This window comes from Microcebus murinus, chromosome 12 (assembly GCF_040939455.1).
Source record: "Microcebus murinus isolate Inina chromosome 12, M.murinus_Inina_mat1.0, whole genome shotgun sequence".
Lineage (NCBI taxonomy): Eukaryota > Metazoa > Chordata > Mammalia > Primates > Cheirogaleidae > Microcebus > Microcebus murinus.
Genome location: NC_134115.1, coordinates 31,284,525 through 31,572,882, shown reverse-complemented (window position 1 = coordinate 31,572,882; position 288,358 = coordinate 31,284,525). Strand labels below are relative to the sequence as shown.

Here is a 288,358-nt window from a genome sequence, read left to right as displayed (position 1 = left end):
TGTTACACCCTTACTTATGTTGCCTATCTCTTTAGTGAGTTTTTAATATTTTTCATTTATGTCCTGAATTTTTTTTTTTTTTTTTTGGTTTTCAACTTTCTCTTAAATTCCATTAATCTTGTTTGCCACCCATATGCCAAAATCCACTGCTGACATTTCAACAGTTTACTTTTGGTTGGCGTCTGTTGCTGTGCATCTATTGTGATCCCTTGGAAGTGTTGAACTAGCTGGTTTTTTCTTTTTCTTTTTTTTTTTTTATTTTTATTTTTTTATATATATATCAGTTGGCCAATTAATTTATTTCTATTTATAGTAGAGACGGGGTCTCGCTCTTGCTCAGGCTGGTTTTGAACTCCTGACCTTGAGCAATCCGCCCGCCTCGGCCTCCCAAGAGCTAGGATTACAGGCGTGAGCCACCGCGCCCGGCCTACTAGCTGGTTTTTTCATGTTGCCAGATATTTTGCTGGTTTCTTCTCATCTAAAACCTCTTCTCTCAACTTAGGCTTGATAGATTTAGGACACACCTATTCTGTTTTGCTGGGAACTCTCCTGCTTAATGAGAGGGAGGAGAAATCCCTAGATAGCACTTTTGTATCCTACTCTGGAGGATTGACCCAGCTGGAGAGGGGTAGTTGCACTGAAAACCTATAATGTATCTTTTCTCTTGTGTTGTCCTGTTCCCCTGTGATTATCACAATCCAAGCCAACACAGGGGGATATTTGTTCAGATTGGTGGGTTGGTCCCCAGGCTACTGTTGAAAGCTGGGACAGGGGTCTAGGCTAGTCCCTCTCCCTAGAGGTGGGAGGCAAGACCTTGGCTGATGCCTGGGCAAGTAGTGGGATCTTATTGGTCTCCTGGACATATCACAGGCATGCAGCCAGTGGTATGGCATATTGCACAACCTTCGTGGGTGCCCAGTAATGTCATGGGATCTTAGCCAGTGCTTCAGTGGGTTGTGGGACCTTGGCAGATACCTGCATGAGTTGCAGGACCATGGCAGGTGCCTTTGCAGGGCGTGGGAACTTGGTGGGTCCCTGGTGGTTGAAGGTCTTGGCCAGTGCCTGGGTGAGTTGTGGGACCACAGCCAGCAGCAGGGTGCCTCCTCAGGCTATAGTGGCTGGGCCACCCATGGCTGGCAGGGCCAGGGTGACAGGCAACATCCCACTGGGCAGTGGCTGGAGTTCTCCCTCTATCCAGGTCCACCTGTGGCAGCTGCTGTGGTGCTACGTATGTAGCAGCAGCAGTACTACTGAGATGGTAAAATGGCAGCAGCAGATGCTGAGGCCAGTGGGAGCCTGCTCTGCTCATATCCAAGCCAACCGCCTTGCAGACCGGGCATTCTAGGACTGAGAGCACAGATTGGCATCTGTTGCCATGACTTGGGACCAGAAGTTGGAGGGACCTCACTGTGCCCACTCTCTGGTGCAATACTGCTGCACAGTCTCCAAGCAGCTCCCTCATCAATTCAGAGGCCTGCTGTGGTGGAAAACGCCTTTGCACCTCAGATTTCACTGTCTGCTGAGAAAATGCGGAGCCCCAGGGAATCTCTCCCCTAACCCTTCCCTGCATGTGGACACTTCCCCCAGGTACCTTCTGATCTTGCCAAGTGGATCACCCTGCCTCTCTCTCCCCCACTTCTCTGATGATTCACACTGCTCTCTCTGAGACAGTTGGTCCATCCATGAATGAACTTCTACTCCCAACCTTTGATCCTCTCCTTGAGAGTGGCAAGTGCAGGCTGCTCTAGTCTGCCATCTTGGCCCCTCCCCTCACTCAATAAATATTTACTACATTGAATTGAAACAAAAGAATAAATATATTCACAGAGGAAAGAGGGTGGGACTATGTGGGAATAAAGCTCTGCCTTTCTCATCACCCCCAACAATGCTCCACACAGTGGGAATTTGGGGTCAGTTGAAGTTGACTATTAATCAGTGCAGATTGTTGTAAGAATGATTCAAAGTCCTTTACCCACAGCACCAATACCCCTATTAGTGAGGATTTCGTATAGATAAAATGGTAAAGTGGCACGTTTTGCTACTTAGTAGTGATATAGTCCTGAGCAAGTTACCTAATCTCTCTAAGCCTTAGCTATCACATTAATAACAACAGATCTATCCCATGGTGTGCTGGGACCAGCTCTCACTGGCTTGCAAGAGCTGACTTTCTGCTTCTCTTCCAGACTCTGAGTTCAGTGGCTTCACATAGGTCTAAATGGCCAAGTGGGCGTATTTACACCATGGAAATTGGTAAATGCTACAAATCAGAGCACTTCTTTTGGAGAGCCATCTGCTAAACATTTTATGAGGATTAAATAAGATAATCATGTTCAAGGGCTTTACAGTGTCTTGCACACAGTAGGTGCTTGAGAACTATAAATTATTACTATATTTCATAGACTCTAGGACTTTTTTAAGTATATTTTTACATCTATGAAATCTGGGTGTGACTTGATTATAATTATTACAATCAATGGTACTTTCCAATGATAATTGGCAGCACTTTTTCTCATTTTTCTCACAAAATTGTAGCTCATGTTATACTCAATGGAGTATTAAGAGTCAATGAAAGGCTGGTATTATTGTTATCATCATCCTCATTATTATACTAGACCCTTTATAACAGTCCATGTAAATTATCCTCAAAATGTGAGGGAGAAAACACCCAAGTCCCACCAACCTACAGTAGCATCCAGCTGATTCTAGGGGAAGATTTAAAGTAGACAAAACCTCCCTGTCTTCACCCTTGCCTACAACTAGCTGGCAGCTTCCCCTCCCTCCCACCCCAGATCCTCCATCTAAGCCCCCAGGAATGGTCGCTTGGGGCCTTAAGTATGTTTGAATTGCTCCAGTGAAAGTGACACCCTGAGCGGTTTTGTACTGACAGCCTGATGGCACAGGGAACTGAGACCCCTGTTAAAGGCACCCACAGCGGGCAGAACAAGGGAGCTGAGCTGGGCTGGAGGAGGGTTTCCTGTGCCTGAAATCAGCCACAGAACTGCTAGCTTTACAAACTCCTGCCGTGTGGGCAACCTGCTGTCTGGTGGGTGACGCATAGCCAAGACTCCATACGTGTTTGCTGAATAAGCCAATGAATGACTAAATGAACAACAATAATAAAGATATGCCAAATATGAAGATTCTAATACATGAAATGATCAATGCTTTAGCTCTTTTAGAAGACAATTTGCTGCTGTGCATTAAAATTTAATATGTGTCTACCATGCTGTCTGCTTCAGAGAAACATTCAGGCACAAACTAGAGTGCACAAGTGTCTTCATAACTGTGTCTTCTCTAGTGGCAAGGAAAAAACTGTAAAGAGCCTAAAAATCCACTAATAAGGGATGGGTTAATAAACACTGCTATATTCATAGCCATTTTATATGCAGGAGTTAGAAAGAAGAGATCAATCTGTGTATATTAACAAGAAAAGAAATATTAGTGAGAGAAGAAAACAATTTACTGAACACTCTATGTAATAGGATATTTAAATTTTAGATATATGAAACAAAACCACTTTTTTTCTATATTTTCATATGTAAGCCTAAAATGTATATTTTTAAAAAGGATAACAATAGCTACCTCCAGGAAGGGGGAGAGGATGTGGCGAGTGTATGGTCAAGTTAGAGTTTTGCTGTATTTTTATGCTTAGATTTTAAATTTTACAACTGGAATGTATTTGTATATTATTTGTGTAATGATAATTAAAATAAAATAAGAGGGAAGCCCAGCTAACATATGCTCGGGATGAGGCATGAATTCGTGCAGCAGGTCTGTGAGCAGTCAAGCACAGTGGCACAGAGCAGCTCAGAGAGGCGGCTCCTCCTGGGATGGGAGATTATAAACCAGGATGGAGGGAGGGAGGAGCCCCCGAGTGTCATTCCAGGGCTGACTGGCAGGAAGGCACAGTCTGATGTGACAACAGAGGCCACAGTGGCCCGGCCTTCCCCCTGCTCCCCTTGGCTAATGCCCAGGGAGGGGACAGCTGGGGAGAGAGGGACAAAGGAAAGATGGAGGGAGAAGGGATGGGAGTCACTCTAGATGGTCATGCCTACCTGAAAGGCCAGGCCTTTCCGTAGCTGAGAGGTCAGGGCATGTTTCTCCCTTCCTCCTTCATTCACCTCCTCTGGACACGGTACTGTCTGCCAGCACCAAGTGCCAACCCTCCTCACACCGCAGAGTCAGAGAGCCAGATGGTACCTCAAAAAGTTATCTTGGTCCCTCCTTGCTCAGAAGTTAGCAGTTAAGCAGGCCCTGCAATAGAGTCATCACAATACACAACGAACATTCTTTTTTATTCCTTGGAAACCAAAACATTTCTGTTGTCCCTTTGGGAGTCCAAGTTCTTATTTCCTAAAAAATTCACAGAATGGGATTCTACCACCTTGGTTGGTCTCCATCCGTCTGTCCATCCATCTAATCGCATTTATGTAGCACCAACTACATATGTATCAGTACTACAGGGCACCTGATTTTTAAGGGTGGAGAGTTTCAAAGAAGGCTTTGAGGAAGTCACATGGAAAAATGAACAGAGGAAGACACAAGTATCCGGCAAACTTTTGGGAGTGTGAATGGAGGGTGGGAGGAGAATGAAGGGGGAACTGAGCAAGTATACACTGGGCTAAAGGAAAAACATGAGCTGCAACGCATTTCAGCCACTCCAATTCCTGTATTCAAGAGGAAAAAACAAAGTATGGAAGCGACTCTACACTTAGTGATGAGGAAGTGAATTAGAGTCCCCGTAGGGTGCTGGATGCTCTTTTACAAAGCACAGGAGCATCATTCTGAAGGACTTTTAGGCTTGTTAATGAAATACCAATAAAGGCTATGGAGACAGGCATGCAGTTAAATGATTCAGGACTGGAAACCAAATTTCTGGCAAAGGGAAGCTTGATTAAAAGGGTGCTGGCGTTTTTCACTTCCAAACCGTGGACAGCTGAACAGACTGGTGTGCTCAGGAGAGACTCCACCAAGCTGAAAGTCAGAAACTAATTTTCCCTACACAGGCTGTTTGAACCCTCTACCTCCCTGACCAGCCTTTTTTAATTAAAAACTCAGTTCCAGTGGTTCTCCTATGCTCAATAAAAGCAATTGCAGACTCTCTTTCTTTCAAATGCTTTGCCTCTTTTACTCCAGACAGAGCCAACATAAAAGCTCAGGGATAAATCAAATTGCCTGTCGGAATATCAGGTAGGCTGGGCACTGCTGGGAAAAAGAGAACCGGCTGTGAACTTCAATAGCTCTAGAATTGGCAAAAACACGTGAAATGATTCCTGAAGAGCTCAGGTGAGTACTCTGGAGGTAGGCAGGCAGGCACGCTACGCTCCTTCTGGCTTTAAATCCAGCCCTGATTCATGATTACATTTGTGAGCAGTGTATTCAGGAAACATTTGCTGGGGATACATGAAAAGGGAGATGGGCAGTGGTTTTATTAAGCTATTAACTGACCACACAACAAAGGCTCATCGAGCAGTTACTATGGGTCCTTAGGGTTAGAATCCAAGGATGGAATATGGGAGGAGGATGGCTATGACAAGGGCCAAGAAGAATTCAAGACTAGGCAACTCTTGATGGGATGCAGTGCAGGGTGGAGACTGGGGAGAGGCCCCAGGAGTGACTTTGGTCTCTGCACCTTCTGTAAAATGGGATACAGATTATCTTCTTCTTCATCAGGTAGTTAAGATTGAATGAGGAAAAGAGATACACATAAAGCATTAAGCTCAAAGAAATTTAGGCATTGTTACAAGGGCAAAAAGTAGACTGCTGGGTATCTTTCTATAAGCGAGACAGCAAAACCCTAGGAGCCTAGAGGTCCAGACATTTGTAAAATCAGGGCAGTGCAAATGCTACCTGTGCGTACACCTTCTGAGGGCAACGCCTTGAGAGTAAATACATTTTTAGTTCCTTTCATTCTCTATTGGTTTGATTCTACACGGTTAGAACTTGAAGTTTTCAAGTATTTAGGTTATGGAAATCACCCCTTGCAGAAACAAAAAAAAGTCAGAATCTGCAAAACAGATGCATTCTATTTGAAATGTAAATTAAGCCTTTCAAAAGGCTTTTAAGAGGTGGCTCCTCCAGGATAATTGCATTGCAAGGACTCTAGACCAATTACTCTCTAACCCAAATGTCACCTGGCTGTGGATACAAACAGGGTCACATCTAAATTGAGACCAAAATTATAGTGCCTTTGAGAATCCCATAGACACTCGAGCAAATCGTTAGTGCCCCTTGCCCCAGATATTGCTAGAAATCTCTGAGGGGTGTCTCCATGTGCCCATGGGGATGGGGAACTGCGGTGGCCACATGTCTCTCTCCATTTTTTTTCTCCCATAAAAGGAAACTCTCTGGTGGCCCTGCCGCTGCCTGCGATGGATGCCAACACCCATGCCAATGTGCTATCTCCCGTGATCCCAAAGCTGTCAGTTCTTGGGGAGCCAAAGGAGTGTGCACTGCTCTGTAGAAGGGGATGAGTGGGCCCCCAGCTCTGGGCCCAGCAGCCACTCTGTGTATGGCCAAGGGTCCCACAAAGTCTCTCGTGAACTCAGTTCTGTCACCTTCTGGCTGTAGCTGGCAATGCCACAGAGACCGGGCCATCCCTTCTGAGATCTTCATATCTCCCTTCTCTCTGCTGCCTCAGTCCCAAGCACACTCCTTCCACCTTCCCAGGTCCAGAAAAGTGCCCCCAGGGTGCCATGGAACAGACTCTAGGTGGAGTCAAGCTAGGAACTTCCAGCAGGGAATGAACATCAGCTCCAGCAGCCAAACACACTGCTGAAGTCCTTTGCTCAGCCTTTGTGGGCTCTAAACCTAAAATAAGGTTTTCGTTACCCTGTACAGAGGGGGAAAAAGAAAAACTAAAGTAGCACTCTGATTTTGTTCCAAGTTTGGATTAGCGGGGAGGGGTGAGCTGTGATTTATACCGAACACCTGCCGGTACATCACAGGTGCTCCTCCCTAGAGGGCCTGGTTAAGGTGACGGAGGCATAAAAGTGATGAAAGATGTGACTATACCAAATGGGAAATGCAGAAGATGGCTTGCTACAGGTAAATTAATTTCTCAAGTTGATGCAAGATAGTAAGTTATCGCAGTAACAATTCCTTCAAAGGACTGATTGGCGAGGGTTGTGAGGTACTGGTTAGAATTATCTGGTTATCTCAAGATCATTATTAACCTTCTTCATTTCTGCCTAAAATCAACCTCTTCCATTTCATGAAATGTATCAGAATTTATTTGCATGAATTCATTTATTCGTTCACCATCTATTACTGAATTTCTATTGTGTGCCAGACAGTATTTTAGGGCTACTACACATCACTGACCAAACATATCAGGCCTTGATTTTATGAGTTTTTCTTTTATAGGGGGCCAGACAAAAAGCAAAGCTAAATATAGCATATGATGTCAGGTAGCAGTAAGTGTTGTGAATACAGCAAAGTAAGGAAGTATCAGGGAATGGAGCTACTTTAGACAGGGTGGTCAAGACAGCCTGTCCGTGGAGGTGACATCGGAGCAGACGTGATGGAAATGAGCAGCAGCCATCTGGCTGTCTAGAGAGAAGCAGGCCCAGGAGAGGAAACAGTTAAGCGCAAAGACCCTGAGTTACCCAACATGCTCAAGGAGCAGCAAGCAGGGGTGGAAAGGAGTGAGACATTAAGAGGTGAGCCCAAGAAGTGGTCAGGAACCAGATCAGGTAAGGGTTTGTAGGTCATGGTAAGGACTAGGATTTTACACAATATGTTTTTGACGCTAGAATCCACACATATCCTAATTATTTCTGTAGTGGACGCTGTGCTGAACGAACCATCCAGATGCCCTGATCCCCGCCTTCAGGACTTCCAGACTCATGCCCCCAGCTATGGGGCGTGTTGCAGGAATTGCTGGTTTAAAGGAACCGCCTCGCCCATCCTTACGCACCTCCCACGGCCAGCGGCAGCCAATGACTGGTCAGTGTGAGGTACAAAGTCTCTACCCCCTGGCCTCGATTGGGTTAATGCTGAGGGTCAGAGCAGAGGCAGAGCTCCCTGTAGGGTGGGCCGCAGCTGCACTTGTATCACCATCCAGCTTCTCCTTTATCCAATTCCACGTGCCTCAAGCCATACAGGCGTTGGCCCTGGGAGCTCTACCTAATAAAACTCCTGCACACGAGTCTTAGAATATCAGTCTCTCCCCTGGTGAACTCAGCTGAAAGCAATTCTGAACAACCACTACAGGATACAGACCTGTAGCTGTAGATAGTGAACTACAAGGTAACGACAAATCTGTTCCGACAGGCTGATCTAACTGGTAAGTTAATATTTTATTGGGTTCTTGATGTAGGCTGGTCACATTTTGTCATCGGGGTCTTTAAAAGTGTAATACCAAGGTAGAGGGAGTGGGAACTATTCTGATGAGTTGGAATCTGGTTATTTTTAATTCTCTTAAGTCAATCAGTTCATTTAAGCATATGGAGAGCATATTAACAATGATTGTGTATAAATAGATGCCCAAAAGTAACTCTTGGAAGTTCCTAAGAGTTTGATTAACCACTTTTCCTACTTTTGAAAAACCTAAAGTGCCTGTAATAGAGAAAATGTTACTAAACTTCTAAACAAATTTCCTGTTACTAATAAATGGTCCCCTGAGTACACACACTCAGGTGGAATGAATTTTGTCATATATAATCAGCACAGGCATTTGATATTAGTTCAAAATGGCAAGTCAAAAGTGTATAACTTAACAAGAAAACAGTTAGCTCAACCACCAAAATACATGGGTCAAAACAATAATAAAAATGTGCCTAGCCCCGGTGCTTTGTTGATATTATTCTCCTGCTAGTTGCCTACCACGCATCTATTGCTCCTTCTCATTATTGGCAGACTCTTCACGTTGTTGAGAGTGACAGTGTACCTAGCCAGAGCCTACGTTTCCGGGTTGGGGTAGGCTGGGGTAGGGTGCAGAGTGAAGTAGCTGGAAGTGGTTTAGTGGAGCTTCTGGGAAACAACTTTAACCGGAGGTGGCTCATTGTGTCTCCTGGATCTGTGGGTTTCAACCTTGAGAGTGCATCAGAGTCACCTGGACAGCTTTTTAAAATGCCAATCACTGGGTCTCACCCACGAGTTTGATGCAGTTGGTTTGGGTGCAGCCAGCAGACTTTCATTTCTAACAAGTGCCCAAGTGTTGCTGCTGACCTGCACACTGCATTTTGAGGACCACTGCCCTGTAGCTGGAGCTACAGTGACCGTTGTATGAGCTTCAGGATAGAAGCCAAGCCCCAAGGATTGCAGAACCTAATGATAGGAGAAACTGGGTTTCCTACCTTTGCTTAGAGTCATCCTACGTGCCCCCATTTCCTTTTCCTGAGGGGGAAAAAAAATAAAAACCTTATTTTGTTAAACCACTTCTCTTTGGGTTTACTACTGTATGTGTGGCTGAACCTAATAGCATTTGATAAAAAGGCCTTAGGCCATATCTAATATGTTTTTCCTCCAACTTTTTAGGAAATCCCAGGTCTCATTTTTTTGTTCTCCAAGTTAACGGGAAATTGGAGTGTGACTTTAGCATGTAAATTCTGGCAATAAAAACCGTGAATTTTATGTTACATTTGGCTGTATGGCTTCAGACAATCCATGAATCAGTACTCATCCTAATTATTTTATGAGAGACTGTGCACCCAGAGCCCAAGGTGTGGAGCTGGCAATGCTAGTGATTTTTCTAGCATTAAATTAATTGTCTTCAGGGTGGAAGTTATAGGGAGCCCTAAGGCCTGTTCCTCTAACACCTTTGTGTATGAATTTTCCTCTCCCAGTGGAAGCAGTTGGGATCAACTGCAAAAAAGAGACTTTCTCCTCTCCTTCCTAAGCAAGGAATGATAAGATTATGGGCTCCATTCAGTTATCACCCTATCTGATTCTGGAAGAAAATGATGCTGTGTTTAGAGTTTCTGTGAACAAAAGTTTCTTTTGGATACTTATGCTACTTTTGAAGGCTGTTTAAAAAAAAAAAAACTTTGAGAATTTTGTATGCTTGCTATTTTAAAATTAAGAGTAATTCAAGTAGTCATAATATGCTCTAAATGTGAGTGAGCAGAGAAATTATAGCAGTATAGTTCTATGTCATAATGCTGGACCCCTTTAATTAATAATATACTGGCATTTTACACTGGAGAATGAAAGATAGAAAAATAAAAGGATAAAAGGAAGAACAAAAATAGGAAAGGAATAAAAGGAAATGAAGAATAAGAGGAAGAAATTTCCCCCTAAAATTTTACTGTATCTAAAATTTTTTACTATTACAATATAAATTGTAGATAAATATTTTATTTTTATTTTTTTTATGAAAGATTAAGAAAAATCATGACCATCAGTCTCAAGAGATGTAATTGAATGTTTTTATGGGTCCTTAATTTCTGCTCTAGTTGAAACAACAACAGGGGTCAAAACATTTATCACTCACCCACACATTCTGCAAACAATTGTCTGGTGGCACTGGCAGGGGCTCGTCTGCAGGGAGAGGGCAGACCCTCTCTCCCCCCATCTCTATCAGCATGGCAGGTACATCAGCTCCAGGAACAGTGACTATTTGTATACTTAACAAACTCCATCTACAGCAGGCGTCCTCAAACGACAGGCCCCAGGGCCACATGCGGGCCGCCTAGCACATTTATCCGGCCCTCCGGGTGTTTTTGCTGCCTCTGCCTGTCCTGCTTAGCAGCCGACTAGTCCGGGGCCCACAGTGTGCCCTCTCCAACAGTCTGAGGGACAGTGAACTGGCCCCTGTTTAAAAAGTTTGAGGACCCCCTCATCTACAGGCTGAGGGCCAAAAGTAGTTGAGTAATATCAGGTGTCGCGAATTAATCTTTGTCTCAGACTGCATACAAGGGATGGATGGATCTGCAGAGAAGGCCATACCACAGGTACCACTTAAAGACAGAGTGTCTGGGAGGAAATAAACTCTCATGAACCCTACCTACTCTTAGAAACCTAAACCTAAAAATGGTCGGCAAATATCGCTATAAAAAAAGCACTTTGCTGATTTCCTACTTTATAGCCTTTCCCCCCCGCTTTCACACTAACCTACAGAAAATAAATCACTGGTCCTATAACTTTCTAAGATGCTATAAGCTGGCTCTGGATCTCCATTGAGTCTCCACAAAAGCACACATTTGGAGGTAAAGCCAGCTATGGGCTGACGATCTAGGGTTTGGGTGGTTATTCTTACATTAAAAAAAATTTTTTTTTGTCTATCCTTAAGATGAATTTTCCTGCCAGACCACAGAATTATTTAAACGAGTCAATCACAGTCTGCAGCAGGAGCCAGGAGTCACCTCAACCTCTTCATACTACAAAACCTGCTTCCCACAGTCCCTGGTTGTTCACTGTGCTTCCGAGTGTCACCCCAGGGTGGTTCTGTGTGGTGCTCAGTGTCTTCCTCCCTGGCGTGTGAGAAAGTGTATTTCATCAGCTGCTGTCGGTATCATCTGTCCAGGGCAGGTGTCCTGTTTTTGGCCATGCCATTAATCCTAGAAAGCAATCTCTCCCTCATCAAGGTGGTGAACAGGAGGTAGATAAAACCAAACAACTAGCTAATTATTGTGGGGCAGGAACTTAAGGGAGAGATCCACCCAGAGTCTCCCCAAATTCAGGGCCCTTGAGAAGGTGGGGATGATAGGCTGCACCTATATTGTAGGATGAAGAATGGATGGCAGAGACCTGTTCATTGTTTCCCTGGACAATGTGTTCAGTTTAGGTTGGGAGAAGCCAGGCCTCAAAGTTGCAGGATGAATATGGAAGACAAGAGTTCTTCTGCCCATAGGTTTTGCAACCCTAACTTGGTTGGAAGATAAGGGCTAAGTCTTATAGTGTGTGGTGTTTGCCAGAATATGCACAAGTATGGTGAAATTATTACTGTCTGCATAGGCTGTCCGTATCCCATATTCCTTTGGCTAGAGAGAGAAGGCTTTGATTCAATTTGGGGATTTTTTTTGCTCTTATTCAGTTGGTTTTTCCAGGTTGCAGTGTCCTCCATTACTGGACCAGAATGTATAGGAGGAAAAACAAAAATAAAACAAAAAACATGTCCAGAGAACCCAACCTAGAGCACCGCTGCTGTTCCAAGTTAGTCTGCCTTCTTTTTTGTACCTTTTAGAGTCTTCTGACTGATGCTTTATGAAATTTTTATAAGGCTTGTTGCTGTAATTTTTCTCCTATCTTATTTTAATACATTTGGGGGTACAAATTGAATCGTGTTCCATGTATATATAATTATATTATAGTGGTGAAGTCTGGGCTTTCAGCGAACCCATCACCTGTATAGTGCATATTATACCCCATTATAATTTTTCTTCCCTCACCCCCTCCTAACTTACCCCCTTTTGAATCTCCAGTGTCCATTGTACCGCTTTGTATGTCCTTGTGTGGCCATAGTTTAGCTCCCAACTATATAACTATAGCTCCCAACTATGTAACTCTCACTATAAGTGAGAACATATGGTATTTATTTTTCTGTACCTGATTTAATTCACTTAGGATAAATTCCCTCCAAGTTGCTGCAAAAGACATTATTTCATTCTTTCTCATGCCTGAGTGCTACTTCATGATGTGTGTTTTTCTTCCTTTCTACATTTTCTTTATCCACTCTTTGCTTGATGGGCACTTGAGTTGATTCCATATCTTTGTGAATTATGTAGCAATAAACATACAAGTACAGGTATCTTTTTGATATATTGATTTTTTTCCTTTGCAAAGAGACCCAGTAGAAGGATTGGAGGATCAAAGGGTGGATCTAGCTTTAGTTTTTTGAGCAATCTCCATGCTGATTTCCATAGAAGTTGTACTAATTTACATTCCCACCACCAGTGTGTTAAGCATTCCCTTTTCACCACATCTATACCAACATCTATTGACAGATTGACACAGAAAATTAGCAAAGAAATATTGGACTAAAATTGGACCTTAGACCAAATGGACTTAATATTTCTGTAGTATCAGTTGTAATGTCTTCTTTTTCATTTTTGATTATTTGGATCTTCTCTTGGTTAGTCTAGTCTAGTGGTTTATCAATTTTGTTTATCTTTTCAAAGAATCAACTTTTCATTGATCCTTTGTATTGTTTTTTGGTCTCTATTTCACTTAGTTCTGCTCTGATCTTTGTTATTTCTTTTCTTCTGCTAACTTTGGGTTTGGTTTGTTCTATTTTTCTAGTTTTTTGAGATGTGATGTTAGGTTGTTAATTTATGATCTTTCTAATTTTTTGATGTAGGCATCTAATTCTATGAAATTCCCTCTTAGCACTGCCTTTTCTGTATCACCCAGGCTTTTGTATGTTTTATTTACATTTTCATTCATTTCAAAAAATTTTTTAAATTTTTCTCTATTCATTGACTCAGTGATCATTCAGGAGCATATTGTTTGATTTCCATTTATTTATATAGTTCCTAAAGTTCCTCTTCATATTGATTTCTAGCTTTATTTCACTATGGTCAGAGAAAATGCTTGATTTCAATTTTTAAAAATATATTAAGACTCACTTTATAGCCTAAAATTGTGGTCTGTCTTGCAGAGTGTTTCATTTGCTGATGAAAAGCATGTATTTTACTGTAGTTTTGGGTGGAATGTTCTGTAAATGTTAAGTTATCATTATGGAATGAACTTCTTTGTCTTAATTTACTTTAAAGTCTATTTTAAATTTTCTTTTTTTAATTTAAAGTCTGTTATATATGATAGAAGTATTGATATCCTTGCTCACTTTTGGTTTCTCCTTGTGCAGAATATCTTTTTCTACCCCTTTACTGTGAGTCTATATGTGTCTTTATGGGTAAGATTACTTTCTTATAAGCAGCATATACTTGGATGATGTTTTATTTTTTAATCTATTCTGCCATTCTATATCTTTTAAGTGGAGCATTTAATCCATTTACATTCAATGTTAATATTGCTATGTGAGGCTTTGATTTTGCCTGAAGTGTTACTTGATTTCTAGTTGTTTTATAAACTTTCTATTTTTTTCTTTGTGGTTTGCTGAACTTCTGCTGTGTTGCCTTTTAATTCCTCTCTTCTTCCTTTGTGTGATTGTTTTGAGACCTGTGAGTTTCATATTTTTGTATGTTTTCCCAATGGTGAATAATGTCCTTTCATTTTCATGTTTCAGACTTCTTTGAGTATTTCCCACAGGGCCAGTCTAATGGTGACAAATTCTCTCAGCATTTGCTTGTCTAGGAAAGATTTTATTTCTCCTTCATTTATGATTCTTATTCTGGTAGGATATAAAATTCTTGTCTGGAAGTTTGTTTTTCTTTCAGCACTTTGAAAATGCCATCTCATTTTCTTCTGGCCTGTAAGGTTTTGCTGAGAGGTCTGCTGTTAAACTGATGGGGTTTTCTTTATAGGTGATTAGATACTTTTCTCTAGTTAATCTTAAAATTCTTTCTTTCACTTCAACTTTAGTCGTTCTGATTATAATATGATGTGGTGAAGTCCTTTTAATAGTGTGTTTGGCTGGGGATTGTTGGAACTCCTATGACTAAATGTCTCTCTTGCTAATCCTGGGAAGTTTTCATCAGTTGTTTCCTTAAAAAGGCTTTCTAAACCTTTTGATGTCTCTTTCCCCTCAGGAATACTGATAATTTGTAAGTTTGTTTGCTTAATGTAGTCTCAAACATCTCAAAGGTTTTGTTCATTTTTTAAATTTTTTCTTTCTTCTCGTCTGACTCAGACTATTTCAAAAGACCTTTATTAAGATTCTGAAATTCTTTCCTATGCTTGACTTGATCTAGTTTATTCTTGAAGCTTCAAATGTGTTTTGTATTTCTTTAAGTGAAATTTTCAGCTCTAGAATTTATTTGGCTTTCTAAAATATCTATTTCCTTGATAAATTTCTTATTCATATCCTGAATTGATTTTCTGGTTGTTTTTTTTTTTTTTCTTTGTTCATTTTTTTGTATTGGTTTTCAAAATTCTCTTGCATCACATTGAGCTTCTTTAGAATAAATATTTGGAATTCTTTATCTGGCATTATAAGGAATTTATGGAAAATTGTTATCTTTGGTGTCATAGTTCCTTGCTTTTCATGTTTCCTCTGTCCTTCCATTGGTATCTGCACATCTGGTGGTGGCTGTCACTTGTTCTGATTTTTTGAAATTGCTTTTGAAGAGGAGAATTTTATGTATATGCTGTTGGTTTAGTGGGACACTTCAGATTTTATTTTGGGGTTCCTGTGGTAGTGTGATCTTTATATGATTTCTTAAGCAGTACATAGAGTCGGTGGTATCTGTGATTTCCTTGATGGATTCGGGTACAGTTGTTCATTTTGGCTGTGGTAAAGTTTTACTAGTGACTTGAATGCTAGCTAGGTCAGTCTTTGGGCCTTGGTAGTGACAGCAGTGGGCTGAGTGTGCCTGATTTTAGGCCCCAGAGCAGCTTACACTTGTAGCAGTATTAGTGTGACCTAGAGGGAGGGCCATTTCTTGGACCTTTAGGTGGCTTTCTTCAAAGATAGGACTCTGAGGGTGTGGGTAAGTTTTCAGGAACAGCTATTGTGATGTGGGAGGTGGCAGTAGCAGCGGTAGAGCCACCAGCCAGAACCAAAGTGGTCCATATTGGTGATGCTAATAGCTGTAATGGATTGGGCAGGCTAGTCCACAGCCCCACAGCTGCCTGTATTAGGGCAATGGGTATTGTCTTCAGTGTGCTTAGGAGAGCTTACTCTCCCCTGTCTCTTTGCAGCCAGGTGGCAGCTGCAACCATGTCACCTTGAACTGGGCCTGAGGGTGGAAAACAGCCCAGCATTCAACTCTCAAAATGGCACCAGTTATGGGCTTGCAATCAAAAAGGGCAGGCCCCATTTTAGGTGAGTGGCCTGGGCAAGAAACTATGGGGAGTTTAATCTTCTCAGGTCTGGTCTTGGTCTCACAGGAGGCCATAGCAGGGCAGTGGGCATTGTCCTAGATGTATGTAGGAGAGCTTGGGTTTCCCTTTTCCTCCTCAGCTGGCCAGGGTTACAGCTGCTTCATACCAAACCCAGCCTAAGGGTGGGCTGCTGGCCAGATTTAAACTCTCATAATGGCATCTTAGTCCTGTGACCAGAAACGGTAGATCCTTTTTCAGACAGGCTGTATTGGCAGGAACCTGTGGGGAGTGTAGTTCACTCAAGATTTGGTTTCACAGCAGCCCATTGCAGGTTGTGGGTCTTCACCTAGATGTGTGTTGGAAAGCTTGGTTTCTCTGTTCCTCCATAGCTGGTAGGGGCTGCAGCTGAGTCAGCCCAAACTCGACACAAAGGCCAGGTACAACCCAGTGTTAAACTTTCAAAATTATGTCTTGGGACTATAACACTGAAGGGTGGGACACCACCCAGACAAGCAGCGTGGGCAAGAAACTGTAGAAAATGCTGTCTGCTCACATCTTGGTCTCAACAACAGTCTTTAGCAGGGCAGTGGGGATCTTCCCAGGGGTGCCTGGGAGCACTGGGGTTCCTCTATCACTCCCTAAAGTGGCAGTGTGGTTGAAGGTGCGCCCACAGTTCCCTGCTCTCAGAATGGCACCCACCTCAAGCTGCTCTGTGCTCAGATACCTGTGGGATTCACCTGGGTTCCCCTTCTGGAGCAACAGCTCTGTGCAGTCTCCAAGCAGCTCCCTGTGTTAGGCCTGAGAGCTGTGTGGGTCAAGGGGGTTCTCTTATAACCACGATCATAAAAGCTCATCTTGGAGGGTAGAGCCCTGGGGGCTTCTCTCTCATTGTTCTCCTGCATCCAGTTGCTTTTCCCAGCTCTTCACCAGGCCCTGGCCAGGTGAGTTGCCCTGACCCCTCTCCTTACCCCCTTTTGGTGCCTCTTGTCACTTCCCTAGTGAATCTTAGCATTCTCTTCTAGATGACCTATTCAAAATGTGAGAATCTGCTTGCTGTTCAGGTTCCTCTCCATGAAGGAGACATGTACTATCTTAGTCTACTCAGCCATCTTGGTCCTCTCTCTTGGTTTTTATTTTTAGCATGGTTGTCACTAGCTACTGACCCTTCTTTGTGGGTGTGACAAGCATTCAGCAGCCCCCAAGTGGAGATGAGGCAGAGCTTCCCTCCATCCCCAACTCACTCCATACACATATAGACTTCTGGTACTTAGGACCCCTCTATTTCTTGGCTTTATATGTATGCTGCAAAGTTGGATGTGGGGAAGGTGGGTCATACCCATGGGGGATAAATTTGAAGGCACCAGTAGAAACCCTAGGTCACAGCCAGGGTCAGTCTCACATATAATGAAACAAAGTCCTTCATTACATGTGTATGGGCAAAAACCCTTGGCCTCCTGAAGGTTCACTGAAAAATCAAATGACAGTAAGGAAGATCAATGAGAGAAATGGCACATAAATGTATTTAATTGTGTGCCCATGGAGAATCACGGAGCAATTGCACAGTATCCCAGTGGGATACAGATGCTTATATACCCTACTTCTGAGGGAAAGAGAGATGGAGAAGTGTGGATGATTTTAGGGGAATAGTAAATGATTTTTAGAGGAATTCAATGGGCTTGAAGAACATACAATGCTCTGGGGCAGTCTCTTGGGCCTACGGGGTGGACAACAGATTATGAAAAAGTCTTCCCAGGTTTGTTGACAGACTTTAGTCTTCCTTTCTGTGGTATGGGTTCAATTAATGAAAACTCAGAGAAGGGAACCAGAAGTAATCATTTTCTTTTTAGGTGGGTCCAGATTTTCAGCAGATAAGGGAAGTTCAGCCTGTGCTTTGCGAGAGGTAGAGAGACAGGAAGTGGAGCAGCAATTGTTCTCCTCAGTGGGTCTGTCTGGTCTTCATGTATTAATAGGGAAAAACTTTCTTCTACAACCTGCTGTTCTCTAATGGCCTTCAATCCAAAATACTCATTATACCAGGGAACCACATTTTATGGTGAAATTCTCTGAACTCCTTCACATCAATCCTGAGCACAGACAATGAGGCAAATGTGCCATTATTCATTCTTAAAAAAAAAAATGAAGTGAGAAGAACAATTATTCAGCACCCAGGCAGCTTCTGAGTGCTCAATTTCCCTCCAGAGGACCTTTGGAAAACCCACCATCCACTTTTTAACATAATAATTCTGTCCTATTTTGAGAGAACTACCCAGAATCACTTCTAAGTTCTGAGTTATCCATCAGGTAAGTCCACTTATCTCTGTTTCCCACCTCTCCTCTAACTACCTCTTTGCACTTAGGGAAATCTCGGTGCTCCTGAGGCATTTCCCCGTATGCCATTTACCCCTTTTCCTTTTACCTTTTCCTCAAAGCTCCTTCCTTTGTTACAGTAGGTACTGATGGTCCAGTACACATGGAACCCACAGGATGCAAACTAGTGTCCTTACCTTAAAGACCAGGAGGACTAAGATAATTTCAGGGCAGCAAAAGTGCGGTGTGTGTGTGGAGGGACAACTCACTTTCCATATTAGCATTTCTAGATTTCCTAACCTTTCACATATGTACCCATCATTTTGGAGGCACTGAGGAATTCAGGCAGGGGCTTTTTAAATGAACCCAGTAGTGCCAATAAACTCTTAGCACTGTAAATATTAAATAACAAGAAAACAATTAAGTTTCTGGGATTCATTCAGTGGGTGTTTATTCCTGGCAATCATTATTGGCATCTGAAGTCCTGGGTTGAGGAATTAGAATCAACAGTTCTTTGTCCATTTCAATTTTTTCAACACAGTGGAAATAATTTTTTTTCTATTTGTTTTGAATTATAGACAAAAGCTCACAAGTATGTTTGAGATGCTATGCAAGGTGTCCACATTCAAATTTCCTACTAGGAGGTGCTCAGTGAGGTTGTGTAATTGATAAAGCTTTTCAGTATGGCACTATTTGACCTCTGGCAGCAGATCCATCTGGTACCATAAAAGCTGAGGTCTGAGGGGCAAGGCCAAGAGCTCAGGTCAGGACCAGCTGTTGCAAAAAGTTGCACAGTGCTGCCTGGGCAATGACAGCAGCCTCTTTTTGGTCAATTAATGTTCTCCCAACGGTCCATGAGTGCAAGTGATTTCAGATATGGATGGTTCTGCAGAATAAATCAGAAAAGCTTCTGACTATTCCTGTTATTATAAGGGTCTGACTTTTGAACTAACAAAGCACATCATTTTCATTTTATCTCCTCATGAAAGAGCTTGGACCAAACATCTCTAATGCACAGCTCCTAAATGCAAATTATGTTTGGCTTACTCACCTGCAGAGTTGATTTTCTTTTTCCTGATGGCCTTCTTTCCTTGACTTAATCCTCGAGCTTCATTTGAGACATTAAATGAATCCCTGAAAACAAACCAGATTTAAAATGCAATTCATTATCTAGGAGGCTGTTTCTAGCACTGTTTTGTTTGCTGAAAAGGAAAGTGAAATATAAGAAAAGGACTCCCCCCTCAAAAAAGAGAAAAATAACAATAGAAGAAAGAAATGAAAGGAGAAAGGGAAATGACAGACATGGTAAATAGATTTGAAAACAGATGTACCTCAAATGAAAGCCTTTCTACTTCTTAATTAAAAAGTGTTTCATCCTGAATGTTTTAGTTTCTTATCTATATTCATTTCTTTTCTCTATCTTGCATAGAGAGGAATGTATGAACGTCTTAGCAGTGGATTTATTTGATCAGAAATTATACTGCTTGAGATGATGCAATCAAAGATTTCTAAATGTGTGGACAATATTTGGTAGTTTTTGAAACAAGAGTTTTAAAAAAGCTGTCATACAAGCAAGCTTTAAGCATCATGATCATTGCGATGGTCATCATTCCTTATTGTCACTAGTGTCATGGATGCTGCTGTTGATATCGGTAAACCTGAAACATACCGATTTTGATCCCTAAAGCAAATAAGCATTTGAATTTGGTTGAAATTGTGATCTCAGGGTTGGATTTAATGCTTTTTCTGGATGCATATTAAAACTCAGGTGGCATTTAGCAAATGAGTTAATTCCTTGCTTTAAAGATGATTAATTAGCAAACACCAGGCAATTGAAGTGAATAGGCAGCTTCCACGGGGAAAGACCAGGGACTTTAAAAAGCATGTGATTTCCAGCACTGTAGAAATCACTAAATGAACTATGACAATTTCTTTTTTCCAATTTTGCCTTGTTGAAAGCAGTATGAAATAAACATTTTCTCACTTTCAAGAGGCCACCTCTATCCTTCAGACCCTGATGGGGGTGAGGGGAAGACAACAAGCAGTTGGGGGCTTGGCTCTTATTAAAGCTTTGATAGATGAGATTAGAACAAGGAGACTAGACAGCTTCAGGGCACATGACTCACATCACAGTTCCTGCCCCATCACTACACTCTCCAAAGACTTCTCTCCTATAATCCCACTATTAGGAAGGCATTCCTTTGATTTAACAAGCTTTTATTTAAAAAAAAAAAAAAAAAAAAGAGGAAAACAAGTCATCGGGTAAGTTAACAGGCAGTCAGGAGATACTCATCCAGTAGTATTAGTTATCAGATGTTTGTTTCTTGCTAAGGTGGAGTGAAATTCTTGCAATGAGGAAGTAGGAGTTCTTCCAGCATTCTATCTGGGGGATGTCTGATTTTCAGGACTTTAGTAGAAGAGAAGATTTGGGCACAGCATGGAGGTGGAGGCTGTGGAAACTAGAGCACATAGAAAGTCTGGAGAGTAGGGGAAGGGGAGGGAGGGAATCTGCCTCAAGACATTTCCTGGTTGGTTTCCCTACAGGCAGAGTAGCAGCGCCCATCTTCCCATTTAGTCCCACCCCCAGCCATTCGGGGCCCAATCATGTGGGAGGAAAGGCGGGGCTTAAATACCTCCCCTATCCCCCCGTCCCCCACACCTCTTCCCAGGCTTAGTTTCCTTTGCGCTGGACTGATTTTCATGCAATGAACCGGTTCTGGTGTACGGGCTTATACCTCATTTCAGAAGCCTGCACTTCTTCCTGTCTCCTACCTCCTGGTCTCTCTGCTAACACTGCGTTTTGTTTTTTACTGCAGTTGTGTTTTTGTACAGCACATTTTTAAACCTCAACTCTTGGCCCTGTGCCAAAGTTACCCTTCCAATAAACTACTATTAGAAAGCATTCTCCTAGGATTCCTGATCTCTTTTCTTCCCACCCATGGCTTTAGCACGCCCCTCACCATCAGTGATCCTTCTGAGTCACGTTTTCAACCTGGCCTTCCAAAGATTTTTCTGACATCTACTTTTCTTAAATGCTTTAACTTTCTGAGATCTTTGGGATCTCTTGTGTCTCTGAGGATGCCAGCATTGTGGCTACAGGTGAACTTGTTCTGTGAGTGATGAGCAATCACCCAGGTCTCCTTTGTCAGCATTTGTGGCCTTGATGGTTCAGCAGTGCGGGCCTCACATAGGGGATGGAGAGGAGTGGGAAGGAGGAGGATGTACGTTGTCTATTGCCTAGTTCTGCCTCCTTCTCTGAGTCTGGGTAAGAAGAAGGGAAAATCAGAAGAGTGGCTAAAACCCCAACTAGGGAGTCAGGGAGCCCTAGATTTGAATTCTAGTTCTGACCCTGTGCTGGCGGTGTGACCTTGGGCAAATTCCTTAACATCTCTGAACTTCACCTAACATCTTTAAGATAGGCAGAATAATCCCACTTCCCAGGATTACTTGGCAAATCAAATGAGATGACAAAGTATGTATCAATCCTGTCTACACAGATAAAGTAGAATATGTAGAATAGTAATTATCTCACATGCTTTGCTGATTCCCCACACGTGACAATAAGCTCTGGTTTATAGCTTTGCCCAACGTCCGCCCCAAGCATAAGGGCCAATCTGAAGCCTTTCAGAAAGATGCAAACCCAAAGTCCAACTGGTTGTGTAGTAAACAGAAGAGTTCACCTCCCATGTCTTTCCTCTTTCTTGTGAGCAGAGCTGCCCTGCTATGGGCAAGGTGGATGCTCTTAAATCTAGCTGCTTAGGGTAAAAGTAAAATAAAATAAGCTTTCTCTTTTGGCTAAATGCTAATAAAATAACTCTCTCTGCCCACAGTGCACACTTCCCTTTTGAATGCCACTGTCTGAACTAATCACATATTCTAGTCACTGTTGGCTCCTACCCACAGCCATGTCACTGGCATGGCTCCGCATACACTCCTGTAGCATTAATATTTCATGAGGAACAATAGGGTAGGGCCATACACCAGCTTCTGGAAAAAATTAAAGCATAGCAAAGAATGAAATAAAATGGCCTGAATACCTGGAGGGAAATGTGATAAGCCCAGAGCCAGTTTCCTCAGTGGTAGTTTACAGAAAAGGATTTATTGCACAACAACGAGCTTTTATACCTCTTTCAGCAAGCATTTTTGCATTATTATTCATTCGTCAGTTCAGCTGGGTTTTAGGAAGTGACAGCTTGCCAATTTTTTCACACACATTTTGGATTTTAGTATCTTAATCTGAAATTGCAGTAATTACAAGGGGGTAAAGGGTAGAAGGTAGCAGCATTTCGAAGAGGCTCATACTAAGGGGAACTGTGCTAGGTATGTAGCCCCGATAACTGCACATGGAACGTTTGAATCTTTGCCTGCTGGTGAATAGTAGGAACAGGGTTATATAGGGCATCGATGTGGCCCACGCTGATGTTTTTTTTCAGCTTTTAGAAAATGATCACACCTGTGCAAGTCAAGATAGCGTTTTCCTCTTGTTACATTCTCTTTGAAGGCTGCAGAGAATTATTGAAGCAATCCAAAGGCTGTACCCAATCAATATATATTAGGCATCCACTCTGTGCCTAGTACAGTCTCTAATCCTTTATCTTGCTTTATTTTCTTCATAGCACTTGCTACTACTATTGTTCTATTTCAGTTTATTTGATGTCTGTTTACCCAATTAGAATGTAAGTTCCATGAGGATTAGGAACCTTGTTGGATTTTTGTTCATTGCTACATCTCCATCACCAAGAACAGTGCCTGGCACATATTTGGGGCACAATAAATATTTTTTGGATGAACGAATGAGGGAATACTAAATGCTAAGGGTAAGCTAAAGAATGGTAGTGCATTTTCCCCATCTTGATTTAGAATCTAGCTGGAAAGCAACTTGCACGAACACTCAGAGTCTGCAGATCAGAGCCATGCATCAGAAGCTCTTGGGTCATCTTTGAAGGGTACTCCCTGCAGGTGCTGGCCATGTGATTCCTGTGAAGAAGAGAAAAGAACCTGTTGCTGTCCTCTTTGCACATTAACCAGGAGAATAAGCTCATATCATCCTTAGACCCCCTTTCCCAGCACCTGCTCTGCCCACTCTGCCCTGTCCCTGGCCCTCTTTCATTTTGATCTCATGGGTGAAGTCCAGAGGTTCCCCCGCCTGCCAATGATGCCAGTTGGTTTGCCTCCTCCCTGTCCCTATTAAATATATCCCAGAGCATGGCTTGATACAAATGCATCCCCCTGAAAGAAGTACCTTCAATCATTTTTCTCAAATTGTGCTATAAAAAAACAAATCCTGTGGCTATGAATAGAAATTTAATGAAAAATGTTTGCATTGTCAAATTGATTTGAAGAATACAGAGTTCAGCATTCCCACAATTTGTTTCCAAGCTTTCAGTGTACTGGGGTGCATTTAAATATCTGAGAAATGGCTATGATGCATAGTAGGTATTTCCTCCAAATTTATTTGGCCATAGAAACTTTCTCTCCTAAAATATATATTATCTCTTGTCACTGGAACATAATTTAAAAAATACTTGTCTATAAGTTTTATAGGCAAAGGGCATGTAGAGGTTGTTAGCCTGAGCTAGGCCTTTTGGGGTTTAAAGATTGACTATTTGATCACCACTAATTGATTAGAAATCACCATGATGTTTAAGTTCATGGAGCCAGGATCCTAAGAATTCAGAAGAGGGAGAATCAAAAAGGTTTCATGGAAGAAATGGAATGGAGCTGGGATTCAAATTAATAAACAAGATTTAGATATAGGAGACAAAAGGAAATTTTAGGTGTGGGCAAAAGTTAAAGATAGGAATATATATGACAATAAGTGTCTTTATTTTCAAAATTTAATTTACTCAGATCCCTGAAAATTCAGTGGGACTTTAGCTTATTCCAACATCCAGTCCCATTTTTCCCCTATTGATCTGGTGTGTTAGTTTGTGTTCTCCAAAGTAGACACTAAAACAGGATTCAATGTGCAAGGCTTTTATTAAGGGAAATGACAGAAAATGGGGAGAAACCAGGAAAAGCCACCAGATCATTATGCAAGTCTGACCCCAAGCAAAGGAGAAAGGGCTGGAAAGTTGGGTAGAAGCATCCTAAACTTCCAAGAAGTTTAAGAAAATTTCAGCAATACTGTTAGGGAGCCCTTGCATCAAAGCCAGACATTAGAAGAATCCTGTGTCTCCCAGGACTAGCTTTGTCTGTTGCATGAACAGCCCATGGGAAGCCTTGGTGCAAATATGGCAATGGATTCTCAGAGCTCAGCTCCTGGCTTCTTGATCAATTAAGCTCCCTGTACTTGAGGCTCATCAAGGCACAGTCTCATGACCACTACGCTCAAACAGATCTTTAAAAACAAAACAAAACAAAACAAAAAACTGGCCTATATATGAGAAACCACTGCCTATGCACCCAAAGTGGCACATTTGAAATCAGCAATAACGGCAAAGCAATATCTAATGCAGGTGATGCTAGACCTAGCCTGGTAACAAGAAGCAGAATCTTCCTACTTCTCATGTTGGAATTCGCTATGTGAGAATGTCTTAGTTTCCCCAGGGGTAGATTCAGTTTCTGTGGGATCTCAAGCTTATAAAATTGGTATTGAGGAAGAAGGAAAACTATCATTAAGGGAAAAATAGAAATGACAAATACAGAATCACCAGGGCTCCTCCTGGGGTCTGAGAAGGGGCCCTGGCAAGTAAGAGGCCAGCTTCAGCCTCCTTGGCTTCATGAGAAATCCACTCCTGTTCATCTGCGAAATATGGCTAAGAGACTCGGAATATATTGCATGAGCACGTTCAAAAATAATTCACTGCTGATTGATTCGTGAAAATGTAAAATGCCCCACAAGTGTTTAATTATCTGAACTGTGTGTGCCTTCCGCGGGAAAGAGGCAGCTGCTGAGAGATGGAGCAGGACAGCCGCTGGGGTTAATGCTCGGAGAGTGACCCTGGAGTGCTCTTTCCAGCAGAGTGGACTGAGCTGCTGACACAGACCCAGGAGGACACGTGCTCGAAACCTAGCTTCTGTCACGGTCCTTGGAGATCACGACGTGGCCTTGGTTATCGACTTGATCTTTTTAGGGACACAGAGCAGGGGAGCCAAGGGAAACCTGCACCAGTAAAATAATTGTTCCTTTCGCCACGCAGCAAAACGGAGTGCAAAAGGCAGTAAAATTCTGGGGGCTGCAGCTGTTCTAACAAGATCCGGGGCCTACAGAATTTGTTTTCTTAGCGTTTTCAAACTACTCAAATGATGATGCTTCTAATGAAAGCAATAAAGCAAGAAAAGTGAAAATGAAGCAGGAATGAGGAAGAAAGAAGGAAGAAGTAGTGGGGAATGACAAAAGGGAAAGGAATAGGGAAGAGAAACGGGAGGAGCAAAGGACAAGGAAGGTCACAGTTGTTAAATCTATTGGGGCCAGAGGCCTAATTGCTTCTGGCCCTTTTAGGATCATTTGGAAATTGAATATGACCCAAAGTAGTCATACCAATCTACATAAAGGAAGGTCTGATACAGGATGTACCTTTGCTGTTCTCTGATAATCCAAAAGGCTTCATCCCAAGGGTTCTCTAGTTTGGTTTTCAATCTATTTGAAAATTCCACTATAGGAACAGTCTTTCTTATACACAATGATACTATGACACCCCAATTCAATGGAGTGAAACTCTCCTGCTGGCCATGCAAATCCAAACCTCTCCTCCAGGCATAGCCCTCTACTATTTATTTCTTCCACGCCACCTCATGTTTTGCTTGCTCACTCTCTTCAATACCTTAGCAGCCTGATGTCTCAGTTTTTTGTATTTCTCTCTACCTAGACCCATTGCTTCAACCACATCCTTGTCTCACATACTTAATTATGATATATTGTCATTTCCTGCTTGTCCCTGTGTTCCCCATGTCATATGAGTGCTGGAAGTTTCCTTGTTTTATCAATACCACTTATCCCCATGAAGGCATACAGCAAGATATTGGTAAATATTTCTTTGAAAAAACGAATGATAAGAATCTGTGTGCGTATACAATTCCCTTCATTTCCGATTCCTATGACTTTTGCTTAATGCTCGCCTTTTCTTTAAAATCCAGCTTGAAGTTTGTTACTTCCAGAAAAAATTTACCAAAATGCCTACTTCTCACAATCACACACATATTCTCCTGATACTTTATTCATTTTGCAAACTTGTAGGTGCTGCTTTGCTGTTTTTTTTTTTTTTTCCTGCTATGAAGTAGAGTGTAGTAGACCAATGATCAAGAAAAAGGGATATTTAAAAGGATTCATCTGCTTGAAGGCATCAGGGAGTAACCAAGAAAATCAGGATTAGAGGGGCCAAGATTCTGGATGAAGGGGAGTTTACTATTGTGACCCAGCATTCTACATTGTGCATTTCTCCTCAGGGTATGTGCATTTTTTTGTTACGGTTCTGCCATGGCTAAGAAGCCAGGTAAAGGATGTCATCTAAGAGGTAGTGGAGCTAGCTGAGTCTTTGGCAATCTTCTGGAACTAGGGAGGAAAACAATTCAAGTTTGTGGCTGCTGATGCATTCCAGGACTTGTGTAGTCCAGAGCTCTGAAAAAGGGACATGCAGAGAAGTGAGTCCAACACATGGAGGTGGTTTCCCTCTCAAGGTATTTGATGATTGGGTGAAAGGCAGTCTGGAATAAAAGCCAATTTAATACCATCTGAAAATCAGAGTGGTGTTTTTAGCAGTCTCTTAGTCCCAGAGAGAGAGAAATCAGAGTTCAAGATAGGACATATTAAACAGCCCAGGATCTTATCTGAGAGGCCTGAAGGTTTACATCCTAGGAGTAGAGAAAAATCAGAAGTAAGCTGAGATTTACGTAGTCCCTAATTGGATTGAGGTGAACTGTCCCTACTCTAGCTTGCCTGCCAGAGGATGGGGTTAAATTCTCTGGAAGAAGATGACATCAATTTTCCATATATGGTGTGTCTAGCAAGCAGTCCAAATTTACTAAGCATTACTAAAAAGGAAAAGGATAAAAACAAAAAATAGAAACAGACCTATGGGTTAATTAGACACTAGAATTACCAAACATTGGCTTGACCACATTTAGGAAGATAGATAAGATGGAGAATTTTACCAAGAACTAGAATCTATTTTTAAAAATTATCTAATGAGAATTATATAAATAATATTAAGGCCTCAATAAGTATATTTTATGAATAATTGACATTGCTGAAGGTTATTTCACTGCAAGTTAAGTCAGTAGCAAAAATTCACATTAGAGATGGAAAAAAGAATGAGGAATACAGAAAAGGGCATAAGACAAAACACAGGGAAAACTGGAATACCAGAAGGAGGTAAGACATTGGGAAATATGCAAATATTAGAAGTGAAAATGTTTGATTATTTTCCAAAACTTGGAGGAAATTCAAGAAGTTCTATAAACTAACAAGCAGGCTCGATCCAAAGGAAACAACACCCAGACACATCATATTATAATAAAACTAACAAATACAAGAGCAAAGGGAAATTTTTAAAGCTGCCTGGTGAAAATGTGTTACCATCAAAGGAGCAAAAATTAGGTGGGCACCAGACTTCCTCAAAGAAACAGAAACTAAAAGACAAAAGAATGACATCTTTAAAGTGTATAATATGCTGAAATAAAAATAAAGCATCAAGAAAACAAAACAAAAAAAATTGTAGAGAGAAAAACACATGCCACTCTAGAATCTATGACCCAAGAAAGTAGTCGTCCAAAGCGAAAGTAAAATGAAGACTTTCCAATCAAATAAAAATGGAAGGAATTTTACCCTTTCAGAACTACCCTTACAAAAAAGAGAAAAGGAAAGGGGAAGGAAGGCTTGCTTCTTCAGGAAGAGGAAAGTTGAGCTCCAAAGGAATGCAGTCTGGAATAAAAATGAAAAGAGAAAAAAATATGTGGATAATTTTACATTAAGATAGACTGCATAAAGCAATAATAATGAGAGTGGGATTTAAAACACATGTGGTACATTTGCATGGTTTACTCCAAAAAAAACAAAAAAACAAACAAACAAAAAAAAAACACATGTGGAATCAAAATGCGTAACAATAACAAAAGGCAGACATTAATTCACTAACGAATGCATTTATGATTTCTTATCTCTGTAACATCAGTGTCTGTCATGGTGAAGGTCACACAGCTAGTGCCATATACTTGTTGGTTGAATGCTAGTTAAAAACCCTCCTTTTACAGATAAGAGGGAGAAAAGGGAAGACCACAGAAATAAATGTAATGGCAGAGCTGTGCTCAGCTGCCAGATCATTTTTGCAGACCAGTACCCTTGGTGCTGACTTCAGAGTCTAGCTCTGCACTTAGTCCACGTTGAAACTGATGAAATTTTAGACTACTTCCCGTTCAAGTGTGCCTGAGAACAAAACCATATACCCCATTTCAAGAGCCTAAGCCCAAGGCAATTCTCTGCATGCTCACCTACCTGGGGCCCAAGTCTTATCCAAGCCCGGGTGTGACCACTTTTTTCCCCCTCTTCCCTAAATACCCTTGTCTAAGTGGCAAAGCATTGAGAAACCCAGAATAACCCCTGAGGCCTGTGCTTAGGTAGTGGCTATTTATATTGGCTCAAGCCCCTCTTCCTCCAACTGTTGAGGCTTTGTTCTGGAAGAGAGCAAGGCTGATGGAGGAGAACAGAGCAGCAGCCTGTTGCAGGAGTGTGCCTGCCGAGCTGTCAAAGTTCATTCTCCAAGTAATTCTTCCGAAGGTCTAAAGATGACAAACTGCTTCTGCCTTGTGGATGATTTTGTTTTCATAGGGAAAGCCCAGGAGGCTGCAGGAAGTTGCTAAAGGGAAGGAAATAAGATGATAGCTTTAGCTTTTTCCCCACCTCCCTCCCTTCCTCTCTGAGCAAAACCAGAAAGAGCTGGCATGGAATACGAAATGTGGGGTTGACAAGACTGTACAGTGAATTTATGCTGAGGAATATTTTAGCAGCCCTTTTAATTTCCTAGATCTTACATAACCAAGTTTTAGTTCATGGATAAAATGATCAAATAGACTGCAAAGCTCTCCCATAAAGTCAATGGGCAGACATGATGGATAGAGACAACCTCTGTCAGCAGAGAGATTTTATGGTTAGATCACTTGATTCCAGCCCTTATTCTGCTTCATAGCAGCAGATCAGAGGCCAATCACTTAACTTCTGAGCCTCACTTTCTCCATCTGTAAGTGGGAAAGACAGTAGTACCTTTCCAACCTACTTTATATGACTTTGGGGTGAAGACAAAATGAAATAACATGTATAAATAAACTTGTTCAATGGAAGACTCCTATGGACAATTTCAGTTTCCATTATTTGCCTTAGGAGCACTGCAAATATTGTAGACTGTGACAACTGAATAATGCATGGAAGAAAATGCTAAGAATGTTTAGAATTGGAAGTATACTTAGGAGCCTTCCAGACTAACCCATTCATTTTTCAGATGAGAAAACTGAGTGAAAGCCAAAGAAATTGTTACTTTCACGAAGTAATGAAATTAGAAAAGAGAGAAAGAACATTCCTCATATCTGTTCCAAATTCTTCTGAGTCCTCCTGGTGCATAGGGGTTAGGATTACCAAATCCCATTGTTCACTATTTCTTGTTCTCTGATGTCAACAGTCCTGAGCTGGGGGAGGAGATTAGCAGGTGATCAGAGGGAGATGTTAATCATCATAAACGTCTATCTGATGTTTTCTTCCTGGCTTAGTATCAAGAATTGCAAAAGCACTTGAGAGCCTTTTATAGAGAATAAGGGCAATTTATCTGAAGAATATTACATCAATAAAATTATCTTCCAGTGAAGGCCTGGGCATACTTGCTTAGCATGAGAAGATATCCTGGATTCCACTTTAAGACCATTTTCTGAGACTTCTGTGGTTCACTTGAAGCTGTTCAGCAGTCAGAGAGCAAAGCATGGATCTCCAATGGATCTAACATCAATCTCAAAAGCACCTAGAAGGAAGAAGACATTTGGCATGTGTGCTCACATCTTTGGTGTGGATGACAGGTATCTGAGTTTGTGTTACCCAAGGTCTCTACAAGAATGGCCCTATCTGATAGGGAAATTTTCCATTGAGTCCTAGGACAATTCATGAAAAACTGGATTGGAATTTCTGTAACAGGACACTTCATGGTCTATACAAAGAAGTTAGGTCCACCATCCACTTGGCACAAGGCACTTAGAATGAGTTTCCTGAGTCCTTGATCAAATGACTATTAAAATGACATACTCCCTACCCTAGCTAGTCTCCTTCAGTGCTGCCAGGCCTCAGGAGTCTTTGAAGATGAAGTGGTCATTTGATCCTGAACTTATTACCACCCCCACAGCATGACTCAAGGCTTTCCAGCCAGTCTTTTCCCCCTTCAAAGGTTAGAAATCAAAGAGCCCCAGCTCTCAGTGGCTTCCAGAATGCCACTGGGTTAACCCAGCCACATGTTGGCACCATGTCAGTGCCATTATTTGGACTTGGGTGTTCCCAGATCACATCAATCCTTAATCAGTGTTTTCCTCTGATGTGGCAAGCCCTAGAGCCTGCCCCAAATCTTGAGATTCATTGATTTCATGTCACCAGAGGCTGAATAGAACACCTCTAGTTTAACAAAAATAACTGTCACTGACTCAGAAACAAGAAACAGCCTGTCCCCAAGGGGCCAAGTCACCAGGCAAAAGAGACCTCCCTAAAGTATGGCATGGTCCCTTTGTTCTGTGCCAGTCAGCTCTTGCCCTAAACTGTGTTGTCATCTCTGATTCATCCCTTTCTTTCATGCAGGGTGACTCAGAGGGGGGAAAGTGCCTTGTGAAGCCCAGCTACACTTAATTGATAAAATACAGCCAGTTACTGCCAAGCCAAAGGGGCCAAATGGATAGTCCAACGATGCACTGAAGTAGAACACTGAGCAACATGACAAGTGGCTGTGTCTGTATAGCTGAGTAAGGACAGTAGTGGCTTGGCTTAGCTGGCCAATAGCCATTTTGAGCAAAAGCACTTCAGAGACTCTAGGGGACAAAAAGGCAGAGCTACAAGTACTGACATGGCCAATAAATGCCACCCAGGGGCACTAAACAGGCAGGCCACACACATTTCCAGTGCAAGAACCACAGTGAGTTATTTTAATCATCTCTAAATATGTACTAATGCTGTCCTATGTAGGGCTCTCACTGCGGTAGGACAGTAGGTCCCATAGAGAAGAAGAAAGATACTTTCTGTACTCAGCACGCTGAATGCTTGATTAGGTGACATAAGATGGCATAAAGCTTGATGTTCATTTAGAGTGATAATTAACACACATACACATATATACAGATATATAAACACATACATATGTATATACATAAATTCCCATACATACATGCACATCATACAAACACATTATAGACCTGTGTTTTTTTTTTTTGGAAAAACAACCTATTTGTTGCCCTCTCCATCTGCATACTGACTAAACCTACTCAAATGCAGACAAACACTTGATGGCTGGGTTAAAAACCAAAGTTGCTATTTAAAAACACTTTCTGGAAAGAGTCTAAATATCAAATATAAAAAAATATAAGTTGTTTCAGAGAGAAATATTCATATAAAGAAAAGACAAGTAATTGAAAATGTTTAAAAAAAATTTAGGTGTCTATATATTAGTCTTTTTAAAGATTTTGATAGTTAGAGGGTACAAGTTGAATTCAATTATATGTCTATATTGTATAGTGGGAAAGTCTGGGCTTTTAGCATGCCTGTCACTTGAATAGTGTACGTTGCACCTCATAATTTTTCATTCCTCACCTCCTCTCTCCCTCCCCTTTCTGAGTCTCCGATGTCCACCAACATCTGTTATTTTGGGGGGGAGCTTTTTAATAATGGCCGTGATAATTGGAGTAAGATGGTATCTTATTGTGATTTTAATTTGCATTTCTCTGATTACTGATGTTGAACATTATTTCATATGTTTGGCCATTTGTATATCTTTTTTTGAAAAATGCCTATTCATGTCATTTACTCACTTTTTAAGTGGGTTTTTTTTCTTATTGAGTTGAGTTCATTGTAATTTCTGGATATTAGTCCTTTGTTGGGCACATAGTTTGTGAATATTTGCTCCCATTCTGTAGGTTGTCTGTTGACACTTTTGATTATTTTGCTGTGCAGCTTTTTAGTTTAAGTCCCATTTATCTATTTTTGGTTTTTGTGGTATTTGCTTTTGAGATCTAGTCATAAATTCTTCCCCTACAGCAATGTCCAGAAGAGTTTTTCCTAGATTCTCTTTCAAAATTTTTACAGTTTTATGTCTTACATTTAAGTCTTTAGTACACTTTGAGTTAATTTTTGTGTGTGGTGAGACATAGGAATCCAGTTTCATTCTTCTGCATTGGGTTACCCAATTTTCCCAGCACCCTTGATCGAATAGTGTGTTCTTTCCCCAGAGTATATTTTTGTCTGCTTTGTGAAAGATCAGCTGGTTGTAGGTATGTGGTTTTGTTTCTGGATTCTCTATTCTGTTCAATCTGTGTCTATTATTATGCCAGTACCATGCTGTTTTGATATTATCATAGCCTTGTAGTATAATTTGTATATCAGGTAATATGATGCTTCCAGTTTTGTCCTTTTTGCTTAGGATTGCTTTGGCCATTTGGGCTCTTTTTTGGTTTCATATGGAATTTAGGGTTGGTTTTTCTAATTCTGTGAAAAATGACATTGGTATTTTGATAGGAATTGCATTGAATCTGAAGATTGCTTTGGACATTATGATCATTTGAACAATACTGATTCTTATCCATGAGCAAAGTTAGAGTATAAGGTTGTCTTGATTGACTTAATTGGAATTTGGATTCCTTATCTCTGAACTCAAAGTTATTTACAGTGGTCAAGGAAGAGAAGTCACTTCCACATCCAGAGGGCAGGACTGCCAGCTGGCACACACAGAGATAATGGTGACGCAGAGGCTGGGAGGCTATTAATGTACTTGCTGGCCTGGTTCCTGGCTCCTCCTAGGTGACTTTATGTACCTGACAAGTTTGTGTTTCACAATAGAAGTAATGTTTTACAAACATAATGCCAATAGTGGGATAAATAATGACTTAGAAGCAGGGTGAGACTGGAGACAGGGAGAGCAGCTAGGAGAATATTGTATGAGCACCTAACACCACATAGTGGAGTGAGAATGGAGGCTCTGGAGAGGTAGAATTGGTGGAACTCAAGTATTGATGACATACTAAGGCTGGGATTATATCCCAAAGAGATATGCCTGACACCTGGCTGTAATAATTTAATTTCTAGCATGCGCTATAATAATAAACACCCCCTAAATCTCAGTGGCTTAACACTATAAAGGCTTCCTTCAGGTTTGTGTTACATACCATGAGATTCAAGCAGAGCAGCTTCCTCTATCTACTGTCCTTGAATCTGCAACATGTGGCCTCTAAGATTTCCCAGAAAAGGGGAAGGCAGAGATGGAGGAAGGATGCCAGCGCTTAACATTTGACCCAGAAATGGCACATCTCACTTCTGCCTACAGCTCATTGGCCTGAACTAGTCCCATGGTGCAACTTAACAGCAAGAAAACATGAGAAATGTAGGGGAGTTCATAATATTTGGTGAGTCCTCACCAGCTCACGGGTATAGATGTATTTGTTTTATTGGCAATTTTTAGTAGCTCTGAGCCTAGTTCTACTTAACAGTATTTCGGTCTTGCTGCAAAGTCTGAACATAGTGATATCTCCATGGCCTCTGGGAAAAATGTGCTCACGTCCTCTGCTGGGCACATTAAGGTGTCTTGTAGCTGCCCTTGTGCCTACTGGAACCTCTGCTCTGTTAATTGAAGCCATCTTCTGTCATAGGCTGACTGTGAGCTCCAAGTCCCAAAAGGGCAGAATCCTGGAAGGAGCAGGCAAAACAGCCCTTTCCTCAACTCTGCATTGTATTTGATTCCAAGTCCTGAGATAGCAGTGCTTGTGTCTAGAGTCTCATAGAGTCTTTATAAGCCTCCTCAACTCTTTATTCTCTCCCACAGGGGTGAGGCCAGCTGTGGGTAGGTACATAAAGGCCTGCCCCGTGTCGTTTTCTTGATTGTCCTTGTCCTGACCCTCTTTCTTCCCCATTTGACCTCTACCTCAAAATCTCTCCTGCCTCCTTACCCAAAGACCAGAAGTCTCCATGAATATGCAAATAGTTATGGGGAGGGTAAGATACCCAGCTGTACTCTCCAAAAGAACCTCAGTCCTGCCAAGGTAACTGATAGGGAAACACAGGTATTCTGCAGAAAAGGCCAACTCATTTTAATTGCTAAAAACTGCATGGTGAGCAAGATGATGTATAAAGCAAAGCAGCCCCAAAATGTGGTGCTTTACATTTATTTTTTGAAGTGTGTTTTGTAGACCCTGAAGTCTACAAAGCTGAGGTTTTATTGTCTTCAGGTCACCTCTGGTTTTCTTCTATCATCTGGTAAGCTTCTGTTGTCTAAGTCACTAGTCTGAAGATGGCCTTAAAAATAACAAAAATAATATACGTGGATAATACGTGTATAAAAATAAAAAAATAATATAGGTGTGTAATGTTTAGGATAGAGAAGGCTTGCAGAATAGCTGCAGTATACTCTATTAAAATGGAAACTAGAGTCAAGGGTTTTTCCTCCTCTATGTCATCTGTGCAACCTCTGGGACAGTCTGACTTATAGCTGCTACTGCTCTTTTCCAAGAGAATATGGAATGCTGGAATTCAGAAAGGGTTTAAAGTTCACCTACTCCAACCTATCCCATTTTACAGGCAGGAAAACTGAGACATAAATGGCTTGAATAAATTCTCCAAATTACAGAGCTGATAGAACCAGCTCCGTGAAATACCTAGTTCTCTCCACTCCCCATTTCTTCCTCTATGCAAATCCTCTACCCACTCACCCCCATCTTCCTATCCTCTCTTTTCTCTCATATTAAAATCTCCTTGAGAAAAAGAGTATGAATAAAATAAACAATATGTAAAGTAGCTAGTCCTGCCCCCTCGTAACTCAAATAAGGTTAAGGCATTATCTGTGTATCTTAGTGTCCATCAACAGACAGATGCTCCTGGGGTTGTCAGCAGATGTAGGAAACCGGGGGTCTTACTGGTAGTTGAACATGTTTTCAGCCCAGTGTACTGTCAGAAGAAACAGCCATGGCATCACAATTCTTCGTCATTGCTTAGTACTGAGCCTCAAAGCATGCAAGCCCATGTGTGGAGACTGGGTGCTGCTTTATCAGCAGACATACTGAAGAACCAACATAGAGTTAACAGGAAATTAACGTGGTCAGGATGTTACTTCTGCATATCTTCCCATTGTCTGTATGAGGTCCTTAAATCTCACCCCAGAGTAGCATGCTATCCTTCTTACTGAACAATGGAACATTGTCCTTAGACAATGTGCTGTGACTTTTTCCCCCCCAAAATGACGGGGGTGTGATGATCTGCGGTTAAAAGCAATCCGTAAGCATAATTATGACAAGCAGCTAGTCACTTAACCTCTCTGACTTTCTTTTCTTTTTTTCTTTTCTAATATGTAAAATGAAAGAATTGAATTAGATGACTGCAAAGACCTCACCTAGCTCAGAAATTTCAAATCTATAAACACAAAGCCACCTGCCTCACACTGGGATTAAATTCATAATTTTGCCTCATTAGATATCTGTCCTAATCAACCCAGAGAAAAGAAGTAAACATAGTTTTTATTTGAGGTGTAGGCACTAGGAAAACCCAGATTCTTAGTTAGAATCCCCTGTGTCTGCAAATATTTTCAGTTTGCTTTATGGCCACAAATCCCCTTGCTCCTAACTTGCTGGCTTATTGATATTTAATTTTAAACCAAATGAAAAATAACTTAGCTCTGAACAGATAACCTACATTAGAATTGGATCCACAGCTTTGTTAAAAAATTTTTTTGATTGTACATGAGAATCATATTAAACTCTACATATCCAGGTACTAAGACTTCTAGAAGTGATATGACATGAAATCTTGTCTTGAAACATTGACCGTCTCCTAAGGTGAGGGGTATAAATTGGAGTTTTTACTGGAGCCTTTCTTTTATAAATAGCCAGTTGTGGTAGATGATATTCATAGGTAGTCAAGTCTGGATGAATTTACCTAGGAAAGAATTTAGGTGGCTGGTTCTTTAAAAGAATTATTTTTAATTTAGTGTATAAAAGCCTGTATAAAGAGACATCATCATCCCTGGGTGAAAGAAGATGCTCTAGTCTCAGAACTAATGGAAAGTGTGATCTGTGTAGAACAAGAGTTATCTTGGGCAGTTCATTCATTTCTTCAACCACAAATTTTTTGAGTGCAAAAAATACTCTAGCATCATGTTCACATATTGTGAATATAAATAGAGATGGTGTATGTGCTCAAGGGACTCATTTCTACTAGGAAGACTAGTAGGCTGAGTCTGCACCATCTATGATATAGACACAAGGGATGGGAAGGATCATGGGGAGACCACCAGTGACTGTCTCAGCTTGGGAGAGCTGGAGGTATCACTCAGAGGGAAACATGGGCCTTGTCTTCCAAGAATGGTTATGATAGCCATGGGCAGCGGAGATGTCAGGGAAAGACATTTATGGTGAATGTCCTCTGCTTGCCCCTTCAGATCCCACCCTTTTCACCTCTGCTTTCTGCTGGGGCGAGGGGACCAGCTGACCTGGATGAATCCTGTCAACAGGGTCTTGAGCCCTTTGGCTTTCAGTTATGACCAGTCAGTTGGTAGCCCCAGCACGCACTTGCAGAAAGTGGAAAGTGAGGTCAAGGTATTTTATTCCCCTAAGTTTCATTCCTGAGAAGCTGCTTTCAGGATGGTTGTTTCTCAGCCCAAAATTAAGCCAAAGGTCATTGCTCCTCTCAAGGTGATGTCTACTGGGACCTTTTGGGTCCCAGTAAATATCCTCCCCTAGTCTCTGCCAGCATACGAGTGGCGGCATTACTACTGTGGCTGACACTGTGCTACTGCATCAGCCCCTGAGGTTCTCCTACCCAGTACTCCCCCTTCCTGCGTAAGCTACCTTTGTACATAAGTCCCTTTGGATGTCAATTTAAGTGTGCCCCTTCTTCCACGTTGGGACCCTGACTAATATAGCATTCAAAACTGAGTAGACAGATGGAGCAAAGACAAAGAGATTGAAGAACTGGTGTGTGTTCAGAAGTCACCATATAGTTCAGAGATGCTGGAATATAAGGGAATTGTCGGGGGGGGGGCAGGAGAGGCATTAAATGTTTATACACTAGGACATCAGAGATGACAGGATCAGATCTGAGTTTAGAAAGACCAACTTGGCGTCGGCATGGAGAATGGACTGGAAAGAAGAGAGGCTTAAGAGACTCCCCTGCGGCTCCAGCTGCCTCCAGACGTTATTGCTGTGGTGCCAGACTTTTTTGGGTGACTTCCGTCTCTGGCCTCCCAGAGAGCACGGCTCCTTTCCCCTGCTCTCCAGCCTGCTATTGCTGGTTTAGGTTATCTTGCCATCCCATATTTGGCTCTCAACTCCTCCATCACCTGGGTAACCAATGCCCTGTAGTAAATTCCCTCTTTTATAAATACTTGAAGTGTTTTCTGTTTTTCTTATTAGACCCAGATGAATACAAGGGCCTTAATAAGCCAGGACAATGAGGTAGCAAAGAGTGACATATTTCAAGGGGATGAGCTCACTGGGGGCAAAGACTTGCAATCTCCCCTTAATCCAGAAAGCGGTTACTATCTTTAATGAGAGGCTATAGTGCTTTTGACACCGATTCCAGAGCAAGCTGCCTGGGTTAGGAAGCCTGCCTCATTGATCCCATGCAAGGTTTTAAATCTGTGTGCTTTGTTTTCTCAAGTATAAAATGAAGGTAATAGCACCTCTTTTATGAGGTTGTAAGCATTAAATGAGCTAATATGGCGTGTATAAAATGCTTTAAAAAGTTCCTGGTAGACATTAAGTTTCCAAATAAACACTGGCAATTATTATTTACTTAGAAACTCTGGCTTGGTACATGAATGGCTGATGCCTCCCTGAGTCTCAAACACCAATAGTTATCCACATATTAGAACCATAGATTTTTAGCTGCCATATCCCTTTTAAGGATCGCAGCTTGGAAGTTGGAGGAAGCATGCCCTGATTGACAGCGATGCTGTAAGGAGAAATGATTTTCCAGGGGCAAGCAGTGGTTGCCATGGTTTCCAACTGGCAGAAACTTCAAGGTCAATTCCCTGAAAATATTTCACTGCTGATATGAGCAGGGTGGTTCCCCTACATTCCTCCTCACTTCCTCTGCAACAGGGTGATTTGCTCCAATGCTGAGCCCTGCTTTCAGGCAGGGCAGCAGGAAAGAAAAATATGAATAAGTAGAAATCAGAAAACATAGCCATCCAGCTGACCATTGACTAGGAAGGCAAATAGAGCCGATTCCCCAGGGGAGCCTGAGAAGGGAAGTGTCATGTGGAGAAATGAAATTTTAATAACTACAGGGGGGGGGAGTAAAGCGTTTTATTATAAGACTCAGGTCTGCATTGATCAAGATCACTGAGGACAACTTATGCTACTTGAAATTTTAGCTCTACTCTTCTGATTTATTTCTACTTCCCCATACATGCAAGTCCCAAGGCACCAGGGAAAATCATAGTGCACAAAGCTCTGGTAAAAGCCACAGCACAACCAACCACCCAACTTAACTTGGTACCCTGCATGCATTTCATCCTCAAATCAATGCTCCATCCTTTGGAATTAAACTCCTCTGACAGCCCAGCTGCAACATCTATTAAACATTTTCCTCTATGGAGTAGCTCCAGTTGTTTCTAGGAAGCTTTCCCACAGGGAAGGGGATTGCTTTCAGAAGCCTGTTCTCAAAGGAAGTGGCTTCCCTACAGGTGGTCAGCATTCTGGGGCAGCCCCATGAGCCAGGCTCTGAAAGTGGGCGTGCTCACCGCGGCCAGGCTGAGGAGTCATTTTATAGAAGACCTAAAAGATGTAAGTTTCTCCACCATAGAAAGACTCTGAGTAAAATACCTAAAAAAAAAAAAGGAAAAGAAAAAAAATCCTTTACCAATCAGTAATGACTCAGAAAGTACCACTACAAATTGACCAGTCATTCAAATGCTTTTGAAAATGTTTTTAAATGCCAACTTAGAGAAGTAAAAGTAATGTTGTTTTCTACTTAGGCAACATTAAACTCTTCTTTCTCAAGGGAAGCTAGGGCCTAGCTGTCTACTTACAAAGCTATATTAGAGACTGGGAAAAAAAAAGTTGTGATTAGGAATCATGACGTTTTTTGAATGGCCACAAATTCTTTGCTGCTGCTCCTATCGAGAGATGAAGTCTATTTCCCCTGCTTTTTTATCTGAGCTGGTCTTGAGGATTGCTTTGGTCAATAGAATATGTTGGAAGCGAAGTCGAGGGACTTCTTTGTCTTGGTTTTAAGAGGCCTATAGCTTCTTCTCTCTTGGATGCTGCCCTGAATGAACAAGTCTGAGCTGGTCTACTGGGCAGGCCACTTGGGGGAGAACTGAGGCACCCTAAGTAATATCTACCAGCCACTGGTAATGTGAGCCAGGCCATCTTAGACCACCCAACCCCTGTTGGGCCACCAGACGGCTATAGCTTCATGAGTAATCCCAGGCTAAAGCAGCCAAGGAACTATCTACCTGAGCCCAGCCCAAAGCACTGACCTGCAGAATCACGAACAAATACGATAATTCATTGTTTTAAAACATTAAATTTTGGAGTGGGCTGTTACACAGCAATAGATAACTGCCACAGGATTCATTTCTGCTTTAATGCCGGATTTACCATTTATAAATCTTATAGACAATGTTAAGAGAATTGGAAAAATTATTTAGAAAATGTACACAATATGCCAAGCAATGTGACTGCCCCATGCATGCTTATTCTGAATACACGCCTTCCTTTCTCAACAGCAGACATTTTTATAAAAATTATCTGTAAAACTGACAAATTCTTTTCCTGGAACAATATAGTCACAGGCTGTTGATCGTCTATTATTGGGTGATTCACTATTATTCTGATCATAGGTTTATCTGATCTCTCTTCCTATGTAGTAAGAATTTAACCTACCCCAAAGAGAGATTATAGGAGGTCATCTCTAAGCCCTTGAGATGTTATGCATGATCAGGGTGTCTTTGTTTGCCTGGGTGTCTTGGGCCAGCCATATAGTAACAACGTGATTTAGGGTTGGAGCTTTGAGCTACAACAGTGTTATTTTGGGTGGGGACTTTGGGTTATGCTGTATCAGCTTGACTTCTGGAGGGGCTGAAAATTGAGGAAAACCATATGGGCAGTCACCTGTGCCTGTGTGATGGGGCCCCAGGAAAGACTCTGGGCATCAAGGCTTGGTGAGCTTCCCTAGGTGGCAGTACCCCGTGCATATTGTCATACATGGATGCTGGGAAAGTAACACTTTCCTTGCTTCATGGGGAGAAGATAACTAGAAACTTGGCTTTTGGTACATTTCTTTGACTCTACCCTATGTGCTTCTTCCCTTGATGGATTTTAACCAGTATCCTTTGTCGATAATAAACCATAACCATGAATATATAATGGCATTCAGTGAGTTGTGTGAGTCTTTCTAGTGAGTTATCAAAACTGAGGGCGGTTTGGGGAATCCTTGAACTCCTTGAACTTGCATTTGGTGTCAGAAGTGAGCATAGTCCTATGTGGACTGTTTCCCTAACCTTACAGTTAGGTAACTTTTGTACCTTCCTTCAAGATATAATTCAACTCTCCCTCCAGAAAACTTTTCCTGACTACCCTAATTCTTAAAAAAAAAAAAAAAAAATCTTCCTCTGAATTCTTAGGTTGTGTGGGCTCACCTGTACTCTCTCATGATACTAGGAAAATGGTTTCTGGCTTTGCTATTGATTATGTCAATCTATCATGTGAAGTACTAGATTTTTAGTGCCTTGAGGTGTCAGCTTGTTTCTCATACCCTTTCTACTATCCGGTATGTTGTTTTTAACTAAACATTGAGGTGTTCAAACAAATTGCTGCCTCTAATGTCAACTAGAGATTTCTTAAATTTAGGTGACCTTCATATTATTAATAAGGCTAAAATAATCACTCATTCAACAAATATTTTTGAGCATCTACATGCTAGGCTTCAGGGCTTGGCAACACACAGTGAACTAAGTCCCTACTTTCAGAGGCTTCTCGTTCTGGGAGATAAAGATAACAAATGAATTAACACATGTATGCTATCAAATTAGATAGTGGTAAGTATTAGAAAAAACAAGCAGGATAAGAAAGTGTGAGAGGGGTAACTAGCTTAGAGAAGGTAGTCAAGGAAGGCTTCACAGAGGAGGTGACATTTCAACAGAGATCTGAATGAAACAAGGGATTGAGCCATGTGGATAGGTTTGCAAAGCTGGTCCTAAAATGCCAATTGCCTAGTGATTTCAGTAACCAAATTGGTTTGGGAAGATGGCTATCTAATTCCTTGAATGGTGGATGACTTTTTATTTTTAAAAAAAGGTTTTTTTTTTTTTTTTTTTTTTTTTTTTTTTTTTTTTTTTTTTTGAGACAGAGTCTCACTTTTGTTGCCCAGGCTAGAGTGAGTGCCGTGGCGTCAGCCTAGCTCACAGCAACCTCAAACTCCTGGGCTCAAGGGATCCTTCTGTCTCAGCCTCCCAAGTAGCTGGGACTACAGGCATGCGCCACCATGCCCGGCTAATTTTTTCTATATATATTAGTTGGCCAATTAGTTTCTTTCTATTTATAGTAGAGACGGGGTCTCGCTCTTGCTCAGGCTGGTTTCGAACTCCTGACCTCGAGCAATCCGCCCGCCTCGGCCTCCCAGAGAGCTAGGATTACAGGCGTGAGCCACCACGCCCGGCCAAAAAGGTTTTTTTTAATGAGTAAGGAATTCTAATCTAATCATAACATATAGGTACATCTCATAGTGCCTTTAAAAATAAAAAAAAAATTACTGACATGTAAACAGTTTGCATATACAAAAGGATAAAAGCAAATTCACAGCTGACTGAAGACAAAGTTTAACCTCTTAAGAGTCTTTATGTTCCAAATTCCCTGAGGAGACCCTTGGGGACAACTTATGTCTAAATAATCATCCCACTGAAGAAGAACCCTTAAATCTTTCCAGATAACAGCCTTTGGTAGACTGAGGCATGTGTGGATGAAGCCTGGCAAGATGTCATTGGGGATCTTAGCACAGGTTAATATGAAGAATAACTCTGGGCTGGGCACGGTGGCTCACGCCTATAATCCTAGCACTCTGGGAGGCCAAGGCGGGCGGATTGCTCGAGGTCAGGAGTTCGAAACCAGCCTGAGGGAGACCCCATCTCTACTAAAAATAGAAAGAAATTAATTGACCAACTAAAATATATATAGAGAAAAAATTAGCCAGGCATGGTGGCGCATGCCTGTAGTCCCAGCTACTCGGGAGGCTGAGGCAGGAGGATCCCTTGAGCCCAGGAGTTTGAGGTTGCTGTAAGCTAGGCTGACGCCACGGCACTCACTCTAGTCTGGGCAACAAAGTGAGACTCTGTCTCAAAAAAAAAAAAAAAAAAAAAAAAAAAGAATAACTCTGAATGTACATTGTAAAATCCAGAGAAAACTCTCCTATACCTTTTCACTATATTTAATTTCAATGAGCAAACCAAGGTCCACTTTTTTTTTTTTTTGACAGGAGGAAATCTCATTACAAGGAGAACTGGGGAAGAACAAGGAGCTCTGAGAGAAGGAAGGTATGACTTTTTAAAGATGGCTATTGTAAGAGAAGTCCATTTCTGCTTTCTGATTTTGCTTGGTCTCTGTCATTGCTCTGCTTCTTCATGATGAGCAAGAAATATATAATGTGCATTCTGTTTGACTATGAGAATCCTTCTGTAATCTGGAATTCCTCTCTCCACAAGACTCTATTATCTGGCAGTCTTGCACATATGTAGTAGAATAATTAAATGTCACAAAAATCCTAAAATACCTTCTGAATCATCACAAGAGGTTTAAATTATGTCAGAGCAGCTGGGTGTTGAATATCTTAGAGGATTTTTGTTCTTCAAAAAATGATGATCCAGGTATTGTGTGTGTAGTAAGTCTTGACTAATCAGAATAATCATTTGCTAGGATTACCATTCTCCTACTGTGTTGCAGGACAAAGAACTTCTCAGGTAAGCTTTTTCTAGATTTTTACATTTCTAGATGTAAAGACAAGATTTGAGCCCATCTGGACGTGGTATTTTAGAGCTGAAGTTCATGTTTTTAAGTCTCTAGAAAATACCACCTCTCCTTAATATGTTCTCTCTTCTTCCTCAATTGTCCAGAAAAATGGTGAAAATATTGTTGAGAAATGGTATCATGAGAAAAAGTTGAGAAAATAAGAGGCAAATGAGGCTCAGAGAAGTTGCCTGGAGCTGGAGAAAAGAGGGAAATGCCTTGCCCATTTCTCCCTCTTTTCCTTACCAAACATACACATGACTGGTATTGAATGTGTCTGTAGCATCTTTATAGAGAAATGGACATTTTTTCTGGGTGGGGAATGAACATGCCATAACTCTATTTGTCAAATGGGAGTCATGCTAAGAAACCCCAAACTATAAATAATTTTAGGGTAAAATCTTAGGAATTTATTTGTTTATTTAGCATTAAATAAACACCTCTATATGCCCCACACTGGGCTAAGTGCTATGAAAGACATACATTTAAAAAGTATAACAGATAGTCCCTGCTTAGCATTTAACATTGAATTAACTCACTGTACTTGCCTAAGTATGGTGAGACATGAAAGGTAATGCACAGATCTTGCTTTTCTGGAGCTCATGGTTTTGTAGGAAATGAAAAATATGCACTTGAAATATTTAAACTGTGATCCTAGTCAGAAAATGTAAGTGCCAGAAAGGTTTGCATAGAGTCTAAATAGTCACTCATTGGAAGGGAAAACAAGAGGGAGAACTACAATGAGATCCATTGGGAAGGAGGGACTTTGTAATCTTTGGGATCTTTGTGTGTAAACCACTTTAATTCATGAGGAAGTATGCCTACCATAAATCCACAAAGAAATTCAGGCAAACAAACATACACAGGACAGCAATGCTTATAAGATGGGCTAAGGTACCTCATGAAAAAAATATAGCCTAAAAGCGTATTAAAATCTGAAAAGAATTCAAAATGTTGAACAGAGTTACTGTACGACCCAGCAATTCTACACACAGGTGTCTACACAAAAGGAATGAGACATATGTTCATTCAGAGACTTGTACATGAACCTTCACAGTTGCGTTATTATTCATAATGGCCAAAAGAGTAGAAACAAACGTCTACCAACTGATGAATAAACAAATTGTTATATCCACGCAATGAAATATTATGCAACAAGGAAAAGGAATTAACTACTGATGCATGCTATACCATAGATGAACTCTGTAAGCACATTATGCTAAGTGAAAAAAAACATACTCAAAAGGTGATCTATTATGTGATTCTATTTATAGAAAATATACAAAATAGACAAATACATAGAGTCAAAAAGCAGATTTAGTGGTTTCCAGAGGCTGGAGACACCAGGGAATAGAGAATGCTTGATAGGTACAAAGCGAGGTTTTTTTCAGGGGGGGAGATGAAAATGTTCCAAAATTAGATAGTGCAGATAGTTGTACAACTTGGTAAATATACTACAAAAAAATCACTAAATTGTATACTTTATTTAAAAGGAAGAATTTTATGGTATATTAATTTTATCTTAATAAAGCTGTTATTAAAGAAAAGCCTGGTAAGAATAATTCTCTCAAAGTTGCTATGAATGCTAGCTCCTAACAGTGAAATTATGAAATAGATACCTTAGAAATAAAGAAAAGACATGAGTTAAATATAGGAGATTCATGGAAACAAGATTCTGTCTAGAGTATTTTGCTTTTCTTATGGTGTTACAAAGAATTAAAAACAAATCCTGTAAGATATGCCTGAAATAAGGGGGAAGAAATGTGGGCTATTACATGTCATTTCACATTGGTCTCTTAAAAGCATGGAATCATTATTTGTAAATGCCTTGTTAAAGGATACATCAGAGTTATCTGATACTTTTAAAAACTTATTTAAAAATAATTTCAAACATACAAAAAAGGCATATGAATATTACAGAAAACACTCATATATATATATATATATATATATATATATATATATATATATATATCCTTTACCCAGACATACTGATCATTCACGTTTTTCTCTATTTGCTTTATCACCTGTACTTGTGTGCTTGCGGGCTCTCCCCTTTCCTTCCATTTCTCTCTTTTCTCTTCTTATTTATATATATTTTACATATTACATTCATTTACATTTACATATATGTCTCAAATATATACAATTAGGGATGTATATGAGAATAAATTGCAAACATCATGTACCTTTACCTAATAGATCAGTGTGCAGTGTATATTTCCCAAGAATAAGGATATTATCTTACAATGTCATATACCCAGAGTAAAGTTATCAACTTCAGTAAATTTAAGATTGACACAATGCTATTATATAATCTACTGTCCACATTCCAATTATGTGAACTAACACAGTGTGTTAGTTATCTATCGCTGTATAACAAATTACTCCAAAACTTAGCAGTTGAAAATAACAGACATGCATGGTATCAGTTTCTGTGGTTAGCAGTCTGAGCGTGGCCTAGTGGGGTCCTCTGGCTCAAGGTGGAGTAGATCTATGGTCTCATCTGAAGGCTCGTCATGGGGCAGATCCACGCTGATGCTCACTCACACGACTGTGGTCAGGATTCAGTGCCTCGCTGGCTGTTGCCCGGGGGCCCCTCGGTTCTTCACCACACGGTTCTCTCCACAGGGCAACTCACAGCATGGCAGCTGCCATGGCTTCTTTGCAACCTAATCTTTGAAATCACATTCCATTACTTCTGTCATATTGTATTCATTAGAAGCGAGTCAGGAAGCCTAGCCCAACATTCAGGGGAAATGATTATACGTGGGGCTGATACCAGGAGGTGGGATTATTAGGAACCCACTTAGTGGCTGTATACCAACCCCAGGGATGTTTTCTGGTATAAAACCTAGTCCTGAAATCATGTATCTTGGTTAGTTGACATATCTCTATCTTTAATCTTTTTTTTTTTTCTTTATGACACATTTTTGAAAAACACTTCCCCTGTTTAAAATAGAATTCTTCTCATTTGGGATTTTTGTGATGTTTCCTTATTAGATTCAGACTATGCATTCCCAGATAAATAATACATGAGTAGTGTTGTCTTCTCTTTGGGGTATCATGTCCAGAGACACGTGATGTCTACCTAGCCTTCATTGGTGGTGGTAATTTTGATCACGGGCAAAGATGGTATCTGGTTTCTCCACTGTAAAATTACAATTTTTTTCTCTTGCAACTAAAAGGCAATCTGTGGGGAGATACTTTAAGACCATGCAAATTGTCTGCTCCTTGCCAAAAATTTTCTCTAAATTTAGCCTCTGGATGATTCTTGCATGAAACAGTCTTAACTACACAATGGTGGTAAAATGATTTTTTTTTCCAACTCCAGCTCTCCTTCCACATCTACCAGTTGACACTAGTTGTATGTACTAGTCAGCTCAGGCTGCCATAAGAAAATACCACAGACTGGGTGGCCTCAACAACAGACATTTATTTCTCACAGTTCTCGAAGGCTAGAAGTCCAAAGATCAATGTGCCAGCAGGGTAGGTTTCTCCTGAGGCCACTCTCCTCGGCTTACAGAGGACAGTCTTCTCACCATGTCCTCACGTGGCCTTTTCTCTGTGTACACCCGCCACGCACACCAGTTTTATTAGATTTGGGCCCTATCCTTTGACCTCATCTAACCCTAATTGCTCTTTACAGCCTCTATCTCCAAATACAGTGACATATTAGGGGTTAGGGCTTTAATATGTGAATTTTAAGGGGCCACAATTCAGTCTGTAACAGTATTCTACTGTTTAAAAAAATTCCACTCCTCCTCACATGTTTGCTTCTTTTTCTGCTTACTAGTACAGGGAATGAATTCCCATTTTATTTTTCAATGGTTTATAATTTGTTACTATCCTTAATTATTTTGGCATTCAAATGGTCTCAGCCTTGGGCAGGGGGACATCCCCTCCAGGTTGGCGGCTCTTGACACATGACACGCCTCTTACGTCCTGGAATAACAAGAAGTTCCAGGCTGTCACTCAACAGAGGTGGTGGCCGCACAGCACTGGGAATGTACTAAGTGCCACTGAATGATACAGTTTAAATGGTTAAATTTGTTATGTGAATTTCACCTCAATTAAAAAAAATTTTTCCAGGCTCATCTTGAATCTTTCCTGCCTTAGCCCTGGAAATAGTTCCTTTTAGGTAGAGCACTGCATTGGAAAGCAAGGCCTGGCTGCTCACTGCTACTGGGTGTCTTTGCTTCAGTAGACAGAGCTAGGAGATAGAGAGAAATCACACAAATACATACACGTGCACATATGCCTATTTCAGAAATCGTGAGTCCATGCTGCACTTGGTATTCCATTCCTCTCAATCCATGCGTCCCCCTTTGCATGTTTATCTCTCTCTTCTCCCACATCGAGAACTCTGGCTCCCAACAACATCAATATATTATTTGCTCAATACTATAAAATATCCAAAATAGCTTCAGAGTCACTCTCTCCGTGCTACTACAAAAACAAACCTATTAAAGAGAGTTTAGTTTTTGTTTACAGTTCTCCCCAACCCCCACCCTAAGTCTAACAGAGTATCCTCTAATGCTTGCTCATAAATTACTTGGATTGCTTGTTTTTCCTCTTTTCAGAGTGATGCATTTAAAATACAATTGGGTTCATGTTTTTTTTTTCAGTTTTGTTTTAATTTTAGTTATTTTTTTTCTCCCTTTCCATACTTGATGGTTTAATTTTTTAAATATGTGGAACATGGTTATGCTTCTAAAAATCAAAATCGTACAAAAAGCTGTACCATAGAAGTAATACTCCCTCTCATATTCCTTCCACCCTGTTCTCCACCTACTTTTCATCCCACTTCATTATTTTCTGGTTTATTCCTCCTATATTTCTTTTTCTCTCATATGCAGATATATGTATTTTCTCATTTTCCCGTTTTCTCAAAAAAGTTAGCATACTATATACACTCCTTTGCAGTTTGTTGAGAAGAAATAATTTCCTTGAGCTGTGGAGACCAGCAGGCTTCCCTGCAGCCTCACATTCACGCAGCAATCTTGTGCCTTCCCACTCAGAGCCAAGGGGGACCAGTCAGCCCCAAGCCCACAGTAAGCTGGGTTCATGGTGTAGACCTTTCTTAGGTGGGCTCCACGCCTAGCCCCGCCAAAGGGTTGGTTCCCAGCATAGCACTCTTTTCTGTGCCTTGTCTACACCCCATGGTTTGAGTGTGCAGACCAATGCCTTAGCTGACCCTCGCAGTCCCTCATCTCCTCCCAGCACAGACACATGACCTCACTTTTCTTTGTTGCCTGGTTCTACCCTCCCTCACACAATCAATCCTCCAGGAACAAAGCTTCCTCCCATACTAGGGCATGGTGCTCACTGCCTTGCCTTCCCCTCCACCTCCCAGCTCACCTCAACTCTCTTCCCCTCCCTCTTCCTCTCCCTTCCTCCCTCCTCTCTCTCACTTTCCCTCCCTCCTCCTCCCTCTCTCTCTCTCTCTCTCTCTCTCACACACACACACATAGACATATATACACAACTTTTTTTTTTGAAAGGCTTAAATGTTTCCATAACAGTGGGGGGCTCCATAGGAAAAGGGGGAAAAAAATTTAAAGTCAGCTGCCTGCTGGGTAATTCATCATTATTAAACATCAGGCATCCTTCTAGTAGGGGGAGGCTCTTAAACCCTCACTTCTAATCTCCAGCGTCCTGCCCAGCCCCTGGGGAAAGCTGCCTCTCCCCATCTGCAGCTGGGGGTGGGGGGTGTCAGCCAAGCTAAGCGAGGTCCCTGGAGGCTGGAGATAAGGACCACAAGGACTGCAGCCACGTGGGTTCCTGGGCCCCGGGTGCTTGGGCGGCAGCGTTTTTGCCTTCGCCCCAGACCCCCACACTTCAAAGCTCGATAACTTCTAACGGTCCACCTGTGGCTGTCCTACAACAAAACTACTTCCAGGAAAAGGCAAGGAAGGATATGTGACAGCCCGAAGAAGTCAAGCTACAAACCGGAGGAAAGCCAGAAGAGAGAGAGAGAAAAAGAGCAAGCCACGGGGGTTCTCATAGGGTTAACACAGCTAAGCATACACAAAGGATGGGTGAGGGCGAGGCAAAATGAGAAATCGAGTGCAAAAAAAAAAAAAAAAAAAACACCCTTCCACCCTTTCTGTTTGCATCTGGAGGTACATTTCCATTTCAGAGTAAACCCAGCTACAAATGAGGGTAGCTGGGAGCATGTCCCTACTTAGGCAGCAGAAAGAAGGGATGAAAGACCCTCCCAACGCCTTTGATGCAAGATGCATATCCCAGCACGTTTGAGACGTGCCTGTGTGGCACGTTCTGCCCGGGAACCCCAGCGGCTTCGGGAGGGTGAGGGGGAAAACGTGTCCTGGAATACCCCGGACCTGGAATGGGCTGCCGGAGCGGCACCAGGCAAAACCCGGAGTGGATGTTGGGAAGCAAAGCAGGCGCTGCCCCTCAGGCTTGCAGAGGTCTACGGTTTGTGCCCGCCACTACCCCCCGCCGCCCCCGGGGCTCGCCCGCGGTGGGAACCTGGGAGGGGCCGAACATGCTGTTCAGAATAATTTAGGAGGTAGAATATTCTTCCTGCTTGCTAGTGTGAAATCACTTATTTATGGCTTCCATTCAGACTCCGGTTTGCAGATAATCCCCTTTTCTGAGCGGTGGAACTCATGAATGTTGATCTTGCAAATCAAGCTGACACTGGCAGCTTTTGTCCGCCGGGGCATACATCAAGGCCTGCCTTCTCCCCAGCACGTTTCCCCCTGGTCGCCCCTTGCGGCTCAGCCCCGCGGATCCGTGAAAGGCGCGCTCCGCCCCGAGGCGACCCTGGGTCTCCAGCGACAATCTGGGCGCTTGTCTGCGGAGCACGCGGGCCCCACTCGGAATGTCCTGTCGTGGGCCGCCAAGAGACCTCCTGGAGACAGACGGCCCTGACAGCAGGAGGTCACCCGATGAAGGGCTGCAGGAGCGCTAGACACTCCACCCAGGGGCCTAGGAGCTCGTCCTTAAACATGCAAGCGGGGACAAAACCCAGGCTCCAGAAAGGAAGCGATGAAACAATCACATTCGTGTAACTGGAGGATCGAGGACGGAGCGAGGGCAACGAGAGCCAGGGTGCGTGGATCTGAAATAATGAGATCAGAGGGGGGATGGCCGTGTCAACTATATATCCACAGAAGCCATCAATAAAAGAGGCTTTGCTAAAAGCCAAGCACATCGGCTGATTCTTAGAGTGGCTCAGTGGTAGCTCTGGATCATGGTGTGATAAGATGCTTTTTTATTAATGCTAATGAGCTAATGTTTATGAACTGCTCAGGGCTCCAGAGGAATAAGTGCAAACTGGAAACCGAATTCGCATTCGAGTGTTGTCTGATGAATGTGACTGTAGAATGAAATAAGAATACAGTCACGGGCACCCTCACTCTTAGGAATCCAGACTCATGAATAAAGATAATTCGCACTTAATTTTATTAAGTTGCAGTCTCCAAACTGATCTCTATAACTGAGACAACTTATTAGGTTTCATAACGGTTCTGTTTACCTGTGTGTTTGCCACCATTCAGTTAAGAGCCATTTGGGTGTTGAGGTCGAGCTGGGGGAAGGTTAGGCTTATACACACACCTTTGCAATTTTTAAAATTATCTTGGTTGCTTGGTACAGGATGAAGTAACCAAAGTGGTCAGGATTTCTACTGGCCTGGTAACATTTCCTGCCGCTCATCCCTCACAGTCCCCCAATTTACAAGCCTCCTTCCCTCCCCTCCCCAAGGAAGGAGTCAAAGATCTGTGGATGTCAGGTTAGTCCTTTGCCTCCAGGTCCCAGCAAACAGGAGCACTGACTCTTGGCATTTCTTATTTGACTTTCCGCACTTCCCTGTGACTCTGACCACCATAGAGCTCACCAGAGAAGAGATCATAAAGGACGGTCGAAATCTAGTTTTTTGAAAAGGAAAGATGATCAGAGTGGTGTTTTTTGGTCGGCACACATTTCTCAGACACAGGGAATGTGGTGACTTAAGGCACTACTGGAAGAATCTTATCTCTATGCCATTGTTCACTCCTTCACATCAGTCACTCACTCCAACTCTGGCATCCAGTGGTCAGTAGAATGCAACAAGTTAACTGCTTACCTTCTGTGGGATGGATTCTTCAGGAACAATCATCGTCAAAGAAACAAATCAATCTTATCTTTGCTTGTGATTCGTACCTGCACAACTTCTTGGATCTTAATGTTTTCTATTTGTTGGCTTTGACAGTGTGCAGATTGTGGGTTATTTTCATCTGTATAATCTCGCCTCTCTTCCCCCCCACTGGCCTTTGAAGACTTGGCCTAGGCCTGACGCCACATGGCTCTGGGGAATCAGGACAATTGACCAATAGAGCACACGACCAGGCCAATTCTATTCTCTCTTCCAGGGACTGGGATCTTCACTGGAAAGATCCAGGATACAGGAGGTACAGCAAATTATCTGATAACCACACCCTGAAGAGAAGGAGTCTTTAGGGCCGCGAGACCTATTGTTCAACTCGTTCTCTCCATTTTGTAGGCTACTCCATTTTTCCTTCTAAAAACATTTTTTTGTTACTTAATTCGTTTATATACAAGTCATATAGAAAAGAGCAAGTTTAAAACCAGTTTTTTTTTATTATGAAATACAATATGTATCCAGAAAAGTTCAAAAAACATATTACAGATAATTATAGAGTGAACACCATGTATGCGGTTACTGCCTGGGTCAGGAAATTAAAGATTATCAGTGTGCCTGGACACCCTCTCTCCACCTTTCCTTAATGATAACAACCACCTTGCTCTCCCCTGACCACTCTGCTGCCATTCTTGATAATCATTTCCTCGTTTTGCTTTATAGTTTCATCACCTGTATAAGCATCCCTACACATATTGTTTAGTTTTGTCTATTTTTAAAATTTGTGTGAATGAAATCTTTTGTGTCTTTGTTCAATGTTATGTTTATGAGAATAAACTGTGTTGTGTGTAGAAGTAGGTTATTAAATCATTCTATCCCTGAACATTTTTATTGTGACAAAGAGTGCTGCTATAAGCATTTCTGTGTCTCTCGATACCTGGGAGAACATCCTCAAGAGGAGGTCCCTAGGAGCGGAATTGCTGGGGTACAGGTTTTTGTATATCTTCACCTTCACTAGATACTGCCAAACTGTTTATCCAAAGTGATCGAACCAATCTATAGTCCCAGCTGCACTATATGAGATATCCTATTCTTGCATATCCTCTCCAAACTTATTTGCAGATTTTTAAGTTTTTGCCCATCTGGCGACTTTTTTTTTTTTTTTACTGTAATCACTAGATAACTGAAATACATACCTTTTCATATCTTTATTGGCAATTTTGTTATCAAAAACTAAGTACTTTTTCTCTCTCTCTCTGTCTCTTTCACACACACACACACAGAGTAATATATGATTAGTTCAATTTAAGTGATCAAAATAAACATCACATTTTATGTTTTATTCAGTCATCAAATTCAAGGAAAATTGTGTTCAAATTTTCTCACAGAATACACTTGTTTAATCTGTATTTATCTCAGCAGGCATTTTATTTTTAATTTGGGGGGCTAATTAGAAACTCTTACTTCTGAAATGATTTCATTCAATTTTCCACTGGAAGATCTGCCTAACTTCACTAAAACTTGATCTTAATCCCTGCTCTTAGAGATACCTATTCACTTTATCCCCACTGAACAATGTACATTTAACCATAGATGCTAGTGTAAAACTGAACAAGTATCTTTCAAAAGAGGCATGCCATGAAAGAAACGTTTTGGGATTATTCTTTGACCTGGCAGATTTGCCTGTTCACATCCAATGAATGTAGTATGAAAATAGAACATCAACCATCCCCACCCAGATATAACCAAATGTGACTTTTGCACAACTATATTTAGACATGCAGCAGACTTCCTCTTCTCCCCTTGCTCAGCACCAATTTTTATTCTGTACTTTCCTCCCCGATCAATAAAAGGATAATGAGGAAACATAAGGTATAATGACACTTAATGAGACACTTCTGGGTGCTAAAATATTAGGATATGGGTTTAGAGTCTGCTCTAGCCCAGGGGACCATCTAGAACAGAGATGGCAAATAGGTTTCATTTCATGTGTCAACTCCAATTTGCACTAATGTATGGAAAAAAATTCCAAAGTGCCACCTGGGCTTAGGAAAGAGTGTCATGGCAGTTTAGTCACGTCTGCCATGATGTGGGTAGATAGTGCAGTCACCTGCAATCTAGAGCAGTGGTTCTTAAACTTTGGCTGCCCTAAAGGAGACTCAGTCTGAGGAGTCCACAGAGTTTTATATAGACTAAGCCCAGGCCCCAACCAGACCAATTACGTCAGAAACTCTGGGAGTGGCCCAGGCATCAGTAGTTTTCAAAACTCCCGAAGAGATTCCAGTGTGCGCTGAGTGTGTGAAGCACAGGTGTAGGGCGATGTTACTTGCACCTATTTTCATTATTGATACTCACCCCAGCCTTTCCAGGAAGGCTTCTCATATCCCTTTGAAGATATGTGTTTTTTTCCCTAATTGCCTCCCCATAAAATTTCAATACAACATACTACATATGTGTTTATGTACTGTATCTATGTGCTTTATACATAAAAAGGGTAAGACTTTGTCACATGTCTCCTCCCCTTCTAACCCTTAACCAATTTTCACTCCCTTGGGAGCAATACTGGCCCTACTGAGAATATATGTCTTAGAGAATAAAAATCAGTTTTTAGAGAATTGTTTGTAATGACAAAAATAATACTTGGTACCGTTTGAGATTCAGGTGTTGTTAATTTACTCTCTGAAAGCAAACATGGCACCATAAGAGTAACAGTGGTGGTACAGAATTAAGCTTTGTGGCCACTGATCCACTTGGTTATGTTGTCAATAGTTGTTAGAAATAATTAAGGGATAATGTTAATTGAACAGGGCTCTATCTGATGTGCTGGTCCCCTGCTGTTAGATAAGTACTTGAGGAAAAGTGGAAATGTTTACTTTCCCGGCAAAAATAACTGCTTCTATGGTAAATATTCCCAATGACTCAGTCATTGTTTCTATTTTCCATTATTTAAATTAAAAAATTGATTTTTTTTTTCTGTTGGAGTTCTGTGCTTTCTGGTGATGTCTGATTTACTTTTACTTTTATTTTTTACTATTTACTATTTACTTTTACTTTACTATTACTCACCAGCTGTATAAAACTGTTAGCATGAGTTTTAACGGAGAAGTGGGCATTTGTTCGTCAATTACCAATAGTGATCTTTCTGTATTTTCACTTTTGCATTATAACTTAAACCCTCAATATTTTCTAAGGTACTTCAAATAAATACAAATTTAAAGCCTTGAGTAAGTTAAGCCTTGACACATATGCAGTTACCTGGGAGATCTCATTCCCTTTCCTAAAGTGTCCCGCCCATCTTGGCAGCTGGCTTAGTGCCAAGCCTAACACTCACTTGCCCTGTCATCCTGGGCAAGTCACTTGACCCACCTGTGCCTTGGTTTCATCTCCCATTTAAAGAATTGAAGGCTGGGTGCGGTCGCTCACGCCTGTAATCCTAGCACTCTGGGAAGCCGAGGCGAGAGGATCGCTCAAAGACAGGAGTTCGAAACCAGCCTGAGCAACTAAAAATAGAAAGAAATTAATTGGCCAACTAAAAATACATAGAAAGTTAGCCAGGTATGGTGGCGCATGCCTGTGATCCCAGCTACCTGGGAGGCTGAGGCAGGAGGATTGCTTGAGCCCAGGAGTTTGAGGTTGTTGTGAGCTAGGCTGATGCCATGGCACTCTAACCCGGGCAACAGAGTGAGACTCTGTCTCAAAAAAACAACAATAAAAATAAGAAAATAAAGAACTGAAAAATATCTGCTCTACCACAAAGGCTTCCAGTAAGAATAAACAACATATAAAACTATTTCATAAAGTAGAAAGGTGCTTTAGAAAGATAAGGGTGATTTAATGCCATTTAACAATGATTTATCAGTCCCCTGGGTTTCAATTGCTACCCTTAATTACAGAGCCCGAAGACAAGATGCTCATTCTGTTCTCTGTGAGATCCCACTGGCAGCCCTCCTGCCAAGTCTCATTGGTGGTTTTCACTACGTGTGATTCTTGTTCCCAAAACGCAGAGGTGGACAAGCCGTCAGATGGGAAGCAAGTAGGAACCATTCAGACACTGAATCCTGTGTACGATAGAGGGGTTGCAGTTTAGAACTGTCTTCCTGGTTTTAGAATCACCGCTCATCCTTGGCATTACGATATAGGAGCACGAAGCTGCCTTAGCAGCTCAGTGAGGTCACAATTAGGCTTTACGTACTTCTCCGCTGACACCAATGGGTCAGTGCTGGGTCCTTCATTAGATCAGAAACACTGTGAGGGCAGGACTTGCAGGCTCCTCAAGGGGCCCCTGAGTCCCCAGATTCCTGATCCCAGTTACTTGCTGGCTGGTGGGATGAGGGGCTGAGCGTGGGTATTGGACAGTTCTTGAGGCAGAAGAATTGGCACACACAGAGCCTTACTAATGCCAATGTCGTTATTAACCGACTCTCTTCTCTTAAGCTCTCCTCTGAAATGAGCAGCTCCCACTTTCCTTCTGATTTGTCCTCAGCAAATCCTACTGGCATCCAGGGGACCAGGGCTGACATTTTTCTCTCTAACATCCCAGTATCTCTTTGCTCTCCTGCCCTCAGCCCTTTCTGCTCTTGGAAGCCCCATGGCGGTGGCTTTTAGGAGTCTCACGTAGTGACACGCACAAATGCCCTGAGAGTGCCCCAGCTGGACCTGCCCTCAGAGCACACTGGGCACTGGAGAGAGATGAAGATTTCCCCGGCTGCTCCAGCCGGTGACCAACGACCCCTACTGCAGGGCGGAGGACTGCCAGTCGATGTGCTGCCTGGCTTCAGCATTGACAGGCTTTAGAATACATTTGGGAGCCTGAGAAAGGACAGCCAGGCACAGAAGGGGGCAGCTGAAAGAGTGACTTAATAAAGAGCCACATGAGTTACCTCAGCCTTGGGGAAAATGAAGTTTGCTGTCGGAGGCTCCCTTGGCGGGGCTCCCAGGAGGCACGCCAGCTGCCTTAAAAACCCTTTCTGCTCCTTGCAATTAAAAAGCAACATTCTTGTGCGCCACGCTGTTTAAAAATGCAAGCAGTGTATTCCAGCAAATATAAGCGGCAGGTCCCCCCGATCTCGAGTCCATCTGTGGTGGCGCTTTTCAAACCCTGCACTAATGGAGAGATGACACAGGCCAGCTGGTTAGGGCCGGAGCCTGAGAAGCGGGGAGAGACGGGGGGGTCACAGCTTTGCTGCTGCTGGCAGCAAGACCAGCGTGTTTATTTTTTCATGACGAGCACTTCAACACCAGCGGCCTGTTTTCTGCACTCAAGGCCTCCGTGAAGTTCAGCTCCTCTTAATTGGGTGAGACAGCCAGACTCATGTAGCAGGGAGCAAGAAACTTGCAGTAGTAGTATCACAGTTGTTTTAGTTTAATTTATTTTATGTTCTTGAGAGAGTTCAGCAAATCGCACACAATCCCAGGGAAGGGAGCTGACAGAGCAGTTTCACCGAGCTCAGAGACTCTTCAAATTAGAGTAACTCGCCCAAGTATCCTCTGCATTTCATTTTTCAGAGATCCCAGTTGCATTAGGTGCTATTCTAAAAAGGGCAGCCACTTCCTCCTCTGATTTAATCATCAGTATCACATTTTTAGAACGTAGATAAATCTGGTATAATCTTCATGGCACTTAAGGTTGGCTGTTGACCTAGAACGCTCTAGTAAATTTTTTAGGAGATAAAAGCCTTCTGGTGATGTTGCAAGTCCTTACAACAGGTATCAGCAACGAGAGCTGCTCCCTGAGCCCAGGCCCATCAGAGGCAGTGCCGCCCTCCCCGCTCTGACGTGTGTCACCTGCTCCCTCGCTCTCTTCCACCTTCCTTCCCATGGAGAGCAGGACATCCACATACCCCTTCCCAGATCCTGCCCCTCACCTTGAATCACAGCAGAACAGAGACATAAGCACCTCGGTTTCCAGATGTTTATGTCCTCTAGCTGAAAAATAATTTTCTAAATTATTGCCGAAACATAACCCTTATCCTCAATCCTCATCCGTTGGCGTACATGGCAACTACCCAGCTGAACATGACGACTTATCCCGACAGTCACAGTGTGGGTTCACATGAACTGTGTTAGGACATCTCTGGACATGCCTGTGCACCAGCATACTGGAGACAGTGGGTAGAGTTTAGCTCTAGAGTAGAGCTTCCCAGCCTGCATTTGCATTCTGAAGAGTGTCAGAAAGTGTTCATATGTGTTAACAGGAGTTCCTTAAAAAAAAAAAAAGGGTTCCATAGTTTAATAGGTTTGGGAACCACTGAATATCAAATCCCCCTTTTGGAAATTCTCAATGCAAACTATCATAGTAAAAACCTTCAAAGCTCCCACGGTAAAGAAAGACTCCTTTTACCCAGCATTTTCCAAACACATTTGACCCCAGAGCACCTTTTACCCAGATATCCTGAGAAAACACAACTGTTGGAGGGCAGGAATAGGACGTCCCTAACTAAGGAGATGTTAATAACTGGGGATGGATGTGAGTGTGCCTTGTTAAATGCAGTTTGGCTCTGGAGCATGCGGGAACCTCCTGGACCTGCCCTTAACAGTGTTCATCATAGCTTGCGTTTACTGAGTTCACATGTGCCAAGCACTGTGTCAAATCCTTTACCTGTGCATGACTTCCTCTATTTTAATCCTTACAACAGCCCCACAAGGTCAGTAGGTCCAATACACACCCAATTTTATAACTAAGGAACAAAGAGATGAAATAACCTGCCTAAGGTCACACAGTCTTTAAATTAGAGTGGAAGAATGAATACTGGAGTCCAGGTCTGCCTGTTGCCAAAGTCTGTGTCCTTAACCAGAAAGTTCTCTGCTTCCCTGTGGAGCTCAGGGCTACCTCCACAGAGATGTGAATGAGGACTAGTGTGGATCAGGAAAACAGAAGTTGTCCTATTGGAGCCCTGGAATGGAGAAGGCAGAGGCTTTCCTGCTCCAACCCCACCCAACCCAGCCATCATGATCTACTTAGGATGAATAACTGCTGACATGAGGATCCCACTTGGTTGGGCTCTCCAGCGATGAGGCCTGAGTTGAGAATTCGGAGCTGTCATTCTTATGTTTCTGTCATGGGTCTATGTTGTTCTTCCCACAGTAGGGACAGAAGCAGAATCTCTGCATTCTGCCTTAATCATTCAACATTATCATGTGCCCAGGACCTGAGCCACCAGCTAGCCCACTGTTACTCTAAGTATGGTCCCCACAGCTGCAACGTCTGGGTACTTGACAGAAAGCCACATGCGTGGGCCCCACTCCAGACCTCCTGAGTCAGAATCCATGGGTGTGAGGTGCAAGGAATTGTCTTAACAAGACACTCTAAAATGTGAGAAGCCCTGATCTGATTAGCCCAAATCTCTTATTCTATAGATGAGAAAACTGCATTCCAGACAAGTCAAGTGACTTTCTCGTGGTCCTAGCGTGAGTAAGGTTAGAGCCAGGTGGGGTAGATAGCTGTTGGTTTTACCTGCCTAACATCCATAGCCCTTTCTTTTGGTAACAGTACCCAGATTTTACTGGGAGCATCCTCCCTCTTCCTCTTGCTGTTCATGTGGTGTGAATGGGGCTAACCTAATGCTTTCGGATTCAAAGGCGGGGACATGATCCAATCTGGCCAACAGAGTAATTTATCCAAACTCTGACCCTAATCTGGCCACATACACATGCTTCAGAGGTGGGTACGTGACTAAGCCAGGCCAGTGAGACTGAGTTTGGGAATTTTATCGGAACCCCAGGAAAGAGAATCTTTCTTTCCACTGAGATTGAGGACTATAAACATGATGTTTAAATGGCCTTGGTATCATGAAGCCTGCCCTAAGAGATGTCTCATAAGGAAAGCATTTCTGGCCTTGTTTGCCCTACCCTGAGCTCCAAAACCTTGACTGGAGCTGTCAGCTAAGCCCCAGTTGGTCCAAGGGTACCTACTTAACACCTAGGGGGCATCGTTAATTCGATATTTTATGGTGGCAGACTTGGGGATAACGTGGCCTCTTGCTCTGGATTGAGAATTGTATTGAGTTTACTAAACATAATGGTATTCGTTGAACACTAAAAGCCAAAGTGTGGGCTCTAATGGGACTCTTTCAATCTTCCTTATATAGTGATAATTCTTAACAAATGTGGACAAGGTGACAGTTCTGGTTTGGACTTCCCCACTAAGCAGAAGTATGGATGCTAGATATTGTGGAACTCCCTTCAACATACTACAGAAAGGAAGCAGTAGTTCAAGGTTTTTCTGTCAATTACTCTATGTTCAATATTAAGTAAATTATGAAAGTACTTCCAAATAATCAAAATATTCTCACTTTGAAATAAAAATCTTAAGTATTATTTTGTCCGTGATTTGTAGATGGTCTGGATTCAAGAAAGCCATCTCCCACCTTTGCTGTAAAACTGTAAGAACACATTTATTGAGCATGATGTGCCAGGTACTATGCTAAAACTTCAGTGGGTGTGTCATCTCACAATCCTAGGAAACCGCCCTTGGAGGGGCCAGTTATATTAGCTAGCAACCTGTGAGCACTCACACTATGCCAGACACTGTTTTAAACACTCAACAATGTGCTTATACACATTAGCTCATTTTATTCTCCCATCCTATTACAAAGATTACATATTAGCAGCAGAGAGGAGTTTCAAATCCTGGCAATCTAACACAGAAATTGTTCACTTAACACTGTATAGTACTACTTACCAGGTGCCAGTTCAGGTGAACAAAACAGGCAGAAGGTAAGACAGACGATCAACCTCCTTTTGGTGCCCTCTCCAGGTTAGTGAACCAAATACATTCTGGGTTAGAATCCTTACCAGTAAAAATGGGGGTGGCCTAAAATCTCTAAAGTTTGTTTCAGATCTATTCCAAAACACTATGAATTTTTTTGTACATGTTTTTGAACAACCTCCAAGGCTGTGGGCCCCCTGGAAAGTCTATATAAGCGGGTTTCAGAAGTGTCAGGCATCCTGTTTTGGATATAAAATTAGGAAATTTGAGATTCTAATTATATGACAGCCAGTATGCTATATTTATTCAAATTATGTGCTTATTCAAAGCAGATTATAGAGGCTGGGGGTTAATAGAAATTATTATAATGACCTCTCCCAGAAGCTATGAGCCGTTGTTTCAAGGGTGTGGAAAAGGAAGAAACTCCTGCTCTTGGAAAACCTACTTCCGGTTTGGTATGATATTAAGAGATTTTGTCCTTCCTAAATTGTGGAGGTCATCTCACCTTCCAGATAAGCCCAGCAGAGGCTGACAGTGAATCCATACATGACAAAGAAAGGTACCTGTGCTTTAGCCCTGGATCTAAATAATTTAGCTAAATGCCTTTCCCACTTGTAATAAGATTTTGGACTTTATTTTAATCAGCAGGTCTTCCTTTGAGAGAAATCTCAAATCTCCCTCTAATGAAGGCCATGCCATGTTTGCCTTACAAGGCCTTGGGAGAGAAATAGAATTCCCTGGAAGAAGCTATCACTTAAGAAATAATTGATTGACTATCGCTCTGGATTTGATTCACTAAGCTAAGAACCTGCTACCCGACCTGCAGAGAGTACAAGAGTAAGAACTGTGTGTGGTTTCTCGAATTTGGTAGTCTAAGCAAAGTGGAGATTGTGTACCAGTGCAGCAGTGTTCTTAAACCGTGTTTGGTTTGATTTAATGTTCACAAGCCACAGAATATAGAAATAGAAAAGTCACGAAATGCTTTTCTCCTTTGGAAAAACTGTTTCAATACCTACAGATACCACCACCTTCATTGTACCCTAGTGGCCCAAAATAGCACTTTGGTTGCAAGGACAGTCCCTAGTAGACCTTCCAGTTCTTCCAGCTGTCATTTTTCTAATAATTGTGATATTGAATTCTTGAACTCATCTTTTTGTTTTATTTGGTTTTTAATGGGATGCAGCAAAAGCAGTTTTTCTTAAATTTATTTTTTTAGTTGGCAAAATTATTTAATTGTATATATTTATGGTGTACAACATGATGCTTTGTATACACTGTGGAATGGCTAAATCAAGCTAATTAACATATTTTTATCTCACTTTTAATTTATTTGTGATAAGAACACTTCAGATCTACTCCCTTAGCAATTTTTAAGTATATATTATTATTAACTATAGTCATGTTGTATAATAGGTCTCCCGAACTTATTCCTCCTCCTATCTAACTGAAATTTTGTAGTCTTTGACCAACATCTTACCAGGCATTCTCACTTCCCCCAGCCCCTGGAACCACCATTCCACTCTCTGCATCTATGAATTTGGCTTTTTTAAATTCCACATATTCCACATATAAGTGAGATCATGTGGCATTTTTCTTTCTGTGCCTGACTTATTTCATTTAGCATAATATCCTCCAGGTTCATCTAATTTGCCACAAATGACAAGATTTCATTCTTTTTTTAAGGCTGAACAATATCCCATTATGTAGGTATACCACATTTTCTTCATCCATTGATGGACACTTAGGTTGATTCCATATCTTGGCAATTGTGAATAGTGCTGCAATGAACATGGGAGTGCAGATATTGACATATTGATTCAATTTCCTCTGGATATATATACCCCAAAGTGGAATTTGCTGGGTCCTGTGGTAGTTCTATTTTTAATTTTTTGAGGAACCTCATACTATTTTCCATAGTGGCTGTACTAATTTACATTTCTACCGATAGTGTACAAGGGTTCCCTTTTCTCCACATCCTCATCAACTCTTGTTATCTCTTGTCTTTTTTATGTTAATAGTGGCCATACTAACAGCAGATGTAAGGTACTATTTCATTGTGGTTTTGATTTGTATTTGGACCTTGATTAGTGATTCTGAGCATTTTTTTCATATACCTGTTAGTCACGTATATGTCTTCCTTTGAGAAATGTCTTTTTCAGATCCTTTGCTCAGTTTTTAATCAAGTTATTTGTTTCTTGCTATTGAGTTAAGTTCCTTATATATTTTGGATATTAACATTTTATCAGATATGGAGTTCACAAATACTTTCTCCCATTCTATAGATTGGCCCTTTGCTTATTGATTGTTTCATTTGCTGTGCATAAGCTTTTTAGTTTGATGCAATCTCCTTGAGCTCCTCTTTGAAATTGTGAATTTTCCCAGACACATGAAAAACTGTCAGGGGAAACGACAGCTGTTATTGAGATACATATACTTTGCAGAGTTTAGTTATAAGAGCATTGTGCGGAGAGATCATGATATCTGCTCTCAGTCTTTGGACTTTCCCACATTTCTGTGAAATGGGAAATTTTACTTGCCCTATGTCCTATGGAGACATGTTGGAAGGAACAATTACAATATTTTGAGTATTCTGGGCTATTAATATTTTTTTCAGAGGACTGTGGAAAGACTGAATCATCATCTACTTCTGCATAACCCACGTGGGTCCAGTTTGTATACTTGCAAGTAAGAGTCTCCCCAGAAAGTTCAAGTTGAAAGGATTGCTCCAAAGGGAACTGGAATTTTACTGGCAATCTATAAAAGAGACCATTCTGTGGCCAAATCCTCTAAAAGCTGTGACTGTCAACTATGTATTCTAGATCCAAGTTTACTTCCACTAAAGTCTTGGTGGTTAGGAGTTCATTGATCTTCATGCTAGCATTCTAGTAAGAATATAACTCATTCTCTACTTCTCTTACCATGACTTCTCAATTCTTCTCCTGCTTTCATTATGTTTCCTTATTTTCCTCTATTTCCATTAGCACTTCCACTTACTAATGTTTCTCCTTTCTGAAGACATGGGGTTTTTCAGAACTTTAATTTATTCATTATCCCCATCTTTCTCATTTCTTTTCAACTTCAACTTCTGCTTCCACCTGGTTCTTTTCAGATTTTTCTATTCAAATTCATAAAAGAGAGTGATTGTTTACCTGGTTCCTGTACGGGTAGAACTTTTTAGCGCAAGCCACCTCATAGGCCATTGTCTAGCTTGCATATACCTTGACCTTGAATCAATTGCGCACTTTCAGTTCAAGCAAATTAGTTCAGATGGGAAGATGGGGCAGGGAGAAAGCTGACTTCCTATGGAACAGAAGATGATTTCTGGGCCTTTCCAGAGGCTTCCATATAGAGGAGATGGCAAAGCAAGGTGTCTAGTTCCTGTGAGGGGTAGGAGGAGCAATTTAGAGATGTAGGAACTGTCCTCAAAGCAGAGTCTCTCACTGGATGCTGGAAATAAAAGAATAATAACACTAAGTCCTGCTCTAAGAGAATGAGTCATACTTAATGAGGTTAAAGAGAAAGAGGGTGATGGTGAGAAACTAGAAGCAGTGATTACAAACCACTCTTTTCCAAAAGTTTGGTGATACAGGGAAAGAGTAGCTTAAGGTGATTGCAGTGTTTGAGGATAAGGGATGCCTGAGCATATTAGTAGATGACAAAGCCATAGAGGATGAAGGAAAACTGATGGTGTCTTTCAAGGTACTTCTTCCCATGAAAATTTATACATGTGTTCACACATTGATTTATTGGTTTATCCCATGCTCCCTATGTATTAGGGTCAGTACCAGGTGCTGTAACAAAATAATGACCCTACCCCTACCCCCCAAAATCTACCTTTCACTCTCTCTCCTTTCCTCAGTTCCTTCCCCCTAAACCATTTACACGTATACTTCTGCCTCATGCTCATTATCACTCAAATCCAGGTCTTCCCAACTTCATCACTGTCTTTGTTTTGAAGAAGGGTCAGAGGAAGTGATTTTGCAATGTGTTCCCTGCCCTAGGCAGAGCCCACAAAGCTTGATGATTTGGTGCATCCCAAAGGTACCAGATTGACCCCTTCCCTGCTCAGTGATAGATAAGGGGAACTGAGGAGCAGAGTGAGGCTGGCAGCTACTCTGCCCAACCTGAATGATAGACTTTACAACATGCCCTGAAATTTTCTCATAATTAAGGGGTTAGGGGAAGAGAGAGGCTGCAGTCACTGGAAGCTCTTTTTAGTATAACTGACAACAGGAGGTTAGAGGCCTAAGGCATGAATTAAAACCTAATTCTGCTCTGCCCTAGTCCTGTGACATCAGACAAGTGGCTTAAGTTTCCTCATTTGTAAAATGGGACTAATAATATTTTATTGGAGTGCTTCTGTTAGAACAAAATTAGATAGTGATTTAGAAGTGAGCTTCAAAATGGCCCAGAGAAGCTCATAACAATCCATGTTCTCAGTCCCCAAAGTCTGGAGGTTCCTTGCTGTCTTGGGGAGTGAGAAGAGACGAGACCAAGCCATTACTAGCAGTTAGGGAGTCATTTCTCATCACTAGAACTGAAGCAGCCCCAGACACACTGGAATGGCTCAGAACAGGGGGTCCTCATGTTGCTAGGTGCCCAGGGGCCTGGGTATAAAATCTGGGGTCCCCATAGTCTGCTGATCCCAAATGCTTGTTGACTGGCTGGCCTATTCTCCAGATAGCTGTCCAGTTTCCATATCTCCACCCAGCATGATCCCGATAGGTAAGGACATATGAGGTTCTAGTTGTTTTGCTTTTTGCTTTAGTCTTTAATGATGGAGTGGGAGTCAAAAACTCGCTGCTTTGGCAAGAAATCCCAGGCTTTGTAAGCAGTCCTTCCCTGAAAATCGGGTCATAGTGTTTCAAAAGACAATTTTCTAAAGAAAGAGGTTTCTAAAAGAAAACACCCAAACTTGCTGGCATTTTCACAAGGATAGTATTGATCATCCATGTCAACCTTCCTAAAGAACTGTTTGTCTACCTTCCACTATTGCTATTTGCAGTATGTCTTATTGAAGTGGAGGTATGGGGTGAGACCGACCAGTGTAATAAAGAAACCAAACAGAGCTTCCGAAGTGTTAAGCTTCCCTCGGGGGAAATAAATCATCACTGGGACTTAGGCCATCAGTAGAAAGATGAGCTGTCTGCACTTACGCATTGGTACCTTTCATCATAAAAATCACAGAATATTAGAGCTAAAAGGAGCCCTGGAGCTTTTGTCAGTCCAGCCCCTTCATTCAGGGAGGATGGTAGAGACTCAGAGACAGACAGGTGGAACGATCTGCCCAGGGGTGTCCAGAAAGTGAAAGTATCGGGACTGGAACCCATGTCTTCAGACTCTCAAGCGCAAAGCCCTCTCCACCACATTTGTCTTAATAGCTAATTCTAGGAGACATGTTGAGCTTTGTAGCATGAAGGCAGAAGGACGATCCTCCCCTATGTTTTTATACCTGGGGACATCACCCAGCGGGGCTGAGCCCAGTGGAAATGGGAAGGAAGCATCAGGAAGTTGAGTAAAGTCCCCGTTTTTAGCCTAGGGCAGATGTGTCGGTCAGGAGAGCAGAGTTCTCTGAGGTGTAGGAGGACATCTCTGGGAGGGAAGAACAAGCCAGGACTGTGGCTTTCAGACATTACTCCTGAGAGACTTGATGACAAACTTCTGATCAGTCACACTCTACAAACCGAAGGGTGTAGGGGCAGTGAACACGCGCGCCTTGCTCACTCTGCGGCCCGGCTTGCTCATTCATTTATTAACCACATGTTTATGGAGTGTGCGCAGCAGAGGTGCCAGGCCTGCACCGGGTGCTGGGGAGAAAACGAGAGGCAGATACCACCGTTGGCTTGGTCCTTGTGGAGATTATAATTTAGTGGCAGAAGCAGAAAAGGAAATTGTCACACACGTAAATGTAAAATGACAACGTGACGAGAAAGCAAAACCGCCCATTTCCACTCATACATCCTTTATGCTTATGTGCATGCATGGAAAATGAATAAGGAGAAACACGCCAAACTCATTGTGAGAAGGAGCCTTGAGGGATTCGTGCTTTAAGTGAATTGTAGGAGTTTTTAAAAACAAAAATGGACTTGCATGTTGGAAATCAAAATCGTGGCCGCTACCCTTGGGAGGAGGTGCAGTCACAGGGAAGGGGCTTCCTGGACGCTGGGAATGATCTGCTTCCTCATCTGAGTGCTGGTTACTCAGAGGGCGTGTTGAGCATGTGAAAATCTATGGGGCTGAATTTTTCAAATACGACTTTTCCGTATGTGCTACATTTCCATAAATTTATCCAAATCGTGTTCATGTGATGTTTTGATACGAATAAAAATTTGAAAGTTACCATCGTGTGAAATGCTGCAGAGAAGCTATGCAGTACTTACTACGAGCGTGAGGCAAGAGTGGGCCACGGAGCGAGCCTCGCCGTGTCAGGGGAGTTGGGGAAAGCGTTCCGAGGACGTGAGTTCTGAGCTGAGATCACAAGGAAGGTCTGTGTGAAGAGGGAGCAGCATGTGCAGATGCCGTGTGGCAGGAGGGGACGTGGAACAAACAAATTGAAACGGTGTAGGTCAGACAGAATGTGGAAACTAAGACAGTAGATGAGAAGTGGGTGAGGTCAGATCGTTCAGGGCCCCCTTGTCTGCTTTAGGGATTTCGGTGTTGGTCCTAAGAACTGTGCTTGCTGCTGAAGTACTTTCAGTAGGAGGTGCCATGATCAGGCTTGTTTTTCGAAATGACCTTTCTTGCTTCTGTCTAGAGAATGGATTGGAGGGCGTAAGTGGGAATGGGGGAGAACTGTTAAAACTGCTAATGCATAGTAGACCAAGGTGTCTGGTGGTAAATGAGATGGCGAAGAGAATTCAAGGGAAGGGACTCAAGAGATATTAAATAAAAACAGCACTGGGACTTAGCGATGGAGTGAAATAAGAGAGGTAAGGATGACAGCTATCAAGGATTCCTGGTGATTCAGAACAGGGGTGGCCTAGAGCTGACATGCAATAAATATTCACTGCATGTTGCTGAAACCAGTAGGTGCTCCTGGGCTACCTTTCTGCAGACCCCATACGATGCTTTGGATTTGAGATGATGATGGCTCCTGAATGCATTTATCAGCTCATCACTTCATCCAAAACAACTCCTTTGAGAAACGTGATGTTGCTTTTATTCTGGGCTATTCTACCACATAGAGACTAAACCCATATTAAATTGGAATACAACATTCCAGAATGAGACTGTGCTTCTGAATTTTATTTATTTTCAGTTTGGCCATCTTAGCTCCTACTTTTACATCAAATTACAACGAAAGAGCCTGTGGCTGATAGGATTTTTGGGAAGAGAAAGAAAAGCTGGGTGAGAATTTTTCCAAGACCTCACTAGGAGAGCATGGTGTCCCGGAGAGCTGGTCTGAGGGCAGGAAGCTGAGGTGGGGAGGTCACCATCCTGTAGGTGTGCGGGAAAGAGCTGTGATAAGAAGAAATAGAGGCCAGGGGAGTGGTTGAATAGAATAGACAAGTGTGACCTAGTTGCCCCAACTTCTCCAGCCTTTGGTGGTCACACTTCTTCCCCTTTAATGCCCAAATGACATGAGTCTAAAGCCCCATCCCACTTGACTTTTGGAAATTCAGTTTATTTTTTCCAAAATTTCTTACTCAAGGTATTTTCTAGAACTTTTTCATGATGCATCCTAATGCCACACATCTGTCCCGGTTGCCTATCGCCTGTGGCTTCTTTTAGGACAGATGTTGCAAGTGCACATTTGCAAATTTAAAGGCTGCCATTCACATTATGGTGTGTGGGAATTGTACCCTCTGCTTGAACCTGAGCAGCGCTCAGCTACTTGGACACATGTAAGCGTGCTTTTTCCAAGCCTGGATACTGGCCTATTCCTTAATCCCCCCAAAGCAAAGAAAATAGTGGGCTATAATGTTTAGAAAAACTTACTGAAGGCTTGGGAATAAGCTGAGGAGTCATAAGTAGAAAAGACTTCTATTTAGATGCAGGATGTTGTAGTTCCAGGGTCCTCATCATAAAATTCCTTACAAAGTATCTCTGTGCTTCGAGCCAGGCAGACTGCCACGTTGCAGAGACCAGATCCTCTTCTTTCAACAGCAGTGCCTTAAGTGTACCTCTTCTACCCAGAATCCAAATCTCTGGGCTTTGCAGATAAGGAATAAAAAGTAAGGGAAGAAGACTTCTAGTTTCCAGTCCAGCCTGTAAGAAGCTTGGAAATTGCCACTCCATCCTAACAACAGGTAAAAAAAAAAAAAAAAAAAAAACTGAACAAACTAAAAAAATCAACAACCCTTCTTAGATCTGCTGGAGATGTGAGGTCACAGGGCAAACTGCTGCCCCCGGAAAGGGAGAGACCAACAGGTGGATACAGAGAATCACAACTTACAGGAGCAGAAACTCGCAAGCGAAAACCTCAGTGGACACCAGTGTTGGGGTAGAAAAACCTGAACCACAATTGACAAATTGCCAGTGGCTAATTGTAAGTAAGTCTGAGAATTAAAAACTCAAAAAAGGAAGGGGCACTCAGTCACCGGGGAACCCCACATTTTTGTGTGTTTTACCTCCAGAAACTTAACTGGGTCCTCACAGTGAAGATCAGAGAAAAATCCCTGTTGCTTCTGGTAAGCAGAGAGGAAGCATAAATATTTTAAAGTATGCCAGGGCATGCTATTCTTCTTAGTAATGCCTGCTCCAAAGAGAAACTATTTTACTAGAGCCTAAACTGTTGGGGGTTTTAAGAATCTAATGAACCTATGAACAAAGAAATGCCCAATCCTAGTCCATGATAGCCATCCCATCCCACCTAAGGGGGCGGAGGTGGACTGAGAAGCCCTGGTGATATTCACAGTCCAGAGGCACAGGCTCCCTAAAAGACTGAGAGACTTAATCACAGGACTGGACTATACAATGCTATGGGATACTTCCCCATCCTCTATATCTTACCACCACATCACTAAAGTCCTATTTACCACAATTTATTTTGCACAGTACATTATGTCCTGCTACCAGGAAAAAATTACAAAGGCAAAAAAAGTACAGTTTGAGGAGACAGCATCATAATTAGAGTCATATATGGCAGAGATGTTGGAATTATCAGATTGGGGATTTAAAACAACCGTAGTTAATATGTGAAGGGCTCTAATGGATAAAGTATACAGCATGCAAGAACAGATGGGGAATGTTAGCAGAGAGATGGAAACTCTGAATCAAAAAGAAATGCCGGAGATTAAAAACACTAATGGAAAAGTTAATCCAGCCCAAGAGTTGATGGGCTGGACATGGCTGAAGAATCTCTGAGTTTGGGGATGTCTTAATGGAATTTTCAAAACTGAAAAATGTAGAAAAAAAATCTGAAAAAAACAGAACATAATATCCAAGAATATGAGACAACTATAAGAGGTATAACTTATGCATAACTGAAATACCAGAAGGAGATGAAAGACAGAAAGGAGCAGAAGCAATACAGTCATCTGTCAGTATCGTATCCATAGGGGGCTAGTTCCAGGACCCTCTGCAGATACCAAAATCCACATATGTCCAAGTCCCTGGTACACAATTTGCATATAACCTACATACAACTTCCTGTATACTTTAAATCATCTCTACATATAATACCTAATACAATGTAAATGCTATATAAATAGCTGTTATACTGTATTTTTTTATTGTATTATTATTTTTTACTCTTTTTTCCAAAATAGTTTTGATGTGCAATTGGTTGAATTTGCAGATTTAGAACCCCTGGATATAAAGGACCAAATGTATCTGAAACAACAATGACTAAGTATTCCCCCAAATTAATGCGAGATGCCATACCATAGATCCAGAAACTCAGAGAACACCACACCAGATAAGTTTGAAAACAAAAAATTACTTCTAGAAATATTATATTCAAATTGCAGAAAATCAAATGAAAAAAATATCATGGAAGAAGCAAGAAGAGAAAGAGCTCCTATAAGGGAGCAAAGGTAAGAATTATATCCAACTTTTTCCAGAAACCATGCAAGCAAGAAAAGAGTGGGGTGAAGTATCAGAAGTATTGAAATTTAAAAAACCCACTGACCTAGAATTCTGTACCCTATGAAATTATTCTTCAAAAGCAATGGAGACAATGTATACTATTTGGGTGCTGGATACACTTAAAAGCTCTGGCATTTCACAATATATCCATGTAATAAAATTACACTTATACCCCATAAATTTATACCAGAAAAAGGTGAAATAAAGTCTTTCTCAGATAATAATTGAGGGAGTTTGTTGCCAGTAGACCTGCCTTGCAAGAAACATTAAAGAGAAGTTCTTACAAGAGAAGGAAAATAGTTAAGGGTGGAAACTCAGACCTACATAAAGAAAAGAAAATCACTGGAGAAGGAATAACTGAAGTAAAATAAAAACATTTATTTTTTTAATTCTAATTGATATGACAGATAATGTTTTATACAAAATAATAGCAACAATGTATTGCATTATGTATATTTATATATGTATGTTTATATATATGCATCCATCTGCATATATACTTGTATGTGTATATATAAGTGAAATGAATGACAACAACAATACAAAAGGCAGAAGGTAGAAATTAGGATTTTAAAAATATTATAAGGTAATTTACACTACCCATGAAGTGGTATAGAGTTATTTCATTATGAACTTGGATTAGTTATAAATGTATATTACAAACTCCAGGGCAACTACAAAAAAGAGTATAAAAAGAAATATAACCGATACCTTCTTAAAAAGGAAAGAAAATAGAATTATTTAAAATGCTCAATTAAAACCACAAAAGGTGGAAGAAGAATAGGACAAAAACAGAAACAAAGAAGAAAGGCAATGAATAGGAAATAATAACAAATATGGTAGATAATAATGCAACCATATCAGCAAAAACTTTAAATGGCATTGGTCTAAATACACCAATTAAAAGATTATTGTAATGGATCAGAAAGCAAGACCAAACTATATGTTGTCTATAAGGAATTGATTTTAAATATAAAAACACATACAAATTAAAGGTAAATGCATAGAGAAAGATATATCATGCTAACACTAATCAAAAAAATGGAAGCACCTATATTTCAGACAGAGCAGAATTCAGAGCAAGGAAAGTTATCAGGGATAAAGATGGACATTACATAAGGATAAAGGGGTTCATTTTCCAAGAAGACATAATCCTCAATGTGTATATTCCAAAAAACAGAGCATCAAAACACATGAGGCAAAAACTGATAGAACTACAAGGAGAAATAGATGAATTTATTATTACAGCTGGAACTTTCAACACTCCTCTACCAGAAATGATCCAACAGACAGAAAATCAGTTAGGACATAGGTGAACTCAACAGCACCATTAATCAACTGGATATAATTGAAATCTATTAACCATTTCACCCAGCATCAGCAGAATATACATTCTTTTCAAGCTCATATAGAAATATCTTTTCTATATAAAATATGGACCATATTCTGGACCATAAAATACAACTTAGCAAATTATAAAGAATAGAAATTATGCAATGTCTTCTTTTAGACCACAATGGAATTAAACCAGAAAATCAATAACAGAAAAAAAATAGATTAAAAATCCCCAAATATTTGGAGATTAAATAACATATGAATCAAAAAGAAATCTTGAGAAAATTTTAAAGTATTTTGAACTTTAAAGGAAAGTAAAGGAAAAGGAAGATATAATTTATTAAAATTTGTGAGGTGCAATGAAGGAAGTCTTTAGATGGAAATTTATAGCATTGAATGCACTTATTAGAAAAGAAGAAAGATATAAAATGAATAATCATGTAAGTTTCCACATTATGCAACTAGGAAAAGAAGAGCAAATTAAATCAAAAGTAAGCAAAAGAAAATAATAAAAATTAGAGCAAAGATCGATGAAATTGAAAATAGAAAGTCAATAGAGAAAATCAACGAAACCAAAAGGTGGTTGTTTGAAAATATCAATAAAACCAATAAGCCTTTAGTCAAGCTAACTAAAGGGGGGGGAGGGAACAATAAGAATTACTAATATTAAAAATGAAAGAGGGGGACAGAACTACAAATCTCATGGTCATTAAAAGGATAATAAAAGAATATTATAAACAGTTTTATGCCCACAGATGTGATAAACTAGATGAAATGGACCAATTCTTTGAATGATACAATATGCCAAAACTCACATAGGAAGATATAAACAATTTTAAAAGTCCTATACCCATTAAATAAATTGAATCAATAATTAATAACTTTCAAAAAAAGAAAGCATGAGGACCATCAGGGTGCACTGGTGAATTCTAAACATTTGAGAAAGAAATTGTAACAATTATCTACAATCTCTTTAGGAAGCTAGAAGCAAAAGGAATATTTCCCAACTTATTTTATAAGACCAGTATTACCCTAATGTCAAAACCAGGTGAACCTATTACAAGGGTAAAAATCTACAGACCTAATATCTCTCATGAACACAGATACAAAAGTTGTCAACAAAATATTAGCAAATTGACTCCAATAATGTATAGAAAGAACTGTACATCATGACCAAGTGAGATTTATTCCAGGTATGTAAGGCTGGTTCTATCACAAGAGCTAAAGAAGAAAAATCACATGAGTATATCAGTAGATGCAGGAAAACAATTTAACAAAATTCAACACCCATTCATGACTTTATAAAAAAGAAACAAGCAACCTCTCAGTACACTAGGAATAGAGGGAAATGTCCTTAACTTGATAAGATATACCTCCAAAAATTTAAAGTTAACGTACTGATGGTGAGAAACTCAGAGCTTTCTCACTAAGATCAGAAATAAGGCAAGAATGGACCCTGTCATCACTGCTTTTTGAATTGTACTGGAAGTCCTAGATAATAACACCAGAAAGGAAAATAAGATACAGATTGAGAAGAAAGAAACAAAACTGCCTTTGTTTACAGATGACATGACTATTGTAGAAAATTCAAAAGGATAAACAACAAAAATTCTCAAGCACTAACAAGTGATTATAGCAAAGTTGCAGGATTCAAGGTTAATATACAAAAGCCAATCACTTTTCTATATAAGAAAAATAAACAAGTGGAATTTATAATTTAGAATATCATTTTCACTAGCACTCCTAAAAGTGAAATACTTAGCAGTAAATCTAACACAATATGTGCAAGATCTATATAAGAAAGACTACAAAACTCTGATGAAATAATGAATTAAATAAATGGAGTAATCTTTCACATTCATGGATAGGAAGACTCAGTATTGTCAAGATGTCAGTTCTTCCCAACTTGATCTATACACTTAATATGATCTCAATCAAAATCCCAGCAAGTTATTTAGTGGATATCCACAAAGGAATTCTACAATTTATGTGGAGAGGCAAAAGACCCAGAATAGCCAATATAATGTTAATGCAGAAGAACGAAGTTGAAAGATTGACACTACCCAACTTCAAGACTTACTATACAGTTACAGTAACCAAGACAGTGTGGTATTGGTGAAAGAATAGACAAATCAATGGAAGAGAATAGAAAGCCCAGAAATGGACCCACATGATATAGTCAACTGATCTTTGATAAAGGAGCAAAAGCAACACAATGGAGAAAAGACAGTTTTTTCAACAATTGGCACTAGAACAATTGGACAGCCACATGCACAAAAATGAATCTAGATACAGATCCCTTATGCCCTTCACAAAAATTAACTCAAAGTGGATCATAGGCCTACACAAAACTACGAAACTCCAAGAAGGTACAGGAAAATCTAGATGACCTTCGGTTTGGAGATGACTTTTTAAATATAACACCAAAGGTACAACCTATGAAAAAGAAATTAATAAACTGGACGTCATTAAAATTAAAAGCTTCTGTTCTGTGAAAGGCAGTGTCAAGAGAATGAGAAGACAAGCTACTGACCGGGAGAAAATATTTACAAAAGACATATCTGATAAAGAACTGTTAACTAAAACACAGAACTCTTAAAGCTCACAATGAGAAAACAATCGGATTGAAAAATGGGCCAAAGACTTGAACAGACCCCTCACTAAAGAAGATACACAGATGGCAAATAAGCGTATGAAAAAAGATGCTCCACATCCTGTGGCATCAGGGAAGTGCAAATTAAATAACATGAAGATACCACTACACACCTATTAAAACGACAAAAATCCAAATCCAGAACACTGGCACCACCAAAGGCTGGCAAGGATGTGGAGTAACAGGAACTCCCATTCATCGCTGGTGGAAATGTAAAGTGGTGCAGGCACTTTGGAAGATAGTTTTGCAGTATCTTACAAAATTAAACTTACTCTTATGATATAATCCCACAAGTGCACTCCTTGTCATCTTACCCAAAGGAGTTGAAAATTTATGACCACACAAAACCTACATATGGATGTTTATAGAAGCTTCATTTAAAATTGCCAAAACCTGGAAGCAACCGAGATGCCCTTCAGTAGGTGAATGGATAAATAAGCGATGGTACATCCAGATAATGGAATGTTATTCAGTGCTAAAAAGAAATGAGGTGTCAAGCCATAAAAAGACATGAAGAAAACTTAATGCATATTACTGAGTGAAAGAAGCCAGTCTGAAAAGGCTACATTCTGTGTGACTCCACCTATATGATGTTCTGGAAGAAAATAAAAAAAAGACCAGTGGTTGCCTGGGGTTATTGGGGAGGAAGGGATCAACAGGCAATGCATGGAGGACTTTTGGGCAGTGAAATTATTCTGTATGATACTATAATGGTGGATACATGTCATGTACATGTATAACATACATTATACACAGCACCAAGAATGAACTAAACTATGGACTTTGAGTGATGATGATGTGTCAATGTAGGTTCATTAATTGTAACAAACGTATCGCTCTGGTGGGTGGTACAGATAACAAGGGAGGCAATGTATATGTGGAGGAAGGGGGTAGATAGGAAATCTCTGTACCTTTAATTTTGCTGTGAACCTAAAGCTGCTCTAAAAGATAAAGCCCATTTTTTAAAAAAAAGTAAAGGAAGCATAGTTGAGGTATAGCTCCGCCCATAGACAAAATGTTCCACTGTGATGCATACAGAACAGTTACTTTTTCCCAGTCTCAAACTGTGCCATAACAATGGTTTTTGCTTTTTAAGACAGAAAGACCCGATACATGATCCTGTACCCCCCGGCCCCCTCACCAAAGTCCCCACAGGCTCCCAAAGGTGAACCCAAAACTGAGCTTCCAAAAAAAGAGAGAACCTGCTCAAAGTTTGAAAATTGTTGTTTCTCACTCACTTCAAGCCTCCAAGCTATTAAATTTAGCTAGAGCATCCCTTTCCCCAGCTTGGGAGCAGTGACCAGAAGCCCTGAGGCCGAATGGAGCAAGGTGAGGCCTAAGCCACCAGAAGCCTCTCCCTCCAAGAATCCTCTTTGAAGATAGAAATGGCCATCAAGATGAGTCTTCAGTCCCCATCTGTCTGGAGACCTCACTACCGGTCATTTCACAGAATAAAGCAAGAATCAGAGGGAACCTCCTTCAGCTCAGTAGTTTAGTAGTAGGTCGGTGCTAAACTTTTGAGCACTGGGACTTTCACTATCTTGATCATTGCTGCAATTCATGATGTCTGACTCTTCTAACCTAGCATTGTAAGGAGAGGTGGATTGGCATAATAAAACTGGAAGGATCAAGGCTAATAGAGCTCAATTAGCAATAGAGAAGTGAGGCATCTAAAATTACCAATATAATTAGAGGCAGAGTTTATTCTAGGACCCCAAACCCCTGAATTTCTGCCTAGAACTTTACACATAATAGTCTACTGCATCCTGAGGTCCTTTTCAGTCCTTACATTTTAGATAAGTGAATTAAAAGAGTGTAACATAATTGGTTTTCAAAAGATGCTATGGAAAACAAATTTTTGTTTTAGCATTATTTATCTTTGCTCCAACTAAAATTCCTCTAGATTGGAAGGCTAGCACTCGTCATTCGTTCAGTCAGTCAACAAACATATCATTGTGCCCTCAGTTCCAAACACTGGGGCAGCTCCTAGGACAGAGTGATGAGCAACACAAACAAGGTCTACTCTGTTTACCGTCTAGAGAATGTAGCACTCTACAGTCTGACACTGAAGGAGAGACTGGACAATTACTTTTTGAAAAGACTCTTGACAAAAGAATGTGAAAGGTATTTCTTCCAGGGTCACTTGAAGGTGGATTTATTCAAACCCTGTTACTAACTATAGATGAGAGAATAACCCAGGGTCAGAAGAAATGGACAGTCCATACTTTGTCTTCCTCACTGACAATTCCTAGCCTCCCCTCTGCATGGTCTTGAGTTAAATCATTATTCTATAACTTATAAAGTCCATCCCTTGATTCAGGAGTCAGGTTAACATGCTTCTTTAATAATACAGAGCAGAGTTTAGTGAGGACTCGCATTCTAGTACCAGGAGTAATGCAGAGGCAGGAGTATAAATTATCAACGCTTGAGCCTTGGCCTTTTTAGTCAGTTCCATTTTTCAAAACAGGAAAATAAACTATTTTTTTCTCATTGACTTCGATCCCTCTTGGTATTTTTTTTTTTTTTTAATAGCAGACATTAAGAGACTTTGCATGTTGCATGTCTAGTCACCTCTGTCTGGTCTTGCTTTGTCATTAATTCTTAGTTTGCGAGATGGATGGCCTGTATAGCTATCCTAATTCATGATACAGCACTGTCACTGGCCTATACGTAATTAATGAAAGGGGACTTTTCTAGTGAAGGAAACTGTCAGGCGCATTAGATTTAAGTCCAATTTCAGTTCCCTTCCTGTAACTTTTTATTGAAATTTTTACAATGTAGAATCAACTTTCAGTAATGCAATAAAATGACACTAATTCAGACAATGGGGGCTAGGGAGGGGGAAGGCCAGTTAGAATGAATGAAAAATATATTTTTTGAAGTGAAGATTTATTCCTTTAAAGAAATATCATGAATTAAACTCTGCTACCAAAGGCTTTTCTAGTGGAACTGTTCTAGTAAGAGACTGGTTGGTTGCAAAGACGGACTCACTCTAGTCTAAGCAAAGGCACATGGATGGATAGCAGATGCCCTCGGTGCCCCGCCCCCATTTCCTCAGCATTCACTGATCCTTGTGTGCTGATGGCTTCTTTTTTCTATTTTTATTTTCTATTTTTTTTATTTTGGCATATTATAGGGGCACAAATGTTTAGGTTACATATATTGCCTTTGCTCCACCCAAATCAGAGCTACAAGTGGTTCAGAGAGGTCTGGAGAGCTCCACCTAGCAGGGTGAACAGCAAGATTTTATAGGACAAAGATGGAGGCAAAGTAGAGAACTCATCTGATTGGCTATAGTGAGGCATCTGCCTTATCTGGGCATGGTGGTGTGATTTGGTGGCCTGTGATTGGGTGAAGTTTGGCTGTTTGTGATTGGCTGAAATGTGGCTATTCATAAAAAAAGTACTTCGAGTTAAAATTTATCAAAACTTACATACACAAACACAGACTATACATGGTACTATTTACAGTCTAGAGAAATGTTTAAAAAAAAGCAAAAATGCAATATTCAATTATAATAGCATAAAATTAACTGTAGTGCATATAGTACTACTGAAATAATTTCATAGCCCTCCCCTTGTTGCTATGGCAGTGAGCTTAAGTGTTGCAAATATCTGCTTAACACACCATGTGTGCTAATCATCTCCACGTAAGCAGTTTATTTCTCTAGTAAATTGCATTATCACAGTACAAAGTGATCTCTTGCAATTCTTGGGTATTTTTAATTGTGTTTATCATGATATCATAAACCTTGAATAACACTGTGGAACCCATACGAAGTGCCACTGGAGATGCTAGAAGTCCTCTATAGAAACAGAGAAAAATCATGACATCACAAGACAAAGTTGAATTGCTCAGTATGTACCATATATTGAGGTCTGCAGCTGCAGTTGCCCACCATTTCAGACAGATGATTCACTTTGTAAACAGATGACATAAACTCAAGGTATTGATAAATATAATACAGTACTATAAATGTCTTTTCTCTTATGATTTGCTAAATATTTTCTTTAGCTCACTATGTTTTAAAAATATAATATATGTAACCTGCATGCATATGTATAATAACTGTTTATATTATCAGGAAGGCTAGGGTCAATAGTAGCTATTAGCAGTTTGGGGAGAGTCAAAAGTTATGCACAGATTTTCAACAAAAGGGGGAAGCTGGCATCCCTCACCCCTGCACTGCTCAAGGATCAACTATACTCTGTTCATACTAGGAGCTAAATAAACTTTTGTGGAATGATTTAATGATAATATGTAAGGTAATATTTGATTTGTGAAGCTGTGGCTTCTCTTGAGGTTCAGTTGTGGAAACTTAAGCATAGGCAGGAAACAGGGAGATGCTGACAAGCTGCAGGTCAATCAATTTATTGTATTACTAAGGATTTGCAATCACTCTGAAATACTCTTTCCCAAAGATAAATCTTGTCTCTAAAGTTGATAGTGAACGAGCTGAGGTGTTTTTGTGTTTCTGTTGATTCTAGCCTGATTAATGTCTTAGATCTAGGCGCCATGCACGTAATCAAGAATGACACGTGCACATTGGGCGGTTGCCTTGCAGAGGGATTAAAAACAAGGAGGGGCTCTGGCACCACACTGTCTGCTTGAATCCTGGCACAGCCACTTCCTGAGTGACCTTGGACAAGTTGTTTAACCTTCCATGCCTGCTGTCCTCGGGTATACAGTAGGAATCATAATACACTCTGCCTTGTAGCCTCATTTTGAGGATTATTTCCAGATTGTTTCTCTTTTGGGCCTGTGCTTAGGACGTAGTAAGTCACAATAAAATTAGCAAGTATTATCATCATTTAGTAAAAAGTAGGTGAAAAAGCCTTAAAAAAATACATCACTATTTAGTAAACATAGATTGTCTTTTCCTCGTGCTTTACATATTTTCAAGAAAGGTAATCCTTAAACCTCATAGTGAAAATGGAAAATGCCAGCAAGGTTTGCCATTACACAGATAGACTGGGGTTGAGGGTGTGAAAGAAGAAAACTAACCCTCTTTGTTGAGGATCATCTACCTGCCAGGCGTTTTATGTACATTTGCTCATTTACTCACATAATCCGTGGCATTCAGTCCAGATCTCTGCAGCTCCAAATCTCACCATGCTACTCTCCCTTCCAAATAAAATAAAACCCCTGCCTGTCTTTATCCAGTGAACTCTGTAAGAAAGCAGGACCATGGGTTTGAGTCCATCTCAGCCATTGTGACCTTGACTGATCTCTCTTTGGTCCTCTATCTCTTCCTATTTTCCACCCTAGCTTGCTTCTCTTTCCTTCTGGACAAACTCATCTAAGAGCTGCTCCAGACCAATCAAGCCCCTAACTGTACTGGTCCTATTTTGCCATATCCCTGGGCCCTGCTGGCTGTGGCTGCTTCAACTGCCAAACCCATTGTGAAGCAGCTAAACCAGCGCGTGAGCTGGAAGAGCAGGCAGCCCAGCCCCTGGGTGTTCTCTGAGCTGTACACGTCCTCTTGCCTCTGATTTGTTTTCATTCCATGGATCAGAGAGAAGACTGTATTTTTACTGTGGCTCCAAAGGAAAGATACTGTGTCATTACTGCTTTAGGCATCCTACTGTTTGGGAATCTTTCCTGTGTTCTCAAATTGCAGTGAAGCAACTGACTTTCAAAAATAACAAATTAATTTGGGGTTCGTTACGTCCATAGGCTTGCTTCTCGAAGAGTCGTTTGATGGAAGTGTGGGGAGTGACTCCATCTTTGTCCATAAGTGCCACTGAATATAGCTGGTATGTAGCCAGGGTAAGCAAAATATTGCTGATAAATAAAGTTGTGTAGGAGTTTTCCAGTAGGTTTTTATCACCTACCTAATTCTGGGCTATTTCATTTGTTGGCATATGGCTTACAAGCAAATATCCTCACTAGTGAAGAATAAGTGTTAAGTAAACAAGGAAGCATGCAAATCCTGGTCATACTCACTAGCAAAGGCTTTTCTTTCAATAGATTGAATGCCATTTCTCAGGATTCAAGAAAGCTGGACAAAATATATCAGCATGTTCTTTCCTCTTTTTCTCCCCTTACCTAGTCAGGACTAATGAATTACCATTTATTTAATGACATATGCATTGCCTGTTTCCATTGCATCTGGGGATTTAGTCATGCAATCATCTTTCTTTAATTATCTGACTCCAAAGAACATTTCAATAGTCTTTTCAAGACATTCCGAAGTTATTATTTCATTTGTGAATAAGAGTTACTGTTCCCCTCCAGACACATAATCTCTAATCATTTTCTTGAGAATAAAGTTGACAATTCATTTGTCTCCTAAGCAATAAGACATGACTACCTCTGTGCATAATGAAGGATTCCAAAGGCTGAATTTATTGTGAGGCACATAGCAAAACTAATTGCGTTTAACCACAAAAGTCTAATCAGCATAAAGAGTTAGAATTTAGACATTCATTGAGCGATGGCACAAGAAAGGACTTTAGACATAATTTATTATCAGCTCAGCTTGCAGATGAGAAAACTCAGGCCCAGAAAGAGTAAGAAACTTCTGAAGGTCACAAACTAGCTCCTGGCAAAGCTGAGTCTATAATCTTGCTTTCTAGGGTCTTTATACGGTGTTCTTTTTTCTTAGGCTAATCTACTTTCTCATATATTTTGCATTTTGAAAATATATTTCTGAATGTACTTCACAATAAATATAATTTCTTGGAGGACATACATATTTTAAATTTTGTTGCAAGACCAGGGCAAATGCTACCTACACCAGGTGAGATTCCCAGCTCTCTCCCCAAGCCGGAAGAGCTTTTACTCTCTGAATTCCCATATGACATTCTTTACCTATCACATGCCACTTGCATCTTCCTAGCTTTTATTATGCTTACTTGGGTCCATGTCTTATCATCTCCACTAGACAATGAGCTCCTTAAGAGCAGAATTTGTCTTTTACATCTTTGCAATTCCCTAAGTGCCTAGTACACTGGCTGTGTCAGTGTGGATATTGAATCTCAATCTCTTTCTTCTTCTTTTTCCTCCTTCCCTACCCCTTTAAACTTTTAGTGCCAAATTCCAAGAGTCTTTAAAGTAATATTGACTCTTTGCGGTGTAGATGGTACGTAGGAGTCTGTAACTTGATAACGTAATAATATTGCACTTTATTTCTGGTTTTCAGTAAATTCAAGTGGGGTGAAATGAAGCTCAAATTCAAAGTGGTGGGATGTTTTAAATAATTGAGGAGTTCAATTTTTTTTTTTTGCACCACAGTTTTAATAATTTGCAATTTGCCTTTTTGTTGTTACTGCTTTTAGAATTAGGAATAACGCTAAGATTCTGTTGCAGCTACCTAGGAGAAATTCAAAGGTTTTGTCGATATTATTTAAAGAGCTCTTCTGGCTTTTCTAGCTGTTTTATGTCTTCATTCATTGGGTCAACAAATATTTGTTATACATCTACCATGTGGCAGTCTGACACATGGATATACAGCTGTGAGGAAAAAGTGCTTTCCTTCCTTCAGGGAATTCCTAATGATGGGCAAGACTCAGAATGATGGGTAAGACAGGTGAGCTACTTGACAGATTATAGCCAGGTGTGAGAGCTGTGAGTAGAGAAACACTGGGCTCCTGCAAAAGCATGTAGAAGCAGCACTTATCCTCGGTCACGAGGACAGCAGAGAAGGCTTTCTGGAGAGAGTGGCATCTCAGCTGAAGCCAGAGGAGTAAACGAGAATTAGGTTGGAGTAGTGGTGTTGGTAAGACTGGAACAGAGAGAGAACCGCACCTGTAAAGGTTCAGAGGCAAGAGAGAGCTTGATGCATTTAGGTACTGAAAGGAACCCAGAAGGTCTAGGGTTTGGACTGGCAGCTCAATTGCGACAGGAGCCTCAGTCTTGCTATTACGGGAAGTGGGCCTTCTTGACCTTTCAAGAAAGGACACCTGCAACTTAGCTCCTACTGCTCAATACCAGGCAGAAAGGTAGCCCTATCTTATCACATTTACAAATTTTCCAACAGAATCTTAGAGCCTGGATTTTTATGAGAAATCTGCCTGTTTTTAAATGTGGGTAATTCGTTTTAAAATTTTTAAAACACTGTGTGGTCCAATAAAATGGTCTGCCAGCTGGATCCAACCTATGGTGATGAGTTTAGAGTCTGTGATCCAGAGCCATGATTCTGAGAGCGTGGCCCAGAGACCAGCATCAGCATCCCCTGTGAGATTCTCAGGAATACAAATTCTCTGGGCCCACCCCAGGCCCAGCGAATCAAATACTCTGTAGGTGGAACCCAGCAATCTGAGCGTTAACAAAGCCCTCCAGGTGATCATAATGCAGCTAAAGCTTGAGCCCCACAGGCTCACAGCTGCATCATCCAATACGATGGCCACATGTGGCCACTGAACACTTGGAATGTGGCCAGTCCACTCTGAGATGCATGGCACATGTAAAACACATGCTATTTTTTAGACTGTATAAAAATATGCACTGTCTCCATAATTTTTGTATGCCCAATTGTCCTGTTTCTTTTTTATTATTATTATTTTATTGATAATAGATTTAGGGAGTACAAATGGTTTGGTTTTTGTTACATGGATGAATTGTATAGTGGAGGAGTCTGGGCTTTTAGTGTACCCATCAACTGAATAGTGTACATTGTACTCAATAGGTAATGTTTCATATTGTATTTCCCCAACCACATCCCCCTTCTAAGTCTCCCATGTCCTTTATGTCACTCTCTATGACCAGCATACCCATTGCTTAGCTCCCACTTGTATAACGTGAACATGCAGTGCTTGCTTTTTTTGTTCTGGGTTACTTCAAGTTGCTGCAAAAGACATTATTTCATTCTGAGTAGTATTCCATGGTGTGTGTGTGTGTGTGTGTGTGTGTGTGTGTAACATTTTCTTTATCCACTCAACAGTTGATGGGCACTTTAGGTTAGTTCCACATCTTTGTAACTGTGAACTGTGCTGTGATAAATATATGAGTGTGGATGTCTTTTTTATAAAATGATTTCTTTTTCTTTGGGTAGATCCCCAGTAGTGGGATTGACAGATTGAATAGTAGATCTAGTTCTTTGAGAAATCTCCACACTGATTTCTATACAGGTTGTACCAATTTACATTTCTACCAACAGTGTATAAGCATTCCCTTTTTACCACATCCATGCCAACATCTATTGTTTTTTGATTTTTAAATAATGGCCATTCTAACAGGGGTAAGGTGGCAGTTCATTGTGGTTTTAATTTGCGTTTCTCTGATGACTAGTGATGTTGAGTATTTTTTCCTGTTTTTTTGCCATTTGTTTATACCTTTTGAAAAATATCTGCTCATGTCTTATGCCCACTTTTTAGTAAGGTTATTTTTCTCTTGCTGATTTATCTGAAATCCTTATAAATTCTGGATATTAGTCCTTACATTAGTCAGATGTACAGTTTGTAAATATTTTCTCTCATTCTGTAGGTAATGTTTACTCTGTTATATCTCTTACTCTGTTATATAAAAAGTTGTGCAGAAGCTTTTTATTAATAGTTTAAGTCCCATTCATTTATTTTTGTTTCTATTGTATTTGCCTTTGGGGTCTTAGTCATAAATACTTTACCTAGGCCAATGTCAAGGACAGGTTTTTCCTAGGTTCTCTTTTAATATTTTTATGGTTTTAGATCTTAAATTTAACTCTTTAATCCATCTTGAGTTAATTTCTGTGTATGGTGAGAGATAAGGATCCAATTTCATTCTCTGCATGAATTTTCCCAGCACCATTTTTTAAATAGGGTGTCCATTCCCCAGTGTATGTGTTTGCTTTGTAGAAGATCAGTTGGTTATAGGCATTTTGCTTTAATTCTGGGTTCTCTATCTGTTCGGTTGGTCTGTGTGTCTACTTTTATACCATTGCTATGCTGTTGTGGTTGCTGTTGCCTTGTAGTGTAATTTGAAGTTGGGGACTGTGATGACTCCAAATTTGTTCTTTTTGCTTAGGATTACTCTTGCTATTCATGCTCTTTTTTGGTTCCATATGAATTTTAGGATTGTTTTTCCTACTTGTGTGAAAAGTGATGTTGGTATTCTGATATGAATTGCCTTGAATCTGTAGGTTACTTTGGGCAGCATGGACATTTCAACGATATTGATTCTTCTGATCCATGAGCATGGATTGCTTTTCCATTTGTTTATATTATCTATGATTTCTTTCATCGGTGATTTGTAGTTCTACTTGTAGAGATCTTTCACTGCCTTGGTTAAATTTATTCCTAGGTATTTTAATTTTTTTGCAGTTATTATAAATGATATTGAGCTCTTGATTCTCAAACTTTGCTGCTATCAGTGTATAGAAATGCTATTGATTTGTGTACATTGATTTTGTAACCTGAGACTACTGAATTCATTTATCAATTCTAGGAGTCTTTTGGAGGTGTCTTTAGGGTTTTCTAGGTATAAGATTATACCACCAGGAAACAGAGATAGTTGACTTCCTCTTTTCCAATTTGGATGCCCTTTATTTCTTTCTTTTGCCTGATTGATCTGGCTAGGACTTCTAGTATTATGTTGAATAGAAGTGGTGAAAGTAGGCAGCCTTGTCTTGTTCCAGTTCTTAGGGGGAAGACTTTCAGCTTTTCCCCTTTCAATGTGAATGTTGGCTGTGGGTTTATAATACATGAACTTCATTATTTTGAGATATGTTCCTTCTGTGCCTAGTTTCTTGAGAGTTTTTATGATGAAGCGATGTTGGATTTTGTCACATGCTTTTTCTACATCTATTGAGATGATCATGATTTTTGTTTTTAAATTTATGTGGTGAATCACATTTATTGATTTGTCAATGTTGAACCATCTTTGCATCCCTGGGATGAAACCCACTTGATCATGATGACTTATCTTTTTGATGTGCTTTGGATTTGGTTTGCTCATGTTTTGTTGAGGATTTTTGCATCTTTGTTCAATGAGGTTATTGGTCTATGTTTTCTTTTTTTTGTTATGTCCTTTCCTAGCTTTGATATCTGGGTGATACCGGCTTCACAGAATTAAGTCAGGGATAAGTCCGTCCTTCTTGATCTTTTGGAACAGTTTCCAAAACTGTTGATTGGTACAAGTTTTTCTTTGTGGGTCTGGTAGAATTCAGCTGTAAATCCATCTGGTTCTGGGCTGTTTTTTAGTTGTGAGAGTTTGTATTACTGATTCAATCTCACTACTTGTTATTAGTCTGTTCAGGATTTCTATTTTTTCCAGATTCAAGTTTGGGAGGTTGTATATTTCTAGGAATTTATCCATTTCCTTTAGATCTTCTAGTTTCTGTGTGTAGAGGTGTTCATACTGGTCTTGGATGATCTTTTGTATTTCTGTGGTATCAGTTGTAATGTCTCCTTTTTTATTTCTGATCAAATTTATTTGAACCCTTTCTTCTTTTCTTGGTTAATATAGCTAATTGTCTATCAATTTTATCTTCTCAAAGAAGCAACTCTTTGTTTCATTGATCCTTTGTATTTTTCACTTGTTTCAATTTCATTTAATTCTGTGCTGATCTTTGATATTTCTTGTCTTCTGCTAGCTTTGGGTTTGGTTTTTTTTTTTTTTTTCTAGTTCTTTGAGCTATGGTATTGTGTTGTCAATTTCTGTCCTTTCTATCTTTTGATGTAGATATTTAGTACTGTAAAATTCCCCCTTAGCACTGCTTTTTGATGTATCTGAGAGATTTGGGTAGCTTATGTCATTACTATCATTCATTTCAAAATTTTTTAAATTTTCATCTTAATTTCATCATTGACCCAAAGATTAATAATTCAGCAGAAAATTATTTAATTTCCACTTATATCTCAAAACTTATAGTTTTGAGATTCACTCTTGGAATTGACAACTAGTTTTATTCTACTGTGGTCTAAAAGGATACTTGGTATGATTTCAATTTTAAAAAATTTTTGAGAATTGTTTTGTGGACTATTAATATATGGTCTTTCTGGAAGATGTTCCATGTGCTGATGAGCATAATGTATATTTTGCAGGTTTTGGGTAGAATGTTCTGTAAATGTCTGTTAGGTTCATTCATGCTAGAGTCCTATTTCAGTTGAGTGTTTATTTTTTGCCTTGATGATCTGTCTGGTTTTGTCAGTGGAGTGTTTAAATCTCACACAATTATTGTATTTCTGTTTATTCTATTTTCTGTTTTTCTTTCCTTTCTTAGTTCTAGTAGTATTTCTTTTATGATTCTGGGATCCCCAATGTTAGGTGCATATATATTTAGAATTGTTATATCTTTTTGTTGAATCAATCTCTTTGTCATTATATAATATTCTTTGTCTTTTCTTACTGATTTAAAGTCTGTTTTATCTGATATAAGAATAGCTACTCCTGCTTGCTTTTAGTTTCCATTTACATGTAATATTTTTTCTACTTCTTTGAGTCTGAGAATCTTTGTGAGTTAAGTGTATTTCTTGTAGACAGCAGGTTTTTTAATTCACTTTATCCATTTTTATTCATATTTGTGTTTTTTATCCATTCTGCCAATCTATATCTTTTAAAAGGGGTATTTAGACCATTTACATTTAATGTTAATATTGGTACGTGAGAGATACTCTTCCAGACATTATGTTGATTATAACTTAGTTGCTTTGTATTCTCCCTTGTGTTATTGCTTTATAAAACCTGTGAGGTTTTTTCTTTTGTGTTGGTTTTCGACTTATTCTGGATCCCATTGTGCCATATCTGAGTCTTATGATGTTTGCTCTGCTTCAAAATGTTTTTTGCCTTTTAGTGTGCTTTGTAATTTTGTTGTTGTTGCAAGCTGCATATGAGGTGCAGGGTAAAAAAAAGTTGACATAAATAGGCCTTAATGTGAGGTTTTATGTTTATCTGGGTAGGGGTTAGGACTTGTTTATTATTTGCTGCAACTATAGGTGTCAGAAACTAAACTCTCCTCTGGTTTCCTTGTTTTTGTCTTTCCTGTAAATGAGTTCAAACTCTGTTTACTTGGAGGAAAAATATCCAATGTATTGTTAAGTGAGCAAGCCAAGTTGCAGAGAATACTGGCATGCTTTAAAAAACAAAAAACAAAGCACCTAAACTATCCTTAAAGTAGAGCAGAGAAACTAAAGCCATCTACTCTCACACAGCTTATTGGCTACATTAAAATGACTTTACTATCCCATTGTCTTCATTACCACTTTAGTATTCCAGAAGACTCTTACATAGGCAAATTGTTCAATATAGGGGCTTCCTGCAAGACACATCAACCCTTCAGTAGAAAGCATCAACTGAGAGTTAAGCTCTAAGATTCTTTGATTGCTGTTCAAAATCCTCACCCTGCTATTAATAGTTCCACCAATCCTACACTACTGTCATGACCTTTACTCAATCCTAATCAAATCCCTGCACTGAAAGACACACTTTAAATTTCAATCAAATCTGATCTGACCTTCTCCCTCAAAGATACTACCAAACTCTATCAAGGTATGGTGGTCTCTCTTACCACAGTAAGCAATAAATTCAACTTAATCTTCATAACAGGCTGTATTTGTAATAGTTGCAGAGCTGGCATTTTGATAGCCTATATGCCTGTATGTGTTTATGCGGGCATGAAGAAAGGTGCAAAAGTAACCACATCAGGCTATTAAAGCTGATTGCCTGGTGGGGGACAAATTCTAAATTAATTTTCTTTGTATTAGTTCTCTGGTTGTGGTGGACACATGTCCATTTTATAATCCTGCAGGAGGAATTTAATTAAAATTTTTATAAGAGAATTAAAAAAACCTACATATTTGCTTGAGGGGTTGAGTCCATTCTCTATGAGATTTATAATCCCACAGTGAGCCTTGCTTCGTAACTGCTCTTGGGTTCACAGATGAGGAGGACTCTTGTGCATAACAAAAAACAGTGTTTAGAGCAGGAAACTGGCTTCCCTGTAGTCTCCAGACTTAGTTGCCTTGCTTTATTCAACCTGGAATAATCCCACTGGAAAACCCTAACTGAAAGTGATGCAGAACACAAACACCTTCTTGCATAAAGGGGCTCAGTCATTTGGAATATGTCACTTGCCTTCCATTAAGTTCAGTGTCCTAAAACAACACCAGGGATGAATACAGCTCACCTGGGCCAAGGTCTAGCAATTCTAGCTCTATCAGTCATTGTTTCTCAGCCTATGCCCATTATTTTTCATTACCCTCCCCAAGCAAAACAGGAATTCACACATTTTATGACAGTGTATATAGACAGAAATTGTACTTTATCTAGTTTGATGCAGCTCTTATTTAGAAAATTTCAAAAAAAAAAAAATTAGACTTGCCCATTCCTCCAAGATATCAATGTAGTAAGATTGATTGCTAATATAAAGTTCTTGTGGGAAAAACATTTATTCATAAGGGGAGACTATGTTTCTACCTTGATCTGTTAAGCAAACCAAAGATATTTCCCACAAGTATTATACCATATCAATCTGAATGAGGTCTAAGTCAAGCACAAATGAAGATTGCTTTGTAACGTATATGACAGAAAAACTGTTTCAGAGAGAGAAAAAAAATATGCAGCTTTTTTCGTTATTCCCTTTTATGTTGACTTTCTTCTTACTACAATGACAACTGGGGTACTGGGGGTAAATGCCTGTACCAGTGATCTAAATCAAAACCACAATATGGCTTCATATTGTTACCCAGGAGTGAAATAATAGAGATCAATGCTTGAAGGGCACTTAGAAGCCATCTCCGGTCTATTTCTTGATTTTGTGAATCTTTCTAGATTTTTTCATACAGTTTAATTTACAAGTCATTTTTTCTAACATAAAATCCTTGACAACACAGAGGTATATCTCAACTGCGAGGCTTAGAATTATAGGGCAACTTGCTTACTCTTCACATTTTGTAGAAGAAAATGAAACTCAAGTAAGTCCGTGTCAAAGCCCAGAATAACCCACATACTTGATTCCCAATTCAGAGTCATGATCATAGTCTCTCATCTGAATAATTATACTTAAAGATAAATAAACAGCTTTAGGGGGAAAAATTAGGTCTTTCAAAAGCCTTATATTCCTGGTACAATGCATCTGGTTCCAGTATATTCTGACTATATGATCTTTTTAATGAATATCATGAGGCTCATATTTAGAACATCCCATTCTAAGGGTCAGACCTATGAAAATAATCTCATTTAAGGTAATATTGCTAGATATCTGAGCACAGCTGTAACTCTGGCAGACCCAGCCATGATATATGCCAAATCAATTGCATAGAAGAGACGGAAACTAGAGCTGAGGGACTGACTCAACTAAAAGGCCAGGCTGGGGTAGGGAGTAGTCAAGATAGATTGTTGGGATGTGGAACTGGAGGACTTAGCTTGAAGCTATAGCTGTACACTAAGCATACCCTTTCCTAGCATCTGTGGAGATCATGGGGTCTAAAGAACTCATCTCAGTAAGCCCTTGGTCCTGTCAATGGGTGGGACACACTGAACTTGATCACTGCCTATACTCATGGCAGACCCCCATCTGATGGGTAGATCATGGCAGTAGTGATATCTAAGTCAGCTATGTCTCAGTAGCCTTTAGGATCCAAATGTACCTGGGGCCTACAAGCCAAGGTCCTGGCCTTTATGGAAGGTGGTGAAAGAGCCAGGATACCAGGGCCCAGCCAAGAAAAATGGGTCTCAGAAGAAAGCTCCATCCTTAGCCATGGGAACCAGATGACTGAGCCAGGACTTGTCTGTGAGCCAATTGTGTCAGCAAGTGCTGGGCACAGGGCTACTGAGGCTAATCAACAAGGTCAATGCCAAGCCTCACTCACTGTGGGGAGGTGGGGCAGGTAGGGAAGATAAGATGCAAGGCATGTGGGTGCTGGAGTCAAACAAATCTAACTTCCCAATCCAGCTTTTGGTGCTCAGGCCATTGCTGTTTAATCTCTCCTATGCATTATCCTTATTTGTAAAAAGGGAACAAGAATTGTGCCTTCTTCAGGACGGCCTGCCTCTTTCTTGCTGGTGTATGCTCACTCTGCAGCCACCACATACCATGAAGATACCTGCCAATCTTCCCCGGCTCTTGTTTCCACTATAGTCAGGGAGAATGATATACCAAAGACAGCAGCAGGAGGGTCACACAACAGAACTCCTGAGCCCTAAAGACAATGGTTTTGATGGCTTTAGAATAGCAATGCCTCTGAGGCCAACACAAGATTGCAAAGAGCACAAAAAATACAGAAAATATAGAAGTAGAAACAAGGAAGGAAGATTGCTTTCTTTGAACTGGCACCAAATTATCTTGGTAAGAAAACTTAATATGGTTTTTACTCTTTCGTGGAGGTCTCCTATCCTATTGCAGTTAGCAAATCCCAGAAACAAACCAAGAAAGGAAACTCATCCTTGATGTTCAGATTAACTGGAAATTCAGACATTAGAACTGACATTTAGAAAGACAAAGAAGTTTCTCAGGAGTATTGTACTCTGTATGGATCAAATTTCCTTCAAGATTCAAATTAGGATACAGCAATGACAAATCCTCATATTACATAAACAAGGATCCTGGAGTTCTCCTTAAACTATTCTAAGAAAGGAAGTTTTCACCACTCCATTAGTGATAAAGGAAAATTACTTGATCCTATCACCATTGGTTCTTTAAGAATGTGCCAATCTTTGTGCTGACTTTTTGAGAACTTTTTAAGATACTGAGACAAATATGACAATCAAATGTAAACTTGATAAGATCCTGGTTAAAAAACAAAGAAATGTAAGATAATTTTAGGACAACTGGGAAAATGTGACTATGGCTTTGGTATGATGGTGGGCTAGGACATGCTCTTATTCTTAGGAAAGATATGCTCAAGTATTAGGAGTGAAGTGTAAAAGAGGGGAGAGATAAAATATTAATTATTGTTGAATCTCAGTAGTGAGGATATAAGGGTGTTCACTGAACCAGTCTTTCAACTGAATTTTTTTGAAATCTTTAAAAATCAAAAGAGATAAATAGCTACATAGATTTTCTGGCTAATGAGTAACTTTAAGCCACTAGAAAAGGCTGAGTAGGGACTTCATGTGGCTTGGTCCATGGCAATATCTCTCCTGCTGTTAGTCATGAATCCAATAGACTCTTCTCCCTTGTTGAGTCACATGGATCATTACAGGAGAATGGCTGTTTCCATTTTTCCAAAGTGCAGGAGCATGCCCAGCCCTCTGCAGGAAACAGCTATTTCAGGCACAAGGGTTTCAATCCCCTAAAACTCAAAAATACGAGGCAGCGTTCATTGAGCTAAATTATCTCTTTATTAGGAAAGCACCAACACCACATTGTTCGAAATTACTGGAATTTTATTTGCCTCAGGCTTATGACTTGCAACCAAAGACATTGTGCAAAGAAAGCAAAGATTTAAGTACACTTTAGGGAGGAGACGATACACATTGGTAACATAGGAGAATCAGGTTGACAAAAGAAGCCATCCAATACACTATATAGATCGCAATATTCAATAGCGTTTTCAACAAAACTTTTTAAATCAAGAGCAAAAAAATTAAGCAATGTTTACAGTAGACATAAATCTTATACAATTCAAAAAGCATTTTTTTCCAGATCATAGAGCATAAAATGGAAAAATGTATATGTAGGTGAAATCTAACTACTGTACATTTATCACCTATTAAATTTGCTTATATGTACCACAGTGTAAAAAAAAAAATACCGAACAAATAAAAACCTTGAAAATTGCCTGATGAAAAATAAAATAACCAGTGGCTTTTAATGGCTTCTCCTGGTTATCAGTGCTACAAAAGACAAAAATCTTCTCATCTGAACAGGTGATAAAACCAGGCACAAGCAAACCGTTACCAAATTAGACCCACCCATAGAAATATACTATCCACTCACATATTTTCCATCAAAAGCTGTTTGTTTGTTTTAATCTTTGAGGCCCATTTGGTCACAATATGTTACAAATATTTGTGTGTGTGTTTTTTACACCATGATATCATATGTTTGTCTGGCACTATCCTAAAGCTAGTTTATAGATGATGATGATATAGAAACGACCCAGTGCCCATATGTCAAATGAACTCACTGGGCAGAAATGAGACGGGGGAGGAAGGAATTCAGTTCCACCAAGGATAAAAGGTCCATACTGATCACTCATCATCAGTCCCACTTGCTTCTGATTGTTCCTAGAAGTAAAAAGACAAAATGAAATAAAATCACATGTGAGCAAAAGAAGGTATGGTAACAAACCATCAAGAGGCAAAGTAGTCTGGAAACAGTTAACCCTGCAAATCTTGTTCTGTGGGAAGAGAGGCTGTCAATGCCTCATTAATGTGTTTCTAAGCTGAAAAAGGGAGTTCCTAATTGAAAATCCCACAGCAATAGCTACCATCTACGCTGGTGCTTGCACTCTTTTTCACTCTGGCTTGGAAAGTTTAAGGCTAATAACTTTTACTTCTAACCCTGTGTTTTAAGAAATTCATGAAATGAAAAAAAAAAACACATGCATTTTGATGTCTACTCTAAAGGATTCTACAGGAATCACAGTATTTCAAATGTATTTGAAAATGCTAGTCTCAAGAGTAATAATTCTGAAACTTTGCCAAAAGGGCACTGTGTTGAAGAAAAAAATCAAGCTAACATGTATACTAAAATGAAAAATTATCTTTCCAGGAAGAATAAGTACGGGCAGCAGGAAACCCAACCTGCTCTGCAAAATTAAACAGGTACAATGCAGGGTGCTTCAAAAGGCAAGGTATTAGAAATTTCTGCCCACCGTTCTACCTCGTTGCCCAGTCAGGGATGGAGTTACAATTCAGCCCCTGCTGTTGACTTGCTACATGACATGAAGCAAAACACACATAAGCTAAGTACTGGTTTCTATCATAGGTAGTATCTGGAGAGTGACATCTAATGATGCTGATATAAGCATTAAATATGCTACCATCCAGGAAGGTGCCTGTTTCAGGGTCTAGCTCAATAAATGTTCCTTGAATTTTCCAAATATTCAAAATAACACCTCTAGGTACTTAAGGGGTCATTTAAAAAAAAAAAACAAATTACTTTTTAAGAATCAACTCAAAACTGTGACATCAAAACACTTTTATTCATTCTTCCATTTAATCGACTACTATATACTAGGCATCATGCTGGGCGTGATGGATATAAAATATTAACTGGCATGGAGAGAACCATATTTATAAGTTAGCATGTGGGAAGATTAAAAAAAAGGGGGGGGGTAAGGGAATTTGATTTAGTAGTTTTTCATTTTTGAGGACTATTAAAAAAGCAATAAACAAAGCCCCAAATTCTTTGTTCTAAATCATGCAGCTCTGTTCATATCCCTCCATAATGAAATCTCACCAAATCTTGACATTTCCCTCCCTGGATAATAAAGTGGAAAGGCGGAGGGGGCATGGTATTTGTGAGGGGCAGACAAGCAGCGGGAGGACTTCTTTGCCTTTGGTCTGCGCCAGCGTCACTTACATGTTCATCCTGCTCCTCGTCGCTGTCAAAATCGCTCACTACAGGTTTGGCTTTTCCTCGATTTGGCCTTTTCTTGCCTTTTCCTTTGTCCCGGCCTTTCTCGTCTTTTTTATTGAGCTTGATTTTCACCTTAACAGATTTTGCTGCAACCAAAATACACGGAACAGACACCAATGAGGCACTGCATGGAAATCTTTTTACAAGTAGTGAAACATCGCCGCCCGACAGGCAACGAACCAACCATTCCAGAGTGCCTGGAATGGCACTGATTTAGGCCTGTTCTCATGTCTGGGTAGTGCCCCTTTCACTTTTGCAAGTGCAGCTCCATGCAGAAGATAAATTATATCGTCACACTGAACAGGCAGCAAGAGGTCTCATGGGAGTGCGGCTGGGTCCTTGTCCTGCCTCTTAATGGCTGATCGGGGATAATGAGGGGTGTCTTTCCTACTTTGTACAAAGGTGTGGGCATCTGTGTAATAGAACTTTCACATTAGAAAATACAAATAAGGGTGAAAAGAAGGCCAATAATTTCACTGTGTAGATAATTCCAGTTGACTTAAAAAGGAAATTCAAATAGTTGAATAATATTTTTAACAACACAGAAAGGTACAAAATGGAAAGCTAAGACATTCAAACACATGAATTTATAAGCCTCCTTTGCCCCATTTCTAAGTCTCTCTCCCTACAGTTCTCTTTCTGGTGATTATTTCCAGAGGGGAAAAAAATGTCCATACCTGCAAATACATCCATTTCTCTGTGTGTGCATAATTCTACATATAGTCTATAAAAGTTTCCATATAATAAAGAATTCAGAAATATATACACACATACACTTGAATTCTTTCTAAGTTATTCCAAAGGGATCTTTACACATGCCCATATTCCATACTTTGCTGTTTACTCACATATGTGGCACATTTTTATGTATCAGCTCATACATATCTACCTAATTCTTTTTGACACCTGAAAATTTTCTATCTTATAGTACACACTATAATTTGTTTAACCAGTCCCCTGGTGTTAAAGTTTCCTGCGTTTTTGCCAGTATAAACAAAACTGCTATAAACCTATTTGTCAACATACCTTGGCAGAATTTGAGGGAGGTAGGGTGGACATACCCATATGGTAAATTTTAGTGCTCTGCCAAATTAGCCTTGAGACATACTGCACCAACTTCTACTTTCATAAGGCTAACACTTGGAAGACTTCAAAGTGCAATGACACAGATAAAGGTGCGTATCCCAAGAAACAGAGAAAATCTGCTCCAGGGTATCTATTCGAGAGAGGCATACACAGAGGAGTATTTGATGATTAAGTCACTGAAAAGGTGGGTGTCTCGCTCAAACCAGCTTTGCTAGAATATCGTGTTTGGGGGATCTCAAGGCTACTAGAAATAGATACTATCATGGAAGGAATCATTGCTCTAGAAGGAATTGGACTTTTTCAGACTTCTTTTGTGAAGTGGAGGGACCCACAAGACATTTGCAAAAATGAAATCATTCCTGGAAATGTAAGCTAACAAAAGAGATGAGAGTGGTAGCATGTGCCCTTCCCTCATCCTAGTGGGTTAAAAACTGGCAAATCCTACTGCACAAAATAGTATTCCTAGTCAAGGCTTCTATCCATTATACCCAGCTGTCTGCTGCTTAATGAGCTATAAGGTAGGTGGGGGGGGGCCCTTTGCTTTGGGTGGAGTAGCTCGGGACACGAAGAAGACTGGAGATGAAAAGGCTGACCTATTTATGGAAATGCATAAAGATATGGGGGACCTCTAAAAAAAAAGATGCCAGCAGGCAGTCATACTGGGCATTTCTAGATCATCTGGAAAGACAAAGTAAAATATCTTCATCTATATGGGTGTGGTTCTTCCTGACAAGGAAGTACAGAAAGGTGTACGATGGCAGTAAAGAATGGCAAGAAAATGCATCTTTGAGACCATAATCCACAAGTGCGTTGGAGTGTGGCACTCAGGTGTCAGGCCTGCGTGGCAGGGGCTATGTCCCTCAAAAAGCCTATCAGGTTGCTGTGGACACACAGGCTGATCAACTGGACCGTCAGGTGAGCTCTACAAACAGCTCCCTAAGGTTTTATGATATGACCATATGCACCCAGGAAAAGTCCTAATTACCAAGTGTGGTGGGCTCCTCCCAAGATGTCCTAATCCTGCGAGTATATCACCTTGCATGCCAAAAGGGATTAAGCTTTCTAATCAGCTGCCATAGAGATGGGGAAATGATGGATAATGTCTGGATTATGCAGGTGGGCCCAATCTAATCACACGAGTCCTTAAAAGTGGAAGGAGGCAGCAGAAGAAAGGGTCAAAGATGCAACATGAGAAGGGCTCCACCTGTCACTGCTTGCTTTTACATGGAGCAAGGGGGGACACAAGCCAAAGAGTGCTGCCGGGAACAGCCCTCAGCTGACTGCCAGCAAGAAAACGGGCACTTTGGTCCTACAAACACAGGGAATTGAACTCTGCTAACCACCAGGCTTAGCAAGGAAACAGACTCTTCCCACAAGCCCCCAGAAAGGAACACAGGCTGCCAACACCTTGATTTTAACCCAGAGGGACCCATGCTGAGCTTGGGACCCACAGAACTGTGAGAGAGTACATTAGTGGGATATCGAGCCACTAAGTTTGGGGTAATTTGTTAGAGCAGCTACAGAAAATGAATACAAGTCTCAAGGAATTACAGAAAAGCTCAATGGGATAAGAGGGCAGCTATGTGAAAATAGGTTAGAAATCTGGCTCTAAGATAATGAAATAGATAGATGACATAGATGTAGTCATCAAATGCCAGAACTAAGGAATAAGCAGATGAAATTGAGAAAGTTTAACAACAAAAGGCAGAATCACCAAAAAGAATAATACTGAGTAGATCAAAGTGTCAGGAAACATTTGTATGTGTTGCTGACAAGGCTGTAAACTCCATTCTGTGTAGCAATATGTACATACCAGATATTATTTTAAATGTTTTCAGTAATTTATGGATAAGAATGTTCAGGACAGGAATAAATAGAACAGCCTGGGCTGGGCAAGAGAGGCTCGTGCCTGTAATCCTAGCATTCTGGGGGGGCTGAGGTAGGAGGATCCCTTGAAGTCAGGAGTTCAGCCTGAGCAAGAGGGAGACACCCCGTCTCTACTAAAAATAGAAAAAAATTGGCATGCGCCTGTAGTACCAACTACTGGGGAGGCTGAGGCAGGAGGACTGTTTGAGCCCAGGAGTTTGAGGTTGCAGTGAGCTATGATGACGCCATTGCACTCTAGCCATGGCGACAGAGTAAGACTCTGTCTCAAAAAAAAAAAAAAGGCGCTTGATTAACCCCTAAGTGTGACAAATACATTTTGGTACATCCATTGATGAATGTTAATATAGCTATGGATGGGAAGATGTTCATAATAAGTAGGAAAATCATGGCACAAAAGAATGTGCTATATGCTTTTATAAACAATACTTATATAAAGAAAATTAGAAGGCAAACTTCTGAAAGTTAAATATATATCAGGATAAGGAATTACAGAAAACTTTACTTTTTAAAAAATACTTTCCAAGTCGGTCTGTACTAAGTGTATAATTAGAAACAAACCTGATACTTTTTTAAAAGCATGTTACATAGCAGACCTTATAACTATGGGTATTTATTACTTTGAGAGGAGGTATGGGGTAAAAACATAATTAGGTAAGAAGAAATTTCAGACTTCTGGAAGCAGCCTTAATCTTTGGAATATTAGTGCTGTATCAAGCAGGGCTGGGACTAGGGAGAAACAATGGAGACACCTGCCTTGGGTGTGAAATTTAAGGGGGCACCAAAACTCAGTCATCAAATATTCTAATGGAATATTTTTAAAAACTCAAAATGAATGCCAAAAAAAAAAAATCCATGATGAACAAACTATCAACATTTTAAATAAAAGACAGGAATCAGTATCCTTGCATACCCAAACAGCCAAATTCTCTGACAGATAAACTGACTTGGAACTGTGGTCTACTTTGAATCACTGCTTTAGAAGACAATTGCCAGAGTGTGGTTGTTGGCCCAGCAGGATCCCCTGGGAACTTGTTAGAAATGCCTATTCCTGGGCCCCACCACAGGCTATTGAGTGAGAAACACTGTGGGTGAAACCCAGAAACCCAGGTTTGCGAACCACCGTGCTAAAGAACAGACAGGTGGTATTATCAGTAGTGTTGATAGAAAATGTATATTACATTAACATTCAAAGGTAACATTAAGTCTGATTTGCCATGAGCCTGGCCCTGTGCTGAATGTTTTACATGGCTGCAGGTCATTTTTATTACCCTAGTTTTACCAATGAGGAAACTGAGCATGAGCAGGACTAAGCAGGTGACCCAGCGAGGACAAAGGGGACTAAAGGACTTGAACGCAGAGCTGCCAACTCTAAAGTCTCTTCCTTTTTAGCATCTGTAGAAACATTGGGAAGGGGCAAAGACATGGAGGAACCAGATGCCTGGGCTCACCCTCAGACTCTGACTCCTCTTCATCTTCCTCTTCCTCCTCTTCATTGCTTTCATCCTCACTCTCTTCCTCTTTGGCAATTTTCTGCCGAGCGCTCTTAAACACCGACTGCAAGACAATGGAGTCTTCGTAGATCTAAAGGGTCAAAATGGCATCTGTTAAAAACTGTGAGCTGAGGGCCCAGGATTCACCACGGCAGCATGCTCTCCTCCTCTTATGCAACACAACAGCTTTATATTACGTGGATTTTAGTAGAAATGTCACCACTGGCTTTTATGCCTACATGAAAACTCAATAGAAAAATACCAGACCCAAATATAGACATACGTATTGTTACAGGAGAAAGTCCAAATGTAGTTGAAATTATTTCAAAGTGTGTGTGTGCTCATGCATTTGTACTTGGGGGAGAACAGTAGGTAACATATCCTTCATCCTAACAAAAATAGTATTTATAAAACCACATTACTGGCCGGGCGCAGTGGCTCATGCCTGTAATCCTCGCACTCTGGGAGGCCGAGGTGGGCAGATTGCTCGAGGTCAGGAGTTCAAAACCAGCCTGAGCAAGAGCGAGACCCTGTCTCTACTATAAATAGAAAGAAATTAATTGGTCAACTAATATATATAGCAAAAAAATTAGCCAGACGTGGTGGCGCATGCCTGTAGTCCCAGCTACTCGGGAGGCTGAGGCAGGAGGATTACTTGAGCCCAGGAGTTTGAGGTACACCACGGCACTCACTCTAGCCTGTAGTAATATTGTGGTAAAGCAACCTTTTTTAAAATGCAATTCTCTTAGCAAAGTGAGGGCTATTCTCTATGACTGAGTTTTTCAGTACCAGCCAATACTTAACGAATCAACACTTTTTTTTTTTCAGTATATGTATACACCTAAGCATAGCCTGGGTAGGTGCTAAGATAGATAGATATAAAGTTCAGAAGTGGCCCTTTTCCCCAAAACATTGAAAATAGAACTACTATATGATCCAGCAATCCCCCAATACCCAGAATATATTCTGGGTATATATTCAAAAGAATCAAAAGTAGGGTCTTCAAAAGACAATTGCAAACCCATTTTTATAGCATAATTCACAATATTCAATAGGTGGAAAAAACCCAGTGTCCATGGATAGATGAATGGATAATCAAAAGTGGTATACATATATTTAATGGAATATTCAGCCTTAAAAAAGATGGAAATCCTGTCACATGCTACAACAGGGATGAAATTTGAGGACATTATGCTAAGTCTGTAAGTACATAAGCCAGTTACAAAAAGACAAATACTGTACGATTACACTTACATGAGCTAAGTAAAGTAGGCAAAGTCATAGTATATGAAAGTAGCATGGTGGTTACCAAGGGCTAGTAGGATGGGAATATGTGAGCTATTATCTAATAGGCACAAGAGTTTCAGTTTTGTAAGATAAAGTTCTACAGATCTGTTGTACAGCAGTGTGAATATACTTAACACTTTAGAAGTGTATGCTTAAAAATGATGATAAATTTTATGTCTTTCTACCACAATTAAGAAAATACTTAAAGGAAAAAAAAATGGTCCTTGCTCTCTAAGAACATATTCCTTTATTATAAAAGATGACCCACACTCAAAAAGGTGACTGAGCGACTTGGGGTAAACAACAAATGAATAAAGGCAGTGAGCACCATAGGAGAACAAAAGACCCCAGAGAGAGAAAACACTGGGATGTGGCCATGGGGGCAACACTTGCCAGAGACAGCAGAGTTGGACTGGATCTTAAAGGTGAGAAGGAGATTCCATCAGGGGTGAGAAAGGTGAGGGGATTCATAGGAAACGAGAATATCAAAGATGCATCTGGGATTGTGTCAATGTCAATTTACTGGTTATGATGCAATACCATGGTATGCAAGATGTCACTATCTTGTGAAGATGTATAGGGTGCACAGGGTCTCTCTGTACTTATCATATCTTACAACTGCATGTGAAATCTTTGAAAGGTTAATGCACCCGAGGAGGCAGGTGTTTATGGGATCAGTCTGGCTGGACTATGGACTGTTTGGTTTGAGGAGTAGCAGGAAATGAAGCTCAAGACTTAGGTTAGACTTCATGTCTACAGAGATGAAATTCATCCTAGACAGTGCAGGGGGAGCCTCACAGCTGGGGGCAGTAAATGGACAGTGTACGAAGATGGTTAGAGAAAGACAAACAAGCACCCCAAATGGATGGGGAGGGAAAACAATCAAGAGGCCATGTATCACCCCATTTCATCTGTGAGACGGAGTGGGGACAGGTTGTGGGGCTGGAAAGGGACTGGGTGCATATCATAGGAATGCCATACTGATAGCAAGAGTCCAAAAATCTATCCAGAGACTAAATTTGTCGTTGTCATTCACAAAAGACTCTTCTTCTACCTATTGTCTATGTGCTGGCTTTCATCTTAACTTTCCTTGGGGAGTGTCTGGAATACAGAGGCTTGCTTTCAAGACCTACCATTTTGGTCAAGATAATACTAATAACCTGGAAATGTAGAATCTGTTCAAGGAACATTCTGAAGATTCCTATGTTCTCTAATCTGAGGACTAGATTGACATGAAGGCAGAAGAGTGAGATCAGGAAGGCTCAAGGAATTGAACAGTGTTTTGACGCTGCCCTGACTGAGGGACACGCTGACATGTGGTCTTGTTCTCTTTTCTTCACCGGTAGGAGAGTGTTAGACCAGATATACAGATTAAAAGAAAGTGAGTTCCTACAAAAGGTGACAGTAATTGAGGTGTAATTAAAGTGAAAGTGTCCTCCCCCTTGTTATTTTAATAAATTAAGTTCACTTATATATGCTTAGACTTGCTAATTATGGAGAAGGGGAGTAAAAGGAGAATTGCAGTTGGGCTAATAAAAAGGATTTTTTAAAAACCAATTAGAGGTGGTGGGTTTTTAAAAAAATATATATATATATTGTCTTAAATCACAGTAGTTGCAACTCCTGATGCAAGGTCACAGTCAGACAAACGAAGGTAAATATAATCAAACACGCCATCTCTATAAAATCAAAAGTAGTACTACTGCCAGACTGACTCTCAGCGTCACCTTAAATGATTTACTTGAATTTCTCCTCTAGTTAGAAGACAAGCCTTGAAGAGAGGAAGAGCGGGAGCTAGCACAGCTATGGCACAAAAGTAATCTGAAAATGCTAAAGCTTCAATTTACTTGCACAGGCAGCATAGAAATACAGGCTTTGTCATTTTCCTTCTGCGATTCAAAGGGTAAAAAATGAAACATTTTACTTAAAAGAACAAAGCACGTTCAAGGTTAAAAACTACTTAAGACCACTGGAGACAGACCTGGGACCCCTCCAGGTTGAACGTCTGAGCGTTGTGACAGAGAAGCATGACGTCTTTCTCCAGGTCGCCTAGGCTCCGGTACTTATGATTACGGATCCTCTCCTAATGGAAATTTGGGATAAGATAGAGCGAAAGAAAAAGAAAAGAGGAAAATGCAGCAGTCATTAGTTAATAAAGACGGATTTTCCATTTGTCTTCACAGAAAATACAGCCCCGCCGGGGATGAGGGGACTGCACAACCCTGGGGACCGCCATTCCCGGAGCCCACCCTCCCACTGGCATTCCTTCTTGGGGGTGAGGGTGGAAGGAGCACATGATGGGAAACAAGAAGAGCAATTGGGGGGAATCTGAAAGGTCTTCAATAAAATGCAGTATAGTATATGAGCTCTCAACATAATGACTAAGTAATACAAGAACAGGCATATGGACATCCCAACCCATTCTGGGGGCAAGCCCTGGGTGGTGGCAGTGGCGGTCAGACAGGATGCCACGCCGCGTCCCAACTGTAACCATTTCAATGAATTTACACTTTTCCTTTATTTACTTGAAGAATACAAAATATCTACCTTTATTTTTTTGAAATCCACTGGTTTCCTAATTAATTCATAGTATTCTGGTAATTCTTTCCTCGAAGGTAACTGAATGAAGACTTCACTGAGCTGTCGCCCTGAACTGTAGGGTGGGGGGAAACAAAGAGAAACAAACCAGATCAAATGCTATTGAGGAAAGGTTTTATTTCAGAAAAATGTCAACAAAGCAAATTACATCCCATGCATATTGACATGGGGCTCGTCAAGTCAAGGAAAATCCCACACCTGTACTGGAAATTAATGCCTGTCGTGCTAACTTCAAAGACACATTAAAATACAATTTGGTCTCCACTTCTGTCACATAGATGATACGAGAAGTCCACTGTGGATTTCTCTTTCAGACCCAATGTATCTCTTCATTTTGACACAAATATTTTAAAAAATCCTATTCAGCCAAAAATTTCATTTGTAAATGAACTGGTTAAAAAAGAAAAACCTAGACTTTATTTCCATACTCCTTTGTCTTCAAATTCACTTTTGTTTACAAAGTAACTCAAAATAATGTTAGAATAGCCTCTCAAATGGAAAGCTTTTGTATATACCTAGTGTCTATCTTCTTGGCCTTGCTCCTTTCAGAATATTTTACACACCGTGAGCCACACACATTTATTATTTGCTGGAGGAGCCCCTTCATCTTGCCTAACTGCCCTTCTGTGTGTGTGGAGCAATTTGGGCAAAAAAAGAACACAAGTATTTAGCAGGTGTAGATGCCGCGTGGTTCTGGGATTAGTGCTTGTACCCTCCCCCAAATTCATGGCAGGTTTATTTGAAAGCAGGTTTAATAGCAACAAATGCTTAGCATTTTGTAATTTTGAAACACAGGCTACAAAGCAATACAAGCTTTTAACATCACTTAATGTTGGAAGCAGACATGGTTAAAGGAACAAAGACATTCATAATTTAGGTTCAAGATCATAATATCTGATTTGGCCCACCCGGATCAATAACAGTTTGTGATATACGGCACGGTCATTTTTCACAGAAACCTCCCTCTCCCCTTACAATGTCGTTTCTACTTCCTTTGTGAAGCCAGAGATATCAAAAAAATCATAAGTCACTGCCATGCAAATTTCAGAAGGTGAATCTAGGAGTTTGTGAGAATGCTAGAAGGCAGTGGCAAAGCATAAGTGACAATATGCTGTTTTAATCCACGGTCCCAGTTGTATAATTAAAAAGTAATCATAATGACAGTTATCATAAAAAAGGCATGCGCAGTAACTCAAACGGTTGCTTAGCAACCAGTGGGGAAAATGCTGAAGTGCAAAGGGGCCTGCATAAATTAACTGAAAATCCTCTGTCAAAGGAATGGGCTAGTTTTTCTTCTACACTGGGTCACTGTTTTTGTTTCATTTTTTAATGCACGTATAGGCCTCATGAATCCTAAAATCAGGGGGAAACAAGAGGTTCAAAAAGACTGCAGTTTACTAGGGAATTGGATTTTTGGATTATTGTAGTAAAAACCAAGGTGTTCTCTCACCTTCTCAACCACTGCTACTCCCCACCCACCCCCTTCCGGGTCAAGAAATGCTTTTGTATTGCCATAACTTATGCCACTCTTGTCACCTTCAATACCACAATTTCTCATCTATTCTTTTTCTACCATTCTGAGATTTATAGACTCAAACATTTTACCTGTTTAAAAAGGAGCATATGAAATGCAAGGGGAGTAATTTATAGATATTAATTTTTCTGTTGCTATGAGTGACTTTATAATTAGTGCTCCTTATAACCTAGCAACAACCCAAAAAGTCAGATCTCTTTGCAATTGCGGAGTTAACACCTGATCCTCCTTTAATAACATCATGGTGTCATTTTTTACATTGCCAACAGATGGTGTCATTTTTCTATTGACGGATTACAGCACATCTTTGCTTCATACCCCCGTGATGGACATACTCTTAATTCCAACTGTGCTACTGGCAAAAATAAGAAAATAAGCAGTTTGGACCAATACTGCAATAAAGCTCTAGGGGGAAAAATGGCTAAAAAAATCTTGGTCTGATATCTCTGAACTCACCTAGAAATTCTACACCCAATAAAGAGACAAGTCCTTGGCTCACACCTGTAATCCTAGCACTCTGGGAGGCCCCGAGGCAGGCGGATTGCTCAAGGTCAGGAGTTCGAAACCAGCCTGAGCAAGAGCGTCTGAGACCCCCCTCTCTACTAAAAATAGAAAGAAATTAATTGGCCAACTAAAAATACATAGAAAAAATTAGCTGGGCATGATGGCACACGCCTGTAGTCCCACCTATTCGGGAGGCTGAGGCAGAGGAATTGCCTAAGCCCAGGAGTTTGAGGTTGCTGTGAGCTAGGCTGACGCCACTGCACTCTAGCCGGGGGAACAGAGTGATACTCTGCCACACACACAAAAAAAAGAGACAAATCCAGAGTTGTCTATGCTCATAAACAAAAGAGCTGAATGCTGAGACTTGGGGCCAAAACTGTAAAATGTGAGAAACAAAATTTATTCTGTTTCAAAAATAAAAGCTCACTGGCCTTAATACCTCTATTCCACTTTCTTTCTTCCCTTCCTAAGAGTAAAGCACAAGGGCAAGAGGAGGACCCGGAAGCTATCTAAGGAAGACTTCCTGGGACTGTGTTGCTTGCATCATCATTCAAATATCTCAGTCTGGCTTCCAAAGCCCTCCAGGATCTGTCCTTCCTCTCTGCGAACCCAATCTGTACCACTGACCACCACCTCTCCTAGTGGGGACAGCCTCTCTTCCGTGTACCCCCACGTACCAAGGACGGTCCACCCCTAGGGTCTCCAGCCCTGACCCATCTCTCACTCCATGGCTGGAAGGTTCTCTCTGCTCCCCCCCCCCAAAATACTTCCTTATCTGTCCAGGTTTAATAATCTATTCTCCATAAAAATGGAGGAAATTCTCCTAAATATTGTACTAACTCTCCGCCTCTCGCTTAATTCTTCTTTGCATGTTGTTTTCTCTCCTCCCCACAGGGTGGGAATATCTTGCACATGTCAAACGCTTCCTCCTTCCCAACTAGAGCAATGGCAGTGATGGGCAGCTTCCGCAGGAAAAGTCGGGAGTCAGCCCATCCAGCTCTTATGACACCTACGGAAAGCACCGAGGTGGCAGGAGCGTGCACTGCTCTAGCATTTTGTTTTTTCTTAAATTACATGTTTAAAACAAAAAAGGAAGTGAAACAACTTGACAGGGTTTTGAATTCTTGACATTTCTTTTCCAAACTTGAGCCCAGCAAAGGCCTTTTTAATATACCTTTTCAAATGTGTTTTTTTTTTTTTGCAGCATTATAAAGTTTTTTTTTTCTTTTTAAAGTAGAGAACAATGGACTAATTGTACAATGGTTTACAGAAGGTGTTCTGTTTCTGTTGAAATGCTTATCCTACCAAGGTATTTTCCATTATGTCATTTTACACAACTGAGGGCCTAAGTATAAATTGTCACACCTCTAAGTACACTGCTTCCCAGGACAAAAGTGAGACCCCTTTTCCCTGAGTCCACAGATGGTCTGTGATTTCAGATCGATTTTGCACAATGATAATCTATCTCAGACCAAGCGGGACTCTGATAAGATATAGGGTAGGTGGGGGAGGAGTGTAACCTGAAATACAAATTTGAAGGAACAGACTGGACTTAGAGTTTACAGGTGATGGTAGGCACCTTTCCTCTCCACAGAAGCGAATGGGCATAGGGACATGCCCATGATGTCACAGTATGCGAGATGGAAACGCCCCGCATACCACTGTGTAAATGGTGGTCTGCAAATCCTGCATGCACAAGTTAGACACACACACAACTGGGATTTAATTTGCTATGCTTCATCTGGGAACCAATTTTTTTCCTCATTGCCTCCACAAACCAAAAAGAAATAATTCCACATCTATACTACTATGACTGTAAAATGGTGACTGCATACATTATAAACTTTACCTAAATGTCAGCTTTACCTTTGATTATATGTTAGGCTTAAAGGTGTGCTGAAGACTGACATGCTAGTTAAGAAGCCTATTCCTTTCAAATACTGCCTATTATATCTTTGGGTGACTTTTTTTTTTCCAAGTCCAAACCAAGATTGATATTGGGTGAGGATCTTTTTGGTTTTTTCCTGTTTTATGATTTTTCTTTTCACCTGCACAAGCTGATCTTTTGACCAGAATTCCTATTGGATACTGCTGAAAAAGAGGTCTTAACCAAAGCTGAAATATTTTTATTTACACTAGTTAATACAGGTAAAAATTTGACTACTTTGCCTTGATAAGAAGAAAATGATGTCATGATTTAGAATACCCACTTGGGGTTGGAAAGATTTTACAGGAAAGTTAGCACAGTCCTAAAGGAATTAAACATAGGAAATCATTTGGGAAGAAAACTTTAAAAATTGGGTCAACATTGCAGGGCAGAAGGTTTCAGGGTCAGGCTCCTGTGAAGTTTAATACATATCACTGAAAAATTTCCTTAGCCCATAGTAAGTAGTATCTCACTTATCGAGGGAGCCCACAAAAATCCAAGCCAGTCATGAACCAGGTGTCACAAGGCCCTAGATTCCGTATTCACTACCCAGCTCTCTCATTTTAGTCTTATTGAGTATTTTACTGGTGATAGTTTCTAAAAAGCTTGGGAACCTGATCTCCCAGACTCTTGAAGCATGTAAGCAGCAACAGCAAAACAGAGTGGGAGGGGTGGACTTGTTTTTGGTAATGAACTGGTAGCTGTTAAAATCACCCTAAGAGTCATGAAAAACTGTAGATACATAATGTCCCTGAGTTATCAGGAAAAACAAGGTTGCATCAGATTAATGCAAAGTAAACACCCCCAGGTCAGGAGACTGGAAAGGGCTCTCTCTGCTCAGTAAGAAAAACACCAAGACTTTATCCAGAGTCTTAAATACAGTCACACTCTGATGCATGATTTTACTTTTGGTAATCTACTGTAGGCTGAAACACAGATTAAAGATTTATACATAAAGATGTTTATTACAGAATTATTTAAAATAAATAATTCAAAGTAGCCAAAATGTTTAGTAGTTGGAGAAAGGACAAGTAATGGAATGCTGGAGAATCTAAAATTATATATTTTTAAATTATATGCTTTAAAAAAATGGAAAAATTGCTTATGTCATTAAATGGGGGAAAAAACAGGATTATCAATTTGTAAGTGCAATATGACTTCAACAAAGTTTTTTAAAAGGACCAGAAGGAGCTATACTGAAGCATAAATAAAAATGTACTCTTACTCAACAAAATGAAGATTTACAATTGAATGTTTTAATAATTTAGAATCATGTTAGCCATAAATAGGCCTCAAACACATTGGGTTACCTTCTATGACAACCCATAGTATAAGTCATAAATCTAATTTTCCTTTTCCCAGAAAAATGATGTCTCAGGGTCATATGCCCAATTTTTATTTATATCACCATAAAAAGCATGTTTTACCAATTGGCACTTTTTAAAACTCTACCATATAAGGCCATATACATACAATAATTACATAAAATTTTAATATATTACAACCGTTGGAATCTACTGCACAAAGTTTCTATTTATTTCTCCAGGATATTCTCACTGCATTTGTTACTACAAATCAGAGGTACTGGCAACAGTATATGAGATTCAGACAGTATTTTTTTTTTTTTTTTTGGACAAGCATTTTGAACAGAGATCTTTGAAGACGTCCCAGCATTCCAAAAGTCTGACTTTTGGAAATATTGACTCAGGACTAGTTTCCTACCCTCTTTTTCTCACTTGACGTTTCGTAACAGCAGATAAAGGTATGGAATTCTCACTGCCCATCTCAGTCTGAAAGGTGAATAGCCTGCTGCTTCCTTGGTTGGCCATCTTACCAACTTTTGCCACCTCAACCTGCTCGTGACTCAACGCCTGCCTTTGGAAACATTAAGGACCTACTTTCCCTTCCACTGCATGGTCCTTTAGATCCTTCCTGCGTCCCCACTTCTTAATGGTAAAAATGCTTCAAAGCTTTTGGCTGAAGTGTGGACCAAACCCAAAAGCACAAAGCTTTTGCAGACAAACAAAATCAAATGCCGCTCCATCTGTGCCCGAGTCCTGCACGTTGCTTTGTTAAACAGTGGGTCTTGGCAGGCATCGGAGCGCTGCTTTTTCCCTACAATGGCCCTTTCGGTAAATTCTTAAGGAAGACATATTAGGTATGATGCTAAAGGAATGAGACAGATTGTTTTCTCCATGAATACACAAGGACGTACATATCCAAAGAACTGCTACCTTTCGGGGCAATTCATTTTTGATTAAAATGTTTATAAAGTGGTTTGGAAAACAATTCGTCAGCCTAAAAGAAAACCCTGTTTTGTTATTTCCAGCTGGGACTCCCTCTCCTCCAAGAGAGGGGTTATTTATGCTGAGGCTGGTCTGGAGCTTGGGAGGCAGAGACCCTGGGGACAGGGGCCTGGGGGCCAGGCTAACGCTGGGAGCCAGGGGAGGCCTTCTGTGCCGCAGAGAGCAGACGGACTAACTTTGTTTGCGGGTTGCCCACCTGCTGTATGTGGGTATAACTGGCTGAGCACCATAAATGAGTGTCAAGTCATCAGAAGTCACAGCAGCCTGTTCCAGTAAACATTTAAAGTATCAATATTTGTAATGAGGGCAAAATAAAGTCCTGGAATCCACAACTCCTGGAGCAGATTCTCTCTGGACTAAATGTAATAAATGAGCGCTAATTCAGCATTTCCCAAAGTGTGCTCCACGGAACACTGGCTTAATGGATGATTAACTGTTTTCTGAAAAGGGGGGGTTCATTGTTCCAATGAGTTTGAGAAATGGTGGGTTAGACGATGTTAAACAGCTTGCTTTACAGCAAGACTGCCCAGAGCCTCTAACCCTTCTGGGAATCTTCAAGAAGGAGCGGCAGGACTCAAGTTGGAAGACCACACTCTGGAGGCACCACCCCACACAATGCTGAAGGCACCAGCCTCACAGGCTGCTACTCCGCAAGATACACTGTCAGCCCAGATGCGGGGTCCCAAGGGTGGGGAACAGAATGAGTGAAGACAAGCTCTTCACCTAGAACTAAAATTCCTTAAAAGTGGATCTACTACTTGATCACACTGCTATTTCATGGCAATCTCTCTGTAATCGAATTAGAGCCACTAAATGTGAAGGTGCTTGGGCTGGAGGGCCATTGTTACAGTCTCTCCGCCTGGCTTAAAGAAATACGGAATGTCGGGTGCCAAAGATGCTAAAAATAAATTTTGTCTAAAAGAGCTTGTTGGCTGGTCCTGAAGGGGCGGTCAATACTAACAACATAATCACAATGTTCAGAGCTGTTAATAGCCATGGAGAGAACTTAGCTGTGCTGGCTATGAAGGCCTGGGCAACTGCACAGACTCGCACGTGTGAACACACATGTACGTACAGTACCTTCACGCGTGCCGACTTTTTCCTTTCACCTGCGCTCCTGTAAACGGCACTGCCGCTCCCTGATCACTCAGGGCAGAGATCCAAGCGTTGTCTGAGTTCCCCTCCTCCTGGCACATCCAGCCTGCCCCTAAGTCTTGTCAATCATACCTCTGAGTACGTATTCCCTTGTCATCCTACCCACTGCCACTTCCTTGTTTTAAGGGCATCTTCCTCCTACACCTAACAACAAACATCCTCCTAACGTATATGCCTCCTTCAATCCGACCTATGCCTCCTTCAATCCGACCTGTCACGCTATCAGAGGGACATTTCCAAACAGGAAGCTGCCTGTGTCCCTGCCATCCCTCTTGGCTCTCCATTTTGCCCTGCCGGCGTCGCCTCCCCTCCCCCACGTGACACGCATCACGTGCCGGGCACTGCGGCACGCTCACGCCCGGAGCTCAGGTGTGCCCTCCGTCAGTCCCCTCGAAAACCAGTGCTCTTAACAGTCACTGCAGTGATTAATGACTGACCTTGAGACCCCAGTCCTAGAAGAGAACGTTAAAATTCCTCAACCTGGCGTTCGAGGCCTCTGGGATCAGCTCTGCTGCTTCCTCCAGCCTGGCCTGGGCTGTCCCCATCCTTGTCCCCAGGGACCCGGTCATACTGAGAGGGGGGTGTTCTCCAGAGAGAGCCTGCTTTCCACGGCTGCCCACACGCTCAGGCCACCGGCTGCCCCTGCCCTGCCCACTGTCCTCCCATCAGTCTGCCTGGGAAAAACTCCCGCTCTGCCCACAGCCACTTACAAGCTCCCCCCACCCCGCTGTCGTGCACACACCTCACACACACTAGGCACTTGCATTATTCGTTTAGACAGCTCTTTCCAAATGTGCTTCAAAGTACTCCATTTTATTCATTTTTTTTCCAATTTTCAATACTTACACAGAGACTGACACGCAGAAAATGTTCAGTGCCTTTGAACACATGAAGAAAGAACTTAAAAAAAAAAAGAACCAAACTGCTCTGAAGGGTTAATTTGTCATAATACAACCTCTGAACACCACGTCGTTGGCTTAGGGGAGGAGGAAGTGCGTGTGACAGCCAGGCAGGGACGAGACAGACTCCAGAGAGCCCTGGGGAAGCAAACGCCAGGCCCCTTGCTACGCCTCTGGAAATGACGGCTTAAATGTGTCTTTAGTGGAAATGGATTTCTCTAGGTCCTAACTACATATGGTCATATCATCTCCCCTTGAAAAGCCCAGGCGTGACACTGGGAAGTTACAATATCCTTTAAAGTTATTAATCCACTTTTCATGGTCACATGACCATTTTGATGGAAGAGGGGACGGGGGAAGAGGAGCACATGCCTTGAGCTGGGTGTTTAGCCCATACCATGCTACTTAGGAAGGGAAGCCTTCTGGTCTAGGTGCCAGGGTAGAAGTTTCTGCCCAACTGGGTTCACCGTTTAAACTGCCCAAACTTACAAAGTCAAGTGTTTGTCGTTTCAATCTCCAAATTCAAATCCACACTGAGCTCTTTCTCATAATGGTGAAAACAGAACATGATTCTTGATGTTTCTCAGTACACACTATGGTTTGTGGGCCTGGTTTCCAGGATTAATTATCATTTACTGAACAGTAATAAGAAAGATCCCACATCGACAACCTTGCCTAACACTTTCATCTCCGCACAGAAATGGGTAGGTATAAATCACTCCCATTTTGCATCTCCTTATATAAAGAAGAATGTCACAACTGGTGATCAGTATTCATTCTGAAATACAAGATGCAGCCTCAATTCTTTTTCCCCCACTTTGGGTCCTAGACTGGTGGGGGGAAAAAAATGCTCTAAAGAACATTGCTTGGGTCAGTTGACAAAGTTGGAATATGGACGGCAAAGCATTGTACCAATAGTTCTTAAAAGTACACATTGGAAGGAGGAAAGAAATGTTATTTTTAACATGTTATTACAACAACAACACCTAGGCCTGGCATATTATGTACACCCAATTCTCTAGCCTCCACCATCATCATCTAATTCTCCCAGCATCTCTAGGAGAAAAGCATTTCTGCTTTCCACCCAGCAGAAACGAAGGCACACAGAGGTTTAAACAGACCGGCTTAGGGTGCTCAGGACCCCAACACAACAGGTAGGCCGAGGAGAAGTCACACCCTGAAACCTGACCCGCTGCGCACACAGGAAGCGACTCAGCAGCTGCCCTGCGCACGCTGTGATGGACTCCAGGACGCAGACACGGCGTGAACATGCACGCCTCGTGTCTTGCAGGCCAAGTCACCACAGGTGCCGGGCGGTAAGCTTCCAAACCAACACAGCACAGAGGTAGAGGGACGGCGGGACGTACGAGGGAAGCTGCTCTGGAAGGGCGGAAGCAGCAGAGCCCCATCCTCACGCGTGGTGTTGCAGCAGCGCAGGCTTTTTAGGGAGAGCTCCCGACACCGCTGTAAGAAGAGCGTGCACAGAGCAGGACACACCCAGGTTAAAACACAGCGAGCCTCAGAAGCCATGACAGGTGTTTAAGAATATCTGTGCCTCCATCCCCCGCGCCAAGTGGGGTGATGGGGAGGTAAGCGGAGAAATCCGCTTCCAAAGGCTGATTCTATGAATCGGTCTATTGCATATACCAAGGGGATACCTGTAGTTAGAGACACCGGAATACAAGACAGATCCTGACCTGTTTCCTTCTATTTCCAACTGAGAATTACTGGGCACCTTCTCCACGTTACACCTGCGGTAGAGTAGAAAGAACACTGGAGTCAGAAGACCTGGGTTCTCTCGCCCCAGCCCGGCACCTTCTTCCTAGGCTGGGTATGACCTGGCGTAATTCATCTCACTCTCCAAGCCTCGTTTCTCTTCACCTACCTACCTTGTTGGGAAGATCACATTGGGTTATGTTTAGAACCTCATTCTGAAAAAAACAGAGTTCTCCGAAAATGGGGGAAAAACGACCACCTCTCTGGGACTTTTCCTGCTTCTGCCAAACACAGAAATGCCTGTTGCCCTGGTCCCATTTCCCCCCACACACATCCCATTCACTAGTCCTGCGACAGCGGAAGGCAGGCCGCCGCTTGCTAGGGGTGTGTGTGATCTTGAGAAGGCAGCGTTAGCCTATGGGAGTCTAGCCCCTCGTTTGCAAAATGGGCATAATACTTACCCTCCGAAAGCTGCTGTGAAAATGAAATAGGATAAAGCGCCTTGTTAACGGTAGCCCGCACAAAGAGGGCGGTCCTAGCAACGGCCGGTTCGGGTTCTGCATGCTGTCTGAGTAGTCAGCTCTGCCTCCTAGAACTCTATTCTTTATGAATAGATCACCGAGTCCATGATCTTCAAGTGGAAATAAAAACAAACCACCACCTGAGGCCTTTGGCCCTCCACAGGCCTCCAGGGAAGCCTCTTGAGCTGAGGACTTTTGAAGCTGCGACGACACTGGTGTCCCTTTGTGTGGTGGCAAGGAAGCAGCTGCCAGGTTTGACGGATCCTGGGAAACCCTCCAAGCCCTGTAGACCTCACTCCAGGCGTAGGCAGCACCCTGTGGCGCACACATCCTACTCTCAGCCGCTTACAAACGCCCCTCAGAGCCACTGCCCCACTCTGCTTTAGAGTAGGGGGGGCGGAGAGGCGGCGGAGAGAGCAGCAAGCAATTAACGGAGCAGAGGGATGACAGCACACATGCTGCATGTCTGAGATGTAAGGAGAGCCGGGAGGGTCGTGTTGGAAAAGGAAGTTGGGAAGGTCCTTAGGTGCAGACTGTGTGAGACAATTCTCCTGTGCTAAGGAGTCTGATCATCATCAGGTGGGCGACAGGAAGCTGCAGAAAGTTCTCCGGTGATGGTGTGTGACGTGACCAGACAGGTGCCTGGGAGAGAAGGCAGGCCGGGGAAGAGACTGGAGGCCGGGCACACGGACAGCACAGCAGCTGGCCCGGGCCGGGAAGGGCCTCATGAAGACAGTGTGTGCAGAGGCAGGAGGAAGGGTGCCCCGGGCAACGCTGCCGGGTGTGTTGAGGAGGGGACTCTGCGTTTGAGCGCACGTCATTGACAAGGCGGAGGGAGGGTTGGGGAAACATTTACTCTTTCACCTTTAGGACCTTGGAAGGATGCTGGTGTTGATTCAAGGGAATACAGAAGTTGGAACAGACCACCATGTCTGTCTCAGAGCGTTTAACAGTGAAGGAAGAGAAACCTGGGGACTACAGATGACGCCCCAGACATTTTATAAGTTACGCCGTAAATAGTTCAGAGAGGAAAGGCACGGTTCTAGGATCTGAGGCTAACAGACTACAATTCAACGGAGATGTGAGGTTCTGAAGAGAAAAGATTCTGGAAGAATAATTTCAAATCATTCTGATAAGGAGTATGCATAGGTCAGCAATCTGATTGGCTCAGGAAAAAAGTACAAACAAAAAAAAAATCTAAAGATAAAACAACAAAGAAGAATACTAAAAAATGATATGGATTTTATTATTTATTTATTTGTTTGTCTCAAAAATAAATAAATAAATAAATAAACAGAGTCTCGCTTTGTTGCCCAGGCTAGAGTGAGTGCCATGGCATCAGCCTAGCTCACAGCAACCTCAAATTCTTGGGCTCAAGCAATCCTTCTGCCTCAGCCTCCCGAGTAGCTGGGACTACAGGCATGCACCACCATTCCTGGCTAATTTTTTTGTATATATATTTTTAGTTGGTCAATTAATTTCTTTCTATTTTTAGTAGAGACGGGGTCTCGCTCAGGCTGGTTTCGAACTCTCTACCTCAAGCAATCCGCCCGCCTCGGCCTCCCAGAGTGCGAGGATTACAGGTGTGAGCCACCATGCCCAGCCTGGATTTTATTTTTAAAACGTTATGTCACCACAGATCTACCTTAGGAAGGCAGTGTGGACACCAGAACGAATAGTCCATTGGATGACCATCAATGCGGGAAAGCCTTCAACACAGTAACTACCTAAGTGCACTTTAGGTAAAGCACTTTGGAGAGAGCGCCTTGGAAACATTTTTAAATAAGAACCCAGCCCTCTGGAGAATGGGTTGATTATACCTGAGCCTTAAAAACTGGTTCAGCCTTACTTAAAATGAGGAAAATGCTACAAATTACCTTTGATATGTACAGAAATTAAACAAGTGCAATGAGTTCTTAGGTTTGAAGTTTCCCAAATCCTTAGAAAGGTGCTATAATGTAATGAAATATTGGCTCTATTCTCCCAGGTAAATGTCATTGCAATTTCCAAAAGTGACTCTAAACACCAGATAATATCATTACATCCTCATATAATGGGGCTCATGTGACCCCTCCCCCTTCCCTGAGTTCCCCAGGCTGGCTGCCCATTCAGTAATATCCAGCAGAAAGCTCTCTCCTTCCACTGCACAGTGAACAGGGCAAGTACCTGGAGTCTTCACCCCATGGCCAGCCTCAGCAGTGCACTGCTGAGAATAAGAGAACAATGCAGGGATGTCTCCTGGATGAATGAATGATTTTCTCTAAGGTAAGGAGAACTAAATTCAGAACAAGCTGAGGCATACCACAACTCCTAGGATACCACCAGAGCTTACTCAATTTAGGGGCAAGAACATACTCCCTGTTGGAGGAAGAGATCAGAAACTGAAGAGTGCCAGGAAGGCAGGAGCGCCCCACTGTGCCCCAGGGCTGCGCCCACGGATGGGGCTGGCCAGAAGGGCATCTCCTGCCTCTGTCACCTGCCTCCCTGCAGCCATCTTCAAGGCTGGACCTGATGTCCAAACCCTTTACAGACAGCAGGGCTAGTCTTCCTGTGCAGTGCTCCTTCAAGGAAGGCATCTTCAAACAACTGGTAGGGAGGGAGGAGGTGATGACACCCTACTCGTGTTCTGTATCCAGATTCTTCAGGAAGGAGAACAATGCTCGGGTTTGAAAAGCAAGGCCTCATGAATGCTGAACAAAAGCTCCTGATAGGAGAGTTGATAAAAAGAGCATATCAAGTCACTTCAAATAAGTTCAAGTGTCCAGTTGCAATCTAATTACATCCTGAAAGCGTGTGTAGATCGCATGTGCTAATAACGCTTAGGAAATCACAGACAGCAGAAATGGAGTAAGAGGAGAGATAAGCAAGTGTCCCAATTTCAAAGTGAGAAACAAAACCTGAGACTGTTATGTTTGATGTTGACCCTTGGTAAAAATTTAGAAGAAATTACTCAGATGCCATGGGGCTATTTAGAAAAGATAAATAACATCATCAAGTACCAGCAGGAGGTCTCTTGGAAAAAGCCATGGCAAACTAACCTCATTTCAGGTTTTTGGCGGGGTTCCTAGGTTGATACGTAGGACAGGCTACAGCTATAGTGTATCTTGGTTTTAGCCTTTCTTGAAAACCTCTAGAAGGAATAAATGTGGGTGACATGACAACATGGCCGTGTGAGTTCACTGATGGTTAATCAACTTTTGGAATTCCTGGTTAATATAGTTGTGTCAAGCTCAAGTGATTTTCAGGGGCATGTCATAGAGACCTGTCCTTTGTCCCTTATAAGTTTCTCTGTAATAGCCTGTATCAACTCTTCAGATGACAAAAACATAAGAAAGCGGACATCATTTTTAAAAAAGAAATAAAAATTCAGAGTTACAGCAATAGGCAAGAATGATGGGACAAAAACTTATAAAAGGAACTGCACAGGGAGAGAATACAATCAGAAGGTAGAGGTTCCAAACCAGCAATGCTTAGTTGAAGGCTAACCTTGACAGCATTCATTTGAGAACAGAGCTGTGTGTGTGTGTGTGTTTTGCAGTGGGGAGTGAGGGTTTTTCAACAAGTCACATGTTCAATATGCATTAACTCTGTGTCAAGGTTGCTGGAAAAGTAAACACACTCTTCAGTTATGTTAACAGAATCCTGGCATTCAGAATAAGGAAGCTAACCACCCTGCAATTAGCTTTGGACCTCTGGGTACTGTTTTTCTTTTTTCTTTTGTCTGAGACGGGGTCTCGCAATGTTGCCCAGGCTGGAGTGCAGTGGCTATTCACAGAGGTGATCATAGACCACTGCAAGTCTTGAACTCCTGGGCTCAAGCAATCCTCCTGCCCCGGCCTCCCGAGTAGCTGGGATGGCAGGTGCACAACACCGTGCCTGGCTTGGGTGCCATGTTTTCAATGTGCCACAAAGACACTAGCATGTTCCTGAGTAGGCAGACCTGTATGGCCAAAGTCTAGACATCATTCAGAGAGCAAAAGTCAGTTATTCCAAACTGAAGGAGGATGTCCTGAGGTGGATATGCTTGTTTACGAATACTTTAAAGGACATTTCTCAGAATGAGAACGGATTTATTCTCTGAAGGTCCAAGTAGAACAAACAGCTGATTCAGAGGGCTGAATCCATTTTAATGGAGGGAATAACTATGTGTTGAGGGCTGTCCTTCAGTGTCATGAACTGCCTCCCAAAGCAGTGAGCTAACACTGGAGGCTGGGTGCCCATCTGTCACAAGTGAAGGGCAACACATCTGGGTTGTGGCAAGTTGGACCATGCAGAACTAAAAGTCCCTTCCAATGTTAAGAATGCCTCTCAGAATCTCTCTTTATCCAAGTAAGAATAAGCCATGTCTCCAGATTTCATATAACTCCACTAACCCCTAGTCTTTACCATCTTCTTCTACACCTCATCCCAGGGGCAATTTTCAAGGGTACAAATGCAAATTAGGATGAATCCCTTTTCAAAGAAATAGAGAGTCTGTAGGTTAAACGTTCCAGAAACTGAGAATATGATTTTTAAAAGCCTTTCTAAATAAGCAGAAAACAAAACATGCTTATTAACAAGTCAAAACAAAGCCTTCTAGTACTACTTAATATAAAATATTCTGTCTGGGGAAATAAAATGATGGGAACCAGTAGGAGCAGACCAGTACTACCTCTGACAGCAGTCACTGCAGGAGGGTTTCACATTTATGAAGCACACAAAATTACTGGCTCTTCTGGGTCACATTTTTAAAAGTACCCTCCCTTTAAAAAAAACAAGGCCTGGCATGGAATACAAAAGCAATAAATAGATACATAAATTATCTTAGTTCTTTACAAAAATATCAAGATACATCTGTCCCAGAATCATGCAAGAACTTTTAAACAACTGTCTCATGAGAGCTAATTAATTCTTCTTATATATCAGTTAAATATAGATGGCAGTTCTTATTTAATACACTGCTAATCTACATGACTGTCAGAGCCCTAACAATGGACCAAGGTGATGGGAGGGAGATTAGTACAGGTGGTATTTCTTTCACAGGTAGGTTGAGTTACCATATTAGCAACTGACTTTAATGGTGCAAAAATCTCAACATAGTGAGATGTACATCTTCCAGTAGCATTTTCTAAAACCAACCAAAATTATGACACTGTATCTAATTAAGGCCCTCTAATTTGAGTGCCTCCTACTTGAGTACCAAGTTAAAGAGAAATATAAAATATAAATAGAGTAAGTGCTTTTTCCAGAGGATAAGCAACATATGAAATGTACATGAAACATGCACTGGTAGGAGATTTAGCACATACTCCCCAGAAAGTACCTAAGCATGAGAGCTAACAGAGTGGGCCTTATAAGGGTACTTTTTAAGGAAAAGCAATGAAAGTAATTAAAAAAATAAATAAAACCAGGAAGATGGAGAAAAAAGCTGCTTAATATCTGTATTCTGAAATATTTAAATATCCTTTATCTATAGTACAATAAAGACACGCTCAATGCTCAATGATCAGTCACCATGAAGCTGCATTATCTGTTTCTGGAAATAAAACCATGGAAACCAGCACCAGCAAGGACACTTTCTTTATAGAGTGCAGAGGTCCATTCACCTACCCAACTAAGCTACAAACAGTCGGAAAGGCTAATTATTAATAATTCAACTGTTCAAAGAACTTCAGTTCTATTAACTCATTGATGACTCATAATGACTCTAGAGGCAGGTCCAGTAATGATCCTATTTTTTGGATGGGGAAACTGAGGCTCAGGGAGGTTAAGTAAATTACCCCATTGTCCCACACCTAGTGAATGCTGGAGTCAGGACTCAAACGCAGGCAGTTAAATCATGACAAGAGTCTGTACTCTAAACCACTGTGCTATGCTTTGCTGAGGTTTAAGGGCTATAACCTCATACCGCTCTGTATTTGGGGATGGTTTCTAGGAAAGCGGTCAGCCCGCAGCCACGTACACCAGGAAGTCACAAACTCAAAAGGCTGCGGAGCCAGCAGGTCATACAAATGAATGGAGTGAGCCTAGTGTGAAGAGCTGGATAAAAGGCAACTCACACTCCATACTGGAGAGATGACAGAGAGTGACGGGGATTGTGGCAACCCAGCGCCTGCTGTCCCAAGTACAGGGGTGTTTCCACTTCTTCACCCCTACTGAAGAAGCTGGGCAGAGTGCTGCCCCATTTTTAGGTTTTTCAAAAATACCCAGAGGTGGGAAGGGATCCCTGAAGTTTTTAGGAGAAATCTCTCTAGGTTTATGTATTGGCTGCCACCCTCCCCACCTCCCCCCCCCAAAAAAACAAACCTCCCAACAACATAATACCAAATAAAGAACAATCAGCTGGCAACATGTAGTCCACCTGCTGGTGACCTCGTCCACATCACTAAAGGAAAATATAGCCATTATCTTGGAATAAAAGGCATAGCCTTTTAAACCTCCAAGGATTTTTCTTGGCCCTTTTCAGTGTTACGACAGTCCTAGACATAGCAAGCAAGTAATGAACAAAATGCCTGTTGCACGTCAAGGCACATCTGGTCAGAGAAACAGATGTTACATTCTCCCGAGACAAAGCCAAGAAAGTTCGAGGTATGTGCAGAGCGACACTCTCTACTTAGTAATATTTTTCTTTACACTGGGGGCTGACAAAATAACACTCCATCCAAGCTGGCTTCCTGGAAACTGTCCCTAAATCTATAGCAAATCTACAAGTGGTGCTGGGGGTGAACAGAAACTTGACAGAGTGTGTTACTCAGTCTTGGTCTACAAGGAAGTTTTCATGTTCACTCTGGGCAAGGAATGGACTTGCGGTAAAATTTTCTTTCCTGGATTGCGGCCATTCCCCCATGTCAACGAACGGTTGATCCAAACCCAATATAATGGGGCTGCCCTTTGTGGCCACTCTAGAATCCTTAAAGGGGATGCACTTTTTTTTTGTTTTGTTTTTTGAAGGAAGGAAAACAGTAAGCAATGGAATCTAAGAGACTTAGTGGGTACAAAGGGGCAAGAAATCCTGACCCTTTCACAAACATCTCCTCCTACTCCTCTTTCACCATTTCTGAAAACGTCTGACAGATAAGAAAGGCTTAACAACAAAACCCCATGGTGGAAAGTTCCTTGCTTTTTATTCTACTTTATCTTAATAACAGATTTCTCCTTCCTGTTATAATACGTGCACCAAAAAGCCACAGTGAAAAACTAAAAACACAACTTACTCATGTTAAATGCTTCCAGGTGTGCAGAGCAACACTAGTTAATGCCAAACATTTTTGGTAAACAACTGCTTCTCAGCCTGTTGGCCAAGATCGAGTATAGTAGCTGTTGTTATCAGTTTAATATCTGATACATCCTCTACTGGAGGACAATGTATTAAATATATTTTTGGAGCAGGGAGATAGAATAGGAGCTTGCTTTGTCCACTCCATGCATTGACCTGGGATAGCAGTATCTCCAGGAATGATGCACCCCACCCTTGGAGGAATGAAAAAAAAATTTTAATGACTAAGAACTGATTAATACCACTATGCAATTTAGAGAACTAAAATGTCTGTTTTGTTTCCTATCAACTGTTCAACTGAAATGAGACAACATCTTCAAATGAAAACATCATTACATGATTATCAAGTAGAAACCGAATCAACTAAACAAAATCAACTAACCAAAATGTGGCCAAACTAGTTCATCTGCAGTATAGGACTGACTGACACCACCACAAAATGGCTTTGCTTTGGTTTTCAAATAATTATTGTTTAAAATGTCCTGGGGAAGAGTGTCCAGCACAGTCTTCTCAAAGTTTACATCCAGAAAGTTCCCAAGAAAAGATAAATTTCCTGAAAAATCACGCTATGTGGTATTGTTAGGAAGAAAGAGATGGCTCTGACATGTGCTCAGAAATTCAAGCGTTAGAATGAAAGAAAGAAAGAACATTTTCGATGAAGCATCTGTTTTGATTTTAAACAGAGCCTTAACATGAAATATTTACCTTAAACATATTAGGACTCTTCTTTCTCTAATAATTCAATCCCCCCCCCAAAAAATAATAATAATTTCGTTCTGTCATCCCAATCCCTTCTCATATAAATGATGGTATTTCAGAGGTCCTTAAGAATTTTTTAAAAATTCTGTAATGTAAAGTCACTTCCAACTATCTTAAACAATACCTGTTGAAGCATCATACAAAAGTGGCCATTTTGAACAGGGCACAAGGTTACTCATCCCTTTGAGGGGAAAACCATAAAACACACAGTAGAAGAAAGAACCTCCAAACCCACGCGCACAACTTAATAAATCTTGCTCTTTAGGTAGAATCACTCACAGTCTTGGTGAAGGATGACCAAGGGGAAGACAAAACACTCACCTGTCTTTGTAGTTTATCACAGTGTCGATGATAGCGTTCATCTGCTTTGTCAGTTTGGGGGGATTTGGTGACAGCTTCTCGGCTGGAGGGCGGCCTCGTCTCTTCTTAGCCTTTTCCACATCTTCTTTTGCAGGGTCCTTTTCCACATTTCTTCGTCTTTTTCGCTTTTTAAGCCGTACTTCCTCTTCCATTTCTTCCAAATTGCCGTCTTCAATGGCCTGTTGATCGGAAAGGAAGGAGAAAAATTCAAGAGAAGAAAATGACCAAGACAAAAAAGATGTGTGTGTGTGTGTGTATTTATATATAGCTTGAACAATAAGAATAAAATGAAACAAACTAACAAAAAAAGTTAACAATAATCAGTGGAGGAAGAAGAAAAAAGGAATGCAACCATAATGAATAAATGCATCTTTAACCCAAGTCTGTTTCGGGAGCAAAATAAGGTTCAAGGCCGGAATTACTCATAGTGAAGGAGAATGTGACAAATATTAAAAGAGCTATATGTTCAAGTGTTCGATAACTGAATCCAAATGAAATTTTAGCTCCAGATCAGAACAGGACCGTAACTGTTTCATTACTGTAAAAGGGGGAAGGTAAACAAAGATGAGGAGTGGGGGAAGAAAAATATTTCCCTAAGAACACGTCTGTACAATCATACAAGCTTTGACCTTTTCTTGAGGTTTTACATCAATTTATTCATGATTCACAACATAAAACAAAATTCCATCCAGATTTTTGTTCTAACGTAGCAATTAGTAAACAAGGAAACGGGAAAGTACAAAGCCACATTCCTTGGTAAACGCACTTAAATCATCCGATAAAAGAACACACACACTCACAAACAATAAACACTTTTTTCCAATTACCTGCAAACGCTTGCTTTAAACCAGAGCCAGCAGCACTAATGCAGAGAGATAATAAAATAGCTATAAAAACAACCAGGTATAAAAGAAACCTGTTCATAAAGGGCTAAAAGATCCATGTGACATACCCAGAAGTTTCAACTTTTTTTTCTCCCTTGTAAATCTCAAACTCAAAAGAAGAAAAATAAAGGAGGAAAAAAAAAAAAAAAACTGGAAAGAAACCCCCATAAAGCCACAAAACCCAGATAACATGTGAACATAGCAAAGAAATTCTTTAAAAAATATATCTTTACATTTTGAGATTGCTTTCTCTCACAAAATAACTGATGTTGTTATTTGTTCTTCCTGCCTCTCAATATTGCCTCCAGTATGCAAATGCTAATCAATCCTTTCTCTAGCTGAAAGAGCTCTAATCATAAGGCAATTACCTTCATTTCTCCACAGCACCAAACATGGCTAATATTTATGATCATGTGAGTATAACAATCAATATAAAGAGTGATTACAGCTCAGACATAATTTCTTTCACTTATGTACAATGCCTCCTGAAAAAGAAAGGTTTTTGTGAAGAAAACCTGGTACAGAACACAAAACAACCTGGCGTGTTAAAAATGCCAGTGGGATTAAAAGAAATGTTTTCTATGCATCCTCCAATGTGCAAATCCATAAAAGCAACATGCACACAGACAGAATCCTAAGGGACAGTCTGAGCCTAGGCCTTAATAATCAAGAGACAATTTCCATCACGATCCTACAGTGTTCAGATAACCACTATGAAGGAGGCAAGATCTGATGAGTTATAAGGAAAAAGGAAAAAAAAAAAAAAAAAAGCTCCACATTATTTCATTAATATTCATTTGCCTAAAAAGCAGGACACCCACTATACAGCTAAACACATTGCAGCTAAGCAAAGATTAAGAAAAGGAAATTGTCCCGCATATCTTGGAGGCTGAACATGCTAATAATAAATACAGCATGCAAGGCTGTCAACAGTTAATGGTATTGCTCTTCTCAAGCACCCAGTTGCACACAGAAATACGGAGAACACCGGTTTTTGATGTGTTACACACCTACACATGCCTGGGATGTAGTTCTACTGAATCTTCAAGACGGCAACGAAAAAGGATATTTACCTTACCACTATCAGCAGGCCGGCTATCGGAAATCACAGTTAGTGGGGATAAAATTAACAAGCCAGCAAAGCAGCGAGCTGCTAGTCTCTTCATCAGCTGATCAGGAAAAAAAAGAGAGCTGGGGAAAGGCTATGTTTTCATATACAAGTAATTTTATTTTACTGAAAATTTAATACTGAAAGGATTGTGGATACTCAAATCTGCTGTTTCATTCTACCTACTACAAGGCCCGAAGCCTTCCTCCTTCAGCCTGTTTTAATATTGACAACTACTTATCATATTTTTTTCTCCCCTTATTATTCCAGGCAGCAGAATTAGAGATTTTTTAGCTCAGGTGGTTTCTGATTCTTGCTCGCATTTTAACAATTAAGCCAATAAGAAAACAAATTAATATTCAAATTTATTTTTAAAAATTAAAACAAGGTATGCTTCTTTTGGTATTTTACACCTCATTTTAGTGCTTTATTATTATTATTATTTTTAAAAAGCTGCATGGTTTTGGACCAGTCTAAGATGATTTTTTAAATAGAAGACAATTTTTTTTTCCATTAACTGCATGTAAGTAAAAGCAATGTGCATGTTCTCAGTTTCGAATATTTTAATACAATATGTTAGTCTTCTCTTTAAAGAAAAATCTCTAACAACTGTGACACTTCACTTTCAGTTTCATGCTGTAAAATTTTTCATTGTTTTTCTTTTCAGTGGGATAAATGAAGAGGGGGGAAGTTGTGAAAAGAGTATTTCTACACTCACCCCCCACTCTTAATTTTGAAAAAAGGGAACAAAGCATAAGCTTGTGATATCTGGACTTTTTAAATCTCTTAAGTAGCTAGGAAGCGAAAACAAATTAGATTGCAAACAGAACTAGTGAAACAATATTTATTACAATTGCTAATACGTGCAGATTCTTATTAAATTTAGGTTCTGGAATTACAAGGAAACACACAAAGTACTGAACCATTATTCCCCTTAAATTAAGGTTTTTTTTATGCAGGAATGCAGAGAGCTACAAAACATCTTCCCTCCTCCCCAAAGACCCCCACCCACATCCATATGCAGTGCTTTACGTTCTGTGATTTCTAAGGGTCTTTTTCTAATGGAAATCAATTCACTAAATACTTCCCAATGCTTTTCGCACATAAAGAGTAGAGTAAGATTACTCCTGCCTGTAAGTAAAATCGTTCATGGAGATTTTTAAACTGTTCTTTTGTTCTAAAAAAATTATTTATTAAAACTGGCTCAACTGACTCAACTCAGCACTGAGGGGAGGGGGGGGCGCACAAAAAAAAAAAAAAAGAAAACACAAAAACTTGCTATACAATCCTAAAGTACTACCCCCAAAAAAAGAATTCCCTTCCAAACCTTTTACCAGCACAATAATGAAATAAATCACAGAAGCAAACCCCCAGTTTCCGACTGGTGACGTGTTGCGCAAGAGTGCGAGCCCTAATTCAACATACAGACGGCTCCCATGCTGAACTGCCTCTAGATTTAATGAAGTGAATAGGAAGGAAGTCGGGGGAAAAAAAGTGTACAAATAAGAAATTAACACTTTCCTTTCCCTGCCGAAATGCTGAGATACAACTACAGCGAAGTTTGGTGAGGCACCTCTTTTCTTAAAGGCGCACTGCACCCATTTGGCTCCGGATGTCAGGGGGGGCGGGAAAAAAGCCCATAAGGTGGTAAAAAAATTCCCAGTCAAGTTAAAATAGTTAAGCATATTTCAGCCTGCGGTTTTTTTTTTTTTTTTTTTTTTTCCTGAATGAAGCTGGGAATTACTCCTTCCTCCGCTGGATGGCAACCTTTTTCTTTTTCTCTTTCTCTCTTTTCTTTTCTTTCTTTCAGTTTTTGCTCAAAAAAAAGAACCTGTTTTCACGACTCAGGGTGTGCAGGAATTGGGATGCAGACTGGCTCCCGTTTTCAATTAGCTCCTGGGAAATAGCAGCGTGTAGGTTCTGACAACAGAATGCAGGAGACTGTCACGGCAGGATGAGCTGTTTTAAAGGCAACACTTTGCAGCTTGCAGACCATGCAGCACATGGCAGACCCCGGAAGCGGCCGCACGTGGGTCCAGCCTCGGCCCTCTGTCATCCTGACACACACCAACGTGTATACACCTCTTACTGCCGGATGGAAGGTCCAGAAGGTCGGCGTCATGCTCTCCCCTCTCAACCCGGGGCGGAGTAAAGAGCTGCTGCCACGCGTGCTTCACAGGATCACGCAGCAGAAGGGATCCATGATTATGAATAGGTAAACAGGGACACGCAAACAAAAAGCCCCAAGCCAACCCCTGTGCATTGTTTCCACCTCCGCATCTCCAAGCCCACCAGGCGGTGTTGGGCACAGCCCTCAGAGTGGAGCAAACCACCTCAAGAAACACTGGAAGAAGCAATTCTAAGGATGATTCTAGACAACAATGCACGGGGAATTTCTTGGAAGTGAAATGGGAAATTCAGTATTCCAATACTAACTCTGATGTTTAAATAGCATGTGTCTGTCCCCTGACACATGCTTCTTTTCTCCCTTCGGAGCTCTAGGGGATTCCAGAAGAGGACCCTGGGGTGGGGGTGGGGGTGGGGGTGGGGCTAAGCATTAAAGAATGCAGGAGAAGACAATTACATTATACTAGTGCTTTCTGGGGAGGACTCACACATACCAAACTTGATTCCACTGATCAGGGAGGCTAAATCTCCCTCAATCCCTGCTGAGAGGCGACAGGTAATGATCCCCAAACAAAAAAGTGCAACAGCAATAACAACAGCAACAAAAAAAGTGGAATTTTTAAGAAAATTTGAAATTTCACGTGTGAAAAATGTTCTTACAATAGAAACAACAACAAAACTGAATGTGGAGCTCTTCCTCAAAGATATTATACTACATCATTTTAGTCACTTAGTTTAATAAATACTATAGCACTTTTAGGCAGAATTTCAGACTTAGGGCTTTGGACAATGGTAAGTTTTTGATTACTACTGTCTCCAAAAGCAGCAACCTGTTAGAAAAGTATGCATAAAATAGAATTTCCTAAAGTGAAGTAAGCCAGGCCCAAAAGGACAAATGTTGTATGATTCTGCTTACGTGAGAAAGGAGGGCAGTGGTTACCAAGGACCCAGGGGTGGGGGCAGGGGAGAGGAGTTAATATTGAATGAGTACCGAGTTCCAGAGTGGGCATGATGGAAAAGTTCAGGAGATGGATGGTGATGACTGCACAACAAATGTGAGCATATTTAATGTTACTGAAATGTACATTTAAAATGATTGAAATAGTATTCTGTGTATCTGATTGAATTTGCATTCTGTGTATTTTACCACAAGAAGAAAAGTCCCTGGGGGAAAAAAAAATCAAATTCTCTAAATATTAAGGAGAAAAATCTCAACAACTGCAGGTTCAAACGTGTTCCCACCACTCAACACAGAGCACATGATACTAGCGAAATCTAACTACCTTTCCTTCAAAACTAAAACCTCTTAGCATTTCAACAGGTAGCACGTTCAGTCTTGCCCTGGACAATGGCTAGAAGCCTTTTCAAAAATCCCTACTTATGCATTCAAATGTTGTTAAGGAAATATCCATGATGTAAGAAAATACCTGTATATAGGACAAAACTGTTCAGAAACTTTATAATTTTGTTCACGAATGCCTCAACTATTTAAGAGATAAGTTGATCTGCAGGCTAAGGATCTTTTAGAACACAGTTTTGTTTTTTTTTCCCCCACTGTGGTGCAATAAACTGATGACATTAATTCAGTTGACCCTCATGTATTTCACTCACCTGTCAAGCAACCTGGATGCCAACTGTGCACCCAGCTCTCCCTGAGTTGGGCCTGAAATATACAATGCTGGCCATCAGGGGGAAGCAATTGATCCTCAGCTTAACTGAATTTTCTGTTATAGTGGGTTTTTCAGTTTCTTATTCAATAACCTCAGATTATTTTTGCCAAAAAAATGAGCCGAGGTGCTCTCTTTCCCACCTATGGCATAAGGAAACTATGTAAGACAATTTGGAGGAGGACACAGGGAACCATAGCTTATACCTCTGAGACAAGGTAAATTAGTACACTACCTTGAGTAAAAGCAATTTGAGGTTGGGAAGAGGAAAATGGGTATTTTCTTATATGTGCTTTCTGGTCCTGAGCCCATTTATCCAGTTACCATCAACTTATAACACAACCAGGATTCCACCTGCTTTTCTCTTGAGCAGGCCGGCTCAGAGGGGCCTGGGCCCTTCTGTACTTTGAGGTTCTCAGTATATTTTAAAAATGAAGAAATACCAAAAGAGGGTGGTATTATTTCCACACTTACAAAGAATAATTCAATGCTTTTAAGACGGACAGGTAAAATACAGTGATCAAGAGCACAACTTCATTTAGAGCTAACGGCAAATGGCAAACTGGAGGCACCTTCGTGAGTGTGAGGCTTGAGCCAAAGAAATGGCTCTCTTCCGGCCTCCCTGTGACAGTTCCACGAGGAACTGGGCCTGATCCAGGGTTACAAGCTACTACAACAAGATAGACTCTCTGCTCTACGTGTCCATTGTGGTTAAGAGTGTCGAATTAACAAGAGGGTGATGAGAATGCGGCACTTGCTCTGCTGGAGGCAGATGCAGGGAATGCCCATTAATAGCCCAGTAACGAGGGAGGAGAACACACAAATAAAGCAACACAAGAAATCGAAAGCACAGTAGCTTGAGGCTATCTGATATAGGAAAGAAATAGCCCCAATCTCAGTCAATCTTCAGATACTAATACTCAGCATCATTAATACTCCCACTGTTGCTTCTGCTGCTACTACCAGCACTGTGGTCACCGCTACGGTCATCAGCAACGATGGCTAACATATTGTTTATGATGTTGTCAGGCACTCAGTGCTTTGGCCACATTTTACTCATTTAATCTTCACAACCACCCTTTTCGGTAGAGGTACAATTATTCTCTTCATTTTACAGATGAGGGAAGTGAGGCACAGAGACACACAGCATCTTGTTTCAGATCATACAAAATTAAGGAGTAGGCTCAGTGCTTGAGCTCTGAAAATTTGGCTGCATAAACCACACCCTTAACTTTCAGGCTATTTTACTTTATAGCACAAAACAATAACTGCTGTTTTTGATGACAATTCTGAACCATCAGGAAAAGGCTGAGTTATCCCTCCCAGGCTTAGGTGAATTATGCAAGTGAAAACAAAACACGATGCATCTTAGGAAGACTTCCAGCAAAGATCATGCAAACACATATAAGCATGTGCACACACACTGTAGTCCTTACTTGGCGTGGGAGTGTGGGACCATAAAAATAACTATGCAAGTTGAAACTGTACAAAGCCATTTTGAGGATCAACAGGAAAATTATGATTGTTCCATGACCTTTAAAAATTTATGTTAAAACATTGAAAACTCTTATTGTCAGTTACACATGACAGAAAAATGAAAAAATGAACATTTACTTAGTACAGTAATTTAAAGTACTAGAAATATTGAGCATTAAAGTGCTTTATTTCTTTGTAAAAAAAAAATGATCAGAAGTATATTGGACAGTGCTTTCCTTCTTGTCAAATAACTTATGATATGGAGGGAACATCTCTTCTATGCCGTGTGGCTAATTGCCATACTCCAAAATTTGGATCAGCATCCAACATTTTGCCCTTTCAATGCCATGAAATATCTGAGGTTCCCTTTAGTGTGAAGATTTTTTTTTTTTTTTTTTGCCAGTGCCACTTCCTCTGGGACATCTTCATCCTTTTTTTCACATCCACATTTCTCATTTATGTCAGTAAGTTCACCTTCACTAACTTCCCTGGCAGAATATCTAGAATCTCTCTCTTACCACCCCTCTGTGATCCTACATCTTTCTTGACACAAGTTCTTGGCAGGGTTGTCTTCCAAAAGGTCTATCTCATCAGCATTAACGATTCCATGATCATCAGAAACCTGCCTTAATCCTCGAATTCTGGGCACACATTTCACAGAGGCTTGGTGAAGTGCTGTCACCAGACAGTGTAACATTCATGCTGACTTCAGGAACAATGAAACCAGCCTTTATTGGCAGTAAAAAAGTTCTTCTACAGTCTCCATGTAATTACCATTTTCTTTTAATTCAGCAACTAACCCTCAACACTTTGCCCTGAATATAAGTCAAACTGATCAGGAATTTTAAAATTATTATTACAGTCTTCCATCTAAAGTAGATGCAAATACTCAATTTCAACCATAAGTGGCTTTCTCTTTTAGTGCAATTTAAACTTTGTTGTGATGACTTTACCTTGCTTTTTACATATATTCATCAGACTTTTTTTTTTAAATATGGTTTGTTTTGTAGCTTCACGCAGGCCTAAGTCTCATGCTATCTTTACCTTGCTGTTGCCATTGTGAAATCTAATCACAGCTCATTTCACTTCCTGTGTTCACCTCTTGTTGCTTTGCAGCACTTTCATTTTTGGTAACTAATTCTCTCTCCTGATGAGCTATTTTTGTGAAATGTTATCTGAGTTTCTCACTCAGAGACAAGGAGGCAACATAACTACATGCTTTGCTGTCTGTGCACCAACTGACTTTGAAAGAAGTGACGATTAGTCACTGATCATAATGTGCATCTGTTACGTACACACTGATTAGTGGGCTGAAGAGTTAGCAGCAAAGTCTGTACTTCATGTGCAACAACTCGTAATTTCTATGCTATGATGGCTGAAATGCATCCCTCCAAAATTCATGTGTTGGGGTCCTAACCCCCAATACCTCAGAATGTAAGTATACTTGGAAATAGGGTCCTTAAAGAAGGTAAAATGAGGTCATATGGGTGAGCCCTAAGCCTATGACTGCTGTCCCTCTAAGAAAAGGAGATTAAGACGCACACGGAGGAAACACCAGGTATACACCCAGCAGAGAGGCGGCCATCTTCAAGCCAAAGAGAGAAGGCTCAGAAGAAACCAAACATGCTGACGACACCCAGATCTCAGACTTCTAGCCTCCAGACTGTAAGATGATAAATTTCTGTTGCTTAAGCCGCTAGTCTGTGGTATTTTGTTACGACAGCCCCAGCTAACTAATAAACAGTATAACTGAAATTTATTGTTGGGGACCTTGTGTGTCACTAATTGGTGATAGAAATTTGTACATAATGGAATGGTGCAAAACAAGGCTGCATGTATGCCCATATGTCCTTTTGAATAAGTGATGGCAGCCTCTCTCTTTCATGCCACCCTCGAAGGCAAATTGCCCCACCCACGGCACCTGCTGCTTGGGTGGCCATGTCCTATGTCAGGCAGCTTCTCCCTGTCCTGGTCCCACCTGATGGAAATGGGAATGGTCCCATGTTCTTAGGCTGGCCTGTCTCTACGCTTGTGCAGGGCCTGGCATGAGGGTCTTTGTATAAACACAAGTGAGAGTGATAGGCTGAGCCGGTCAGTTCACTTCTCTTAGGAATTAAACTGCAGGTGTGAAAGAATATGCCCAGATGGTGTGGGAGTTGAAGCTGAATAAAGGTCACGAGCTGAATAAAGGCCAGAGATGGTATGAGTAGAAACCATGAATAAGCAGAGGACAACAAGAGGTACAAAAAGAGAATACAGTGTGAAGGAGAAAGAGACTAGCTGCTCCCGGGGAAACTGTAATTCCCTGTACACCCACACACATTTGGTTAGGCTATACGCAGACACATGCATATGCACGCACATGCATGCACACAGATGTACATATACACACACACACATATTATGAGAGCAGAGTATCAGTGGAGGAGTGTCTGCCTCCAGGTAAGGTTGACAAGCCAACTTGGAAATATGTAATCATTTCAGATCTAGTCTGTACAGTGCTGCTAAGTATGTATAAGGTTATTTGTCAGGTATGACTCTATCCTATTTGATTTAATAAAGCTAAAATTCAAAACGAAATTCTTTGAGTCCTGGCTAGTTAAGAGTTATACATATGTTGCAAACACGATCTGCTATGCAATAAACCGTGAAGCTCTAACTTTAAAGCACCGGGGAGGGGATGGGTATATACAAACACGATGAGTTGAGATGTGCAACGTTTGGGGGATGGTCACGCTTGAGGCTCTGTCTCGAGAGGGGACATAGGCAATATATGTAACCTTAACACTTGTACCCCCATAATAGGCTAAAATTTAAATAATAAATAAATGAATAAATAAATAAAAATAAAGCACCAAGAAATAAGAGCAGAGGTAAATATGACCAGGTTTTACTAGCAAACACTCTTAGCTGTAGTCTGGCCTTGCATGGCTTCTGTAGCTTTTTGGTATTTTAAGCCAGGACTGACAGTTTTGCTGGAAATCCATGGCTGAAATCCACACAGGCAGAGTGGGGTGGCAGAGAACGAGAGACACAAGGAGACAGGGCTAGCTGAAGCGTGGTCAATGGTTTGTACAGAGCAAACACAAGGACTGGCTCTAATGAGCAGTAGCAACATATACAGAAAACATCCCCTAACATGCATACCAGAAATGGAGTATGTAGAGAAAATTTTAGAGAGTGCTCACCTGACAGTCACTAAATCTGAAGGAAGTTAACAGGCTCGCTCAACTGACCCCAACTTACAAGACTCTGCCCACAGAGTAGACCCTCCTTGCCTGGGCCATTCTGCCCTTTCCACTTGGCTCAAATACCAACAGTTAGTTGGGTTCCCAAACATGTTGATGCTGGTGATTACACTTGTTATACTGGAGCTACATAATTCAATTAGATATGAATTACATAAATGGATGAAATGTAACTATGAAAAAAAATTGGGTTATTTCTACAAAAAGTACAACAAAAGACTCTGAAAAGGTGGACTTCTTTAAAAACAACAATGACAACAAAAATGCTATTGAATTCGGTGAGGGCTAGACCCTTACAAACTGGGGAAGAGTCTGTACTCAGCATGCTTTGTTATTTATTTGTTTTTTTTTTTTTTTTTTTTTTTGAGACAGAGTTTTGCTCTGTTGTCCAGGCTAGAGTGCTGTGGCGTCAGCCCAGCTCACAGCAACCTCAAACTCTTGGGCTCAAGCAATCCTTCTGCCTCAGCCTCCTGAGTAGCTGGGACTACAGGCATGCGCCACCATGTCTGGCTAATTTTTTCTATATATTTTTAGTTGTCCAGCGAATTTCTTTCTATTTTTAGTAGAGATGGGGTCTCACTCTTGCTCAGGCTGGTCTCAAACTCCTGACCTCGAGCGATCTTCCCACCTCAGCCTCCCAGAGTGCTAGGATTACAGGCGTGGGCCACCGTGCTCGGCCTGCATGCTTTGTTAGTATCAAGATTCTCACTCATACTAAAAACACCAAAGCTGGAAATCCTAAGTGATATGTTATGGGTGTTGTTTATGTGAGAAAAGCTACACAATATTCTAGTCAGCAGACTTCAAGAGGCGACCTCAGCTTTACACTGAAAAATGTGGCACACAGACATATATTACATTTCTGATTAAAAATTTCATCTACATATAAGTGACTACGTGTCATTTTCTTATTTTAGCAGATATTTTCATTGACCAACATACCACTTATTTCAGTTAAGAAAGCATCTGCTATTGCTTCTGTTTGGAATCGGGGTCACAAGGAAGATTCTATTACCTTGCTTGCTCTTTTTCTCCACCCAGTCCTTTTCTTCCCTGGTAAGACTTAATAGCTTGATTCTGTGTTTTTTTCTAAATAGTTACAAGCCATAGTTTCATTGGTCAGATCATAAACACTTCTTCACCAGGTTATTGTGCCATACACGTTCCTAAGTTATCCTCAGTATATTAATTCCAAGCCTGCCGGTTTGGAAGCTAGAGATCATCTCCATGATCGGATACCACCCAATCTGATTTGCTGTATTTCCCACTGCTACGGTCTGAATGGTTGTGTTCCCCAGAATTCCTATGCTGAAATCCTAATCCCCAAGGTGACTGTATAGGAGGTGGGGCCTTCGGGAGGTGAGTTGGTCATGAATGGGATTAGTGCCCTTATAACAGAGGCCCCAGAGAGCCCCCGTGCCTCTCCTACCATCTGAGGACACAGCAAGAAGGCATCATCTAGGAGCCAGGAAGTGGAATTACCAGACATGGAATCTGCTGGAGCCTTGATCTTGGACTTCCCAGCCTCCAGAACCATGAGAAATAAATTTCTGTTTCTAAGCCACCCAGCCTATGGTATTGTGGTATACCAGCCCAGACTAAGACACCACTTACGTGAACATTCTATAAGTGACAGGAACACAAATCCAATGCCTCCCTATAGCAGGCTGTATTTATCCCTATCTTTGTGATTACTCTCACTTCTCACCTGGAATGTCTTTCCCAATCCCTTCTACCTGTGCACATCATATGCATGCTTCAGTGGCCCCCTTAGATGTGCCAGATCATTTTTCCCCCTAAGAGACCATGTCTTATTTTTTTCTCAATTCCCTTATAGTACATAGCACACTAATGGGGGAGAGAAAGTGAGGTACCATAAATACAGTTGAATACAAATTCAATTTTTAGATAGGGTTCCCTGGGAAAACTGCTCATGGGTGTAAACCTATTTATTGAACACTAATAATGAGTCCAATATTTTGTCCAGTCCAATATATTTAATATATTTGTTCTAGATAGTTTTATGTTAATCTTTGAGTACTAAATGATAAACTCTAGCATCCAACTCTCTGTATCTTCCCTATATCACCAATTTCTCACCTTCCCTTTACTGTCAAGCTTTTAGAGTCACATTTACTGATGATTCTATATCCTGACCACACCATCAAATTCCTTAGCACCCAGAAGGTCACTAATATTTTCAAAAATTTGCCAAAGGCTTCCTAATCCCCACATCTTAGCCTCATCTAAACTCTGTTTATTTACTATCTCCTCCCTTGCTCCTTACGTAAAATCTCTCCATATAATGCTGCTACAGTCTTGTGTTTCTCTGCCTTTCCTAACCACATTTTTCTCTCCTTAAATGCAGATTCCCCAACTTTCCCTTTGGTCTTTTTTCATTCTCATGGATTGTAAAAAGGCAGGCAAATGTGGCCACCTGCCCCTACCTTTTTTTTTTTTTTAATTTCAGAATATTACTGGAGTACAAATGTTCTAGTTACATGGATTGTGGATTGCTTTTGTACTGCTTGAGACAAAGTTATACGGGTGCCCATCACCCAGATAGAGTACACTGTACCTGTTAAGTATGATTTCACTCATCTCCACCACCCACCTGCTTGATTTCCCTTGAGTTTTACTTCCAAGTGTACAACAGACATCACTAAGTCCCATGTCCTCAGCAGCAACAGCTGAGTCCCTTAATAATCCTGGGAGGACTTAACTGCTAGAGAACTCGCAGCGGCCCCCTAGTGAGGATGTAAGGCACAATTCAGGAAGGCCTCCATCTCCCCACTCCTAGACAGGGGCCTCCCCTGTAGACTCCTGCTGAGCAGCCTGTACACAGACTCACAACCCCCAACAAGCCAGTGCTCTTTTTGAGGGGCCCTGGCTACCGATAAGAGGTACCTGAGAGGAATCCAGTCTCTCATTCTGTGTGGAAAATCTTCCATGGACATCCAGTTTTCCCCTGTAGCTTCAAATATGACCTCGTTGAGGCTCAGAGAACAACGCCCCAAAGACGGTCCCTTTGACAAGCTGAGAGGTCTTGGAAGCTGTCTCAGAATTAGAACCCCTTTTAGCCTTGTATTGTACCTGCACCTCCCGCCAAGCGTGCAGGGGGGAGACCAGCTCTGGAATTTCTTTATCTGGCCAAGAAAGCTTCTTTTCAAAAGAAACACAATTGCCTTCCTCCCCTCCCTGAAATCTCATTATTTATCTCAGTAAAGACTCAGGAATGCAAACACACCTGAAAGGACTTCTTCACAAGATAGTACCTGCTTCTCGGGCCCAAATTCCTCAAAATATCACTTGCAAGTTAATTTCCGTCCATTCATTCCCTTATGATTTACTGTCCCTCAGAAGGACTGTCCACAATGCCCATCTTCCCCTGCCCCTATGACAAAGGTACATTAGCATCTATACCGCATTGGGCTATTGGGTCATCATTCTCCTGTGATCCCCCTTGTGCCATGCCTGTTAAAATAAAATTCTGTACACCTTTCTCCTATTAATCTGCCTTTGTCAGTTGAACTTTCAGAGGGCTAAGAGAGTTTTCCCTTGGCCCCTACCACCTTAGTGCATGTGGCTTCAAATATTCTCTCTAGCCTGTACTTCTTGGAGTTACCAAGTGGGATTTCCACTATCCTAACAAACCAAGTTTATCACTTTCCCACCAACTGAGCAAATATTTCTCTTTCTGGATCCTTCCTGTCTAAAGGTGGCATCATCCCCTCCCCACCCCCCAGTTATCCAGGCTAGAAATCTTTAAAATCATCATTTTCCCTTCTCACTTCCCTGCGGTTTTATTAGTCACCACATAGTTTACTTTTAAAATAGTTCATAAACAATCTTTTCCCTCTAGTCTCCTCTCTCATAGGGTCAAATGGCATCTCTTGTGGGTCTTCCTGCCCTTTCCAGCCTTTTCAATTCAAATACTTATCTTCCCCCTGCTTAAGCAGGGACACATCATTCCTCCTCCCATCTCAGATATGGTCAGGCTTTGAATTCTTTCTATGAAATACTGTGTTTCCCCAAAAATAAGACCTACCCAAAAAATGAGCCCTAGCAGGATTTCTAGGCATTTGCACAATATAAGCCCTGCCCCAAAAATAAGACCTAGTGATGGGCATGGCTACACAGCGTATCTGCACAACCCATGCATTTTGTCGCAGAGCGGTAAAGACGACAGAGCAGCCCTTCTCATGTGCCCCGTCGTGATAGCTACTATCCCAGAGGTGACTGGAAAGGTGCGGGCAGCCCCACCAACAAGGTCGGCTCCCCCTGTCAGGTCCCAGCCATCCTGTGCGTGCTGCAAGCTGAGGCTCTGAGGGGAAAATAACACATCCCCTGAAAACAAGCCCTAGGGTGTCTTCTTGAGGAACAAGAAATATAAGACCCTGTCTTATTTTCGGGGAAACACGGTAGGATGAAGGCCGGATTCTTTGATCATGCATAACCTTCAGGGTCTGGCCCTACCCTCGTTTTCCTCCCCACTTCTATTCCTATAAAAACTATGCTCTCAACACACAGTATGCTTCAGTCACCCATTTCCAAGCCTCCATGTGCTTCCCTTAACCCTGAATTCTGCTCCTGCTACCTCTTTCCTATCCAAAGTAGGCTCATCTTTTAAAAAAGGGGTAAAATATCATCTTTTATAATATCCTACCTGGTCTCTCCGTCCCCCTGTACTATCACAATACATTACAGGTATTTTAATTCAGTTTGTTTAATTCCGCTTTGTGTAAGTTCACTTGTTTTAATGTCCGAATCTCCGGCATCAGCCTCTAATCTGTTTTGGAATTTTTTTTAAGTCATTTTAATCAAAATAGCTTCCGAAGGCACTGCAATTGATGACTTACTCACCAAAGGGACCCCAAAATCTTGCTGAAATAAAATTAAGTCTTTATTGTTTAGCCCACTGCTTTCTCAAAATGACAGGGCTTACTGAGGAAGCACATTCTAACACCTGGCTCAAATGATTGCTATTCAAGGGAGGGCCATCCAATTAGACAGTGAATTAAAATAAGCCAGGGCAGATATGAGTAATGGGCAAAATGAAGATCTTTGTTTTTAGTTTGCCTTGCTCCGGCCCATCTCTCTAAATTGTCTTTATTTTAACTAGTAACTATACAATCTTCTCTCTTGCTTTAGCTTCAAGAGTTAAATGGCTTCACAAAGATGTTCCACTCTACAACCTATTAAATAAAATTTATGGGGCAGGAGGCACTGGTTGAACTTCTGCACTAGCAGAAGACCAAACCAAATGTAGTTACTCATGCTGAAGTTCCAAACCAACAAACTAAGTTGTTTATCTGACCTTCTGAGAAATTGGGAGGGCGTGCGGGGGGGGGGGGGGGGGGGGGGGCAGGGAATAATAACCAAATCCCTAAACAGGCCAGTTTTAGCCAACATGATAAGAAAATGCCCTCTGCTTTACCTATTACAAGAAAAGTAACTTTGAAACAACCAATTTGCTTTTCATTATGTTTCTGCCATCCTCTGTCCTTTTTTGTTCATGAAACCAACCTCCTCTGCTTGGCTCATCAGAACACTCATTCTATTTTATCCCAGAAGAGTAAAAGCCAATTAAGATTTTTTTTTTCCAAAAACAATAAAAATAAAACAAAAAATTTTTAAAAATAGATTTTTTCCTTTTTATTATTTTTATTTGGGGTCTTCCCGTTGAGGACCGGAAAACAAGCTAGACAAATTCTAAAAGAGCTAATCACTTGCCAGTTAAGGTGTTTAAGCTTGTTCTAACTTTGTCTTTTCGCAAGGCAAAGAGGACCCTCCCAATGTTACGCCTGGTCATCCCTGGCCTGAGGAGCCATGAAGATCAACACCCGTTAGCTCGAGGGCAGAACGGCCTCTGCAACTCGACTGAAGGGGGTAAAGCCGGGGAATGGTAGAGGCCCTGGCTTCCTGAGAAGCAGCCACGCGCAGGGTGGGGAGACTGACCTGTAGTCCCGACCGACAAGCCCCTGAGTCCTGCTCGCTGCCCAGCGGAAGGAAGTCCACGTGGGAGCTCCCCTCCAGGAGTGACCAGGTTTACAGCTCCTGGGGAGCCCTCCCGTCCCCTCCAGGAGGCTGTCTTCCGTGCTCCTGCACAAGCCCTCCTATAGCCATCGAGACCACCTGTTGCTGATCTGACTTGCTCTCCAGCCCCTTTTCAAGAAGTGGCCAGAGCTCACGAGCCAGGAAGGGGTTGGCTCGTTGGGCAAAGGAGCTGTAAACTGAGATGTGAACTACTTATCTTTTACCAAACTCCCACAGTCCCTCAGACTTGCGTAGATGTGCATTTTCAAAATATAAAAGGCAAAATTCAACATTCAACATTCACTGAACAAATACGCCTATCATGAACTAAATGCTAAATACAAACCACACTGCCTACCTGTGAGGCTTAGTTCCTCATCTGCAAAATGGGAGCGATTATACCCACTGCAAGTTGTTAAGGGGATTGAAAGGAGCTGTGTGTTGATGGCATCCAGTCTAGCACTGTCTGAGACAGAGAAGGGAGGGGGTAGCTAGCATATCTTCCCAAAGAAAGGGCCTGTTTTGGCTCAAGTAAAAGTCTTGAAAATTCTCTGGGCATGAACGTGGATTAGGAATTGAGTCCTGGGGAGGGAAATGGCATGATGCCTGCCAACCTGACGGCAGTAAGAAAGCACTGACTATGTAACACAAGAGGCAAGAAGTTATCTCTAAAAGAGAAGGGAAAAAACTTTTTTTTCCCTTCTGTGAAACACCAAAGTCCTGTTTAGAGAAAGGAAGCAAAATTTGATGCCGCAGTGTGGGAAGGCATGCGGTTGTGTATACCTTAATGGCCATAAAAAAAAAAAAAAAGTCCTCTGGCACCAAGTGCCCAGTAAAACAGGGTGTTCTCAAGACTGAATGGAAGGACGTGCAAATACCAACAACAACAGGCCAGGGCTTGATAGGGGCCATGGGTTGGGATTTATTGAAGCTACTACAAAGGAGCTGAGCCTCACAACAGGTTAAAAATCATTCTGAATGTAATGGCACCAAAATAAGCTCTGTCTGTGATTTTACTTAACTCCTTCTCCAACCTGGATACACGAAGGTCAATAAAATTAGAGGTGATTCTATTTTCTTTCTTCATCCTTCTGTACTTTTCACTATGCTTTTATGACAAGGAAATGCCTGCAGATAAACTTTACGTTCAAAAAAAAAAAAAAAAACAACAAAACCTCAAAGGTCCACGTGTTTTGGGTAACGCTTCTAAAAAATGCAGAAAGATAGAACTAATAAAACAGTCAATCATCAGATTCATGTAACCAGAAAAATGGAGGCAAATAAAAACATGTATCGGTGAGCTTCTACACTGGGTTTATTAATTCTCTTGCAGAACAAATGTTCATGTCAGTGATTTCCCCCTGGAATGTTGACACTGTAGTTTGTTGGACTTTGCAACATCCTTCCCTAAGCTTTCCAATAATATGCTGTGACATTAGTGGATTTTTTAAAACAAAGTGAATGCAAATGAATTTGGTCTTGATAATTTTGGGAAAACTTGATGTTTTGATGAACAAAATGGATCCATATGGCAGCTATTATATATTCTGCTAGGTAGTGTGCAAGGGATTTAAAAAGTGACCAGGGTGGGTAGCTTCTTGATGAGAGAGTGCTAGAAATTCTTGGTCTTAGCCTGTGCAGACTTGCCGAAGCCCCCAACTATAACACCTTGCATAAGGAAGGCAGCCCTGTGGCAGAGGAGCTGCTTTTAGAGCTCTACCACGCTGGCGCCCTGCCCATCGTGTCCAATAGGCACACATGACTCGCTGCAACGCTGTAAACGACCAGGTGAGTCCCGAAAGCTCTACAGGCTGGGTAGGGTACTGAGTTACAGATATGCGTGAGAACCCTTTGTCAAGCCTGCATTTTCAAGAGAAAGTCTAAAATCGGGGAGAAAAAAAAATCTCTCGCCCACACCCCTCCAAGAGTTTTAGTTGCTGAGGATTGAGACTCAGAGTTGGAGCCAGACCAGCGCAAACCCACATCATTCTTTCTAGGGTGACCAAAGGCAAAGTTGAAGAATGACAGGGCAGGAGAGATGGGCTGCGCTCTCTTCCCCACCCCCATTGTTCCCCACTTCATGACTCCAGTGTATGGATAAGGAGGCCCCAGGGGTGAAATGGCTTATCCAAGATGTCACGTAGCAAAACTTGGGCAGATCTGGATCCAGAGCCCTGACATCCTGATGCCTGCGCCCATCTTCCTTCCACTAAGTTATCCGAAGCAAATGGTAGAAGAGCAGATCAGAACCACTGGTAGTCTTGTTAAAGCTCAACTTTTGAAAATGATATTATCTAAAAAAGAATTTTTGGAAAAGTATTCTACAAGGTTAAAGAGCTTCTAAAAAATAGCATCATGCCTCAGGAATTTGCTTTCTACAATGGATGACAAGCAGTAACTTAAATATTGTTTCAGTAGAAGTGGCAGAACGAGAATCAGACTTTGCCTACAGCAGAGAGTCCTGCTGCTCCCATCCAACGTTTTTCATGATTCTGATAATTTGGTATTTAGTAGAAAATAAGAAAGGAAGTCATCTAAAAGGTATATGGCATTACACTTTAAATCAGCATACTCATTTGGGGAATTTTCCTATAACAAAATTGAAAAACAAAAACCCAATTAATTTAGAACTTTCTTTTTGTCTTTTAAGTTAGATTAGATGTGTTGTTCATCTAGTTTTTGCTGAAAAAGAAATAAGGGTTCAAGCTAGAAGATAATAGTTATAAAATCGATGGGAATTTCAGAGGAATAGCTGGGTTGAAGCAATTATAATTTTTAATGCATATTTAAATAATCTTCATTAATATGTTCTGAAATTAGAATGAAGCCCTCAGATTCTTCAAAAGCTCAAGGACTTTTATGTCAAAACTGTGTGCCTTTAGAATTCTTTTAAGCAAGGAATCTTTATATGAAGACACACAGACCCCACTGGAATCTAATAGGAAAGAATCACAACAATTTCTACCTTGACCTATATTAGCAAAAAAAACCACCAAAAAACAAAAAAAAAAACCCACATGATTCTACTGACTTTGCCAAAAGGATATGGACTGGAACCAAGTCTCCTCTCCTAGCCCTCATTTCTGCCCAGAGCATTCACTTATTCGCACATCTGTACTGCGTGCTTACAATGAGTGCAGTGAGCAGCTCCAGGTACTGGGATACGGCAGTGCAGAAGACAGGCAAGGCCCTGGCCTTCCTGGAGCTTAATACTAGTGGAAAGAGACAATGAGATGACTTTCAGATAGTGGCAATGACAGTGAGGACTGTTAATGTAGGTTATGTGACAGTTACTGGCAGGGGCTGGCCATTTCAGCGAGGGTGGCCAGGAAGGGTCTCTCTGGAAAGAGATCATTAGGATGAGCAGGAGACATGTGAAGGTTCGGGAAGGAGGCTTCCAGAAGTGCAAAGGACCAGAGAGATGGTGCAGTGGGGCAGCTGCCCAGAGACCAAGGGGAGGAGAGGAGAGTCCAGTGCCAGGCAGGGGCCTGGTGACCACAGCCTTATATATACCACGTTAAAGTGTTTGGATGTAATTACACTTATGACGGGAGGCCACTGCAGGGCTTTATGCAGGAGTGGTGATCAGAGCTGTTTCTTGTTTTGGCAAATTCCCACCGACTTTGCTAGGTAGCCACCTGAACTGCTGCTGTGAACAGAGGAAACCTATCCTCCAAAATGCCAGAAATCTGCAAATGGGACACATTCCAGACCCTTATTATTTTGGCACCTAAATCCTTGAATCTCTTTTTTCTTTTGTCAAAGGTAAACGGCTATTATGTGCTCGATTTCTCCTTCACTTGGGGCCACGCTGGGTTGAGAGATGCCACACAAGCACAGGTGCTGCTGTTAGAATCTAGGCTTGCGTCTCCCAGCTGCAGCCAGGGCCACGAACCCAGCTGCCTTTTGTGTCTGGAGGCCATGCTGTTTGGCCAAGGAGGCAGCAGCCCTTCCCTCCTCTGGGAGTCTGAGGATGGGGTAGGAAAAATTGTAAATAACATCCCTAGAGGCGACACTAAAACTCCAGCGTTAAGTAGAATATGTGCTGTTTACACTGATTTCCTGAACAATCAAAAAACCATACAAGAGCCTATTTTAATGGCCTATTTTAACCTATTTATTCACACCTGTGTTTACTTGGAGACCTGCTCCCAACAAGCGCTTCAAGGTGGCTGACTGTGCGACATTCCTTCTAGCACCATCTCCCGTATCTGCCTCTTAATTGCACTAACAAGGCAGGCCAGCCACGACAGTAAGGAAGAGAAAGCTAACATCGCTTTCCCCGGGGCCAAGCACAGTATGGGGCTCAACCTAATCAATGTTCAATAAATGAATTGAATTTACTTTGAAGCAGCCTCTGTGAATGTACTCAGTGCTAAGAAAGCAGGGGATGACCACCATTAAAACAAGAGTAAAAAAGTTAAAGCAAAAGCAGCTGCATGTGCTTTTAGAGGTTACCTTTACATACGTGGAAGGGACCTTGCAAATTAAAGATAATGCAACTCAGCCCATGTTCTAGTCAGCCGGGGCCACTCTAACGAAGGCAGACGGGATGGCCAAAGTGTGACAGTTAATTCTGTGTGTCAAACTTACGGGGCTCAGGGATACCCAGATAGCTGGTAAAACATTATTTTCGGGTGTTTTCATGAGGAAGTTTCTGGAAGAGATTAGCATTTGCATTGGGAGACTGAAGAAGGAAGATCTGCCTCACCAATGTGGGTGGGAATCACCCAGTCCTTTGAGGGCTGGGATAAAACAAAAAGGTAGAGGAAAGGTGAATTCCTGCTCATCTTGAGAGGTGACATGCCCGTTCTCTTGCCCTCAGACACTTGCAGCTTCTGTTCTTAGGCATTTGGAATTTGGGAGTAATAGCGGTGGTGGCCTCCACCCTGGTTCTCAGGCCTTCAGACTTGTACTAAATGACAGCACTGGCTTTCCTGGGTCCCCTGCGTGCAGATGGCATCTCACAGGACTCCGCCTCCATAATTGCATGAGTTTGTTCCCATAATAAATCTCTTCTTATGTCTCTCTCCTGTATAGCCTATTGGTTCTGTTTCTCTAGAGCAGGGGTCCTCAAACTTTTTAAACAGGGAAGGCCAGTTCACTGTCCCTCAGACCGTTGGAGGGCTTGCACTATAGTTTTAAAAAAGCTATGAACAAATTCCTATGCACACTGCACATATCTTATTTTAAAGTAAAAAAACAAACAGGCAAAAACACCCGCATGTGGCCCGCAGGCCACAGTTTGAGGATGCCTGCTCTAGAGAACCCTGACTAATACAGCTTCCAAACAACATAAATTTATTTTGCATAGTTCCAGAGGCTAGAAGTCCAAGAAGAGGGTACAGCACGGTTGGGTTCTGGTGAGGGCCCTCTTCCAGCTTACAGATTGCTAACTTCGCATTATATCCTCACAGAGCAGAAAGAGGGCTAGAGAGTAAAAGGTCACTAATCCCATTCATGAGGGCTCTACTCTCATGGCCTAATAACCCTCCAAAGGCCCTACCTCCTATTACTATCACATCAGGGGTTAGGATCTCCACATATGAATGGGGGGGGGCACAAACATTCACAGACAACCCAGGACAGTCAGAAGACCTCGCCAAGATCACACACTTAGGAGGGACCCACATTCCAGACTCCTACCTGCCAGCCCCAGTCTTCCTCCTGCAGGCAAGCAGGGTTAAGGAGGAAACCAGAGTGAAGCTCGTTCACGGCTGGGTGAGTAGAGGGTGGTGCGCTTGTCGTGAGCAAACCTGTGACCAGGTCCTCTAACACACACAGCAAGTAAACACAGCGTCCTCTTCTAATTCCACCAGTGAGTAGGGAAGGGAGCCTCTGTGGGCCCCATTTGACCTTTCGCCCGTCACTCCAAACCTTTTCTTGAAGACACCCAAGAGATTTTTTTTTTCCCTTCTTTTCCTGTTACCCATTAGGTTTTCTATGAACTAATTTACTATGTTTTCTTAATAGGTAATATATATATTTTTTGAATCCTTCTTATATACCAGGTTCTGCATTACACACATTTAAACCTCAGAACACCCCATCCAGCAGGTTCCGTGATTTCCCCTAAGAGGACAACAAAGCTATGAGAGGTTACACAAGGTCCCCAAGGTCGCAGAGCTAATTAGGTGGAGCTGGAATTTGAACCCTTGGTTCATCAGATTCTAAGGCTTATGCTCTTAACCATTATCCTAAACTCCCCAGACGGAGAGCCATCAAAAGCCACAGTTCCTTTCCTGTGATGAAGTCACCCTGCCCTGTCCCTCCCTTCCTAAAATGCACCCTCCCACCCATACCCCATGGATGAAGATTTTCTTCTTGTAGCTTTACTGATTTTTTAAAATATAAAAACAAACAAACAAACAAAAAAAGGCACAGCACAAAAACCAAATCTTGAGTCCAAAAAAAGCCAGATATATTCCCAAAACCATTTATTCCTCTGCAGTAGTTTGCTCCATCTCATGATAATGTGACTTATCGGGGCTTCTTAGTGTTTGTAAGCCAGATCCAGTTTCCCACGGTTACTTTCGATGACTCATTTGATTTCAGACCTGAATCCCGACTTCCAAAGATAAAATTCAAGACCAGAAATTCCAGGCATCAATGTTTTAAAAATCAATCGGAACAAGTCCCTCTCACTTCTCAATCTTTAGTATTTATTTTAGTTGGCCCTCTGAGGACTATTTCTTTTACTGAATTTATTCTACTAAAGTCTGACAAAAGAGAACATCGGAAGGTTCAATTGCTGCAAAAGCAATCCAGTCAATGGATTTAAGAAAAAAAATAAAAAGCATAGAAAATTACTGCAATTCGTATACTATTGTCAAATATTTCCCCAGACAATTCACAACTCTTTTTGCCATTAATTAGTTCAGTACTTCCAACCTAAAGTATTGAAGAACCTGGAATTTGGCAAAACCCAAATCTATTTTCTAGGGCCTTAGCTCTCCCTTGTGTATAAAAACGGAAATGCAGCTTGCTAGAAAATTTTGCCCCCATAAATCTGATGACCCAATTTTAAAAGCTCAAATGCCATTTGCTAAAGGAAAACAAGGGCAATTTTTTCAACTCATCTTATAGCAAAAAGCAAGGAAAGATTATTTAAAGCAACAAAACAAAAGCAGCAAGATATTAAAAGTATTATGCACATTATGCTTTAGATAAAGGATCCAAAAAAAAGAAAAAACTCTTGCCAGTATAAAATATTTTAGGAGAAAAGTATATCTCCCAGAAATCACGAACACTTTCAGCTGAAACATAGCAGAGAGATTCCAGCCCCTGTCTCTGATTTCAGGCCAGATCAGGCTTAATCCAGCCCAAACAGAGCAGACATTATCTTATTCCAAAGATTTATAGAGAGGAAAATCTACAGTCTACATCTTCATACGTGGAAGAAATATTTTATTTCTCATTGTGTATTTCAAATATTTTGTTTGAAACACCGATTTTTTTTTAACCTTTCTTCATACTTTTCCCACTTCTTTGTCACTTATTCTCCATGGATTTGTTTGCCTTTTCCTGTGTGGCGTGTTCAGCAGTTTGGCTGCCTGTGATGATGACAAGCCAACTAAGGGGGCTTGTCCTATATTTGCATCCTGGTGTGATGCAGCTTTTTAAGACACCAGAGTAAATTCCATACAGAGGTGTCACATTTTACTTTATTGATTATCCCCATTAGATATTTTAAGAGTCTCTTATTTGGTTTTCTCCACTACCAACTTTGGGAAGAGGAAGACTCCTAAAATCCTTTTAGTGGTCAGCAGACATGATTATGCGGACCGCATTCAGGCACACAAAATCATGGGAAACTCAAGCTCTCATCTGGTGACAGACCGGTCAAGGCAAAAGAGGGTGTTTTGTCTTTCCAAAAGGCTCCTTTTCATTTTGTGGCTTCTAAAACGTGCAGTTATCTATGGCCAGATTTAAAGATGCCAGGAAGTGAGTCTCATATCCATCATTTACACAGCATTTATTGGGGCCCAAGTGCAAAGAATATTACAAAACAAAGACGGTGTCTTCTTTCATCGCCAGGAGTTTATGCAGTCAGTGTACCAAGAAGTGTCCACATGCTTATACATAAGGACCCCACTGCAGACAGATGATATCATGGAAAGGTAACAAGAGACAGCAGCAAATAAGAGATTTTTCAAAATTACAGTCTCAAGACATCAGATCCATTGCAAGACAAAGGCATACTCTCCCAAGTCCATTCTCTCCACTGCCTGGCAATTGCATATTATCCAGAGCACATAATCTAGATTGCATTCCAATTATCTCCAAGTGCTGTGGGGCAAAAATCACTCACATAGCAATTTAACAAATTTAGGGATATCACTAAATGTTTTAAGGAAGGGAAGGATTCTGAAGTTGGCAGGGAGACTGAAGGAACAGGAAGAAGAGTGAGACAAGGCATTCTAGAAATCACCCTCCAGCCCACTTCTCAGCTCTGCAGTCGCCCCAACCTTGCAGAGCCTCTGCCTCCATAATGATGGCTGCATTGCGATGCTAGAAGCATCACCACTGGTGTGTGCATGGCTGAAGTTCATCCAAAAACGCTGGCCCACTGGGCTCATTGGAAGTCTCTGCCAACTTAGGTAGATGGCATGCCTGCTCTCACACATAAAGCAGCAAAGATATTTTTCCAAGAAATTATCAAGATGGGCCAATTCTTGTGCACGTGCAAACACACACATATGTAATACAGCTCTGTTATATCACCTTAGGTTCACCATGGGAAAGCTACAAAACAGTAACAGAATGTTTTAAACCATATTAATATTCTCTTCTACATGTTTTAGAGGGAGCCATCCCTTCTAGAGCCACCCATTGCCTTGAGGAGAATTAGGATAAAGTTGATATGGAAAGACAAGAAAGACAAATAAAACCTTTGACTCCTCAAATAGGATTGTGAGGCCACCACGAGATAGCAATCTAAATTGAGCATCACCAATAGAAGAGTTCCTCAGTTCTATAGGCTTTGTGATCCGGAGCCACGCCTGGTGGATGGGGACCCTCAGAATGGCACTGGAAGCCATGGTGCAGAGCCCGAGACTTGGGACACACATTGCCTGGGAAGTTGTTGCCTGACAGGAAGGCAAGGAGAGGAGTCTTCCTCCATGGAGTGAGACGGAGCAAAGAGGAAGGGAGGGAAGAGGTGGAGTCTGAAGATATCGCTAGCTGTTATATAATAAAGAATCCATCTGGTCTTCATCCTGGGTTCCTGGCATGGAGTTTCTATAAGGCTTGGCATTTCCTGAGGTGACTTGTGATGGGTGCCCAGACAGCTTCAGATGGGGCTTGAGAAAAACCAACCACTGTACTAGAGGGTTGGGACTGTGAGCCAGCCTGACCTCCAAGGAGAACAAAGAGGCTGGAGACTGATTTCAGTCCGTGACCAACGACTTATTTAATCATGCACACACTACGAAGCCCCAGTAAAGACTCTGGACATGGAAGCTCGGTGGTGCTGGGAGAGCGATGCACCCCCATTCCATAAGGAGAGGGCAGGGGGGCTCTGGGTTCCCGCCCAGACCTTGTCCTCTGCCTCTCTCCACTTGGCTACTCTTGATGTTTTTATTCTTTGTAATGAAACAAAGAATAAAAAAGTGTGAAGGTGCCAACAGTACCTTCCCAAGTTCTGTGAGTCATTCTAGCAAAATTATCGAACACAAAGGGTTCATGGGAATCCCTGAATTTATAGCCAGCAAGTCAGAAGTGTAGGGGACCTAGGGACCCCAAAGTGTGGCTGGCGTCTTAAGTAAGGGCAGTCTCATTAAGGACTGTGCCTTTAACCTGCAGGGTACGTGTCAACTCCAGGTAGCTAGTGCTAGAATTGAATTGCAGTTAGGGTTGAAAGAGAATGCTGTCCCTTCGGTGTCCAAACCTGGGGCGTTTGAGGGGAGTGAAGCGGGGAACAAGCGAGAGAGGAGCTAACAATGCTCAGAGGTGAACTTACTGGGAAGCTGATGACGTTTGGGCTATAGGTCTCTCACTCAAAAGTTCCTTCCCACGCTCTGGGAGGGCTCCTCCATCGTGTTCATGTGGTCACATATTTTTATAATATTTTTAAATTTAAGGCATTATGAATGGCTTGTTTTAAAAAGCTCCAGGACGCACCCAACCATCAGATTCTAGAAGCTTCAAGTCTGACAACCCCCTGGTAGTGACTTAGCAACTGTTGAGGGAGAACATCTTTCATGTTCTAGCACAGTGTGGGGAAAGCAGCCAAGAGTTTGCAGGCTCCCAAATGGAACACAAAAGACCGGAGAGCACTGTGAGACCAAAGAGGCCAGGGGTCTCATGAGGCAGCTGAATGCAGAAAAACTGCCAGCTAGAGCCTGTGGCTAGGACTCCAGACTGCAACGGTACTTGTCATCAGAAATTTCCAAGAGAATGAGATGGGATCGGTTGTACATCAAGACCTCGCAGGACAGGAGCAGGCCAGCAGCCCTGTGCTGAGACCAGCGGAGACCCCCATGGAAGCAGGAGAACCCGGACGCCCCTCACAATGCCATGCTGAAAGACCAGCTTCCACATTCATTCATTCATTTATTTATTTATTTTGATACAGTGTCTCACTCTGTTGCCTGGACTAGAGTACCATGGCATCAGCCTAGCTCATAGCAACCTCAAACTCCTGGGCTCAAGCAATTCTCCTGCCTCAGCCTCCCCAGTAGCTGGGACTACAGTCATGTGCTACCATGCCCGGCTAATTTTTTATATATTTTTAGTTGGCCAGCTAATTTCTTTCTATTTTTAGTAGAGATGGGGGTCTCACTCTTGCTCAGGCTGGTCTCGAACTCCTGAGCTCAAACGATCCGACCACCTTGGCCTCCCAGAGTGCTAGTATTACAGGCATGAGCCACTGCACCCAGCCCAGCTTCCACCTTTAGAAAGATGCCAGTTTGGGAAGGAAGATGGGGTGGGAGCCCCCAAAAGAAGAAAGCAGCAGCCCAGAGGGTACGTGAATGTTGAACTGACTATCTCCAAAAGATGAAGTTAACTAGAGATCAGTTAACACCCAAGACATTTAAGTTTCCTCAATGGACACAAGGATTTCAAGGCAACTTAAAAGAACTTTTTTTTTTTTTCTTTTTAACTGAGCTGTGATTGAAATTGTGATCCTCCCTCATTAAAAAACAACATTATGAATACAGAAAATAAAATGTTGAATTCCTCCAACTAAACAGATTCTCTAAAGGACATTGTGGGAATTTTTAGCATACTATGATTACAAAATAAAACCTGTTTGTGATGAAACTCTAACACCATTTGCAAAGAAAGTGGCCATATCACTTAAAATGTAACCTCAGTGTGCTGAGGCAAAGACTGCTAGGTATTCATCAAAACCTTGTTTTCCTGGGCTCACAACCAGACCACATTTCCCAGTCTCCCTTACAGCTGGACTGGCCACATAACCAAATTCCAGACAATGCAATGCGAGCAGAAGTGATGTGTCACCATTTAGGCAGCCCCTGTTAGAATTCCACAGCCACTACTCCATGCTGTTTGCCCCACTTCCAGCTCATGAGGATGGAGATGACCAAGTTGGCAGAGGCTCTGTCAGCCTGGATCCCTGAATGACCCCATGGAGAACAGCTGCTCTCACCAACCAGAAACACCTACTGTTGACTTTTCTGTGAGTGAGAAAGTAACTTTTATTTATTTTTTTGGATATGTCTATGGAAAGGGCATGGGAGGTCCATCTGTTGCAGCAGTGGACATTCTCCTCATCTATACTCTTATACACCAATCCAGTGCTGTTTCAGTTTGGCAATCAATGGACGCTTACTACCATGTTTTCCCGAAAATAAGACAGGGTCTTTTATTTATTTTTCCTCAAGAAGACACCCTAGGGCTTACTTTCAGGGGATGTGTTTTTTTTTTTTTTTTAAAGTACAGTATAACAATCTACATTTATTCAAATATAGTTAAGTCATCTTCTTCTGGAACATCATCATAACTCTCCAAACCCCGAATTCCATCCTGAATTTCTTGCAACTCTATTTCCTTTAGAACCACTGGCCCCAATCTCCCATGTGGAGCAATGGAGCTCTCATGGGGCAGATGAGAAGGGCTGCTCATCTTCTTTACCGCTCCACGAGGAAATGCATGGGCTGTGCAGATACGTCGCATAGCCACTCCCATCACTAGGTCTTACTTTGGGGGCTTATATTGCGCAAATGCTTAGAAATCCTGCTAGGGCTTATTTTATGGGCAGGTCTTATTTTCAGGGAAACACGGTACTTGCACACTGAAATCCTACATTCTAAGAAAACAGAGATCCAGCTTACCGCCTAGTCAGGAAAGCAGGCAGGGTGGCAACTACCAAGAATACTGGGAAATGGTGACAGAAGGAAATGCAAAGAACTTTGAGAACACAGCGCAAGTAGCATTTGCCCGTGAAGGCACCACAGAGGAGGTGGCAATTGAGCTTGGCCTTGAAGGATGAGGAAATTTCAAGAAGAGGGTAGGAAAGTTCATTCCAGAATGAATGTAAGTACACAAACATTTCATCCATGACACTGTGATGCTAAAGACAGAAGAAAGAAAAAAAAAAATATATATATATATATTGTTCTGTTCATCGAATTAAGGACAGTAAGGGGCAGCTATAGAGAAAGAGGATTCCATTCAAAGGGAGGAAGAACTAAAAATCAGAGCTGTGAACTAGAGGGACCATGCAGACAAAAATGTAGTGTGTTTCCTTTTAGAGTTGGCCAGCCTCTTGGCACAGGGACTGCAGAGAATGTGATTTAAGTAAGGGACAGGCAGTAGTTGCTCCATTCAGCTGCCTTCCAGCTCTGGGATTCTATGTATCTCCGATGCCTCTGCCAAACAGGCTTTGTACAACATTGCCAAGAAAAAGAAGAATTATTTTAGCCCTGTTACAGCATTTCTTACACAACAGACCTTGCCAAACTCCCTTTCAAGGCTATGTTGGCTGGGTTCACGCAACATGTTAAATCATAAGCCAGTAGAGAACATCTCTTCACATCCAGGCCCGTGAGAATCCCTTAATATCCGTTTATTATCAAAAAGCTTAATAGGCTGATATTAAATAGGATTGCTGGTGGCGAACAAAAAAACATATGACAGTAAGCATCTATTTTGAATGGTTAGGCCATGGCGCATTCTGTCTTCAGTACTCGTCTTAGTTAACAGCAAGTTGCCAGTTCATACCAAATATAGACATATGGTTTCCAAAAGATTAGATTACAAAGTGATATATTAGCAATGAAGCTGTATGGAGAATAGTTTTATCCTTCTTGGATGACTTGGTATGTTGCAAAGTACTTTAGGGTTAAAATTATAAAAATCCACAATGTAGTTTTGTAAGACAAACTAGTTTTCCATTTTTAGATGTTTATGTTATAGGTAAAAGTCGTCTACTAGCTGCACTAAAAAGAGAAATGCTATCCTAACATTACTGGTAAGTTAGTAGCTTTCCACTTTCTTCTTATAAGGTCCTACTTTCATTTTCACAAACATTTATTGGGTCTCTGCTTTGTGCTAGGGGTACTGTGTTAACTCTCAGTGATATAAACCGAATGAAAAAGAGGAAAAAATATTAGGTATCAAACCTAAAAACATCCTAAGATTAATAATGTTATTTTTCTTAACAGCAATTCCCAATGACTATAAAAAAAAGATAAGTTCAGCTACATTCTTGCCTGATAAAGAGTTATTTTGCTTGTAATGTGAAACCTTGGCCTAGATTATTGTTGTCTCATCTGCCGTAATAATATTCCTATTTGATTTATTGTTTAAATAAAAGAGATGGAATAGAAGTTTCCTAAGCTCAGAAATGACTATTAAATGAAAAAAAAAACATTATAGAATGAATCTTAATTATACAAGTACAACATCAATTGTGAAATAAAGAAAATTCATAAAATTATATTCTGAGGCCACTCAAATGGAATATTTGACTGGAAATGACAGTAAAACAATCACACACAAGTTACATTTTATACGCCACTGCTCAACCATAAATATGAGTGATGCTTTGTTCGTCTCTCTCTTTTCAGAGTCACACAGACTTCAATCTTTTCGAAATTCAAGTCACATCCCTCTCATCACACAACATCCTGAGTAAATCACATCTCAAGTGGTGCCAAGACCTGTCTGCCTTTGATATTCAATCTCAAAATACTTCCCACTGCCTTTCTACCCATCTACCTAGGTATGGCCTGGGTCCTACAATCCATGTTTCACAAAGCTTGGGAACTGTATTCCCTTTTGATAAAACGAACAATTCCCATACAACAGCTTCTATTTTGTTTGGTTTTTAGCCAACTGCGCTTACTATTTCCAGCGTGCGTTTATTGGCTTTGTCTGGAACGCACGTCCTAGGTTGCTCTGCCTATCTAGGTACTAAGTCCGCTCCCAATAATGGAAAGTAGAGCTGAACCCTCAAATGAAAGGTTCACACGGGCCTCCACAATCACACACGTGACTCCTGTGAACATTCTGATATTTCTGATCTCTCCGAGGAACATTCTGAGATTTCAGTCCCCAGTCAAAATGAGAAATCACCATTTTCCACAGGGAAAAAGAACACAAACAAACTCTGGAATAACATTTCCAAACATCAGTGACCCGAGGCCCAGGCTCCAGCCTGTCTTTGCGATGGACAGATCAGATAGATCAAGCCGAAATCAAGCACGCAAATGCACCGGCACCCACCGATTCTGTTCTTTCTAGCCAGCTGTGTGTCCTGCATAGTCACATAACCTCTCTGGGCCTTAATTTCCTTGTCAAACCAAGAGAGTACAAAGGCACCTTCCAGCTCCAAATGGGTCTACGAAATAACAATGCAGTTAGAAAACTCTGCTGTCCCTGGGCTATCTCTGCAGGCCTTGCGAAAGTAAAGCCCCGATTAAGATGGTAAAATGAGGGGGGGGAACAATTAGGAAGATTTCTAAGGTGCCCTTCCCCATTTTGACTGTCAGTTGGAGAGAGCGAGGCATGACCAGGCAATTGGTCATAAAACATTAGTGGGTCTCACAGCTCTCATAATCCTGTGCTTCCAATGGCCAAGCTGCTCTAGCAAAAAAAAAAAAAATTCTGCATGGTATTTTTTTCTAAGCACTGCCTTGCAATGCAGATTGCCTTCCCTGCGACAGCACTGTGACTTTCCCCGGCTGTGTTCAACAGCCCCTTCCCTCTGATGGGCCACACGACCCACTCAGACAATTCCAGCTCTGGGCTTCTCCAAGCCAACAAAAACACACTCCGAGCAACAAGGGCGCGTTAGCAGAGCCGCACTCACCCTCAGCCACTGCTTCTCTGTGAGGGCGTCGCTGTAGTCCACGTCACGGCGCTGGCGAGACCCCCTCCCAAATATCTTCTCCTCCTCTTCCTCGCACGTCAGCCTTTCCACCTCCGCGTCATCCTTAATAATCCAGGACGGCAGCTCGTCTTCCTCCATCAGGCGGGGCTTGCGCTTCGGGTTCCGGGCGTCCTCCCTCCGCCGGTCCATGTCCATGCGCTGGGGACAGTGACAACAACAGTGTCACCAAAGGGAAAGGGGCCGCTGTGTGGTATAGTTTTTACGCTACCTACAACTTCCCCGAGTTGTCTCCTACGGCCACAGGGTCCCTTTTCGGCCTCTCCCATCCTGGTTGAGTTGCCCCAGCTCGTCTCTTAAACTACAGCGTCTCGGGAGAGAGTCCATAAAGCCTTCCCTTCCTCTGCATCCACCTTTTGAAACTTATTTGTACATTAAAAAAAAAAAAATTACTCTTTAAGAATTCCTTTCCTTAGTTTGTGTGTGCGCAAAGCTTCCCCCTTAAGTAACAGTGGGAAAATTGGAAATGCATTTTAAAAATATGAGCTCTGGCTATAAAATTTGTTGCTTCCCTGGAAGAAATACATTCTTTGAGCATATGCAAGAAAATGCTCATTAAGAAAATGAACTTGTATTCAGTAGGGCTGATGCTTTTTAATGAAACAATCAGGAAAGAGAAAAAACAAACAAACAAAAAACCAACAAAGCCACAGTGACCCAAGTGACAGAATAGCCACCTGTGGTTGGACACGTGGAAACAAGATAAATGGCTTGATTAGTAAGCCAGCCACAGGTATACTGAATTTTCAATCCACCATGGGCGCTGTGAGAGGAATGATCCTCAATTTCCTACCTTTTAGAAGTTGAGCTCTTATGAAAATATTACACCTCAGAGACACAGAGCTCAGAGGTAATCTCACCTCAACTGATCAGGTTATAAGTGCAATGGCTCCCTTCCGTAGCCTTCAAAATGCCTATTTCCCCACGTCCTGCTCTCTCTTTAAAAATTCAGTTCACTTGCACATAAACAAAGCACCACATATTTGGCTTTAATCAATGACTAAACACTCTGATAGATTAAAAAAAGAGTAAATAAAACTGCCACTGAATTTCTATACACATTAATTATATAATATCACTAGCTAGATGTATTATTTCCATAATCAAATAGACCATTAATCATTACATTATTTACCTTCTCCCTCTTCCTTCGGTTCTACCGTACTGAAACAGAGTTTGATATAATTTCTTTTCTTAAGAGCTAAGACTGATACAATGTAAATGAAATATTTACTACTCAGACCCAAATATGACCTCTAGAACTGATTTAAAAATGAGAGGTCAAGAGTCCCTTACACTATGCTTCTTCAACACTTTTGGAAATCATTATGTTCCCAGAATCGGGTAGGCTTGGGGCATGGCGAAGTCCCATTGGTAGATAAATGTGGCCATCCTGTTCTGTCATATGCTATAGTTAGCTCACGGCACTCTGCTTCCATCCTGCCTTCTAATGCTTTGGTATCAGAAATGGGATCCACCAAACTCTCATAATTAGCACACAGAGGATGCCTTATTTGTAAGAGGATCTAAAGAGAGACTTCATGAGGTAAGCTCCTAATAGTTACCATGTTTCCCCGAAAATAAGACAGGGTCTTATATTTATTTTTCCTCAAGAAGACACCCTAGGGCTTATTTTCAGGGGATATGTTTTTTTTTGTTTTTTTTTTAAGTACGGTACAACAATCTACATTTATTCAAATATAGTTAAGTCGTCTTCTTCTGGATCACCATCAAAACTCTCTAAACCCCGAATTCCATCCTGAATTTCTTGCAACTCTATTTCCTTTAGAACCATTGGCCCCAATCTCTCATGTGGAGCAATGGAGCTCTCATGGGGCAGATGAGAAGGGCTGCTCGTCTTCTTTACTGCTCTGCGACAAAATGCATGGGTTGTGCAGATACGCTGCATAGCCACACCCATCACTAGGTCTTATTTTCGGGGTAGAGCTTATATTGCACACATGCTTAGAAATCCTGCTAGGGCTTATTTTATGGGTAGGGCTTATTTTAGGGGAAACACGGTATTAGATAACTAATAAGAAAAAACTTTTTTTTTTGTTAATGTCCTACATTGAGATGACAAAATATTGCCACTTCAGTTTTTGGTTATGCTACTACTATTTCCTATCCGAAGCCTGTAAAATGGCTATGCATTTGTCCATAATTGTGAAAATAAATATAAAAGCATATTATACATTTATAAGCATATTATACATTTCTGCATATTATACATTTCTGAAATAAAAGGATATTATATACTTGCTTTTTCTTTTAGGAAAGGTAGATGCAATTAAATAAGTTAAGCTTAAAGTCTTAATGAGTTCATCTCTCCCTAGAGATTTCTATCTGCAGAATACCAATATAGAATCTTAAATCACCATTTCAAGAAAAAGTCTAACTCACTATTTAGACACTATTATACATAAATTTAGACACTATTATACATACATTTGTCTTGAGACCTGATTATAAACTTTATACTTACAAGTAAAATTATTTTTAAAATAATTTTTTTTTAATTTTAGAATAATTTTTTAAATTCTTGCCTTTCTAGGGAACAGCATCTAAAAGCTTAATGTTTGAATGTTAGCAAAATGTTTCAGAGATATATCTTCAGCTGTCAAAGATCTTTTCAGGTAAAATTCATAAGTAATCAGTATGAAAGATAACTTTTTCTGAAGTCACATTTTTAGAAGGAGAAAGGCAGACAAATGTGTAAAATAAAGGTTTTATTTGAAAGAACCTCTCTACTTAACGTGTGTTGTTTATCACAGTGTCTATATATAAAATCGTAAGTTTATATTCATTCCACAGAGAGAACTAATTCTCTTATATTATTAATAATAAAGAGTTTAAGTATTTGAAATCCAAAGATTTATCCTAGCTCACATTCCATTCCTGTTTCTCACTAAACTTTTTAATAGGAACAGCTGGCAAGGATTCACATTTTATTTCCTGCCCCCTGGTGGAGGTGCTAATGGACAGTGTATTGGCCGAAGGCAGACAGTGGATTAAAAGATTTTTTTTTAGAAAACAAACCACACTGAAAATCTGTAGAATCCCCAAAATAGATAGATGTCAACCTTTAAGAAACAAGCAGAAAATTCACAAAATCAAAGTGCGTATGAAAAAAGTGTTTCCTTGATTAGGGAATAAAATATAATATAATGTATATAATATAATAAAATATCACCTGTTAGGAGCCTGTTCTTTAGGTAGTACAATATTCCCAAGTTAAAAGAAGGCTGTACTTTGGCCACGCATTCAAATTTTTTTCTGAGGCTTTCAATTTCTGCAAATACCCAGCCCAGAAGTAAGGGAGGATAAGTACTCTTCTCCCCTTCTTTGGGATACTCCATCTCTGGCCTAATCTAATTTGGATCATGGCAGGCGGCTTATCCTCTCCAGGGTCTTGAGAGTAGCTGAGGCTACAGCAGTGCTGGGTTATTGCCAATCAGCGATCAGCAGCCAGGGAAGCAGAGGGCCTCTTGCCTGTGTATTCCCCAGTAATCTACATTTTATTAAGTTCCTCAAGGAGCGAGAGGATGTCTATTTCCGACGTGTATACCTAACCTCCCTAAATAGAGAGTTCTGTAATCTACAAAAGTGGTGACCAACAGTGTGAGTTAAGAAATGCAGATTTTTACGAATGCCCCGCGTTGACCATGCTGCTACATCTTTCTTACTGCCATTTCTCTCCAAAATGACTTTGTCTGGGTGGGGTGGTTCCTCTGGGGGAGTGAGCTAGAAGGCGTGGAACATAACCCAGGTTAGGAGTTTGGGAGTTATTCCTATGGCGACCTGAATTTTCCTGAGAAGGAATTAAATGTCTTTTATGGAGGATCATTATACACAATCAGTACTCCCTAGACAAAAAAAAAAAAAAAAATCACACATGAAAAACCAAAAATAACATAAGCCTCCACACAGCTGGAGCTCCACTGGCAAAGACTGTCTAGGCTGAAAAGGCAGAGATTGCAAACTCTGTGGGTCATATTTGGCCCACAGTAGTGTTTTGTTTGGCCTGCAGTGTTATGTAATAATTTTTTAAAGATGAATTTAGTTGCAAACATTTTGAAATCTAGAGACTACATATAAAAACCTAGATTTCCAGCTTCTCTTGAAAATTCACAACTCCTGGCTACATGGGTCTCGCATTTCTACCTTGCAGCTCTGTCTGCCCCCTTAGACAAAGCATCTCCAGTACACCTAACCCTGTCCACTTGTCTCACTCAGTTACTTATCTGAGATCTGAAGGCATTCAAATTTGGGACTTCTGATTTTAGGGTTCTGCAGCATTTGACCACCGACGTTACGGTTTGTGTTTACTCACTCCCTCCACCATCAGGCTAAATGTCTTTGATAAAGACCAAAGTGACTGAGGGTACTGGAAGGAACCTCTTAACTTTACACATCCTGATCCATCCTGACATCTTCACAGAGCCTGCAATTTTGCAAATATCACTGTTCATTCAATAAATATTTACTGAGCAACTACTAAGTGCCGGGGACTGTTCTGGTCATTGGAGATACAGAGGTAAACAAGGTAGCCGTAGCAAATGCCTCAAGAACGCAGCGAATATCACTTCTGGGAGCCTCCTTCACTAGCCAAGGGGCTTGCAGCAGGTATCGCACATAAATCAAATTCAGGTCTCAGTAAAATTACAGAGGAAGCGTGTTACAGAACGTCAAGGCTGAAACCGAGGACATCAAATCCTCAAATGCCAAGGCTCTTTTACAGCTAGTTTGTACCAGTGAAATCCAACCCGTTTTGATCTTTAAATGAAGGTGATACCCTTTATACACACCTTGAAGGATCCTATTTGCTCAGGCAGGCTCTCTTCAACAATGAAAAGAAGCACACCTGTGTTATTTTAGCTGTTGTCACCCACCCGTCCCCACAGGGAGCACACTTGCTTTGATCCGGTAAGGAGATGGCTAGGGCATAGTTAGGAACTCAAATGCCTACAGGGACCAGGCAGGTTTCCTCAATGACGCTGGCCTGGGACTGGAAACAATCTGGGAGGAGAGGGGGTCTGCGGTAAGCCGTGGACCACATGGCTGGTCCACTGGGTGCAGCTGCTACTCGGCTCCGGCCAACTGTTTCCACACACTGATGTGGGCCTGGTATGGCCCGATCTCGTTTTTCAAGAGAAGCCAGAAATCAGGATTCTTTTTATGTTGGCAACAAATGGGATATTTAAAAAAAAAAAAAAAAAAAAAAAAAAAACCTCTACATGGGCCAAACAAAATATGTCTGCAGGCTAAATCCAGCCAGATTGCAGCCTCCACACTGAAGGAAAGGCCTGGGCTTCACAGAGCAAGTTCTGCCTGGGCACACAGGCTCCAGACATCTTGGTTAACAGAAAGAGGGGCAGAGGAAGAAGGGATTTGTTTTTACGATTTTTTGCATTACCATAAAAAGATCAAATTCTTCTTCTCGTCGAGCAATCATTTGGTTCAGAGTCTCATCGTCCGGTACTTCATCTTCTTCCTGGGGTTAAAAACAGAGTGATTTGATAGGCTTTAGGGGAGAGAGGCCAGACAGCTGGGGCACAGTATAGATGAGTTAGGCGACTCTATCCTCCAGACCAGAGGGGTCCCATTTCTCAAGCCAGGAAAAAAAAAAAAAAAAAAAAAAAAGAGGGAAGGGTTGCTAGGTTTAGTACTTGCTGTAATTATTTTGCAAGCTTTTCAAATGCTCTTCCCAGAGCAAAATCTGTTCAGGGAGGAAACATGGTTCATTAAAAGAAATACTGAGGCAGGGCATGGTGGCTCACTCCTATAATCCTAGCACTCTGGGAGCCCGAGGCAGGCAGATCACTCAAGTCAGGAGTTCAAAACCAGCCTGAGCAAGAGCGAGACCCCATCTCTACTAAAAATAGAAATTAATTGGCCAACTAAAAATATATAGGAAAAATTAGCCGGGCATGGTGGTGTATGCCTGTAGTCCAAGCTACTCTGGAGGCTGAGGCAGAGGGATTGCTTGAGCCCAGGAGTTTGAGGTTGCTGTGAGCTAGACTGATGCCATGGCACTCTAGTCCAGGCAATAGAGTGAGACTGTCTCTCAAAAAAAAAAAAAAAAAAAAAAATTACTGATTCTCCTGAGTGTGTATCTTGATTCTATTACTTTTAAAATAAGTTACTTAATATCCCTCTGCCTCAAGGACTTCATCTGTCAAAAGGGTGTGACATCTACTTCACAGGAGAGTATAAGATTTAAATAAGGAAAACCACATGAAAAAATGAAATTAATTCTTTTAATTTCATTTACCTTAACCCAAATAAGGTAAAAAGCCTTAAACAAGACATTAGTATGTGAAACCTTGTGACTAGGCACAGAGTATGACAATAAAAATCATATATATGTCCCAAATATATAGCCTTTGAGATATGTTTATCAATGTATTTCTGTGGGCATTATTACTGCTAATGGTTAAAGCTGTAGCTGGGACAAAAGGTATCAATAACAAAAATTTAAATAGAGAAAGCAAAAAAAATAAATAAATAGAGAAAGCAATTACGTAAGGGCTAAAATTTTAATTTTATGTTAAATGAAGGCACATTATCTCTCTGCTAATTTCTCAGAAATAAACAGTTCGAGTTGTTCAGAAATGTTATATACTATGACTTTTACACTTTTAAAAAATGATTCTAAAAGTGGGGCATCTACTATAGGACTTATCTTTCAAAATTATTTTTATCATATGCTGAGTGGGCTTGTTCAAAATCAAATGGGGAATTTCAGTGTATCAGCCAAGGGAAGAAAGAGGCAAACATAGAACTTCAAACATGCAATTTCGCAAATCGTATGTTCAAAATGAGGCAACTTGTTTCAGAAAAGGACTATGAGTTGTACTAGCAGCTTAAATGAGATGACTGTGTCGGTTCCCAAGATAATGTCTTCCATGCTGCAGGAACTTAATAAGTGTTAGAAATGAATGTAATCCAATAAAGTAGAAAAGCTATGATTCAAGATAATAATTACTTCTGAAAAACCTGCTATTCTAGTTTACTTCCAGATTGATTAAAGTTAATTTGTCTAAATATTACATCTCATCTGACAAAGACACAGACTAGTTGGGAGTGCAGCTTAGACTTCACGGTACAAAGTATGCGATGAATGCATCCTTTGGTGAACAGATGTCCTGCTCTGCCTATCCTCTCTCTAGAGCCACATGTCACCCTCTCATCACCTACACAATGGAGGTCTTCGACATCTCCATGCCAAAGATGAAGAGATTATCCCAAGAAGTTTGCCCATGGTGACCAGACTGGACCTTCTTGGAGAACCAAATGCCTGGGAAGTGCATGCTAAATCTTCCTGGGTTCTTTGGGTCCTAGCACTTGATGGCATGTCAACCACAGTGATGGCGGCTTATGCTGGAGCCCTTGACGGCAATCTCTCAGTGTCCCCCAAAACAGGCCACCCAGAAAATAACGTTTGTGGGACACGCTGGTGGCCCAAGGAGGGCTGTGGAGCCTCAGCGAGGCTGCTCATAGCTAGCAGCGTGTGGTAGGTGACTCCATGCCAGGCCCAACCTGGAGGCCCCCTGGCTTTGAAGAGATGTCCCTGCAGCTTAGGAGGACAGGCCACCTTGCACCCCTTCAAAACCAGGCCAGGTACTAATGTCACATGGCCTACATAAAACAAGCAAAAATGCTGAGGAGACTACGGGATATCAGCTCTGTCTACATCTGCTTTGTGACAGTAAATGTCATTCACCCTATTGGGTTTTTTTGTTTTTTTAAATGTCCAAATGTATAAACAACAACAAAAAAATCACCTGACAATTTAAGTCTACATCTGCATCAGATATTCAATTTCAAGAATCAGAAATGGTGAATTGAGATAAAAATTTTTCAAATGTGTGTACATGTGTGAGTGTGCAGATGCAGTTTTCACCAATTTCATGAAACTCAATGGATAACTAATCAAATAATGTGAGACTGTAAAATTAGGAAGCATAATACGAAAGTGCTCTTCAGTTTGCAAAAGGGTTCATTTCAGGATTCCTTTAAATATCAAGCTCTACTTCACATTTAGATTCATTTCAGCAAAAAAAAAAAAAAAATACAGACGATCCTCGACTTAACGATGGGTGGACTTAGGATTTTTCGACTTTCTGATGGTGTGACAGGGATATGCATTCAGGACACTTCTCGACTTAAGATGGGGCTATGTCCTGATATTTCTGATTTAACAATGGGTTTATCGGGATGGAACCCCATCGTAAGTTGAGGAGCATCTGTATGTAAGACCTTAAAAAGAATCTGGTTCATAATTTATAGAAGACTTCAAAAACACATATCCTATTTAAGGCAAAAATAAAAATCTATCTAATATACACAATAAAAATAGTATTCCATATGAATATGTAAGGTAAACTTACTCTTCAATTTATAAGTATGGGTATACAAAAAAATATACGTTCATCCCCAGCCAGTTTTATGATAGGAACTGGTTACTGGTATTTTGTAGTTTGCTAGATTATCTAAATGTGTTTTAAAAATCTATTTCAAATCCCTTTCGGATTGAATATTTAATATAACATTACTAAAATTGGTGATCTAAAAAAAAAAAAAAAAAACAAACGACAACCCAAAGTTCCCTCTAAAATAAATATAGTCAATGCATTCCTTCTACAATCTGGGTTAATAAAGACCGTGGAACCAGTATTTTTCTCAGCCTCTGGGCTGCTCTTAAAGAACAATTTGTAAATAGAGGTTAAGATCAAGCTTTCCAAGTGCACGTACAGCTGAAGGAGCTAAAGACAGCTGTGAGGGCTTGTCCTATGGAGGTGTTGAAGAGCTGTGATCCCTGATCAAAAGGCAACAGAGACAGAGGGGCTCTGGACCAGGCAAGGAAGAAAAGGCAAGGAGGGCCCCTTGCAGCTCTGTCTCCTCTCATCCGGCTGAACTGGTCCCTGCAAGCGTCTTCCCTGCAGTTCCGCGTCTGCCCCACAGAAGGCAGCATCGACAGCACAACAACGCAGCTGCTAGTACCTTCCCGGGACAAAAGAGCACCCGCAGGCCAAGCCTTGAGGTCTCCCTTAGCAATAGCTTTTTAAGACACTCCTTTGGATAAATTTCAGAGGCTTTCTGGGCTTGGGATCTAAAACAGCTGCTAATTTATTCATTTTAATTAACGCCAGCCCAGGAAGCTCCTTAAAGAACAAAGGTTTTTTTTTGTTTTTTTTTACTCCTTCAGAGACCAAAAGGTCACTGTTGGATTTCATAAACTTGGGGCTTTCCGTTAATACCTCATTCTCCTCTTCGTGCTCCAGTATGGCCTGCAGGAATGCCCTCCGCTCGTGGCTTGAAGACTTCTGGTCAAACATGCCCGCCTGGATCACTTTCTGGTCCACGTTCAGCTTGTATTTTGCGGCCGCGAGGATCTTTTCCTCTACGCTGTTCACCGTGCACAGCCTCAGCACCCGGACCTCGTTCTGCTGCCCGATGCGGTGCGCTCGGTCTTGGGCCTGCAGGTCCTGTTTGGGGGAACAACACGCCTTGAGGACTGAGGTGCCTGGCTTGGCCTCCCAAACCAGTCCCTACCCAAGAGAGAAATACGGGAGGGTTTATGCAGTCCGCCTTCACCAAGGTAAGACTCTGCTTACATTTTAAAAACACCCAAGCCTACTCTTCTTTGGAAAAATTCAAGGACATTTTTAGTTGAGGAAACCCGAGTTTCAATTAACCAAGCCAACCTATATACATCTCAGGTTTTGAAGTCGAGATCTCAAAATGCTTTCTCTTCTTAGGTTTGCTATCAGAATTAGTCCCTAACTAAAGCAAAAAACACAACACTGAGATCAGAATTATGACTTGGATGTTACCTGCAACTAACCTTAGGTTGCAAGAAACACCCTTCCTTTTGGTCTGATGTGTTAAAGATGATTTTTAAAACATCACTGAATTGTACATACATAATATATATAGTGATTGAATAGCTAGCCAATTTCCTGGGTACTAACTCTATCAAAGACTCAGTTTTTAGTCTGGAAAATGAATAAGATCGACAGTGGGGTAGTAAACTGGTAATCTTTTCAGCATAGAAATTTGTCACTAAAAAGTGTTAAAATTGGGTATGTCTCTGACCCAGAAATTTTGCTACTGAAAATTTATCCTAAAGAAATAATCATGGATATGCACAGAGATTTAGAAATAAAGATGTACTTTCTCAGTGTCACTTATTAATATTTATAATGGTTTTTTTCAATAAAAGAAATCAACATTCAACAAAATACTCATTTGGATAACTTTCAGATGCTTTTTTAGATTGGTTAAAGAAATACATATGTATTAACATAGTAATCATAACAATTATAATGTAGATTTAATGACATGAAGCCATAGTAAGTGAAAACAACATGTTAAAAATGAGCAGCAAACTATCTCTGTAATGGGCCCAATAGTCAATAGTCTAGGTTGTCCGGCCTGGGAGCAAAAATTGAGCAACTGTTCTTGCCAAGGCTAATAATTTTCCCCTTATTTTAAATGTATACCTAAAAAATGTGAAAACCATTCTTCACTGACAGGTTGTTAAAAATGAGATTGTCTGAAAGACAAGAAGGACAAAATGCCAACATCCCAACAATGTTTATATCTCCAGGTAATAAGATTACAGGTGTTAATTTTCTTCCTTTTGCTTTTTTCTACTTTAAATGTTTTATAATTAAAAAAAGGCTTTAATGAAATCTTTAAATAAAAACCTTCATAAACCTATGACACAGAGTTACTTGATTTTACAGCTATCCAATAAAAACTTCTTGGTAAGCCACTTTTATTCACCGTGGTCCAGGCCATGGTATCTGAGCCAGTGCTAATTAGTGGTTTCCATGTGCCCCCCAATACACAGTATAGATTTTGAGGGCAAAGGTCTGTTGCCTGGATGCCACATCCCTAGCACCATAGTTTGCGCAGAGCTGGTGCTCAGCAGCTGTAAGACCCGTCCTCTCGCCCCGACAAGTTTCCTGGTCATCCGTGTAGCAAAAGGAGGCGGCAGGCAAAAGGCTGCCCAGAAGATTCGGTTTTTGCTGCAGGGACCTTTAAAATTAAATAACTAATTAGGCAAAAGTTTGTCCTCAGAAGATATTTGAATAAGTGAATGTAAAATGTCACGGTGCTGAGCCATGAGCACAGCTGGGGCCCATCCAAATTAGATCATTTTCTAAAGAGGAGAATGCAAGATGGATAATTAAAATCCAAAGGGGGGAGGGAACCCTAAACTTCCTTTTTAAGCCCTTAGTTTGATCATGTCTCTCAATCCCTCTTCACCGGGACTGCTAAGCCACAGTCAAGGTGACTATCTCTGGGTCATTAACCTTTCCATCGTCCCCTGGAACAGGGGCAGCAAACTGTCTCTGCAATGGGCTCAACAGTCAATATTCTAGGCTGTCTGGCCCAGGAACGGAAACTGGTTCTTGCCAAAGGCTAATAATTTCCTCCTCTATTTTACGTTTATACCTAAAAGTGTGAAAACCATTCTTCACTGACAGGTCACACAAAAACAGGTGGCAGGCCAGACTTGGCCTGTGAGTCACAGTTTGCTGACCCCTGTCCTAGAAGATACTGATAATGCCACCAAAAATGCTAAAATGCAAGTGGCAGCACAGTATGATAGGTGAGGAAGCAGAGCACATGGACGATATACAAACAGGATAATAAGTTTTCGAAATCCTTGGGAACCTGCTGCAGTTAGTTTTGTTAGGTGGTGGTGACGGTGGTGTGGGCTTACGTGTTTAAGACCATCCATCTATTTGGAAAGCAGCAAAAGGCATAAGTATTTCTAGGCTGGAGAAGTTTATGGAAGGCGAGCCTGTGAGTCTCTAAGCCAAAATGAGGCGGAAAAGATTCATGTGACCAAAAAATAGGTGTAATTACCGAATGGTTTATTTATTATTTCTGAAGTCTTAATTAGTGGTCTGAAACTTCATCAGCCTAACTCAGGTGTGATAATAACCTGAAGCCAAGTCACTGGCCTGAGAAGAGGGCCCGCAAGGGGACGGGCTGCAATAGCAGCTGTGGCTCCCTGGGTTAAAAAAAAAAACAAGTACTGACCCATGTTTCTAACCAACAGTTTGGAAATGAGAGTCTTGGTAACCCTGAGGAATTTGACTGCTAACTCCATAATCACGAGTTCTATCTTTGCTTTTAGGTACAGTTAGCCAAGTCAAGGCCTCTATCTTCAATCTGCAAACCTATGTCAAATACCGCCCTCCCATTTCATCCATCTGCCTTCATTCTGATTCAACATGATAAAGAATAACCACAGAAGTTTTTCTTCAGTGCATGCTGAAATTAACACAGTAAAAAGAGCTCCACAGCTTTCGTTTTGTGGCTATGCAACAGATGTGCAGAGCTGCAGGGTGGAAAGAGCTCATAGCCAGGATTCAGACCCAATCCCAGACAGACACGGGTTTGAATGGTCCTGGCTGTGCACTCATACGCAGGCTAATACTGACTGGTTTCCTTATGTGCAAAGTATCTTGAGGATTACCTACACTAACGTATGCAAAAGTGCCTCAGAATACCTGGTAGAGTTGTTTAATAAAAGTTAGTTCCTGTACCTTTTAAATGAAAACTCAGCACTCATCTTTATCACTCTAAGATCACTGATTTCTAAAAATGAAAAAAAGATGGCCCAAAATAATGGTCATGTTTAAGTGACAGACGAAAAATCTGGTCAGCCCAGTGTATCGGATCCGGCTGAAGTGAATCCACCTGTGGCAGAGAGAAATACTTGCAGAGATACACAGTCCAGTTTGAGGAAGTCATTTGAAATCTGGGGTCCTGGGTTTTGTTGCCAAAGTTCTAGTTCACACATAGTTAAGAGGGAACTGCTCTGTGTTCTTGCAAATTTACTTTGATTCTGGAGTTCCCCTTTTAATTAGTTACTGGTTACAAAAGTTGTACCCCCAACGTTTTTAACAGAGCTAGAGAGAGAGAGCTAGGGAGGGAAAGAGAAAGAGACAGGGTTGGGGAGGGGAAGATGTCCCAGCATCCTTTTCCATGGTAGATGAGCATTTCCTGGAACAGTGATTTCCGCTGGCTCTTAGACTTTACATGTGCCGGTGAAGGTAAACATCTGAGACTCAGTAGAAATGTTTACCTCAGAAAATAAAATATGGCAAACTCTCCAGTCACCCACAGGACAGTCTTCAATAAAGACGTAGGCACCAACAAGTAATCTAAATGTCCAACTGCACTGAAACCCCTGGGAGAAGAAGAATCACATATTCCTCCCCACTAGATACTCAGCCTAGCTCAGTGCCTGCTCTGTAACAAACACTCAATACGTGTGGGAAAAAATCCTGAATTCAAAATGGTAAAAAGAAAAACTGCAGATCTCCCACGTGAATATGAATTCTACCTGAGCCTTTGGATGCAACATTCTTATATATTTATAAAAAAGTATAAGTATTTTCTGGGTTGGGCGCAATGGCTCACGCCTATAATCCCAGTACTGTGGAAGGCCAAGGCTGGAGGATCATCGTTTGAAACCAGAAGTTTGAGACCAGCCTGGGCAACATAGTGTGACCCCATCTCTACAAAAAATTTAAAAATTAACCAGGCATGTTGGCGTGCACCTGTAGTTCCAGCTACTTGGGACACTAAGGTGGGAGGACTGCTTGAGGCCAGGAGTTCAGGGTTACAGTGAGCTATGATCGATTGTGCCACTGCACTCCAGGCTGAGTGACAGAGCGAGACCTCATCTTTAATTAATTTTCTGAAGACTTGGGAACTTATATACTCTGTGTTTGTGGCTCCCAACTCTTTTCAAGGCCAGAAAATTTCAACAGTAACTCTTCTTTAATTTACTCACCTACAGAGAATGACTGGTGAGCATACGCAGTGGTCCAATGCTAGTGGCCACCTAAAGGTTTGGAACCACTGGTTTATTCATTAAATCAGTGCTCCTCAACAGCATGAGAGAACCTATGTCAGAATCTCTTGGGAGCTCTTGAAGGAAACACCTAACCTGCTGAATAAGAACTGGAGGTGGGGCGGTAGGGAATGGGAAGCAGGCATGTATATATTTTTTAAAAGCTCTCTTAGCATTGTATCTTTTTTTTTTTTTCTGAGACAGAGTCTCGCTCTGTTGCCCATGCTAGAGTGTCATGGCATCAGCTTAGCTCATAGCAAGCAACCTCAAACCCCTGGGCTCAAGTGATCTTCCTGCCCCAGCTTCCCAAGTAGCTGGGACTACAGGCATGCACCACTATGCCTGGCTAATTTTTTCTATTTTTAGTAGAGACACATCTCACTTTTGCTTGGGCTGCTCAAGCAATCCTCCTGCCTCAGCCTCCCAGAGTGCTAGGATTACAATCATGAGCTACAATACACAGCCGCTCTCCTAGAATTCTAATGTAGCCCTGAACTGTACTTCCTGCCCAGAATGACTGCTATAAGCCTTTTCCACTCAATCTTCACAATAACCCAGTGAGACAGTTAATGGTACTATTGAGGAAACCACGGCTCAGTGAGGAGCCTAGGTTAACTTGATACAGAAGGCATATTCATATGTGAGAGCTGCAGTTTTCCTTTTTACTATGTAGGGTTCAACATCTGTTCTGATACGAATCAAATGCTGGCCAATATCGTTCTACCCAATATCCTACAGGCAGGTGCGTTTTACCTCCCACATTATTTTAGGAAACCAGTGCCTTAAGAGACCTATTCGGATTGGTTTTTAAAATCAACCATCAAAGTATTCCTTTAAAAGGATAACTCTAAACTTACGATAAAAGAACTTACAATAATAAATGCTGCACAGAATCATTTTCGATGATGATTTTAAACAGAACACGCAAAATAAAAGGTTGACTATCACATACGAATTGTTTGGCCTTGGGGACATGCCTAGGACTCGGTTTCCTAGATGGTAAAGATGTAAACAGGAATATTAACTACCTCGCAGGGTGGCTGTGGAAACTAAACGAAACAGCGTGCCTGGGGAGACTGATACACGGTAAGGGTCCCATAAATGTTAGTTGCTGTTGTTCTTATTATTCCGGAACATTTTCCATCTATCCTTCCCCAAATGTACTTTTGCTCAGTGGCAATCCCAGGAGATGCGATTAAAACTAATCTGAAACTGAGTTTTTCTCCCCCAAAACTTGACCTCTTTAAAAGGCATACATGTAAGATATTATATTTGTGTTTTAGGGGAGATAAGAGCCCTAAGAAACGACTCCAAAGGAGAATTGGACACTCATTTAAGAAATCTGCTCTGTGCACTAAATGTGAGTGATGAGACTGATGACCTCTCAGCTCCTGTCCAGAGGGAGGCCTGGGCACCCCGGTCGGGCAGGGCATGCAGACCTGGTGCGGATTCCAGTCGCTGTCGAAGATGACCACCGTGTCAGCTGCCTGAAGATTTAAGCCCAGGCCTCCAGCCCTCGTGCTCAGCAAGAAGATGAAATACTGGGACCCAGGTTCATTGAATTTCTTCAGCAAAGCGGCACGATCTTCAGACTTGGTGGTACCTGAGGGGATCAGAAAAATAAATTTGCCAATTAACTCCTGTCTGAAAATGGCACAGAACTAGACAAAAAAGGCCTGCTGCCTTGAAACTCACACCCAGACTCCTCTTAGCACTGGCGAGAGAATCCCCAGGGTTTTGTACTTTTGGAGAGAACTTTGAACATTTGCAATTAAAAAGAGAGAGAGAGAGAAAGAGCTTACACATTTCTGACCAGGCACCTTTGCAACTTTACAAATTTTACAACATTCTTACTCTAACCTAAAATTTAATGAAAACATTTTATGGATTTATTTCTGTACTTTAAAATACCAAATAACTTTTAAAGCACACACATCTACCTAACATGATTCTTATAATGGCTTAAAGCAAGTTTGCCAACAGGCATTAGAGGACTAATTTATGCCAAGAGAGTGAAAACAAAAGAAAAACTGATTTCTACTACTTTACCGTTTGGATTGCTACTGGGTATGGCCTGGCCGGGAAAACCATAAAATGTGAATGGAATATTTTTATCCTTGTTAGCAAGACTTAAAGCCACAATAATCCAAAAAAAAAAAAAAAAAAAAAACCAACAAAACAAAACAAAAAATATTATAAGGAGTCTCCTAGTCTGTTTCTCACGTTAAAGTTCTGCTCTGTTGAGTTCTAAGGATGCTAAATTAAAACCAATCAAACAGAGCAGCATGTTATACACCTGGGGGTGGTTCACCTGGAGTCTGAGGAGGCTCCAAAATAGTGATTAGCAGAGGACACCAAACCCCAAACTGCAGAGTTCACAGCTCACTTCTGGGGCACACTCGCCTTCCAAATGAGCCCTTCAGTCATTTACTATGTAGCTGTAATGTATTTTTCTGGCCATTTTATGAAATGCATTATGGAAGAAGGGGGAAAAAAAACCACCACTATTCCACCTGAACACATTTCAGCTGAAAAGCATAGGTGCTGAGTTTTGAAAAAGACTTTAGGCTGTTGGGAAATGTATATGCGTGTTATGTGACAGTCGCTGACTGGCTGCTATATAAATATTATTTCTACATGTTCTGTTTTTTAATGATGAAAATATATGAACAATTTACTCCAGAGGATTAAAGCATTTAAGTAACTATAGCTAATGGAATCAAGTTACTCTGAGGGTCAGGGTCTCAAACATGGGAGGAATCTGTTTTTCACATTTAATAAAAATAACAATCCCCTCCTGATGAGGGGGAAAAATAGATTCCCTGCATATAACAAATGGGGACCAGGAACAGGGGGTTTGTGGGGCTCTCCTCATTGTTGAAGCAATGTTCTTTAGATTCAATTTACTTTCTAAGTTAGATTTTGAGTTTAGCAAACCCATCAAATCCTGCCACAATGTATTGTCTGAATTTAGATTTTTGGGGCAGGGGCACTAAATGTGCTTTGTGGAGTTTCAAACATGTGGAATTTCCTTCTTTTCTTTTTATTTTCAGAATTGGCTTTCTGAGATCAAGGTGGACTACTTGTTCACGATGCTAATGGACTAATGGAGACATGTTCTGTTTTGCCATAAAACCTTCTCTCTGTATCGTCTTTCTAGCTGCAATAATTTTTTAAAAAATTAGTCAACATGGATGAATGGTTCACATATTTATCCTCTGCCTTAAACTGAATGAAAAGCTACAGAAACCCAAAAACAAATATTTCTAAAATGGGGAAAGCAGGGGCTCCCAAAGATAATGGCATCTGTTTTCTGATAGCAGGGTACAAAGACTGCCCACCTGTGTACTCCGAGGGTAGAAGTTCAACAGTGTTGATTAACTAAAAAATAATCAGTTAATGATCCCACGTATCAAGAAATAAACTAATTAAGGGGTATGCCTACCTGGATGAAATAACCCTAAGTATAAAATAAAGCACTGAAAAACAAAAGGAATATCAAAATTACTTGGTCAAAAGAGTTTTCAGGTCCTATGCCAGATACTTCAAGCAAACAGACCAACCATATATCTGGTGTGTATATAAACTGTACAAATAGCTGGGAATTGACAAATTATAAAAACAAACAAGATGAAATCACTTTTCATGCAAGGCTGTGGCATTTCTTATTAGAAGGTTCAGATTTGCTGAATTACCAATTCCAATAGTCAAAGATTCCCAAGTCAAGCTCTTTGCTGATCATCAGCTATCTTTCTAATATGCTCAGGGAGATTCAAACTACCATGTAAGAGTTTATCCAAAGGCAAACGTTTCTTGAAGGTGGCAGAGGATTTACTTTTAGACTTAGATGTAGAACATAACCAAGTACAGGGAAACAATTAATAGCAAGCACAATTGTGTTGAAAATTACAGAATTTGCCAGAAGGAATACACTGCCAGTCTTTCACAATTACTAATTTTAACCTAGTTTCTGCTGCTTTTAGAAAATTTTCTTTTCTGGGATAAAACTTCATCACTTGCTCTCGCTCAAAAATCATTTCCAGTGAAGATAAAAGCTATAATGGAATATTAGCTAAACTCTATTCAGGCAGCCATAATCTTTGCAGAAAAAAATATGCTTAGCTTTCATCAAGTGATTTTTTTTTTCCTGTAGTCAAAGTCTGAGGCATCAAAATCAGCAATGAAAATGTGAAGTCATTTTAACACTTGAGTGATAGGGGTGGAGGGAGGGTGGAACAGTTGAAAGTGTGTGTGTTAATTTATCAGTGTGTATATTGTTTGTCCATCAATTCTGTCCACCTCCAAAATGAATGGCTGCTGTTTCTTATGCAGAGAAATCTGTATAGCCTTCTTCTCAATTCCATCTGTAGCATTTTATGGAACTTGTCTCCTTCAACCTAATGGTAAGAGCTCTGAGAGTAGGAGCAGTGAGTAGGATCAGTTTCATTCCTCCTGTATCTCTAGTACATGGCCATTTTCAATTAATCCATTTAAAAAATTTTAACTATGTTCAAAATCATTCATAAAATGTGGTAGCTAGAAAAGCAGCCTGTATTTCCAGAGATGGGGTATATCTCCCTGGATCTGCTAAAACTGAGCTAATTTGGAATCAGAGAGATCCAAGTTAGAACCTGGTTTCACCATTTACCTTTGTTTTCTCATCTGTTAAATGGGGATCATAAAAGCACGTTGGTAAACAGGGATAACGCAGTCTTATTTGTTGAGAAAATTAATAATGCACAGGAAGTGCCTTGCCTAGCATTCCACATGGAGTAGGTGCTCCATAAATGTTAGTTATTATTACTATTATTATAGCTATTATGACTATTATTATTCACAACAATAAGGAGAGCAACCAATAGACTATTAAAGAGAATCTCTCAGGCTGGCAAGAAAACATTAGAGTGACTTGTTTCAAGGAAATCACCTCTTACCAGTTTTATAGATTCAAACATTTCAATGCAGTAGTCCTCGGAGAGCTGAGCTTCAAAACGAAGTGCCACAAAGTAGCAAACAATGGTTATATGTAGGGCACCTGCGGGGGCTATAAATCCATGGGAAAATAAAGCCCAGATGCCCCTCACCTGAGCAGCAGGTAAAGCAGGGTTGATCTTTTGAAAGAAGCCTGATGAACTTTCCCCTCCCAGGGAGAGAGGGATCCAATCAAAGGAGAAGAGACAAAAGAGGAGATCTGCCCAAAGAGATAGACTGTGGATAATATGGCTGTATCTCTGAATTTAAAATGAACATTTACTTCGCCATTCATTGGCTTTCAGTGACTTTGGAAAGGACAGGTAGAATGATTTTAAATAATCATATTTGTCAGAGGGTATAATTAGTTTAAAACTTAATAATACCCTAAGAGGCAGACCATAAAGTGAATTCACCTAAAAACTCAAGTAACAGAATGTATGGCAAGCTGGAGTTTGGTACATACCCATTTATATCAAGGTCATAAGAGAGACAACATGTTGGACTGAAAATAAAACAAAGTCTTTTAATGGAACATAAACTTTAAATCTCCCACTTAGCAACAATATTAATACTGCATTACGTAAAAACTGGTATTAGTAGCACTCTACTCTGTTGTACCCAGGGATTAAAATAGCATCCTGGCTGTGAATTAGCTCCTATTCCTACTTTCCACTGTTTGAATGCATCATCCCCTGCCATAGCATAAAAACTTTGATATCCTCAATCTCTAATACATTATGGATGGTATCCAAATCATAAATCTAGGGGGTATCCCTAAAATCACATTTTTTTTCTTCCATTCATATTTTCTTACTAATTTTTAGGGGATGGTGTTTAAACTTTACTCTTAAAAATAAGGCAAATATTTTATATAGCTTGCAAAATCCAGGAAACAATGAAGTCAAATCTCTTGACAAAATAATGTTTTAGGCAGGTCCTAAATAATTTTTTACTTAGAAAAAGGGAAAGGTAATGATCATTAGTGATAATTAAATACAGTCTTAAATGAACGATTAAATTGTTAGTGAAGAAAAGTGACACATTCTTTATCTCCTTAAAATATTCCTTAACAGAAAAAGTTAAAGGCTGGTCAACATATTCTATCTGCTGCATAGGAAACAATCAGTCCTGAGATCGTGGAAAATCTTAAAATTTTGGTCTAGTTCAGTTTAACTGTGGTGCTCACAGGTGACTCTAAATTCCTTTGAGTTGGTTGATACGTGGGACATACAGCCCTGCGAATGATGTCAGGTTATCTGAAGCTGGAGGATGTAAAAAAACCTTCTATCTAGGAAAACTGTGCCCCACCCTGCTAGTCGGTTCTTCAATTTTAACCCTCCTTTTCGGCTGAGATTGGATCCACGTGTCCTCCACCCCTTCACTTGCAGGCCTCTGAGCCTGGTACCTTGTGCACTCACCGTCAAGGCGCAGGTAAAGGAAGTTCCGAAAAGCAAAGTAATCCTCCATGATGGTCATGAGAGACGTCATCTGGCAGAAAAGCAGCACGCGGTGATTAGTGGCTCTCAATTTTGGCAGAATACGATCAAGTAGCTCAAACTTTCCTGAGGCCCGATACAGCTCGGCCCTGAACCCAAAAATGCAAAACAAGAAGACGGTATTACTGCTGTCTTCTTGAAGGATCCAGCACCGCTCTGCTTTTCATATAGGGTCTTATACAAAGTAAAAGTTCAGTAAGTAACTGTGGAATGAATATCAACTCCAAAGCAATGAGAGTATTTAGCAGAAAAAGAAAATATAATGTATTCAGACAAAACCCATAAAGAGTGCACTGTATATGCTAGGTATGAGGACACATTCTAGAAAGGAAAGGAAACAGCTTCATGTTCCTAATATTTTTGCTGTCTCTCTCAACTCTCCCTCTATCACTTTCTCTCTCTCTCTCTCTCTCACACACACACACACACACACACACACACGTGTCATACTTCTTTAAGTCCCTCCTTAAGTATATAAAATTATTAATTTAGGGCACTTAAGACACATTTAAATATTTATTGAATGTACTGTGTACCAAGCACAGTGCTAGGCATGTGTATAATGATAAGCAAAATAGAGTCTCTGCCTCCAAAATGGATAATTGCAGTAATTACAAATTGTGATAAGTACTATAAAGAAAAGTAGCAAGGGGCAACAAGAGAACTCACAGCCACAGGTGATACTCTCTTTAGATCAGAGCAGAGCAAACTTCGGCCCTTGCCTGTGGCCTGTTTTTATAAATAAAGTTTTTCTGAAACACAGTCACGCTCACTCATCTCTGTTTTGTCTGGCTGCTTTTAAGCTACAGGGGCAGAGTTGAACAGGTGTGGCAGAGACTTTATGGCCCACAAAGCTGAAAAATATTTACAATCTGGCCCTTTACAGAAAGAGTTTGCCAACCACTGGTTTAGAGTGTCAGAGGAGACCTCCCTGAAAGATAACATTTAAGCTAAAACCTGAAATAATAAGTGAAAAGATGTCCAAGTGAAGAATGGGAGGTGTGGGTGGGTGGAGAGGAGGAGATTCCAGGGAGAGGAAAGAGCATGTGCAAAGGCCCTGAGGAGCATGGGGAATCTGAGAAATTGAGAAGAGAAAATGGAAAATGTGGCTTAAACACAAGTGAAGCAAGAATACTGGGACACAAGCATAGAGAAGTGGAGGGTGGGCGTGGGCACAGGTACTGCAGGGCTCACCCACTGATGGCTTTAAAGCAGGGCAGTGACAAGATCTGGCAAACCTTTATGCATGATCACCATGGACCCTGTGTCAGAATGGACTAGGAGGGGACAAGAGTGCTGGCTTGCTGCAGCAGTGAAAATATGCCAGGAGCATGAGATGGAGAAGACGCCGTGATACAAAGAAAGGCTGAGGCAGGGCTTTTTTCCTCTGCATTAATTCACTTTGTTCTTTTATCAGCAGAGCTATGTTACATCGTTGAAACTTAACTTTAGGGTGGATGTTGTTTGGAAAACTTGCCAGTACACATGCCATCTTTAACACTGAAATGCATCATTAGGTAGTTGATTTTATGATGCAGAATATGTTATTTCTAATAGATCTCTTTTCAAAAGTAAGTCTTCCTGATGTCCATCCCCTGCTCTGAGAACTATCCTCCAAATACCCTCCGTAGCCACGTCTTCACCACGCAGCCCTGGCCACGCTGATGGGAGCAGGAATGACCACAGGACCCAGAGGAAACAGAGGTTAGGAGAGGCAGGGCGAGCATAGTGGCATTGCTTCTGGATGGATTTCAGTTCCTGGTTCTTAGCCCAGCGACGCTGTCTGTCCTTGGGATCCAAGAATGACACCTATATCCTAATAATAAATTTTCCCCAGTGCAAAATAAGCAAAACAGAGACTTTCGGCTAACGCACAGCATGATTCTCGTCAATATCCATGGCTAATGAGAAACATTTCTTATGTGACTACACTCTAACAATTTACTGTAAAATCGGACACATTCATAGCAGATGAGACATTTCCTATCATGCACATTCATGGGAGATATCAATGTAAAAGTTAATAAGACAGATTCTTTTCAAGCCCAAGCTACACTTTTGGTTATAAGTAACAGCCTTTGGAGCTTCAACAACATTTTTAGAGCACGAGGATACCATTAAGTCTATTAAATGAGATCTATGTCCTTTGAATAGCCACTTGCTCAAGGCAAGTAGTGATTTATGCCAGTAAAGTAAAAGAGAATGCTGGCATCATTTTGCTTAACAACTTCTGTACCTCTGCTGAGAAGCAAGGGGGGCTGGGAAGGCTGGAAGCATGTATTTGCAAGATCGGAAACACTGTAGAGAAAAGGTGTTTAGGTAGGATCAACAACGTTATTTTTTGGAAGAAAAAAACATTTTAAAATTTACCCATTGATGACTCCATTTGAATAGCCCAGGTGTTCAGCAAAGGATTCCTTTAATAAAGAGAGAAGAAAGTGATTTTTTAAAAATGTAACTATTAACTTAACGATTACTCTTTCAGTGAGGTCATCCTATCTATTTCTAGAGTATAGTTAAAACAAACAAAATCGTTGATGAATAAGAAAATACTCATTATAGGATACATCAGAAACTCAGTGTCTTTGAATTCAGGCTTTTGTTCCAACAGAAATGTATCCTGTGAGCTTCGTCAAATCTTTAGACTCTCATGCTCAAATGATACGGTTAGTTTGCTCATCAAACAATGTCTGAGCATCCACTGGCCCAGGGCTGAGCCTCTAGTGGTTTCTGGGCCTTCACCCTCAAGGAGTAGCTCCTTGCAAGGAGTTCAGAGTCTAGACCCGAGGAAGAGCTCAATACAAGCAAATCAGGATTAATATGTAAACAGAAACATACATACGGCAGAAACACTTAGCAATAAAAATAATGCGATTATATAATACGTTATAATTCTTAGTTTGGTGAAATCCAAACATCCCTTCCATACTGTGTTTTTGTCTATTACGAATGAGGCCCTAAATGTATACCACCCCTCAGGTGTCCTGATTCTACTTTTAGAATATGGAATTTATTCACATAATCCCCTCCTTGCTGACTCAGAGGAAGAAACAGATGACTGCTCTGCACGTGATTTCTCCATTCTGACTTTATGGGAACCGAGACCATCCTGGGAATGGAAAACAAGTCACGTCCTTCACATCAGCCCCCACTGTCTCCCTTTTCTGCTCTCCCTCCTCCCCTGATGCCCCCAGCTCCTTCTCCAGGGTAACTGGCTCTTTCCCTTAGGGCTTGACAGTGACTCTCAAATATGCTCATCATTTATGGCAGGCTCCAGTCCTCCAAGGGTGCTGCCCAGCAGCAAAATTAATGCTGATAAACAAAGGCCAAACGAAAACAGTACTCCAACCCCTAGAACCACACCTGTGCTCATGGGGTTCCATCCCTGTCTCCACGCAGGGTTGTAAAATCCAGAGATGATCAGTGTCAATGGATGGTGATGAGATTAGTTGTCAGCATCATTTTAAAAATACGGTTTTCATTTCAGTTTAAAGACCCCCAGGGAGGCAGTGAGGCCAATCTGAGACTGAGCTTCTGGTATGACTTAGGATGAACAAAGACGTGTGGCAAACAAAACACGACAAAGGCAAATGTGCACCCCATCTCTGACCCATAATTGTCAACAGAGTCACCAATTCCTGTGGATTTCTTTTTTCCAAGAATAGACTCCTGAAAGATTTTTTACATTAAAAAAATATTGTAAATCGAAGTCTGCCTTTCTACTGACTGCTACTTAAAATGTAAATATGCAGACATTGGAGGGCATGGTCCTTAAACTTAGCTTCTTCTGCAATGTCCCCTCCACCCTTCCCTGCCCCCCAGACAGCAGCTGAAAGACAAAAGGCATCATCTCCCTTCCTCCTGACATGGCCCAGCAGGTGTCCATGGGTAATTTTTTTATGATAACCAAAATGAAATAAGATTGACACTTAACGTCCATAATTTCTAAGTCCCCAAAGGCTTCTACAGACCGGAGTCTGTAAAAGGAAAAATGGGATGGTGAGTGACAGGCAAGTCTGACACCATCCTATTTTTGTCATTAAATCTTTTTTCCTGTCCTGTCCCAACCCAACAAATACTCACCACTAAATCACTGATACCTTACATCTATTTAACACACTATCAGTTTATAAGATGCTTCATGTTATCGTTTAAAAGTCGATCCTCCTGCCAGTCTTATAGTCTGTTACTACCCTAGATTACAAATCAAACAAACCACAGCTTGGATATTCTGAGTGACTGACCCTGTTCCCAGTTAAAGTGGCCTGTGATATAAACTCATTATTGCCCACTGGTTTCTCCTTCGACTATATATCAAATAACTGTGACTTGTTGATGAGTTTTTTTTTTAAGTGTTGTTTTAAGATGACTGTTGTCATTGTACCTAGGACTACAGACACTCTCCCCTACGTCTATAAAAACCCTCCCCTGTGTCTATGGATACTATCCTCTGTGGACTTGAAGGCAACAGCAGGGTCTTTCTACTTCCCCAGCACAATTAGGACAGGACTGTAGTATAGGGAAAGCGTGTATAATAAATACTCTGACCCAACAAGTGCAATTGCCAAATAAAAGCGAGCAAAAAAAAAAAAAAGACTATTTGAGGTCAAGAATATTTCAACTTAATTTTTATACTGTGATTAGGTCTTAATTTTCCAGAAGTTTCTACTTAAATAAATTGGCGCAGACGCTGGAGCCCTGCAGTGATTTTCTCTCTGTTTCCTGTTCATTCTGCAGTAGAAAGCAGGCACTACACTGGCAGATAATCGCCACCAGGACCATTTGTCTTAGCAGCAACACTGAAAAATGGAGACCGCAACTGTGGCTTCTTTTCAATCCTGCTCAAGTCAATTGCTCCTACTGGGGCGAAACACTGTCAATTTAGGAAACTTACTCACACGTAGTGAGCAGGGCACAAAATGTCCTCTTTCCTAAAAATAGCTTTCTAGAGACCCCAAGCATCAGGACAAAAGCATGGATTTACATTGTCACAATAGAAACAAGAAAGGAAAAATATCAATCAAAGACTAATCTGAGACTAGAGCCAGCGTCTCTTACAAAGAAAATATTTAAAAGACATCTCTGTCACTAACAGTTGTAAATATATCTTTTAAATATTGTTCACAGCATCCTTCTGAGGAAGCTTGATGTATTTATCATTATCTTCAGTTTCAGAGCTCTTTCCTACTAGAACAAGGTAATTCACAGTCCTTATCCAAACCTACGAAACAAGCCATTGCTTACAACATATTCTCACTGCTTGAAACTCTGTTATAAAATTCCAGATTTCACGTGCTTGGTGCCAATGAGAATCCACAACCAGAAATGTTTATGTTTGTTAATTCTGCTTGTTGAGCTATCAGATCACTCATTTTCAGCCTTCACAGACACGTTTTAAACTGATTTTGGTTTTTGTTTTCTGGTTTTTTTTTTAAAGGGCATTCGTAGGATTAGCACAATCAGGAACAAAACAGACCGTGAAGACTTACCTCGATGTGCTGAAACATATATGGGTGATTGCAGATTTTTCTCAACTGCATGATAGTGTTCATAAGTGTCTTAGCACCTCCTTTTCCCTAAGAATAAGAGGAAAGGGAAAAATAGAACAAATTACTAATTTATCAGATATTTCCAATGTCTAAAAACTGGGCTTCTTATAAGAAAGGACAAAATGCCACAGGTCTTCTCAAAAACACCTTGTGGTTCAAAGCTCCTGTTATTATATAGAAGTTTCTGGGTCAGATAGAACATCTTTCTTGTGATTAACTCATTCTACGAAGAAGGTGAACCTTAAGGTATTATGTTCAGCTGATGGCTTTGTGACATGACTGTCTACTCCCCAGGATTCTGGAAGACAGAAGTGCAGAACAGAGATGTACCAGGGAGTGAAACTGGATTTTAAAACCTTCTAAAATGCCACCCTAAGCTTAGGCAGAATATATTTTCTCAAGAATTGACATGAGCGGAGCTAACTATTTTGGTAATACGAACATACTCCTTCCTCCTTTCTTCCTGTCCCAGTGCAGTTAAGAGCTCCAGAGATTTCCTTTGGCAGCTACAGTAGCTGCAAAAGAAGCCTAGTGGCTTACTTTAACAAATCAGCATCAGCAGGGATGCTGCCTGGGAATAGTCAATGTCACAGCCATGAGAAGACATATCCAACACCGAGAGTGGCACCAACGTACCTTCTTATCTTTCTCGGAACCATCTGTGAGGAGGATCCCCTTGGCTTGCATATGGCGATAGAGAATCTTCTGCAGGGCTGACATGTCACACTTGATCACATATTCCACCTGGGGAAAAGAGAACAGCACACCTAGGCAAGAGCAGTGGGGAGCTGGTGAATGTTCGAGGAAGACTGTTGAGACACAGCTACTGGTGTCACTCCTGGAAGCACGAAGGCATCCCTGTTTCCCCTTCTTGGATTCACAGCGTTGGGGGGTGGGATGGGATGCAGGTGGTAGAGGAGATCGGGGTCATTATTATTAGAGGTACGGTTAGGAGGGTGAGTCCTTCAAAAGGTTGTACATAACTGAAGCTAGAGTCATGTTTTCTGAAATTTCTTAGTTTCGTATTTGAGAGAGACAATGGCTGTTCAAATTTTAAAAATGTGCAATATAGGCTGTTTTTAGTACTTTCCCTGCTTCCCAACTATACCCTTTCATAGGAACAGAATGATTTTAGGAAAAGCAGTGCCTGGCCAAAATCCTATGATTTTCTTTGTAAAACATTTTTTTAAAATGGTCACATGTGGCCATCCCCAATACTAGTCTTACAATGAGATTTATAACAGCCCTAAGGTGACTGTCATTCACCTCTGCTCTTGAGAAATGACAGGATATAACCTAGTGAGGGCAACAGGTGGAGGAGAGAAATTAATCCCAATTGGACACAACTTTATGAACATCCAAAGGAGGACAAAGCGTCCTGTGCAAGCTGAAATACCATAAAAATCCAATTTAAAGCAGTTAAAGGGAATTCAGGTGCTCATGGTTTATCACATACCTGCAATGCCTTACCATACTCCTAACGCATAAAACCTGTCGTGATTATTTCCTATTATTGTTTTTCTTTATTAAAAAAAAATCCCAAGAATACAAATGTGTAATTTTCATAATAAACATCAGATTAATGCCTAGAAATATGCAGAATGTGATTAAAAGTAAATCAGCAAGCTGAGTAATGTTTAATAAACTGATTAAGAATGATCAGGTTCTTTTCAGCTCCGAAGGCCAGGGACAGGAGGTCACAGTTGAAAAGAAGTTGAATATTCATTTAATTGTTGTTCTAGAAGGAACCTGTCAGGCCAAATGGAACCACAATTAATAGTCTTCTGCCACCCATTTTAATGTAGCAAATCAGATTATAGAAAAGCTTGCTCTTCTGCAGAAAAGTTAAAGAACAGCAAGTAACCCATCAAAAACATGCTTTAGTTTTTAATGACCTTGGCCAAGGAGAAAAAAAAATATCTCCAAGTTTAATAAATAAATATGCACTTATTATAGGCTTTGTGTTTTAGGCACCTGATTGTGTTATATGTTTAAAGTATTTCTCCTTTTACTTTTATAAAAAATTTATTTTTTCTCAACTTTACTGAGGGGTAATTGACAAATAAAAATTATATATATTAAAGGTATACAATGTGATGTTTTGATAGATACGGACATCATGGAATAATTGCCACCATCCTTCTACTTTTTCAAGGGCTGTTAACTCACAAGGAAATTTGATCATGGTGAAGAAAAATGTTAACTTCAGACTGTAACAGGAATAATAATAAAAACTATATCAAAGACTAATATTATTGAGCTCTTTCTGTGCACCTGGCCCTGTGCAAAGTGCTTTATGTGCTTTCTCTTATTTACCCCCCACCAGAGCTCTCCTGAGACAGTCACATTTAGTGTCCTCATTTTATAGATAAGGAATCTGAGCATCAGAGAGCTTTAGCTACTGGCCCAAAATGATACAGCTATCCACTGGTGTAGTTAGGATTTGAAACAGAGTCCACTTTTTTAAGCTCCATGCTAAGGATGGCCAAGGAGACTTTCAGGCTTGCTACCTGTGCCTGATGTTCACCTGAACCTGAACCTCCCCCTGCTGGCTTATTCAGACCTTCCTGAGTGTGGAAGAGATGGCTGATGGTTGTGTTAGGTGCATTAGTGGATGGCAGATCCAGAAGTAGGGACAAAACCCTCAACCCCCTTCCCATCAGTCAACTACTGTTAAGAGCTGAAGGTGAGTCTGGAAAGCAGGAGACAGGCATGATGATGCCATGGAGATGGGGATGCCAAACAGCCTCAAAAAAAAAAAAGCAGAGAGGCAAACTCCCCTCCAGAATCTGACAGCTACTCTTAAAAGGTGAAGTCTCCTTCCTCACACAATTAGGGGATAATAGAAGCTGGTTTGATACACATGATGACAATCACTGCTATAAGCTTTACAACTATATTTTATATTTGTTTCTGGAACCTTCTCAAACAACTCAAAACTATTTGGCTTGTTTTTGTACTTTTCTCCAAGCCTGGGATGTCCTTAGTCTTAGGGCTTCTTTCTAAATCCTACTCTACCCTAAGGGCTCTTTTTAAGATCTTCCCCAATTACCCTATCAGCCAAAGCCAATTTCCCTTTCATTTCCCTCAAAGCGGTTGGTCAGTAAGCTTTTTTGATAGAACTCCCCTATCACAAAGACATGCTAAAGCACATCTCCCAATATCCATCTACATATTTATTTATACGTTACTACACGCATGTACTAATATTAATGTCAAGATACGAGTTACTTTTGAGGCAAGGGATCAATGTTAAAGGCAGCTGATTTACATCCATATTTCAAGGTGCCGAGTTTGATGATATCTAATGTTTTTGGCCAATTCCAGCCCAATTACCCTATGATGCGGCTGATGAAAACCCACACTGGGAATGGGAGAAGAGGCAGGATGGCCTTTTCCCCATTATTCACCTAGGCTTACATTATTCATCTTGTTTTCAACCCACACTTCTCTGCAGAATCCTTTTAAGCCCTTCTGGGGACCACGGGTGTTAGTTTAGTTAAAATCAGATCATACGAAATCCCCTTGTCTGGGGACAGGGAAACCCACAATGCCTCACAGTAGGCAGGAAGCAAATGAAGCAGGCAGCGAGGATGAACGGGCTGCCAGATGCTCCAGGTGGGGGAAGGTCTCCTCTGGCTTCCTCTGGGACGACCCACAGTCTGTTGCAGGCACACCACTGACTTTCTGGCATGTGTATACCTACCACCAAGTATCTGTAGATTAAAGATCAATAAAGCTTAAATTTTTAAGAGAGAAATAAACATACATGGTTGTTCAAGCATCTTTCTGCACCCCAATAACAGATTACTAGTAGGCACCTCTCCCACACACAGACCCAGTGTGCACGCGGGAGACCCCTGCCCTAGAATACTGCCCTAGTGACGACCTTGCCTTTCACTGCTGCTGCACCGTCACTCAGTGCTGAGCAGACCTCATCTCCACGGCCAAGCCTGCCCGCCTCTCACACCACGCCTCCCGTTTCCCGTGTGGCCCCTGCACCTCCCACGCAGCTGAGCACAGTGCAATGCACGGAGCAGGCAAATCGGTAGCTGTGTGTGGGGAAAAGGGATGGGCTGAAGTAGACACGCCGCCGGCTGACAGCGATGAGGGGAGAGGGGTTTCTATAATCATCACGCCAACTTCAACTTGGTTGGGTCTGAGTTCGCCCCCACCCCATCCCGCCCTCCAAAAAACATCATAGCACCTGTTTAGAGAGCAGGAACGTGGAAACGCCTGAAAACCTGCTACTGCTGCAGCAAATGAAATTTGTGACTTCAAAACAGAAATGACTCTCCCAGTAAGTTAGGCTTATGAGAGCCACCGGAGCTATTTTTGTTCAAATTACATGCAAAACTGAGGCGCTAGCCTCAGGTATATGAGCATTGTCTCTTAAGGATTCCTATGTTAGTAAATGACCTCATTGGTCCCTACAAGTACACAAATGAGGGGATTATATTGGCCCAGAGTCTCTTCTCATATAACCCTTAGAAATATTTGAGCTTTATTTATAGTTTTTGCCTGAATAATATTCTTCATTTACACTTTCCCTTCTAAGAGTGTATTATTGGAACAATAAACCTAGACTACTGTGTGTGATAGGTTGTCACTTGTGAACTGAGATTTTTTTTTTAAACAATACAATTCAATTTGTGAAAGTCCTAGGTTCTGGAATCTATGGCATCAGAAAGGAATAAAGTAATGCTAATTATACTAACCATCACAAACCTTTATATAATAAATACACAAACTGCCCATCTAAACAAAGCTTTTTTTGGTGGTTTACACAAATTATATAAGAATCAAGATTGATTTTAGGTAGGTCAACCTCTGGTTAACCTCAGACATAATATATGTATTTTAGCATAGTTAGACATTAATATATACACAGCCAATTACAATTACAAAAAGAACCCCACTTACTGAGCTAAAGAGTCTGGATCTTATCTTAGAAATGAGCGTGAAGCCAGTGAAGAATTTCCAGTATTGCTTATAAAGTTATTTTCTGATTTATACTTATAAAGTTTAGAAAATGAAGTAGGTACAAAGGGGAAAATAAAATACACCTACAATCCCACCACCCAGAGATAACCATAATTAACATTTTGATGGTTCTTGATGATATAAATTAACAAAAGAGTCAGCCCAGACAACCTTAAATAGGAGCCAAATCAAAAAATCAATGTTCATTTAGCTTAAGTTGTTTTTATACAATCTCTTTTCTATTTGGTATTCTTTCTTGAGTACAAGAAATGGATGCTGTGCCAGCAGCTTGGTGGAGTTGGGGGGGGGGGGGACAGTGCATTCCCTTGCTCATTAGGTATTTCATTAGACTAATATTAAAACTAATTTTCCTATGTAGTAGAGCTGCATTTATCAAATTGTGGCCTTTATACGCCTGCTTTAGTTTCACCTGAGAAAGAACATGAAAAGATGCTCCACAACATTAGACATTGGAGAAATGCAAATTAAAGTTGCAAAATACCACTGCACACCTATTGGAATAGCTAAAAATGTTGGAAAACTGACAATACCAAGCACTGATGAGAATGTGGGGGATCTGGAATGCTCATATATGGCTGATCGGAATACAAAGTAGTTCAGACAGTTGAGAAAACAATGTGTAAGTTTCTTATAAAGTTATGTATGCATTGACCATATGACCAAGTAATCATACTGCTAGGTATTTACTCAAGTGAAACGAAAAACCTATGTTTACACAAAAGCCTGTACACAAATATTTATAGCAGCTCTATCCATAATCATCAAAAACTAGAAACAACCTAAATGATCCTCAGCTAAATGGATAAACAAACTGTGGTGTACCATATAATAGAATACGATTCAGAAATAAAAATGAACCAACTATTGATACATGCAACAACTTGGATGACTCTAAAAACACATTATGCTGAATGAAAGAAACCAGATGCAAAAGGTTACATTGTCAGATTCCACTCATATGAGATTCTGGAAAAAAGTAAAGCTATAGGATAGAGAACAGATTAGTGGTTGCATGAGGCTAAGAGTAGAAGGGGTGTTTGACTAAACAGGGTAGCATCAGGGAATTTTTTTTTGGGGGGGTGGGTGGGTGACGGAATTGTTCTGTAATTTTAGTTGTAAGCGTGGTTAACATAACCCCATGCAATTGTCAAAACTCAAAACCACACTCCAAAAGGAGTAAATTAAATACCACTTTCCTAACTGACTCTTTTTTTCATAACATTTGAGAATTACAGCTTTGGAAGTATTTAGCCTTTTCCTGCCATCAGCCATAATTCCTTCCTGGACTCTTTATATAGGCTGAGTAAGACATGTATGTCGTTTGCAGCTTTAAGTAGGTGGTGGCAGAAAAAAACGTCCTTACCCCCAAGGATGACACTTAAATTTCCAACTCTCCCTAGGTAATAAAAATCCTAACAAAGCAGAAAAAGTAGAAAATGAACATCAGGCAAGCTACATCAACAGCCACATACACAAACCCCTTCAGAGGTTTATGGGCACAGAGATGTGGGAGGGCTACAGAAAGTACAGCAAAGACAAGAGAACAGTGAGAAAGAACTTGAAGTGAACAGGAAAATGGAACTCCCATCAATCATAGAAACAGCAACATGAGTAGCAAATAAGGAAAGTGGTAGAAGCAGCTGTCCCTACTTGGGTGCTCACCACGTGCCTGGCATAGTATCATGAGCCCTACATCCATTTAATCCTCACAACAATTCTGTGAGGCAGATATTATTTATTTTCCAGTTCACTGATGAGAACACTAAGACCCATTTGGGTTAAATGACTTGCCCGAGTTTGCATAGTAAGAGATGGAGACTGTCGGGGACCCAGGCCCACTCTCATGGGCAGAAACCCATGATTTCTACTTTACCAAATTGCCTCCAAGAAAAGGTAACATCGTTACCTTTAAAGGTATGGATACCTATAAAGGCATCCATAAATAAGGCCATGCATGAAGTATTTAATATATTTATATTCAATATAATACTCAGAGAATTAATGAGTATAAATATAAATTATGCAGGAGGCATAGTCTTGACAATCTGAAGGTAAATACATATTTTATAAAAGTTTATCATCCTTCAAGGGTAGTCAAGAAGCTCTCTTGCAGAAAGAACTGTAAAATAAATACTTTCGTAAAGCAAAGAATTGCTTTGTGATATAACTAATCACCTCATAATCTTTGTGCTGCAACATATAATATGTTTTTAAAAAATCTACATTAGCCAGTCCTGGAAATGAATAAACAAGATTATGAAGTTTTATGGGATGAATAAATGAAGGGCTTCAGTTAATAATCTTCTATTTTATACCTCTTCTTAAAAAAAAAGAAAAAGAAAGAAAAAGAAAGCATGGGGCAAATTAAAATCTTTAACATTCCATCTCTATAACTTGCAGGATCACAGTAACAGTGTGCCAGGAAGTAGCTGAAGGCAGCCACGTGAACACTACACCCATTCACCAGTCATCTATTCAGTAACTAAACACCTTGAACAGAAAGGACATGGCCCAGAAGCTAAGACCACAGGAAGGAAAAGGAACTATCAACAGCATTCAATACTCAAGATGCATTTACCAACAAAATAAAATACTTAAATATTTATACTTTCACCGGACTAAGCATGGTATAAAAACAATTTTTTATTTAAAAAACTTTTTTTCTGCCTGTTAACGAATAAAGGATTAGGGAATAAAATTCTCTCTTAGCAAAGTGATCAACTTTGTACACCATCTTGCCAACTCCCACTTAAGAATGAACGGGATGAACCAATCTGTCCAAAAATAGAGTTGTTACCCAGAAAAACCACAATCATGCAAAAATAAGATATTTCAGAACTGGCGCATTTAAAGAAACAACTCAAATCAAAATATCTCTTGCAATAAATAGTATACAATGCTAAACCATCTTTAAGAGCATGGAACTTAGAACTCAAATGTGCATGGATTCTAAAATGTGTGTAGAAACATTAAACTAATACACAAATCCAACCCAAAAACATGGAGCTAAGGGCTTAAAAGACAATTCTAAAGCACTGAAAACTCAGTTCCATAAAGCAACCTGAAAAATACTCAAGTGTTCACAGGAACCTAATTTTTATGGTGCAAGACAAAAACTATGTCCCAGAATAATGAGATGATGTGTTTGTAATTTGCAGGAACTCAATTTTTCACTTACTATCAGATGGTGACATCACAAACATCAAATATTGAATAAACTTCTGGGAAACTTGGCAAATGTTTACTATGCATGCCCTTCAATAATGATACATGTCCCAAAGTCAAATCTGTATTTAGCTTATAATCAGAATAGTTCTGTAGTGCCTACATGAGCTCAGTAACTTAAAAAAAAAAATCTAAAATTAAAATGTAATGAGATTCGATGAACTTGGTAATTTTATAAAATCTGTCCAAACGCTTTTGGAAACCAGGCTGAAAATACTATAATATCCCTTCTCTCTCTAGCCCTATCAAATAAAAAAGCACTTTAAGACATTTTCAAGATACCTGCGGCTAAAATACAAGCCTGCTGTTTTAGAAACATAATTTCAGGGACAGGTACTTCATATATTTGCAGGGGGGGAAAACACAACTTTTGAATTTGCAACATACTTTTTCTGGAAGCTGGGATTCAACTTCTTTCTTCAGTCTTCTCAGTAAAAATGGTCTCAACACCTTGTGTAGACGCCTAATGATCAATATAGTTTCTTCTTCATTTAAGTCCACCTACGAGAGAACCTTATATGAATTGGATTTTTTTTAAAAAAGGATGTTTCATATAATAAAGCTTTATGTTGCACTTATTAGGTGTTTCAATACATTCAATTTTACGTGTATTAAAGCCAGGTTTGTGCTTGTTATGTACACCTCCAAATTCTCCTCCCATCTGCCTACCGAGTGGTAATAAAATAGCCTCTAAATGGGTGTCTACGTCTTAAATGCTGAGTTCTGTGGAAAACTGCCCAGAAGCCACCAGTTTTAGATCGGTAGTGTTAACCCAAAATTTTATGGGACATGTCTGGCAATAAAGGCTGATTGAAGATTGAGATAGAATGAGAGAAAAGGGGCAACGGTCCATGTGCTCCTACTGAAGCCTTAAGTTAGACCCTTAACTTTGCTTGTCTCAAAGGCAGAAGCATTCTGAGGGAATAGGGACTTGAACACATATTAAAAAGAGGAAGAATAAGAATAGACCCAGCTTATGCTAGTGGGTCTCTAAGTCCCCTATACCTTCTCTCCTTTCCTATACCTAATCTAGCTCAAGTGTAGTCCTATTTATAAAATCTGGCATATGGAAGGCTGAAGTGGGAGGATCCTTTGAGGCCAGGAGTTCAGCCAGCCTGGGCGATACAGGGAGACCACACCTCAAAGTAAGAACAAAAAGAACAAAACAAACAGACCAACCTCTAGGGGGCAGGGTTGACTGACACTGCTTTCTACAAATGGGCAAGCAAACGACTTAACTACTGACAAAGAATGGCAAATGTGTCTTCGAAGTAGCTCAAAATGAAAGGGCCCAAACAGTTCAAACATAAAGTTTCCTAAAGCATTCTTAGTGGCTTTTCATTCCTATCGCTAAGGAACCACTGATCACAGTGACATGTGCCCACTTCTTTTCTTACAATGGCCAATGCCTTCCTTTCATAAATGATCCCTAAAAGAAAACGGTTGAAAGAAGAGTAAGAAATTTGAAAACGGCTACTCCAGGAGAAGTATACATATGTACACTCAAAATACAAGCTCACACCAAAACCTGAAAAAAGCGTGTACAGAAAATTAGTGTAAACTAGTTCTGTTTTACACACAAACTCTTTATGTGGAAATACTTTAAAGGGAGGTCCAAGTTTATAACAAGGAAAGGTTTGTTTTAAAGCTTGTATGCAGTTGGTTGATTTGGTTTGGTTCGATTAATTCAACATGTATCTCCATGTTCATCCTCCCTGAGCCCACTGCAGATAAGCACTGCATCAGTCGGGAACATTCTCTGGTGGCCTGGTAAGCAGTCTGGCAAAAGACAAAGGGGTTAGAACGCCCCATGCACCACTAGATCCATTTTTTTTTTTTTTTTTTTAGGAGGGAAAATTAACCCTGGAATGAGACCATGTCCACCCACTGACCGGCTTCATAAAACAGGAGACACTGTAAACCACCCTGTGGATTTTCGTGGCTCTAAGGTCCTCGGTTTTAGGCACTTCCGTTTCATTTCAGTGTCATGCAGTAGGGAAAAAAACACCAAGTTAGACTGTTACCCTTTCGCCAGTCATGGCAAATGGAGCATTAAACCACTGCTCGAATGTGCTGCAGCTCTTGAAAATTGTGGGGAGGAGGAAGTTGAGGAGGGCCCAGAGTTCGGGGAGCTTATTCTGCAGCGGGGTCCCAGTCAAAAGGATCCTCCTGGGGGCCACATAGTGAGTGTTCAAGACCTGCGTCAGCTTGCAGTGGTGGTTCTTCATTCGGTGGCCTTCGTCCACTATCATGTATTTCCACCGAATCTGCAACACAAGAGGAAGGGACAACGTACGGTGAGTAAGGCAGTAAACAACTGTCTCCAGCAGGTGTTGATGGTGTGGAAAACCAAAGAACCCACGCTTGGTATATGATACGGTGCGATGCTCCTTAAGATGAAAGAGTACCAAGAAACAGACCCATTCCCATGTCTGTCATCATATGACGCAAGACGTCACGTACTAAGGGAATGTTAAAGCAACAACAACGTCCCTAACAGGCCATGAGATCCCAAATCACCCTTTTACAAAGAAGGGAACTTAGGTCCAGAATGAAAAATGGTTGGTCCTGCGTCTGGATCCTGCGTCTCCCCATCTAAGGCTCCTCCTCTTGATACTTTATCATGACAACCATGCCAGATTTCATGGTCATGATACCTCTGCTCATGGTAGGCGCAGAATATAGGCAACCACCTGAAGCAAATGTTAATGGCTAGTTTTTCCAACACAGCACTGGTAGGCAGCTATAGCAGAGATGCTCTTGGCTTCATGTTTTCTTTTCTGTTACTCTGGCTGGCTACCACCTTTAGGGCTTGGCTCACTGTTGTGTTTTGTTTTGTTTGAATCGACTGCTAAAATTTAAAAAGCTGGAATATTTCACATAAAATTCTGAACATCCAACTTCTTTCTTTTTAAAAAAAAAAATTAGATCCAGCCACTGGGCTCCCTTAGTTCACACATATTCCTTACCTGCCAGGTCTAGGACCCTTGTGTTATCTAAAATAAAAGGATATACTCACAGGCAGAAAGGGTAATGAAAAAATATCATTCCTCCATTTATGTCAAAACTGCAGGATTAAATACAACACACTCCTTCAACACAACTATCACTTAAAAAGTTAAGAATACTCATATAGCACAATTCCTAAGTCCACACAGTCACTGTCCCTTTCCTCCCTCACACCTCACCCTTTAGCTCTCTTCAGGGCCACTATTCAGTTTTTTAAAGTGAACACAACGAGGAATGTTCCACTAAGCCTACCCGTTCCCTACAAACGGTGGCAACGGCCAAGGAAAACATCTGGTGCTCATATGTCCCCAGACCCCACTGCACAACACCTAGAGAGAACAGGGGGATGAGGAAAGTATTCTACACAATCCTCGCCTTCCTCATTAGAAGCTCCAGTCGTGTCAGGGGAAAAAGCATAAAATCATCAGTCAGGCTCGGATGTACAGGTAAAAGAAACTACTGGAATTTTTCCCCCTTTCCTCCACCACCTCTAACGAAAGTGTTTAAGAATAATTAAAGTTGTAAGACTAACTGCTCCAAACTTGCCCATAGCATGCAAAGAGGCCAGCAGACGACAATGTATTTAAATAAATATTCTAAATCTACTTTCCTGACTAATTTAGCTTATGAAATAATAAACAAGGAATCAGAGGCTTTTGATTTTGCTATTGGGTCTACTACTAATTAGGTCTTCCACTTGGAAAAAATTACTACCCCTTTCTACAGCTCCGTTTCTCCCAGTAACAAATAAAAGCGATGTATCTCATTACCAGGTGTTTCCAATGAATTTTGAAATATATATGCAGAAGACACGATATGAATTTTTTTAAAAGGATCTCAGACGTACAAACACATTCCCATAGTAATATCGAAAACACATCATTTCTGACACTGCCAAATTCATCTCTGAGTCTGAGGAACAGGAACACAGCATTGTCGCCCGTGCCATCTCAATTATTAAACCTCCCCTGGGAGCACATTTCCTTTATGTTATTTCCTATGATGCCACAAAGGGAACTATGGGTTCGCAGAGCAAAGGTTTAATGCAGAGATAGAACAGACCTAGAAACAGAGATTCTGTTCAATTCTGGACATAACTTAGTTTCAGATTATAGTGCTTTCAAAACACCATGGGGTAAAAAAAAAGAAAGAAGAAAATTACTGAAGAAAAAAATTAAATTTTCATTATTTGTTCCATGAAAGGCGGTACTTCCATCAGTCTCCAAGAACATATTAGGAGACGAGATGATATAAATAGAAAAACAAATTAGGAGACATGTAGGTCACAGAAACAACTCTTTCTCAGCTCCAAATAAATAGTCACGGAAACAGCCCTGAGTAATTCGAACAATGATAGCCTATTATTTTACCAGGAAAAAAACCTAAAACAGGGATACCACAAAAGCTGCAGCTCGAATAAATGTTCATATGGTGCAGACCATATGGAGAGGTGCCTACTCGTCTTCAGAGACAGAGGCACAGAGGAATGAAGTTACGCTGACAATATCCCAGGGCAACAAAAACAATTATTTCTTTCCTGAGCATGTTCAGGGCTGTTGGTGAGAAAAGAATTGCAGAAGGAACCCAGGTGAGTTTTTTTAAGAAATGTAAACTCATTAACTGAGAGAGGCGAGGTAAGAAGCCCTAGGATCACACACAGACACACAGACACACAGACACACAGACACACACACACACACACACAAATAGCATGCATAAAATTAAAAACCATGACCAAAATACATCAAACACTTTGGAAAAATAAAAAGAGAGGGAAAAAGACAAGTCATCTAATGATCCAATTAAACAATTGAATACATTCATCTGGTGTCGGGCAGGTGGGAGGAGGGAGGAGGGGATGGGTATATTTACACCTAATGGGTGCGGTATGCACCGTCTGGGGGACGGACATACTTGAACCTCTGACTCAGGCGGGTCAAAGGCAATATATGTAACCTAAATATTTGTACCCCTATCATATGCTGAAATAAACACACACACACACACAGACACACACACACACAAAAAAACCCAACTTAAGGAATACTTCACACTTTATTGGGAAGGACCATAATGAGAGAGAAAAGAATTTCTTCTAAAGCATACCTTTGCAAGAATGTGCTTGTCTTTTATAATGTACTCGTAAGTCGTCAAGAGGACGTTGAATTTGCCACTCCGCAGCTGGGGGACAAGAGAGCGACGCATGGCAGGAGTACCCTGAATGGAAAGAAAAAGCACGTTACCCAATGGGAGTCTGAGTGTGTCATTTCTCACTATTCATAGCTTAATGACACCCGGACACGTGACCGAGCCATGCACATACGCCATTGTCATACACTGACCCACTATCCACGAGGAAAGTGCTGGCTAAATGGCACGCGTCTTGACCCTCTTCAGACCCTTCCCACTGAAGACTGAGGGAGGGGAGACTGAAAAAAGGAAATGACGGTGACCTTGCGGTAGCGGAGAACCCACTGCTCTGCCGTGAGGCTCCACGTCTATGGGAGCGTACAGCAGGCGCCGGGCGCCCGGTAATTGCCTGACTTTGCGGGAACAGCCGCACAGCAGCAGCCCACAGTGAGCCAGCCGGCAGCACGCAGAATGTGCGATATTTGTCATTTGTATTACTCTCATCAGAAACCTCGCAATATGATAATTAACAATTTTCTTCTGGATTTCACTATCTGAAAGTAATTATGGTTTATTACAGTAATCTTCTTGGGATGATTAACTCTCACGGTTTAGTACATGATGTACATGACAAAACTTTACAACCAAATACAGTTCACAGATGTGCATATGGAATGAAGAAAATAGGGTCTATTTTTTGCATTTCCACATTTATATATAAATACAGCATCATTCCAAACCTTGTAAGAAATTTTCACCACAGAAGGAGCCCATTTGTCAAATTCATATGTCCAGTTAGATAGCGTCCTATAGAAAAAAAAAAAAAGGACATTTGTATAAAAATCGGTGGTTAAAAAGATGTTCTTATTCATTTTTCAGGCCTCACCTTTAAAGGGGCTGGAGAATATAAAATATCTCAACTAAATGTTTATTTTAAAGGTGTGGAAATTAGAGATAAGGCAGAAATAAGTTTTGCCACAAAGCATCACAAGTTTGTGGTTCATAAAAAAATCTCATATAAAAAATTAAAGAGTGCACAAATATAGAGAGCAAAAAACTAAATTTTAATATGATCTTGAAACAGCAATTGCCAGAGTGATTTTGAGAATCTTCAGAAATCTTCATATAAGTGCAGAGAAAAGTTGAATCAGGAAAAAGAAATTATAAAACCACATGAAAATATTAATAAATCTGTCAAGAGGGAGTAGGGGAAGAACTATCGAATGACTTTTTTGTTTTTAAATCCCTAAAGTTGCACCATTGGAACATACAAAATATAGATAAAGTGCAAATGATATCTAAATAATATAAATACAGATAATTCATATAAAACGGTCTGCAAATAGTCCCCATTAGACAAAATTTGAAGAAAATACAAAAACAGAATCCTTACTCTTACTCGAAGTCCAAGTTCATATCATCACTGAGATCTACAGCGAGACTGTGGTGAATAAGGTCGCCACCTAACACCTACGGCCAGATACGTACGCTGGCCTCCCAGGGAGGGTGGCCGCGAGCTATTATTCCCTCGCTCTCAGTGTTCACTGAAGACCTACTAAGTACTGGCCAGCAGTGAGTGAGGCATTGGGGATGTAAGGGGAACAGCAAGGACCTGTCCTTTTTTTGTTTGTTTATTTGTTTGTTTTGAGACAGAGTCTCGCTTTGTTGCCCAGGCTAGAGTGAGTGCCATGGCGTCAGCCTAGCTCACAGCAACCTCAAACTCCTGGGCTCAAGCAATCCTACTGCCTCAGCCTCCCGAGTAGCTGGGACTATAGGCATGCGCCACCATGCCCGGCTAATTTTTTCTATATATATTAGTTGGGCAATTAATTTCTTTTCTAGTTATAGTAGAGACGGGGGGGTCTCACTCTTGCTCAGGCTGGTTTCGAACTCCTGACCTCAAGCAATCTGCTCGCCTCAGCCTCCCAGAGTGCTAGGATTACAGGCGTGAGCCACCACGCCCGGCCTAGGACCTGTCCTTATGAAGCAGCAGACTCAATGACACAGAAAGTGCACACACGGAGGTTGCTTTACTGCTAAATTCATAGTTATGATTTTGATTCGGGTTCTGCTTTACAAAGATACAATAAAGGAATATTTAAGGATATACAATCTTTTGATTATATATAAGGTTTTGTATATAATGTTTATATATATAAAATATAAAATATTTATTTATATATATATAAAATCTTTTGGATATGGAATAAGGGAAAATCAAAGAAACCTTAAAACACACACACACACACACACACACACACACACACACTCCTTTCCCCTTCATGAGCCACCTAAGGAGTCATGACCAGGTGTCCTCAAACTACGGCCCGTGGGCCACATGCGGGTGTTCTTGCCCGTTTGTTTTTTTACTTCAAAATATGATATGTGCAGTGTGCATGGGAATTTGTTCATAGTGTTTTTTAAACTATAGTCTGGCCCTCCAACGGTCTGAGGGACAGTGAACTGGCCCCCTGTTTAAAAAGTTTGAGGACCCCGGTCATGACGAATAAGACCCACTAGGCAGTGTGCAGGCTGTGTGGACTGCAATGCTAACAGCTGATAAAATCATTTGGTCCTGTGCTTACATAGCTAATCAAAGAGGCCTGGGTGGGGTGGTGGGAAATTAGAACTTAAATTCAGATTACATGCTCTTAGTAATCCTACTACATGCTACAATTCTGCCTTAAGTGAAAAACAAGGACAAGCCGCGACCAGGGCACTCGACAACATACAGAACGATGACGGCGGAATAAATGACTTTACTTACGAAAGGGGAACAATGATGAGATAGGGGCCATTGAGTCTTTTGTGCTCCATCAGATAAGTGATGAGTGCAATGGTCTGTATGGTCTTTCCCAGCCCCATTTCATCAGCTAAGATTCCGTTCAAATTGTTATTATACAGGGAAACCATCCATTCCAGGCCCTGGAGCTGAAATGAAGAGTAATTGCTTCAATTATCCAAGATCTGCACAGGTAATTAATACTAATACAACTCAAGTGAGGCTGTGACTTCTCAACTCCTCAGTGCTATATGTTGGGTTCCCCGCAGTCGGAAAGTCGGGGAGGCACCAACGCAGGCAGAATGTAAAATACGAGCCTGTAATCATCCCCGCTGCCTGGCAGGTGCCGAGTGTTAATCAGATTTAGAAATGGTGGGCTATAGCATACTGGTGGGATTTTAAGCAGCTTTACTGCTCATCCTTACTTAGCATGTCACAGTATATGACATTCAGAATTATTACATAAATGAAGAAAACCCAAAACTATAAAATCTCTTCCAACCACTCCAAAAACAAAAAGCCAATGTGAGCATTAAAGACAAACAAACCAGAGGCCAGATTTGGCAATCACTGGACATAGCCTTTTTTGGTAATGACTAGACTACCCCCTAGGGTGAGATCCCCTCAGTGAGGAAGCGGAGTGACCAGCGAGCCAGGGCCACTCTGCCGGGACCACAGGAGGACATTTTTCTTCCTGGCAGAGAGAAGTTCCCAGGCAGCACATGTGGAAGCTTTGCAATGTGGGCACTCCCCAAAGGCTGCACACGCCGGAAGCTGATTGCCTGGAAACACGTTCAACACGTTTTTAAAGTACAAAAGCCCTGCATCACAGAGTCAGCTTTGGATTCCCCACGTTAAACACAAAAGAAAGCCTGGGTGAAGATACAAAATTGTTAAACCTCCATCCCACAACTACTAATTCCCTTCCGCCATCATGCCACAGATGCTGGATTATATATACATTATATATATAAAATATATATAAAATTATATATGTTTCTGCTAAAGTCAACTTAGCTTACTAATGACGCTATACTTAGGGAAATGTTAATATTAATTTGTTTTATATAAGAGCAAAGCAAATGATTCATTTATTTAAAATATCAAGGTCTGTAAGATGCAGGCCTCCCTTCAGAAGCTTGCATTCAGACAGGAAACATAAACAAGGCACATAGGCACATTTCCCAAGAACTAATTGACAGTTGCCAACGTGTAAAATTTTATTGACCAGAAATTTTTCTTAGAGAGACAGACACTACAGTGGTTTGAAGAACCATTTCAAAACCCACTTGGGGTACCTTGTACCATGTAAGACTCCAAAGCATCCTAAGGTTTTTGCAGAACTACAGCAACACCAAGGGATAAGGAGAGAAACAGGAAGAGCCTCCAAGAGAACGGGCCAAAGACAGAGAGGGAAAGAGGGGACATAACTGCAAGCCACAAGGTGTAGACAGGAGGAACTGCCTGCAACGTGACCACACAACCACCAGACCTTTAGAAAAGTCAACTAAATACAAGAAATATTTGGATACTTCATGAGAGTAGATATTTTTTTAAACAAAAATTGGTAAAGGGTCGAATTTTGCATAGGTGACAGAACCAGAGACTAGACAGGGGGTACTAGAAATTCGCAAAAGTTGTGATTCGAACTTTCCCAGGCTGTGGGACTGGGGGGCGGGGAGGGATGGATATTGAATGAAGCTTATATGGCTTTCCAGGAAGCAGCAGGAAGGCCCCAGCTGTGTCAAGTTTAAGTGAATATTAATGATCGAAAAGCCTGTCAAGGAGCAAGGAGATAGAAAGCTTACTCGTGGACAGAAGCATCAGGAGAGTCTTCGGGCCACATTCTGAACTGTGGTGGAAGGAATGGAGAAGATCTTGATCAGACAGATATGGGCGGTCAGATTGCAAGAAGCAGGAACCTCATGAGGCAGAAAGCCAGAGGGAGACAGTGCAAGGCACGCCCAGCTCAGTGATGGGGAGAGGCACAAAAGTCACACGCGGGAAGTAGGAGAAGCCAGGTTTGGAAAAAGAGTGATGAAGAGTGCTTATGAAGGTGTGGGATGGGGGAGAAAAACAATGTGGCATTGAAAATTATTTATGAATAATCCAACACATCCCCCACGAACAGGTACACAAATGGTTATTAGAACATACTGTGAATTAACATCTATGACAGGTAGGCCAAATGATGAAGAAGATGAAAACCACTCTGGACCTCATGAAAGTGGTACGGTCTTTGGAGAAAAGGTGACCTTACCAGGGCCAGAGCCGTGGTCCTCCCTGGAGGCCTTAAGACCTTTGCAGGACATCCACCAGGTCACAATGATTGTCATGATACTAAGACATGATCTGCCATTTTTACTGTGTTGACAACTGCACAGATGACACAAAAGCAATGGTGGCTAAAAACTGCTGGCACTTTAGCACAAATCAAGGCAGTACTATGCTAGCAATCACTGTATTCTCCACTTCCGTGCAATGGCAGCAGACACAGTGCCAAGTGTTAAGAGTTGTGGGGACCCGATGCCAAAAAGTTTGAAAACCATTGGCCTAAAGCATGCACTTTCTAAAGTATATTCTAGAAGACATTAGTTTTACAGGATGTTAAGTGATGATATATAAAAATAGGGTTTGGTGGTCAAAGTAGTTTAGGAAATACAAAGTTAAACAATGTCAGACAAGTTATTTTACTGCAGGACACCAATGTGCATCATGGATTTGCAGAGCCATTAGTGTGCTAATGTGTGTTGTGAATTGCCAAGAGGGGTCAAGGGGTCATAGTCAGGGTGACCATATGTCTAGTTGGCTTAGGACAGTCCAGGATTATGCCTATTATCAATAATAACAGCCTCTATTCACTCTCACAAGTATCCAAATTTGGAATAATAAATTATATGGATAAGCCTAGTTACAGCTGATAGTATTTCCTATATTTATTTGACCATAAAACTTTTTTTTTTTTTTTAGGAACAACTCATGGAACTCATGTGTTCTAAGGAACACACTTTGGGAAACACTACAAAGTGGTAGGAGGTAGAAGACAGGAATTAACCTCAATCCAGACAGGTCAAATGAAACATTTGTTATGTTAATAGCCTAGTTTTTAATCAACGCACACAGATGCTCACAACTTTATTGTGTCTAAATAAAAAAGCACGAGTGTAGTAGACAGCTACTCCTAGGTGGTTGGACCCATGGCATAAAACTATAGCGACAACCAAAAACTTTAAAGAAACACTTCATTTACTTCAAGATGAGGCATGGGTGTTCCCTACATTAACAGAATGTGAATGGGTTTTCCATTTTGAAGAGATCTACAATGAAACTGTTCTCAATGTTAAGCCAGTATTTCTTAAGACAAAGTTCATCCCAAAACCATAACAGAGAAAACTGGTATGGTATGCCCTAGTAAAGATGGTAACAGGGAAGGAAGTACCCTAAAAGAATCACAGGCACAGCAGGAAGGATCTCAGTATCATACATGATGTGACTCAAATTTGTCTCGCCACCATGAAAACCTCTTCATCAGTCAATAGGCATGACATACTTCAATCAAAATTAGGTAAAAGATTACTACTTGCCAAGGAAACACAAACCACACCCATTACCTGGTAATGCTTTAGGATCCCGTTAATGAGGAGGGCAGACTGCTTCTCCACCCTCTCGGAGATGGCGTGAGCCACGGTGTAGTAGGACTGGGAGCCCCTGGCGCTGTACTGCATGCTGTACTCATCGTCCACATCTTGCTTCGCTGTCCTGAGAAAGGGAACGTGGAGAGTCACACACAGACATTTGTGTGCATGCGTTATTTCATCTCATTCAAAAAATGAATCGAGAGCCTAATATAGCTGCAATGAATACGGTTTATTTATCACCCACTACATGCCTTGCAGTTAAAATATAAAAACCTATAATCCTCACAAACACTGAGCACGGTAGGCACTATCATCATCTCTCTCATTTTATGCATGCGGAGAACTTTAGGTTCAGAAAGGTTATTTCATTTGTCTGGGTCACATAAAATGCAGTGAAAACAGTATTTGAAAGCAGGTCCCTTTGACCTCAGAAGACCACTAAGAGCCGGAACCCTACACCTGCAGATTAACACTTTGCCACTGAAGCTGTCCGAGTCTGCTAGGATACAAAGGTGAATCCTATTCACGGAGCACTGGCTCAAGTTTGCAGGACAGGTGGGAGACAGCAGCAAAGGGGTAGGAAAGAGGAAAGGTAGGCTTCTATCATCTATGCCAGGTGTCCTCAAACTGCGGCCCGCGGGACACATGCGGGTGTTTCTGCCCGTTTGTTTTTTTTACTTCAAAATAAGATATGTGCAGTGTGCATAGGAATTTGTTCATAGTTTTCTTTAAACTATAATCTGGCCCTCCAACGGTCTGAGGGATAATGAACTGGCCCCCAGTTTAAAAAATTTCAGGACCCCTGTAGACTATGCCATGTTCTGTTCACAAGCTAGTATTCCCTCGTACAGGCAATGAAGAGCCTTCGAGGGGTTCTTAAAGCCTTCAGTGAAGGAGCTTGGCAGACTGGTAAAATGAAGGTTCCCAAAGTGGGGCACAGAGCTATGAAATAAAAGGAGAAAAATGTAAGAATGTCTACTTCTGTTTTTTTTAAAAAAAAATCTCATCTTTTAAAATGTGCTGTTTTGCATATTTTTTTCACAACAGTTTTCTTTTAATAGCAGAGCTATCCACGCAGAGAAGTGAGCAAGCCGCGCTACAGAGGGCCCAGGGAACGGATGGGACGCTGAGCGGGGCACTGGGCGGGGAGGCCGGGGAGGGTTCAGGGACTGGGTGGGGGCTGGTGGCTGACTTGGCCGTGGCAGTGAGGATGGGTTTCTGGACGAGTATGGATGCCAGCAAGGGAGACAGGAGCAGCAGTGAAGCAGCCAGTTAGGGAGGTAGGTTTGATTAGTTCAGTCTGGGATGGAAGTGCAGAGGACACGTGTGAAGCCCAGAAGTGAGCCTGAGCTGGGGTTGTGGATTCAGGAGGGAATAAAAGAAGGGAAGAAGGGAAGGAGGAGAGGAGGGGAGGAAGGAGAAAAGGAAGAAGGAAGGAAGGAAGGAAGGAAGGAAGGAAGGAAGGAAGGAAGGAAGGAAGGAAGGAAGGAAGGAAGGAAGGAAGGAAGGAAGGAAGATAGATGAGAACTGAGTGGGGACCTGTGAGTGCATAAAACGAAGTGTGAGCATGAAGTTAGCTCTCTTCCTTAAGCCAAATTTTCTAAATGGCAACTTATAAAGCATGACCCTCATGCAATGCATTTACAAAGGAGGAAAAAAAACCTCTGAGAGATACACACTCGATGATCTGCTTAGCATCTTTCTCAGAAACTTCTTCGCTGTTGGGATCCAGAAGTATTTTCTCTTCAGTCTCCTGCCTGCTGGACTCTTCCTCCTCATCCTGGGGAAGGAGCAAAGACAGGGAGAAAATTGCATTTTACCAAGGGATTCTCTAGGAAGCATTTTCTGAAAACAGATTAAACAGTATTCAACTTCAAAAACGAAAAAGTACATACAACTAAGGGAGGAAGTGAATTTAGCATCTCCTTAAGCCTGGCAATACCCCATCCCCCTGCTATTTAAATTACTAAATAAGAGAAGGAAAGGAGCCCCGTGGGCATCTCCCAGAGCCCTTGCTCCCAAGAAAAAATAAGTAAACGCCAGAAAGATGGATATTAATCATTATTTGGTGATCAAAGAGTCCTGTAGAGCGTATCTGCTCTCATTTACTTAGTAGCGTTAGATATTCCTCTCTCCAAAGCCAGACTTTAGAGACCTAGTATCCTCCTCCTCATGCACATGTGCTCCCTGATGATGCCAGGTAGACTGTGAGGGCCCCACATGCGTCCCCTGTAGAGACCTAGAGCTTGTAGGCACACTGCTTTCTGTGGCTGATTCACGTCACACGTCTCTGAGCTCTGAGGTAGAGACTGTCCCTACCTTGGCAAAGGATTCCACACCTCCCACCACTGGACTATGCACCACATTCAGCTGGCCAGTGTGAAAGCATCACCACACATTCATTTACATCCACTGCTGGCGCTGAAGGTTACGTCTTTCTAGATAATCCAGGAGAATTTCCTTCAAAAGCGTGTTTAAGGAGAACCGTGCTTTTCCATAATGCTTGAATGAAAAAAATATCAACTGGCCGTGGCAGTGAGGATGGGTTTCTGGACGAGTATGGATGCCAGCAAGGGAGATAGGAGCGGCAGTGAAGCAGCCAGTTAGGGAGGTAGGTTTGATTAGTTCAGTCTGGGATGGAAGTGCAGAGGACACGTGTGAAGCCCAGAAGTGAGCCTGAGCTGGGGTTGTGGATTCAGGAGGGAAAAGAAGACGTTATCAGTTATTATGTTAAAAAGTTATCAGTGCTGAAATTCACCCTGTGCGAACACAACATTCAGAAGCTGGGCGTGAGCTGAAGACTCGGCACAACTTCACTTTCCAGGTGAGGAAACGAAGCTCGACGAGGGGACGTGACTCTCCACAAGCCCAAGATGAGTTCCTGGGTCACCTGTCCCCCAGGTCAGAGTCCATTTGCTTCCCAGCTGTCGAGGGCTGTCTGCGCTTGTCAGGGTCTCAGGGTGGCGCCTGCTGGTTAGGCAGCCTCTCTTATCTTCTCCCTGTCCCTCTCTGCCTCTCTTACTCATGGAGAAGGTTCTTCCAAAGGATCATTTATGGGCATACTCACCCAAGTAAGCAAGACACATGTTTAAATTGATTTTCTAACCTTTAAATATCTCAGAGATAGAGTAGCTGGGAAAAAAAATAGCCTGGCACAGAAAGTACCTGTTCTTTAATGGTTATGCTTTTTTTCATGTAACTCTTATTATTTTTCCTCTTTACAAAAGCAGGAAGTACTCGTGGTAGATTAACTTAGAAAACCATAGATCCATGAAATAGAAGGAAAATCACCATTACCATTGTCTTAAGATCCTAGTAAAGGCTGCTTAATTCAATCCTTGGCCCCGGTGCCAAGGACTAAGTCTTTGGACTTAGTCTTTGGACTAAGATTCTCCTACACTGGAAATCATCAGACTTAATGACTACATATTAACAATGCTCTAATAAAGAAGATAAAATCTTTCAACTCTCCTATTTGGAATTATTGCATATTTCATAGTTTATCTAACAAATATCTTCATTGTTTCCTAATTTCTATTAAATGTATCCAAAATTCCCATTTTAGGTACTAGATACATTAAGTATTCCTTCTAAGAGACTGAGAAATCTGATTCTCTTGGGGTTACAAGTATATATAAGGAATTCAAATGAGAAGCACTTTTACAAAGAAATCAGAAGGATCAATAAACTCATTAAACCAAGCTCATGTTGCCTTTTTCATCTAAGTTCCCAGACTTTCAACTTCAACTAGACTCTAAGACCTAAAGGACTTCAGAAATTTTTAGGCAGCTAACTCTGAGTGAACCACTTGGAGGCATGGGATTGCCTTTCCCAAAGCAATAAGCAATCCATCTTCAATTTTCCCCAAAAGACCATTTCACCATCTCCAAGTTAATGCCAGCTTCTCATTTCTTGGTTCCAAACGAATTTAGAATTCGCCAAGTTTCCCCATCAGCAGGCAGCCCCCAAGAGATCCCTGTACCACCAGGCATGGCTCATCAAAGCTTCTGCAAATAAATCCTTCGCCCCACTTGTCACCCGAAAGCCAACCCTGGAGTAAGAAGTGACAGATGGACACCGGGGCTGGGCCTAAATTTAGAGAGAAGTTTCTTTCTTGACCAATTTTCTTCTTTCTTTCTTTTTTTACTTAATTATTTCTTACTTTTGGCTATGTCTATAGAATCTCTACCAAGTTTTAAAATCAATAAACCCCAAACAGAGACACATACATACCTCCTCCTCATAGTCAGAATCACTCTCTTCGCTGTCGGATCTAGGAGCAACTTCGTAACTAAGGAAAAGGGGTGGGGAAGAGACAGGGGGTTTAGGTCTTCAAAGTATAAGACAATACAGACACACATGACTTAACTAGCATGTTCTATGTACAAATGACAAATGCAAGTAACAACGTCAACCATCTCTGTAAAGATCATGTTGTTTTTAGTTTTAAGATTTTACAAGGACAACCAAAATATGAAAAGCCGAAAGAACACCACTAATGCCGCTTTCATGTCATACCCAGGATTCATCTCCAGCCAGGCATCCAGCTGGCTTGCTTTGGGAGCTTCTGGTCCAAATAGGACCTTGCCGGTTTCCGTGTGAGTCACTTTGACAGGGAGGTCACTCATCTGACTGCTCTCATCTATCGGCTACAAAGGAGGGGAAAAAAAAAAATCATATCACCACTTGATGTTAAGACATTCTCCTAGCAGCGTGCTGGATGTTTCTCAGCCTTTTGGCTGCCTGGCATCTGAAACCTTTTTCTGCACTTGGAAATTTTGCTACCTAATGAGTCTTGGTGGAGGCGAGAGGCCGTCTCCCTCGAAAGAAATTGAAAATGCCACCTCCTGAAAAGCTAAAGTACAGGCAAAATCCTTCGCTCGACCAAATGGATGCATCACCAAGGCCCTGAGTTAGAAGCTGGACGTTCAAGAGACTGAGGACAAACAGTCACACTGGTGGAAAAGCAGACCACAGAGGTGACAGTGCGAGGGAAATGGTATTGGCCGTACCAAGCTCCTGCCTACTCCCAGCAGCAGCCATGTCCTCACTGGACCAGCTATATGGTATGATATTGGATAGAGCCCTGAGTCAGGTTCTCCAGTAATCCGAGACATCTGATGAGTTATCTAATATCCTATTAATAAATCCCCTTCTTATTTAAATCAGGCAGAGTTGATTTTGGTAATCTGCAACTAACAACCCTCCAATCCCTCAACTAATATTTCCCAGATAACAACTATTATAAAGTTATTGTCTCAGAGAGAATGGAAAAAGAAAAAGGTATCATAACCCATGTCATATCATTAGTGGCTGGTTTGGCTTCAGAACCAGTGTCCTTTATCTATTATAACCCAACCACTAGAACTTGTGATAAAGAGTATGATAAAGAAAATACCTCTGTTTCTTTGGAATCTAGAGAATCGACCAAGACTGAGCTGAAGTTCATTACCAAACTCTATGAAAATGGTTTGCTCAGAAAATTAAAAGAATAAATGAAATTGCAGAGGTTGTGTTTAACCTGCTCCAGGGAACAAATTGTCTTAAAAGGCCTAAAAATGGAGTGATCCTATGCAAATGAATGCTACTGATTATAGGGTGATCCTAGACTTTTAGAAGCAGATCCCCAGGGAAAACATCTGTTTGGCAATGCTTGATTTATGAGTGGTTCAAGTTATCTATCTCCTGAAAAGTAATGAAATGGAATGTCTGGATAATTCATTGATTCCAACATTTATCCTAAATTACTTCTTTTTTGGGGGGCGGGGTGGAAACAGGGTCTCACTCTGTTGCCCAGGCTAGATTGTTGTGGGGTCAGCCTAGCTTAGTGCAACCTCAAATTCCTAGGCTCAAGTGATCCTCATGCCTCAGCCTCCCAAATAGCTGGGACTACAGGTGCACACCACCATGCCTGGTAATTTTTCCTATTTTTTGTAGAGGCGGGGTCTCACTCTTGCTCAGGCTGGCCTCAAGCAATCCTCCCACCCTCAATTTCCCAAAGTGCTAGGATTATAGGCATGAACCACCTCGCCTGGCCCCTAAATTACTTTTAATTGAAGTTAAGCAGAAATGATAAGGGAAAAAAAAGTATGCTGTAGGTTATCCTCTATTATTTTGTAGGAAATGACCAAACCACCCCCAAATATAAACCCAATGGTTCTTTCCCTCTACTTCCTCAACAAAACACTGTCAGAATAAGAAATAATATATTAGTGATTATCCACAAAAATAACCTTAAAAAAAAAAGAAAAGGCTTACTCCAGACTGTCTTTTTATTCTTTTGTGTATGTTAAAGCAATGGTTTCCAACACCATTACTTTCTTGCCAACACGATGTTTCTTCCTCATTAATGTAAAAGGTCATCTATATACTCACGAGATAAAAAAAGGGAAATCTACCATTTGCTATCATTTCCTTTGGAAAACTCATATTCTGTTATCTTGAGCCATTATAACACAGCTTGTTTTACTGCTAATGTCATGCCTCAAAGAAAACTGGAAATCACAGTGGCTGGAATTAGAACCTTGGCAAAATCACTGAATGAGCACAGAAGAGTGTAATAAGAACATTACTTCAAAACAAACTGAGCAAAGGTCCACTTGCAAACTTAAGCAAACAGAACACATGTGTTAAGATTAAAAGGAAAAAAAAAAAAAGGGTGCAGGCTCAAGATCAGTAGCTAATTTTCCCAAGAGATAAGAGGAGATAAGAACACTATTACACTAACATGTTAAATCCCTCCCTGCCTGCTTGTTAATTACAGACCCTGTGTGAGGCATGCTTAGGTAAGGCTGAGCTTTTGCAAATTAGAGTTGTTTCTAAGTGCTCTAATATATAGTATTCTTCCCCCATAACAGCCCACTGAGAGTTTCTTACACATTAGACATTTATCCTGATCCTTTCTTTCTTTGTGATAGATTATAGTGGTTAAGCAACATGTATTGTTCAAGAGGCTTCTATTCTGCATGGAACGGTGGTGAAACCTTTTTTCAGCATCTAGGCTGAGTTCACAATACGACTCACGTGCTCAGTGATTCTAGAATGAGAACAGGCAACACCCAGCCCACCCCAACCCTTCAAGCATGTCTCTCAGCATCTGTGAGAGGAGGAGAAGGTAGTTTGAAACAAACCCCCTTCCTGAGCTGCTCTGGGGGTGTCCCTCCTTATTGTGAACCACTGGCACAGAGCCTTGAGTTTTTCAGAAAAAAAAATCCAATAAATAAATATTTGTATCCTCATGATTCAGGAAAATATTGTAAATGGTAGGAAACAAAATCTAGGACTAGACTGACGAATATACACATAGAAGCTACATTGTAAGCCTATAGAAAATGTCAACAAAATAAGTTAACCACATATGTGAATTATTTGGTTTCTGTACTTTTATAATTTCAAATTAGTAATAAACTAGGGAAACTGGGTCATATTTTATGCTTCTGTATCATTTTGTGGGCAAATGCAATTATAGAATCATTTAAGATTATTACACATTCTATGTGTTCATAAATATATGCTTGTATGTATGCAGAAAATGTTGGAATGGTACACAAGAAATTTAATATCAGTTGATTGGTAGTCTGAGATGGAAGTAGATTATTTTTCACTATATCCCTTTTGTGTTATTCTCATTTTCTCCTATGCTAATGTACTACTATTTTTAATTAAAAATAAATAGTAATTGCTTCTCGGCCTTTTGGCTAAGATCAAGTGTAAAAACAAATAGGTGAGTATAAATAAAATTAGTATACACAAAGAATGGTGCTACAAGGTATGGCAGAGACTCCGTTCAGCAGAACACAGTAGAAGTGGATGAAAACCCCCTCACCTCTCCATCTGGTCCCAGGGCAGACTCTCCACCTTCTGCGTTCTCTTCAGCCTTCTGCAAAACAATAGTATCAGATGTTATGTGTCCACCAGGAAGACAGGTGCAGGACTTCATGGTACTCTGGTTTGTGACAGAATTTCCTCGCTACCCATCATCATCTCACGTAGCCTAAGTGTCAATGCCTTTTATTTTTACTTCTCTTGACTGTCTGAGACAAAGAACGTATTTTATGAGCAACTTGCAGAGAGTCATTTAAAGCCAGATATGATCCGAGGCCAGCACACTAGAGATTTGTGGATTGTGTCTTCAGGGACCCAAAGAGCTTAAGACATAGCAGCAACAGGACGGCGGTCAGAATCTGAAATGTTCTTCTTGTGTCTGGCAGTGTGAAGACAAATCCTGACATAATTAGCTCAACTTTCCTATTCCCTAAGCAAGTTTTCATCAGCAATGAAGAATAACATTCTAAAAACGTCCATCAAAAATAAGCTCTGAACTGCTTCTGGTTCATAAAAATATAAAATAATATAAAACTCTATGAGTTCCCTGGATGTTTTTCATTCTACCTAATTGGCTTTCATAATATATAGCATTTCCACTGTGTATAAAATTGGATGCAGATACTATAATCTCGTGAAAAATTCTGTGATCTACCATTTCTTAAATTTTCCAATATCTTAGTACATTAGCCTCTATGTGCCTCAAAGACAACTTAAGTGAAAAGCTAAGATTATGTCATCTTTTGTACTCAAGAGTTTCTTCTGTAATATACACAAAATAGTCTAAAATTTCTTCCACTTATGACAACTGCTCTGGCAAGTGAAACCTTTAATATCACCTTTACAGAATCTTTATAAAGTTATTGCTGGAAAGCTATGCTACTTCTGTGTAGTACCACAAGAAAAAACAAGCATAGTCATTTCCTTCATCAAGATATTTAAGAAAATGAGCTTTCCTCCCTTGGGCTCTTTAGTTAATTAAAGATATATATAATGATAAGGAATCAATATTAACTCAACTTTGTTTACTTAAGGCATTGATTCTAAAATACATTTTTGCCTTTCATGAAAATAACTCAATAGTCTCTTGACAAAACAACTTTCATGAAAACATTTAACATTGAAAATCTAGCCTTTGATCCACACTGAGGAAAAGTAATCCCATAAATGTTTGAAATTTTTGAAGTTCTTTTATTAATGTATAAAGTATATGTATGTATGTATACACACATATAGCATGCCAAAGCCCTAGGCATAAATATATGTGAATGTGTGTTTGTACACCAAAGCAAAAGGCATAAAAAATGGAGCTTCTACGAGTGGGAAATGAAATACTCCCTTTGTTTATGATTTTACAAGAATTTAATTTTCTGTTTATGCCATCACAAAGTGAAAATATTTACAAGCTCAAAAGGACTGACCAGCTTCAAAGAGCATCGGGCCCTGTATCTAGGCTGGGGACACAGGACAGTGGCAGAAACCCTCAGGTCAGAAAAGAAACCATCCCTGCTACCAGTCACTGAAGGTTCCATTTTTGAAATCTCAGGCACTATACTCAAGGGACTGTTTTAATTAATGGGAGAAAGTCAATTAATCCCACCATTCTTTCCACACAAACTAGAAATAGGCTACAAATTTGGCCACAAAGAAAATCAAATAAGACAATGAATAAGCCAATTTCAAATATCTAGTAAGTGGAATTGGATCACCACTTGAATGAATAGTACATTAAAAAGCTTGAAGCATCATATATTAACAGAATCAAAACCATTGTAAAGGATACTTTCCTATGAATATACTACTGACTAGCTAGATTGTTATCTAAAAACTGCCTTATAATTAGGCCCTTCCATTACTTAAAATCCCCTAAACTATTTTTTTAAGATTCCATTAGGTATCAAATTTGAGAGGCAAAGTAATATTAGAATTCAGAGGCTTGGTTCTGGAATTAGACCACCTGAGTTTGAAGCCCAGCTCTGTGACTGAGTGCAAGAGACCTTAGCTGTATGATCTTGAGCAAATCTCTTTGTGTCTTGGTTCCCTCTTGGGTAAAGAGGGATGGTAGCAGTGCCTGAGTTACACGGCTGCTGCAAGACCACATAACAATCTCAGCACATACAATCCAATGTTGCAGATATACATGCTGTGAGCATCAATCTCCACAACGTACAAGAGTCAATGATAGTCCAAGGATATTCTTTTATGTCTGCAATTGAGACTGGCTATAGCATAGCCTGAAAACCGCTGTATAAGGCTAGGAGGTCAGGGGTTTCTGTTTGTTTTGTTCACTGATGCATTCCCACACCTACAGGGGTACTTGGCATTTAAAAAGCACTAAATAAATACTTGGTGAATGAAGGAATGAATGAATGCACCAAGAACAAAGCCTTCCACTTAGCATAAACTCCCTGAATTATTATTATTGTAATTAGGTGCCGATATATTTGCAAGTCATAAAATAGTTAAGAACACACACACACACAATTTGCCATTGAACTGGTGCTCTGTTGAGACTTCTGCATACCCTGTCGTTAGACGCAATTCTGCTGCTATTCTAAGAGGCGGAAGCCAGGTGGCAGTCTACCGTATGGCCAAGAGATGTCAATTTCTCGCACCATGCTTTGGATTCTTTCAGTTTGGAGACATTTCTGGTTGGTATGCTTTCATAAATCCATGTTCTCACATCAAACTGATGCTATATCTCAAAACAAAACAAAAAAGAAAAACTAACCCAAAAAAGTCCCTTCTTTGGTGCAAAATTAACATCCAAGAGACTGTGATTGGTGATGCTGTTTGAGCTAACTTTGGACAGTCTCTGAGCACCTGGTGAAATGGCCTGGTGCAAATGCAGCAGCTGCTACAGCGTCTCCCGCACCTGAGGAATTTTGACAAACAGTTATCTGTGCCACATATTTGCAAACCCACGCTGTCAATATTACTGGCTGATGCCTGAGCCTATTTCCATTGATTAAAACCCAACCAAAACAAAACAAAACACTACAATTCATTCATTCATCAGAGCTGAAGAAACTTTGTACTCACTTCTCCCTACAAGCAAAAAAGTTTAGAACTAATTATGCTTGTGCAGGGAGGGAGCAGTATAATTATCCTAATCATGTAAGGGGACATGACATAAATTATTCATAATTAAAGATTATTCATCACTAAAAATTACTCAAACTAAAGACAATTGGGGTTACCAATTTCCAAGGCCAATGTCAATTTGTATCCTCCATTTAGCAATGTTCACACAAAAAAAGCCATGTATGTGGCTACCCACCTTCTTTGCAGAAGGTATATAAAATAAACAGGGTTGAGGAGGGAAGGAACTCCCTAAATACGAAAATCTCACATAAGCTGAACTCAAGAAAATAGACTTCAATGGGGCACTTTATTTAGATTACCACAACACAGGCTATAAACAGCCTCATTTTGTAAAGAAACAGTTTTATATCAAATATTTTACAATCTATATTATAAAGTGAATGCACTTTATCCCCCAGCGGCTGTTGTTATAATATGCTGAAACAACATTCAAATGTGCTGGCATCTGAAGGACTCATTCTGCTTCACTGGAAACCTAAGCTTTCAAAACCACTTGGGTTATTTTTACTGTCATTTAAGTGGACCTTTGAGCATTAAGATAGGTGATCAGGCAATAAAAAAAAATGCCCAGGAATATCAAATTAACAGACATTTGCACATTACTTGGGTTGTTTCTTACAGAAAAAAACAATTGGAACATTTTGATTCAAGTAACTGGTCAATCCAGTTAAACAGGACTTTGATCCAAACTTCTGGTTTCACTCATTTTGACACTGAACTAATCAAATAAATCTAATCATTGCGGCATTGTGTTCACCTACTCTCCTTAAATAGTCCCCTCACTCAAATGTGCAGAAAGAATTACATTAGAACCTTTCTTTTACCTATGAAAATCTTGTGGGAGAAAGCCGCAATAAACTAACTATACAATCTTTGGGGAAAACAGAGATAAAAAAAATTGGGAAGAGGCAGAGAGCAACTTGAATTGAAAACAAATGTCTCAACAACATTTTGTATTTGATACTCTTTCCTATTTGATACTCTTTTCACTGAAAACTATGTCCACACACTTTTCTGATTTTTTTTCATATCTAATTTTATTTTATTTTTTGAGACAGAATCTCGCTCTGTCACCAGGGCTAGAGTGCAGTGGCGTCATCACAGCTTACTGCAACCTCAAATTCCTGGGCTCATGCGATCCTCCTGCCTCAGCCTCCCAAGTAGCTGGGACTACAGGCATACACCACCATGCCTGGCTAATTTTTCTATGTTTAGTAGAGATGGTGTCTCACTCTTGCTCTAGCTGGTCTCGAACTCCTGGTCTCAAGTGACCCTCCCACCTTGGCCTCCCAAAGTGCTAGGATTATAGGTGTGAGCCACCACACCAGGCCTGATATCTAATATTCAAAAAAGATAAAAATACATTTCTTATAATTATATCAATCAACACATTATGCCAAGAAAGCTCACCCTGCAAAAACCACAGTCCTGATTTTTACTTGTAATAGTGGTTGACATGAGAGAGGGAGAAAGAAAGAGAGAGAATAAAGTAGCTTTTAGAAAAACACCACGATGAAAAAGATACCTGGCCTAATGTTGCTCCATAGATTCTGAGGATGTGCACATTGGTATCAAGGGTTTCCAAGATATGTCCCAAATAAATAACAAGAGCATAGTTCTACTGGTATATCCCATTGAAAGATGTGGAAAGGAGAATTAAATATTTATTTTTGGCTGACGTTGAACAGCTCTGGAAGCTGAACCCCTGAAAAGGCTAGGCTTCTAAGAAGCAGGCGGGGTACCCCTGGCATGAGCTCCTAACAACAGCTTAAGGAAAAACACACCCTTAAGCACTAAGAGAAAAAAATGCCTTACTGTCATCAGAAACGTTTGTAAATTAGAGGCCATGTAATTAGAAAATTCTCTTTGTAGGAGCTGGAGCTGCGGGATGGTAATAAACAGAGTTCACCAAAAATAATAAATCCTCATTTTTCTTCTGTATGCCTCAATAGTCAAAGAATCTGTCATTATCCTAAAAGACATCCTACCCACTAGTATCCAATTGATTCCCAACTAGAAAAAAATAATGGCCATTCATTGATTCAACAGCACAAAACATATGCAGTCAAGGTTAAAAAGAATTTTTACTGTCAAAAAAATTTAACCACATTACAATAATCATGATTCTACTTTTATATCACAGAATTATTTGATGAAATGATATTCACTGAGCATTTAGTATGTACCAGGAAGTATTCTAAATGCTTGTTATCCTCACAACAGATCTATGGGGTAGATGATATTCCTATCACCTTCTTACAGATCAAGAGACTGAAGCAAAATGTAATACATCTTTTAATGAAATAGCTCACAAGGGAATAACAGCAAATTAGCATATGTGTTATTATGCAGTTATGAATTTAAAAGTCACATGCTAACGAAATTTGGACAGTGGTCCAATTTACTACTTTAGCCATGTTCAATCCATTTGTACATACCCTGGTGGCTTTATGTAGCTCTGTCCCCTTTATGTAGCTCTGCAGTCACACTGTAGGTATTAGAGAACAACCATGGCAGAGAACAGAGACCTGAAGGTCATGCTAAATGCACACAATAGCACACTCACTCTGTAACACTGCAGAAACTGGCCTAGTATAATTAGGTATTTCAATACTTTAAAAATTATTCTTCCTCTGATGCTAAAGTAGATATATATGGTTTACTTCTTTTTCTTCCATTTCAAGAGCATTAATAGAAGATCAAGTTGAGAATGAGAAGCTTCAAAATATTTATAAATGTAATACTTCATAGAAGAAAAGAATTGAACAAGGTTATGACAAGTTAAAGGAAACCTACCCTATTATTCACTAGCAACAAGTGAACAATAAGCTCCCCATGAAAGACAGAGGCCTTCTCTGTTATGCTGGGGAATTAAAAAAAAAACAAAACTGTATACTACTCTAACACTAACAGTAAAAGGTAATCCTTTCCAATTAAATTACAAGGTCAATTATTTTCTTTAATAGCACTGTTCTTAGAGCTATCTGTATCTTAGTTGTCCTTCAAGTGTTGCTACCAGGTCAATGCTATTAACTCATTGCATAAAAAAGAGTCTTCTCAAAACAAAGGTTTACTGATACCTTAGTTAATTTTAAAAATTAGATACAGCATGATGTTTAATACTGTGGGAAAATGCTAAAAGGGACAGAATAGAATTTTTAAGCTTATTGACACAGTTTTCCTCCACCACAGAGAAGCTGGAACAAGCAACTCTCAATCATTCACTCTGATGGAGGGAAGAAGAACTACAGATAATCCAACGTGTCAAATAATCAGCTTTTGAAAGCATCCTTTTCCTTTGCACTTGAATAAAGGTGCATCTGGAACTGGATAATTCACTTTAAACTAAGTCTTAAAAGCCCTGGTGAAAGAGACAGGTTCCAGGAAGGGCTAGGAAGGGCCTTGGTTTCCTCTTGTTATCCCACTTCTCCCAGCAAGATGCCAGGGAAGGAAATCCAGCCCCTCCTCCTTTGTCCTGCGGAGGGCAAGCTGTGCTCAAATGCTAGGCATGCGACAGAAGAGATAAATGGCTAAAGCAGTAAAAATTCTGCACACTGACAGAGTCAGATAACCAATGGGAGCTGCCCAGAGATATCCACAAGGCGGACTGTAGTTGCTCTGGTCTTTAATATTTGTTTGCCAAGAAATCAGGTCCCACCACCAATTTGACATCCAGTTTTCCTCCACCGTGTTCATCCCAGCTTATAATTATGTATTTGGGTGCATGTCTGACTAATGTCTGTCTGTCTTTCTCTAATTAAATTGTGAGAGGGGGCAGGATGCTTTTCCTCACCATTGCACCCTCCTCCCCCCCAGTATTCTAGCACAGTACCAAGCTCATAGTAAGTGTTACTATCTATTGAGTGAAAGCATAAAATAGAATGAGTGCTACTAGCAAACCTGGAGGCAAAGGTTTAGAAGGGGAGCACCAACCTATACATCACGCAGCGTGGGCAGCACCACCAAAAAATACTGTGACAGGTCCCTGCTCTGTACAGATTAACACAGAAATACAGGCATAACCATCAGCACTCAATTACGTGTCTTTCTTTGCCTATGATGATACACTATCTATTACCATGGCAGGAATCTTTTAATTACAAGCCAGAAGTTCAAAGCTGGGTCATCAGAGATGGAGAATATGAACTTTGGTACTAAAAACACTAACAGTGGCAAGCTCTGCAAAACACACTGCTCAATTAGGGAAAGCGAAAACTGCCATTTAATAGGGTCCACTTATGGAATATTACAGAATTGCATCTCTTTGCCTATGCTCTCCTCACTGACTCTGACAACGTCTTTTTAAGGCAGAAATTGGGAGCTGGAATTTTCCACAGTCTATAATGCTACACTGACAAGAAAATGAGGTATTCCTTATCAACGAAATGTCTAAATCCAAGCCTTGAGTCATCCCTTGTTCATCTTCACAATAAGGTAAGCTATCTTATACTAAAGAAATCGGGTGCTAGAAGGCGCTTCCTTCATCATTTATTCCTCCTCCTTAATTATGAAACAGGTACGAGAATTCAGGAGCCATGAAATTAATTATTTTTGGAGAAACATTTTGTTCAATTATTTAGTGTAGAGGATAAATGATTAAATGCTACCAATGCTCAATCTTTACAATTGTGATGAAGATTTCCCGTTGATGTTTGTACCTGGCCTCATCAGAATTTATCATGAAAACAAACTATCAATCAAGGGCTAGATTACTAGACTACTGAAGCTTCAAAAGGGATCTAAATTCACAGGTCTATACTTGAATTAAGGTGTAGTATCTGCAGAGCAGAGATTCTAAGTCTTACCGTTCATGTCTCGTGATAATTAGCACATATTTTACATAGGAATGTTTTTTTCCTGTAATGACCTAAAACCCTTATCTGCACACTTACCTTACTGTGAAACCAGAACAGCAGAACTGAATGAAAAATTCTGGCATTGCCATCTGTCCAAATAAACAGGCTGAAATGTGTTCTAAAAGTATCCCAAAGCTATCTCATACATCTTCCTTTGGCTTCTTTCAATCTGGACACTGCATTTCCTCCTTAATTTCCATTTCAGTATCTTAACTCAGCAATCTCCTGCCGCACAGCCATCAGACTTAAGCAAACACTTATTTGTGCCCATCTTTTTCCCTTCCATATTGAAAGGAATATGTGTGTGCTTAATTTAAAATACTGTATTAAACAATTAAAATGTGCATTGGATTGTTTCAGTATAGTACATCTTATCCATTATGCCCTTCTCTCCAATACACTGTCTAGTATACCTAGTCAATAGTTTCATGCCATTCCCATTTATGCAATTGTTGCAATTCAATAATCGAAACCTTCCATCAGCGTACAAAGTGGTACTTATTAAAGAGCAATACTCGCCTTAATTTGTCCCTTCCCACACACCCTGGACTCAACCACCGGCACTACGGTACGCACCTTCTTCTTCCTCCTCCTCTTCTTCTTCTCCTTGGCAGCTTGGGCTTGCTTGTGCTCCCACACCAGGTTGGTCAGATTGGCCACATACTCATCGGTCTGCTGCAAAAGGTAAGCTAACCGCCTGTCTTTCTTTTGATCAATCAGCTTTCTGTACCCTTCTTCATCTTCAGCCTAGTAAGGAAAGAAGAGCTGAATTAGAGCATAATACAAGTTCACAGACAACTCCATTCTCCTCTCCTCCCTCCTTTGGACAGTCCGAACTTTGGCTCTTGGTGAGTGCAGCAAACCAGGTGAGCCAAGCTGCAAATGCCACCGCACAGAGCTGGGAACGGACAAACACACAGAAGTGCGAAGAAGACACTGGGGTTCACGGCATAGTCAGGGCACAAAGCCACACTGTGTATGTGTGTGACCGACACTCTGAGCTAGCTCTTTGTATTCCTGTGTTGCTTTGACTGCACCAAAAAAAAAAAAGTTAAAATTTGACGATTCATTCTATGAAGTTTATTTTTAACTTTATATTCTGGAAATTTTCAAATATCAAAAGTAAAGAGAATGATACAGTCTCTCAACTACTGCTATAGTTTGGATGTTTGGCCCCTCAAAATCCCATGCTAAAATCTGATCCCCAGTGCTGGTGCTGGAGGTGGGACCTAATGAGAGTGTCTGGGTCATGGGGGCGCCTCCCCCATGAACGGATTAATGCCCTCCCTGGGTAGGTGGGAAGGAGTGAGGGAGTTTCTCACTCTGTTAATTCCCAAGAGAGCCTGGCACCTCCCTCCCCCCCTCTCTTGCTTCCTCTGTTGCCCTATCATCTCTGCACACACCGGCTCCCCTTTGCCTTCCGCCATGAACGGAAGCAGCCTGAGGCCCTCAGCAGAAGCAGACTCCGGCGCCATGCTTCCTGAACAGCCTGCAGAGCTGTGGGCCAAAGAAACCTCTTTTCTTTATAAATGACCCAACCTCAAGGTATTCCTTTATAGCAACACAAAACAGTCTAAGACAGACACCAGGTGACAAGAATTAACTTGTAGTGACTTCTGTTTCGTTGCTCCCCTTCCCCCAAATCCTCTCCCCAGCCCCAAACTGAATTGTCTTGACACAAATTCCATACACAATATCCTTTCATCCATAAATATTTCAATAAGCACTTCTAAAGGCAAAGGATTCAAATGGGCTTCTAACAAATAATTTCTTATACTTAAAAATGACTTTCTTTTTGCCACTACAAACATGGCGGTTGATAGGAGAGATTAAATTGAGGGGATTTTTTCCCACAGATTTGCACTGGACTTGACTGGAGACGAGTTCCTTAGACTGAAGTCTGGTACCACTGAGTGATAAAACAGACACAGTAATTCCTACCTCCACCTCCCATTAAGCAACATTATTAGGTTAAATGGAAGAAAACTCTGATGTACTCTGAGCCATTTCGAGAGAAATCTTTTTTATACATCCCAATAAAAGGACACTCTGAACACATTTTTCTCATGTGTGATGCCAAAATAAAAGGAACACACTACAAACATCTTTAAGAGGCAACTCCACTGTAGAAAATCTTAGGACCGTCAGTCCAAGGGTGTCACTCCAGCATGTGCTCGGGTGACAGCAGCTTCATCACTCAGCGTAGCCGCTGTCTGCCCCGTGGATGAACATGAGTCTCAAATGCTATTATAACTCTAATTGCTTTTGGTTATGGTTGAACTCACTTGAAGAAAGAGTGATAAAAAAAACTTCAGTCTCTCTATTATCTGTATATTCCATCATTTAATTGCAAAAATTAATGATTTGCAAATGCCTAATCATTAGTGTCAAACCAATCTGTTACTGAAGTTCTAATAGAGTTTCACTTCAGTTGAATCAGACAAATTTGACTGCTTACTGCTCAGATTACTATGAAATGGTCTCCCTAGCTAGTCAGAAATCTCTTGCATGGTCCCCCCTCTCCCAAATATGGAGAGGAGGCTGGAAAAGATTATAAGATTTAGTACTATCTGGACACAGAGCCTTTTAAATCATGCCGTTGACTCCCTGGAATATCCCAAAATTTAATGAAAACTGTGATACCAGCAAGAAAGACAGTGTCACGTAGGATTTTCCAGGAATGTAGCTATGGGCTGAGACAAATGACCTTATCTTCATTTACTCAGGCATTATGTCCCAAATAGAATTTGCAGATCTCCTCTCATTATAAATCACACTCACTTTTCTAAAATCCACAGTGTGCTCGGAGGTTTAATTCCAAAAATAAATGGTCAATAAAACAAAATACTCAGCCCAATGATATAAACTCAGCCTTTTTGTGCTTACATATCCACTAAAAAATAACAGTGCAAATGTAATGATTCAGAATAGCCCTGTTATCGTCAAAAAAAATTCAAAATTAACTTAAAAAAATCACTTTTTACCCTGTTAAAGAATAATTTCTGTCATAAAAAAAAAAATGATAAGCCCCAGAAGTTTCAAATGAAAGACCTTCTTAGATTCAAAAACACAACTTAATGAGTTAGTCATTCAAAAAAAAAGAAACAAACAAACAAAAAACTGGTCATTCATCTCAAAGAGTCCATATGTTTAAAAGAACTGAGATTGCCATCCTTCCAGATCAGGTGATCAAACTCCTGCAAACCTGACTTTATGTGCGATGCAATCATCTGTACAGCAACACCATTCTAGGGCGTGGAAATACTATACTCATCTGTCGTAGCCCTACATTTGTGGCAGGTATTGTCTAGGAAAGAAAAAAAGATTTTACTGAATCCCCTTAAAGTTCAAAAGAAATGTATTGATATTTTTGGTAAGCAGCGTTCACTTTTTCCTTCGACTACTGCCATTTTTAACATTCTCAATGCAGACAGACAGAAACTGAGTGTTTTCTCAACTCTTGCAGGGGGGACCTTCTCTTACCATCAATCTCCGCATTCTCTCCTTTTCGATCCGCTCCGTCTCCTTCTTCTGCTCCCTCTCCGTGTTGGCGTGCCAAGTTGCCACCGCTTTGGAAAGCTTCTGGATCTTTCCGGCCACAGACCGATGGTATTCCTTAAAATCTTTCGCATGTTGCAAAATGCTGTTCAGGTATTCCTGAAGGATCCAAAGGGGGAGAAAAGGACCCTTAAAAGCCATATCCCAATGTCTTGTGAGGCATAAAAGTAGCCCAAGAAAACTCTCAGCGTGTATCTAACACAATTGAAAGACTAGAATCTATTCTGGGACAGGTGCCCTGGTGTGTCCCTGCAGCTGAGGTGTGGGCCAAAGGGCTTGCAGGAAAGGTGACCCCCTCAAGTTTGTTTTGTTGCAAGCCTGTGGGAGAGAGGCACCTTCTCAGCCTCAAGGGTGTGACACATGAAAATGCAAAGACCGAAGACGGAAAGAGACCCACAAAACGGCCATGATAAAAGTTAAAGCAAATCACTCCCTCAAATAAACCCAAGGAACAAGGCTGTTGTTTCCAGCCAAAATTACGTCATAAAAGTAAAATTTTTCTGCTCTCGCTTAAAAAATACTTTATAGCTGTCACCCGAAATAAGTTCATACAAAGCTACAAACTGCCCATACAGAATCTGTATCCACTTTTTAAATATGTCCCCTTATTTACGCTAAAACCCAACATTTTGTTTTTAAATGAAACTAAGCTAAGCACCAAATTGAGAACAGAAAAAACAAACAAAATTCATAGGATTATGACATAAAAACAAATCCTACATCAAAATATTTCCAAACCCCTTGAAAAAAATGTTTTTAAATATTTGCCCCTGTGAAAATCTCAACTGGGCCCTTCAAAGAGACCAAGATACTACATTTACATTTGTTATAAAAATAACTTTACTTTCTACTTTCCAAGTTCCTTCTCCCAGAATTTTGCTCTAGGAAACCCACCTATGCCTACCCATTCAACAGCTTTATACAGGATTATAAGGAATGTGTTACCTGTTATTAACCAAATGTTTGTGCCCCCCCCCAATATTGATGTTGAGATCCCAATCCTCAATGTGATGGTATTATGAGGTGAGGCCTTTGGGGGTGGTTAGGTCATGAGAGTAGAGCCCTTGTGAATGGGATTAGTGCCCTTACAGAGGGACCCCAGAGAGCTTTCTTGATCTCTTTCCACCACAAAGAGGAAAATCAGCAGTGTGCAACCCAATAGCAGATCCTGGCTATGCTGGCACCCCAGTTTTAGACTTCCAGCCTCCAGAGCAATGAGAAATAAATTCTGTTGTTTAGGCCACCCAGACTATGGAATTTTGTGATAGCAGCCCAAACGGAGTAAGACAACACTTGACTGGAATTCAAGAAAGCTGGGTCCTAAACCTCACCCTGTGACCAACCTGCTGCTCTGTGACCTTCGACAAGTCATTTCCATATCTTGGCCTAAGTGTACTCGTCTATGAAAATGACGTGGTCGGACTATATAAATCCCAAGGAATCTTTCTTTTCTGTGATGTCCCCACCACCCGCGAGGGTGCATTTGTCGGTCGTTCTGACCCCATCCAACGATTTCACTGGACATCTCGGTCACAGTGAGAGGGAGCAAAGCCCAGGGTCTCAGAACCTGGTGTTTCTGCCGGCGTTTCCTCTCCTGCTCGATCTTCTGCTGCTTCTCCAGCTTCTCGGTCATGCGAGCTTCCCTCAGGGTCTGGCGCTTGCTCCGTTTGTAAGCTTTGGAGTTGAGAGCCGTCTCCAGGGTCGTGTCCCTGCGCATGCAGGCGACCACCTCCTGTCGCAGCTGTCCAGAGCAGAGCAGTTAGAGAGCCTGCCCAAACGGAAGCCGGATCCCCGAACCCTGACCTTCTCTCCTTTCCATGTAATGGAACAGAATGGGGACTCTACTCAAGTTTCTCAAGCACCACTGGCCTTGTAGTAAACGAAGGAACTAAACTCATGCCAAATGTAAGCGATATTTTCAAGGATTATACATTTTTTCTCCCAAGTAATTCAGATCAAAAGTAATTATAGTACTGCAACAGTAAAGTGAAAAAAAAAAAAAAGATGTGGTCTTGGCTTTTAAATAAATTCATTCTATTTAATTATTTAAATAATTATCTATTTAATTATTCTATTTAACTATTAATGATATTAATTAGTTAATAAGCTTTTAAAATTTTTTACTTTGTTTTAAACGTCATACTCATATTCTCTCTGTGTTAAGAGATTAATTTTAATGATGCTCCAAGAAAAGAATAAAAGAATTACTTTCTGTTCATGTACAGTACATTGTTGAGCAGAAGGTACTCAAACAATGTTAATTCATAGTCTCATACAAAGGATGGGAAATACAGCTTTTGGCTTCCTCCCACTCCAACAATGATATTCTTTGCAAGGTGTTTAAATGTTATATTACATCATGGTCTTAATTTAGATTATTATATACATAATATTTTATCCATATTGCATGTTATATGGTGGTCAGGGGTGGAGACTTGGGAGTACACATTACAATAATCATTCAATTAAATCTGACATCACCATCAATTACAGTTAATTTAATTGGGAAGCTTCCCAGATAACAGATTTCTTTCAATAAAGATCAAACAAAAATCAGAGGCCAATAAGAGTCCAGCATAGTGATGCTAATTTGAATATAAGCTTATTCTTGAAAATATACTTGGTTAGTATTTATTTAACAAGATTTTTATCACTTAATTCATATTATGAGGTCACCAATAAGAAGGAAGTAAACAGAACTTGGAGAATTTTTCTTTTTTAAATTTAAGCAGAAATCTACTCTCACAAATCTATAGTCAAGTGGCACCTACTCACCACTCATGGCCTTCTGTGCCCTTACAACCAATAAGGCACATGTACACCCAAGTTTGTATGACAGTAACGAGTGGAGTGGCCTGTGATTTTCATCATATGCTCCAACAGAACAAATCAAGCAATTCCATACTTACAAACCTCTTTTATCTATTAATAATTCATTTTGTATGGCCCTGACTTTAAAAAACAAACCTATTTGACTAACAGTGAAATGTTCCTTATCCCCTTTGACTAAGTGAGGCAATCTGTGGACGAGGAGACCTGTATCTTTTGGGTCCATAAGGCAAAACTCAGCAAAGTATAAATTAGCTCTCACTCATTCCACTAGTCTTCCTGCTGACTTAGAAAATAGGTCATTATACTGGCTTTTAATAAGTAATTACTCTATAAAGTACAACAAGAAGAGATAATTCACTGCTTAGTCAATATTTGGGTCTAAGGTTTTGATCAAGGGCTCCAAACTTGGGTATTAATGAATAATCAAGCTATATGACACTATTTTAGGTGTTTCTATCAAATGATGAGCTACTAATTCAATAAAGTAGCTGCTTGTTAAAATTATTTTCTTATCTGTTACAATTATTTTCATAGTCATGGCTAGCATTTTACATTTGTGCTTAGAAAGAAGTTCCAATCTACTACACCTTCCTGTTTTTCCTTGGAGTCCTAAAAGCAAACATGAGCTATCCCCATTTGTTCCCAAGGTTTTTCATCCAAGGTAACAAAATGCCATAACTCTGACTTTGTAAACCATAGTACAGGAGAAAAAAAATGTTTCCAATATATGGATGAGAAAAAGCAGAATAATAAGCAGTTCATCTTTATTACTTTTAGCTGTACGCTGTTGGTCTAAAAGATACCACTACTTTACTAAGTTTATATCTTTGTAACAATACAGAATAGACTAAAGGAAACGCACAGATCACACTCTAGGAACAATTACATTTATTTCCTACATCTCGGATTCACTGGGGAAAAGGTATTACCTGACGCTGGAAATTGAGTAACCGAAGTGCTTTCAGCTCCACAGTTGCTTTGGTTCGTAAATCTGGTGGCAAAGAGCCAGGCAGATTTTCCAGTTCTTGTATCCTATGAGCTATGCGAGCCTGAAGTCTAGAGGAAATAATAAAATGGAGGAAGGGGGGAGGTGGAAATATACGTTACAATTTATTCTTAAATGATAAACATCGACCTTAGGTTTAAGTTTATGGGAAAACATATTCCAGACGCTGACAGTCAATTTCTGACACCCAGCTATATTCTCTGATGTTAAACAGAGAAAAGCTACCTTTGCATTAACGCCAACAGGTGCCGTGTGTTACTTAATGCTCTGTTTTCCTACATAACCTCTCTCCAACACCCAGGAATGAAGGCTCGTGCTGTATCTAGGGGAAAAGTCAAATGTTATTGCTCCTAGCGATAACATTTCTCTCTCCTAGCAGAGAGAGAAAACGAGACATGGAGGCATCTGACTTGCTCTCTAAACTCCCAGCCAGCCAGAGTGCAGAGCTGAGACAACAGAGTTTTTCTTTCTAACTTCTAGTTTTATCCTAAGGCAACTGGGCCATTTGCCCTCTTTGCCAAGATGCTGATGACAACAGCCCTTGAAGTGGAGTGGCAAGAGCAGTTTTAGGTGCTGAGGCCACAGAAATCAGTCAAGCCTAAACATTCAGAGAGAGCCCTGCCAACCACAACCACTTCCTCTGTGCACAGTGCTTACTTGAGAAAAGAAAAGACAAATGAGGCATTTTTAAAAATCAGAGGCAGCAGTAAACAGTACTTAAAAACTAAGAGTTTCTAGAAAAGGATGCTGGGCATTCTCTATTTTAGACACCATTAAAAATATAATGGCAGGTACTTCCTCTTTATTAAAAAAAAAAAGAAAATAGAAGACATCTCACTTTCTTCATTTATTTGGGATACTATTAGTGTTATACATGTAATCTGCTGGTTTTAGAGTTTCCTGGATCCTATTCTTACTAATAATTATATGCCATTTAAATCCATTTTTGGAACTGCTTCCCCCTAAATTTGGGACAAACTATCTTGGAATGGATTTCCACAAAGAAAGAACAGTAATAAAGTAGTAACTTAGTTAAACTAAGTTAATATTAACGACATTAAATTAAGTAAAATTAATGTACAATTCTCTCTCTCTCTCTCTCTCTCTCTCACACACACACACCCTACAAGGTAAATGCTATAATGATCCCATTTTACTGATGAGAAAACTAAGATCTGTAGACATCACAGATCTAAAAGAAGGAGCCAAGATTGGAACCCTTGTTTGCCTGATACTCAAACCACTGAAATGATATTATAGATAATTAAAATGCACAATCTGAGAACTTTCCTGAACCTCAACTATAAAAGTTGAAAATTAAGAATTCTGTTACAAATGAATATCATGTTTTTTTCTAACCTTTATGATGTTGCATAATAACATAAAAAAGTAAAACCTTCTGTGAGTTAGATGCTGCAAAATATCTTAATACATAATGCGGCCCAAATATCAAAATGAGTGCTTTTCTAAAACCTACAGTTGTTTGGTTTGGAGAGAAATAAAATGCCATTGTTTGCCAAAATTTGAAAATAGTAGTAAGGTAAATGATTCATTTTTCATTGACTCACTAAAAATAATATTTATGACAGATTCCTGTTTTATTTGCTACATATGTTTTATTGATTCTGATTTACTGAATGATTCAGTATTATAATCATTGCTGTCATGCTGCCATTTTAACCCTGAATATCAATATATACAATAGCACTTGGGAGGGGGGCGGGTATATACATACATAATGAGTGAGATGTGCACCATCTGGGGGATGGTCATGCTGGAGACTCAGACTTGTGGGGCGAGGGGAGGAATGGGCATTTATTGAAACCTTAAAATCTGTACCCCCATAATATGCCGAAATAAAAACAAAACAAAAAAACAATAGCACTCTTAAATGGTCTTACCATTCAACAGACTAAAAATCTGTTAGTTCAAACAATAATAAATTTTCATCATTTTACTCTTTTGGTAAAATTGTTCAAAGTCTCCCAACTTTCTCCCACTTTTTGTTTACTAGTGATACTCATGGGATTATTATCATGTTTTGTTTTTTATTTTCACTATATGAAACAAACATCTACTTCATTTACCCAACTCATTTTCTAAAATAGTCACATAGCCCCTAATCTCCAAATATAGCAAAAAATGATGATGCATCTTAACGATTAGGATATGAAGAGGAAAATCCACTGTGGATTTTTTCCAAATATATAAGTTAAAGGGAAAAAAAGTAAAACCAAAACAACTCTACTTTTGAAGGATTATGGCCCTACGAAAGGAAAATTAAATATTATAGTGGGGTGAAATGATAGCCAATGATTTGGCTATTCTACTTCCTTGGTTCTAGATTCCTTGCAGACCTTTCTTATTTGAATAGCCTAGAACTCAGACTATCCCTTGGTACTCTGGTTTATTCTCTTTGACAAAGTGGGTCAGATGCTGAATTAGAGGAATAGCTGTTTCATCTTCCAAAGGACTACAGAACCAGGACTAAATAAATAATTGTAAGGCAACTGGCCTGACAGTGTAGAGATTAAATCATACTCAGCTGGAGGGTGAGAAGTAGGCAGAGTGGGGGGATGTGAGGAGGTGGGGAGTGGGACTTGGGGTAGATGGGGGGTTGGGTGACTAGGGCATTGGAGTGAGTGGGACTGGGGGGCGGGGTGCACTTCTCCCTAAAATGACTGCTTCCTCAAACAGCCTAGTAATTTGTCAGTGAATCTGATTTCCCAGCACAAAAGAATCCCTCTTTTTATGAAAAGGAGGCAAGAGGTACAAAGTGCAAACTCTAGGAGAAGAAGAAAGGTAGATTCCATAGTAAAATTACAGGCATTCGATTCGGTGGGTAAGAAAGGTACAGGAGGGGCTTCTTCTAACGTGGAAAATTGTATCTTTGTTGTTGCTGTTCTTAATAGAAATCTTCATTTTAAATAATGCTCCTCTCCAGACAATTTCATCTTCCTGTCAATGGGATTCAGCGGGTAGTCTGATAAAGAGATTCAGGATTCTAAACTTCCTGAAACAACAACAAGATGTAATACTGCATAACTGCAGGAGACTCATTTAGTGTCCTCACAAGTACAGAAAATTGAAGCAGAATTAGGTCACTCAGGTTTTTCATACAGATTGAACAGTAAATCAAGAAGGGTTACTGTTCTGGCAAGAAAAAGAGTTCCATTAAAGGCAACAGATATTTGTTCAGGTCCAGAGGAGAAGTTTATGATTCCTGTAGGAGAGTTATTTGAACAGAAAATGACACTGGTACATTTTGTTCCTTCAAGGAGCTGAGTGACACTTAAAAAGAGAGAGAGAATGTGTGTATGTGACTTTTTGAAACTCTGCTGGTAAAGTGGCTATTGGTAATTTTTGAGAAGGAATTTTCGGGGTTGCAATGGACACGAGGGCAGGACAAAACAATCACAGGTAAGCAGCCTGGGCTTGCTTCCCCAAACAAAGAGGGTCTGCGACTGCTTTCACACTAAATTCTGACTTGATACCAAAGACAGCTGATATAATTCAAAGATGCCCTTCCCAAGTAAACCCCTTCCAAGTGTGAAATACATCTTCCATGCAAACATCTGTGGAATTAGTTTACATGCCAACGTGACAATTGCTGAAGTACTTTTATTCAAGCCTCTAACTCTAAATGGAAGGAACTGAAGTTATGCATATTAAGAGGGCAAAGAAAGTGTGCCAGAAAGAATTTTTAAAAAGAAGCACAAATATCTCTCTGACACCACAGAGGGAAGCCATAAAGTTCCACTGTAAGAGAAAGATGGTCAAAAAGAAAGAATCCAATTAAAATGGGAGAAAAAAAACTAGAGAGCTTGGACAAATCTGAGGCAAACGTGTTCACATGCAGAAACTTATTTATGTTCAACCTACTGAATAAAGAAGGTCAATTTGTCAAAATTCTGATTTCAGGATGAACAAGGCAAAGCAGCCAACTAACTTAAAAGTTAAAAAAATGTGGCTCACGCCTGTAATCCTAGCTCTTGGGAGGCCGAGGCGGGCGGATTGCTCAAGGTCAGGAGTTCGAAACCAGCCTGAGCAAGAGCGAGACCCCGTCTCTACTATAAATAGAAAGAAATTAATTGGCCAACTGATATATATATAAAAATTAGCCGGGCATGGTGGCTCATGCCTGTAGTCCCAGCTACTCGGGAGGCTGAGGCAGAAGGATCACTCGAGCCCAGGAGTTTGAGGTTGCTGTGAGCTAGGCTGACGCCACGGCACTCACTCTAGCCTGGGCAACAAAGCGAGACTCTGTCTCAAAAAAAAAAAAAAAAAAAAAAAAAAAAAAAAAAAAAAAGTTAAAAAAAAATGTAAGATCCTGAATATTTCCCATCAATTTTCATAGACAAGGTAAGTGGTATTACAACGGCCAGAGAAATTGACATCGGTTAAAGAATTTCTGACAGATGATTTTTGCTCAAACTAAGTTCATTAAATTGTAAGAGAAGATTTTTTTTATACCTTGTACAGATCTTTGATCAGGTGATAAAGATGCTCTAGTAGATCCTTCCAGTTATCAGTGCAAAAGGCTAGTAAGCCATTCTGTTACAGAGGGTCGAAAGAAAAAAGAGTTTCTTTGCTGTCTTTTACAAGTGCCTAAGGGACTTACTCTAACCCTTAAGAGATAATTTTACTAATCTCTGCAGTTGAACAACTTACTCTCACATAGGCACAAGCCAGCTATTGCTCTGTAAGTAAGAATACAAATCACGCCCCTGCAATGCTGCCAATGAGAATCTATGCTGCTTCTCCACGTGGCCACGGGAAGATTCTGGACCAGGATTGCCCAGATCAATCATTTCAAAAGCCACACAGGCCGCGCGCTGTGGCTCACGCCTGTAATCCTAGCTCTTGGGAGGCCGAGGCGGGCGGATTGCTCAAGGTCAGGAGTTCAAAACCAGCCTGAGCAAGAGCGAGACCCCGTCTCTACTATAAATAGAAAGAAATTAATTGGCCAACTGATATATATATAAAAAAATTAGCCGGGCATGGTGGCGCATGCCTGTAGTCCCAGCTACTCGGGAGGCTGAGGCAGGAGGATTGCTTGAGCCCAGGAGTTTGAGGTTGCTGTGAGCTAGGCTGACGCCACGGCACTCACTCTAGCCTGGAAAACAAAGCGAGACTCTGTCTCAAAAAAAAAAAAAAAAAAAAAAAAAAAAAAAGCCACACAGCTTTACAAAGTAGACATTTATCAAGTAATACTAATAATATGAAAAACAGCCATCCTGCTACATTCTGCAATGCATATAATTCAAAAGATACTGACAGAATTTGTTTTGTGTTTTTTTTTTTAATTTATAAACACAAAAGTGGAAGACAAAAGCTTTGGAATTGGAATAGGCTACATAGGTCTACTTAATCCTGTATACTTAATATGGACCCATTAAGATCACTTTCAAAAAAGGTGCTAAAAGGAACTCATTACAAGAAAGTCCTACAATGTAAATTCTGGCAAAAATGATAAAGGGACATTTAGAAGCCATTACAATAAAAAGCTAAAGCACATACACACACACACACACACACACACACACACACACACACACACCCCAGGCTGAGTAAGGAAAAAATGTCCAGACATATATAAAATTTCTAGGTGTAGAGAGCACCGATAACTATGAGGGTAGTTTAACAAAGGTACTGGTAGCTTTGTACCATTAGGGTAGGAAAAAAATATTACCTCTTAGGATGTCAGAATTTTAGAGCCAGTACATGATACCTCTATATCTCATTACTGACTTTTTAGCTTTTTTAAATTCAACAGCAACATAAAAAAGTATTACACATGAATACAGTCTTTCTGTCCAGGAGTATGCTAGTATTTAACTTTATAACACACAGCAATTATTCACCCAACAGAATCTGCTATTAGCATTGAAATATCAATCGATGATGAGTATCTAGCTCTTTAGGTATACACGAAATGCTGGTAACAGCAATATAAAAGCTCTTCACGGATGATTAGTAATAGTAATGAGAGTAAAGTTATACTCTTCATTCAAAAAACTGCACACATCTAATGGCAATTATGTCTAATTTCTTTCATGGTTAGCTCTCAAAGCTGGTAACTTAGTATTTTAGTTTAATTACAAATAAGCAGTGTGCTTTTCACTAAAGATTAAGGTAATATTTTAAAAGAGAGCCCAAACATTGCTTATTAACATTTTCTATCATTTTAAAACTCTAATTTTCTTATTTATTTATCTATTTTTCCAGCATATTATGGGGGTACAAATGTTAAGGTTATGTATATTGCCCTTGCTCCACCTCCCCCCTCGAGTCAGAGCTTCAAGCGTGTCCATCCCCCAGATGGTGCACATCACATTCATTGTGTATGTATATACCCATCCTTAATTTTCTTTTAAATTAAGTAATATTTGGGAGATAATAATAATAGCTAATATTTACTAGATGAATCAGTATCATTTTATCTTCCCAACTCTTCGAGAGGTATATTCTTTTAATATATGAGGAAACTGAGTCACAGAAAAGGGATAAAACTTGACCACAGTAGCACAGCTTGTAATGACGGAGTATGCACTCTGGCAGACTCCAGAATCCACAATTTTAGCTTTGTTTTATCTTGACTCAGCACTTACTGGACTCCCTTTGGGGTTTCCATCAGGGGGCTGCTAACTACAGCCTGCAGGACAAATCCTGCCCAAGGCCTTGTTTATACATAAAGTTTCACTGGACCACGGCCAGCCCATCACTGTCTACAGCTGTTGTCATACTACAAGGGCAGAGCTGAGTCCTTGTGACAGAGACATAAGGGCCCATAAGGCATAAAATATTTACTATCTGCCCTCTACAGAAAAGTTTTACCAAGCCCTGATTTTGATAAATATGCCCAAATCAGGTAAAAATTAATTTCCTGGAGTAAGAGTTTAAATAAGGACCCTCATATGAAGACACTTGCATAGGGTTTACCCATAAAGCTGGACCAAGCTATAGACCGAAACACACATGAATTAAAACACAGAACATATTATATACCGAGCTACCGAAGTATGCTTTTTAGTATGACATGTAGCATTAACCTGCAGGTCAGGCCAACACAACACACTCAACATCTGACCACCTCGGTCATTATTCAAGGACACAAATACAAACAAGGACAAGGCGTTGGATAAGTGAATTGTGAGATGACCACTTTCTTGGATCCACAGGACTCCAGGCTGGAAACGGGCCTTGAATCCCCAGTGCCTGGCATGTCACAGGGTAGATATAATAAAAGTTTTCGGACTGAGTGAGTGAAAATTGCAGTTTGGCCAACCCAGTGCCACCATAGCCCCTGGACCCCCAATGGCACACAAACTCCTGTGACTTAGTTCTGAAGCCATCCTCCTTGCATGAGTTTCTGTCTCCCTCATCTCCTGTAGGCCCTTCCCTCGGCCCACAGCAGGACGACCGTGACAGAAGGGGCCACCTCACCTGTAGGCTTGGTGGCACTTGCTAGAAACACCGCAGGTGCGCCCCTCCGCCGGCGAGGGGGCCTTACCTGTATTCCCGCTCCTGCAGGATCTCCACGGGGTCCAGGCCTTGCGGTTTCTGGATGGGGCTGATCCGGCTCTGCTTCTGCTGCAGCTGCAGGATGGGCGAGGGCTGCCCCGGGGCCGGCTGCGGCACCGAGGGCCCGGGCACGGCGGCCGCGGGCGGCTGCGCGGCTGCGGGGGGCGCGGGCGAGGGCCGGCCGCTGGGCGCGGGCACCGGCAGCTTCTGCGGGGTGCTCGGGCCGCTCAGCTCCGGCCCCGGGCCTGCGGGACAAGAGCGACATGGGCAACTCGTGCGGGACGGCGCCCTGTGGGCCACACCTGGCCTGCTGCCGCCCCCGGGGCCCAGTGATGAGAACCACTAAGTGTCTTACAGACCTAAGGGGAGGGGAGGGAAGAGGAGGGCGAGGAGGAAGAGGAGGGAGGAGGGAGAGAAGGGCAGGATGAAAGGGGGAAAAGGAAAAAGAAAAAAAAAAATCTGGCATCTATCCCCATAGGAAAATGGCATTCACTAATGAACATGGGTGAAAATAGTCCCAAAATGACTCTGAACAAAATTGATTAAGGAGACAATGGCCAGGTTTTAATGTAGCTCTAGAGTGTTTTTGTTTTGTTTTAATTATGTGTGCATTCACAGTTCAAAAAAGTAAGGGATTCCACACAGCACTCAGATGTAATTTGGGTGTGGTCCTAAAATCACATCTTGCAAACTGCACAGCACCCCTTTCTAGGGCAGACCACTGGCCCAATCTGCAATAGCCCTGCTCTTAGAACCAACATTTTGCCGGCAGGGCAAGGAGTTTGCCAGTCTTCTGAAGTAAGCTAAAAGGAGCACACGTTTTTCTTTAATGGCCTATAAAGCATATTTGAGGCTCAAATCAGTGAATTTCAGAACTTAATTTTTTTTACTACATATCAGAAAATATTTCTAAAAACATTCAATACCAGCAAAAAAAAAAAAAAATTCTGCTCATTCCACCTAATAAAAATTAGCAAATATCACGATTCAACAGACCATTTTTCTCATGTTATCAGAACGAAATGACTTGTAATCTTCAAGCTTATCAAAATATATTTAATAAGTTAAAGTAATTTTCTACATTAAAGTTCAGGAGTTTAAATTAATTGCCAAGTACAGACTTTTTAAAAAAAGTATTCCATTTCTCCTCCTAGGTGAATTTTTAGTTACCTTAAAATCATAAATAAGATTAGTGATGCTACTAGATGAGTCAGTAAACTAAAAAAAAAAAAGAATCTCAGTAAGCAGATGTTAAAATCTCTAAAAGGCTCTCAAATCTTCCAAGTATTTTCTATATCCTTTCTAAGAAAAAATAAAGTTATTAAATGATAACAAAAATAATAGCCTATAAACCTCAGAGCGACTTAATAATTAACCATACAAAGACATACATTATGAAAAATTGAACACATTTATTCCATTTCCAGCAAACACCAATTAGAAATGGGCTGAAATGACAATGCAAAGAAAGCTATAAGCAAACATTTTGACAGAAGGAATGTGAAGAATTAGAACAAACTTCTTAGGAAACCACAGTGTGCTTCTGTGTTTGTGTGTGTGTGTGTGTGTGTGTGGTGTTATTGTCATTCCTTCTTTCCCCTCCTTCTGAAATTAGGTAAAACATTTTCCAAAAATATAGAGCTAGGTAAGATTTCTTCTTCAGGTAATTTGTACTCCTGGTTCTGTGAGTTAATGAAAAAATCCTGGCAGAAAATATGTTATCTTTTTATTTTTTATTTTAGGTACTGTAAATGTACCACCACAATAAAGACTTTCTTTTCATCTAAGTACTTTCTCATTTTTTTTCTGAATGGAGGTCTTTTACATAATGCATACCTTTTCATAATATTTTATATTTAGAGTTCCTTTCATCTATATGTAAGAAACCAATTTCTAAATATTAACTCTCAGGGCTATTAAGCATAGGAACGAGTTATAGAGGGAAGTTTTAGAATAGTTTTTCCCTAGAGGTCTTTAAAACAGGGTACACTTTTCATTTGGGTTGCTTTAGGTGTGATCCAGTCCAATGAGAGCAGGTACCGATTTCTGACATTTATTTTAAATTCTCTATGATTCTATGAATCCTCTTAATAAACTCAAGAAGCTGGTAAAATCAAATACATCTCAAGACATGGTATAAGCATACTAAATAATGAATTTAATACACTGAGGTCCTCTAAAACCACCACCTTTAATAAAAAGAAAATTCGGGTCTTATTGATAACATCATAAGAATTACTTTAAGTTCAGTTCTCCAAAGTGTTTTTCTTCCTTTCAAAGTTCAAATAATTCATCAACAAAAGCCATAACACTGCAGCAGTGCTATACAGTGCTATTCACTTACTCTGGGCACTCCTTTCTTTAGCACTACTCCTTTCAAATATAGATGCAGAAGCCTATGATGACTCCTTGAAGTACACATTTTTTAAGTCACTATTTTTAAAACCATATTTAACAACAACAATAAAAAAAAAAGGTATGCAGAGTAGATCTGTCACCCTTGGTTCAGAATCTAGTCATTTTTAGTCTGTGACTCCAAACTAGATCTGATATACACATGGACAGCCTTCTCCAAACACCAAATATAAGGACATGCCAATCTACTTAGATTCACCCTTGACCTTCAGAGACACAGAGAGAGCCAAACATAAACTTACACACTCAAATCTCCAGTTTAAAAGTACTACAACCTGCTGTGCACTAAATAGGTACATTTAAAACACCTTGCCGGGCGCTGTGGCTCACGCCTGTAATCCTAGCTCTTGGGAGGCCGAGCCGGGTGGATTGCTCAAGGTCAGGAGTTCAAAACCAGCCTGAGCAAGAGCGAGACCCCGTCTCTACTATAAATAGAAAGAAATTAATTGGCCAACTGATATATATATAAAAAATTAGCCGGGCATGGTGGCACATGCCTGTAGTCCCAGCTACCCGGGAGGCTGAGGCAGAAGGATCACTCCAGCCCAGGAGTTTGAGGTTGCTGTGAGCTAGGCTGACGCCACGGCACTCACTCTAGCCTGGGCAACAAAGCGAGACTCTGTCTCAAAAAAAATAAAAAAAATAAAAAAAATAAAAAAAAATAAAACACCTTATATCCTTCCAGAAGTAATGGTAAGTTTCGCCTCAGCTCCATCACCTACTGGTTGTGTGAACCTGAACAAGTTACTTAACCGATCCCGGCCTCAGTCTCCTCATCTACAGAATGGGGATAATAACCATATCTACCTCATAGGGCAGTGGTAAGGATTCAATGAGATGATGTGTCTACATGCTCAAACCTCAGCTCTGGTCATTTTCATTGCAACCAAGGACAGAGAGGTAAAGAAGCCTAATTTAATTTTACTCATCAGCTATGCAGAAAAACCCCCTGGCAAAAGAAAACAAACTTCCTTGTGGGAAATTCAGTACCACATTAGCTGGCAGCTTTGGGAGTACTCTTTTCTACACAAATTTCAAAGTGTTAGTTTAATACAACTGCTCAGCACAAATACTCAGATAAGTCAGCTTGCCATGTGCTTCCTGCTAATCTGCTATCAGAGACACTTCGAAGCAAACTCCACTTCCTAACTAAACACCACAAGTTCCTTTACTGTGTGGGTCTATTTTCTGCCCCCTCCAACAGATCGTATTATATAAAAACTTCTCCTTATAGAAGCTAGGGAACCAAACACGGCTCGCTGCAATTAGCCATGCCCAGAATGTAGCTACCTCTTCCTTAGGTTTCCATCTGTCCCTCAAGCAGCTTACAGGGTTCATCTGCCTGACTGGGTTCGCGCTCTATCGACAGAAATCATCTCCCCTACACCAGACACTCATGGTCTGCAACTTGGTAAGACTCTTCCCTGGTATCTTCAAATGGAAGACAAATCACATTCTTTAGCTTATCTCCTATTCCCTCCTCTCCAACATAAACAATTTAGGCTTAATTGTCTGAGGTACAAAATGCCATTTGCTTTTCCATCAGTCCTCACCTTAGGAGTCAAAATAGATTCATGCTCTGGCCCTCCAGAAGGGATCCCAGCACAGCTAAGGGAGGGTCTGTGTTGGAGGCATCCCTATGCCTGTATTGAAGAAACAGGACAACGAACTTACTAAAATACCTAAGTCTCACATGTGCAGAATTTCTGTGCATTCAGAGCTTCCACTTGGTCTTCTATAATAGTATACAGGACAATAATGCAAATAAAATTTTGTGCATTAAATAAGAATTCCAGTGGTTTCCACAGCTTGGAAAAGACAAATGTAATGAAGTGCATTTAAATAGAGCATACCGAGAAATCTCAGATGCCCAAAAAAAAAAAAAAAAAAAAGAGAGAAAACTACAAAACCCAACAAGGTGGAGGCACAAGCACTGAAAAAAAATGAGCAAAAAACTTTTATTGTCTATTATAAGGTCCCTCTCTCAAAACCCAAAACCCAAAACTTTTTCAGTTCCCATTTTTTATTTTGCCTGAATCTCTAAAAGGGAAAGTGAATCAAAATGAAAAGAAAAATGACGGGTTAGATTTGAGTGGTGCCCATAGCAGGTAAGGCACATTCCATTATAAAAGCGGCTGACACTTCGTAGGGGAAACCACTGCAGAGTTATGTGTTCAGCATGCAATGCCTCGAGTCTAACCTTAATTCTCTGGTGGGAGCTAGGATGATGTCACTTTTGGTGAATGATAACTTTGGAGTAGGTTTGAAGCAGACCACTCCAGCCAAAAAGATTCTCTGCACACATGAATAATACTAGGAAATGAAACAAAAGAAAAATGGGAACATGACTACCTCTAGATAAGTAAATATATACTAAAACTTACTTTTTCCCAAAATATTAGCAAGGATATTCGTATGCAATTATAGTTTGTTTGTTTGTTTTTCAAAAAAGGAGAGGAGATAAACAATAAAGTTTAATATTATAGTTACTTTAAAAAGAAAAATTTGCCTCATTTTGACTTGTTCTAAATGCCAATCTAAAAAAATATCTTTGGCAAGTAAGGTTATCTGTCTCCCTAATGAAATCTGAGACCTGGGGCCAGGCTCAGCAATGCTGTCAGATGGAAGATCCTTCTCAGTGGCAGGAATGGGTCCGTTCTATTTGAAGGAGGTATCTTCTTTCCTCCTTCATTCACAATCTCCTTGTCTACTCTGCCATAAAACCTTGTTTGCCCAAATATTTTTATTTCTAACGAAGGCCCGACTGTTAGAAATTAAGACAGGAGCAGTGAGTAATAAATGAATTTCCTTTCATGACAGGGATATGATGAGGGAAAATGTAGGTACTGAAGCCAGGTTAAGAAAAAATACAGCCCTCTCTTCTGAAAATGATCCAGAAAATGCACTCAACGTTGAGTTTATTAGGACATGAAGCATTTATTATGTACAAGTGTCCAAACAACTAAAATGCCATCTTTTAAATTTTACTGCTTTGCTCGGTCTCCTCATTTTAATTTTGGATAAAAACGTTTCTCAAGTGAATCATTCAGCTTCCTATCATCTTAAATGATAGCTTGGAAACTTTCACTGCTGAGTCTAGGTCATTTTTAAAAATACCTATGCCTGTGGAGGTCTGCAACAATGTGACACCTGGGACCAGCTGCAACATATAGTGGATTATGCCCAGATGACAAGGTCCCCAACCACTAGGTTTTGGGGAGGTTCGGTTTTGCTCCCTCCTCCCCATCAAGCTTTCAGCTATTTGGTTGCTACCTGCAGGCCTCTACTTGAAACCTGCTAGATGAAATCCTCATAAACTGAGACGTGGCATATAGAAAGGTCGTCAATTCTGTTGGCATTGTGTCTAGAGTAAGAATAACAAGGCTTTAAGTAAGGAGGAGCTAAGATATTCTGCCTCTTGACACACAGGGGTAAAATGCTTGCATTCTGGTACGCGGACTTTGTGACAGATCCTTTCCCTTGTCATGAGCCTTTTTCCAGGAAGGAGCCAGCACGGGAGAGTGGTTAAGAGCATGAGCTCTCCAGTCAGACTGCTGGATGGGGCCTGAATCCCGACTCTCCATCTATTAGTGGTGTGACATGTACCCAGTACTTATCACTGAGAATGGTGCATGAGTAAGCCAGTAGGCACTCAATGAGTGTGAGCTACACACGTATGTGTATACACACACACACACACCTTTTTGTTCCATCTGGCTGCCTTCCCAAGAGCTAGAGTTTTGTAGTTTTAAAATCTGAATACGTTGGGGTTCACGCTGCAATTTTCTGCATGGTTTTCTCGTACAACCTCTCCTCCAGCCCCACTCACTGCTCCGTCCTATGTGATCCTCCACCTAGTAAACGGCTCCACGCAGAAAACCTAGAGATGAAATGACACTTTCCTGCTGTTTAAAAACCCACTGCTAGGGTGTGATTTGTTTGTGTGTCTCCCCCTCAAACCAAATCCATAGGATGAAATTCTAATCCCCAGAGAGATGCTGTTAGGAGATAGGGCCTTTGGGAGGTGACTGTCATGAGGATGGAGCCCTCATGGCTGGGATTAGTGCCCTTATAAAAGAGGCTCCAGAGAGCTGCCTCAGCCCTTTGTAAAGAAATAGTGAGGGCCGGGCGCGGTGGCTCACGCCTGTAATCCTAGCACCCTGGGAGGCCGAGGCGGGCGGATTGCTCGAGGTCAGGAGTTCGAAACCAGCCTGAGCAAGAGTGAGACCCCGTCTCTACTATAAATAGAAAGAAATTAATTGGCCAACTAATATATATAAAAAAAAAATTAGCCGGGCATGGTGGCGAATGCCTGTAGTCCCAGCTACTCGGGAGGCTGAGGCAGGAGGATTGCTTGAGCCAGGAGTTTGAGGTTGCTGTGAGCTAGGCTGACGCCACGGCAGTCACTCTAGCCTGGGCAACAAAGCGAGACTCTGTCTCAAAAAAAAAAAAAAAAAAAAAGAAATAGTGAGAAAGCATCGTCTGTGAAACAGGGTGCAGCCTCTCACCACACACTGAATCTGCCAGTGCCCTGTTTGTGGACTTCACAGTCTTCAGACTGTGAGAAATAAATTCATTGAAATTACCTACCTTTCAAGTAGGCCAACTCTGGGAGTTGCCTCTACCAGAAAAGAAACATTTATAAACTCAACAGGTAAAATATTTAAAAAATATATATATTAATCTAAACTCATTCCCATTATCCAAGTCCCAAAACCTAGGAAGAGTACAAACATCCCAAACTAGTTGTTTGCAATAACCAGCATGTCTGGACTTGCCCGAATGGGTGGAAAACATTCACAGGAAATGGTATAAATGTCAAGGAAGTATCCCATTCCCTGGAATCCGAGGCTCTCATTAGAGCAGCCCCATAAACGCGCTGCTTTTCCAGCTCTTCACAAAAACCTTCCTAGAGAAAACGACTTCCTTGGGAGATCACCCCACAGTCCTCTGTACCTCTGAATTTTATCAGTGGGATGGATCAAGCCAGACCCAGCAGGAGGGCATGCAAAGGATGATGTCATCTCTACCCACTGCATAATGTCATGGCTTCAGATTTTATCCCAGCGTGTATAAGAAATAGGTCATGTGGAATCTGTTACTCTATTATGAACAAATGTTACTGATGTTTCTATCATGTAGTACTTCTTTCAATAATGATGATGATGATGATGACAATGATAATTTACAGAATGATCCCACCCGGGAAACCTGCTTTACACTCTCATGCTAGAAATGGCTGCGTGTCCTCTGAGAAACGGGTAAGCAACCTCCTTCCAAATGGTGAGAATTAGGTACATGATCCTGTCTCCTTTTGGCTCCAAGTGTCAAAAAGCTCAAGTCATCTTTGAAGCTCAGGCACAGCAACTGTGAGAGCTTTTGTGGTCCTCACGTTGCTGACTTCAATTTCTTACTTCTTTGTCTATTTTCCATTGTTTCTGTTCGTTCTACTTGATAATTATTTTATTACAGGTATGCTTCTTGCAAGCCTCCCCGGACGCTTTTCACAACAAAAAAGGGTAGAAATAAATAAATCAGCAAATATAAAATGGCTTTAGAGGGGCTGATTTGAGGAGTGGGTTTTGTTGAAGGAATGCACTGGGTACCAGGGTCCTTAACCTGGGGTGTGTGGATGGGCTTTTGAGAAACCTTGAACCTCTTGAAAGAGAATGCAAAATCGTGGGTGCTAGTGCTTTCCCCTAGGTCCGCGGCTTGCCTGAGTCTCTGAAGTTTAAGAAACACTGCTCTAGGGACTCTCTAGCAGGAGACCAAGAATCTCGGCCATCTGAGTGGAGCAAAGAAAGAGAGCCAGGGAGGTACAACACAAGGCTAAGTCAGCCCCGGGCTTACACCAACCCGGCGCTTCTGTGTGTGAGCAGTCTTGCCTATGCGAGCCGGACCGCGGCATTATTCACTGGCTGTATATTAACCTACCAGATGGTCTGCTGTAGTTAACAAGGGCCGGCTGCTGCTGTTGCGGCTGTGGTTGTGGCGGGGGCTGCTGCTGCTGTTGCTGCTGTTGCTGCTGCTGCTGCTGCTGTTGCTGTTGCATGCCGGGCAATGTCCTTTTCCCCTGGACTGCAAGCTGCAGTGTTTCGGGGAGGGGCTGGCCCCGGGCCAGCATTTTGTAAGCTAAAATCTGAGCTCGAAGCTGATGCAGCTGGACGGGACTGAAAGGCGAGGGACCTTTGTTGGGCTGGCTCATCGCCTGTGGATCACCCGGGATGAGGGGCCCTGGCTGGCTGGGTGGCATCTGGGGTGGGGTTGGGCCTCCTCCAGACATGGGGCTGGAGACGTGCTCTGGGGCTCCCAGTGGAGATGGGTGCGGCGACATATAACCTAAAACAGAACACAAGAGGAGGTCACAGGCTGCCCCCGACAACCCTGAAAGAGAGGTATCCCTAAATGCGCCGATAATTTTCTAGAGCAACACTGTCTGATAGAAATTCAAATTATACACAATTTAATAATTATATATAGCTTTAAAATTTAATATAGAATATGTGCTTTATACATGTATAAAATTTAAAATTTTCTAGTAGCCACATTTAAAAAGTAAAACAAAAAATTAAAGTTTATTTACATAATATATTATATTGAAACCAACATATTTAAAACATTATCATTTCAAAACATAAAAATTATTGATGAGATATTCTACATTCTTTTTTGCATGGTAAGTCTTTGAAATTCAGTAAGTATTTTACACTTAAAGCACATCTCGATTTGGACTAACCACACAAGGCAAACTGGTGGTGACTGTTGTATACCTAAAGGACAGGCCCCAGGGGATAGTACTATCTGTTAAAAGTAGCTCCAACTGAGAGAACAAAACCTGAAGGTGCCTAATATGTCTCGATGGGGAATGACAAATGTCTGTGGGAAGAGCAAATATTTGGTTTACTATTATGCATGTTATGAATAACTTGCAATTATTGAGAGTCTGCATACTGTAGGCATTTTGCAAGGAGATGAGTTACACTCAACTATTTCCATTGAGTTCTCCCTAGAAGCAGAGCCCAATTCAAGGATTGAGTGTAGACAATTTACTGGGGAGGTGCAGGGACACAGGTAGAAGTATGCAAAGGCGATAGAAAGAAGGGAAGGCAGCCCATAAAAGGTGCATTATGGAGCCTGCTGCTATAGTGGGTGTCTGAAGATTAATCCAGTGAAGATGCTCTGGGATATAAGGTAAGTAACTTGCCTTCAAATTATCCTAGGAAAAGGGGTGAAGATGCTGGTATATGTATACTCTTAACAATCATCAGTCACTGGTTATTTCACTGGCGATGACTAATGCTGCTCTGGGATCATTATTCTCCAGGGACCTTTCCGGGTGTGGGTAAGGAGAGTGTCAGTAGATGGAAGTAACCCAAGACAGTCATTCCAGCCAGGATAAATCAGCCTGGTAGAGGTGTAGCAATGATAAGGGGCCCCCAAAAGGATGTGAGCAGAACCTATATTATTTCCCCAGTCCTCATAACAATCCTAGGAGATATGTACTGTTACCTCAGTTTTTAAAATGAGAAGACTGAGGCTCAGAGAGTAAGCGAGTTACTCAAAGTCACACAATTAACTCTTGGTAGCTCCAAGATTTAAACCAAGGTCTGTGTGATTATTCTAACATGTATGTTCTTTTCCATGATCTAACAAAAATTTGGTTATACAATAATAAGGACTTAAAATTTAAAAAATCCTCTAGATCCACTTACAATATAACATAAAAATCAGAGTGTAACTGTTTGGTTTATAACAGATCTAAATGGAAAATTTAAAAACACTTTTCTGGAGAAAGAAAATCAAAATGCACAAAAACTTCAAGGAACTTATTTCAAGAGATGATCTGCACAGCTTGGCCAAAGAATTCCTAGAAAAGCACATGACTGGATGCTGTTGGAAGGAGATTCAAGATGAAGGGGAGAAAGAACACAGTAGCCTACGACAATCCAAAATGTTGCCTTGAGTTCAAATAAAGTGCCGATTAATCAACTCAAAGATTCCTAAAACACAACATCACATATACAGATGAAAAGTTAATAAATGTGGTCGTGGCACAATTATCATAAAGGTTATCACACAGGTGTTTATTAGACATCTGCTGTGTGTGTGAACCTATGTCAGGTTTGAACTGAAAGAGCTCCATGCACTTATGTGGAATGACAGGGGCCCCAGATACATAACCACCACTGACTAGCATTCACCGTCACCATTCATGAGAACCACAGAAAATCAAGGACACAGTGACTTTAATCTCCAGTTGCCACTTAAAGAGGGAAGCAAATTTACCACGATCACACGAAGGGGTTTTGTTCTATCCATTGGTGAGAAGTAGAGCTCCATTCAGGGAAATCCTGCCCTGAAGGGAAGTGGAAGAACCAATAAACACCACCCTTCAAATCCCTCCTCCCTGAGAGAGCACAAAAACCATGCCTCGGGGTGAGGCTGCTAGTTGGTTATGTAAGTTAGCCGAAAAAATTCCCGTGAAATAGGCCTGCAAGACTGGCAGAAATGTAAATCCCAAAATGCTGTCATATCTAACAATAAACATCTAGAGAACAGCAATAACATACACTTAACTTCATCATTAACGCTCTTCCTTCCTCATGAGGCCTACATTCACCCTCTCGCTGTGACGCCAAAGCAAAATGGTAGTTTTGCTCACTGTGACACCTGGTTCTGGCCAGGCCTAAAGCTACCACAGGGGGAAAAACTTTGCATCAAAGCTATTTACATTTTCATAATACGAGGGATTCCTCTAGGGGTTAAAATGGGTCACATGTCTCCTGCTTACTGGTCTCTCTTATTTCCTAAGGTTGTTAATCCTAAGCTCACTCATGACAAATTATAGGAAACCTAAAACAATGGACCAAAATATAAGGCCTTCCAGTCTAAACCCAATTTTCTAACACTGCTCATCAAATCACTCTTTTAAACTCTAAACTCAATTTTCTAACACTGCTCATCAAATCACTCTTTTAAACTGCGAACGACGCATCTTTATGCGGGAGAGACGTGGCAAGGCAACACATGAAGGCTGGAGAGATGCTTACGTTGAGGACATGAAGTCAAGCTCTGAAAAAGGGACCCTGGTCACTGGAAAAATTGATACCAACAAATTTTACCTTAAATTTGATAAGAAAGAAACTAAGAGTAGAATCAAAGTCATTTCTGAGCATTAATCAATACAAGAAAATCTCACCTCAAATTTGGCAAGAAGAAACTGGAGGTGGGAAGAATTATTTCCCAGAATTTACAGGGGATGTTAATAGAATCATTCTGTCACGGTAGGATGTTAAAAAAAAAACAAAAAAAAACGTGACAGTATCTCAGCTAACGAGAGAGATTCTTCTTCTACCTACATGAGTAGCATTCCATAAAACTTGAAGAAAAACAGAATCTAAATGATGCGACAACATCGCATATTTTGGTAATTATCTTTAGTTGAGAAAACACAGCGAAGAAATTGCCTCAGAGTGAATATACATTTGTCTGTAGGATGACAGTGTGGATGCAGATTCTACTCTTTTTGAAATCTTCTTTGACTTGCTCATTCAAAAGCAGTCGAAAAGTGGCAGTTTTCCTTCCCTGGTCCTTCAAGAGCCATTATCTCCCCAGTTTCACCTTGCCTCGGAAAGAAGCAATAACCTCTCTCCTATTAATAATCTTGAACTTTTAAGTGCCAATTTTATATGAATTTTCTCTTCACATACACACACATGCACCTGCACACAATACTTAAATATTATATACCTGCCTTTGAAAGCTTTTTCTATCCAATGGACTAAAAATAAACAATGTTATCACAGGGACCATAAGGTACACAATTCAGCATTTATTGAAGGAAATGATTTTGCTTCTCAACCAATACCCTAAAATAACCTAATAGGTTGCTAGGTAGTTAAAGTTGGCAGCCTTCTGATCAATACCACACCTCTTTATACCTGTGTGTTTACAAACGGCTTCCTACAATGAGTTTTTAAAAGATCCATGCTATTACCAACTCTAAATTCTTTTTAGACCGTTATATACAATTGGACTACATTATACCAATACTGCTTTATTCAAAAATATATCTTTAAATAACTCATTCCCCAACTATGACACATTTTACTATTTTAGAGAATAATATTAAATGTTAATTCTGATCCCCTTTCATGCAGACTTTTGCATTTCAAAGTGATTATAACTTACTGAAATTACATTTAGAAATTCAGATCTACTTAAAATTGTTGACATTTTAATGCATAGATTTATTTCCATACCTAATAGAACAAAATTTACTAAGTATCTATCCAGTCAGTCATGTGCTTGACATCATGCCAAGAGTTGTAGATTCCAAGATAAATATGACATCATTCTTAAGTCAAAGAGGGGAGCCAAGTGATCAGAGGAATTTTAAGAGAAATAAAGGTAAAAATGCTCTCAATTATGATCTGTGGATTTAAAGTGGTTTTTTTTTGTTGTTGTTTTTGGGTTTTCCTAGGGCCCTACCATTAGAGGTACTGTAATACCAAGAGCAGAAAGAGCAAGCACCTGGCTTCAGTAATCACTGAATACAACTCATCTACCCCTGCCAGGTATTTAAAATAAGATCTACATTAGCTATATGAACACACCTGGCCCCTCAGACTTTAAATGATCAACTTGGAAGTGTTGTCTTAATTCATTCATAATAGTGAATGCGTCAAATTTTTTCTTCCTGTACTGCAAAAAGTCCCAATGCTTCAGACTACTTTTCTGACATGGTCAAGATTCTGTGAGTCATCTACAACAATCATGCCTGCCTGCCACCAAAATTCAGATCAGAGTCTGGGATATTCAGATGTTAGTGGAGACACATTCCTATGCCTCCATGACTGTCCTATTTATATTGCAACCAAAAAACAACTGTGAAGACATTAAATCCTCTGACTCTAAATCCTCTGAGCCAAAAGTCTTCCCTCAAATGGACAGATATCTGATCACGGATGGAGGGAAAACTCACACACATTTAATTACATAGGATTATATATAGCAGCACGTAACCTATAAACCTTGAATTAGAATGTCTCTGTACTAATGTTTTTTGATGCTAGATTAACTCATGCCCTTTGCATTTTGAAATGACCATACAATGATCCTGAAATAAGGTCACTGGATATTAAAAGGTTTTAATGTATCTTAACATGCCTTCAACAGTGAGGGAAGGAAAGAGGATGTATAAGGCACAAAGCAGAATAGAAATATACCATATATCAATTTGGCCATTGTTGTGGGTTGAATTGTGTCTCCCCCGCCACTCAAAATATGTTCAAGTCCTAACCCCCAGTACCTCTGAATGTGACCCTATTTGGAAATAGGGTCTTTGCAGATGTAATCCAGTTAAGATGAGGTCATACTGGATTAGGAAAGGCCCTAATCCAATGAACGGTATACTTATAAAAAGAAGAAAACCTTAACACAGACGGACATAAGAAAAATGTCACGTGAAGACTGAGGTAGAGATTGCAGTGACACATCCACAAGCCCGGGAGTGCCAAGGATTACTGGCAACCACAGAAGCTGGGAAGAAGCAAAGCAGGATTGTTCCTTAAAGCTTTCAGATACAGCATGGCCCTACTGACACCTTAATTTCAGATTTAGCCTCCAGAACTGTGAGAAAATAAATTCCTGTTGTTTTAAGCCACCTTGTTTGTGGTAATTTGTTGTGGCAGTCCTGGAAGACTACTGCAGCCACCCACCAGCAATGACAGGTAATTTCACGGTCAGAAAAAGTGACCCTGGATAAGCATGCAATTCAAGGGGCACAGGTGGCTCATCTCACCTTCACATCTACGATGCTGTTGGGAGGCAGACCTACATTCTTGTTCTGGCCCTATCACTGACTGGATGTGTCAACTTAGGCAAACTAAGTAAATTTTATGAGCTTTAGCTTCCCCATCCATTAAACTGGGTAACATCATTTACCTTACGAGATCACCTTAAAGATTCTGGATAAAGTACAGATAGCACCTTGCACAGTGCTGGGACACACGGTGGCTAGTACAGTTTCTAAAGCCTTGAAAATGAAATCACCTGTATAAATCACAAAGTTGAGTCGGTGAGGATGGGGGCGGGTTTCTATAAGGAAAAGAAACCTGAGGGATTTGCCCTTCCTTAGACGCCTTCTTTGGAAGTAACCGTTAAAATATCCCATAAGAAAGACTGAAAGGCTATGGCATGGAACCAAAATCAGGTATGCAGCAGACACAAACCCTGGCTGTGTTGATCCATCGGACTCTGGGGAGGACCCATGCCCGGGTGAGGTGGTCGTATACCGGCGCCCTTCATGGATCCACAGTGGATATCTTCTACCATCCCCTTGTCGTGCATACCATCGATGGGCTGAAACATTTAAAGGACATCCGTTAGACATCTCTTTAAGGTACAGTATTTCTATCTGGAGTCTTAAGACCCCTCCCTAAAGTCTTCAAAGGTGTGGCACAATCATTTATTACCCATTTTATGGTCATATATTTTTACATTTCACAGGTAGGAGCAAAAAAAAAAAAAAAAACCCAAAAGACTAAATTAATAGGATCTGCAAAACCATCTGTAAGTCAAAAGCTAAGGCTCTAAACAGTTGATTTTTTTTTTTTTTTGGTAATGTCAAAATCCGCCAATAAAAATGAAGTTCACAAGGTAGACAAATACAAGCTGTTCTCCTATACCCTTGTAAATAGTCTTGAAACCTGTTAGAGGATGAAGTTAACCTGAAGTCTGAAGAAAGACTATTTGAAATGTCTGCGATGATCTATTCTTGGGTCATTTTTTTTCCCCCACTGGAGGGAAAGGAACTATGGAAAGTTTAAAAGTTGAAACCAGAAGGTTCCATGGCAGTTGGTAAGAGAGGAACAGACAAGGCAGAGCAGTGAATAGGGCTAAATACTCAAAGGGAAGGAGTGGGAAACAGATAAAGGTATATATACTATAGAGGGAGGAAGAATGGAAAATGTTAAAGGCATGGTTTGGAAATAAATCATGAACACAGGGGCCAAACCCAGGACTTGAGGCCTAGTACATGACAGACGTACAATAAATAGCCATTGAACTGACGTTAATCCAATCCAGAATTGGGCAACGAAGCATGTGTTTGAAAAAAGGAAAAGTCTATTCCTCCCAAAACTGTAATTGCAATTTTCAAAACAGCCTGAAAGAAATATTTCCAGGAGTTTATAGAAACCAAATGACTTCAAGCAAGAAAGTATGAGTGTTTGCAGTTTTGGAGAAAAGAAAGTTAATTTCTGCCGAGTCAAAAGCATGTGCTTGAAAAGAGGAAAAATTTACCATAAAGAGGATGTTCAGAAGAAAAAATGGGAAGAATCTGGTATAAAGAGTGTCACTGAGTCTGTTAAATAGTAATAATAGAGAAGAAATCAAAGCAACACAGCAGATGTATTTAGGCCACTTGTTTATTTATTTCCCGGTTATGTTGAAAAGCAAAAAGCTGAAGCTCAGAGGAAGGAGGAGGAACAGGACAAGGAATAAAGCTGCCTATAAAAAGAAGGGAAGAAAGTAAAGGCATCTGGTCAGCAGGTGTGAGCTCTAAGTGCTCACCCATGTCCCCACGCAGGGAACTATCTGAGGGGCTGGGGCTAAGGAAAAGCAGAATGGCAAAAAAATAAAACTTGCAGCATGACAGCAAAACAAAATAAAACAGAGAGCAGGCATGGGGATAGAGAATACGAGAAGGTGTGATAAAGATGCTAGGTAACGAAACAGAAGCTACCAGAGGAGACTATAATCAATAAAAAAATCCAGTAAAAAAAAAAAATATAACATTGATCCAACACTCACTCACACACTGAATTTTTAAATGCTTAAATAATAATAAAGGTTAGCTAAATATTTCCTTCAAATATTTTATCTTTTGTTTTGAAGATGTAACATCTTTAAACCATTCTGAAATTATGTAACCTTCTTGGGCAAAGTGTTACAAGTGACAGATCAGATCTAGAATACAGCTCTCAAATTAATTTAATCTAAACACAGGACAATTTAATGACTTCCATATGTCAATATTATGTTTAATATGTCCCCTAAAAAATATGACATGGACGACAAGCGGCTTTATTTCTCTAGACATCTGACAAGCTAAAAAAATGAATTAAAAAAACAAGAGAAAGATCTTGGTGAAATTATACGGGTATCCATTGCTAAACGAAAAAAGAAAGTTTCAGGGTAATTAACAGAGACAATATGATCCTATTACAGTAAAAAAAAAAAAAGCAAAAGAATCATAAATACATACTGTGCTTATACAATATTTTTATTGAACATGAAGAAAACTAAGGTGCAAAAAGCATATACAACAAGCTGTTACATGGGGTGAAGCTGGAATTAACCATTTTCTTTATCTCAGTATTATTTTACTTTTCAAAGTAAATATCTATTGCTTTCTAGATTCGAAAATCATCGAATAACAAAATTTTTAACAAATGGATCATACCTTACCTTAAAACTGACCTAAATTCCTACTCAATTAGAGAAAAGACTTCCTCTTTTCTGTGGTCATCTTTTTGTTTTAAGCTAGTCTTCTTCCACTGCTTGTCTACCGTGATGGTTCATTTTACCTGTCAACTTAGCCCAGATACTTGGCTAAACATTATTTCTGGGTGTGTCTGTGAAGGTGTTTCTGGATGAGATTAGCATTTGAATTGTTACATTGAATAAAGAAGACTGCCCTCCATAATGTGAGACTGCCCTTCAATTCATGGAGGGCCTGATTACAAAGGCAAGGGAAAGGAGAAGTTGCTCTTTCTCCACTCTCTGCTTAAGGTGGGACATCGGTCTTCTCCTGCCCTTAGACTGGGACTTACACCATTGACTCTTCTGGTTTAACTTTCAGACTTGGACTGGAACTCTCAGCTCCCTTGGATCTATCTCTCCAGCTTGCAGACTGCAGATTACAGAACTTCTCAACCTCCATCATTGTGTGAGCCCACTCCTTATAATAAATCTCTTTATCTATCTATCTATCTACAAAGATAGATAGATAGATCTCCTGCTGGTTCTGTTTCTCTGGAGAACCCTACCTGATACACCTACTTAATATCAAGAGGCAGCCCCACCACCCTATTCACCTGTGATGTCATCCAAAGGAGTGTCAAACCTCTACTTGTTTCATTAGGCACATCCTTCAGGCAGAGTGCCATGTCCTCACGGCTTTACCTTGGCTACTGCTAACTTTCAAAGCAAATTGTCGCAGAGGACCTTGTATACTTTCTCAAAAAGGTGCTCTCTCTTTCTGCATCTCCTGTGAAGGCATAACGCCAAATTGTGCAGATACAATCATCCCCGAAGCAACCATCTGAGTCTCATAAATAGAGGATCGTTATAACCTTAGTCCAGAAACAAACAACTAGAAGCGAGCACTGCAAAAATCAAAACCTTCTTCCAAAACCAGAACAAAACTACATCACAGAGAGAAGTGCATTTTAAGGAATCCCTAGAAACTATTTAATTTCAACAGAGCCTTTAAAAAAAAAAAAAAAAATCTTTAAGGAATGTTATTTTTTTACTCTTTGGGATTTAATTTTTTAATAAGTGTCAACATTTTTAGGAAAGGATTATTTTCAATGTATTCATTAGTAGATAAGTTACTCAACAGAGAAAAAGAAAACAAACAAGACTTACACGCTATCATACACATTCACCAAACCAAAATACCTTCAACCCACAAATCCCAGCATCTGTCAGAACTGCATAGTCAATCTTAATATTTTAAAAAGCCAACATCTGATCTTCATGATTGGTACAACATCTGTGGCCATAAAAATACCTCAGAATGTGCATTTTTAATAATATACGAGATAAGACAAAGATCTCGCTTGGTTCTCTTGTTGACAATAATAGAAAAGAGGGCTTGGATTATCAGGAGAATCAGCCATCCATGAATCAGAAGACGACACTAAATGGGAGAACAGACTCTTACCTTGTGCATCTGATGCATGCCTTCCTGTGGGAAGTCTGCAGACCCCATTGTGGGCATAGGATGCGAGACGCTTGGAGGTCCAGGACTGGGCCCCATCATACTGTGGACGGAACCTGGGGATGGTCCTGGCCCCGGACTAGGTCCAAGAATTGGTCCCGGGGAAGGACCGGGCCCTGGCGAAGGCCCTGGGTGGGGCATCGCACCAGGGTCTGTGGGTGTGGACATCTACTTCTCCTGTCTCTGCCAGTCAGTGGAGTAATGCTAAGTTAGAACACAGGAGAAAAAAGAAGGGCACGTTTTAAACATGATGTTAAGATCAGAATAAAACAGTTGTTAGCATTTGATGGTGCCATTTCTGTAACAAACATCAAACAGAACTGCCCTGTCTAGTCCAGATGTTTGAGGGAGTGTGATATATATCCATCTGCCCTAGTCTTTATGAAGACCACTTGTTTAAAAAAAAACACACACTCTAAATGATTCCCCAGAAAGATATAAATCACCTAAGATACAAAAAGGCTCACTGGAGAAACTCAAATTTAACACATAAGCAGAATTCTAAACAAGTTTGAAATTTATTACTGAAGTCAACAGATGCTCTCTATTACTTACTGGTTTGGACACCTTACAAGTCATTAACTGCCCCCCCCCAATCCATTAAAACATAAAACCCTTTTTTTTAAAAAAAGTATCCAATCAAGATCCATTTTCATAAGTAAATGGGCATTCAAAACTTCACAGAGAACTCAAGACAGTTAAAATGGGGGAAAAATACAATCTCATAAATTGAGAATGAAAGAAAAGTTCCAATCATGGAAAAGGCAGAGGCTACGGGAAGCAAGACAAAGGTGGGTTCAAAACCCCACATACGCAATTGACTAGCTAAGCTGTTTAACGTTTCTTCTTCTGAGATTTAAATGCAATGGCATGTGTAAAAAACACAGCTGTATGGCTGGCACAACAAGCAGCCCCTCTTGTTTAGCAGTATTTCCCCCACCATCTCCACGGAACCGGAGTGATGAGAAGGGACAGCTTATGATGTGGTCCTCCTCCTGCCAGCTCACTGGTTGAAGCAGAGACCCCTGGGGCAGTTGGATCAGGGATTTGTCCCAGGCCTGGCTTTGGTCAAGGATCCCTGAGAGAAGACGTCCATGACTACTGGATCAGAGCCCACCGCAGACTAGGTGTGGAAATTCTGGTTCTCCGATTTCAGCAGAGCAATATTCCACCACCCACGCTCCAAGGCTTCTTGGCATCCCCGTCGGGGAACTGCCTCCTAGAGCGGGTACAACCGCACCTTGGAGAGGATCCAAAACGAGTAAATAAGCTGTTTTCCAGATTCTGATAGAGATCAGTGATCCCGGCAAGATAGTGGAATGCCACTAGTGATAGTAATTATTCTGTATTATGATGTTACCTTGGAGGCACACACCTGTACACACAAAAAACTTCTCTGCTGTCAACTTCCGCAAAATGCAGAATGAGATACCCTAAGTGATTTTGCTTACCCATTGCTGTAGTGGCAGGGATGGAACTAGACTGTGGTGGCCTAGTCACCCACAGCAGGGCTCTGGCCACAGAGAAACAAGGGGTTGGAGAGGAAGTACAAAAAACCCACAGTCATTCCATTCTCTACTGTCACCTCTCACTGAATCTCTAGAGTGTGAGGGACAGGAAGGCAGAGTCTCACCCTTCCTCCCCCCTGTACCCCCAGCACCTCCAACCGGCCTGTAGTTAAGTGCTCAAACAATGTCTGATGAATAAACTGCAGACAAAGTTTCATGGGCAAAGTATTAACGGAGTCAACTGATTTTATAAATAAACACTAGAGAGTAATCAGTGTTTGAGGCACGTTTGCCTAAAGAAATCTTTCCAGTGTAGGCAAGAATTTAGGCCATTCTGATAAATAAATTAGGGCTAAAACAGGAAGCAGCGAAAGCGATTGTAAGCAGGGGATCTAAGATAGGACTAAGAGAACCCAGTAAGAGTGGTTTCTAAAACAACGGGGGAGCACCCGCTGAATTACAGCCTTGAATTCACTAAAGAGCTAAATGTTATTATTTTATTCTTTGTGATTAACAGAGCAGGCAGAAGTAACTCCTCTTTTTTTTTTTTTTTTTTTTTTTTTGCCTTTCCACCCCCTCACACACAGGTTCAGTCAGCATTTTAAATTTAGGAAGCTGACGTCAATTCAGGGGTACTACAAGTTATAATGTTCTTTCATGTATATAAGCAACTAATACACCCCTTTATTTTTTAGTGAATAAAAGGAAATTGCTCACTTCCTGTTATGGTTTACCTTGAAATCAGCTTCAGTAGGTATTATGGTAATACACCACAAGTTTGAGCAACAAGACAAAATACTGAAGTGAGCCTGATTTTCCTACCTTAAGTTTTATATTTTAATACAAATATGAGCCCATAATACTACTTTCTGCATGTGTTATCACTGTCATCTGAGAATCTTGGAGAATGTTATCACTGCTTGTGCACAGTCCCATAAAAATGCTCCTCATTTTTTTATTAAAGGAAACCATTAAGAACTTCTTAGAGTGAAAAACATATTAGAGGAGAAATGGAAACTGACAGGCATAAAACTGGAATGTTAATATAGGAACCTATTATACAAGAATTTAATAAGAAGAGAACCCTCAGACACATGGGTGTCAATGAATGTGTACGGCTCAGAGTGACAGCATAGTTTAACAAATAAGGAAACTTGCTTTGTGCCACACATCTCGTGAGTATCAGAGGTCTGGACGCTCATAGAACTTGAATGTGATATTTGCTGATGTCCAGAGACCTGAATTCTGGTCTCAAGGTCACCACCAACTCTGGAGCCCTGGGAAAAGTGCTTTTCCTCTGGGATACTGGCTTTTTCTAGGCTCGGGATGGGAGTGTCTGGAAGGTATCCATCCATGACTTGATGCCTACTATTCCTGGAGCATCTCAAAGACTTCGTCCAAACCTATATGTTGGAGAGTTCACTAAACAGACCTCCATGGCACAATCACAGCTGTCCCAGAACCCGCCCCTGGCCACCATCACCCAAGTATACCCAAGAGGGGGTCAAAGATGAGTCTTGGCCTCTTATTACTCCTCTTCATTTCTGGTGGCAACTTTATTTTACAGTTCAAGTACATAATCAGACTTTTTCCCACAGTATGAAGAAACTTGGGGGTATAAACTACAAAGAGGTTCTGGTCACAAGCAGAGGCGTATGTTGTCATTGCTAAGTGAGTGTGGCTAAGGCGTAAAGTCCAGTCCTGGTAGCCACCCTTCTCCCTCAGCAGCCCTGCTGGTATCCTCAGGAATCCTTGCCCCTTTCTCCTCCAAAGCACTAAGGAGCCAGTGTGGATGGGGAGTGATGGTCAGTTGGGGGAGGCATCGTAAGGGTGGGGCAGAGGACAGGGCTCAGATAAACTCAATAAGGCAGGGGTAGGTCTGTTCACACGACAACACTCAAAATCTATTTTCATTTTGTGTTTGGGGGAAAGGGAGTTCTCTACACTGTCACAGAAAAGAACAACCTGTTCCACAATCATGTGGCTAATAAATGAAGACAATGAGGGCCGGGGGCTCAGCAGCCTCCACCCCCCAACACACACACACTGCTGGTCCCCCTTCCTCCCCAACTCACCCCATGCTCCCTCTACCTCAGACCAGGACTGCCAGGCCACCTATGTCCTTTGGCAAGAGTTTGTCCGCAGTACACCCTGTCTTTTTTTAATCCTTGCTTGGCCACCTTCACAACTTGGGAGTGTGTGTTTTTAAAAATAAAAGGCCCCAGAGGAGCTTTCCAGAACTCTCAAGACCACTGTCATCCTCCCTCAGCCTGGGACCAATGGACCAACCTCCTCCCTCGCCTGAGCTGAAAGGCTCAGCACAGCCATCTGCATATTAAAAGGAGTTCAACTTCATGGAATTTTAAGGGTCACCACTCCAACCATGACAACCATGACAAAACTTATGCCTTACAGTCTAATTGCAATCAGTGGAAATACCAAAGACCCCCACATGGAAAATAATATTTAAGCACACCCACAGGTGTTTCATTATAGTTCTGGAGACTTGAATTGGAGAGACATTTTGCCACACCCCCAACTGAAAAGAGGAGGGCAGTAAGACAGAAAGGGAAAACATAGCTTGCCCAAAGTTAACATCTGTGGCAGAAGAGAAACCCCCAAGAGAACTTTTTATCCCTTGACTCCCAGCTCTGTACTGACCGGCAAGCTGGCCCCCAGCATGGACAGTCTTCACTTGGGCCAGAGCGATGCGCAGGAGCGGAAAGAGGAGGACAAGGAAACAAAGACAGAAACAACGCGAAAGGTATTTTGCAAAGACTAGGATGTGCCTGTCACACTATATTAATTTGTCATGGGAGAGAGAAGTCCTAGAGAGAATGAGACGAAGACAATGTCATCAACTAAAAAGGCAGATGATGTTTTTTATCGAACATCCAGAGGATGAGTTTTACTTATTTATTCCAACCCATCTGAGTATCCGCCGGGTACAAGGCATGCAGCATGGATAAAAAAATGATCAGAGGGCTCACCCTAGGACTCTGAAAGTGTGACAGGGAAATAAGACCGGTGCATAAACAGCAACAAGAGAAAAAAAATATCCTGCAAGATATGGAGGGGTGCAGTTAACACGTCCAGCACAGTCACTGGGTAGGAGTGATTACTTTCAGCTCCGAGGGCAGAGGACAGAAGAAGGGAATTAGGGAAAGTGTAAATGAAGTTTTTAAAAAAAAAAAGTTTCCTAGAAGCTTTTGTTTTCTAGCCACAGAAAGAGTCTTGGGAAACACACCAACCTTTGCAATGCTTCTTAAATTGCTCCTCACCAAACTTCACAAGGAAGCACGGGGAAATCTTGGATCTCCAGCATATGTTTTTTTACTGCTTGCTTTACAGAAAGACTTTGAGGTCCAGGTTAAAGGTGGAATATCAGAAATAGAAGTTAGGCCCTGTCCATGTCCCTAAGAATATCTCAAGTCTTTTTAAAGTTTGCTGGTTGTTACAGGAGAACTATGAGGCTCAGGAGATAGTTAAGATAAGAGTTCTTTTTATGTCTGTTTGCCGATTCAGAACATCTCCCCTGACCTGAAGGACTGCTTTTTGTTTTCCATGTAGCTTTCTCCATAAATGAATTGATAACTCACCCACAAGAAATAGCAACATCTCTAGAACTGGGACGGCAAGCACTGCTATTCTTAACGGGGGAGGCAGGGCATGGGTAAAGACAACAGCAATGCAGATAAAGGAAATAAATCTACCAGCAGTTCCTTTTTTAGAGGCCAAGGTTGTCTAGATAGGTGGTGAAACATTACCAAGGCCCTCACTGCTTCTTGGTCTGAGACGTGCAACTTTAAACAGTGTACGATATGATTTGTGCCACGGATAAAAATCGCAATGGGTTTAAAGTTAACATTGTAAGTTGCTTGAAGAAGACCCTAGAAAAAAGCACTGAAAACATTTCCTTAGCATTTTCGTGGTTGTCTGTATCAGTGTGCATTCGTTTCAAAGTCAAATGTGTTTCTAAAAGTTGCTGGATTCAAACTTGGCTCTGCTCTTTGGGCTTCCATGAACTCTCCAGCTTTCAATCAGGGAAGCAAATTAGGACGCGTGTGAGCTCACTTTAAATAAACTGCCTTGGGAACCATCCCTGCCCAGAGTCAGACCTGGCAAAGGCTCTGAGGCAGCCCTGTGCATAACAGAGGATAACAACAAAGGTGGCAGCAGCTAATTATTCCCCCATGAACCCCAGGCACTGCCTCAACAGGATCTTGGCTCTTAACACTATCACCCCTGTGGATACCATGAGCTACTCCTCTCTCACAAGAGTCTACCTGTGATAAAATTCCATGGCCTCCTCAGTAAAGACCGGCCATGTTCCCATGAAGGAAAAGGGAATGCACGAGAAAACCCAGAAGTGCTAGAAGCCCTTTATAAAGCAAAGCATCCCTCTAACCCAGGACTCATGTCCACTGCTAGTTATTATAAAGGTAATCATGGGTCACTATCACCTTTAAAATTCAGTTGAACCCAAACTGCTAGGCAGCTGGTGGAAACAAAAGCCAACAAACCAACCAACAAATGCTAGTTTCAAATCCTGACGCTCTGAAAGGCAGGATCTCATTTTTATTTACACGCATGGCTGTCCTGCCCTAGGTTAGGCCCTTTTGCAAGGCCACCTCATTTTGGATGCTGATAAGAATCAATGATAGCCACTTCCTTTTCTGTCTGCCAAGATAATTCTATTTATACATTAAACACATAAAAGAAGAGTCTGAAATATATACTTTAAAAACTTCTGGTTGAAATGGCACACTTTTACTGAGTAGTAAAACTCTACCATTGCATGCTGAAAGAACCAAGGTTATATGATGGACGATCTTTTAATACGTCAACTGGCCCTGACTTTCACAATAGCAAAAAAAAAAAAAAAAAAATTCAACAATGGACGCTTCAAGCTCATTGCAATTAAAATGGATAATAGCCATTTATGACGTTAATATGCCTGTTTCTTTTAATTAACACAATAGTTTACTTAACCTCTTTGAGTTTCAAGTTCCTCCCCTACAAAATAGGCACAGCAGTAACTGGCTACAACCTCAATTTTGTTTGGTAAGAATCACATAAAATATTAGGTACGAAAATATTTTGAGAGCTAGCATATACACAAATGTGCATTATTGAAGGGTTCCTTTTAACGGCTTCAATCCTCACCCTGGAGTTGAATCCACAATTGACCAGATTAATCCAAAATATTGCTTTGTTCATGAATTCCCTTGCTCAAAACTTCTAAGAGAAAAGCCTCCTATACACATTGGATAAAATATTCATGCTTTAGCCTGGAAGTCGAGTCTTTCTACAATCTCTGACTTTATCTTCTGAAAATTCTCTCCAACTGGAACCTCTTGCTCCAGGCAATCGGGTCCAAACAAGCACACTGGTTTTACCACTGCTTCTTCAGGCTGGTCCTTGTGATCCCAGGCTTCCTTATAACCCGAGATGATCAGCAGGGACCACCCTTACCCCTGCCCCCCCCTCCTACCACAACCCCATCCTATCTCAAAGACTTTATCTGCCCCATAGACTTAAGAAAGCTCACCATGATCTCCCTGGATCACAGGGCCTGTGCAGTTGACCATTCGCTATTCATATTAACCATGCTATTGTGAATATGCTGTGAAATGGTCACGTACATTCTTTAAAAACACATAAACTCTCAATTACACATAATCTAATTCTTACAGAATTCTGGGCTTAGCTTAATGGCATTTTGGTACAGCACAACAGCAAACCACAAAATAGTTGTGAATATTTACAAAGCTATTAACATGCCCAGTTCAGCAAAGCACAGGGGAAGATAGAAGAGGGCTTTCCTCACCAACATCCAATTCCCACATGTGATAACTCACCTCCCAGAGGGATAGTAAAAAACTGAAACATACCACATCTAGTAGGTAAAGGAATACACAGTCATCCTGAATAAGAAAAACACAATCTAAGTGTAAACTGATATAGAATTTCCCTTCAATAACCTGTGAACCAACATATGACAATTCTTTTTGGTTAGAGATTTTCTTTCCCATTTTTAAGTGATTTTTAACTCCCAAATTCTAAATTCAGTTTTTTTTTCAAAAAGGAGTTATAATCATATTAAATGGTTTTTGAACTTTACATTTTATTTCAATTTGTATGGATTCCATTCATCAATTTATAAGAGGGCCAGTCCATATTTAAGTTAGGCCAGTTTCCAAACAGTTTCTAAAACATTAGTGTTTGCACAAATGTGGATCATATATTGGTATGAATGATGCTTAAACTGATGCCAGTACCTAAAAGTACAATAGAATATGGTGGTACTTTTGAATATTTTAAATCATACATGTATACAGCCTGATCATAATTGTCCAAATGTCCTGAAAGTCTTATATAGCTAATAAAATATAATTAATACTAGGCTTCAATTACATGATAAAATATTATGAACCCAGAACTCCAGAAGGGTATTATTCATACCAGTGTTTCAGTCGAAACTCTTCTATGCCATATCTAACACATCATTCCAAATGAGTGAATTAATGGTGTTTATATCAAACATTCAAAAGACCCAACTATTTATTTAGCTCCCGAATTTCATCAGCTCTATTATATGTTTTGCTGAGGTATAATTTATCCAAGTATCTTTTACTATACCTTTACAACTTTTATAACTTAAAAACTCTAACAAACATATCCTGAACACTTTCAAGGAAAAGTGCTCTATTAACATGACTAATAATAAAGTCATAGCAAATAGTAATAAAGCTGTAAAGGTTTTCAAATCCAGGTTGCAAGATCCCACTTGGTGATACATATCTTAGGCAAATAAATATATTTTCTTCCAGAATGACTCTAGCAGAACATAGTTTTCTACTCCTATACTCCCTGGCACCTAGTAAGTCACAATTTTCTATACAGAAAAAATAAACACCCTACATCTTTCTAAATACTCTACCAAATAATGTGTCACCAACTGTATTTTCTATTAACAACTACTTATGGAATGACCAGAGACTTTACCGGCTAGAGATTACAGTCCCATAATAAGAACTCTTCCAAAGAAGACAGAAAATTCAGCATCCTCTATTGGCCAAAAACAATCTCCAAAATGCAACATTTAAAGTAAAGGAACAATTTAGAAAATACTTCTTTTACAAAAAAAGAAATCAGATGGTAGCCCCCAAATGTGGCTTTTCATATTCGGGAAATTTTCCCATGTGTTCACCAGAAATACTGCAGAAGAGAAATGAGACGCATGTACACAAGAGTTTTCTAAGGCCACTCATGTTAAGCAACTCATTGTCCATGTTGTCCCTTAAAATCATCTTGACCAAAAACAGTGAACATCAAATCTTCTGGTGGTTAAAATAAGGTCCTACCAACACTCCCTCAACCTGCTAATGCTGGGAAATAGTTCTTAGCATTATATTTGTGATAATTCAGTTGTCCTCAGCAGCATGTCAAGATGTCATAAATAGTGATTTATTATTTCTCTGGAGTATCAAAAAGCTGCTGACCTAGGAGAGTTTGACAAAGGCCTTGTTTACAAAGGAGGACTTCTAAAGGAGAAAAAAAGAGCCATGAAAACACTAGAGGACAGCATCACTTTTATTATTTATGAAAGTCTTCTTTTTTATGGTCTTGTTCCAATATATAATAAGCCTTTAAAATAAAATGTCAAAACATTACCATAATATAATGGGTATAACAATTACCTTCTAGAAAAGATTGCTTGTAGAATGACTTATCTTAATCAAAGAAAATAAGTTTTAAATAATTATCTGCAAAACTGTTACTTTCTAGATATACCCTGTCAGGAATACTTTAAACAGAATTCAGGCATTAACAATATAATACAAGCAGAGGCACTTTTTTTTTTTTTTGTCAATTCTAAGCCTCAGGTGTTGGTCAAAGCACTTTTCAAGAAACTTGACAAGAAATGCTCAAAAACCACTTTACAAATGAACAAAAGAAAAGATCTAAGGCTGCTTTGAACATGCTCTTGTGGTGAATATTTTCTGTGAAACTCCACAGTGCAGCTAGTCTGATGCTGGGCTGTAGCTGGTATCACTCATAAGAGAAAGGCTGCATTGAAGGAAGCCCTCCTTCACCTCACCTCATCATGGGTTTCGATACCCCGAACTCCTGATTTATTTTAAATATTCTTTACTAATATGGCATCTCTCTTTAATGATCTACAGGGCTATTGTGTGTGGGTTTTTTTTTTTTTTCCTTTCAGTCTATTTCAATGAATATCTTTTGGACCTAACAGGTGTCTCTAGATCCCCTTTTTCCAAGAGCAAACATTTGAGTTGTAAGAGACACTTTAAATAAAAGAAGAAAGAAAACCCAAGGGAATAAAAGGGCAATTAGATTTCTAAAAGAGAAAGTGTGTCCAATTTGCATGACAATGCACCAACTAGGATTCAAACCTGCCACACCTCTTAACACTTCTCCAGCGTGCTAGAAGTAGCCTGGATGCCTAACAGGTCTGGCGTTGGCCAACAAGCTTAGGGTAGTGGCCCCCCAAATAACTGGTGGAAGATATTACTGAAAACATTTCTATGTAAATATATAAATACATACACACACACACACACACACAACACTGGGCATGGCGGCTTTTTTTTAGTAGCATCCTCAAGTGATTTCTGAGTCTTAGGTAGGCTTAGGACAGGCATTTTCTGTTCCTCAGCACCCAAGCAACAATCTCACTATTCACACAAGCATTCTGTTCATGGAAGCAAGGCACACAACCAGGTGTAAATGTAGAAAGTCCTTTGGAATGGAAGTTTGGAATTTAACTCTGCTATCGATAAACGCGTAAACCTTAAAAATAACCAGCCAATGCAGGAAACAAACGTGTATCCTCAATGTCTTCCTTGTGCTCTAACATTACACATACAAAGGAATACATGCCTACATAATGACCAGAAAGGAGACAATGATGACACCCCTCCAAAAAATCATTAACCCCAGTCGCTTTGCTTATTTCCAAGGTACCACCCTCCGTCAGGTTAGCGAGAAGGTAGAAGAGGCCATAACCTTGCAAAACTCTCCCAAAAGTTACATAAACAAAGGAGAGGAGAAGCCCAGCATGGGCTTTGCACCCATGTGCTACTAAAATTACATAACACCCGGTGCAGACATTGAATAAGGAATGGATTCTGCACAACACCCCCACTCCCTCGACTTCCAAGCCTTCCTCCTTCCCTTAAAAAAAAAAAAAAAAAAAAAAAAAAACCAAACGCCTGGCAAGAGCAAGTGGACGACGTCGAATATTTATATTATTGCCGGAGTAAATCCTGCGAGAGTTGGAGGTACGTTTAGGCCCGAAGTTTGAATGTGCAACAGCCCCGAGGCGCTGCGACTCACACTCTCCGGACCCGGAGGAGAAAGAACTGACAAGCGACAGCAGCCAGCAAGGCCTTCTTCTTCCCCCTTACGGTGCCTCCCGCTGGAAAGTTTTCCACGCAATCGATCGAAGGACAAGGAGCCCGTTTCCCCCGCCTGCCTGACTTTGCAGGAAAGGCGAGCTGGGAGACCGGAGGGGGCTGGCAGGGGAAGAGCTGGAAAGCCCCGCACGCAGCGGGCGGCGGCGGCGGCGCAGGCTCCTTACCTGGGGGACGCGGAACAAAAAGGGGCGCGGGGCTCGCGGAGCGCGGGGCGGCTGCGCGGCCGGCGGCCGGGAGCGGGTCTCCGCGCCGCAGCCCTAGGCCAGCGCCCGAGCCCGCGGCCCGACCCCCGCCGCCGCCGCCGCTTCCTCCCTCGCGCGCGTCATGTCACGGCGATCAAACATGTCTGTGTGCGCTCCGCTGCTGTGACTTCCTGATTCTCCGCCGCTCGCGCGCGCACACACACACACACTCACACTCACAGCCACACGCACGCACCGCCCCCACCAGCCCTCGCCACCGAGCCTCGCCTGGTCCTCCCCGGGCTCCCGGGGAGGGTGCGGGCAGGAGGGACTGGCCGCGCCGCTGCTCCCGGCGCGCTGTCCCCGGCGCGCACAGCACACTCACACTCACGCGCAGACACACTCACGCCGGCCGGGAGGGCGCGGAGACGCGAGCTGCGGGAGCTCGCCGCCCCCTCCCACCCCTCCACCCTACTTAGCCGCCCTGCCAAACTTTTTTTTTCCTTCCTGATACACGTCCAACTTCCCTCCACCCCACCCCACCCCCCAGGCAGCCCAGCCAGCCCCGCGCTCACCACCATCCGCAGCAAACAGCAACCCGGATAAAAATAATAATGCAATCCAGGCGGCGGAGGCGGAGGCGAGCGAGCAGACACTGGCAGGAGGCGATTTCCCCGCGTGTACCGGAAACCGGCCCGAGTGCCCCGGCCAGGGCGCGGGTGTCCCCTGGAGCCCGCACTGCTGCGCCCCGCCCCGTGCGGTGCAATTGCGCCCAAGCTGCGAGGCCTGGTGCGGGGCGCCCGGGGCACTGTGCTCGGCGTGCGCCCTGTGGCCGGAGGGCGCCCAGGGGCTGGCTCGCTGGACTGGTTATTTGGGGAAGTGCATCGCGACACCTTTGTGGATGGCATGGCCGTGTTTTGCAACGCAAACGGGAGGAGGGAAGGCGGCCGGATGGAGGGGGAGAGCAAAGGAAAGGGTAAACCAGGTTGGGATGGGAATAAAGCAAACTCGAAAGCAGGGAGCGAGAAGGAAGGGGTGCGTGTCATCGTTGGGAGGAGGCTCCTACCGGGTCTCCCCGCCTCCCGCCCTCGCTACCCTCCCCTGTTCCCTCCCCACCGCAGCCCTTCCCCTTCCCAGGCGAACGCCACTGCCGCTGCCCGGGTGCGCGCGGGTCCTGTTTGTGACAGTCAGGCAGAGAGGATTATCCGGATCATGGCCTCCCCGGCCCGCAGCCGCCGCCGCGGTTCTCCCGGGTCCCAGAGCGCCCCTGGCACCCGGACGATCGCAGGCGCCCCACGCCCGCGGCGCTATAGCCCGGGGAAGACGCGAAGCAAAAGAAAACAAACCCAGGGAGGGGGAGGGCAGGGTAACGGAGCCCAGCGGGCACCTCCGACCTCCTTCTGTGGGGCCTCCTCCCTCTCCCCCAGCACTGCGGCCCGGGCCGGACACCCCGAACTTCAACACCCGAGCCTGCGCCGCCGCCAGGTACCGGGGGCAGGGACGTCCGCGGCGCCCCAGGCGCAGCCCCCTGCCAGCCCCTTTGCCTAAAGGCCTGCCTACCGATCAGTGTCCCCATCCCCGCCGGAGGGAACGCGGAAAGTGGAGGTGACACCTCCGATCCGGCACGCACCGCCCCGCGGCGGTGGCTGCCGCCTCCCCGGCGCATCAGCTTGGGCTTCTCCCGCCGCGATCCGCCCGAGTCTCCGCAGCCGGAGCCCTTTAAACAAGTCCCCGGGAAGCGGGTGGCAGCCGCGTTCGCTGGCGCCCTGCCGCCAGCCCGAGCTCCTCGCCCTCCTTTCGCGTTCCCCTTCCAACTCTTCCGGGGAGGACTGCTCGGGATGAACAGTAGCATTTCCATCCTCCTCCCCTGTCCCCCCAGCCTTCCCCCGCCTCCTGCCACCCCACCCCTCGCTTTTAAGGGGACTGGGGGGATTGCAACCTGGCGGAATGTGTGTGTTGCAACCTTGAGTTTGCAGCGCACCGCTGCCTGCCTGCCCAGGGTCAAGGCTGTGGCTTGTTGGGATTTCCCCCCCTTGGCCCCTTTGAAGTAGTAATTATGACTGTTATTATTAGAACAGCTAGGTTCGGCTGAAACTTTCTCGTGTCTTCCACCGCCACCTGGGAGCTGTCGTTAGAGCATTCCACCTGAGGCCCGCGGGGAGGAGGCGGGCTTTTTGTTGTGGCGGTTGGCCCGCCTGTTTGTTTTGGTCTCCGTGCATGCAGAATAAATAATAATTAGGATAACAGTGAATAATCCCGGGCGAGGGCGGCGCGGTGCCGGAGGGGTTCGTGCGGCGGCGGCGGCGCGGCCGGGAGGCCGGCGGGAGGGGAGAGGAGAAAGGAGTTGTAAGTTATATTTACCTTGCTCGCGAGGAGTGTGCTGGCTGAATCTCTTCCCTCTCTGAGTCACCCAGAGTACAGAAACAGAGAGAGAGAGAGAGAGAGAGAGAGGACTAGATTATGAATATGACTTCATTGATGACAGCCATCCCCTCCTCTTCCTAAACTCGGGCTCCGCCCCGCGTCCCACCTTCGCCGCCTCCGCCCGCGCCGGAAGACGCGCCGCAGTTGGCCGCGCGCGCCGCTCCTCCCTGCCCGGCCGGGCGCGGGTTGGCGGGGCGCGCCTGTCACTCGCCCCGCTCGGCGACTCCGCGAGCGCGGGGGGAGCAGGGGGCGGTGTGCAAGAATGTGGATCGGGGCGGCTCTACTGTATGCGTGGACCCGTGTGTGCGTGCGAGGCGCCGGCTCCCGGGCCGCGGTGGCGCCCGGAGCGGAGAAACTGCGCAGGACGCAGCAAGCCCCAGGCCCCGCGGGAGCCGGGCGCCGGTTGTCCCTGGCCCCGCAGTCCTCCTCCCCCGGGGCCGCTGCGGGACTGCTCCGGGGAGGCTGGGCGGGAGGAGGAGGAGGAGGAGGCAACGCAGAAAAGGGGGAGGGGGGGCAGCCGCCGTAGTAATAGCGCGTAGTAGTTTGGGGGTATGTGGAGAAGGTGCTGGAATTTAACGGTGCCTCCGCCTGCCAGTGAGAGCCTGCAGAGAGAAAGGGAGGCGACAGGGGGAGGGCTCCGAGTGGCACCAAACCTGTTTGTGGCACGGCGTTGGCTATGGAGAGAACGGGCTTTGTCGTGCCCGTTGAAACTTTTTCTCTCCCCCCCCCGCCCCCAAAGGCTGTCATTATAAATCTGCCCCCTTTTTCCCAGTAAAAAGGAAGGCGGGCACAAAGAACGTTCCTGCCAAATTCGTCTCTTCTCTAAAGGACTGCAAGCTTCCAAATGCCAGTGAGGAAGAAACAGCTGAGAGGCTGGACGCCTTATAAATAAATAAGCCAGCTCTAACCCCTCTGTTTACTTCGTGGAGGAGACAGCACTTTAACCTTCCCTCCCATGCATGTCATCCTCACGTCAAATAGACACCAGGATATGAGAGAACAACCCCCTGGGGGCCGGGCGGGAGGGCAGGTTGGAGGGTAGCTGGAAGTATGGAATCTGCCTTTGATTTAAGCAGGGGAATAAATCTCTTATTCTCTACAGACCGTAGTTTCTTCCCTCCCACCCCACATTTAAGACCAATTAAGGTTACAAACTGTAATCTGCCGGCGCGTCACGGCTTTGAGACCTCTTGCTCCACTTTTCCTTGAAATACAGTACTTCGGCGGAACCAATAGGTCAGTGTTTGGTGACACAATTTTATTTTTAGTTTTATGAAGTGTGAAAGAATGTTAGGAGATTTGAAATCAGGGGCCTATTATTGTAGACTCAGATTAATGTAGGTGCCTGACTCTTAAAATTAAAACTCTTCCTACGTGGTAGTGTTATGAAAAGTATGATTTATCCCTTATTTTGTAATGTAATGGTTTAAATTAGTCATCCAAAGTGCACTGTGACTACCTGGTTGAGGATTTTTTCCTCCTAGTGTAAAATCCTATTTTAAGACCATTTTACTGTTGCAGAATTGACTCTATTTGAGCAACTGGGGCTGAAATGCAGTTATAGAATGCTTAAAACCACAAGCTGGATACATTGAAGACAAGAAGCAGTGGAAAGCACCAAATACTGCATGTGGTCGTTAAGTAGCAAGAATTGTTTACATGGCTCGTCCACTGCTGGCTGAAGCAGAGCCTGCCAAGTCACCGTTTTCAGAAGGGCCAGGCGTGTTAGTGAGCACCCAGCCACCCTATAGTTTTCTAAGATCTTGTTGACTTAAGTTTCATGTTTTCTGTCTATCCCAAAGTGAAGTTCAAGACAACAAAAGATAGCACAGCAAAGAGAAAATAGAATATAGTATGCCATGGAGAATGTGTTGGGAACTTGTTTTTCTACCTGAGAGTATGACAGTATAACTTAAGTGGGAAATACATAGTGAGAAATCTTAAAATTTGTAGTGTAGTAAAAGTATGACATGAATACTGACATCTAACTGCCTAATAAGTTGCAACTAAAATATAGCCAGATAACCTAGTTGTCTATAATAAAGGGCTTTAACCTAATGACAATGCTTATTACACAGAGTAGTATTAGGTTTTAATTTTTTAGGGCCTAATTTGTTTCCCTGGCATGCGAACCTCACATGCCAATTTTCAGAAATTGACGATTTCACCTTTATTTCCTTGTGAGTAAATATCCTTTACCCACTTAAGATTCTGCCTCCACCTACCATGCCAAATTTCAAAAAGAGATCAATCATCTTAGTAAGTCACCGCAGGAAGAAACTGGTCATTCCTCCTGGCATTTTGTCAGAAGGAAAGTAAAGAAGAAAACATTCCCTTTGTTATATGTGTATATTCTTCAGCTCATATAAAATTTTGATGCAGTACTTGGAGGGGTTGGTATCCATGTATTATATGCGCGACTATGGGAATTGAAAAACTAAAATCTATCATTGGGGGCAGAGATTAAATATAGATATTGCATCTCCCTCTCCCCTCCCATTGGTCAAAGAAAGCATCACCTTTTCCCCTCAGGTCTTTCCTCTGAAGAATCGTCTTGTTTGTAGTTTGCACTGCAGCAAGTAGGAATTCTATAAAATAAGGCCTAAACTCGGGAAAAATGAAAAGGCAACACCATTCGCTTTGTACAAAAAGAAGATTGTAGAACATCTAGCATGAGCTTCATCTCTGAAGTAAAGCAAAATTTAACAATTGATGTTAAAGAGGAAAGTGATGGGTTCTTTTGTTTTGCAGAAAATCACACAAAAGCAAATATGGTTAGAAGCTAAAAGGACTCCAGGAGGCTGCACAGAATGCTATATTCACATGAAGCTTTTCTCTTTGGACTTTGATGAGTCATAATGTGTTCTCTGAACTTGCTTTTTCTCTTTCTAGTTTGGTATCAAGGGATAGAAGTCACTTTTTCATGTCTGTGTGGCCACATTCACTTGTTATGTAAGTCTGCTTTGGTTGATGTTCTGGATAGATGGTGGGTTTGAAAACTGATATCTAGTTACAGTACCCTCATAAAGAAAAATTCCATGCACAAAGTTAGGAAGATTCTAGTCCCAACAAACTGTTACTGCTGACTGAAATGTTGTCTAGCTTCAAACAGGAGTAGGTAAAGACCATTTAGGGAAGGAGTACTTCATCTTCAGTAATGGAAACAACTTTGACAAATTGAATCAGCCGACATTTAATTTAACGAAGAGTTTAGAATAACAAGTAAATTTAGTACAGAAATAAACACCGCTCTCTCTCATTTTGTCCAATGGGCATTCTCAATAGATTTTGTCTCTCCCACAATCATTCCTTCAAAATACCACCTCAATTCTCTTTGTGATCATGTCACTCTCTGGTTTAAAATCCTTTGTTTATTCCTAATCCATGTTGTGATATATTTCAAACTTCTTAGCACGACATCCAAGGCTGTGCATGGATAGATCTCTACCAGACTTCTTGACCTCCCAACAATGCCTGGGCTCAGGGCAACCTGGTCTACCTGTTGGTTCCTAGGGGGCCATATTGGACATAACTTCCCTCTAACTGAAATGCGGGTCCTCAGCTCACATCCTCAAGTCTCAACTATGACCCAGGATCCTTCCAGAGGTCCTCTCTGCCCTCTCCAGGCAGAGGAAGCTGTTTGTCCTACTCCGCTCCCATGGCAACCAGTGTGTGTACCTCCATTATAGCACTTAGCACTTTGATGCAATTATTTGTTGTATCCTCCACTGGATAGTTAGTGCCTGGAGGGTGTTTCCATTCATCTTTGAAACCTCAGCAATTAGCTGGATGCCTAGCACATTGTATGTTGTTTATATATTTAAAAACACACACACACACACAACCTTGTTGAATGAAAGGATGAGAGAGAGATAATAAAATTTTGTGACATAGAGAATTTAGCAGATCTTCACTATTAGTAATTATCGCGTTAATGAAGGAGATCACAGAGTGTTCAGGATCTTTATGTTATTTGCCAAGCTGTAAGGGCTTGGAAAATATTTTTGGTTTTTATTTTGTTTTGTTTTGGGGAAGGAGAGAACAATGAGAAGGTGAAGAGAAGCTACAACTCTTATAGAAAGAGCATTGACAATAAATTTTGTTTGTTTTAAAATTAGGGTAGGAGTAACATGAATGCATACACAGCAGGCAATTGTGTAATAAAGTAGTAATAATTATAACAGCAGTTCCCTTTTATTTCTCCTTTGCCTCCTATGGCAGAAGTTGTGCAGAGACCTTTATATATGTTGTTTAATCCATTTAATCCTATAAGATATCATCCCCATTTTACAGATGAAGAAACTGAGAAGCAGTGAGCAATTTGCCTAAGGCAGGGTCTACAAAATGGAGCGAGCAATATATAGGAAAAGCATTAGAAATTATATTTCTTTTTCTTCTAGTGGTTAAAAAATGTAATGATGTAAGAAAAAAAAAAAAAAGACTTCTATATGTGTTCATTATACTCATTTACCCTAGAGTCTTTGCATGATCCCTAAGTAAACTAGTTATGTGTCATGTATCGTACCTGAGAAATACATGAAATAGGAAGCGCCACACACACCTTCTCTGTTTTTCATTGGCGTTGGCATCTCTTTAGGCCTTGACATTGCCTCAAATTTACAGAGTCCGAATTAAATGAATTCATAAGATATTATCTAGTTTTACCCAATCAACTCTTTATTTGGGAAGCAAGCTGCTTAAAAAGATTCCTACAAAGAAATTGGTACTGGCAATGCAAGCACAGGTGAAAATTAGGATCAAATTTGCCACTGTAACCTTTCGGAATTCTTTGCCAGCCATATTAAGAAGTAAAACAATGCAATCTGATTAGATCTAACAAGAAATTGGCCAAAACATCTACAATTATCCAAGACTACTTGAAATTTAGATTTATATTGACTATCATGAATGATGAATTCTGATCCACGCATGTATTTTGCTTTGAGATATTAGCTATTGATAGTGTGATATCATGATTAGTAAGACAATTAAATTTTTCTATTATATTTGTTACATTCTTTCATAATTCCTGTTTTATGTATGTTTTATACACTTTATATGTTAGCACTGAATATTTTGTATTATGAATATATATACATAAATCATGCTCTATCCTTTTTTTTTTTTCTTTTTAACTGTAAGGGGAATGTGATCAAACAACTTGGCGATGACTAAATGATGAAGTTAGACTTTTTATTTATTTATTTGAGACAGAGTCTCACTCTGTTGCCTGGGCTAGAGTGCCATGGCATCAGCCTAGCTCACAGCAACCTCAAGCTCCTGGGCTCAAGCAATCCTTTTGCTTCAGCCTCCCAAGGAGCTGGGCTTACAGGCATGTGCCACCATCCCCAGCTAATTTTTTCTATATATATTTTTAGTTGGCCAATTAATTTCTTTCTATTTTTAGTAGAGACGGGGGTCTCGCTCTTGCTCAAGCTGGTTTCGAACTCCTGACCTTGAGCGATCCGCCCGCCTCGGCCTTCCAGAGGAAGTTAGACTTTTTAACACAGCTTAGTAGAACTCCAGACTCAGAGTGATCTGTGTTGGTTATGTAAAAAAATGCCCAATAATTCGTCATCAGCGCAAGGTTCTTAATCTATGATGGAGGCTTGGTTCTGGTGGAATACAGATGCTCTTTGACGCATTTGAGAATCCCCCGAAACTGTGTTCAAAATTCTGTGATAATGTTAATGTACATTTTCTGCAGAAAGAATCTGTACATTTCATCAGATTCCCAAGAAGATCTTCCCCAAAAGGAGTAAGAATTACTGACACAGACATAGCATCAGCAGCAATGACCCAGGTTAATTTTCTGACAGGAAATTAATGCTCTCCATAACTTTTATAAAACTAAATGTGCATATTTTATATATCCAAACATGTCTACCCATTAAAAAACTCTATAGAACTCAGTATTTCTCTAGATAATTCAAATGCATTCTAACAGCCCAAAGGAGGACTTCATTTTTCTCCAGAGAGGGGCTTTCTGAAGATTTATTATTATTCCGAAGGATTTCCTCAATAATTCTGCATTATATATTGTTGACTAGATTAAAAAGGACTTTTAAAGTGTTGTCATCAACTCATCTTTGAGGTATTGACACATCTTAGGGCACTTGTATGTGAGGAATCAGACTGTGCATTCAGGTTCTAAAAATTTTTTTGTCATAAATTGTTCAAATATTTTTACTTTTGTTTGGCAGGCCATTGTACCAACTACCCTTTGATTTGTACTGTGTTTCTCTGATTGATAATATGCTTCTGTGCCAATGTGACATCGTAGCTTACCTCTGAGCCCCTCAACTAAATATGTGTATTCATCTCCCATGCTGTTGTATTAGATTTTATTGCAGTATTTTACTTTTTGACCACCTTCAGCTATTATTGGACTTATCTTTTCACTTACTATTCATTGCCTTTTTTGTGTGTGTGACCCTTTTCCAGCTTGGCTTATGTTATGTCACTCACCAGATTCTTCAAGTTCAATGCACAAAAGCACAATTCACTATTGTCTTATTTCAGTCCTTTTTCTATACTTGAAGTTCTATGAAGTTCAAGAGACAGGTAGAAAATAAACCAGGAACATATAAAAACAGAAACAACTACTGAAATTACCTTAGCTGACCCTTTAAAGAAATTGAGATAAATAATTTTCTCTGGGGGAAAAAAAAAGTTAGTCTCTCTACAGGTAGGGATAAAATACATGCCACAACAATATGGCTTTCTTTTGGTTTTGAATGATGTTACCAGCCAGAAAGTGATGAATGTATAAAACAAGTATAAGAAGTTTGAGGAAAGGGTTGCATCTGGATTCTGCATGGGGCAAGGTTTAATGTTGGCAGGAAGCTTTTATCTCCCCTTCAGATAAACTCAACTGAACAGTCACTGACTTCAATGAGTGCTGGGCATAAAAGAAAAGCTCACATTTGGTCTGGAACTGTGCATATTCAATTGCTTATCTTACCAGAGACATTGTGATATCTGTTGGAATTATACTATTATGAAGACTATTTGGAGCCTTTGAATAATAGACTTTTCTTAAATATGGGCGAAAACAAGGGATTCACTGATAAGATAAAAAGAACATCATAACATACTTTTTCAGTTGTTTAGTATTTAGGACTTATGGTTTGGGGGTATATCGGAATCTCAAAGAGGTTGACACCTCACACTTTACCTATATTTCATTAAACTACTTTATATATGCACATATCAAGGGCACTTGTTCTTTACGTGATACCTCAATTTTATGGCATGATTTATCAACTATTCCTAACTCTAACTACCATTACCTGATATTCTGCAGTTCCTTTGGCTCATATAAATGGTTATTATTATCCCAGGAACTTAAGACCAGACTGCTGAGTTATTAATATTCTTTCCAATGGTAACCACTTATTAATTGAGGAAAATAAGGAGTGAAAGCATAATTTAATGATCTAGATAAATGACTATTCTTTCAAACAGCCTTCAAATGCTAACATCACTGGTCTTTGAGCTATGGTAGAGCATATATCAATATCTTCCTTTAAATGGTAACACTATAACACGATAACTTCTTGTAATAGTCACAGGTTTAAAAAAAAATACATAACCAGTCTCAGAACCTCTGGTTCTGTGCATAATACACTAGAACATATGGTTGAATGGATTGCCCATGGCCACCCACCAAGATTGGAATCTTGATCTCCTCAGTCCCAGTCAGTATACCTTCTACTATACCACACTGTTTCCCTTAAAAGAAGAAAAAAATAAGTCTCCAGGATCATGTTCTGCAGCTCAGTGACAGCCATCAATGACTAAGTAAAGCAATGGGCCTAGCACCATCCACTGCATGCTATCCAATTTATTTTCATCGGCAGTGGCTTCTAAACTTTTCATAATTACTCACAGTACAAAGCATATTGTATATCGTGACCCAGTATACACATACTTACATGGTGAACTGTATCCGTCAAGGTTCAACTAGGAAAACAGAAGGAATGTAATGCAGAGAATTGGTTATACAGATGACGGAAGAACTAAGAAGTCAAATAAGGAATTGAGTAGCAACGGTAAGAAGTCATTATTCACCCTCCCAACTAGACTGGGGAAACCAAGGCAGAACTAACAGAGCCCAGAGACCAAGGGTCTCCTAGTAACATCTGGAACCGTGGTGATTCTGATGGTGGAGTTATTTATATAACTATTGCTAGTAATGTGGCAAGAGGCGGAAAGAAGAGGGGAACACTCTGTCTTCTTTCTTCTTCCCGTCTTCCAGCTGTCCTGTCTCTTGCTTATAAGGATCTTTTGCAAGTCCGTCTCCCATGAGCTGACTGCAGCTGACACAGGAGCCAGGGACATGCAGCCCCCAGCAGTCAGCCTCCACTTGCCTGATACATTTCAGCAGAAAAAGGAGTCATGGATCTGAGAGCCAACAAATACAGTAACTAAAACAAAGTTTCTTAAAACAGTGCTTACCATACGTATGATGCCCTCTGAAGCTATTTTCCATTTCGTTCTTCTTCTTCTTTTTTTTTTTATCATGGACACCCCTCACCATGACTCATAAATTACAGTTAGTTGAAAAACACACTTTTGGCCAATAGGAAATATACATTTTAGAAACTTCTTGCCCTCGCCTAAATATTCTGTTTTTAGGGCAGGTTATTATTACTCAAACATGAGTCTCATAATGAGGAGCTTATGGATTACATTGTATGATTCTTAGTCAAATAAACATTTCCTACCAGGGCTCCTATGCTTGGCCTACCTTTTTTGATAAACGGATAACAAATAAACCATGATGGATGAAATAAAACATACAAATCAATCTCAGTGTTTCTTTTTCAGTAAACAATGTGGAAATAGCCAGATGTTATGAATGTTTGTCAATTATTAATATTTCTAAGTTTTCTGCATGGATGTCATAATAAAGTAAGAGTAGTTATGACTTTATAAGAGTCATCCTTTGTAGGTTACGTTATTTTTACAAAGATGCTGATAGTTCACAAGCCAGAATTAATCTGTGTTAATATACCCTAACAACTGTGGAAAAATATTAAATGTAAAATTTATCAAAAATGTAAGGCCAATTAATAATATATAAATATATCTAAAATTGAATATTCAATGGTTTTAGGCTTTTAGAAATCTAGTAAAATGGACACATCTTAAGTCAAAGTGATTAACAAGAAAATTTTACTTCATAATTACATTTTTATGTATTATGTCACATATTATGTTAACAGCAAAATCTATAAAATTCCTCCATGTTGGAGAGAGTTTAGACTGGGAAATTTGCTAGTACTGCTAATTTCAGAGCTGAATGTTTTAGTGGATCATGATGGATTTGTTAGCTTCTGGTTATGGTCAAGGGCATAGTATCTGGTTTTTGCTAATTTGTAATACAGTATTCAGGGCATTTTCAAAATGGGGTAAAAATAACTAGAAACTGTCTCCATTTAAGACTCCATCTATTAACATAAACATTGAAAGAGAAGATCACTTAGGCAACTTATAACCTAAACACCTTCTTTTGTAGGATTTAATTGTCAATGAATAATATTAATTACAGTTTTTAAAAAGACTTTATTTTTACAGAACAGTTTTAGGTTCACAGTGAAATTGAAAGGAAAGTGCAGATTTCCCATATGCCCCCTGCCCCCGTACATGTATGTTTGTCCCCCATTATCAACATACCCCACCAGAGTGGTACGTTTGTTATGACTGATAAACCTACACGTCATAATCACGCAAAGTCCATAGTTTACATTAAGGTTCATTCTTGGTGTGTATATTCTAAGAGTTTGGACAAATGTAAATGACATGGGTTTACCATTATAGTATCATACAGAGTATTTCCACTGCTTTAAAAATCTGCCTATTCAATTCTTCCCTCAACCCCAACCACTGATCTTTATAGTGTTTTTATAGTTTTTCCTTTTCCAGGATGTCATGTAAGTGAAATCGTACAGTATGTAGCCTTCTCAGATTGGTTTCTTTTACTTAGTAATATGCACTTAAGTTGCCTCCATGTCTTTTCATTGCTTAACAGTGCATGTCTTTTTAGTGCTGAATAGTATTTCATTGTCTGGATTTACAGTGGTTTGTGTATCCATTCACCTATCAAAGAACATCTTGGTTGCTTCCAAGCTTTGACAATTATAAATAAGGCTGCTATAAATATCTATGTGCAGGTTTTGTGTGGACATAAGTTTTCAACCTCTTTGAGTAAATACCAAGAAACATTACTGCTGGATTGTATGATAAGAATATGTTTGGTTTTGCTACAAACCACCAAACTACCTTTCAAAGTGGCTGTACCATTTTGCATTCCCAACACCAATGAATGAGAGTTCCTATTGCTCCACATCCTTGCCAGCATTTTGTATTATCAGTGTTCTGTATTTTGTCCATTCTCATAGGTAGGTTCTGGTATCTCATTATTGCTTTAATTTGCATTTCCCTGATAACATTATGATGTGGAGCATGTTTTCATATGTTTATTTGTCATCTGTATATCTTCTTTGGTGAGGTTTCTGTTAAGGTATTTGGCCCATTTTTTAATTGAGTTGTTTGTATTCTTGTGAGTTTTAAGAGTTCTTTATATATTTTGAATAACAGTCCTTTATCAAATGTGTCTTTTGCAAATATTTTCTTTTCCCAATCTGTGTCTTGTCTTCCCATTCCTTTGACATTGCCTTTTTGCAGACCAGAAGTTTTAATTAAATCCAGTTTATCAATTATTTCTTTCATGGATTGTGCCTTTCGTGTTGTATCTAAAGAACCAAACCCAAGGTCTTCTAGATCTTCTCCTACAATATCTTTTAAGAGTTTTAAAGTTTTGTATTTTTCAGTCAGGTTCATGATCCACTTTGAGTTAATTTTTGTGAAGGAAGTAAGGCCTTTGCCTTTAGATTCATTTTTTTTCCTTTTCTTTCTTTCTTTCTTTCTTTTTTCTTTTTTCTTTTTTTCTTTTTTTTTGCTTGTGGCTGTTCAATTGTTCCAGCACCATTTGTTGAAAAGACAATCTTTCCTTCATTGTATTGCCCTTGCTCCTTTTGTCAAAGATCAGTTGACTATATTTATGTGGGTCTATTTCTAAGCTCTCTATTGTGTTCCTTTGATATATTTGTCTATTCTTTTGCCAGTACCACACTCTCTTGATTACTATAACTTTATAGTAAGTCTTGAGGTCAGATAATGTCAGTCCTCCAACTTTGTTCTTGTCTTCAATATTGTGTTGGCTATTCTGGGTCTTTTGCTTCTCCATTTAAACCTTACAATCAGTTTGTAGCCATCTACAAAGTAATCTGCTGGGATTTTGATTGAGATTGCATTGAATCTATAGATCAAGTTGGGAAGAACTCACAAATTGAAAATATTGAGGCTTCCTGTCTATAAACATAGAATACTTCTCCATTTATTTAGTTCTTTGATTTCTTTCACCAGAATTTTGTAATAGTCTTTTGTAATCCTATATAAATCTTGAACATATTTTGCTAGATTTATATCTAATTATTTCATTTTGGTCGATGTTAATATAAAAGGCATTCTGTTTTAAATTTCAAATTCCACTTATTCACTGATAGTATATAGGAAAGTGATTGACTGTTGAATAATAGGCTTGTATCCTGCAACCTTGCTGTAATTGCTTATTAGTTCCAGAAATATTTTTGATTTTTTTCAGATTTTCTGTAGAGATAATTTTGTCATCTTCAATGAAAGACAATTTTATTTCTTGCTTTCTAATCTGTATACCTTTTATTTCTTTTTCTCATATTATTGCATTAGCTAAGACTTAATTAAACTTTTAATCAGCATTCTTCTGAATCATCACAACTTTTGCTCTTTCCTGAACAACATTCACCATGCCTCTCCTCCAGAAAAAAACAAAACAAAAAAGCCTCCACTTTAGTAATGGATACACTGCCAGACTTAAAAAGCATTGCCTTATATGCCATCTGATATACTGCTACTACTAATAAAATAGGAAAGCTACTTAGAAAAACCAAATAATAGTGAGGGATATAAGCATCAACATTTGCACATTTAGACAATTTATACATTGAGAAAATGGAAAGTAAATATGAGGAAATACTACTGAAGTCCTTTCCATATCAGTTTTGAGAATCCATAACAATGCATAGCAGCCCTGCTGATTGCAGGGCTCAGCAAAACTGGGAAAAGGGTTGGCCATCATTAGGAGGAATTTGAGCTCATGACCTCCACCCAACATGAGCTCCTCCTCCTCTTCAAATGAGATCTGCACTAGACAAGTCAAATCACCTGGGAGCCCTTTTATCTTCACTTACAAAGTAAGGAGACTTGGGCCAAATAATCTTCAAGGTTCCTGCTATCTTAAACTCTGTCTCAGCTTCCTCATCTGTAGATTGGGGATGATGCTATAATGGCACCTAACACAAAGCATTGTTATGAAAACTATAAAAAAGGTCATAGCTGTAATGCACATATTATGTTGCCAACACTGAGGAAATACTCAATAAATGAAGCTATTATTATTTTTTTCAGCTTCATTAGTCCAAGAAGGTAGGAACAGTGACTTTTCTCTGCCCTATTTTTTTTTTTTTAACTCTCAGAAGTCAACTTCTTTATAAACTGCTAACTTGCATTGGTCTCTTTGACCTAATAGGTCTTGCCAGCCCTCCTTCTTCTCAAGTAAATTATGTTCAGTCCCTTCCATGGACTTCACATCCTCCTCCTCTTCTGAACCCTCTTGGGCAAATCCCCAGGGATCAGCCCTTCCTGCTTGGAACACCTTTTCTGAATTTGTGGCCACTCTCATGTTCACAAAACAGGGTGTTCAGTCTTGACTGCTCTCCACAATTTCAGTTCTGTATCTCTAGCTGCTCCAAAGCCATTCACATTTAAATGGTTTTTGCTTCATTTTACTATATCTAAAGCATAATTCATCATTTTATCTAAAATTAGTGTCTCCTTCAAGCATCTCTTTTGCTGTCAATAATTTTTACTATTGATATTTGCATGCATTTTTTAATTGACAAATTATGACATCACCAAAAATGTGATTAACCCTTTGCACTCGCTTGCTTTTTTCTTGATTCCTTTATTCTACTCGGGATTTAATTTTTTAAGTACCCCAGATTTTACAAAGCACGGCAGTAGAATAAAAAACTGGAGTTTTCATACAAACTTATTTATTTGAATTTTTTTATATTTCAAATTATTGATACATTCAAAGAGTAATTTTAATCTCTATAATTTTTGCCAACCAGGTCGAGTCACACTCAACATCTGAGTGCAAAGGGTTAAAGAAAAAAAATCACCTGAAATTCCACCAGCCTGACTCAATCACTGTGATAGTTTAGTTGTACTTCTTTCCAGTCTTTCTTATTGCATATTTTTTTGGTACCATCGTAATCACAGTTTATAATTCTAATTGTATCTTACTCATAATTTTAAGTATTCCATGGGATTTTCCGCGTTGAAACACCTTCATAATAGATTATTGTTTTAATTTTCTCTCTGTTTTCAGTGACTCTGTCCTCCATTTCAATCTACATGCCTGGCTAACTTTAATCTTATTCACAGCACTATTGTATCCATCATTCATGTACTCAAGAACCTTGGGTGATTCTTTACCACTTAGAAAATTAAGTCCAATTTCCTCAGTCAAGCACCAAAGGCCCTCCTCAAACAAGAGTCTTTCCTTTCCAGATTCATCTTCTATTTCAGAACTTCATCTTAGGCCAAACTACTGTTAGTGCACATACCAAACTGACAATTGCCTCAGTACCTTCCTTCAAAAACGTTCCGGCAGCCCAACGCCCACTTCCCGTTCTATGCTTCCTTTAGTTCAGGTGCTATTCTGCCTCTTCCTCAGCGTCCCCACCCATTGTGGTTATTCTCTTCTCTCTTTTTTGACAATTGCCACTTGCTACCTGAGCCACTCATTTGACAAGCTCAGGACCATATCTTCTACCTCAATGTGTCCCCAGAGTTCAATACAAAGGGCATGCTCAATAAATATTTATTAATGATGATGATGATGATGATGATGATGCCTACTGTCAGCACAGCTGTTCCGCTTTCTGTAATAATGAGGAAAGCAGTACGAGTCCCCTGAAATGTGGCCACAAGTCCCAAGAGATTTATATACATTCTACTCTAATAGCATAGGCATAATCAATGTTTGGAAAGAAGGAAAGAAGTCGGGGAGGAAAGGAGAGAAAGAAGGAGGGAAGAGAAGAAAGAAGGGAAGAAAGGAAGGAAGAAATGAGGAGAGGGAGGGAAAGGATGGAGAGAAGGAGATAAGAAAGAAAGGAAAGAAGGAGGAAAAGAAGAAAGGAAGGAAAGAAAAGAACCAAGACTGATTTTGCATTTTTACATAATATATTTTATTTATGATATAGCTGAGATAAAAGTGAAACATTCTATTATAAAATGTCTTGAGACTCAGACAGCTTAAACAGTGGGTAGCAGAAGAGTCCAAATTAGGACTCCAGGCTTTGTAGATCCAGCCAATGCATTTTAGTCATATCATAAGCAGTATACATGATGACTAAAAGATTTGGGCTCCCAGGTGGTGTTGCCTAGGATAAAATTTTAACTGCACCAACTAGTTGCACGATCGTGGGCAAGTTCCTCAACTTTTCTGTGCCCCAGTTTACCCATCTGTGAGAGGATGATAGCAGTGGTGTTCTAGAATATGTTTAACAAATTGCTTTCCCCACAAAAGCTCTGATTTGTGGCGTATATTAATTTCCATAATGTAAGTACTCCCACAATAGCTGATTTCAAGCCACCAACAGGCTCACAAAATTCCTGAAAATTTAACAATTGGCTTTTACAGGGTACCTTCCTTACAGGGTTGTTGTGAAGATTAAATGAGTTAGTACGTGCAAAGTGCTTAGAACTGGCCCTGGCACATCATATACTTAGTTTGACAAATATTGGCTATTTTTATTATACTATTTTCATTTGCCTTCTTCTATGGAAGTGGAGGATAGAAATAGTATTATTGAAAAAAGCAGTTGCCTTGATTTTAGTTCATTTCAGTCTCTTCCTAATCACATGCTTTATGTTCACTACTGCCAAGCAGCCCCATTGACTTATTTGAATTTCCTTTCCCTTTCCTTAATTCATCTTTTTTTTTTTGGAGCATTCTAAGAATCAGAGAGGACTGGCTTAAAGCCACATACCAGGAAAGAAAAGAAGTTATAAAAAGTAAGGATAATCCCAACTGAATAATTTTCCCTGAATAATCATTTTAAGAAAGACTTAAGTACTAACTCAAACAACTAGATAGGAAAGATTATTTGGATACAATTATTATTTTGCCCATTTTGGGGGAGAATATGAATTATACTCTACCTAGTCTGTTTTCAAAATAATTATATTCCCTGGTCTTCTTCCTGACATAAAATAAATAAGAATTTTTTTTTTAAAAAAAGAATCCCAAAATATATTACTCTGAATAATGTGACTTTCTGCTTTTTGATTTCTATGGGTATATCCATGACTTACACTTATAAAATATATGCTTACAAATAGTATAATTTTCTGGGTGTTTCATCAGAACTAACATGTAGGCGATAAACATTTGGTACCTATAGAAAACATGGCATTTTCCAATCTTTAAACCAACAGTTGGCCAGCCAAGAGCTCTGTTCATCAGCTGAAATCCCCAGATCCTAGCATGTTTCTGTAGAGTATCTTGCTCCTTCTTTCTCAAATGTTTGTCACTTCTTTCTTTTACAATTCCTTGACTCCTCATTTCCTTCTCCTACTTACAATGACACGGAAAATGTTGGCTGCTGGGACTCGGCTGATTGCCACATCTCCGAGGGCCAGCGCTGCGTGTGGCCAGTTGGAGGGCACGCTGCTGGGGCCAGCCCGTGTGCCTCCAGGCCCCGAGGTAGAGCCCCGGGTCCCCGCATAATTTTTGAATCCCACTGTTGCTGGCCGCCAGGCCCGCATGCTGGAAGAATGCTGCTGGGCCTGCCTGCTGCTGCCTGCTGTCTGGGCCTGTGCTCCGGCTGTGCTGCTCGCATGATTCTGATTGGGTAATTTTTGAACCCCATTCTTGCTGATTGGATGTTAAAGCTTGTAGTAGATTGGATGCTTTTTGGAGCCCTACCAAAGGTATAAAAGCAGGAGGAGAACAAGGAAGGGGGGTCAGAAGATCAGAAGATGGGAAGAGAGCTGTAACACTTTTTGGGTTGAGCCTGCCGGAATAATAAAGACTGTTCTCCGACTCTTCTTGTGCCGCACTGTTCTTTCCCTGGTTAAGAGCTGTAACACTAGCTGTACACCTTGCTGTAATAAAAAAAGGGTATTTAACTTTGCGTTTTCAAATTTTATTATGTTCTTAGTCACTTTTTCCTTTGTTCCTTTCCTCTTGTTGCCTGTTAATTTGTTCTTTCTCTCCTGACTACCATACCTAACAGTCATCTTCAACTGTTCTGGGATCTTCAGATCAACAAGTGCCTCCTTTTACTATTGGAAATGCAGGAGACATTGAAAAATTGAAGTTACAATCCCATGCAAGCACCTGCTTGAATTCTCCCTATTTAGAGAAAACAGAAATCTCTTCCAACCTTTTGCTTACCATTTATCTCCCTTCCCCCCATTCCTGGGCAACCACCTTTCTGTTTTCTATCTCTCTATTTTTTTTTGTTGTTTTTTTATTTTTTGTTTTGAGATAGTGTCTTGCTCTGTTGCCCAGGCTAGAGTGGTGTCATTGTAGCTCACTGCAACCTCAAACTCCTGGGCTCAAGTGATTCTCCTGCCTCAGCCTCCCAAGTAGCTGGGATTACAGGTGTGTGCCTATTGGCCTGGCTAATTTTTGTATTTTTTTGTAGAAATGGGGTCTCCTTATGTTGCATAGGCTGTTCTTGAACTCCTAGCCTCAAGTGATGCTCGCTCCAACCTCAGCCTCCCAAAGTGCTAGGACTGGAGTGAGCCACCATGCCAGGCCTCTGTCTCTATGATTTTGACTACTTAAGGTATGTTATATAAGTGGAAGGATACAGCACTTGTCATTTTGTGACTGACTTATTTCACTTAGCAAATACCCTTAAGCTTTTTGTGTATTGTAGCACATGATAGAATTTCCTTCCTTTTAAAAACTGAAGTAACATTCCATTGTATAAATATACCACATTTTGCTTATCCATTTGTTTGGTAATCGACACTTATGTTATTTCTGCTTTTTTGGCTATTGTGAATAATACTGTTATGAACCTGGGCATAAAATATTTATTCTAGTCCCTGCTTATAATTCTTTTGGGTATATACCCAGAAGTGAAATTTCCGGATCATATGGTAATCCCATTTTTAATTTTTGAGGAATTGCCATGCTATTTTCTATAATGGCTACACCATTTTATATTTCCACCTTTAGTACACAGGGGTTTCTACTTTCTTCACATACTCATCACCACTTGTTATTTTCTGTTTTTTTTTTTTTAATTGAAAGTAGCCATCCTAATGTGCATGAGGTGGTATCACTTACTGTTTTTATGTTACTGATCTTCATTAAAAACTTACATGTTTTCAAACAAAAAGCTAAGAATATCAAATTTCTATTAATCACCACCTTAATGCTATGTTCATAATTTTCAAAATCCCTTGGATTTTGGTTGTTACTATTGCTCTCATTTTTGTACTAAGGCACAAGACTTTGTTTCCAAGGCCAATTCAGAGACTGTAAAATCTGTTTGAATTCTGAGGCATGCTCATTGATAATGTGTCTCTCTCTCTCTCCACTTTTTTCATGATAAAAGTCATCCTGCAGGACCATCCAGGTTGGTAAACACTTCTCTCCAGCCAGAGGGCAGTAGGCCACTTCGCCCTCACTACCATTAACCTGTTTATGGTTGACTTTTCTATTTCCTTTTTGTCTTCTTTACTGAGGTATTGTCTACATTTAAGTGTAAAATTCGATGAATTTTAACAAATCTGTACAGTATTGAATCCACCACCACTATCGTGACATAGGGGTTTTAAGGGATTGCTATTTGACCTCTCTGTCTTCATTCAACTAAATAGAAAAGTATAGTATGTATACACTACTGTTAGCAGTAGTATAAACTACCATTCATAGGTAATAGACTGTTGTCTTACTATTGCTAAAAGATTCTTTAGAATGCAAAAGGTATGGAGAGGAGCTAATAGGAGAGAACAGGAAGGGGAGGAGAGAGGAGGAAATAGTATGTTTATTCTAAGTTAACATATTTAAATAAGAATAGTACTAAATTATTATCCCATGATTCTTGGTTATTCCTCCACCTGTAATAAATGACTATATCCCTGTGGTCTTAATAATTTATCTCTCATTAAATACTTTTTTTCCCTATAGTGCACCTATAGACTTGTAGGTAGCTTAGCCTGCTTGCATGTTTGCTTCCTTCCCTCTTTTCTTCTTTTCTTTCTTTTCTTTTTGTTTCCTTTCATAGATGCTACTCTCTGAAATGTGGTTACTTACTTCTTCTTGATCAATAATCTATTCTAAAATTTCATTTCTCAGTGGAGGCACATTTATATTGGTCACATCAAATTCATTTATTTAGGGGGAGTTTTCTTTTTCATTCAACACATTATTGAACATTTACTTCATGTAGGGTATTCATTTGTTCTTCCAAGAGTTTTATTTACATCCAATGAACTCTTACTGAGCATTTACTATGTATACGACAAGTCTTTATCATATCTTGCTTAGAGTTCAACCAGAAACTAAGTTTTTTCCTTTTCCTACATTATCTAGAATAGCTTTTTCTATATTCCACCCACAACTGTATGTAGCATTTATTAACATTTCCCGTTTACACAAATAGCATTGTGTTCTTTAGTCCAAGCACTGCTTGGAATTTGTCAGATTGTTTTCCCGCTTTCCTCAGAGCATATTATTGGTCTTTATGTATTATATTTTGCAATTTTGCTTTAACTGTTTCAATTAGAGGTCCTTTAGCAATCGCTTAAAACCCCATATATCATGACTGTGGTGGTGGTTTCAATATTGTACAGACTTGTCAAAACTCATCAAATTTTATATTTAAGTATAAAGAATATCTCAGCAAAGCAGACAAAAAGGAAATAGAAAGGCCAGCCATTGGAATATGTATTTAAAGACTGATCTGAAATCCCTCAGTCTACATATAAATCAATTCTATCTTGGTGTTTCTGAAGTTTCAATCTAGGGATCTAATGCTAACACCAACACGATGCCTTAGGTAAGGTCCCTTCAAGTCCTTGCCTCTACAATACCCAGTTTCTCCTGAAATTCCAACAGTTCTTTGCATCTAATATATGACCAGTAATATTTTAAATTGTAGAATTTTAGAACTCAAAAGAACCTTATGGAAAAAAATATAGGGGCAAATTTTCATGATTTTGGATTTGGCAATGGTTTCTTAGATATGACACCAAAAGTACAAGCAGCAAAAGAAAAAAATGGATAAATTGAACTTCATCAAAATCAAACATTTTTATGCTTCAAAGGACACTATCAAGAAAGTGAAAAAACTGTTCACAAAAATGGGAGGGAATATTTGCAAATCATGCATCTCATAATGGCCTAATATCCAGAATATACAGAGAACTCTTACAACTCAAACCACCCACTTAAAAAATGGGCCAAGGATATGGAAAACCAGTTACAACCCTCATATATTGCTGGTGGAAATATAAAATGGTGCATCCACTGTGGAAAACAGTTTAGTGGTTTCCTAATCAGCTAAACATAGAATTCCCATATGACCTAGAGATTCCATTCCTAGGCATTTACTCAAAAGAATTGAAAACAGGTACTCAAACAAAAACTTGCACATGAATGTTCATAGATGCACTATTCACAATAGCCAAAAAGTAGAAGCCACTTATAATTTCACCAGTAAGTGAATGAATAAACAAAATATGACATATCCATACAATGAAATATTATTCAGCCATAAAAATGAAGTACTAATACACACGACCACATGGATAAACCTTGAAAACATTATTATAACTGAAAAGACACCAGACACAAAAGTCCACATATTATATGATAGCATCGGCAAATCTGTAGATACAGAAAGCAGATTAGTTGTTGCCAGAATCTGGGGAGAAAGGAGAGTGGGGAGTGACTGCGTAATGAGTATGGGGTTTCCTTTTAGCTTGATGAAAACACTCTGAAACTACATAGTGATGTTGGTTGCACAGCATTGTGAATGCACTAAAATACCACTGAATCGCACACTTTAAAGTGATTAAAATGGTGAATCCTATGTTATGTGAATTTTACCTCAGTTAAAAAACCTTATAGAGGAATGTATTATTCACTGTCTATGTGCCAGGCATGGTGGGGCTGATTAAGATATTGCCTCTCTGTCTGGACTCTGAGGTCCTCAAGAGACTGACAAATAAAATAATGCAGAACACGAAGGTGTGTGCTCCGATGTAGACGCAGGCTGCTAGGGAACCAAGCCCACCTGTGATGACAGCGGTGATGATGGCATCAAGACTTTCCAAATGAAGCAACTGAGCAAGAGTCTTGGTAGATTGATTAAAATTTTTTGAGTGCCCCTTTTGTGACTGCTGTGCTAGGCTAGAAATTCAGTGATGGACAAAAACAGATGCTGTCCATCACTCATGAAACTCACCTGTGGGATGGAGACAGACACTAATCAAGTCATCAGCTGCCTGAAGACTGAGGTAAAGGGTGTGAAGGAAAGGAACACTCTTTTATGAAAGTGCATGGTGCATGTTAGACTCCAGTATCTTCTCCCCTACTCTCCCATGGGTCCTTGCCCGTTTAACCACCATGGCGCAAAACAGATGAGAGGATGCCATTGAAACAGTCTTTGACAATGTTTTGCATTCAGAAGTTCCCCTTTGCTTTCAGAAGTTTGATGTGATGCTGTTGTTGCAGCAAGTGTACAGCTAGTGTTACAGCTCTTGACCGGGGAAAGAACCGAGCTGCACACGAAGAGTCGGAGAACAGCCTTTATTCCTCTGGCAGGCTCAGCACACCTAGTGTTACAGCTCTCTTCCCGTCTTCTGATCTTCTGACCCCCCTTCCTTGTTCTCCTCCTGCTTTTATACCCTTGGTAGGACTCAAAAAGCCTCCAATTAACTACAAGCTTTAACATCCAATGAGCATCAAGCTTTAACATCTAATCAACAACAGTGGGATTCGAAAATTACCCAATGAGGATCATGCAAGCAGAGTGGCTGGAAACAGGCGGCACCATGCTGGCCGGCGGCATTCCAGCACACTGGGCCCCAGGCGGCTCTCTGCCCAGGGCCGGCCCCAGCAGCGTGCCCTCCCCAACTGGCCACACGCAGCACTGGCCCACGGACCTTCCAGCGCCCGACATTTTCCATGTCACTGTCACCCATCTAATCTACCAGTTTTTTAAGGAGAGGGGTCAGGTTTTCTTCCCGATTTTGTGTCTCACTCCAATTGACTTGCTTATCTCAAAGGAGGGGCTCAATGAATACTTGTATAAATGAGGACATGGATTGAAAGGCTTATTTCTCAGTGTACCTGCCACACTCTCGACATTAAGGGGAAAATAACCTGTGTATTTGAGAATTATGGAATTCTGAAGACCTGACTGCCTACCTTGCTGATGTCTTGGCTGCCTTTTAAGACAAAATATGGCCCTCATGCTGCTCATGCTGCATAAGAATCTGTCATCTGTATCACTAAGGTGTGCTGGTTTCAATTGGAGATCCACTGTCAGATCTGTTGTATATGCAACTGGGACAAACTGGTACGTGATTTATATGAATTCAAAAAATTATCTCAAGCTCAAAACACCAATGAAAAGACTATTATGCCAACATCCAAGTAAAATAAGTGCAAAAGTTTCCTTGAAGTTGTCTTTCAAATTGTATCAGCTCCATCTCAAGGTTCCACAACAGAATGAAGGATTACCTTTTTTTGTCCCAATGTACCTTGCTTGTCGGAAATAAATTCTATTCATCAGACTTCTTATCTACAATGACTTAAGTGGATCCCATTGGAAAATCTGGTTTGGAGACCCCTTGCTCAGAACATTTTAGTCTCAAAAACCTTTAGTTTAGATATAATTCCCAAAAGGCAAGCCATATTGGGCATGAAGATAAAGCAATTACACTGGTAATTCAGAGATTATGACCTAGAAATTACCAAAGCTTAATAAAAGCTTTACCAAAGAGCAGTTAGATGAAGTCTTAGAAAGGAATCAGAGAAAAAGAAGAAAGTTTATTTGACGTGTGAATACTAGATAGCCTCTAAATGTGTGTGTGTGTGTGTTTAAGATTTATACATGCATATATTTCGTAGAAGGTTTGGTCTGCTAATTATAATACAAAAATATGGAAGAAAGGTCACAAAATTTCTTTTAGAATTAATTTGTACAATACAATAAATGTATGTTCACATCTTTTCATAGCAAAATCTTGTAGAGCTACACGATTATCATTTTCCTCCATGAACAAGGCTCCCTTTGAAAGCAGCTGGCCTTCTTGTTGCTGATTTAACAGGTAGAAATGGGAGAGTGTAGTGGAGGTAAGTGTCAAGAGAGGAGTAAGCCCTACATTGCCAGGGCTCAGGCAATGTAGGGGCTCGGGTGGAATATTGTGGGATGCAATTTTCCATCTGCCTTTCTAGATCCACTCTCTACTCCTCTGTACCTTGCTCTGTGTCCTGGGGGAATCTGACCTTCCTGGACTGCGTTAGTAAGCAAACTTGTCTTCTGTCTTCCAATTGGTAGCAGTGAGAACTCAACCACCGGCAGGAAGTCTGGGAATGGTGGGGACAGTGAAATCAGGTTGTCTGTTCCCCTGAGTGAATTTCCAGGCAGCATGCCCTCACCTCAGGCCATAGTTTTGGGAGGCCGAGGAAGAGAGTGTCATCTTCTATGGCCACTTACCCTGGGTTCTGGAACCTGCCCCTTCTTCACCTTATTAGGCCTACAGGTACTAATGGTTCTCCACTATTGCTAGTCTTGAGGTGCGTCACCACACCCTGCTGATTATTTTGAGCTCTGTAAATACCTTTGGAGATGTCCCTTCATTAACATGCCTTGAATCCCTTTCAAAAGTACCATCTGTTTCTTTCTCGGGTCCCTGTGATACAATTGCCTCCTAACATAAATGGAGCACTAAGCTATGACATGGTGTTCTTGGAAAATCCCAAGAAGACAGGGTAGCAGTTTTCACTGACCTCTTTCTTTGGCCTTCGTAATAAAAAGATGGATGCTTAAAATGTAATCTGTGGTTGATTATTGATGGGACAATGTTACCTTCATTAGTGCTCACTCTCCTCTGGTAAGCCCAGCTCCCCAGTTAACTATAAATAGAATTATGAGACTACTTTATAAGTTAACTTTGAAATGCCTGAGGGATAGCCTACTAGTAATACTTTCTAAGTGTTTGAAGATGAAATTGTTTGCTCCTGAGGGCACTGAGTTCCACATCACAGGAGGTGTTCAAGCAGAAGCTGGAAGAGCAATGGATGGCTTGTTGAACTTGCTGATTTTAAGGTCCTTTTCAACATGTACTTTTGTGATTCTAAGTTTTAAGCTATAATATTCTATCACCATAGTATTTACTATGAAAATGTTGGCCATTCAGTGGGATATTTCAGTAAAACGGGAACAATATACACAGACATTTAAGCAAAAAAAAAATCTTAAAGAAAATTCTGTCTTGAGTATGACATGGTGGAAACCCTGGTTTCTAGAGATAGGGAAACCTTTGTTTTACTCCTAGCTTGCAGTGAAAAGCTACATGTCCTATGGAAGCGACCTAACATCTCTGAGTCTTGGTTTTCTCACATTTTTCTCATAGAGCAATGGTGAGAATTCAATGAGATAACATCTAGGACAAATTTGGTTTCACATTCACCATTAAACTGTTCTTCCAGCTCCATTAATTTATGGTGCAAAGGTAAACAAGAATACATTTAAGAATTGAAAAGTCACAAAGTAATGATCAACACATCCACTTTTAGCAGTCTCACAACATGGCATGGCATGGTGAATACATTGTATGAGAAAGAGTCTTCCCTGAGAGAGCTGGTATTCTAAAATACTAGTCAACAAATTCTGTTTATACCTTACTGCTATCAACCTTGTAGCTATTTTGTACTTAAAGCATCAAAACAACACTATAAGCCAGGCATTATTATCTCTGTAAAAGCAAGAATTTATAAAGGGCAGAAAATTTCACTTGTTATCCTATAGGAAGTGGTTTTTGCACTAACTCATCCAGACATTTTACTCTGGTTAGAGAAATAAGATTAAAAATTTTAAAAATTAAAAATCAAATTTACACATGGCAGCATAGACATGCTACCTGAGTTAAGCCAAATCGGCTCTAAGTACAATTAGGGATTTATAGAGCAGGCAAACCTCTGTGGGATGGGGTAATTGGGCAATTGCAGAAATGTGTAGTTTATAGGTTCAGAACACAGACTCAGAAAAGAGGATCAAATCCTGGCTCTTCCATGTTCAAGTTGTGTCAGTTTGGACAAGCTATTCAGCCTTTCTATGCCTCAGTTTTCCCCATCTGCAAAATGGATCTTATAATAATAGACCCTACCCATTGGGTTATTGTAAGGTTTAAATGAGATAATGTAGTTAAAGTGCTTAGCATAACCCCTACTGCTGAGAAAGTGTTTAATAAACAGAACTATTATTATTGCAAAGTAACAGAGTCCTAGTGGAGTGCTAATTTGCCTAGAGTCACAGAGCTGGTTAGTGACAAAAAAGAGAGCAGAACCTAGTTCCTGCCCAGTGTCCTTTTGTTATAAATGAACCATAACTTAATTAGGTTTTGAAACATGAATGATTCAGCTAAAGGAGAGAATAAGGGCTATCTGCCATCTATCCATGTTGCTTTTGTAGGAAGCAGACACCTCACAAGTACCTACACAGAAAACATAAATAAATCAAATTCCTTCAAGATGTACTTGTCTTCCTCCTATGCGTGAGACTGTCTGACAGTTAAACATCTTACAACATGGTTTGTTTGTGATTTGAGTGACCAATCCCCTTAGACAGGTATAAAAAGGCAGAGGCTTACAACACATTTGGCTCTTATGCTGATTAATGCCATCATGAAGCCCCATTGTAGACAGTTCTGGCAGGAATCAAACGGATGCAGAGATTTAAAAAAGCAAAGTAAAGCCTACCATCATCTTTGAAACTAGCCCATGCCTGGTTTTATACACACTCCTTAGCTATTTTGAGTTACTAGGACTTATCACTCTCAGCCTCAATTAAGAAAGCATTCTCTGGTCACATGTCATAACCAGCAGAGCAGTAACCTTACAACCAGTTACCATAACGTCTTTGGCTAATAGGACAGGCTCTATCACAAGGCATTAAGGCTGAATGAATTTAGGCAATCAAGACTTAAATAATAGTGAAACTTTAAACAACAAACTTTTAACACAATTCTTTAGCCTTTTCCCTGCTTAGCTCTCTTCTGTTAGAAGTATTTGTTGTTCTTTGCTTTTTAAAGTCATTGCACTTGGAGCCCAGTCAATTTCAGTGAGCACAGGTTGACCCAAAATCTTTATTGGGCTCTTGCGGCACCATCTTCCTGACTTTTCTTGGAATAAAAGTCGAGCCTCACTAGGTTTAGAAACTGCTTTTCTGGTTAATGAGGACTGCACAGTTTTATTCCTAATTACGGTAGTCCCTTTTATAATGTCATGTTTCTAGAAGAGATTGGAACATTTGCATCCTTAAACGCTAAGCTAGCAAAACAGTTGTAGCATATATTAAACTCTAAGTAATTATAATATTCTATTTATTTCTTTCAGACTAGGAGAGAGACTTCCACATGAACTGTCTGCAGATTCCCAGAGAGTAACATAGGAGGACAATCCAGTCCAATGTTTATGAGATAGGATTGAGTCGAGAAATCTGCATTTTTGAGGACTTGTATATCAGAAGGAATCATAGAGTCTAGGAGATGCCTTTCTCAAATCTACCAGCTTGAGAAATTTACTTATCCCTCTTTTTTCTTAAAGAATAAGGTGACTTTTCCTGCTTCTCTGTTAAACATGAAGGATTTAAAACTCACCAGTTTAGAGGTCTTGCTTACATCATATTTGGATTTTAGCCAATTTATATGGTGTTGATATTGACTTTTCAAAGTATGTTACCCAGCAGCACTTCTCTGCTGATTTTGGAATCTTTTCTGAGAGGTTCTGCAAATTTAGTTTGTATTCCTTTAGTTGATTCCTCTCTGTTTTGATTTCACCCAGTTACTTAACTTCACCCTTAAAACCAGGAGGAGTTTGGTAATCACTTTTCTCCTTTAGCAAGTATGATGGGTAGTACCTGCCATGAACAGAAACTTTCCAAAAGAAGACAGAAGAATGGCCAACAAACATATGAAAAAATGCTCAACATCTCTAATCATCAGGGAAATGCAAATCAAAACCACAATGAGATATCACTTAACTCCAGTGAGAATGGCCTTTGTTAGCAAGTCCCAAAACAATAAATGTTGGCCTGGATGTGGAGAGATAAGAACACTCCTACACTGCTGGTGGGATTGCAAACTAATTCAACCTCTGTGGAAAGCAATGGAGATACCTTAAAGTGATACAAGTGGATCTACCATTTGATCCAGCAATCTCATTACTGGGCATCTACCCAAAAGAACAAAAGTCACTCTATGAAAAAGACACCTGCACTTGAATGTTTGTAGCACATAATTCACAACTGCAAAGTTGTGGAAACAACCCAAGTGCCCATCAATACATGAGTGGATTAATAAAATGGAGTATGTGTATACCATGGAGTACTTTTCAACTATAAGAAACAACAGTGATATAGCACCTCTTGTATTTTCCTGGCTAGAGCTGGAACCCATTTTATTAAGTGAAGTATTCTAAGAATGGAAAAATAAGCACCACATGTACTCACCAGCAAATTGGTATTAACTGACCAACACATAAGTAGACATATAGGAATAACATCTATAGAGTGTCAAGCAGGTGGGGGGGAGGGGATGGGTATATACAAACATAATGAGTGAGATGTGCAATGTTTGGGGGATGGTCATGCTTGAAGCTCTGACTCGAAGGGGGGGGAGGCAAGGACAATATACATAACCTTAACATTTGTACCCCCGTAATATGCTAAAATAAATAAATAAATAAAAAGAAAAAAAAGAGAAGAAGATAGAATGATCTACCCTCTCCTTACCATGCATCATCTTCCATGCTAATGCAGGCAAGACTTCTAGGAAGAGGCTAGCATGGTATGACAGAA

General features: G+C 40.7%; 1 protein-coding gene, 1 long non-coding RNA gene and 2 other non-coding genes across 9 annotated transcripts; 1 reads left to right on the top strand and 3 right to left on the bottom strand.

Moving 5' to 3' along the window:
- Positions 1–91,341: 91,341 nt before the first annotated feature.
- Positions 91,342–261,223, bottom strand: SMARCA2 (SWI/SNF related BAF chromatin remodeling complex subunit ATPase 2). Of its 6 annotated transcripts, none has more exons than XM_012737315.3 (34): positions 261,069–261,223; positions 247,518–247,778; positions 243,799–243,928; positions 237,500–237,904; positions 229,140–229,395; positions 221,550–221,676; positions 219,356–219,529; positions 217,714–217,887; positions 214,807–214,977; positions 206,271–206,324; positions 202,964–203,094; positions 202,679–202,736; positions 200,125–200,225; positions 198,419–198,566; positions 194,793–194,956; positions 192,766–192,832; positions 192,002–192,112; positions 188,911–189,153; positions 187,274–187,387; positions 179,294–179,401; positions 178,598–178,684; positions 175,479–175,525; positions 173,031–173,197; positions 168,078–168,241; positions 162,014–162,241; positions 158,167–158,244; positions 152,673–152,891; positions 120,808–121,025; positions 111,933–111,986; positions 101,860–101,965; positions 101,294–101,395; positions 97,984–98,116; positions 93,506–93,648; positions 91,342–92,205 (listed from the first exon to the last, which is right to left on the bottom strand). In XM_012737315.3, exons 2-34 carry the CDS (start codon positions 247,740–247,742, stop codon positions 92,170–92,172), a joined length of 4,743 nt encoding a protein of 1,580 aa, XP_012592769.2. In that variant the 5' UTR covers positions 247,743–247,778; positions 261,069–261,223; the 3' UTR covers positions 91,342–92,169. The 6 variants fall into 6 exon arrangements, with proteins under 6 accessions (XP_012592769.2, XP_020144868.1, XP_020144869.1 ...); XM_020289279.2 differs by lacking the exon at positions 261,069–261,223 and adding an exon at positions 260,268–260,522; XM_020289280.2 differs by lacking the exon at positions 261,069–261,223 and adding an exon at positions 259,283–259,633.
- LOC142874605 (U2 spliceosomal RNA) lies at positions 119,730–119,920 on the top strand. Its single transcript, XR_012922280.1, has one exon. It is a non-coding gene; the product is annotated as a U2 spliceosomal RNA (small nuclear RNA).
- On the bottom strand, positions 137,026–137,087 carry LOC142874702 (U7 small nuclear RNA). The gene has a single exon (XR_012922344.1). It is a non-coding gene; the product is annotated as a U7 small nuclear RNA (small nuclear RNA).
- LOC142874279 (uncharacterized) lies at positions 230,186–236,024 on the bottom strand. The gene is made up of 2 exons (XR_012922089.1): positions 232,236–236,024; positions 230,186–231,873 (listed from the first exon to the last, which is right to left on the bottom strand). It is a non-coding gene; the product is annotated as an uncharacterized LOC142874279 (long non-coding RNA).
- Positions 261,224–288,358: the final 27,135 nt, after the last annotated feature.

What these genes read in the sequence shown, in the direction of transcription:
- SMARCA2 (XM_012737315.3), bottom strand. Translation starts at nt 247,742, where the DNA reads ATGTCCACACCCACAGACCCTGGTGCGATGCCCCACCCAGGGCCTTCG. An exon ending in GCATGCATCAGATGCACAAG is followed by an intron (nt 243,929 to 247,517) that starts GTAAGAGTCTGT and finishes TAAATGTTTCAG; the next exon opens with CCCATCGATGGTATGCACGA. An exon ending in ACGAGGAGCAGGATGAACAT is followed by an intron (nt 92,206 to 93,505) that starts GTAAGTGACGCT and finishes TTTTACTTCTAG; the next exon opens with GAACAATCAGAAGCAAGTGG.